This window comes from Strigops habroptila, chromosome 4 (assembly GCF_004027225.2).
Source record: "Strigops habroptila isolate Jane chromosome 4, bStrHab1.2.pri, whole genome shotgun sequence".
Taxonomy (NCBI): Eukaryota; Metazoa; Chordata; class Aves; order Psittaciformes; family Psittacidae; genus Strigops; species Strigops habroptila.
In genome coordinates, this window is record NC_046358.1 from 53470863 (window position 1) to 53759220 (window position 288358).

The window sequence follows — 288358 nt, forward strand, 5'->3', positions numbered from 1 at the left end:
AGCAAAGAAATAGTAAACCAAGCAATAGTAATAACCATCAGAGAAGGCAAGAAATTGTTTGGATTTATAAATGTATGGCTGCAAGTGTATATTGTTCTGCTTCTGGAAAACAGCTTCTAAAGTGTGTTTTCAGCCAATAAGCTTTTTACAGTTTTCGATTCAAAATCATTGCATGCAGGTTAATCACAAATAGACAAAATGTGAAGGAAACATGCACTCTGATTTTCTGAGTGAAGGTTTGTGTGTCACTTTCTTCCACTGTTTTCAGTGTCACTTACAGATCTTGAAAGACAATGTAGTTAAAAAGCACTGCACGTGTTTCATGGTGCTCAAGTTTCTTTCCCCATTCCATTCAAATAAAGAGCAGTAGGGCCTGCTGAATTCACCAAAGGCAGGTTTGGTACTCCCATAGCTCTGGGGTAGCTGGTGTTTCTGGCTTACACGAACACTGCTTCATGTTCATGCAGTTGTTTTGTTTTCTTTTCAATGCTGGGATCTAACTAGTGAAAAAATGTGCGCTGTTGCTGGGCAGTCCCTTCAATAACTCTGCATCATTTGCATGACAATATGTCATCTTGCCCTGGTAACCTCTCTCTGCCAGCCCATATCTTGGCAACAGGAAACGGTTCAACAATGTTCGCTGCACAAATGGGATGCCTGTGAATGTCTTTTTCTTGCCCCCAAAGGATTTCTGACCATAGTTGCAGTTGGATAAATGAAAGCTTCCCTCTTTCCACCTTCTCCTGGTTTTAGGATAAATTTTACTTCTGGTTAGAGATCTATAACCTTTGTAGCGAACAATGTTGCTGACTGGTGTGAGTGCTTTCCTGCTGGCACAGGATTTATTAAAGACATTAACCAGCACAGATGCAGTAACTGAAGCTGAATCAATATCGAAGGTTAATGTTAATGGCATAGCAATATGTATTGGATATGATGATAAACAGTAGTGTTGTCCTGCAGGCCTTGGTCACTAGAGAAGAAATACTGTCAGCTTGAGATACTGTGTGGCAAGTAATTATGTTGGCTATGTCTGAGGCAAGAGGTGTACCTACATTAAAAGATCACCTGAGTTTTCTAGTGAGCGCTGGTTTTACAGGCTAATATTTTATTCCCTTTGAGGCTGCTCGCTCAAGACCCCTTTTCAGGTCAGAATTCTCCCTCTTCAGAGCCGGGAAGGGGCTTTCAAGCTTAGTGGAGCTGTCAGGGATCAATCTCTTTTACAGCTCCTTCAAGTTCTTTATGATGCAGATGAATAATTTCCATAGATCCTGAGCCCTGTGTTATGCCAGAGTGGGAAGAGGGTGGCTGGCATTTTTTAACTGTAGCAGCTGTTGACTGACTGGGTGAAATAACCAGTGACAGCCATTAAAAATTAATCAGGTTAAATGAACTTGGGAAGGATCCAAATCTCAAAGGATCAGTTCTGATGGTGAAGGCATTTGATATTTGCCAGAAAAGGGGTTGAAACATCTCTCAGTATAATCTGTTTTAGTGGGCACTGGGGTATCCCAAAAGCTGTTGTGTAATACAGGCTGTAAAAAATTGTTTCCTTGTGAGTTTTTTCCCTGTTGATTTTTGCTGGTTTGTGATTTTTTTTTTGTTGTTGTTGTTTTGTTTTGTTTGGTTTGTTGGGGTTTTTTGGGGGTTTTGGTTTGTTTGTTTGTTTTGTTTGTTTGTTTTGGTTTTAAGGAAAAATCTTAACATCCTCCTTTTTCCTTAAAATAAAGCCCATCCCATCTTGCTCAGTCCTGCTGGCCTCGGTGAAGCTAGGACTATAAATTCATAAATTTTCAGAAACTGCAGACAAAGTAATACCTATCTCTTGTATTGGGTATTTCATTACAGCTCAAATTCATGCTACAGATACCTCCTTAGACTTCCTTTCAGTAGTTCTTCCAGATAACTTTCTTCAGCAGTAGAATCAGGTCTGGATTCTCTTTAGTATTCTGTGATTAAACCACATTGTATCTGGAAAGCAATACAAGAATAATATGTTAAAATAGTGTTTAGCTAGTTTCAATCAAGCTAGGATCTCAGAAATGTATATGATTAACAAATAAAGCCCTCAATAACAAACATAATTCCTATAACATGCAGGGAGGTGACTCAGTGTTTCAGTGGCCTCCAATTCCAAGTATTATGTAATGACCTAGGAACAGACAGTTGATGGACGAAGTGCTTAGTTTTCACCGAATGTGAGTGTAGCAACTTTGAAGCTGCAAGAACACTTTCACTGACATCTAGCTCTTACATAGTGCTTTTGACCCATAAAGCTCTGCTTAGTGTGAAAATAGACTATCCCCCACCCTTTCTTTGGCAGCAGAGGCATAAAGCAGTGGAATAGCTTACCTGGGGCATTAGGAGATCTAGGCATTGAGCTCTGATGTCCTAAATCCCAGCCCTGTGTCCTATCTGTGAGCCTGTAATACAGTTACACTTTAAACAAAATGGATGTTTATATGTAAATGGCATGTGTAGGGAGTAGTGTTCTGCTGAGCATAGCAGCAGTTTACAGAGGCATCTGGGGAGGCAGACCATGGCACTTACTCCTGGCACAGGATACCATGGTGTGACTCAGCGGACAACGGTGGGCAGTTATGATAATGCCTTTTTTGCACTGACGTATGTGCAAGGTTGAGAGTGGAGGGGACAATTCCCCAGCCTTTTCCTGTCCAGGGTAGGGAGTGGTCTGGGCCTTTCTTACTGCCTCAATAAAGTGCCAGGGCAATGGAGCCAGGCTTTGTCTCGGAGCTTTCTCTAACTGCTTGAGCTTGTGGGGCACATAACTCTATACTCCTACCAGCTCAGAGCAGATAGTGATGTGGTCTCCTACTGTTATCTCGTCTTTCTGCATATGGCAACTTTGGATATAGCAAAGGAGGATAGAAAAAGTAGGAGTTGGCCATGTTGTACAGTTGGCCATGTTGTACAGTTGAGATGCTCTCTTCTCAGTTCTGAAACTACTTGACTTACAAGCTGTGGTAAAATACCGCACAATCATCCCCTCAATTTAGCTGCCTAATATACAGGATTCCCTTTATAGTATAGGTAAGGCTTATGTTTCAGTGATTTCTGGAAACTGTCCCTTCCCCCCTTAGCAAACATCACTACCTTCTGCAACTGTGTAATAAATTGAGGTCACAAACTGGTTTAATAAGAAATTCTATTTCAGATAAGATTTGCTGTCAGCCTTGTTTCTGGTCTAATCCAAAGATCAAACTAGTAGGGTCGAATCTGAGCAGTTTAATTAAGCAGATTGCTTAAGCAAAGCAATCATGTCCTGTTGCAGTATTGTTTGATATTAAACAGCAATTAGATTTGTCTCTCCAATAAAATTGAAAAGCTTGTCTGAAAGCAACTGTAATCGGGAATGTCATACTGCAGATACTGATGATAGATATGGTTTAACAAAACACAGGCTTTGGCTTCAGTTCATCACAATGATGGATAATCCCATGGCATACGACAGTTTAGCACGGTTTATGTAGCTCACAGTTTAGGTTGAGAATATTCCTTTCACTGTCACATACACTCTCATATTTTTGTTTTTCACTCTGGCATGCCACGTGATCAACAACCATGTTAAACTGCCCACATCACTTACCCTGCAGTGAAGGTCAAGTGAAATGGCATTCGGGATGATGAAGCTGAGGTTTACCCAATGGTACTTGTGATAACAGCACAGTGTTGAATTCCAGGCTGAGCTTTTTGCAGAGGCTCACTCTTTGAAGCTCAAGAAACTAAGCAGCAGTTTCAGAAAGCTGCAGTGGTGGTGGTGAGAGTCATGCAAGAGTCACCACCAACAAAAAGCGTACGTGCTGAAGTGCTGACTAAGGAGGCGTTTACACAGACCCTTAGGTATATGGCTGGATTTAGTTCAACTGTCTGTATTGGAACTTTCACAGGAGATACTCTGGACTGAACAAAGCTCCATCTCCTGGGCTCTTGCAAATTTGCATGAATTTTTGCTTAAAAAAATCTAGAACATATTGCATGTGTGTCCACCAGTGTTACATGCAGAACTTCTTTAGGCAGAATACCCTGAGCAATAAGCCTTCCTCCATGCATCCTGACTTTAAATCCTTAAATATTTGTGTGAAAAAGATGTTAGCAGTGAAAGAAAGCAAGACCTGTTAGAGTAACAACAAGAACTGCGTAAAAGAGCTGGCCATCAGTATATTTTTAGTCTTAATATTTCTTCGCACGTGAGCTGGAAGACAGTAGGAAATTCCCTCTTGCTGTGTGTTGTTGATAGGAAGACATGGCCACTGTGAAGAAGTGTTAGGTGTACTGTTGTCCTGGAGGTCTGCAGCATTAGCATCATTCCACATACTTATGTCCACAAAAAAAGTGGCAGACTGTGACCAATTGTACTTGGTATTTCAAACATTGGCTTTTTTTCTTACTCCCTAGTTCCTGAGTACTCCTGCACTTATTAAAGTGCAGAGACTCATAGAGAGCATGTTAAAGTGCCTGAAGTCCTGGTGTGCATTATCTGGAACTTTCTCTGATCAGTGCCAGATAGCTGGGGTAGTCTGAGTACTGTCCTACCATCACTTCCCTTCTAAGCCAGCATATCCTGGTGCTAAAGACACATCATTCACAGGCTAAAAGTCTTTGTCAGAAGTAGTGTTTGGATCTGTATTATCTTGCTCCAGAGGGCACAAAAGGTGGCCTGTCTGATGACTGCACTATTTGGTGGGCATGCACTGACGCCTGGCATCATTCATACACACAGTGTCTTGTTTAAGTGCAGTTTCACTTGGCGAAATCCAATATACGAGTTAAGAGCCAACTTAAAGAGAAACCTTCCACCCATCCAAGTTGCAGACATTTACTTTTCATTGCCAGGAAATTTGTTCTGCTTTCAAACAAGACACCACTATCCATTTTGATGCAGGACACAATGAATTGCAGGAATCTCTCTCTATAGAGAAGGAAGGGAAACAGATTTTTCCACCTAGTTTTTTGCCTCAGTTTCCCAAGCAGGGGAATGGGCTGCCTTCCAGCTCTCTGCATCCGGGCTGGCTCCCAGTGATGGGAACCTTCCCCAGTTCCTTGGCTTGAGAAGGACCAAACCTCATACATGTTGATGTAGGCTTCAACTTGCTCTAGGGGTGCAGATCACATTAAGAAGAATGTTTCCATATCTCTGTGCTTTGGGTGTGTTCCCTGTCCGTCAGTTTTCTGTTAACTGATCCTCTTCCCGCCCCTCCTGCCACTGACATCTTTGACACCCTTATTTGCTATTAGCCTGTGACTAGGATGCAAAGTTCTCTCATTAGCTTTGTAGGATGTGGTTTACTGTTTGAGCAATGTTGGTGTATTAGCCTGCTACTGCTGAAAGTGCAATCCAGTCTACAGTTACTATTGCAGACACTAGATCTGACATAAGGGAAGAGGTAATGAAGGAGTGGGAGGCAGAAGAGGATCCCTTTCGCTGCACAGCTATCCGTTAAATGCTCTTTACTGTCATGCTCACTGCAGAGTTCAGCTTTGTGTGACAGCTGGCTTAAAGCAGCACAGAAGTGAGTGGGTGCATGGGTCACACTGCTTGCTCCTTGCTGACATGCTTGACATGTCAGCAGGCTTTCAGTCCATGCTCAGTTGGTGTCATCAAGCCAGCAAACCTGGGAAACCGCGTGAGATGGGTTCTTGTGGTCCCAGTAGCAGCAGGCTGCTGCCACCAATGCCTTTTCTGTGAAACTCTCTTCCCTCCCTGCTATCTGACCTGCATAGGTCTGTGATAAAAAGGCAAAAAGCCAAGAGAAAGGAGCTGTGGTGCAGAGACATTGCTGTAGCATGCCCTGTGTAGCACACAGGCCACAGCCCGAGCAGCCCTGTGAGGGCAAGTCAGAGCCCAGAAAATTAGGATAACTAGTTTTATAGATAGCAGTGCTATTATAGTTCTTCCTCCCAGAGGAACCCTAAAGCAGTTTGGGGTTTTCTTAGTAGAGTGTTTTTTCTCTTTTTATAATTGTTCAAATGTTTCCTCCCAGAGTCTTTAATTACTTTGAGTGCTTTTCTTGTGTCAGAGGTAGCTCTGCCTATTTACCCTTCAGGGTAATTGAGCAGTCGTTGGTTTTGCTTTTATTTTTCCCCTCCTCTTGTCTTTCAAATGTCTACTAAGCCATTGTCATCTTTCAAATTAATTTTTAAAACCATAGCTCTTTTATAGTTCAAACTTGCTACAAAAGCAAGATCCAATTTGTGCTGTATTCTATGGAGAATTACGAGTGTGTTAGGGCTGCAGTTTCTGGTCTTAATAAAACAACTCTAGTAACAAAGACACCTTTCTTCAAAGTAGCTTCCTTCAATTACTCTTTTTTTCTTCTTTGCTAATGTTAATAATTCAGTATGTGGAAGCAAAGCCTTAAAAGAGGAATAAACACTTTGTGTCTTGATGGGTAAGACGGACGTTTCTGAGTTTAAAGTCCCTTGATAAAAGCAGTCTGTGGTTTGTTGTTGGGCTGTGGTGTGGCCTCAATAACTCTGGACCACTAAGTGCAGCTAGATCATGCTGCCTTAGGAAACCCACGAGAGGACAGTGCTGTGTCAAGTGCCAGGCCTTGGAGCTGTTTGTCTTAACTTTTTAGATTCATTTATCCATTCCCCTGACAAAGCCTTTTACTATTGCACTGAATATTATATTGCCTGTTTTTCTTGTTAAGCAAGAAGTACTTAGGGAAGGCAATGGGAGCTGCAGATTTTGCACAGGAGTAATTACTTTGGGCTTCAATACCAGGGATCTTTTGACTTAACTGCTGCTCAGGCCAGATCTGTCATGTTTAATCCCCCATGCCAATCCATCCCTGGGAGGCTGCAGAGGTGTCCTGTTCTTGCATATAAACAAGGTCTGAAAGGTAAAATTCATGTGATGCTTCATCTTGAATTACGCATTGAACCCATTCAGGAATTACTTCCACGCTATAAGGAAAGTCACAGTTTTGTAGGGAGGTTGTGATGGCCAGCTGTTAAAAGGAAGGGCTGAAATTAGGGATTGTTTCTGTTCTGCCTCTGCCACTACCTTGCAGTTTGCCTGGAGTTGGTTCTTAGTTGCTGAGCCTTTGAAAACAATTTTACAGTTTGGCTACATGTTTTTGTTTCCTCAAGACCAGCTCTGCCAAAATAGCCTCATTTAATCATTGTTTAGTTTTCAGACTGAACGATCCATGCAGGTGTGGGTAGCCAGTGGCTTAATTTCTGGGTGTTAAAATCAGGCTGTTTGGTTAGCTGTTTGATTCTCGATTTCTTCACAAATTCAGGGTATAGAAGTACAGGCACAAAAATGCAGAGTATTAATTAAGAGTCTTTTGTCACCCTGTTATTTAGTTTGTCCTTGGATTGGCCCACTCCAAATTACTACCTACTACTACTATTGCTATTATTCTTGTTTAATGAGATAATCCAAATAATCTCATTTCAGTTTCACAGATCATTAGATCCAACACACTTATTAATAAGACATTTGTGAAATCTTTATGTCCACTCAGCTGTTTTCAGTCCTTCTTTTATCCTTTGCAGCAGAGGGAAGAGATGTGATGAACATTTAGTAGTTGGATATGTTTCTTCAAAGTATTAGCACTTGTCACTGTATATTGTTTAAACAGCTGCTGCTTCTTGTTAATTGCAGTAATAAAAATGTTGTACATCCTGGACGGAGGTGGTGACTGTGCTAGTGAAGAGTGGCTCTCCCAAAGAGGGAACTGCTGCAGTCCCTTTCCTGCCAAACAGGGTCACCTTTCCCACACAGGCAGTAATGCACAGCAGATGTGGGGCTACTTCGCTCCACTGACAGTAGGATAAGAGCGAGCAGGGGTGCTCTCACGCTGACTTCCAATGACAGTCAAAGGCAAGGAAGCACTAGGGGACCATCTAGGTCATTGCTTCCCAGTGTTTTCGGCCAGCATGTTTACCCATGCAGCCACTACATGTTCCTCACCGGTTTCCCCAGAGGGTGTCAGTCACAGATGCGTGCCCCATGCCTCATTGGTTGTTTTAGAGTTCCTTGGTGGCGAGATGTGCCTCTGAAGCAGTGAGTGTGGATCAGGTACATCTGGCAGGATGGCAGAAAACATAGCTGTGCCCTTGTTGAAGTATTTGCAGTGTTCTGTTACCTCATGCATCCCCCATCAACACCAGTACCTACATATGCTCTCTAATGCTGTGGCTTGGATTCTGATTTTGCTTAGAGCTAGTAGAGGGTTGCTTGGATATCTATATGTTTGCTGTGACTGTGTTATTTAAAACAATGAAAATTCTGCAAAGAATTGAAATAGAGAGGTCTGTGTGGCTGTGCTTTTGTGCCAACAAAAGCCTCCAGTTTTTACTCACGCATATAGAATTAAGTGCGAAGAGTAACAAATGCTTAGCTACTTTTGGTAGAGTGAACCTGTAACTCTGGAGGATGTGTGCTCTTTTAGCCGTGTCACTTGGCTACTAAATATGACAGTCCTGGCACTGAAACTGTTGCACTTTGTCACTGCGTTTTGTAGACAGGCATACATAGCTGACTCTGAACAGCGATCAAATGGTGAAAAGGGTTTGAAAAATCAGCCCTCTTTTATTGTCAGACAAACTGGCACAGGCTGTCTGAGGGCTGAGGTTGCCATCTATTCTGTGAGACTGTTCTCCCTGCTGTGTCACCCACACGTGTCTGTGATATAAATGGGAAGAGAGCTGCTAGAAACGACTCTGGGCTGGAGGCTTTGCTCTGGCAAACCATGCGTGGCATGCAGGCCATGGCTATTCGTTCTTTTAAAGCTGAAACTTGCTATAAAGCAAGATCCAAGCCACGCTGTATTGAACAGCTGAGGAATTGTCAGTGTCCAGTGAAGCTATTCTTCACTGGGGAAAAGCTCCATCTGCTCTACTCATGATCACTGTGGCCTGTCTTCACCACCACACCACGTTGAAGTTCAGCTCGAAGCCTGGCCTCTAATGTAGCTTGCATTCACATGCAGAAGTCTTTAGCCTGAGAGAGTGTTAGCTCTTTGTAAGGAAATGTGCCCTGAGGCTTGCTTAATGCTGCAGCGGGGACAACACGGGCTGTGGATTTCTCATTTGACACCGGCCCTGCTTAAGCAGGATTTAGCAGTCTCCTCCTCAGGCCCTTCTTCCTACTCTTCCACTCTCTTTTCTGTTGTGTTGGCAAGGTTCCTGATGCAGCAGGGTGGTAAACCGGAGTAGAGAGTCAACATGGCTTCAGAAGAAAAAAAAATAATAATCATAAAAGAAGTTGAAGGGGTTTTTTGTGTGGTTTTGTTTTGGTTTTAATTTAAAATCTTTGACCTGTTTGATCACAAACAGCTATATCAGAGAGTGGAGCAAAGGTAGGAACAAATCTCTGCCCCAGAAGCAAAACGGATTGCACAAGGTTTGTTTTCATGTTTGGTGGCAGGGCCAGCAACACGGGTGAGCTAATGCCATCTGTGCGTATGTTACAGCGCTGTCCCCCTGGTTATGCAAACGCAGCTGGCTGCAGGGCTGCAACCAGAGCCACTTGGAGCAGCTTCCTGGTGCAACAACTGCGTATGCCAGTGCTGCTAAAACCTCCGTACGAAGTGTCCCGCTGCGCGGTGCAGCCTGCGCAGGGTGTCTAACTCATTACATACTCACTTGAAGAGCAGGGAATGAGTTCAAGGGTGGATAATCCAAGATAACGCTGCAGTGAAAACAAGTCATTTACCTCAAATATCACTAAAGACTCTTCTGCCCTCCCAAACCTCTGACTTCACTGTCCTTTGACAGCAGTCGATATTCTCCTGGCATAGACTACAGCAGGGGAAATTAATTGCTCTGTAACGACAAGCCTCCTCTCAGAAACTGGCCTTCTGTTCTGGGTAAATGGAGGGCAGTCTGTAGCCTGTCAGCAGACAGCTTCCTTTGGGGAAACAGCCTTGCAGTTCTGATTCCCCTTTATGCTACTGACTATTGGCATCTCTTTCTACTTTAAGATCTGCTGCATTGCTGCACAGTTTTTTTTCTCTTTAATTAATTTCTTTCAGCTCTGTCAGGATACAGGGTAATTAAATGCTTCAGTATCTTGTCATAAAAATGCCAGTTTTCAGAGGAATTGTCTTAATGAGCCTGTTTTTCAGTATAGCAGAGGCTCATCTATTAGTCCAGTGTATATTTTTAGAGCATGGCATTAGTTAGAAAAGCCCATTAGATCGTTATACAAGTAGCTGAATCAGCAAACTGTATCTGCTGCTATCCTGTCAAAGCAATAATGTTAACATTATCAAAGTGATTAAAAGCCATTCATTCATTTTGCATCTGAGTTGACAAGTTCATTCCTGTAGAGGCATACAGTGTGAAGCTGTAAGAAAGGAAATCAAAAAGCTCATCATATTGCTCAACCTAAAGATCTACCAGTGTGTGACAGACGCAATCAAAACATGACAACTGAGTGAAATATTGGATGACTGTGTTCTGTCATGGCAGTTTGTCACTGGCAAAGCAAAATCAGTCTTAGCCTGGGACCTTTTTTAAGGATGCACATCTTTATGCAATGAGTTTAAAAAGCTGTGTATGCTTGAGCAGGGGCAGGGTTTCCACGAGAGACATCGTCCTTCCACTCTGGGTCACCCTCCTGGAGCTTCAGAGCAATGATAGTGCTGATGGTGTTTCCTTGTGGGGGGTTATGGGGTGCATTTGGCCGCTGGGTTCCCTCGCTCTCCAGTCCCCTGCAGTAGCTGTTGAGGGCTGGGGGCTTCAGCTGCAGTTCTTGGCCTCGGCCGAGATGTGTTGTTTGTCCAGTGTTAAAGATACACAGAGTAAAAGTTACAGGAAGGGTAAATGGACATTGGCATCGCGACTGTGATCTTTCTGAGAAAGCTGAGTGGACAGAAAGGTTCAAATCCTGGGGGCTGCCCTGGGGAAGCTGCCCAACAAACTTGCTTGTGAAAGGTGCAGCATATGCAAATCTTTTCTATGGATAGGGCATGATTGTAAAATGTGTGGAAAGTCAGAAGAGCAGTCAGTGAGTCTGAGACTGGAGTGACAAAATACCTGTTGGTTAGAGTGGGAGATTTGCATGTTGTTTTCCACTAACAAATGTAAAACAGCTTTGGTTCTGCAAATCAAATCCTGCATCAAGGAAGGAAAAGGTGCAGGATGGGAAGGGCAAGCCATCACCTGGTAAAAATCCAGCACCTGCTTTCACTAGTGATCCCACCTACTCAAATATGATCAGTGCATGAATGTATTAAATTACATTTAAAAAAAAATCCCAAATGTTACTGATCCAATGAGTTATCACACTGGAGTCAGTATGCCTAGCTGACTTTTTTTCCCCCCTGTCTGGATTGTCTTAATTGTGCTGGTGGCCCTTAATTAGTGATTCATTTTAGTGCCATGAGTCTGTTGTGGTAAAGTGTCACTAACACTATATGTCTGGTTTATATGTCTCTTAATTAAACCTATACGTATGTGTCTGATTTTTATGCTGTGTATGCTTGTACATGCATGGTCAAGGGATATTTGCCCTTTTAATGGTGTTGTGTGTGCTATGCACATTTATTCTTGTCCTTTAATTTCCATTAATTTTGGGGGGTATTTTTAATGTGCAAATTAAAAAAAGTAGCAAATCTGCTGGTTGATGTTTCTCCAGGGAAGAGTAGTTCCAGTAGGACATCAGTGGTGTTCTCAGAGCCCATGAAGATAAAAATCCATAGAAACGGGGGATGATTTAGGCATTTTAGATATCTATATCACTATGAACTACAACCTGGGAATCTCTCTCCCATTTGTAGGTATGTACTTTCCAGTCACTTGGCCACAGAGTCCTGTTCATGGAGTTTGTGTCCTCATTGTCACTCTTCAAGAAAATTAATGCTTGAAGCTGTTTATTTTCTACACTAGCTTGCTAATATGAATCATGCCTGGGAAACAATAATTTGTTCTGATTGTGAAGAAAAACAATTAGGAAGTGGCTGACTGACTTAGAAATAAATGGTGAGTTCAAATCATTAGTTAACTGTGAGGGCTAAAAGACAGGAACAGTGATGCTTCACCACAAAAGGCATTTGAAAATGCACAGAATGGTTGTTAGGTTTGAACTGATAAATGTATCTCAGTAGAACAGACTGGAAAAGAGAATTGTAATAACAGTGCTTTCTGTGCAAAATCTTTGCATTGATATAGATATGAGGATGAACACCTGAATATTTTATATCCAAAAAGGCAAATCTAAGGATCTGTTGTTGCTTTTTGTGTAGTTTATCTATCAAAAATCTGAGAATCCATTTTTATTGGTGATTTGCTTTGTATATACCCTTTGCCAAGCAGATTGTATTATAACTAAGTTGTGGTATGTAGAGCGCAGGAGACTAATGTTTCACTTTAAGTGTCTGCCACAAGAGAGCAGTGTTGGTGTAATAAGCTAGGAGAGTCTGCCTCAGCTTAATTTTTCCATCAAAATGTACACTGAAGTACTGCAAGACAAATTCAAATACAGTACAACAAATCTTCAGGGAGCTCAGCAGGATTAAGGGATAAAAATAATGAATGGTGCCTAATTTCAGGTATTGAGTTTTAAGTTTCTTAGAGACAGAATTGTTATGACTGTGGAATCTTTGTGAAATATCAAGGAGTTTATATAAATTTCATCACATTACTGATAATCTAAAGATGTTTGTTCCCATATCTGCTGCTGTAACTCCACTGAAATCAGTGCTGTTTCCCCTGAGAGTATGATTTGGTGATGCATGAATATTTGTGTATGGTACAGCCAGTTCTTCAGATCTGCAGGAAACAGCTTTCACTGAGGGCACTGAAAGGCGAGGTTGCTCCAGGCTTTTCAGAGCTGGGTCTAAGCTCTATGGAGTCACAGACTGGGAGTTCTCTGTGGATGAGTTGTATGCTGGATCTGGCTCATTAGCACCCAGGGTTGGCTTCATTTTTAAACACGTAACTCAATCTGCTGAGCTGCGTGCTTTTGAAGAAGCTCAAAACTACAGCTCACTGCAGATACCCACATCCCAGTTCTACTAAACTATTAGGACTGTGCCAGTAAGTTTGCTGCTCCCTACCCTTTCCTGGCTGAAGACCAGAGCACAACAGTACTTGAAATGTGTCACTGCCAATTTCTCCTAAAAAAACCAATAATTAAAAAATAAGCTTTATTTGGAGCAATTTTTAAGGATTGGTTTGGAAGTAATCAACTGTAAGTTATGTGCAGTTTTTCAATATTACTAAAAATAACTACATTCAGATCTTGATCAAAATGACTTATTTTCACTGAAATATACTAAAAATCTCTTTTTATTAACAAGAATTTATACAAAATTTTTTAGAGCATGTGCCTGATAGTTCCTGACTTGAGAGCCTGGACTCTGATTTTAAAACTGCTTCTTTACTTGGTGCTGTCAATGATCCGTTTCCATGTGATTGATAGAAAATTTGGTATCTAAAAATGACAAGGCAAGTATGTGTCAAAATGAGGTCCAACAGAAGGCAGGCTTCGGCCAAAGAAAGCATGATGGATTACTTTGAAGACAAGCTGTGTTTAAAGGAGGAAAAGATGTAAACGGGGAGAAGCTGCTAGGAAAAAAAAAAAAAAGAAAAGATGACAAATGATCCAATCATGGAACAATATTTTAAGCCTGAAATAAGTGGAAGAGATTTAGTAAACTGCATTATCGCTTCATGTAATGAAATGCTGAACTTAGCAGAAATAGATCTGCAGATAATTTGATCCATTTGGAGGGACCAACAAAAGCAGTTGGGTGAGAGAAAAGAAGATTATAGGAGAGCATGGCTGTACTATGTCAGGGTATAGTGAACTAGACAGGTCACCGGCCAATCTCCGTATATGTGCTACTGGATGCTTAGGAAGGGGTAGCAGAAATACTGTGTGACAAGTTTATGATTACTTTTCTCCTGTTTTACCTCTTATTCAAAAGACAAACAGGGAGAAAGGGTCAGAGAATGCAGTATCTCGTAGGTGAGAATGAAAGTTGGAATAAAATGTATCTGAACTCATTGGCCAAGTCAGTGCACTTGCTAATGTAGCCAAAACCAGCTTCGTTTTGACTAAAAATAGTTGTCTTATCTAAATATGTCATGTATCTACTATGCCTTCCACTTCCGAAATGTTATCGCAGCTGCACTGTCCTGCATCCTAAATTTAGACCCATTCATCCCACTGAATTTTCCAGTACAGTTGATGGATGCGGCAGCTTTTTTAGAAACATAACAGTAGGAAAGGTTGAGAATAACATAATGCAGAGCTGCCATACCAAAATACCTGTGCTTAATCTGTGGTATCTTTTACTGCCTTTAGTTCTGTCCTTGTTTCAAGTAGTGATTACAAAAAATGTAATCAATTATCAGTGATGGTTCTGCCTTTTTCTAGCATACTGACAACTGTCCTTGACACTGCTTTTGTACAACAGTGTATTTGACTTTAATCTGTGAGTCGCACAAGACATGAACTGTATTGGCTGCTTCTTGCTGTAAGTCAATTTTGAATGTGAAATATGTGCCTAATATGCAGCAAGATGAGACCAACGATTTCCAGAGCTTTATAGATCTATGTCTTTTAATGAGCTGTCCCAAATAGAGATTATTTGGGATTTAGTTGGGTTTTTTTCCCACAGGTACGTGCAGAAAACAAGGTTACAAAATTTCTTTCTACTCATACGCAGTTGTCAGCACAACAGCCCCTATAATATCTAATAGCTAATATTCTTTAGGACTTCCCAGAATACCTCTAAGTTGAGGTTTAAATTAAAAGTACATACTGTTTTAATAGTTTCTGCTATTAAATGTTTGCAAACTCCTTCTTTGTATTCCATCTAATCAAAATTTCTTTAAGAGGTTAAAAAAATATCTATATAATAGGTGACTAAGGCTTTATGTTTAGATCAGTTAGAAGGTTTCTCATCATCTGATAAGCTGAGCCAAGTTCTTCATACATCTTGAATTGTTGTTAGATCTAGTAAAATGCATATGAAATGTTGAGTTTGTCATAATGTTTTTCCAGTTCTTTCCTGATTATCACCTTAAAAATTCGGTGATGCATGAGAGTAAAGTACGAGTTTATAGAAGGAAGTTGCTTTTTTGTATCTGAACAAGGATGCAGAAATCTTGAGGGACTTGTAGATTAACAGTAAAGCTATTGATTTCCTATAATGTTTACAGCTGTTTCCCTTTTTGGAAACTATAAACTCTACTGGTAGCTAGAATCCAGTTCTTAAGCTGGATTCCTAAGACTTAGAACATGAAAATCCTATGAATGGTGCAGGGAGAGGGAAATAAAAAGTATTTCCTGACAGTTTGAACATCAAAATGCAGCTCCTCATGGTGGCCAAGCCAAAGCAGTCTTTAGACTCAGCTATGTGGAGTGAACAGTGCTCAAAGTGGATTTCATGCTCACACGTCCTCCTTTGTGTTGCTGAAAAGAGAAGCTCCTGCCCAATACGGGTGGCGGAACTTGGATGCCGTTCCCAAAGTGGGCTGGCTGGCTGGCTGTGAGAGAGACTGCGCTGCCTGCTTGCAGAGAGAGACAATTTTGTTGTCATCTGCAATTTCAATGCTTTTCAGAGAGCTGCAAATTCCTTGTAGAAAAGTCGTTGTCATAAAAGTCAGTTTTACAGGGAACAGTTGTAAGAGCTCGCAGGCGGGTTGCTATTTAAGTCAGCCGGGATCGTGTGGGGCTGCTGCAACAGCTGGTTTGTTTGTGGAGTCATTTTAAAATTCACTCTTTGATATAATTCTTTTTTTAGTATTTCTTCTTTTTTTCCGTTAGGATAAAAAGAAATAAAGGAAGAGCTGCACTGAGCATCTTCCCCAGGAGGTAATGAATTCTGCATCTTAAGCCAAGTTGTTCTCACCAAAACTGGATTTAATGGTGATTTGTTTTCTGAAGGACCAGAGCAGTTTGATGCTTATCTGAACGTTGTCATTATCTTCTAAATCTCCAGGTGTAACCTCTGACCCTTCTCCTAGGCAACTCTCTGCTGACAAACCTGAAATCCCAGTTGTTAGCTACCTCCCTCAGGTTTTGAATTCTAATTCCTTAGCTTTTGGGTGAGCCAGTGAAACCTGGGTCCATTTTACTGTTTTCTGTTGAGAAGGGCACGCTGCCATTTTCCGATGGTTTGGCATTCTTAGCGAGTTCTGTTTTGTAATCACCCAGGCTAACACTCTGGAAAACAAATTTGGTTGTTTCTTTCCTAAAATGCAACCACAGTTACCTCAAGCAGTTCTGTGGAAGTTTCACAGTTGTAGCAATCATTAGGAATTCTTTCATTTCTTATTGTGCTTGCATTTACTCAGACATTAAATACACATTGCTCTCTGAAACTCTGCAGCTCTCTTTGTGCACTGTGTGACCCCATACCTGGACCTTTAATCAGGCTGTGGGAGTGCTCTTGTATCGCACTTCCTGAGATGAAGAATAGAGCTCTGTAAGAGAAAATGACTCAGGATCAAAGATTAATAATCACCCTTTCGTTGTTGCTTTTGCCATTTGCCCATTTCAGAATAAAAGGCATAGGATTTGAGGGGAGGGAAGGTAGAATTTCAGGCAGTGTGATTTATTCCTTACTGTATTTTTAAAGTACTTTAGTCAAAAAGCAAGAGGTTGATAGAATATGAACCGTGAGATGTCTGGCTCAGATGCATAAATCCATTTACAGCAGGAATGTTCCTGCTCCTAAATGCAGATCCAGATCCAAACTCTTGCAAAGGTTTGAGGAGGGCTTTGCTTCAGATTTCTTGCCAGTTATTATTTGCTATTACAGCAGCTACAGGCCCCTGCTGAGATCAGAACTTCCTTTTGCTAAGTAGCTCATATAAATTAAGAGGCAGATTCTCAATATGAAGAAAAAGGACAGAACAAGAGTGCAAGAAAGGAAACATTATTTTCCTTTGTGTATTTGTAAGATGACAACAGAGTCTGAAAGTTTATGGAATATTTGGGAACTGAACTCAGATGTCCCCAGGCCACTGTTCAATCATAAGATATCCTTCCTGTGGTTTTTGTATTTACTGCATGGTTGGGATGAGAGAAGAATGAAATAAACTCTGGAACTACTTTGTGTGTGTTTGGCAGCTCTTTCATGACCTTCCTTCTGTACGTGCTTCTCTTTGCCCTTGCTCCCCATTCGCACACACTGAAATTTCAGTGCTGCAGTAACAAAGATGTTCTGAAAAATGACAACTGACAGGTAAAGTAAAGGTCTCTGCCTGGCCTTTCACCCTGCCAGAATTCGTCTTTTTTGGTCTGCAAGTAAAATGTAAACCTGAAGGTTTTTATTAAACTTTGCTTTCTGCTGTGTTATACTAGTTCTTAGAAATAGAATAATTTTGGCTGTTTGCTTTGTAGAATTTAATCCTGAATTGGATATTGTTAGTTTTCATGCTTTATGGTGTATTTCATACCCTTCTCCCCACCATGCTTTTTTTCTTAGTGGTCTGGAGTCATGTGATTAAGGCTGGACTGCCAGATTTATTTTGTCAGAAAAGGAAATGCTTCCAGCTCTCACAGGGGTGGTTAGGGTCTCAGGAGGGGAATCCGGGACTTGGAAATCAGAAAGCCCAGACAACAAAGAACCCCAGGTAATTGTTATTATTTTTTTTAATCAAAAGATTTCTAAACTATCATTGTTGGTTTTAGGGACTGACTCAACTTTGAATGTGCAGGGTTGGCAATATCGTGTTGTATATCCTCTCTCAACACGATGCCCAAAATATGGTGATGTGCGCTGGGCTGTCACCCCTTTATTTCAAGAGAACACCAGAGGCATGAAGCAGGCATTGGGCTTTGCTGGCAAAGGCCCTTGGCACAAAGTGGTCCACCACAGGATGCTAAACCTGTTTTAGCAGCTCGTCCTTCATGCAGCAAGCCCGAGGGGGTGGGAAAAGGAGTAGGAGAGCTGTCAGGAGCAAGGAGCGGCCTAGCTGTGTTATCTTGACTTTCTTATGTGCAACTGATAAAGCCAAACTGCAAATTACATCAGCCGCAGGGGGTGAAACTTTGGCTAGACCAGACCACAGTGTTTGTATAAAAATGAGGGAAAGCTGTGAATGAGTGTTCAGGTGTGAATACAGGCCATGTGTCTTGCCAAGGTGGTGGAAAAATGTTTTTTCCTAGATGTCTTTTTAGTTGAGCAACAAAGGCAACCTCAGGCAAATGGGTTTTGTTTCCATTCATCTAACATATCTATTTTAAGGCTTACTCTTGTGGAAAGTTTTACCTGTCTTAATAATGTCTCTTTTACTGCTTTGTCCTCTGTATCCCCTGTCACTGAGAGCAGTGTGCCAGGATAATGGGAATTGAGGCATCGAGCACATCACAGATATCAGTGGGAATTATGTTCATGCATCAGAGGAAAAACTTCACAATGTTAGAAACAAAGATATTCTTTATCTCCAGTACATAAAAGGCACACTGTTTTTAATTTATGTGGTCATTTTGCATTGTCCTCACATCCTTACGGTAACAGTGAGGGATAAACTCTTCTTTCAAATTTATCAGACTCAAATCACAGAACCTGTGCTAAAAGTGTACAAAAGTTGACCTAGAATGTCTGCTAGTGTTGGGTGTCCATTAGTACAGTATATAATCTGAATGCTGTATATGACACAAGCTATAGGGTAACAGTCTGCCAACAGGAGAACTTTGCCTGGAAAAGCTTTAGAAAGTGCTATCTTTTCTCCTGCTGTTTAAGACTTTCCCAGGGGCTAGTATCAGGGATCATTAGAGAATACACTGAATGCATCTCATGTAGGCCAGCAGGTAAACTGACTTAATTTCAGTAAGTCGGCTTGGATAAGCCAGAAGAGAGACAGCATCCTTTGTTAACCTTGTAGCTGATTAGTATGGAAACTGTATTCATCTCAGTAGGTGCCTGATAATCCAAAATGAATTCACACCGTTACCATTATGTAGAAAGGAAGATCTTGGAGAGACATTCTGGGATAGCCATAGGTCAGCTTACTCCATTGATTGTTCCTCTAGTTTTATACACGTACATCAACACCAGACTTCATATTACCTTTTCCTCTGATTTGATGACACAGTCTCTTCAATTAGAAAATGTGACAATGACATCTTCTGAACAGGACACCTCAGCAAGCCCTGTTTCTTTTGCCAGGAATTTCAAGGAGATGCAGCCTGCCTGCCTGCCTTCCACAGCATTTACTGGAGGAACCAGTGACACTCTGATCCTGCTAGTGTGATGCACCAAGCTTTGCAAGGGATGCATGTGCTGGTACAAAACTCAGCACTGCACAGGGGGAAGACTTCAGCAGAGATCGAGCTAGGGACTTCATACGCATTAGCATCAGGACAGCTATCCAGAGCAGTGTCTTTCCAAAACCAGGTGCCAGGACTCTTTCACTTCTCATAGGTACAGACAAGTCAGACCTATATAATGAACTCTGATGGTGTGTTTATGTTGTGCTGTAAAGAGTGATGAGCTTGGATGGTCTCCTAAGGTGGTGGTAAAGGTCCACATGTGGAACAGGTACACTGGCAACTTGAGCTGTTACCTAGACAACCCACTTCATTGAGAGGGAAGGTGTTTTTCTGATGAAAACTCAAGCTCTGTTTTTCTAGTGGAACTGCATGTACACTAGAAGTGTTTTGCTGTGACAGTTTGCTGGATGAGTGAAGTGGTTCTGTTGTACGGAAAGCCTTGAACTCCTTGTTTCACAGCATGCAGTATTTTATTTTTCCAGGAACTTTTTTATGAGTACATATGCACAGCAGCTATCAGCTGCCTGGCTCTTACCTCACCTCACCCTTTCTTAGTCAGGGGAAGTGCTAGGACTCTCCTGTCTGTGTCGAACCTGCCTCAAAAAAGCAAAATTACTGTTGGTCATGGCAAGGAGTTTGCAGACTGTGGCTGAAAACAGTCTTGTGACTTTAACTAGGACACTAGCAACTGAGTATAGCTGCTTAAAGCCCCTGATAAAAAGCTGTTGGCCAGCGTTGATACATGTTAGTGAGGCTGCACTGTAAGCTTTAGCTTCATTTCATGCTGCTACTTTAAGTTTTTCTCTCTTCATAAGGCCCAGTGGTGCAATTAAATCCACATTCTTTAGTCATCTGATTTGTAAGCCAAGTTTTTTCACATAAAGACCATTTTCCATTGGCTTGTTAGAAGCTGCACTTCAAAACCTACTTGTTACAGGGAAAGAGGATGTATGAATTTGAACTAGTAGCAAATCAGGCATTCTGGGCTCTACTCTATAAGGGTCAGTGTGTTCCTTTAAAAACAGATATTGTGAACTTCAGGCATAGGAAACTGGGAAAAACGCCAGTACTGGTTAGAATGAAGATTAATGCAGGCAGCTCCCAGGCAGTTTTCCACATTTCCTTTACAGGATGTCAATATGCTAAGATTATTTATGAGTTTATATAGAATATTATTATAAAGGCTGCCAATAAAGACTCTCCTTCTTAACCTAAACTGGTTATGCTTCAGTGTGAAGCTTCTCCTGCACAGAGCTGCTACTGTGCTGATCTGTGTTCATGTGAAAAGAATAAATTTCTGAAGAGATTATGCTGAAATTGCCCAACTTGTTTCCTTTTGGGCTGAAGTGAGATTTAAATTTTGGCTTGTAGATGTGAAAAACAAACACACTGATTTGTTGATTGGCTTCCTGCTCCCAGGAAACATTTTCAAATAAAGGTGAAATTCTTTTAATGCTCTTTTGCTCACACCCCTAAATATAGGGGTGAGCTCCTGTGAACAGAGCCAAATCTGCCACATTAGGATAAATATTAGCACCTCACATGTACCATGTCCCAGTTTTCTATGGATGCTCCAGTTTTCCCATTGTATCCAATTATGTTTGAAACTAGCGGTTTGTCCCAGTTTCACTAAAATAACACATTACATTTATGAAATGCCCATTATCTCAAGTTCTTCCAGCATTTTACAAATGACAAAAATATCCCTTACTACCTGTGCAAGCTGGTGGGAGATGGAGGTGGCAGTTGGAAATGGAATTACAAAGACAATAAAAATGATAAGAAAAAACAACTGGTGGTACTTTGAATTGTTAGCATTAATGAAGAAGTTTGAATCTACTTGCATTTTACAGGGTCTGAGCTCAAATACTGAGTCAAAGTCTAGAAGAGCAGAAAAGGTTAAGATTCTTTCTTTACATTTCTGTCAGAAATACCTTTGAATTCAGGACAAAAATATCCTGATGAGTGTTGCCAGGATTCCCTGTGGATTTCTATTACGTCTCCTAGTAAAAATCCATTGTTCTAATGCTTTTTAACTATGGGTTTTCTTCACTTTTGCTTGGTTCTATCAGCTTAATAAGAAAGCTACTGTTCTGTCTTTATTTGGCAGGCTGTGCCTGCCAAATGAAAGTTCCTCACAAATTAATTAAAGATTATTTCCTGCTTTGCCTGGCATTCCTCAGTAATAATGCCATTTTTTTCAGAATTCATGCACGACCTCAGCGAAGCTCTGTTGAGCAAAACCCCACAAAAGCCTGTCATAAGTGTATCTTTGACTCAGTGCTATTCAACACAACACAGTTCCATTTCTTATTTTCTTTATTCATTGGGTGAGACAGGATTATGCTTAATCCCTTCAACAGCCTCATATTTGTGATGTGCTGGCATCTTTTCTATTTATTGTGCTCTGTCAATTACTATGGAGGCTATTAGAGAGATGCGTATAGGACATTTCAAATTGTTGAGCTGGCAAATGTTTACTGCAAGTGGCTTTTGATTCCTAAGGAAATTCCAAGTGGATTTGAATTGGTGCTTTGCCATTTGCCTTGCATGTTAATTTTCTGTTGCGCTTGGTTTTTTGGCAGGGATACACAAAAAATTTATGTCAATGAAACTTAGGTGAAAAAATGCCACCAAATATAAACCAAAGTGTCCCTCAATGAACTTCAGTAAAGCACAAACAAACTTCACAAATAACCCAAGTGTCTCTCCTACCCATGTAGGAATAGTGTTGAATAGTGTTATCGCATTTCAGAGATACTAGCAATTGTAGGTGGCAGCTGTAAAAGTTGCATTTAATTCTTTTCAACTTGAGAGTCCAAATATTGTTCAGCAGAAATGATACAGCAAGTTGCAGAAGGCTAATAAGGAGCTGGGTTGTCTTTGCAGTGGAAACAGCAGAAATGCAGCTTCTTTCACACTGGGAAGCTTCTCCTCACTTTGCAGAATTTCCAAAATCTCCCAGCAGGTTTTGAGGATGTGGGAAACTGTTGCTCCTCAGAATGAACACATTGTTCTCTTCCCTCTTCCACCTCCAGGCACATGGAATACAGTTAGAGCTCAGCAAAAACGGCGCAACTCTTTCCTGGGAATCCAATCCCCCTTTCTGCAAAGGCTGGGTGGATGTTACACCCTCTGCAGAACAACCCGCATATTGCTCCTTGGTTCTGAAATCCTGCATTTTTCTGTATCATCTACGTTTGGGTCCTGATAACCACCAGATTCCAGTTGAAGTGGAGTTCCACCGAATCAGTTTTGTTTTGAAGAATTGGAAGTAGAAGGAAGGGGAGTGAGGCAAAAGAGTCAGCTAGTAAACGGGGCACTGGCCTTACACTCTGGAATGGTAACCTGCCCTTTGGGTTAGTGATTTTCCATCTCTTTTCTTGTTTTTTGTCTAGCTTGTCTTTTTAAAGGCATATACTTCAAATTAGGAATGAGCTCTTAGCACTCCTTTTCATGGCACATTGTCAGTAGCACCTTGACTACCATTCAGGTCTCTAGTCCCATAGTACCATAATTAGTAGCTGATTCAGTCTCCCGGCTGCTAGGAATTGGGGATACATTGCCATCCCTGGAAATATTATCTCCCCTCTCCCTCTCTTTCGAAGATTGCTATGTGTTGGGAAATGGAGTTGGGATAGAGAAGGGTTGAGTGTTTTTTATATTTTTCAATTTTTCTTTCTTGCTTTGTAATATTTTGTTATTCTCCATGGCAAAGGAGGCATCACGTGGCAGTGACTGCCCTGGTCCTGCTGGATCATGTGCTTCCCTCTATGAGCTTCAGCGATCCAGCCACGGAAGCCACGTAGGAGCATGTGTGTTGGCTAATGTGTAACTAGTTTCTTTCTGCTGTTCTTTCTGAGGGTCAACTCTGGTTTTTTTGGGTTTTTTTAATGTTTTTTAGGACTTCAGTGGTTTTGTTTTCTTTTTTATTTTGAAATATAGGATCTTTCGGATCATTGCATCCAGTCTACTCTATTATTGGTTTGTCAGTCCTGGTGCAGCCAGGATGGCAGAGGGCCATACTGAAGATGCAGCGTGTGACAGAGGGAAGTTTTTCTGCTGTGCTTACTTCCCTGTTTTCCTGAAAGCCATAAAGTAAACCAACAAAGTATTCTGTAATTTTGCCAATGTAGCCATATAAGATATGTGGATTTTTTTTTCATATTATTAGCTGACACACTATATCATCAAAGCTTTGTAGAAAAGACTGAGCCTTGTCTACAGACAACAATTGTACCATTTTGCAACTGCATTTTTTTTAAAACAGCTTCAAGGCATGGGTCAAGTCGGAAGGCACGATTTACTTCAGGTCGGTTGTGGGAAGGAAGGGGATAAGGGAGGAGAGAATTTAGGTCACTGGCAGGTGGAAAGAGAGAGAGATGTTTGGGTGCCTCAGGTCACCTGCAAGGACTGAGAAATGCCACACAAGGGGCCTGGAAAGAACAGCAATTTCTTTCACTTGCAGGTAAACTGGAGATGCTGTTTAGCTCCCCAAATCTTTTCCCCATTGCTATGCTGCTGGCATGGGCACACTGATCCAATGGGACTGGTAACAAGCTGTAACCATGACCTTAGCTTGCCTCAGCTGTAGATTGCATTGCTGTCATAACCAGATCCCCCTCAGTCGTGTGCCTTTGCTCCTTGTATAAAAATAAAACATCTGGTTCTTTTAGATTGTCTTAAATAATCTGACATGCCCCCACAGGAGGATAGCACTTCACCCAATAGGTTGCTAAACAAATTTAGTTACATGGATATTTCTTTATGTGAACAAAGCCTCAGTAGATGCTTAAGCTTAAATTTTCTAGAAAACATTGACTGTGACCTTTAGTATGCATCTGATTTTTCTTGTTCCTTGAAGAAGTCTTTCAGAGAGGAGCTTTTCAGAGCTCATTGCTTCAGGGAATGGGAAAGCAGGAAGTTGATCAACAGTTCTCTGACATCGATTTGCTGCCTCTTTAGATGACAGCTACTTTCACTGAGAGACTTTCCTGCAGGAGCTCAAAAGCAGGTGATAGGAATGACACTCCTACTTAGGCAAATGTCAAAACAAGAGGATTTTCAAATTGTAGAACAAATTCAGGACATGTAAAACTAGCAAAATTCAAACATGTTGAAAATCTGCCTGAACCCCTCTTGTGTTAGGGAGGACCTGCATTTCTTATTCTGTTCCCCTTAACTGTTTGAAAGCATTTTCCTTGTTTTTCACTATGTACTCACAGGTCAGCCCTTGTGAGACATGACTACAGATATATGTTCTTGCTGTGCTAACCTTTATTGCACTGATCACTAGGGACGTCTAAGCTTGTGTCTGAATTTGAGGAGGCTGCCTCTTTAAAGCATCCACAAGAATGAACCCTGGACACAGAACCACAGCACATGCTGGTACCACAAGATGTTTTCAATCACGATAGGTTCTAGGGGTGCCCAAAATACACAGAGGAATTTGAGTAACCTTTAAGGTGTGCAAAAAGGTGTGAAGTTCCAAAATTCCTCCCCCATACACTTCATAGCTCTGTCAGCCATTGCCAAATGTTTTGGAAGATGCATAGTACCTATTTTCTTGTAGGAAAATGGAATAAAGTCATAGAGTCCTTTTCTGGACTCTGTTTATTGGGAGACAATTGAGACTGTGAGACCCTGATGCTATAGGCATCTGTATGCATAGAATCTTAGAATGGTTTGGGTTGGAAGGGACATTAAAGATCATTTAGTTCCAACCCCCTGCTATGGGCAGGGACACCTTCCACTAGACTAAGTTGCTCAAAGCCCTGCCCAACCTGGCCTTGAATACTGCCAGGGATGAAGCAGTCACAGCTTCTCTGGGCAACCTGTGCCAGTGCCACACTATCTTCACAGTAAGGAACTTCTTCCTAATATCTAATCTAAATCTACCTCATGGTCTCCGGGTGAACATCCTCATTGACCTCAAAGGTTGAATCTATGTACCGTTAAGCATGCACCTCAGCATCTCTAGGACTGGATGTAACTTTGGTTGTCCTAACAGTAAATTTGGACAGACTAATCCTGCTGTCCATATAGCAGATGAGATAAACTACACATTGACTTGTTTAAGTCAGAATGAAAAGAACTTAAGGGAAACGAGCTTATTTTTTTATCCCCAGCACTGACTACTTGTGTTTAATTGGTTAACTCTGTTTGGTTCAATCCCTCTGTGAGCTCAGGTCAGTAATGTGGTTAATTAATATTACTTAGAAGAGTTTGAGACTTACTAATGTTACTTAGAAGGCTGGAATGTGCTGTGTGTTATGTGCTACTGCTACCAGTACTATTAGACACAGACATTCTGAACAGATTCATGACAAACCCTGCCTTTTCTTTAAACAGATAAATTGGTCGCAGGTCTTTGTGTCTCTTTGTATCCATCTAACCACTCAGATTTTCTCCGCAGAGTTTCTGCATGCTTCCAAAATATTTTAGAAGACAAGATTTTAATATACTTTCACAACAGTGGTCAGGAGGTTCCCACCCCCCAAGGAATTAAAGGGAAGGTGTTGGTTATTTTTTAATTCATATCTTGTTCATGTAGAATACTTTGAATACACGGTTTTCTGTAAAATGTCATACATGCTTTAATATGCATTTACAGTATGATTCAATACAAAGTATTCATAAGGAATTGTATATTTGTCACAGCTGTGGTAAAGCAGCAATGATGGAATTGAGAACAGTATTGGGCTGCTACAGTAATTTAGCCTGCGTATTTGGAGTGCTGGAGTATACTGGTTATCTGGATGCATGGCCTTTATTCTGGACTGATGCAAAATTAATTACAATTCCTAATGTTGTATGTGTAGCTGTTTTCTCTTGAGAAAAAGAGAATCCCACTGGGGCAATAATTTAAAAAGAACACTGAAAGATCAGGGAGTTGGCACTTGTGTTTGCAAGGATCCAAATAACTTCACAAGTAGAACAAGAATCCAAATCTTTAATGGTCCAATTGTAAAAACCAGTAACTCTGAGAGGAAATCATTAGACATGACCTTCTTGCAAACAGGAATTAATAAACTGTAATCTTAGGCTACAACATATTTTAATTAACGTAATACCTTCTTCTGATAGATGCTAGTTTCTATAAATATTATCTACATATATAGTACTGCTAAGGAAATTGGTATAATCTTGAATTCCAGCCATGTTTCTGCTGGGCAATTTTTTTGCTATTTCTTACTTTTTCTTTCCAACAGAATGCAGGCTGACTCCTGGGTATTAGATTACATTTTAGCCAAACTAGTTACAATGCCTGGCTAGTGAGGAAAAATTACATTTAACTTCAAAGTTGGCTATTTAATAAAAGGAATGTAATAATAATTTGTACCCTGCGTCCATGAGGCTGCCATGAACCACTGACAGCTTTAGATTTTGTTGGCATATTGGCATTGGTGCATACAATAGAAACTGCCTTCTCTTGCATCCCAAGATGCAGCAGAAGCCATGTGTGAGAAAAGCAAGAGCCACTTTAGAATTAATGGAACTATTCTTCACCATGACTAGTGTTATATTGCTTTTTATCATTAGTAATAATGCAACTCTCATAGCGTATAAAGAATGAAAAAAGTTAGAGTCGAAGAAAATGACCATTTTGGGGAATCTCATTTTTTCAAATAGAAATTTAACCAGTTAAAAAGGCATACAGCATCTTTAACAGATGCAATGGTATTGCAACAATGGGCAAGAGAATCACATTGTGAAGCAGATAGCACGTGGCAACGTGAGATCAGCTTGTTTGCCACTTCTGCTGATAGAAGTCCATTTCAGAAACCTGTATTTCAGAAAGCTGATCTTTCAAGGAGAAATATGGTCATGTAAGGAACAACAGTTGACTTCAGTAGCGTCCCAAGGTGGTAGAGATGGGCTGAAAAAGCTCAACTCTCCTGGTATTTCAGTGCTCTCTTCTTGATGTTAGTGACGGTGATAAAAGTGCCTGAACTCACAGAATAAATCATTTTTTAGAAAGGAAGAAGAGCTGTTTCCAAAGGGAGCACTATTGCTACTTAAAGTTGTTTGTTTGTTCTCTGAGAAGTTCTCTGAGATGTGATGTAGGATTGCCCCATATGGGGAAAACAAGGGTGAAATGGGGTGAAAATAAGAGAAAAGTTACATGACTTTTCCTTTCTCTCTGTGCTTCAAAGTGGATTCAGTGGGCAAGAAGCACACTTAGCCTTTCAACTCGGATAGGACATTAACAGGGGGCTTTCCTAGCTGGTGAAGTAATACACCCTTCAAATGCACATGTTGATGAGCTTTAGGGGCTTTTTTGAACCAGTAACTTCTTCATTGTACTTCATTCATTGTAAATGCTATAATGTTTTGCATTTAGAGAGCGCATTTCAGCCAGAGCTTTACAAATACTCCTTAAGCCTTGAAACACTGCTCTGGAATAGATGAATAAATTATATGGGGAAAGTGATCGTTAGAAAATGTGTTGTTTTGTCAAATGGTGCACAGTTTTCATGTAACCAAGGACTTAAGTGCAGCAAGTCCTTGACACCTATTTTCACTTTCCTATATGAATATTCATTTGGCTTAAGTTAACATTTCATCCCCACGTCTTACTGGAATTAAAATTCATCCTCCTCTAATGGAAACTGTACTGTTGCACTGCTACAGACAATGGTTGGCATCAAATAAAATTGTTCTTTGTTCCAAAACTATGGTTAGAATTCAGTGGTTAATCAGATGCTGATAGCAAACGCTCATGGTTTCCTTTACACCCATGTGACTATACAAAAGACAATTGATATGTGGATAGAATAAGATTCACTCTCAATATTCCAGCACACTGGGCTTTGTCAAGATACCAATTTACAGCTTGTCATTGTGTCGCCTTACTTTGAGTTATGTTTCTTTCCCCTAGTGCAAAACGGTTGTGCACTGAATTCTATTATAGACATATCTTAAGTACATATATCTTATATATAACTATATATCTCACACTTGCCTAGTGCTACATTTTATTCTTAAAATCCCTCTAGAATGCTGAAACCAGAAGAAAGGATGCTTCCAGGGACATATGGTGGGTTATCAAACATTTTTTTCTAAAAATCCATCCAGAATCTGATCCACTTTGTTAATCTCCAGCTGTCTCTTGTTACATTAGCATGATCTTAAATGAAACAAGTTCAGTTGGGGTGCTCATACTGAGAAAAAAACAGTATAATTTTTGCTACTTTTTTCCATGAAGCTAATATTCGAATGGCCGGACTTGTAGGTGCACTTGGTCCTGTCGTCATGTCTTACTACATTGAAACTTAAATGTTCATAGAGCCCAGGGTGAAAGCCTGCAATATCCTAACTCCTCTTGTAACTGCTTTATGAACTGTATGTACAATACAGTTGTACAAGATGAATCTTCATCTTGATTCACAAGCAACAAAATAATCTTTGAAAAGTAAATATTCTCAACACAGCTACAACTGAAAATGGCAAAGCTCATTTCCCATCTACCAAACTAATTCTTTTCCAGATTTTATATGACAATATCATCATCAATACCATCAATATTACTCCAGAAGATGTAATGCTGACAAAAAGTGGAATTTTTAATGTGATTTTATCTGATATGCTTTAGCAGCAACAACCCCAAAAACAGGATTAATTGGAGTAATGACCTTTGGTTGAGGCATTTCTTGGAAATCCACCTGCAAGTGGAGGGAATGGCCTGAAATGAAAAAGCTAGTTTGTTATCAACCTCTGGAAAAGCCTCAGGCCGCCACTGCTACTCCTACAGCAAAAGCTGCGCCCTCCACTCAGGAATTAGCACATTCCCTGCAGATTTGCACCTGATGGAAGTAGTTGTGATAGTTTCTCAAAAAAGTCTTTGTTTTCACCATGCCTTTGCCAAACCTGAGCCAGAAACATGTCGTCTGAGGAGTCATTTATGTACTTGAAAGATGAGTACTGCTTTTATACTGTTGCCATGGGACAGCTATAGCAGGAAATGAGCAAAACACCCACATAATTGTTGTTGACAGAATACAGTTCCCATTTTATCAAGTGTAACCTCTATATGATATGTTATTAAGGCAGCCATCAGCATCTCAGTGAATGAAATAGTGATTTGAGAAGTATGCAGTGCCCAAAAAATCATACAATCGTTATGTTTGACAAACAGAATGTGTGAAAGCCTGAGATGATACGGGAATAATTACTGTTAAGCCTCTGAAGAACAATTAGCAGGTTTTTTTTACTAAATTTTCATGTTATGATTGTCATTGAAACTGAATGAATCAATTTGTAAATCCAGATTACAGTGATCTAATAAGTTATTGAGAAAGATGAAAGATGATACTTCACAAAGTCTGTGGAAAAACTATACAGTGCTGAGAAAAACCTAGAAATTTATCATTTTGCAAATTGCCTTGCTTTTGTTCTTTCTTTGTATTTAATCTGCTTAGCTACTATTTAAATTAGATTTCAGAGGAGTCTGTAATTAAGAAGTGGGATATAATTCATAATTTGTGGAGATCACATACATTAGGTATCTAAATAAGAGAAGTTACTTGTAACAGTGTTTTATAACAACCTTAGTTCAAACCATTAATCAGTAACAATGGAGAGATGTCAATGTATAAAACTGAATCAGGTATAACAATATTGCAGTTTGATAAATATCAGGATATAACTTCCTGAAATACATAATTCTCTTTCATTGTGTGGTTACTTCACTGGTTAAAACAAAGTCTATTTCAGGCGGGTTTTATTATGAATAGTAACAAATTTGTATATATTTAAAAGATAGATGTAATAGCCCTACAAAAGGAAGTCTCAAATAACAAAGAATATTTTTTGAAAGGTACTACTGCAATAAATGAAGAAGGTTTCATTTTTAAAAATGTGTATAAAATAATTAAGTTCACTAGACATCTTTTTTGCACAAGTTGAGTCTGTATTGTTTATCTATTTCAACATGCGTATTTTAAAAAGCAGGAATGAAAAGTTGTGACACACATATCAGCATTAAATTACTGAACTATGTTTTGCACCCTGCTGACCTTTTTAGCGGTAAAGTAAGCTGAGGCACAGAGCCTATTTTGGTCTTCTCTGTGGAAGTCCACCTACACAGGCTCTAGAGGAATGAAGAATACATGAAGGTTAGAAAACGCATCTCTTCCTCAATACCTTGACTCAGTCCAGAGTCAAGAGTTCTTCTCAAGAGTTTGCAGAGGGCTCTATGTTTTGAAAGTTACCTATGCTATTTTGGATTATTAGAAATTGCTCTCCGGGTTTGTGCAACAATGAGCTGGGTTGCAGTTTTGTGTGTGTGATTATTTATTTTCCTTCTTAAACCAGGCAAAATAAAGTTTTATTTCTATCTCACCCTGTTTTGGGCCAGGGGGAAGATACAATCAGGTGAAGATATGCAGGAGGGTATTTATGAAACCCTGCAATATTTGGGGATGGGGAAAAGATGAGCGATACCTCTTGGATTTTTTTTTGTTTCCGATTTTGTTTAACGTATGCCTTTCTGTTACTATAGCTACTGGCTCTGTCATGCTCACAGACGGATGCTTTATCACATTGCCTTTAGAAACTGACTGCTTGCTGTTGCAAACCATCAAAGCCAGGAGTGGACGGGATACAGATATGTAGCAGGATACTGGAAAGCCACAGGAGGACCTGAGTCCAGCATAGGAAAAGGCAAAACCAGAGTGGAGGATTGGCAAGAAGGCATACTTGCTAGGGTTGTAAAAGCAGGAAGAAACCGGAAAGAAGTAGGATGCTGGAAAACCTGCAATGAGGTATGTACACTTCACATATATTACCAGAAAAATCAAAAAGCCTGGTTAACCCTCAGTTATCTCCTTCTGGAGAGAAGCAGGTAACCAAAATCTTAGGTTCTCCTGCAAAGAGGTCTTTGAAAGATGGTCTTGGAGACCACAGTGGGAAGAGATTGCTCTGACTGGTAAAAGCTTATTTAAGAAGAGGGCTGAGACCTTGGTGAGTTATGACTCTGCTTGGAAAATGATACCTCTGGAAAGACATGGCAGAAGATGCTAAAATTGAATCTTGTCTGGAGTTTTGTGTGGGGATAGTTATTAAAGGGATTCCAGGGTGAAGTCTGGCATCTTGCAACGCAAATGATGAAAAAAATTCAGGAGGAGCCTGGATAGTGAATTCTTTAGAATTTATTGAAGATTACTGGGAATATGTGACATTCTGCTTGCCCTGAGTGAGGTATGTACTTGCTAAAAAAAAAAAAAAATAAATGCTAAAAAGAGGCAAATATGGTAACAGATCTGCTGCAAAAGGATAATGCCAGTCATGGTCTATTGCACAGAATAAGGGACTCAAAGCTGGGGAAAAAGCTTTGATGGGAATACAGAAGTGAGTTACCTCATGTTAGTAGAGTGCACAATCATTGAGGAAACCTCAGAGGATTCAACGGTTTGATTTAAAATTTTAAAGCTTTTAGTGTTACAGGTCAGAGATGTCCATCTTTCCATTTGTCTCGTCTCTTAAAAAAGGATCTCCTCTTCATACTCAATGCCCATGGCCATGAGATAACAATGACCCTATTTGCGTTCATAAACAAGGAACACCACATCTGCTTTAAAACAAACCAAATGTTGATAGTCACATGTACATAAATGTTGAAGAACTGACAGTTTCTCAGTGCTGTCAGGCCTACAGTGTTCTTTGCCAAAAAAGTAAGAAAAAGACTCTTAATTGTTCATTATAAAAATCTCAGTTAAATTTCTGGAAATGATCCTGTAAGTGACTTGGCATGTAATTGTTCTGTGTTTCTCCCTTCTACAAATATCTTGAACTCTGTGCAGCCATTTAACTATTGCCACTTGTGTTTAGAGTGCTAAAGTATTGTGTAGAGACAAAATTATGATTATTTGTTATTTAATTATTGATTACCAAATATACCTTAATACAAGGATTCTAGGTGTTAGGTATGTAAATTATTGGGTGTTGGTGAAATGCAAAAGAGAGCAAATGAAGAGAAGCAGTGACAGGACTGTGTTAAATATAGCAATCATAAAAGCTGGTGCGACAGAAAATTGTAAATTGACATAGTCATTAGGAAATGTATTCATTTATTTTTGCTTTTGCATGCATCTTTGTGCATTTCAGGGAACAAGCTTAACTTGATTCCTGAAATATAAATCTTTTGAGCAATAGGATATTCAGGTGAGAGAGGTAATTGGATATATTCAGATATTAGCATCTGAAAGGTAAAATCAGTAGGATGTCTTGAAAAATGAAGGAGATTTGTAAGAAAAATAGAACTGTTTTGAAGCTATCTTCTGGATTCCACAAAAGATACTTTCAGCATTAAAATACTTTTAAATACTGACAGTGATTTGGAAAAGAAAACCTTTTAACTAAAGATAATTACCATTTTTCTTACTCCTGGGAAAGTTCAGCAGGTTTTGGAAGGAGAAGCTTGGATTTGTTATGCAGCACGAGTGTTGCCTTCTCAGTGTCATTTTCCCATCTGTCTTGCTCAACAGTGTTACAGTCTTGGCTGATCCATGTGTGCAGTCATCAGTCAGATCATACTGCATAGAGTTACAGTAAGCCTGAAAACTATTCTTGTACAATATCTGCCATGCTCCATACCTTCCCCAGAGGAACTGTGGATACAGTTTGAACTTGTTCATATTCTTTCCAGTGGCCATGATAATGAATAGTTCCTTTTTCTGCATTTGGAATTCCCTCGCAATAGATATTTACTATTATTTAATCCTTCTTACTTTATGAGTTACATTTATCTTCTGGTACTCACAGAATTCTATCATCTCCTGACACTAGTCCCATGGAAATTTAGGGAAACATCTCAATCCATTGCAAAGAAAACAGGGTCTAAAAATCTTACTTTGTCTAAAATTTGCCATCACTTACTTTCCCCATGGCATAAATTGCCCTGTGCACAGAATGCAAAAGATGTTTCATTTAATGTCAATAATTACAAAAAGATAGAATACAATCTATTGGTGAGAATACCTTTCCTGTTCTATTCAAGATTTATTTGGCATTGCAAGCAATATTTATTAACCCTGCCCTGGAAAGTACTTATGCTGGAAGCGGGTGATATCTTGCTGTGATGGTTTGCCTAACTTTTGCACCTATCAGTCATCGTGCGAGTCTTGCCACCTTTCTTTGTGTCTAGCTCGACTTCTGTGGATTGTGGGGTTCAATTGAAAACATTCCAAATCAGAAATGAGCATGTGCTCTGTGTTTAGTCATGTCATCAGTAGTACCATTGTGCAAGTTCCTTATCTTTCTTAACTACAGGAGGGATTCTCCTTGCTCTTCTTGTAAATAACAGAGAACTTTTAATTAAAATGGTTGCCACGTATTCTTTCTGTAAGCTAGATAGCCACTTGATAATGGTGCTCTTTAGTAGACAGCAGGTGATAACAATTTTTGATGTCCACCTATTTCTAAAAACCTTAGCATTTTGAATCAGCTTTTATTTTCAAAGAAACCTAGGCTAAAAGGGATCTTGTGAGATCAGCTGCTCACAGCTCCTGGTCTGAGACAAAATAAGTATACTTAGAATCTCTCTAACAGAAGGTTTATGTGGACTTGCCTTTAGAAATTCGTGACGAAGGGAATACCATGGCATTTCTACTTACTTCCTGTTTTACTGCTACTTACATTTAGGAAAATTTCTATGTAGTATCTATCTTCAAATTTATCTTGGCATAAATCAAGCTGATTTCTATTCACCCTGAAATGGATGAACTTGGAATAAAATTGATGGGTATGTATTAAAATCCATCATCAACTATATTTTCATTTTGAAAGAATACAATAATCATCTTTTTGTTGTTTGCTTTCCCTACCCAGTAAGGTAATATTTGGTTTTCTTTGACTTGAGTATTTTAAATTTGTCCTCTTCTTTTGGTAAACAATTTTTGGACCTCAGACTGAACAAAAAGAAATGTTTTTGTATATTGGATCACTTTCTGCAAGGGTTCCCTCATCCTGCAGCATGACGCTGGCTCTAGCTGTGCATGACCATTTGTTGTTTTTTCAGGTTACTGAAGTGTTCTCTTGATAGAATCATAGAATAGTAAGGGTTGGAAAGGACCTTAAGATCATCTAGTTCCAAATTCCCTGCCATGGGCAGGGACACCTTGCACTAAAGCATGTTGCCCAAGGCTCTGTCCAACCTGGCCTTGAACACCACCAGGGATGGAGCATTCACAACTTCCTTGAGCAACCCATTCCAGTGCTTCACCACCCTCACCGTAAAGAACTTCTTCCTTATATCTAATCTAAACTTCCCCTGTTTAAGTTTGAAGCTGTTACCCCTTGTCCTACCACTATAGTCCCTAACGAAGAGTCCCTCCCCAACATCCTTATAGGCCCCCTTCAGATACTGGAAGGCTGCTATGAGGTCCCCACACAGCCTTCTCTTTTCCAGGCTGAACAGCCCCAGCTTTCTCAGCCTGTCTTCATAGGGGAGGTGCTCCAGCTGCCTTATCATCCTTGTGGCCCTCCTCTGGACTTGCTCCAAAGCTCCATGTCCTTTTTATGTGGAAGACACCAGAACTGTACACAGTACTCCAAGTGCGGTCTCATGAGAGCAGAGTAGAGGGGCAGGATCACCTCCTTCGACCTGCTGGTCACGCTTCTTTTGATGCAGCCCAGGATACGGTTGGTACAGTTGGCTTTCTGGGCTGCAAGTGCATGCTGAAGCTGGCTCATGTTCAGTTTCTCACCAACCAATACCCCCAAGTCCTTCTCCGCAGGGCTGCTCTGAATCTCTACTCTGCCCAACCTGTAGCTGTGCCTGGGATTGCCCCGACCCAGGTGTAGGACTTGCACTTGGCTTGGTTGAACTTCATGAGGTTGGCATCGTCCCACCTCACAAGCATGTAGAGGTCCCTCTGGATGGCATCCCTTCCCTCCAGCATATCAACTGAACCACACAGCTTGGTGTAGTTGGCAAACTTGCTGAGGGCGCATCAATCCCACTGTCCATGTCGCCGACAAAGATGTTGAACAAGACCGGTCCCGACACCGATCCCTGAGGGACACCACTCATTACTGTTTTCCAACTGGACATTGAGCCATTTACCACAACTCTGCATGTGGCCATCCAGCCAGTTCTCTATCCACCGAGTGGTCCACCTATCAAATTGATAGATACAAGTTTAGAGACAAGGATGTCGTGCAGGAGAGTGTCGAACACTTTGCACAAGTCCAGGTAGATGACGTCAACTGCTCTGCCCCTGTCCATCAGTTCTGTAGCCTCATCATAGAAGGCCACCAAATTGGTCAGGTAGGATTTCCCCTTAGTGAAGCCATGTTGGCTGTCACCAACCACCTCGTTGTTTTTCATGTGCCTTAGCATGCTTTCCAAGAGAATCTGTTCCAAGATTTTGCCAGGCACAGAGGTGAGACTGACTGGTCTATAGTTCCCTGGGTCTTCCATTTTCCCCTTCTTGAAAATGGGGGTTATATTTCCCTTCTTCCAGTCATCAGGTACTTCACCTGACTGCTATGATTTTTCAAATATGATGGGCAGTGGCTGGTGATTAGTGACAGGTGACGTCACTAATATTTTTATTCTGCACTGAAATACTGACAGTAGGTAATCAATTACATATATTATCTTTTGTTCTTTATAATTCCTTCCAAAGAGAAGCTACCCAGATATGTCCTAAGCGTCCGAAGTCTACCATTTTTGTGGGTTCACTCTTGCAGCAATTGGGGACCTCAGCATGTCTCCTTGAGTTACCCAGGGACAAAGGAATCTATTAATCTTATTGTGCTACTTGTGGAATCATTAATACCATCCTCTTGAGATGGCTTTTTCCCACGCTGTTTGAAAGTTCAACAGTGAAAGCTGTTTTCCCTAATTTGAACAAATACAGCATAGTTATTCCTTAGTGAAGCTCCCCATCATCTGCAAAAATATTGCAGTTTTGGAGAAATGGCATCAGAAATTTTCCTGGAATGTGGATTTGCCTAATTTCTCCAAGATGTCTTTCATATCTCCCTTATTGCCTGATTAACATATTCTTCTATCTTGATTTCTGGTCTCTTAAGCCCTTCTACTGCTAGATGGGAATCTCACTGCACGATCTTGAAGAACAATTCAGTTGCACAACCTGTATTTTGAGTGTAATCAGAAGAAGAATTGGGCAAACTGCTCTGAAATTGTCTTGCAAATTAAACTGCCTCACTGAAACCTTCTGTGATTTTAATTCTCAGCTCTTCTGAGCAGAGTTGGTAAATTAGGCTAAAAGGCGTATTACGTATTTTGTGTTATGGATTATGAGCTTTCTTAACCGGGATCTAATAATTCAGATTCATTGCTCCTCAAAGGCTCTGCCTCTGTCTGGCCTTGCACCTTTTATAGCTTGTGCTTGTCCTTAAAAAAATGTACAGGCCATGATAAAAAAGTCAAAACTAGCACATATATGCTTTTCTATGCTTTATGTCTCACTTAAGTTTCCCGAAACAGCAGCAGCTTTTGACCTCGAACACCATCAAATTCAATTATATTCAATTTTCTGAAAAATAGGAATTAGATCATTAGAGTACACAGCAGCCTGAAATCCAGCTGTGATTCTGTAACCTCTTAGATACAGGATCTAATTGTGACTGATGGAAATTATGCTTCAGTTTTTTTTTGGTTGGAGATTCTTATATGGCATCTAATTTCCAGATTCCTATTCTATGTTTTGTTGAAAACTTAGAGCATATGAAGGGTTGAAAAAGTACAGGGAAACACGTGGATTTGAATGGGACAGGGGGTGGTGATGTGTGTAGTAAAAAGGGAAAAAAAAGAAATGAGAAGAATTGGATGTTGTCACTGACAGGGTGAAGCTGTGCTGTAAAGGCTGAAAAGAAAAAAAAGGGATGAGGTAGAAAGGATGTTCATATTATTTGTTTGATTTTATTCTGGAAATAGCAAAGTTAGATACAGATTTTGGTATACTTTAAAATATATCACTGTTCTCCCAAGGCAGAAGAAATTTAACAAAGTCATTAAAAACAGTGCTCCCAGGGAATGCAGACAGAGCAAGTAACACTACTAATGCATTCATATAAAGCTGCCAAACGTGGGTTCATACTTGCACTATTCAGAGACTTCAGCATGTCTCCCTGAACTACCCAGTTATCAATAAAGGAAGCCTCAAATCATCTTGTTTTATTAGACCTTTAATGTTGTTGAATAGCATATTTCACTTCCTTTAGCTGAATTCCTGATATTGTGGCCTGAAACTCCTAATTTAACTGCAAACAGCTTTTTCCAGATAGTGTCTCTAGAAAGCAATGAATGCTATGTAATAGAAAACAAAAGTAGCTGAGATCAGCCAGCGAGGACTGGAATCAGAGCTTGAACACTAGCTGTATGCAGGGAGGGGGGAGGGGAACAAAACCAAAACCCAGAAGAATCTGATAATCTTACTAATGATTGATGCCTGGAGGCAATCTTCCACCAGGGCTTAAAATCACAGACCTAGCTCTGGATGAGCCCAACCCAAGTCAGCTTGTGAACTTGGATGAATTTAGAGTAAGCTTTCATCTCAGTCTTAATTTTAGAATAGAGTTCTGCAAATTACTGTAATAAAACATGCTTTTTCTATAATGCATTTATCTGAAATTAATACATATATGTGATAATGTGTAACGCTGCAGGCACCATGATACATCAACTCAAGATTTGGTCATATGACAAGGGTGATAAATTGAAACAGAGAGCTTCTAACTTGATGTAATGAAAGTATTTTCACCACAAGAACATGGGAATGAATTGCTAAGGGAAGCAGACTTCCCCACCCTGACCCCCTTAGCTTTCATAGTCCCTCTCTTCTGCCGCAGTTACCACTCCTGCCAAGCCAAGGCACAAGCTGGGACTCGCTATTGCCCACTGGCTGGCATAGAGGACCAGAGGAAGAAGCGTTAAGGGCTCTGCTGTGTGGCAGCCCAGCCACAGCACCCTGTGCGGGTCCCATCCACTCTGTCCCTACACCATATTCCCAAGTGACCGCAGCTTTGCCTGAGGCACCCACCTCTAACCCTAGCTGTAGCTTCCCCCTGCACAAGCACCAGTAGAGACCTAATGCCACAGGTCTGACCTGGGAGAAAGTAATGTGTAATTCAAATTCACCTAGCAGGTTTTCTCATGTTACCACTTCCTCTTTTTCTAGGTCATTGATGAATATAGGGATTGGCACAGGTCCCTTGCGATACCAGCGATAGCTCTACTTTGTCAACTGCCTGTTATTGACTCTTTGCTATCTGTTAACCTTGACAGCAATTGTCCCGCGTACCCGAGGTTCAAAGTCCAAGGCGGTCTTTCCCTCCTCACCTTCCACCACTGGCGAGAGTGTATGCTGGGACACAGTGGAAATCAAGTGCTGTCACACCTGTACTTATCCTCCCTTTTGACACCTCCTGGACAGCAGCTAGGCCTGGGACAGGAGATTCACCTGGCCTCTTCGTGCAGCGAAGAGCGTCCCTAAGGATGTGCACCCTCCCCGCCGGACCCTGCAGGCGCTCTCTCCCGCGCGGTACGCTGTTCGCTTCCCAGCTGGCGTGTCCCTGCGTCCTACTCGGTGTCCTGCGGCTCGGGGGCGGCCGCGGGGCCGCTACGTCCTTCCCGGGCGGGCGGGAGGGGACGAGGCCACCAGCTCCCGGCGGGACTTGGCCGGGGCGGGCGGTCTGAGTGCTCGTTAGTGGCGGACAAAGCCGCCGGCGTCACCTCAGGCTCCCGCCCCTGAGGGCTCCCCGGGGCAGGCGCCGGTCTCCTGAGGGGAGGGAGGTGTCGCCCCTCACCCGCGCCGGGGCGCCGCGCCTCCGGCGGCCGCGGTGGCGCTGCCGAGCAGAGCCGGGCGCTGGGCGCCGAGCGCCGGCCGCCAGCCCGCCCGCACCCCCTCCCCGGCCGGCTGGCTGGCTGTGCGCACGGCGAACATGGCGGCGGCGGTGGGGCGGGAGACTCTACCTGAGCACTGGTCCTACGGCGTCTGCAAGGACGGGCGAGTCTTCTTCATTGAGTAAGGGAGCGCCGGGGAAAGGGGTGGGGGGTGGCCCTGCTCCTGCCGCTGCCCGCTCGCCTTTCTCCCTCCCGCCCGGCCGGCCGGGGGCCGCACGCAGTCACTAACAGGTGCATGTTTTCCGCTTCTTCCTCCCAGCGACCTGACCCGCACCACCACTTGGCTGCATCCTCGCACCGGGGAGCCCGTCAACTCTGGCCACATGATCCGCTCAGGTGAGTGCCGGGGGTCGACGGGAGGGCTGCACCGCTAACGGCCGCTCCGCTCCCCCTCCGTACCCCCTCCCCGCAGTCAGCGGGGCACCTCGGGGCCGCGGGCGAAGTTCTCACCCCTCCTTCCCCGCTTTCTTTCTTTCTGTGTCTCTCTCTCCCCGCTCCCTTGCAGACCTGCCCCGCGGATGGGAGGAGGGCTTCTCGCAGGAGGGCGCCAGCTACTTCATCGAGTGAGTACTGCCCTGGCCCGCGCTGTCCTCCGGCGGCTGATGGCGGGGGGCGCTAGCGGCGCGGCCCCGGCCCGCCCGCGGAGACGCCTCAAGCGTCGCGCCGCTTCCGTTCGTCCTTGTGCCCCCCAACCCGGCACGTCCGCCAGTTTCATTAATGATCAACGCGAGGGAAGGTGACATCGCGGTGGGTGCGCGGGTTCGGCGGCGGATGGGGAAAGTTGGCTGCCGGGCGCGGCGGGATGTGTGATCCCCTGGCTGCCGCTCTCTCGCGGTGGCTAGCAACAGGTTTCCCCGGAGGCGGCTCTTCAGTTTGCTGGGGGTTTTGTGCAGTGGTGCCCCCCCTCTCTCCCCCGGTATTTCAAGTGCGGTTTGTGGCAGGTGGAGCGTCGCATTGCTGAGCGCGCGTCATGGTTGAAGGTGAATGGTTGTTTTTGGGTTTTGTTTTCAATGGTTCGTGGCTGTGGGTGCAGCACTGGGAAGTTTTGCAAGCAAAAAGCTTTTTCAGTGTTTCTTCGCAGAGACGGGGCTGAACAGATGGAGTTGCCTTGCCTGAGCTGGTGGTGGCCATCGTATCTTTCATGTAGCATATCTTATTCAGAGAACAGCTAAAAACTTGAGATGTGCTGCCTATTTAAGGCTCTTTTATTCCGTGAGGTGCAAGCAAGTTGCAGTAAAATAGGGTAATTAAAAGAACTTCTTTCAAACGTTACATATATAAGGCTTTTACAGATGCGAACACTGATGTAAAAGTAGAGGTTTAATCAAATCAGTAAAACTCTGTTACACCCTGGATATAGAGTTGTGTGTCACTTATGATGTCTTTGCATTTTCCTTTGGAAATCTGAGTGCGTGACAAATTCAATGAAACTGACAGAAGAGGATTGGGAATCACTCAGTCTATCTTATTGCTTCAGTGCAGAATTGGAGCAGTTAACCCAGGTATAGTCCCCTATAACTGCTGGCAGCTGTGTTGCAGATGTCTAGTTTTGAAATGCCTGCAGAACGTGCTCTAAAACCTTTGACCAACTTGAGGTTTTTAGTAAAGATCAAACTTCAAAACCATACTGGGCCAGGTGAAGGAGGAATTAACTGAAAACATCATAAAAAACCTCACATGGTAGGATGTTTATTAGATAAAATTCCCCATTATTCTAAAATGTCAGGTTTTTTTTTCCCTACAAAGGACAAAAATGGCAGTCAGTGCCTCTTTGGCTGAGCTAGAGAATTCCTTACAGTGCTGGTCTGGGCAGTTTATCCCTCAACTTGCGAACACGAGATAACAGCAAGGCATTGGAGAGCAGTTGAATACCTCTTATAGCATCCACCCTTTGACTGTGGCCAGTGTGTTGAAAGAAACGAATAGAATGTTCTTCTGGTTCCATAGGTGGCCAATGAAAATCTATATTAAGGTAACTGTAGAGTCTGTAAACAGATCCTACACAGGTACAGCAATACGAACTTCTTTCTTCTTTGTAGGAATACCTCTGTGTGATTTTCTATCCTTTCCTGAAGCTTACTAGTGCAATTTTAGAACAGCTTAGATGCTTTTTCACCGCTGCTCTATTTGGAAGACCATTCTCATGCCTTGTTTGTCAGGCAATTATGAGACTTTAAATTTCTGATTGTTAAATTATAGTTGTGTGCAGCGCATTGTCATAACTTGTGCTAATAGCATTCTTTAGCTTGGCCTGGGATTGCTGCAGGAAAGGCAATAAAGAATGGAGAGTGTATTTTACAGAGCAATTGGATAAACTTGACTATCTTTAACCAAGCAAACTTTTGTGAGGAGCAGCAGCAATTTTTTTACATAAATCTGTTCAGCTGTGCTACTTCAGACCAGAGATTCACCTGATATAGTATCCTCTTCAGCAGTAGTACTTCCCCCACAGCACTGCTCTAGCCTCTCTATTTTCAGCTCAGAGGCTTTCTGAGCCAAGTGGAATTTCTCAGTTTTTCTTCCATGAACATACTGAGCTACCCTTGTGCTCGTGTAAACATCAGCATCCTCAGATGAGGCTCTCTGTACCTCACTGCTCTGTTCCTTTTTCCTGTGTTGTTTCCACGTGATGAGTTCTCAGCTTACAGAGGAGGTTACTGGTCCTTAAATGCATGATTTCACACGTTGTACTATTCAGTTTTCTAGCATTCCAGCTCACAAACCCATGAGCTCTCCCATGTAACTACCCAGTCCTCCTTATACTGGTGATAATTTCCAGTCGGGTGTCATCCACAGAAATTTCAGGAGCACACTGTCACTCCATGGCTACTAATTTATTGAAGAGTGTCAGGGGGAATGCTACAGGTAACCCCTCTCTCTTGGGATAATTTCCACTATTAATACAACCTATTGTAGTTTTTCGTCTTTGGTCAATTTCTTTATGTATCTTATAAGTCTTATTTCTATTTTTAGTAGTATTATTTCTTTAATGAAATTATTTCAATTTTAAATGATTTCAATGTGAGACACAGTATCAAACATTTTATATAGGCTGACTCCACTTACATCAGTGATTTCTGGTACAGCAGTAATCAAAACATTAGATATAACATTGGATGTGAGCCATCTTTGACTTAAAATTAGTTAATTGTATGTCCATTTTGCATGTCTTTATTACTTTCTTTGGTACTATGGACAACCTTGAAACATCACATAATAGAGGTTTATAAGCTGGTCAAGCTTAATATCAAAACCAGGTACACTTTGCTTCCCTTTCCACATACTGGGAATTTGAAAATTTTCAGAACTCTGCTTCTGTGATAGAAGCTTTCCAAATGAATGAGCTCTGGTTTATAATGGTTTTAATGTGTTAGTGCTGTTCTATAGTTAAGCAGCTGTCCTGTAGTTTGAGGGGGACTATTTTCCATTTGGTTATTTAGTTGAGCTGTTTATCCAAAATCCCATCTCTTAGTTTTGTTTTGCTCAACTGAATAAACTGTGTTCTTTGTCCAGGCCTTTAAAAAGGACTCTCTCTCTAATTATCCTGTGGTTATTCTCTACACCTCTTGCAAAATTAAGTCATCTTTGTTGCATGTGAGTGAACAGAACCATACACTGGAGTGAGCTGTTTTGAGACTCTCAAGCAACAAAAATGCTTTCTTGGCTCTAAAAATTTCTCAGTTTTCTGTGTTTTAGGTTGTTTGCCTATTTGGGGAAGACACCCATGCTGACAGCACATGTGAATGCTATCAGTTGACTGACAGATCTTTCTGACATCTTTCTTTGCTGCTTTAACTTTTAAGATTGTGATTTATATTAGGAAGACATCTATGAAGCTACATTCTAGTTCTTCCCATATGCGTACATCCATGTCTTCCTGAATGATTTTCTCTGTTCTTATTATTCTTCAAGTTTTATTGATAGTGGCGAACTCTATTAGCGCAGTGCTTCATTTTATCCTAAAATCAGTAAATAAACCATTAAAAAAAATAATGTATAAACTGATTTTTCTGGATCTCCATTTAGTAGTTTTGGTAAAGTCTCTATGTCTAAGTGTCTCTATGTGTTTTCTGATTTTGAGTGCCAGGGAGAGTTTACGTTACTCTTTTCCATCTCTTCCATTTGTTTGTTTGTTTGCTGATGTTTTTAAAATATGTTGTGTTTGTTGGGCAACTGCTTTATGTTACCAGTCACTGCAGAAGGGTTATTGGTGAGCATATGTGGAATTGAATGAGAAATTGACAGTGCTTTCTCTGGTTTGTTTCTGGTAGTTGGGTTGCCGATGTGAAGTGGTAGGTGGTTGGCAGACTCTTTCTGGGGAAGGAGATGTGACATGCAAGGGAAATAGTGACTGATGGAAAAACAGTGCATGTATGCATTATAATGCAGGCTTTTGTTTCCATTTGCTTCTTATCTTTTTCTGATTATCCAGAAGACGTAGGGATGCTGGAAAGCTTGGGAAGTCTAGAATGTTTTTTTTGTTACCTTCTTACATCTTTGAAAGATTGAGATGAGTATTGGTGTCAAAGGAGCCATTATTCCAGTATTAGATACCTAACTGGCTTGTATTAAAGCATGTTAAAAAAAGTGTATTGCTGCTAGAGAGGTTGTTTTAGGATGCTGCCATAATATTGCACATCTCAAAGGTGATACTGCATTCAAATTGTAGCCTAAAATTAAGAACAAGAAAGCAGAAAACAGCATTTAAATACCTGAAGTTAACCCGTTGTTTATTTACGAATTTTTTTTTTTTTTTTTTTGGTCCAGCTTGGCCTCTTCCTTAGTTTGTAGTGGATGACCAACAATAAAACTTTTTATGAAATTGCCATTGTTCATAGCAATAGTGTGTAGCATTTTGCAACTGTTATTCTTTAATTCTTTTATTTAGATTTTACTGTGCTTAGGAAATATGAGTGGTATGTGTTTCAAGTAATTGGAAATAGTAAAAGAGCGAAGAACACCTGAATTGAGATCTGCCTTTGTATCTTTGATTCTGCCATGCCAAACGCATACATTCAGTACCAAGTCACTGAAAACTATACAAGGGCTCTGATTACCCGGTGTGGGCTATAGACGATACCCAACTGATGGTTATTTAATCACAGAAGCCCGAAGGGAAAGAGACCGTCTGGATTATTGAGTTCAGTCCTTTTGATTTTCTAAAAAGATTGCTTTATAATCTCATTAATAAATTTAATCAACAGGTTTTTTCTGCCCTGCAGAAATTCCTCTCTTCCCCATTCCTAGTTGGATGTTGAGGACTGTTTCTTTTTAGTGGCTGTTTAGGTGGGTTAAAGCACTACTTACTGTATTACTTACTTATGTGTTTCATGGCCTGTTGTAAACACAAATTATGTTTTTGTGTTTTTCTTGCTCTGTTTTCCATGATGGTTATCGCTGTACAAGCAAAAGATATTGGAACACTTAACTACTATAAGGAGTAGTGATGTCCTTCATCATGAGATCTTCAATATAGATTGTCCTTTGTGGTTCCTGAACCCATGTTTAGATAAAAGGTCTCAATTAGTGTTTAAGTAAATATATGAACCAATATGAAATCCACCTGTGAGGGGCTGGCCTATGAGGTATTTCACTTTGATGTTGCTGTGTATAACTAGTTTGAGTTGTGTGGAGTTCCTGAGGTGGAATATAAATTATGTAGTTGGAACCACATGAGAACTTCACCAACCAGGAGTGAAGATGTTTACATCATCAGTAAAATTTGAGAGTGGTCTGTGACAAAATGAAAGGACTTTGTGTGCTGCAAAATGTCATTGAGAAACTTTCAGGGAAAGAAGTCTGGACTGGTTCCACAGCAACGAGTAAAGCTCTAGTTTGGGTAAATCTTGATGGGCATCATCTGCAGCAATCCATAGGTTATGACTGGTTACTAGAATTCAATCAGGAGTTGCCCTTGAGGGGATTAGACTTCATTGAGATAATTTGTATGGGTAGAAAAGCGGATATGAAATGTGGAAGAAAAGAAGTGGAAGAAAAATGCTAGAACTGGCTTTTGTGTTGAAATAGGAGGGTAGGGAAGCTGTCCCATTCTGCAGTTCTGCAGAAGTGAGGGATGGTCTTGAGCGGCCTCTACTGGTTCACTGGCAGGAAATTAAGCAGCCAGAGAAAAGCTCCCACGATGCAGGTGAATCTGTGTTGGTGCTTATTGTTATTATTTTTTAATTTCTCATAAGACAGTGTTCCATTTGGGCAATGGCGAAAAAAAAGAACCATAGACAGTAACAGTAAATAGTATTGCTTGTATGAGTTTCTCTATATCTCTCTTCTTGTCCTTTGTTCTCTGGTTCTGGGCTTGATCAGACATCCTGTTTGATAAATTGTGTTCTCCTGGATAGTGAACAGAACTGAGCTGGGGATATTGGACCTGCTGGGTAAATAGAACAGCTCTGTTTCATTCAAGTGGTGTAAACAATTAAGTATCCTTTTTTAATGACAGTTAAAATGAGATATTTTAAATATATCTTCACTCAGTATATATCTTCACTCAGTAAAGAGTGAAGTAAATGCTGATAGATTTGTACTCAGGCAGAGACTGCTGATGATTGCAGACAGCGAAAGAAGTACTTTGTAGTTTAGCTCCCAGAATGGGGGAAAAGGGTATGCTTATGCTGCCTGAATTTCAGAGTGCCCTCTGGAAAAGCAAGCTTGGAACTGTGCACGGTTTGATTCAGCGATGTATATGAATGAAGAGGAACACTGTGTGCATTCCTTGCGGGAGGGAGGAGTGTATAAGGGTAGGTGCTGGGTTTTGTTTGTTTTTAAGGAAAGGCTGCATCAAAAAAGTACTTAGCTTGGTCTGTCAATCGTTGTTTGTCTTCCAAAATACACGTGTTGGAAAACTGAATTTTGACTACCTGGAGGCCAGCAAGGATAGCATACACTTTAAGCATAATTCCCATTAGCTTGGGATGTTTTTTTGAGTGTTGAACACTTCTGAAAATCAAAGTTGGCTGGGAAACAGAGGAACATTCTTTTGTTCTGGTTGGGATTATACGGCTTGCATGCATTGTAGCTCAGAAACAAGGGTATGAACTGGTTCTTCAGAGCTGCCAGCATCCACATTTTGTTCAGTATGCATTCTAGCTTCTTTAATGTGAATCTGTCTGTTGTTCATTCAGCCTCTTTGCCAACGTAGTGTCCGCTTCTGCTTTCATTGAACCTTTGCGCAGGTGAACATGTGCGTATGTTTTGGGAAGCTGCATGTTGCAGTGAGGGTTTCAATATTTCTGAAAATGTGTCTAAAATGTAGAGATTAAAAATAAGTACAGTTGTACTTAGTAGGTATTACTATAGTCTTAAAAATGTTTTAATAATATTGTGTTACATTTCAGACTGCTTTTAGAAGTGTGCAATAAGTCTACTGCATCAGATGAGGAAATAATCTATTCAACACTTTTAATTTTGTTTTATTTGTTACCCATTTTCTACCAGAATAGAGAGAATCTCAAATATTTGGGATAGCAGAATCTTGATATTAATACTACACGTTTTGTTGAATACTAGTGCTTCTTCAGTCTATCAGTAGCTGTTAAATGCTCTAGCAACTGGACCTAGCTAAAAGGATTACCTATCTGCAGGCAAAAATATCATGCAAGATGTTTTTTTTTCTATTTTATAATAATGGAGGAAACAAAAAAGTACCTTTTCCAGGCAAGTGTGGCAATACTAAGCAGTCTTAGCAAGTGCTTCAGTGAAGAGAGAAGTACATGCTGTGAAGTACATGGATGAGGTTTTTTTTTTTTTCTCCCAGGTTCTATGCCCTGGATTTTCCCAGCATCCTGTTTGCTGGAGAGGGGTTATACTAAAATGAGGGTTTTTTCACCTCACAACCGATAGTTGCCATCGTTTGCCATCATCTCAAATATTTACATTTCATTGGTATAGATTAAGTGTACTGCTTCAGTATTGTACTGCTGCGTCCCTGCAAAGGCCAACTTGAATAATGTGGTGTCACATTTACTTAATATCACATCTAATTCTATCCAGTATGACTGTACATTCTAATTTATTGTTAGATCTAATTTGTTTTGTCTTTGCCTCCTAGATATGCTTGTTTTAAAAGTTGTTTGTTTGGTGGTGTTTTATTTATTTATTTATTTATGACTTTGGCCAGGATAACGGTAAAGGATGGGGCTAAAACCTCATTTTATTTCTAATTGTCTTTTCCTGCAGCATTATTAGACAGTTTTATGAAGTCTGCTTTGAGATACTGTCCTTAGAAACAAAATTTTTAATTTAAAAGCAGATTTATAATTAAAATCTAAGAAGAACCTGGTTAAGTGCCCAACCCTTTTCTTTTTTTATTGCCTGCCATGTAGTATTTGGCAGGAACGTTGCTGACTTGTCTAGACAGGTATAAAAGCTTATTACCAGTACATAGTAGGTATGCGCTTTTCTGCCTGAAGTTTTCTGTGTAAACCCTTGTTTTCCTTATTGCTTATCTGTATCTTTAAAAGGTTTATCTTTAGTTTAATAGAAAATACAACCAAACCCACCAAAACTTCTGGAATGAGATTTGGATACACTGCTGAAACGAAGCATTTGAGTAGTACTAGATTTTATTTATAGTTCTTTGACAAGTGCGGACTTTTATTATATTTTTATTTACTTCCTAGAGGCCAAATATCCTGAACTAAGAGCAGAGTACTGAGCATTTTGAAAATATATGTTGATTCTGCAACATGCAGGTGATTTTTTTTTTTTTTTTTCCAGAAGCTCTGTATAGACTGGGATTGTCAAGTATGACTAAGCAGAAGAGCTGCTGTTAATTTTCTACTTTATTTAACCTGAAAAAATGTAGAGTTACTGGCTTTTTGCAAGCTGCAATTGTTTCAAAATGTCATAGTTTCACAGTCATCTTCAAACTGGAAAAATGCTTGAGCAGCAGCTTTCATTCAATTTCATGTTTACTCTCTTCTTTGCTCTTTGCACTTATTTCTCTGTCCTTTTTCTAGGCAGAAGAAAGACTCATTTTGATTAACGTAGGATATTGATATTAATGTAATGGAGAGAAATGAAAAACTAGAATTACTTTGTTTATCAAGCAGTGTAAATCAGAGTGCAAAAGGCAAATGTAATTTTTTTAAATAAGTGTCATTTTAGGCTGATTTTTAGGTGTTTTATATGCGTGCTCTGCGCGTTAACCTTTTAGGGCTTCAGTTCAATGCCTACTTTGGATCAAAGGAAAATAAATGAAGCTTATCCTAATACCTCGAATAGTAAATCTCTTAGATCTGTTTCAGCAGAATGTTTAAACACATCTGCAGACAGAACTATGCTAATGGGTGTGATTCACTATATATCATTTTCATTGGTTGGTCAAGAAGTGTTAGTAATATTTTCTTTATATTTTTCGGAAGATCAGGAGTTATAACATTAGCTGTTAGCATGGTAGGATAAGACTGGCAAAATCTAGGTGTAGATAGTTGTTCCACAGATGACGTGGTGGTTCAAAACCATGTTCAATTGCCTGGACTAACTTAAAATTGAATTAATAAAAATTAACTGCAAAATGGTGAAAACTCTTTATCTCAAAGAACAGTTATCACACACTTCATCTTTGTTGTTACCACCTCATGATCCTTTTATTATCCTTTTTATTTTTTATTTAAAGAGAGCACTTTGTGAACGTGCAATTTTTTTTTAATGTGAAGTTGTTGCTTGCTTTCCAGTTGAGACAATGATATTGTCAAGTGGCTTGAATAAATGTTTTTATTTCCTTCCTTGCAAATCATAGGTTGATGCTGTTCTTAAAATGCTGCTTTTGTGCTTTACTTTGTTAGTGCAAAGATTTATTCCTTCAGCACTGTGCATGTTATTACTCCCGGTATTGAAGTTTTAAATAGCCTGACCTTCATTTTGCTTTTCCAGTTAGCTATGTAGTGAGTTGCAGTTTGAGCTCATTTATATTTGAAAGGAGAATAAAAATTAATGACTTATTTTTACTTGCCTCATGGGAAATCATTGTATGAAATTCTTTTAATAAACAGGTGACAGGTATCAAGTTAGGCTTTGGTATGCTCCTTTAACAGTGTATTTAGTCCTTTCAGTTGAAATATGAAGTGATAAATCTTTACTTCATCATGGTGTTAGTATCAGTGTAATAGATACACTTCAGTGTCACTGGCTGTTTTTTCTCCTCTTAATGCTAACTTGTTTGGGAAGGTGGACAGTCTCCAGATAAAGAGTCTTGAGAGTTGCATTTCCATGCCTTTGGAGACTATTGAATTGTCTAAGGAAATATTGAAACGAGAATGGAGGAAGGATAATTGAAATTACTGAGGTCTATGACAGTGTCCTCTGACAAAAAAGTAAACCATCATTTGCTTTTATGTCTTTCAGTCAGAAGCAGTGTTCGTGTTGGATACTATAGATTGTTTCAAGTTTATGGGGGAATTACAGTAGCCCCTTCCCCTAAATCTATGTCCTCTTTCTGCAACTTTTGCTGCGTGAGTATTGCTTATAAGGAACCTCATGGTGTTTTGGTTTTTCCATTGACCAGGTGCAACAGTCAGCTACTGTGCCTGACATCCTTGTCATTTCACTGGTCAAACGTGTGGTTCTGGTAGCATAGGGGTAGCTGGGTAATGAGGTACCTGGAAAACTGGAGAAAAATATGAGCAGGCAAGGCTCAAGTGAACGATGGAGCTATATGTATCAGCCACTGCTGGGGAGAATTAATTCTTGAGTGAGTGGTGGACAGGATGTAAAACTTAGTAATGTCGAAGGGTTGGAAAGCATTGGTTTAAACTAGTTGCAAATAAACTATTAAATGGTATTGATAAATAAGGTGGGTTAAAGACAGAAACCAAGGAGGAAAATTGAAGTTTCTGTGTATGGATAATGTGACTTTTGCCTCACCAGAAAAGTAGGGGAGCTACAGGAGCCCAATTTTTTGCAGCTCATCTTCCTCCATGGACCTAATAGAAGAACTACAATTAGCAGTTTGAGGGGTCTCTCTGATTAACAGTGTGCTGTTCCTGTGTAACTGTGATAGGCAGACAGCAACAGCAGAAGCTGATGTAAACTGTGGTTTCTGGAAGTCAGATTAAGTGTTGCCTGAAATATTCAAAAGAAGTAGTTGTAGATTGTATTTTTAAGTAGTGAGTAGTGTGGCTACAAGAGTTTTTGAATTATTGATGTACAGAACAAAATTTTGTTTGGGTAGGGAGGTGAGAAGACTTGTAAATTTATGTTTAGGCTGTCAGATGGCTATTTCCTGAGTGGTAGACAAACTGCTTGTGAGGTAGACAAAAAATTTCTGTCTAATAATAAAACTTAGTGTTTGTGGGGAAATAGAGAGTCAGTAGAAGTTGGCATTAGTTGAACCGCTTCGTTATGTCTTCATAAATGAAATTCTATTTATGAAATATACTCTGCTTAACCACTGAAGTGCTTTTGCTTTTGGGTTTTTCTGAATTTTGTATGTGAAATCTTTCAGTGAATATTTCATGCCACACGTGTTTCCAGAAATGAATGTTTGTTGATCTGGTTAGAGGTCACAAAGCAACTTACATTGTGGCAGTAAATATGTGGGTTCCCCTTGCATTTCACTTCTGAAGTAAGCTAAAATAAAGTGTCTCTTGGTAGTATGTGATAAAAATGATACTTCTTTTTCTTTTGAGTGCTTCAGTTTATTTTAAGTAGTAAACCTTGATTTAATTTTCTATTTTCAAGCTGGTTTTAATCTAGAACCATGTAAATTTGTTCTTCCATTTCTAGTGAGCCATAAATTGCAAAGAGAAAAAGCAGTGTGTGTTCCTGGTTGTTTTTCTTCACTTCTGACATAGCTGTTAACTCAATTAGCTGAATAAGAAGAGGAAATAGTTCCTCTGTGCCTGCCCAGAAGCTAAAGCATTAAAGAGACTTTTGGAAATTGTTTAAAGGTACAAGAATTACTTTATCACCATATGTTATGGGCAAATTAAATTAACAAGGGTGATGTTAAAATGCAGAGTTTGCAATATGATAGGAAGGGTTTGTGTTGAAATAATCATGTATGCATACATTTTGAAAAGCTCCTGATATGGTCTCACATAAAGGTCTTAACAGCAAGCCTGGACACTTCGTCTGCTGTTAGGAAAAAACCAACCCCCACCCACCACACCACACCCCCCCTAATCCCCCCAGAATTTTAAAGGCTATATGTTAGAAGTTGTTATGAAAAATAATTATTAAAAATTAATATTATGATAATTTATCTTTGTGTCATTTTACCTGAGACTGCTTTTATAATGGCTTCCATTTTTAAAAAAGATGCAGGCCCCTCATCTTGGAAGATTTGGACAGTGAAGTTATTCCCTCTACTTAATCACTTTGTATCAAAATGCATTTATGTTAAAATACATTTGTAATGATGTAGCTAGCATCTCCTCCCCAGGAAAAAGCTCAAGCAGGTCACAGACTGTCTAGTGGAAGGTTTCTGTGTATCTCATGCTGGATAAATAAATCTTCTGAGAGATGAGCACTTGCTACCTTTGTAAAACAACATTATAAATATGCTACTTATGGAGACAAATGGCTTTGAGGAAAATTTCTGTAATGGATATTTTTCTTGATGCCAGGAAAAAGCAAGTTGTATCTCTTTTTGAAAAGTTTTGGAAAATGGTGGGAGCAATTCTGTCATAACTTTTTCCTGGAATTTATGCTGTTTCAGCTGTTAAAAGGTCAGTCAGAGATTTACAGTAAACTTTTAGCTTGCAGATGTTGTTCTGTTGTTTTCCTTTCATTTTTAAAGCATGGGCCTTTACCATTGATTGGGGTAAAGACTCTTTTCACTAACTTGATATTCAGATAGACTAGGGTTACTCTTACAGTGAAGCTTAGATTAATTTTTATGTTTTTAAGGTGGATAATCATGAGGGTGGCTACTTACTTGTCAATAGGTCTAACAACTAGAGGAAGGACTTTGTATTTATTCCTCTCCTGTCGTTTTTCAGATTGTCCTTTAAAGCTTTCTAGCTCTCAAGTTGATACTTTCTACACCCCACCCCCTGTGTTGAAAACAGTTTCTACAGGGCATGAAAAACAGCTGTAAGTTTAGGTAATGCTTCTCTGGAAATAAACTTTAAAAAGACTGTAAGAAAAGCAGGTTTTAGAGATGTTCTATTTTGGAATGCAGCTATTTGAGGGTTTGGAAAAAAGGTAGACCAACCCACTCAAATTGACTGCTGCTTAGTATATACTTAATAATGTGGGGTTTTTTGGTGGTTTTTTTTTTTTTTTTTTTTTTTATAGGCTTCTCTTTAGATTGCCTGCTAAAGAAGCTTATTCTAAATGTCACAGATTCACAGATGCCTTTTTGAAGTTGACTCGTATAAGAATATCCTGTATACTATGTTGTCTTAATTGCTCAGAGTAGCTGCAAACAACTAGGGGGCCTACAGCAGCTGAATACTTGCCTTCTTTACACAATTAGTACTAGGGATGGTGTAGATACTGCAACTGATGGGAAAGGGTTCCTAGTTTCAGGAGAACTGAGATACTTGTGACCTGTGCAATCAATGCTGTTTGTTTAAACATGCATACACTGAAGTGAAATCGTAAATGACAGACCTTCTTAGCATTTAAGTGCTCACGGCTTATGAGGAGTTATTTCCTGTAGGGGTTGGGAAATGGTGTTCTCTACCAGAATGGGTAGGCTGGTGCTCTGGAAAGGAGACTTGCTGAGTCAAGATGGGTGGGTACAGAGATTGAGAATTTCCTTCCAGGGTCAGAAGACAGAGAGACTAAGAGAGCTGCAGACATCCTAGGGCATCACTCTGTTAGTGATTTGGGATAAATTATGGAAAGAGGAATTTTTGTTAGTTAGTATTTTCCTGAGGAAGGCTGGTTGAAAAGGAAGCCTCACATGGCTGCATACTACTGACCGGAGACTTCTCCCTTCCAGTCTTAGGTGTGGCTTAACAGCTATTCTAAGGTAATAAGGAAACTTGTTGATTTCTTTTTCTCTTCTTCCCCAGCCCATACTGCTCCTTTTATATGTGTGTGTGCATACATGTTTTTCTTATATTCTGCAGGCAGTGGAAGAGAACTGCATACAACTGTATGAAGGACTGCAGTGTTGATGGGTTGGGATCTTGACCAGATAACTGGGTTTGTAGGTCTTCCTATGCCTTTGTTGGCTTTGTTTTACTGAGTGTCTGATAGTTAATTTTCCTTTTAGGTAGCAAAATGAGGATGTAGAAAATAGACACAAGCTAGGATAACTCTGGAAGGAAATGGTGATTTATTGGTTTAAAAAGGGATGGAAAGCTTTGTTGTATCTAAAAAAAACCCCAAACAAACCAAAGAAAGAAAAAAAAGCTGTTGGACTATAATACCTGGAAGAATGCAGCTTAATGACTCCTGATTTTCTTCCCTTTGAGAATCTTTACTGGAAATGCTGCATGAGCAGAATGATAAAAAATGCCTCAAATCCTACTGATTTCCCATGTTGTCATGCTGTGTTGGTAAACTCACCATAATCCTGTGTGGTTTCTGAACTGTCTGAGCATTTTTGCAGCATGGCTAGCAGGGCTTTGTCCAGAGGAATCTGCACTTATGTTCAGTGTCAGCGATGTGTGCGTTTCCATGACCATTGCGTGAAGTGTTCTATAATCTGGGGGCCCCAGACTGCTACAAATATATGGGCTTAATGCTTACATCTGACTCCTTACAGGAAGACTTGCATCTCAGCTACCTACAAACCAAGTTTTGAGAAAAAGAATCAGTGACACTTGACAAAAAGGATTTAATTTTTTAAAGTTTACATCTGTGCTCTTACAGGTAGGGTAACAGTGATTTCACTAAGGGTTGAATGACTGACTTTTTTTAAAAGACTTTCTTTTCATAACAAGTATTCCAAAAAGTTTTCTCGGAACTTGAAATTTCAGTTGTAAACTTTGAAAATACCTTTGTATAAACCAAACATGGATGGTTTCTGTCTGAAAAGAGGAAGTTTCAGATACTCAAATAATTAAAATGTTTTGTTGTTTTCTATTGTCTTACTATTCCAAGTGGAATTTTGGGTTTATAATAGCTTGTGAAAGTGTTGTGTGGGCTTTTCCTGTTTTTTAGCTGTTGCACTGAGGTAAAAATACTGATTGAATATCTTTCTGTCTGACCAAAATGCGGTGGGTTTTTTGTTTTCGTTCAGATTTAACACTTTCAAACTTGCCTATCCACTCCCGCTGCGCAGTGCTGCGTGTGCCCCTGCCAGCTCGCTCTCAGTGCTTGTCACGAGCAAGCATCCGTGAAGTATGGCCGTGCTCTGGGTTGTTGCAAATTAACTGGCAGCTGAAATATGGTATTCCTGTGCTTACAAACAATTGTTTCCTCCTTGAACTGTGTCTTTCAAACACAAAGTAACACCTTTCACAGCCGACTGTTTTCACAGGCGCGGGACGAGGGAAACAAGCTGTTAGTGACTATCCTCATGAATAATCTGGCAGGCTGCCCAAGCAGCCCGAATTGCCATCGGGTGGGAAAATGCAACCAAGAGCGATCTGTTAAAGAATGTGCTCTTAACTGTGCTGTATTGTAGATGCAAGATGTAGACGCAAGACTCCCCCCTCCCCTGGCTAGGCATTAAGATTTTAGTGCCTGGTGAGGTTTGGCCTCAGTTGAAAGGCTCTCTTAGTGTTTTCTCCTTTTGATTTGCTTGCAAACGAACCACTAAATTAATGTAATTTTTGGCAGACTAAGAGTTAAAAAGCAGCAAAAAGAAAACCTGTGTGAAAGATGCTGCTTTCAAATAAGGCAACTGAAGCCATCACAGTCACTTTTCTATTAACTGAAAAGTTTGTCGTGTGCTAGCTTTGCTCCATGGGAGAATAAATCTGCTTGGTAGTTGTCTGTGATTGTAGTTGTCTTTTGGTTTTCCTCTTATGTCCAGTGGTACATCTCTGAGAATCCATGATCTATGGGGATGAGAGTGAGGCAGCCTATTGTTGGAGATGTCAAAGTGCACAGATATTTCCCAGTGGAATTGTTTTTGCACATATTCTTTAATGTAAGATTCAAACAGCGTAGATTCCGCTTTCAGGAATGTGCTGAAGTGACAGTGCTCTGTTCCCAGAACAGCTTTCACCAGGAATTTGATTATGCTTAGGTTTACGGGAGTGACCAGATGCTCTCATACTAACGCTCAAAAAAAGGAAAATGAAAGAACCACATAGAGAAACTGGGTTCAAGCACTCGTGGAAACTCTGAACAATGCCTGCAGTTCTAGTTTAGCTTATTATGAGCTTTCCTTTCTCATTTTAGTTTCAAAATAAGCCCCGAGTAATACAGTCTTGTTTTAAAACTTCAGTTGAAAAAAACGAGGGTGGGCTCTGCAGGGTTCTGCTGTGCCACAAGAGGGCGTTTTTGGTGCCAACTCTGCAACTTCTAAGGAATAAATGTGCTTTTAAATGTCTCACTTTGGATGAATTAATCTTGAAAAACAGAATTGAAATGATGCATCATTTCTCCAAGCTACTTAGTTTCATAATGAAGAAAGTTTGAAATCTTTGTTTTCCTAGTTTACATGGAATTGTTGAATGGTTTTTGTAATTACGTAAAGCCTGAGAATTCATAGTAGAATTGTGTTAGATTCAGTATTTTGTGCATGGTGAAGTTTATTTAAATGATATGCCTAGTGTTGATTGCAATGAATGAAGTTGGACATTGAAGAAAATAGGATGCTAGAACTGTTTTCCTTTTAGAACGAGTAACTTAAAGTGGTTCAGTGTGGAAGATTGTGATTATAAGAACAGTTTATCCTTTTGTTCTGTTTATATGAAATACAGGAGTAATGAAACTAGATGATATGTACTGTAAATATGGCAATATGAAGTACTTCAAATAGTGCAAGATATCATCATGGTGTTTTGTAGAGTTTGCATTTTATCACTGAAGATCAGTGATTCTGTAAATGAGAGAAAAAACGGTGTGTAGTAAGTTCAACTTGCCAATCAGTTCAGAGATGCCCACCCTTTGTAGTGGGACAAGCCACAGTTTCAGTAAGCCCTAGAAGACCTATCTATGCCAGTTGCTTCCTCCGTGTGCATGAGGATGTCTGCATGAGATTGCTTCATCACAAGTGCCTGGGACGTGCATGTGCCTGTAACCTGTGAGTGCATATCCTATTAACAACATGGAGGTGTCCTCCAGCGTGGGCCTATCTCAGGTGAGAGACTACATTCATGTACTTCAGTTGTTTATCTTGATTCTGAAACCTGTCATGTGATAAGGGGGCTGTTTACTCATGAAAGAGAGTTGCAGGAGCAGGATGCCAGAAGAGTTACCCAAGTTGGAATACGCCTGCTTTTGAGCATTCGTCAGGAAATATGGCTGCAAGGAACAGCATATAAGCCAGATGAATTGTTCTGGCAGGTTCAGTTTGTTATGCCAGCTCAACTATTCTTCAGGGGCTTTCCAATCTCACTGAACACAAAACATAATTGTGGTAGGATTTTGTTTGTTTGTTTGTTTTGTAGAATGTGGCAATTTAAGCCTTACAAACCATTGCTTGTGCTCTTAGGTTGGTGGGCCAAACATAGGATGAAGACATTAACAAATGGTAGAAAAACAAGATAGAGAATTTGGAAAGTTGATCCCAAAATTCTGCCTGCAGCAAAATTTGGCTAGATGGTTTTAATGTAATCTTTTGTCCACCAAATTCACATTAAAATAAAAAAATAACATTAATAACCAACCCGTGCATTATTAGCTTCAAAGATAATATGTCTCTGCCTGTAAAAACTGAAGTTATGGAAATCCCTTTAGCTTTATTTACTTCAGTCACTTGGCATTTTTTTGCTATTGTGTTAACATACTAAAATACTCCAATTCATACATCAAAATTGTACTGAAATTGTGCCTTTAAAAGTCAGCAGTATGCTCTGCATCAGGAAAACAGACAACTGTGTTTTCGTCATTTGGTTCTGCATCATCTCTGCATGATAATTTGAAGGATGGTTGAAGCCTTCTGAATACTTCATGTGGAGGGGTATGGTGACACTAACAATTTTTGTACATCAATTAAATAATGTGGATGCTTGTTCTTAATAATGCTATTCAGTTAGATTTGGCATGGTTTGTTATGGGAAACATTAATTCTTCTGCTGATGTAGTTTTCCATTGGGAATTTTTAAAATTGTGTTGTGTATTTTCCCTGAGATTTATGTGCTTTTTTATATGATGTGCCTGGTTTCATGGCTGGCTTGCCAATAATCAGATTACTTCATTGCTTTTTTTTTTTTTTTTTTTTTTTTTGAACAGGATTCTGCAGTGCTCCTTCATTTGAGGCTGTTAAAGAATTTTAATCTTTTTGCAATAAGAAGGTGCAAGTGCTGGTAACTCCTGTTGTTTACCCTTAAGGATGAGAGTTTCAGTCACTAGAGTTTATTAACACTAGGTTGGCAATTAAAAGCATTTTACTGATTTCTATTTTTAAACCTTTCTAGCTTGTTTTTGCATAGAAATGCAAAAATAGCTATTTCCAAACTAAAGCTCTATTCTTTTCACAGTATTAGGGGCAACAATCAAAAACCTAGAAAATTGCTGAGGATTTGAGCTAATACCTGCTTTTAGAGAGACTCCGTTAAATGAATAAAGGCCAAGTATTTGCAGTCTTTGGCTAGCCCTTCTTGGATTTATAAAGCATGTTCATATAAAAAGTACTGTCATAATTGGCAGCAAGTAATTATTGTTTTGAAAGTCTTAATTGAGGCTTGGATTGGATTACTCATGGAATCTCTGTTGTTTTCCTCTATAAATTCTGCTATAAATTGGTGTTGAACTGCAGGGGAAGCTGGTAGAAGTCCAAAGGTATACACCTATGCAAGAGATGTACTTGCCTGCAGATACATACGTGACTTGGAACTCATATTGCCAGTAAAACACTTTTGAAAAACCCTTCTGTTCTAAATCTAGAGTCTGGGAAGTATGACAGGTTTTGCTAGCTGTATTTAAAAACAAACATACCCTCCCTCTTCCCACACATGCACGTGTAGAAATGACAGAACTTAACATTTGCCCCAGCGTAGAACTATAGAACTTGTCTCCATACACATGAGGAAAAACCATGCTGGATTTGTGGGAAACAAGACATTAAATGTATTGGCAGAAGTCATGTTTTGGATGGTAAGCTTTTTCAGAGATGTTGCTAGTATAGTAAATATTTCCAGTGGAGACCTATCCAACAAATCAAGCAGTAGATTCCGGGGAAGTTCCGTTAAAACTTCATTGTTACTTCAGATTAGTAAAGCTCTTGGATAGTACGATATAGGGCCTTTTGTAGTGTAAAGTATTTGCAGTCAGCCTTATTCAGACAAGACAATGATTGCTTTTGTTTGCATGAGTAATGTAAATGGCACTTTTCAAGTAATGATGTTTAACTTCTGGTGCCTTCAGAATGGCTTTGGAAAATAATATCTTCAGCTAAAATGGTGGATTGTTGAATAGATTGTAATCTATAGGCTGAATATTTTTCATAATAGTTTGAGAATTATACCATAACTTCTTTAGAAAATCATTTGTTTGAAACATCTTAAGTCATACATGTTTTTTATGTTTTTGAACTATTAGAACAATGAATGGTGTGTTTATGTGCTGCCCAAGAAACTTTTATTTGTTTGCAACATGTTTCAGGAGAGGGAAATAATTGTGGAGGGTTGTGTACGGAATGTGAGTGACTGTTCCTAAACATAAGATGTTTGGACATGAGCTTTTCCAAGAAATTGTTATGAGATTACTGAGCTGTTTACTGGTCTGTGAATGAGTAAACATTAGTCTCCACTTCACTTTTATGATTACTATATTACTTGGTGTTGAAAAAAATACAGTAGTGATCAAAGCAAACAATGTAGCATTATAGGATATGAGTAGAACTAGTCTACTTTGTGGCTTAAAGCTGGGGCCAAATCATTAATTTGGCCACGATGCACATGTTCTACTTGCAGTGCTTTTGAATATGTCATGTGCTGACATTCTGTTGTGGACAAAATCAGTGTAGAGAGCACAATACTTAACCATGGGCATCGCACTTCTGAAAAATCCTCTATGTGTGAGAGTTCCTTTATGTCCAGGGTTTTAAAAAGGAGAAAGTAAGGGAGAACAGTTTTATTTTACCTGTAGAAAATATCCATTTGACTGGAACTAAATATTTTTGTGTGTATTCCTTAAATATACAAATGGCTTGCAATTTCCACACTTGAAGTAATAGAACAAAACCAGAACAATTAATAACACCATATATATCAAAGCTTTGCTTCTTTATAAAGTCTCTCCTATAAATACTTAATAACTAGGAGAATAATGAAGTCGTTAAAACCAATAAAAGTTGTTTTTTGCAACTTCCTCTATGAGGGTGGTGAGGTGCTGGAACAGGTTGCCGAAAGAAGTGGTAAATGCTTCATCCTTGGCAGTGTTCAAGGCCGGGTTGGACAGAGCCTTGGGCGACATGGTCTGGTGTGAGGTGCCTCTGCCCATGGTAGGGGGGTTAAAACTAGATGATCTTAAGGTCCTTTCCAACCCTAACCATTCTATGAATCTATGAATCTTTTCCTTTATATGAACTTTAAACAATAGTCTTTCAAGTATGCGGAGTGTGCTGACAGTTGTGAGAAACGGGGAACGCTTGGCTGTCAGAGTTCTGTGTTGTAAGACAGGGTGTTTTTTAAAGGAAATACAATTTCTGGTCTATGTAGAAAATATTGTACTTTAACATAGCCAAACATCTTGATAAAGAGTTTTCAGGCTATGTGGAAATTGTAGCAAGGCCTGTGGCTGCCAGTACAGTTCTGTTTTTATTTTGAAAAGGTCCAGAATAAGTGAATAAGGGACAGAAAGATATTTGGGGAACTGTCTTAAAACCAATATTTTTCTGTTTTTAATTAAGCTTTGAGCAGTTTTTATTTATGCTTGTTATGTGTTTGTACGCATCTCTGTTGGGAAAAATGAAGTGAAAGTGGGAGGTATATAGAGTAAGATTTATTATCAGGCAGAGTATTTGTTATTCTCTGTTTGCTTCTTGTTTGGGCTCCTCCCCCATCCTCTCCTCTCCCACCCCTTTTAGATTCCTCTTCTCTCTCTCCCCCCCAGATTTTTTTGATTAATAATTTTTTAAACAATGCCATCAGTGCCATTCCAAACTAGGTATGTTTAGACATCTTTTTCTTCAGTGTGGTGACTAAATGTTGTTTTTTCTTTTTTTTTAAGTTTGAACCAACTCTAAATATTCTGGGTGACTTTGTTACAGATGCAATCAAATAGTCAGATTATAATTCCGTGTACTCTTCCCATGTGTATTTGGAAATTACACAATGTGTAATGCCTTCTTTTTTAAAATTCTTTCCAAGTTGGAGTCCTGCTATACATGACTACTGTACTCCCTGGTGACCTAGCACAAGCTGCCATCCTGCCTTAGAAAATGGGTAAATGCTGCTTGGCTAGGTGTTCTTGTGATACCAATTTAACCATTTAAAATGAGTTTTCAGATTTGGCATCGATAGTTCTAATGGTGTCCACTTCCTTTACGTTCTTGGACATTACTAACATAATCTGATCCTGAAGGCTCTAATCTAACAGAAGGTAGCGGAAGAAAAGCATTTCTGGGGCAACTTCATCTATCTTAAAGTTGACATCTAAAGTGTTTTCTTTTTTACATTATTGTTACTATTTCAGAGTGGGTAGTTGCTTCTGTGGGTAGTTGTGTTGTTACATTTCGAGGGGTTTTCTTATTTAGTTATGATAGTGTCTGCGATTAATCAAAGTTTTGATCCTAAATAGAGCCTGAACACAGATTCAGATATTGTGCTGCTTTTCAATGTTCCATTTGGCTCTAAAACATATTCTGTCTGTAAGCTGTTCAACAAAGTCTCTAGTTTGCTTCCAATTTGTGACAATAGCAGCTATGAGCTTTCAGATTCCAAACAGCTAATAAAATACTGTCAGCGGGAGTATCTAAGTGAAAGACAAAGAACTAGAGTTATAAAAGTCAGAAAATCCATGAATAAAGCATTAAGGGTACTGCAGTACCTATTTTGGAAGTTACATTATTAAAAGACGTTTCTTCATTTTTTCCTTCAATAGTTGTCTTTGTTTACCTTTTTCAGGTTATAAAAGTATGGGGAAAAGAACCAAGACTTTTGCAAGCAACTGATGTTGAGTAGTTTTGTACTTTTGTCTTCTGTTTGGTACCATTTCCCAAGTCCGCTGCCCGCACTCCATCCTAGGCGTGTGCATTGTTTATTCTGAGAAGTTTTAAATGGTGCCCTGTAAAGTTTCTTCTTGCTTCTTAAAATTTGGAGTGAATATCTTTCTTAGGTTACTGATTTTATTAGGAGGCTATTTGCTTGGTCGAAGTAGTTGCTGCCACCAGAAAGTGGGCTACTTGTATGCAGCGTGTGGGAGTGGAAGAGTCAAAGGAATTAACATGTGCCTGTTTCTGAGCATTTCTGTAGAAACAAAGGACAAGAAAAATAAATGATGTGCCTTCACCACTCCGGGTCATTAAAGGTCTGATCTGAAGCTTGCAGGTTCTGGTGAGTTCTGGATTACTGCATGGCTGAGTTAGAGGCCAATTAATTCAGCCTCTTCACTTTCATTAGAAGAAAAAGGTGTGAAGTCCTATCGTGATTGCTGTGGATGAGAGGAACATGAATTGACAAGCTAAATTTCATAAAGGGCTTTAATTAATCTAAAAATGAGCTGTCAATGAAAGGGGTGCTAACATTTCTGCTGTGTCTTTGCAGCCCTTTCCTGACCAGTCCTGGAACACTTTTTTAGCAGTGTGATGCTCCAGCTCACTTCTGTGATCTAGCTGAAATACACATCCTATAGGAGACTGATTTCAGCTACGTAACTTGCCCTTCACTTTGCTGCATGGCTACACAAGCACCACTGCTGATGGAGAGGAGGCATGGGGAAGGCAGGAGGTGGGATTGTTCCTTTCAGGAGCAATGGGATCTTAGTTGGACTTAAGCTCTTTAGAAAATTATGCATTCAGTGGAACTGCATGACAGATAGGAATAAGTAGAGCACATCTTAGAGATTTAGACCTCCCAAGAGATTAGACATTCCTTGAGACAGCTCTCCTTTAAGAGTTTAGTTTATATACTTCCCAGCTGAAGTAATTTATTTTATGTTGATTTTTTTTTTTAATTCACTTACTTAAAATACCTCTTACCTAACTTTTGTTTTTTATGCCTGTCACATTCCTGAGCAGAACTAAAATAGCTCCAGTCAGATAAAAACAATGTATAATTAAAGTTAAATAGTTTTATCTGTGAAAGCTTACCCTGGATTTCATGTGAATTTTGCAATTAAGTTATTATGCCAAAACTCCTTTGACAGAGAGAGGAAAAATTAGCCATTTACTAAATGACACATATGTTGGCATTGTTGGAAGAGCATTAAGCTTTGAATTGGGTAAGAATTGGGCACTTTGCAAATGCTTATAGATAATGTCTTGTGGAGTTTTGAATACAGATTTTTATGCATGCTTTTAATGTAATTTAGGCTTTAAAGTACCATTTATGGAGTCTGCATGTTATATAAGGATATATGGACACCCAGGCTAGATCACTGATACGTTCTGTTAAATATTTGTGGGACGTAGACTTCCTCAGGGACATGTGATAGTGTTTGGCACTTGGTTTGTTTTGCTACCCTTTAAGATTGGGAAACTGAGTAAATTTGCAAATACTAAGCCATTGCTTTGGTGCATGGAGAGTTAGTTACTTTTGTAAAAAATTGGATGTTTTTGTCCTTTTTTCCAAACAAGGAGTACAAAGGAACATTCAAATCTACAGCTGTGGTGGGAGGCTGCGGTTTCTGCAGGGACACCACGTACATTCCATCTCATGGAATGCACTTGGTATGACATTTAACAAAACGTGTTGCTTAACAGCTTCAAGAAAGACTGTCTTAATTGTAAAGATGTATGCAATGGGAGCCCTTCCTGCAAGATGACATGCCTTTCCTACAGTTCAGCGGGGGACATTTATTGCCAAGGTAGAGAATGGGACTGTGATGCTGGAGAGTGTTCTTGAAGTATTTGTGGTTTAAACCAAATAGAAGGAGGCATGCTCCTGTGTCTCCCAGAAGGCAGAAGGATTACCTGGCCATATATAGTTCCTGGTGAGCAAATTGAAATGATTCATTTAAATAAGTAAGATGAATAGTTTATTGTTCTTCAAATGTTTATGTAGCCATGTTGAAAACTGCAGCTAATCTGCAATCTTCTACTGTCTGCTTTTTATGCTAATATGGTGTTATTTGCAAAGATCTAGGAAGAAAGCCTGTTATTGGGCTTATTGATCTTTACGGTATTGACTGGCTGCAAAATAGTTTCCGTAAATGGCAATCAAACTGATATTTCCAACTTGAGGTGGTGAATTTGGATGTTGTCCTACTTCTATTTCTCAATGAAATCCAGCAAAGAGCATAGGCATTGTAAGCTGGGGTTTGGTGTTTTGTTTAATTGTTTGGTTTTTTTATAACAAACCTTACCAAAATGTTTGTTAACCTGTAACAGTTGTTTGACAAAGTGTGTCTATTTTTGTGGTTTTGGGAGAGAGAGAGTTGGTAACAGTAACTTTTTATTTCCAGAAAGAAGCTATGTGGGTAGTATGTGGTAGTGATTATGGCATGTAATCAGTGAGAGATAATTAAAAATTTAAGCTCCAGTGTATCAGTTGTGAGGATTTCTAGATAGTAGAGTACTGTTTAATGTACAAGTAAAAAATTTTATAGGAGTGACGGATTTCCTAAAGATCTGCCTGTCATACACTCTATTATCTGCATTTCTTCCTCACTGGAAATATCAGATGGTATATAAGCAAGATGACAATTAGTTTAGGTGTCTCTATTTTGATGAGGGGCTAGAATTTTCAATATTACAAAAATAGTTCAAAAGAATTTAATAAAATCCCAGAAGCAAACAAGATAATAAAATTTAAAAAAAATATTTTCAGAAATGGCAGTCAGGAAGCATATAAAAATTGATGCTTAAAAGTGTGTTTTACAGAATACATGTTTAAGCCAAGAAAATTTCTTGATGAATCTGTAGAATACAATGGTGTGTGGTTATATCCAGGGTTCATGAGTATTCCTGAGACATTGGGAGAACAGCAATACTGAAATAAAATGTAATTTAAAAAATTCTTATCCAAGCCTGTTTTAGAGGAATATCATATATTTTTGAAGTAGAAATAACTTACAAATCTTCATACTTCAAGGGGCTAAATGTTTGTACCTTTCTCAGATAGGCAACGACTCTGTGTGATTCTACTTTTGAATTTTTACCTTTGTTAAAGCTTCATCTTTATTCTGAATGGGAACACTCAGCTTCTTGAAAATAATGGAAGTGTGCTACTCTTCTGGAAAGCGCAGCCAAACAGTTCTACGTGTGAGGAGGGTCTTTTTGGAAACGACAGAAGCTGAACCTCGTTGAAACTGATTTTTGTTAGACTTGTTTCCAGGTGATAGGGACAAGGAACTTAGAGTTGGCAAAGTACGTTGAGGCTTTCATAATTGTTTTTGTCAGCCTGTGCTTTTCCGCAAGAGCGTGTCAGTCCTTATTAGTGAACAACCTTATTTTGATTCACTAGTCCATGGTTTGAAGACAAGGGCTATCTGTTCCTTCCTTCTGTTTTCCTGGTACTGCTTGTTCTAGAAAACTTAAAATGTGTGTAATAATCTCTTGGTGTAGATTCTGTCCTTTGTTGTTTGTTTTCTGCATTTCCCTGTTGTAAGGTAGTGGAGAGGTCAAGACCTAGAATGAAAATTGTGTAATAAATAAATTGTGTTTACCTTCTTCACTCAGACTCATAGGTCCCTTTGTACAAAGCTGTTTTCTAGCTAGTTGGCCTCCAATCTTTACTGCTGTATTGGCTTATTCTGTCCCAGGTGCATGAGCCTGCATCTGTTCTTGCTGAATGTCATGATCAACACGGTCAGCATATCTCCCTGGCCTGTCAAGAACCCTCCAAATGGCAGCTCTGCTCTTCAGTCTAGTGTTGTTTAAAACTGATTTTTGTAGTAAATTTAGATGGTTTATTAAGCATGGCTTTTGGTGAGCTTTTGCATTGGTTTCCTCTTTAGTTCTGTGTTGTGAAGAATGGCTATAACTAAGTGTGTTAAGTTGGCAGCCTTAAAGGCAAGCCTGAATTTTAGCATCTTACTGCACTAGTGGACAAAATGCTTGCCTATTCTGTGTCAGTTTGCTTGTGTAATATAGTACAAGTATGGAACTTTGTAAATTGGATAAACATAGAAGATGAATGCTTGATATATAGGACTTTTGATGTGTATGTGTTGAAAGAATGGTAGAGAGCTCTGTAAGATATGTTTGCTGAAATCTTCATTGTTCATTGTGCTTTTCTGTGTATGAGCTAAAATACTTGTAAGTAAATACTTAAACTTTCAAAAAACTGCCCTTTTTTTTTTTTTTCCTAATGAAACTACTGTTATTGAAGAACTCTGTTACTGTCAGTGATACTATAGCAAAATTTCAAGCCAAGCTGCGGCCAAGTTAGAAATGCCCGTGCAGGCATCTGTGATTGTCTTGCTCTAATTACTCTTCAAGACTTGACTGTGCTTGGCTCAACTGGTTCGTTGTGCATTTGTGTGTTTGGATCTTCATTGTGAGGGACTCCAACAGCTTCGTGAGAAAATCACCAAATAGGCTTTGTTTGTGCACAGAGTTTGCTTGAATGGAAGTTCTTGCACTGCTTATGCCTGCAGTTTAGATGGCTTGCTTATTTTTATGAGGTTATATAGTAAATTAGGGGAATGGAAATAGGGGATACATAGAGCAGTTGAGACACAGTGCAGCCAAAAAAAAAGTTCTTATTTTATGGAAATTCACTTTGAGTTTAAATCTCTACAAGGTCAAATTTTTTTTTTTTTTTTTGAGGTGGGGGGAAGGTAAAAAGAACACACAAAGAAAATGGTTAAGGTTTAAGAGTTATGAAAATCTTCTAAGTAAAATCCAAAAAAAAGAGGATTTTTACAATACTGTATTCGTGGACCTTATTATAATTTATCTGTGGAGTACAGAACAATGCCTAGAATCTACTTCTCGAGTAGAATTGCTTAATGATTTCTAGATTTACTGGGCTCTTACTGTCTGTTTATACCCACATATTTATGTCTGTTTCCTGAGCCTCTTCAGAGCCTTTTTTTTTTTTATCTCTTAAACTATAAATATCAGGAACATCTTTATAAGATGAAAGCAGGCATTCTTAAGTCCTTATATGATTCCAGGAGCTGGGGTCTTATGAAAGTTGCATAAATATCACCTCTGTTTGCAAATGACAGCAGTTTACTGCCTGCCAAAACCTTTTAGTTGCATTAAAGGCATGAGTGGCCCAAAATACTGTAAATGTGTATATCCCTGACTAATGCCTCTATACGTTAATCTTCTTGCTGAAGTGCTAATGAGTGAGTGCCTCTTAGCCAAATATATTCTAGTGTGATTGTTCTTGTCAGCTGTTCTTAGGCCAGGTCTGGTACTTATATTGAATTGGTTAAAAATATATTAATATTTAACATAATATTTATTTCTAGCATCGGTAAGAGCTTAGTGAATCTATTTTCTTTTCGCCCCACTTTTGACAAATGCACACACAAGAAAATGCATGCATGTGAAGGATTGTGCTTAGGTGCTTTGAGGCTTGAAGGGGCTGTATAAGTACTACTCTCTACCATCCAAGTACAGTGTTCACAAGCCTTCACTGTCATCCTCAGTCAGCTGAGAGAAGTGATTCTGCATTGTGAGAACAATTAAACATTGGAGGAAGTTGCCTAGAGGAGGGTTCAAATCTCCCCTGCTGGAAGTATTCGAGACTCAGTTTGGATGACCCTGGATCATCTAATCTAAGGCCTTGCTTTCAGCAGAAAGTTGGACCAGACAATTGCCCGAAACCCCTTCCAGTTTAGGCTTTTCTATGTCTCTGTGATTCTTAACTGGGAAAGGGTAAGGCTTATACACATCACAGTCTTCCTCAGATTAGTTTGCCCTTTTATGGATGAAGCAGGGTTTTCTTCTTTTTTCTAGATTTAGTTTGATCATTTGAAGCTTTTAACATCCTTCTCTCAGCGGGTCAGGCATCCTGACCCTGTATGGGTTGAACTGCAACAAAATAGGTTTTATACTTTTGGGGTAATCCAGTGATTCTAGAGGAAACTGGGATTCTTGACATTCTGAACTTAGGATCATATCAGAAGAAGGTATATTCTTAATGAAATTGTGAATAGTTGAGGCCCTACTTTAACCAACATAGAACGCCCTTGTCATTCATCTGGTTGGAGGGGTAGAAGGAGGAGATTCTAGTAATGTTGCTGGAACCAGATTGATGAAGGCAAATATTTAGGTCAGATTCATTTGCTGGGCTGAAGACATCACAAATGGAAGATGATAACACCATGTATGTTAATTAAAAAAAAAAAAGTTACTTCCTAGCTGAGGAAGACATCATGGTCTGTCTGAGACATCCATCTGGACAGATCTTGAACTGTCTTGATCCAAGATACATACATTGCCCAATTAGAGCTTTGTGTGTAAGTAGACTATTGTGGACATAAAGCAATTGTTTTCAGAATGAAACCAGTTTTTAAGTATTACATAATGCAATGCCTTCATGACATGGGAAAACTATATTTTTTCCCGCAAACTAAAATGGGAAGTTTAAAGAATTTGCAGACCTCTCTTCTACAATAATGCTTGTTAGCTGTTGCTTACTGCTTATTTGAAGGGCAGTTTGAGAAAAAAGAAAAAGAAAATAGAGTTAAATCTTAGTTTGCATAGTAGCTTAGCATGGTGAACTCATAACAACTTATCTTCCAGTATGCCACAGATCAAAGACTTCTTTTGAATATTCTTGATTCAGAAGTTTCAAAGTACACAAGTGGTATTTGCACAATTGGAGAAGCTTCGAGGCTTCAGAGATATAGAAGAATCCCAAATATTTATTGATATTTACAAACGGCCATGAATTCTTTGCATGAACAGTGTTATGAACTACTAATAAATTTATGAATTAACTTTTGTTTCTAGTTTTTCCAGACAATGAGCTGTTGACTGCAAGCAGGTATTGACTCAATCATGTCTTCTAATTTTCATTTAAACCATTTTATGGACTAATTAATCTGCATCTGTTTTTTCTGCCTGTTTGCGATTTTTTCTTCTTTTTTCCTGTACCTCCTAGATTGCATTAGAAATAAAGAAATTTTGGGAACTTTGTTTTAAGTTGACTTGTATTAACTAGTGGCAATCTGGTATCTGTTGGACTCCTGCCATTCCTGTTGTTTGACAAAGGCAACTTTCCCTTCTCTGGTATTTGTATTACTGATTGATTTGTCTGTTTTTAAACAGAGCAGTCCTACACCCTACAAAATAAAGGGTTGAATAAGCTTCGTGTAAATGCTCTGTGCACTGGATTGAACATGATGCCCAGGTCATATACCTGTGTAGCACAATGCAAGTTAGAGGCATTAGTTTTCAGCCAAAAGCAGTATAGTCGTGTCTGCATGATGATGCTCCTGGTGTCTTGTAGTGTTCCATCTTCAGTCAGTCTGGTTCAGACACTAGCTTGGCTTGCTTTAGCTCAAGTTTCTCTGCTTGTGCTATGTTTTACAAAGTAGATGTGCTCTAGCTTGTTGCAAACGACAGAGTACTTGATGTGTCCTGATGTCTTCCCCAGATACAGAAAGTCTTTTTTACATGCACCTAATGTTTTCTAAATCAAGGTTATCTAGAATGGCGCATGCTATTCTTGATAAAGTCTTGCTGAAGCACAGTTAAAGGCTGCTTGAAATATTTCCTTGTCTCTTCTGGAAGTACCTGTCATGATGTATCCTGGAATTGAATTTTGTCTTTCACTGCCATATTACAGTGGTCGCTTATGCCAGAGTACTTCCTACTGACTGATCAGTTTACTGTGAGACATACATTATGCATTATCTCTGCATTTCTGTACTTTCAGTTGTTAGGTCATACTTTGGATGTAATTTTGAGTGTTCCATTTTCCGTGCTTTTAAAAACTTTTTTTTTTTTAATTATTTCCTACATATGGAACCTTTTGTCTGATAGTTTAAAAAAAATTCTTCATGCTATATTTATTGCACAGTTAGATCTCTGGAAAAATTAGTATTTTCTGCTAGTCTCTAAAAATGAGAGACAAGACTAGAGGAAAAAATAATTTGGGAGTGAAAGTTTGTCTTGTCAAATATACCTTTTTACTGGATATTTTTTCTTTTTTAATTGACAGGCTGTCATACAATTCCCTTTTCTTCTTTTAAGTTGATTGTAGGCTCTGCTGTCACAATATGGCCATGAATATTTCATTATATGTTTGAAGAAGTGTCTTGCTGAAAATGGTGGAAGTCATGGTTTCTAATTACATCTGGGTAGTTCTTTTACGTAACTCAATTGACCTCATCATGTTTCTTGAATTAAAGGACTTAAAGGAACAAAAAGCTGTTAATTCAGATAGGGCTCCTAATATTACATTGTTGTTGTTATATAATAAACCACACAAATGTAATACCACCAGCAGACTCTTGATTTTAGGCTGTGATTTTTAAACCTAATAACTTGTCTTTTAGATGGAGAACTTGGCTTTTTCCTCTGTTTGATCTATTCTGTTTGTTGCTACTAGTAATGAGGTAATCCTCTTCCAAAGCTCCAGTTGTTCCCAATCTTTGTTGTTCGTTTGAAAACTTCTATTAGCAGAAGAAATGTGGTAAAGCTCTGCTTCTGTCTTAGCCGGAATAGGTGTACTATAAGGAGAAGAAAAATGTGTATGGAGAAGAAAAATGTGAGGTTTCTGGAGGAATAATGAGTCTATTAGAAACCATAAATGTTCAGATGGGCTTTCTTTATGAAGCTACATTTTCTGTGATGTGGTAAATCTTTGCTGTGCAGTGAGTATATTGCTTAAAAACAAAGATGCTGCTTGTTTGTTTTAACCTGCTTATTGTAAACCCTCAAATTAAGATACAGTCAGTCTTTTCAGTCAGTGTAATCTGAGTCTGATTTGAGAAAATTGGTGTTAACCACCCTCCTTACTGTAGTGGAGATAAAACTGCTGAGACATGAAAAGAGATAGTTGAGGAAAAATTTAACTCCATCCAAAAACCTTCACTGCTGCTTTTGGCTGTTACACTTGTGTGCAGGCATGTTTGTTTACTCTGTCCAGGAATACCAAGCTGTGTGAACTGCCAAATTGTTCAGGCTGTGGTATTGCAACATGGGTTGCAAGGTAAAATTTTAGAATGAATTCATCCATTCTGCATTTCACAGCTTAGAAACACTCTTCACTTGTGTTTATTCTAGCTTCTATTTTATCTAAATGAGACTGTTTTGTGTGTGTGTGTCTTTTTCCTTTCCTTCCGAATGTTTGTTCTTTTGGTCTTCAGCAACATCTAGAAATAGGGTGAATGGCAGTTTGGCATCTTCAGTTTGAGAGAGTCTCAAGATTGCTTCCTTTAAGCAGTTGGCAATTAGAGACGGTGTAAAACTACAAATTGTGAAGGTTCTTATGTGTATTTAAGCATGGCTAGGCAGTAACATGAAGATGAAATAAATAAAGATGTACTTCTGATGCTTAAACTGTGTGGGCGTGTTCTAAGAGAGGAAATGCTTAGCCCACCTTTAAAGGCTGTAGACAGATAGGAAACTTGGAACTGAGCAGGACAGTGAGGTAGTCACTCATTCTTAGTTGTCTGTCTTTTCTCCTTCAGGAGTTTGCTGTCCTCTTGGATCAGTCAGCATGACTGTGTGTATTGTCTCTTCCTAGCCAGGTGTCTCAGTGATGCAGGTTACTTTACTGCATGGTTTTAAAAAATTAAGATTATTTTGGTAAAATTGGGTTAAGGAACAACTATGTGTACAGTTATGGTTGCTGATCTGAGGGGGATATTGACTGAACTTTTGAAGTGTGAGGTGATGAGCTTTTTGAGTTGGCAGCTTCAGCGATGCCTCATTTGCAGCATAGTCTGAAAAAAATTAATTGCACTAGTAGTAGCCTTTAAACAAAGTCTTTCCAAACATGGTGATCTTTTTATCTTGAATCTATTCTTAATAGACTTAGACACAAACTTAATTGATACAATTTATTTGTAAGCAGGAATCTATGTAGATTTCGAACTATGTGAATTTCATACCTTATAAAAGTATAAACTGGCTATAAATACTTGTAATTAATAGACTGTGGAAGGTCAGTAAGATAAAAAGCAAGATTTTCAGAATCCTTCTGGCTGGTTTTGATATTATTATTACTTCCAGGAAAATAAGGTTGTCTTTGGAGTCATGGTATTGTCCTCTTTGTAATGCAGAAACGTTAAAAGCAAACAGAACTTGTTGGAAGATCGTTCTTCAAAAGAACTTCATAGATCATGATTGGTACTTCTACTTTGTGATTCATACAAATGCATAGATGGTGCAGTTGTCATAGACATTTCAAAGTAGAATATGGGGTAGATGCATAAAATTATTGTTAAAATCTTCTCTAGGGTGGTACGTTTTCTTTCTTGATAGGTTTTACATGGGGAGTACAATAATACTCCTATGGGATTCTGGGGACTAAATAAAAAGGCTAAAGCATTGTTGAAATCCCTCTGTGAAGAGGAAGAAAATTAAAAGTAGTGAACACTATTGCTGGAGCAGTTGAGATCTGACTGTTTTGTGTGAATAGGAATGTGCATTGTCATTTAGCACTCCATCAGAATGGTTTATGCTGCCATCATGAGGAAATTTTATTACAAGTAGCTGCTGCTTTCTTTCACCACTGTGGTACTTGTTCATGATTTATACAATTCTAAGTTAAGACTGTTGAAGCTCCTTCTAAATTTCCTTGAGTATGCCCACGGAATTAATAGCATGTTTTGAATAATTTAATCAGTTTAAAAAAAATCTTTAAAAATCTTTCAAGCACAAGCATTTGCAAATAAGGTGAAGTGTAAAAGTGAATATGGGTATGTCTGGATTCAGGTTTCTGCACTTCTGATGATCTTTATTTTAATAGAAGATGTCCAGCGAATCCTGCAGTGCACTTATCTTCTGACATTTTGAATTAAAAACCACAGGACATCTTCTGTAGTCTTCATATCCTTATTATGCTGGTTTTAGCCTGCAACGGAGAAGGAAACATCTTCTAGAATAATACCACATCATTTATGATGTGAAGTTTGTGATACATGTTTAGGCTGAACAAGCACTCAGAAGCTTCTGTGGTGGAATTGCAGTGCTTTTATCTGTCTTAGATGGCAAAATTAATCTGTTGGAACACAAGTAAACTGGGAATGGCTTTGATATTTTAGGATGTTAAATCAGGAATAAACCAGAATTTTAGGTATCGTGTATGATCTTAGAGGGTAGTAGTTTCACACAGTCTCTGGTATCCCAGCTGTAATTTCTTTATAGTACCAAACATGTCATGCATGAGGGGATTTGTTTTCTTGGTTTAGAGAAATGCATTGGAGGTTTTTTTGTGTCTTTACTTCTAGAGCCATGACAATTTTAATTTGAACTTCTTTCAAAATTACTTTTTCTGTGCCAAAAGCTTAAACATTATGAAAGCTGTTCACACAGCTTCACATAGCTTCAAAGTATTTCTCTATGCAGAAAAGCTGTTTAGCATATTGATACTTCCTGGGTCTGTTTCATTTTAAATGTTATACCAGAACTGGAAGACAGGCCCACAAATCATCACAGGCATCTTACGTGTGATCTTGTCCTCTTTAAAGGACATCAATAACACAGATCCTATAGTTTAAGGTTCCCATCTATTAACTTATTGTAATAGCCCTTTGAAAATCTGAAAATTGTATCTCATTTTATGCTTAATGTTTCCTTTTTCATCATTAGTGTAAAGACTAATCTGTCTCCCATTCCTCCTTTTTTAAGTGAGAAAATTTTTTAGGTGTAATAGAGTAACCATGAAGTAAGTTTGAGATCTTTAGCATGTTGAATCTAAATGCTGTGGGAAAAGAGGTGGTCGTGTTTCATGGGATTTTTTGTAGTATATTGATTAACTATTCCCTTTTAGAATTTTAAATTGGCATGTAAAAAGTTGGGTACTTTTTGGTAATGAGGCAGTTCTGATTTTTAAAGAGTGGCGAAGATATGAAACTTAGCATTTTCCACAAAGCTAAATTAAAACTAGAAACAGGTTGAGAAGAAATACTTCCATTAGGAATGGCCAGGATTTCTTAGTCTTTTATATATATATAAAAAAATAATCTGGTTTGCAAATGCCTGAATATGATAAGAAGATTTCATATTATAGACAGTCCCTAAATTTGAAAGTTGTCAAGGACAGAAGCAGCAGCTGAAGTATTGGGGAGATCACAAGGAATCTTGAAAAAGGGATCAGAGGAAAGAAGTGGGTCACCAGGTTGGTGAAGTTGTGATAGGGAGAACTGGGAGAATTTGGGAAGAGGCGTGGTTACTTAAATATCCAAAATAATTGGATAGAGCAATCTAAAAGACATTACTTAGCAGATGTGTTAGCAGTAAAAATTTCTATAGGCAAAAAGACTCCTTGCAGAGGTTCTAAAAATTGATTTTATTGGTAGGTCAATGTGGAGAAGACATTTATTTCTGGTTCTGAAATGCGATCAGAAGGATGGGACACTAGGATTTCAGCAATTACGTGTAGCACTGCATCAAGAAAGCCATCCTCTTCTGCCCCATGTAGTTTGTGGGAATGAGCAATGTGGGAACTGGTATCAGGTTATGTGAGTAATTACTGTTACATTCGTATAAAATTGGAGAGTGCAAGTTTGTCAGCACTGTGCAGCTGAAATACAACAGCTTCTTTCTAATGTTGCTCTAAACCTCGTATGTGCTTGTTTCTGGTTTGAATGTACCCCTAGGAAGTACTGTCCGGGATGTGTTTGCTGGTGTAACATTATGTAAATATTATTTCAAAGCAAAAATGTTACTTTTGACTCATTAATATTATGATTCCAGCTTAAAATATTTTGAGACTCAGTGTTATTTTGTTACACTTTGTGAGCACCTGCTATTAAATGTAAAGTAACCAAAACCAAATATTGAATTAGGATGAATTGCCACTTATTAGATATCATCATCTGGGAAGTTTTAATGGAGGGACTTGTATAGCATTTACTCCTAGAGCCACTTCTTTGCATGTATTTTCATTCTTATTTATGAGGTAAATAAAGAGTAATGGGAGTATTTCCAAACTGAAGTTTTTGATCTTGTGGTGATGAGTAAAATAAAAGCTTAGGAAAGTTTAATTTCTCACGCGTATGTTTGGTGAACTGGAAAGCAAACAGAAGAGTCATAGTTTCACAGGTTTTTTTAGATTTTATTTTACCTTAATTTTAAATTATATCCTTTAATAAAAGAGCATAGTAATTTTGCCTTTTATTGTTTGCATTGCATTTTATTTCACTCAAAACATTTTTATTTATAAATGTATACTATAGGTAAATATAGCTAATATATGCTTAAGCTATAAAGGTGGACCTCTTCCAGTTTTGTGTCATGCCTTGTGTACTGCTCTTTTGAGCACAGCCATAATACAAATACAGGAAACAGTGAAGATGACAGGAGCAGTGAAGAGCATTTAAATGATGAGAGTAAAGTTATAGCAGCTTAATGATAAATAACACCCCCTTCAGCCCCCTTCTCCTCCCAAATATGGAAGGAATTGCAGTTGTGTAATTATAAATGATGGTATTTTCGCAAAGGCTTCTCTGTTTATATCTCTAGCATAACAAATTTAATCTAAAGTATATGTTCTGTCCTTTGGTATAACTGGCAGAGAATGTGTTGAGTCTCTCAGAGACTGTGAGTTGCCTAATATATAATTTTAAACGAACAACTTTTTAGAGAAAAGAAGGCAAACACTTCTCTTGCAACTAGATTTATTGTGAAGAGCTTTAAGGCAAATCTAATAAAACCAGTGTGACCTATTTAAATTAGCATAATATGTTAGATAATTGTTTTAACACAGCATATTGTTGAGACAAAATTTAGTTACCAAGAGTAGGTACAGTGCATTTTCTGATTGGTTTGTGTGGAAGTTTGTCACAGAGAGGTTTTAAACTTACTGAAGTTTTTGGACCAGAAGTCATTTAGTGATAGGCAGTATTTTAAAGGGAGTTTTAAAATAAAGCATAATAATTCCTGATAATCTTTGAAGTAGGAATCATGGAACATGGCAAGGCTCTTTCAATAAATTTAATATTCTACAAAACTGCAGAGATTTTTAATTCATACCTCTGAGGAGAAATTTACAGATTTAATCCACCCATCCCAAAAGTGTTCCAATTTTATAAGAACTTCCATTAAAATCATGCTTGCAGTAATGGTTTCTGCTTTGCTTTGAATAATTAATCTGAGGAGGGATATTTTCTTGAAAGATTATGTTTAATTTGTCTTTATATAACAAGATGATTAACTTGTTCTAGATGGGAGGAAACCCAGAAGGTGATTGTCTGCAAATGTAATTATGCAAAGCTGCTGTCGTCTCAGCCACAGAAGTTGTGTGGCCAAGGACTAATATTGAGAGCCAATTAAAATAATGCATCATTTAAACATTAATGTCCTGGTTTTAGGAATTATCTGGGATATAATATCATAATTATAGTTTCTTGATATTTGGTATTTAAATTTATTGCCTTTCTTTTGAAACATGCAAAAGAGTGATGGCATTAAGTGGATGTGGTCATGTTAGAACATCTCTAGGAGCAAGTGGTTTTAACGTTGGTGTAAAATCAACTAACATTGAACTTAAATCAGTTATGTAAAATGAGCTTATTGTGGTTTGTTTCTCTTAAGCCAGTCCGAAGCACTGAAACTGATTGAGAGACCAGGTTTAGTCTTTTTTCTATGTGTGGATGACTTGTTGGGAGGAAATGATGGCAATGAGGCAGGCGGTATTCTGCTCTAATCATCTTCCCTCCCCTTTCATGCCTTCCCAAAGCAGGAGGGGTGGAGTGAAGGTGTTAACGATTTTTTTTAGCAAGTGGGGAGAGGGCAAGCTCGGTTCTTTTTAATGACTGTGCTTCGCTTTTGAATGCTTATGAATGCTTTAGGCTTAATCATGAGAACAGTTAATGACTGACTGAAGCTGACTGTAACAGTGCTATGAAAAAGTACTATCTTAGGTATGTATCAGTGTTCAGTCCTTGCAGAAAGATTGTAATGTTTAATTTGAACCCCTGTGTTTTTTCATGTGTTTCATGTACGGAATGCCAGAGATAATATAAGGATTTTGTGCTTATTTCTTACTAACCCTTTTGAGTTTTCCATCCTGTAACTTTAATTGGGCAGTATTTATTTAGTACCATGTTTTTCCAAGTTTGCTTTATGTTTAGAATACCTGCCTGAAAGTTAAGTACTGTTATCTTAAATAATTAGAGCAGTGCATGTTGGTTATTCCTGGCACATACTGTTAACACTGGCTTTCTCTTAGTAGTTACGTTCCAGTTTTGTGAAAGATCCTGATGAGAAAGGAAGAATGTTTCTTGGTCATTGTGGACTTTACCTTCAAACTGATGATTAATTCTTATCAAAGAGAATAAATATTTGCATTTTTTTCCAAAGGGTTTGAACAAATGTTATTATGAGGGATGAAGAGTGGAATTATTTGTAATGCCTTCCAAAGTAATGAAATTGCTCTAGGAATCAAAAGCTTGGTTGCAAATGAGATCGTGCTTTATCTTGGCTATTTTTAATAATGGCGAGTCATAGGCGTTATTGTCCGTAGGTGTTGTAGGTTTGAGTCTACATCCTTTGCATTTTTATCCTTGTTATTCTTGGGGGCGGGGGGGGGATGCCCTTCTCTTTTGGCAAAGCACCTGAGGTTAGTCAGATGTTGTAAACATGAATCATTTCACAGGCTTCAGAAGATTAATCAATATATAATTAGTGATTTTTTTATTTGTGTGTGTAAGTCAGTGTATGTTTTAAATGATGTCCTTTTTTGCATGGAAGTGCATCCTATGCCCTTGAAAAGCATGTGGCCCCTGTTTCCTTGCACATTGCCATTCCTAGTGTTCCTAGGTATTTTTGTGTTTCCATAAATCTCATTGTTCTTTTAGAATTCTCTGCAGACTGTTCAGTTCAACAATATGTCTGTGATTCAAATGTGTGTTATATATTTTATCATTTCATAGTTAAGTTTAATTTCTACAATTTCAAGGTAGTGTATGGTAATGGAAATCATAAAAATGTAACTGAATATAAAGGATTCCTTAGCATTGTTTTTTTTTCTGAGATTAAAGTGACCTACCAAAGAACATGCCAAAAGTAAAGAAATAGGTTCTTGCACCAAAACAGAATGAAGAGTTTAAATGATTGACTGTTTAGAAAGACTAGTATGCCAATATTTGCATTTCAGAGAATAGGTTAGATTTATCTCTACTTCAGTTTGTAGTGCTGAATTGCCATATAGTGGCACACCAATTGACCTAGCAAATGAAAAAGTTTTGCTATGCAAATTGAATTTCTTAAGTTCAATGAACAAATGCAAGTATGATAAAAAGTGCCATCTGTTTAATTAAACAAATTAAGTGTTTCTTCAGGGAGGCTGGGATGACATAAACTACGTATACAATGTTTCTCTTTTAACTCAAAATTAACACACGCTGCTTTTAATAGTCCAGGTGTGCCTGTGAGCACAAATAAGTAAAATTCAGGAGATGTAATCCAAGAACTGATGGATACATTGTTTCTTTTTTTAATGCTTAGATTATAATACATTAAGATGATAGTTATAAACAATTAATCTTGAGCTAATTGAAATACAGAGTTCTCAAAATATTTTGTGTAGTGTAAGGGATGAATTTGTTATCTTTTGTGTGTCTGAACTTTGGGGTTTTTTTCATCCTCATAATGACCTTCAACTGGTTTTAATATGCTGGAGTTGATACTAAAAATATTTTATCAAGAATATTTCAGATTACTTATAACAGTGCTAGTAACTGAATGCAAGCCAAGTCTGGTTCAGAAGCCTTAATTAGGAAAGCTTATTTTGGAAGTGGTTTCATTTATCACCCTGACCTCAGAAGTTTGTACACCCTACAGTTTCTTCTTACTCTTGTTCTTTTGAGGTACACTGAATTACAAAAATTACCCACTTTAAAGTGAAATGACAGTGTTTTATTTGCCTCTAATTGTAACACTTTTCTGTAATCTGATACGTGATTTGCACAATTTACAAGGTTACGGTTTATTTGCTAGTAAGAATTTTGAATAGGTTATTCTTCTAGATTAGAATTTATCGGAACTGTGAACATCAAATCTGTCTGCGTTAAAAGGACACTGTATGACAGTCCTCTTATATAGAAGACTTTGTCTTATTTATCCTGATGATCAAAAATAGACTCAGCCTTTCTTATTTGTAATTCTACAAGATGGAGATTATGTATTCTGGAGTTTCATCAAGGGCCAGCAAGCTGAAGTTCGGATGCTATTAAATAGGCATCTGTTTAGGTTGTATGATGACTTATGTCTGTTGGAGAGAGAAACTTGCTACGTTCTGGTAGCTCAAGCAAATTAAGATTTTTTTGGGTCATGATAGAGAGGAACCTGACTTTTAAATTTAAAGTAATTTTAAAAATTGCATAGAAGATCAGCATTCCAGCTTCTACGTATGTTGGTAGTGGCTATTTTTATTAAATCACTTCAGTCCAATTTACATGCATCTATAGTCGGTAAAATACTAAATTTCTTGTTTGTTTTTTGTAAAAGTTTATTCCTTTCAAGTTTACCTGGCTGACCCGGGGTTTTTTGTGGGTTTTTTTTTTTTTTTTTTCCCAATCATTTTGGTTAGTTTTCTGTTCCATATTTTCATGTCGTTTGGCAGTAAATATTTGCGTCTATCCAGTATTCATTTTTAAGTAGGATAAAGTAGCTTAATCCCATTTCAGATTCTGCTTTTTTTTTCCTTCTGTATATAGAAAAATGTAATGTCTTCATGAATGCTTTTTTTTCTGTTCTTTAGAAGACTTATTTCAGATTTAAGAATATGGAATTATTTAACAGAGTGAGAGAATGTAATATGATTATATGATTTTCTTTGAACTGAAATGTGGAATACCTGCTGATTCTACAGGACACCAGATTTATACTCTTGTGTTTACAAATGCAATAAGCAGAAAATGGAATGATCTCTCCCAAAATGGTCTTTAAAGATAGTCAATACCTGGTACAGGCCTTAAAAGTCTTTGCTCTGTAGAACTGTTTGGAAGAGTCTTGTACAGATGGGTTAAGTTGAACTTCCTTTTAGAAACTAGGTGGGATTCTGTTTTGATTTGTGCTTCTTTAGTTTTTTTTTTTTTTTTTTTTTTTTTTTTGAGTGGGTGGGCTGGGGTGTTGGGTTTTGCTTGTTTTGTTTTGGAATTCTTTCCTCTTTCTGGCCAGTGATGAGGCTGGCATGGATACACAGCCTTGCAGCTCTGATGGCACTGGATTTCAGGCATGTGAATCCTACAGCCTTTCTCCACCAGACTGGTATCCCCGACACAAGCTTCCTTAGTGTATTTTTAGGTGGCAGCCCTTGTGACTGTGTATGCTGTAAAGCTGGGGGAAGAGGTGTTTAGTCCCTTAGCTGCCTCCTTCCAAAGCCAGTGTGAGGGCAATGCCAGGCCAAACAGACTCTGGTGATGAAACACACTGTCACTGATGCTCACTGCTGCAGCCTGTGCTGTGGCCTGTGAACCTTTTGCTTTCAAGCAAGAGCAGTAATACCTCTTCCAGCCTACTGGCAGATGGGGAATTGCTGGTAATGACTGTGTGTGGCCAGGTGATACGTTTGCTTTATTCCCTGGGTGAAGATCATGGGGGTGATGCAGAGTGAACCTGGTGCTGGAGGGAAACATTTCCTACTAGCATGGAGGGTGAGATCATCCCCCAGAGTTCATGTAGGTTAGATTTCAAAGATGTACAGTACAGACTGTTCATGTGCACAGCTGCAGAATAACTAAAATCTGTGTAACCTCTGACTGTTGGTAGTGCTCAGGTGAATCCTGGAAGTTAGTTTCAAGTGGGAGGTTACTTGTGGCTACTTGTTTCAGCTGGAATTGCAGTTGGAGAGGAGGCAAGGTCTTAAGGAGGGTACTTTGCCCTTCTTGTCTAGGTCATGGTCAATGGCTTTATATCTGTGAGGTTTCATGACTTGCAGTAGATTAATTTACAGCCCAGGTATTCTCCTTCTGCCCCAGAAGAGATCCTGGTGTTTTATTGTTGACCAGAATTTTTCTCGCTCATCCTGCAAATTGCTGTAGGGCAGAATGGCTTGGTTGAGAACACAGTGCCTGGTTACATAGCAACTTCATTGTGATTTTAGGTTTGCAAGCGGAAGGATTCACTGCTCTACTTCAACAGGACAGGGTTATCTCTGACAGGCAGGATGCCAGCTGTTTTCAGTTACACATGAATCAGTGGAGAACCTTTGGCTGCAATGACGAGTTGTTTAGCTTCTGCCTGAACACTTGCTAAACAGTAAAGAAACATGCACTGGTTATCTGACATTAGATCAAGATTGCAGTTTATTAATCTCAATTTAAGTGTGTGCTTTATTCCCATATTTGCTATCATGCAATATTTGTGAGAGCTGTTGAGAAGTCTTGGCTGACTGTTGAAACATCTGGTGGTAAAAGTTACCCAAGGTATAGAATAGGTGAAATACTTGTGTCAAATGAAATTTGTCTGTTACAGCTCCAGGCTCCTTAAATGGTTTATTTTGGTCTATGAGCTTTAGGTTTTTGCTCACAATTGGTTATTTACCCATCCAGCCTGAAGAAGGATCCTGTCTTTTGAGCACTCCGAGGAGAGTAGAAAGAGTGGAGCTTATACTTATAAATGGTGAGTGGCAGCTTCCAGGAAGAGTCGAAGAGGCAAGAGAGAGGGAGATCTGCCACCTTTGGTTTGTACACAAAGGCTGGGAAGATGTGCTTTCAAGTACTAATGGTGGTGTGTGATTAGTACTTAAGCTGTGATTTTTGACTTAATGTAGAGTTCGAATGTGTAAGGTCAAGGCTGCACCATAATGCTTGTAGCTGAAACGGCTTTTGGGTAATGCTGTTCAGATTGCCTTGCAAGTCAGGATCCTGGTGCCGGACTTCTGAGCATCTTTGTAGTTTATCTAGAGGTGAAGTAGATAAAAGCACTTTTATGTTTGGGCTAACAATATGATCTTGTTTAGATGGGAATTTAGTAACTTTTTCTTTTTTGTTCCAGATTGGAACAAAGACATCACAAATATTATTTTGTAATCCAAGTAAGAATGGAAGGAGTAATGTAGCAAGCAGACATCTCTGTCCTCGTAACTCCACTATGGATTCTCAGATACTTAGAGCAAATTCTAGGCTTTGCTTCAGGTGTAGGAATTTTTAAGATCTAGCTTCAGACTCTGACAGGAAGACTCAATCCAGACACACTATTTCTTTAAATCTACCAAATAAAGTACTCATTGTGGAATTCTTCCAAATCCAGTGTCTTTTACAAGTAGTATTTAGATTTTTATTGTATGCTTTTGATGACTGATTCCTGGAATGATGTTCAGAACACATGGAAGCCTGTGTCTGTCTAGGGGACACCTAGTTTTAAGCCTGTGCTGCTGATGTCTCTGTGTGACTTCTGTGTCTCTGAAGAGGAGCATGGAATGAAACAGGTTTGCTTTCACATGTGGCATCTTTAAGATTAAGCTTCTGGGTGCAGAAATGTGTCTGTACCTAAAATAAAAAACTATGGGAAACTATGTTGAAAAAATAAGTCTTAGCTCAGTTGTTTGACTAACAAGCTTAGGAGTGCAGCAGAGATTGTCAGTGTCAGTGACTGTCATTGTCAGTGAAACCACTAGTCTGCGTCAGAAAAGACTGAAAGACATCTTTGGCAGCTAGGTTAGATCATTTGCTCACGTAGATGTTTTTCCCCCAAGTTCTGGTGTTGTTTTTAAGTCCTCTTTCCTTCCAGTGTTTTTTTGTTACCACATTGGGTTTTGTTTTTTGTTTTGTTTTGTTTTTCCCTGTATAAATATCTAGCTAGTCTTTAGCTTCTTCAGTTTCAAATTTGCCGTTATTCTTCAGTGTTATTGAATATTTTCTTATTCTTGTATTTCATACTGAAAGGAAAAAAAGATTTTCCATTGTGTCTTCTAAGTACTGCTCATTATATCAAATATCTTTGTAATATGTTCTTTGTAAGTAATACTATTATTTTCAAACTCCAAGTAATGATTTTCTCTGCATTTCCTATAATATTTTTTTTCCTTTTTACTTCTATTTTAGTGTTTAATATGTTTCTTAGCAGGCAGGGAAAATACCAAATTTACTTTTTATGGAAGTAAATTATTGATTTATGGTATTGATGTTACAATAATTTCTGCATTATACTTCGTTCTATTTTTATGAATACTAAGCATTTTATATGCATTTTGATATATCATCACATAGCTATCTACAATGTGCCAGCTTTCACTTTGAGACTTGATGAAGTTGATTTAGATTCCAGTAATGAGGTTAGTTTCTGTTTCTCCTTCAGTCTGCCTGTTTAATTTAAACAAATTTTCCATTAGTTTATCAAGGGTGCTACTTATTTGAAATACCTAAAAGTGGTCATGAGCTTGATCTTCTCCAGTCTTTCAGCCTACCCTTGCTTTTTGAAGTGCAGTTACACCTCAGTTAAGTATTGCATAACAGGTCAATTACTTCAATATTAAGGTCACTGTAAATTCTGGAACACACAATATTTGAGCCTCAAACTTACTTTCTTTCTTTGATTTTGTTCCAGCAAAGTAGTAAGTACTACATGGCACACTATGCCAAACAATACTAATGTAGTTATTTTAAAGTAAGTTTGTTGGCACTAAAACACGGAAGTAAAATTCAAATAAACATGACTGCAGTTGGAACGAAACCCACTTGTCTCTTTTATTGGAGGTAATGTTTGGCAGGTAGGTCTGGATCCCAGAAGTAGTTCTGTGCTGTAATCAAGCATACATGTGGAAAAAATTAAAGGAACACTTGGTAAATGTTTGGTATCATTGTGTAGAGGCCTCCTTTTTGGTCCTTATCAGATTTTTCTCTTCCCTCTTTCTTCCTATTACACCACACTTTCCCTCCTGTTTCCAGATCACTAAACTCATGTGATGTTTTCCAGTGAAGTGTTCCGCTTCTGTGAAGATCATCTTAAATTCAGTTTTAAATTCAGTTTTTGTCTGCCTGTTGTCATTTCACTTATCCCCATCTTTAAATGCTGTGTAATGCTGTTCACCCATTTAAAAACTCTAGTTTTCACCACATTTTAAAATTTAAATGGCTTTTCCATTTAAATTGAAATTTCAGAGCAATAATGCTTCAGTTGTGTTAGAGCTAGAAGCAGGAGACAAAAAGAAAGCTCTGTTCTGAATATTCCCACACATCTTTCCCTCAAATGCTACAGCTGTTGCATCCCTTCATAAATTTTTAATCAGAGGATTTCAGTACTTAATTACAAAAAAAAACCCAAAAACCTCGCATCATTCCTTTGCTGTCAGCCAGTATTTTTCTTATTATGTGGATAAGTTAGGCATTAAGGGACTAAGTGATTTTTGCCAAATGGCATGGCGAGCCACTGGCAGCCTCTAAGACTCCTGGTTTATAAGCCTGTAATCTGCTGATTTGACATGAACATTCTTTTCAGCTGGCAAATCAAATGGAAACACCCTAAATCCTGGTTGGGACTGAGAAGAGTTATTCTGAGATGAGAATTACTGCATAAATGTGTTAATGCTATGATTATCATTGTCAAGGAGTTACCAAATAAAAAATGAGTGAATATACAGAATAGAAATGTGAGTGCTTTAGGGATGTGCACACAAGATGACTCAGGAGACCCAACCACTGCAGTGTAGGAAAATGACTTACATGGCCCTCAAAAGCTGTGGCAGTGGGGGTGAAAGCTAACAGTACTTATCCTAACGTCCCCGATTACGTGGGAGGGAAAGGTGTCTTGCGCAGGCCTGGTAGAGTTTTCCTCTCATATGCACACAACTGTTTTGGCTGTTACTTGTGTGGTTTTTGTGAGATGTGGGTTTTGGAATTAATGCTCCATACTAGACATAAGAGAGATCCTGCTTATAGAAGCTGCTTTTCCGAGTCTGTTTGTAAAAATTCAGCTGATACCGCAACATCATTTGTGCTTGAATTGCCTTTCCAAGCTTTTTCTTTACATCCAAGAGAGGTATAAAAAATTCTGCAAACTGATGTGCCCAGAAGCTTGTTTGTTTTTCCAGACACATCAGTTGGGCTAATAAAAGAAAAGTTACTTCTTTGGGCAAGCTGTGCTCCCTTGTATTATCCTGGCATGTTTATAGGCAGAAATTGGTGCCATAAGCAATGACCTGTGGTATCTACATGTTATTCTGTGTCCACGTGTATGTTGCATTTCTTGTATAAACTGGCCTGTGATTCCCCAAGTTGTAGGCGGTCAATTATTGGCCCAAGCCCTTATTCTGTAGCCTGTGATTGTTTGCTTTTTTTCCCCCTGCTGTTTCATCTCCATTTGAAATGTTGTTATCATGTTTCACTAATAAACTACCCTTTTTTTACACCTTGACAAATAGTTAGGCAATGTAAAACATTGCTGTTAAAACACTATAGAAACTATTGTGTTATTTGAACAAGAAGCTAAACATTTTACTGACATCAGATTTAGTTTTAAATTTAAGATACGTTTAAGGTAGAAGGAAAAGCTCCCATTCTTTCAAGTCAGACTTTAAATGCTACTTAGAATAGTGCCAGAGTTTTGTCCCATTTTCTAATAACTGAGATGTTGGTTATAAACTTGTGACAAACCAAATGAAACTGATTCAGTCTTTTTCCAAAACTGAGAGACAAAGCAAGAGTAAATAGTATGTCATGGGGTAGAGCTAAATGTTAAATTCAACATTTTAATATTTTACAGTGCAACTAGCACACATAATGAAATAATTTAAAAATCTGTTTTGTTTAATGTTTTGCTTAAACGAAGCATGTCTTTTTGTGAGGGCACTCTACACCTACTTTATTCCAGGAGCAGTAGTGTAGGTAGATAATAATTTAAGTCTACTTGGCATTAGTCATGCCACTGGGCTATACGGTGGCTACTCACATGTCTTCCTGCTTTCCAATTGTATTCTTCTCTCCTGAAGAAGGTGTGCCCAAATAAACTTTCACATAACTTACCATTGTACTGTGTATCAAAAGAAATCTGGCTTTTGATATTTCTTTAATTTAAGCTGTAGTAAAATACTACAGGAATGCATGTGCATAATTTTATTTCTATATTCAGTAGCTTAAATAATGCAGTTTAAGATCCCATCTCCTAATCTTCCCTCCTGCTTTCCCATGGCTGAGAGCGTAGCATGATAGAATTTGATTTTTTAGCAGTGGAAAACTCAATGTGATTTTCCACACTACTGTGATGTGCAGTGCAATCTGATGTTGCTTATAAAACAGTTGTATGCAGTGTGTATTTAACTGGAATATTTAAAAGATTTGTCATTAAGCTCAAGGTCATGGATCTCATGTATTTTCAAGGAAATTGTTGTCATGGGCTAAAATCATGTTTCACCTGCAGTCCGGCTCTTCATTACCTGATAGGAGGGATTTGCGGCATTGGCAATAAGTTGTGCTGGCTCTGGCTGCCTGCCAAAGCAGAGCTGCTGTTTAAGGCAGCAGGTCTTGCTGCCTTTCGCCAGCCTGAAAGGCACGGGGCTTTCAAGAAGAATGCAGTGCAGGATTTTGTGTCGAGTCAAAACCGGCAGGCTGTCCTTGCTTTACTGAAACAATTGCGTGTTTATGATTTTGTAGTATGTGATGTCATGAGGGTGTTGGCTTTCAGGAATTTCACTACTGAGGAAGCAGTTTGAAATGCAGGCAGAATCTTCAAGACCTTCGAATATGCGCTTGGTTTCTTTTTAGTTAGCTTTGAACAGACGTACAGATGGATACATACACATATTTTTTTGGTAAGGAATTAACATATGGAATATAGAAGCAATTTAAGTGGATACAATACCTGAAGGCAATGTCGAGTCAGTCTGGATTTTCAAACTCTCTACCTCTACCGGGATATCCATTCTACCAGGTGTCATGCAGGTATATCATGTTTTAAGTTTTATCTTTTAGTGCACTTTCATATAGAGCTGCAGCATGATGCTTGTGTTAACAGATTTTTTGTTTCCATTTCTTTGTTCTCTGAAAAAAATTATGAAATCAGAGAATTTAGAAGCTGAAAAACATAAATACAGTTTTAGAATGCTTTGTGTCTGACTTTATAATTAGGTTTGCATTTATTTAAAGCAGATATCTTTATTTCTAAACATACTAAATATATTGAGAGTTTTTCCAACTGGAAAAATGAAGGTGTAACCCTGGAGATTTTTAAAGTGAGTTATGTATTCAGATATATTCAGTTATTAGGAACCAGGTATCTACAGTGCTGAGAAGTGGAAATTATACAGGTTTCTAGAAACATGACTAAATTTTACGTCTTTTCATGCAGAATTGCATAAGGCAAAAACAAGAGTACTTACTGTCATTATGCTTTTAAGATAATTTATAAAAAATGTGCATGTGTGGAAAGATGATAAATGCTAGCGTTGTGATAAAGCTTAATCATACAAGCTTCTCATTGTTTTGTCCTTTTGACTCAACAGTCCAGTTTTATTAAAAATCCCTCCTTCTGAGAGTGCTGTGTAACAGTTTTCTAGTGAATGGGTTGGATTCTAACCATGAAATTACTGTTCCTGTTCTGGAAGACTGTAATATTGCGTAATAATTAGACGGAATGTGTTACAAAATTCTTTGGCTGAAAGATCTTAGGTTTCTGGCACACCTTAATAAAGGAATGTAATCTCTGTTTATTGTGTCTAAAGCTGAAGTCCCTGCCTCTCATGCTGCAACAATAACAGAGGGAGGGGAAAATTGGAGTTGGAACAGGAGTTTTGTGATATTACTCATGTTTCTGTAACATGTTTGAAGAGCAGGATAAGAGAATAAGTTGTTAATTAACACGTTCATATCCAGAGAATGAATGTGACAAAGAACATTTGTAAACTGCAGCACACACAGTGGTATGGGTTAGTTTTGTAAGGCTGCAGCTATAGTCATTTGTGAATAGAAACAAAAATGGTTCTACAGAGTTCCTTTGAGCACTTTTCTGTGTGTTTCTTGAAAGAAATTCCTGCACTTACTTGCATATTTGTATCTCTGTTGCACCACCAGGCTTTCTGGTCAAAGGTACCATAGGGTTATAGAAACCAGAGTTAGCCATTTAGAGGTCAATCACAGTGATTGCTCATGGCTGTTGTCCTTTGGCGTAACTTTGAAGGATGCTGATGTCTAGTAGCCTTTCTTTTTTCTGGTGTTGTGTTTTTTTGTGTGTTGTTTTTTTTTTTTTTTTTTTTTTTGTGGGGGGAGGCGGATGATAGTCCTGAATAAGCTGGAAATTTAAGACAGCAGAAATTCAGTAAAAAGCAGCTGATGTACAAGCCTTCTCAAAAGTATGTTACATGCTTAGTCAAACACACACCTTTCCACTCGTATTCCTTAAGACCAAAATGACCAGAGCCTGCCACCCAACTCTTTGGTTTGCACAGTGGCCTTCTGGACAGAAGGAAGGTCTCATGAGTGAGTACCAAATCCTCACCTTTCTGTTGTGAAAACAGATAGATTGAAGTTTCTGAACTCTTGGATCCCTGTTGTTTAACTGCATTTTGTGTTTTAATCCTTTCCTCTCCGTTTATTACATGTTTTCAAATAGTTATTCTGCATTTCAGTGAAGCCTGTGTTTAATAATTTTCAGATCAGATAATGAGTTTCTGTGATACAGAACTGAGAGTATTAAATTCTGGTTTAGGTATGCAGAATTCGGTAGCCTTCTTTTCTTCACTAAGTCATCCTGACTTTGCAACTTTGTTTCTGTTCTGGTACCTATGAAGAGAAATTTTTTACATTGTGTACAACTATTGATAACTTGGCAGCTCCAGCTATGTGAATTCAGCATTCCTGCAGTCATTTCAGAGCTCACCTTCAGTGTAGAATTTTCTTTCAGAATTGTAACATATGTCAGTTTCTGTCTGGGTAGTAATAAAGTTTACAGAGGCAGAACTGAATTAGAAGTTTTATTCCACTCTAGTTGTCATATTCTGGTGATTGATTATTTTTGAGTGAAATAAATAGGCAGTGAGACTACTGTTTATCATAATTGGTTTGTGATCTCTATGGAATGGGAAGCTAAGTTTGTATGTTGGCAGAGGCATTAATCTAATGTGTCTTGCAACTGGGATGGCATAAAGGTCTTGAACAGAGTTCTGGAAAAGGTCTTTCTTCAGGAAACTTTGCCTTTTGTGTAGATAAGATGAACTTTCTAGAGATCAGAATTATCATTGAAACTGCATGGTGTTTGGAGTGGATTGTATTTTCTTGTGTGCATAAGGAGTAAGAGGTTTGGTATGATATTTTTGTGGAAATGTAGTAGGAAGTATTGATGATAGCCTGGTCTGGAGGAGCGTGCAGTGTCTTGTGCATTTCTGGCTTTCTAAAGATTGCTGGGGACATTGTTTATACTTTATCTTGGAGATGACCAAGAGACAGTCTCCAAAACTAGTTCACTCAAGGTGGCATGGTCTCTTGGCTGGCTGTGAATTATGGAATTGCATAAATCAGGAGTTTTGTTTGGGGACCTTGAGCCATACTGTAACTCATTTTTGGTGTCCATGCAATGCAGAATTGGAGTTTCATGGAAGCTTTTCCATATTTGGACAAAATTTACAAATTAAGAGAATTTATGTTGAGATAGATAACAAATCTCTTGTTTCTTTCATGGCACAACATAGGAGATCTGATCTAGATATTGTTTGTAGAAAATACTCCATGTAATTGAAAAACACTTCCTTAAGTAATTTATCATCTTTGCTTTTTACAGATTTGGTATTTGACATAGAAGTTGCAAGAAAATATTACCATCTATGGTTCCTGTAGTAGCAGCAAATGTTAGCGGTTAAACCTTGCATGGTAGCCAAAGCATGCAAGTAAACCTGTTGTGTGCCATCTTACAGAGGCTAGAATGGCATTAGCGAGGTAGCTTGCATTTTTTCACCTGCTTAATGTTGCAATGTTACTTTTCCTTCATATATCATGTAGTGTAGAAGGAAGTCTGATCAAAAGTCTTTGAAAATATGCTAATAATGCTTTGATTTTCATAAGCTTAATCGGTAGAGATTAAGAACAAAGGTGCTCATGTCTTTTTCCCAGTTACCCTGGTATGGCAAAAGACTTTTTTTCTAAGAATGTTTGCTATTTCTCACTGCTTTATTTTGCTAGAGGGAGATGGTAGCCTTATGAATTTTCCTTTGGCAAAGAGAAAATGAAGAGATCTAGTGTCCTAGTCATGTTTGACAAGAGAAGCCAGAGCTTTCAGCTCCACTGGGATATTAGCAGATTGTAGCCATTTTAGCAAACAGTTATTGCTTTTGTTTGCCTCAAAAACACAATTCAAAACTGTTTTTAAGTAGGAGGACTTTTTTTTGAGTAGGAGGAATTACACCTCTTTCCTCACACGGAAACATGAGATAATGCAAAACCCAACCCTGTCTCGGCTACGGAGCCATTGCTGGTGTTTCTGTAATGTAGATGGAGTTCTGCCGGTGGACTGTGGTACTCTTCATAAGGGGATTCCTCTTTAGGAAGAATCATATTGTTTCTGACACAGATTCATAGGGGTCAGGGCATGGATGTTCTGCATAGTTGAAAGATCTGATGATATTCAGTAGTTACATTCAAAGTAGCAAAACAGTGTTTAGGGTCTGTCAGGGCTGTCATAGTCGTTTGGCCTAACTGGTATCAGAACCTCCTGCAGCCCTTTATAATACTGGAGTTTCATCTTCTGGGGATGTTGATGGAAACCATGTTCGCAACAAAAGGCTGCGGTTCAGATCAAGACTCCATTGGTATCACGCATGCTATTATACTTTCTCTGTCTGCTAAAAAAGAAAAGAAAAAAAAAAAAGGCTATCCACTGGGGGAGAGTGAAAAACTTGTAATATTGTGAATTCAAGATGAGTCAATTGCATACATGCAGTTGATTCCAAATGCAGTAATGCATATCCCATCCAGTCCTAGAAGTAGCATAAGTAAGCTATTATAATCGAAACTAAGCGACAACCTGTGTTCGGAGACAGCAAGTCTTTTAAAGAAGCGAAACGATTACTGAGGGTTTTTTTTGTAGCATAATCTGACAAGTTCAGTTAAATGAAAATCCTCTAGAAATAATGAGATCAGGCAAATAGGAATCAAGAATAACAGAAACCATACTAAAATATTTGCTTGTTTGGTAGTGTTAACCAAAGTCCTGTGTTGCTGTTCTGAATTTATGTTGCTGTTCTGAATACTCAGCAGTATGCATGTATGGCAGGAACTTACAGTTGGATTTTTCTTGGAATAACTAAATCAGTTGAACAGAACTTCCTGTATATTTTGTTCTTCATTGGTTGAGAGCTGTTCCTTTTCTCCTGTAGGGAGGAGAAGGAGTAGGACAGAGTTTTTGACAAAATTGGCAAAATATATGCAAGAACCTGGTATGCTAAATTCGAGCTGGCCCATAGAATTTGATTTTTATATATGTTGACAATAAAATATAACTTTCATGTTAAGAAAGGGAGATCAGTCTCTGCTTCTTAGATGGATAATTCCTGTTTCAAGACTTGGGAAGAACTAGTGAAGAAAGCTGGAGCTGCTATCACTAGCTCCTTTATGTCTAAAAAGGAATATATTAAATTCAGATTTCAGTAAGAGAGGGAATGATTAAAATCTGAAGATGACAATTTTATATATTTTATCCTCTGCAATATTTAAAATGTGGGCAGGCTATTTTTATATTAAAATGGTTTAAACATGATACGATTGCTTTATAGGCAAATGTAAAGTTTGCTTTTAAGCACAAAACATTTTTTCTTTCCTTCTTTTTTTTTTTTTTTATTTTTTCCCAAGGGGCCTCATGATTAGAATGTCAGCAGTTATTTGGGCTTGACAGAACAAACAACGCATTAAAAAGCTTCCCATAATAAAAAGTAACTCATTAAGCAAGATTGAACTTGAAAAAAGAGTTTTGCTTGCAGGGCATAAATCTTAAGCACTGGCTGCTCTCTGAGAAGACAAAATGATAGAAAAACTGTTAAAAAAGAGGCAGGTCGCAAGATCACCATCTCTAAATTTTATCCAGAAGACACAAGCACAAAACTGTGAGTGAGAAATGTTGGTTAAGGTGTGGGCTGGTGTTGCAGTTCCCTCCCGATTTTCCTCAGTTGCTTCCTTGGAAGAGTGAAGCTGGGTAAGAAGGCTTTTCTTCAACATGCCTCTGGTATGGGAAGTCTCTTCTCTCTTCCGTATCGCCTACCTCTCACCTTCCCCCCAGTATCCCTTTTTGCCTCACTCTGTTTACTTCCCCCTCCCCCCCCTTTTTTTTAATCTCCCCTGTTTTGTCATATCAGAACTAGAAATGGAAAGCGTCAGTGCTGTGCAAGTGATCGGTAGATCGACACAATCCCACACGTGGCTCCCTTGTGATCTGCAGGGCCAGCCGTGAAATTGCATGTGCGTTGATGCTGTCCCAGTGTTAAACTCAGACCTTGTGAAACTGTTGGCAGGGGTATGTTCCTAGTTTCACCTGTGTTGAGTTATGTTGGGTATTCCCTTTCTTTAGGCATGTGTGTCACTTCTGGCTTGCTTAATGCAGGATACCTTCTGGCTCCTGAGGTCTCTTTCCACATTCCTAGCGGAGCTCGGGTTACGCTTGCCAGTAAGGGTGTGATCAGATGAATGTGTGGCAGATTGCAACAATTCACTATAAATCATTCTGTCATAAAAGAGGAAACTCTGAGGGAAAATGTGAACATTATGATAATGTTATCTATTAAGTGTCCTTAAAAGGAGACAGAAGTATAAACTGCACATGGTGCAAAGTAGGAGCTCTAATGTGGATTACTTTTCTCATGAATTCTGACTGAAACTTTGAATATTTCTTTTTGTTTGTTTTGTGATATCTGGTATTTCAGGTTCTTACACACAGAAATTTAATTGTAGTTCTTCTGATGACATTGATATTTAGCCAGCAGAACCAGTTACAACAAGTTCTGTGTTACTTTTTTCTGAATAGTTATTTTCTAACATACTCTTCATTATTAAAAAAGGAAAATGTCTAGTGTAACTAGAGATGCAGTGTAAAATCTTCGGTATTTTCATTATTCTGAGGATTTCAGAGTGGAAGAGCAGTTTGTTTATTTTTAGAACATTGTTCATTATTTCTGTTGTTTTAGAGGAATTTGTGCATGTGTGTGTTACGAAACAAAATTGCTGTTCATGTAAATACACACTGAGTTTTCCTGAATGATGATGGTTGCTCAGATCTCTGTTCAGTTCTTTCTGTTGCCGTTTCTGTCTCAGCAGTTGACTAATCTACGTATGGAATTATCAGAGTTCTTAGTTCAGTAGTGTGCTTCCCAAGATTTACACTGTAATTGCTTCTCTTAGAGTTGAAGCTGCCTGGATACCTCTTGGATCCTTTTAAAATCCTTACAGGGATGTGTCTGGAGGCTTTCTGAGATTTACTCTGTGTGTTTGGGGGTCCAGGTTATGCAGCAAATTGTACGTCAAAGAACCATCCTGTAACACTGAAACCAAAGAAGTGGTAAAGGCTCCATCCCTGGCAGTGTTCAAGGCCAGGTTGGACAGAGCCTTGGGCGTCATGGGCCTAATGTGAGGCATCCGTGCCCGTGGCAGGGGGGTTGAAACTAGGTGATCTTAAGGTCCTTTCCAACTCAAACCATTCTGTGATTCTATGATTCTTAATATGTTGGGTTTGAAATTAAATATGAAAATGAACTTTGTTTAACTAACTCTTAGAAAAGACCCTAGAGAGAAATACCGTTCTTTCTAGTATATGTAAAGGAAACATTGACTTGTGATAAATCCTGCAGGTTAAAGGATGGTCCTAAAAATGGTCCTGGTTTGCACAGCATTTAGTTGATAATATGAAAATGTAAACTGGGAATTTGTTACAATTTGGTTTGGAGAAAAATGTTCAAGTGCTGGCAGGAAACTTGAAAAACATAAATTTGCAAGTTTCTTCTTTATGCAAATTCAAAACTTATTAAATCAGAAATGAGGGCATTGCAGAAGCTTAAAAGTTATTTTCAGAACAGTTAACTATAGGGAAATTATAACCAATACAGTAATTTATGTTAAAATTTGACTGTCAGCTAATATTTGAATTATAACAAATTGTCACATAGAGATAGCATCTATGCAAATAAGAAGTAGATTATATTTAGTCTTACTTTTTATGCTGTTACTTTGGCAGGTGTATGATTTATGACATTGTTAATCCAGTTTCATGAGTCCTGCAATTCATTTGAAGGACATCTTCCAGCAGAAAATGAGCATAAATTTGAGCACTTAGTAAATGGATGCTTATATATTCCATTTTTAGATTTTTTGTGCAGAAAATAGACTGCTTCTTTCTCCCATGCTGAGGAAAGCCATCTTAAATTTAAGCCACTTATTTGGAACAGATGGCCAGTGCTGTTGATGTGTAAATGCCTCTGTACACTGCTGAGATGACTGCAATGCAGATAATGCTGATAGTGCTAGCCTTTCCAAAATTTACATCAGGTTTTCAGCTCCTCTAAGAGGTTTCATTTACTTATAACTTTAGGTGAGGAATAATCATCTGCTGAAGACAAACAATTACAGTGTAGAAGATTGTAATGGCTGAGATGATGACCTCATGTGAGGAGGCTGCCAGGGCACTGCATAGCCACGCTACTTCGCCAGCACATCTGTCTTGGATGCAGCTTGCCCCAAGTGACAAATCTTATGGCACTTTCTCAGAAATTAAGACCTGAGTCATTTTCAGACATTGTGGTGCGTTACTCTCATTCCTTGGAAACTCTTGGATGTCGAGTTGTTATGTTTTGCTTGCTGTGACATTACTAATATTAGTCTTCCCTGTGGCTTTCTGCCTTCTCCTGAAGTGGGACAGTGTCTCTGCTGTTTTGTTTTACTTTTCAAATTCCAACTGTGCCTGCACTTTGCTGCTCCTTTCCCTAAAGTGTTGAAGACCTGTCCCTTTTCCGTTAGGATTTACATAGCCTCCTGTTAAAGGACTTGTATCTCTGCAGGGTTATTGCAACTTCTTAGAGCTCTGTAGCACTTCCCCTCCTCTTCCTTATTCCCATGTAAGTAATCCACATTTTACCTACTTCTTTAACTACATCATCCATTTAAAAAATCTGTTTCTTGGCTCTCCTTTTAAACTGCATCAAGTTCAAGCTTGTCTTTCTTGCTTTAAGACATGTCATTAGCTCTGTCCCCACTCTGGTTTCGTACCAGGTTACTCCCTCTGTTTAAGTCTATTCAAATGTGTCTATAGTAAAAATTATTTGTTTTACACTTGTCTGCTGTTGCCTAGGTGAGATTTCCAGATTTAAAATATATCCTGGTTTGCAGAATTTGTAACTCTTGTTGTGTAAAAGTAATTACTCACTGTTCTGAAAACTTAATTGTCTTTCTCAGCCTATTCTCGCTTTTACTGATCTCTCTCCCCTCCTCCTGTCTCAGGTAAAAACTAGAGTATTTACCTTCTTTTTCCTACAGCCATTCTGCCTTTTTCATTGCTCTAGAAGTTGCCTGAAGTAAAGGACAAACTTGGAGCATTACCCATAATTGCGGAGTCTTTTAAATGTGCCTTTGTCTTCTGTTGGTGTGATGGGAGGGAAGGTGGGTTCCAGGTGATGTCAGAGATCCAGAAACATTGTTCACAAGAGTTTCTCTGTTGTAATTGTTCACGCTAATGAAAAGTCAGCATGTGTATATCAATTCGAGAAATGTATATGTATTATCTTGCTGGTCAACTGGATTTTAATTAGAATTGTTTTCAGGTGCGTCCACTAGGTACTTCTGTTTTTATGAGCTGTTATGGGATGTCTGAAGAATGGTATCAAGTGTTGATAGAGCTTTTGGATGGGGAAAGATGTGATCAAGTTTTTTGTTAGGATTCTGGCTGTTCATGTGGAAACCATACAGGCAGGTTTATTTTCTTCCTGTGCTGTCTTCCCAAAGATGAATAAAATGCAGAATATTTAGTACATGGCCTGCGTCAACTGATAATACTAAAATCTCAGTTCACAATTCAGAATTGTTCCAATTGAGGAAAAGCAGCACCTATCTATTAATGCCTACTAAGTCTTTTATGTTCCTTCACTGGCAGAATGTTTTTTCTTTTATGGATTTATTGTTGCTGTCTGCCAGGCTAGCCTTATTTCCATGTGCTGAAAACATTAGGCAAATCTGCAGTGGATTTGCTAATGTAAACTTTTCTATTGCTATGCACCATGGGCCTTGATTTCACTCCATTGAGCTTTCTCTCTATATTCTTTTCTGCCCACTCTCACCCTGCTGGGTCATGATTTGCTGTATTTCAGATGCTAAAAGCTTCTAAAGATAATCCCCTTCCCCCTTTCAGAACACAAGCTGTTCTGAAAACCTCGGTTGCTTAGATGTCATAATTCTGCATGTTTAAAAACCTAAATTTTCTTAACAACTAAGCCATTGAATATTTGCACCTAGTAAGTTTTCACACTCTACTTACTGCAGTGGTTTGAAAGAAACTTCCTATGTAGTTTACTAATATTAACGTATATTAAAATACTCTTCTAAAATATTCTCTACTCTGTCTAGATTCAGCTTAAACTTGGATAGAACATGGTTTTCCAAAGTTCACAAGCATACTGCCATAATATATTATATGTTGTGGTGTTTTGGTTTTGGGGTTTTTTTGGTTTGGTGTTTTTTTTTTTTTTTCGGGGGATGTGTGGTTTTTTGGGTTTTTTTAGTTATGACTGTGAGGTTTTAGAAATTGGGAGCATTACAGATTCATAGCAAGTTGCAGAATTTATTCTTTCCTACTTCAGTACTGGGTGGGTCAGGAACTGTAGTAAGTGTTTGGGCTTAGGCCTTTTGAAGCAATACTGTTGCCTAATTAGTTCTGTTAAGCAGTTGTGTCCACATGAATCCATTCTCTGATCTGTTATTTTTAAACTATTGCCTCTTCATTGATTGTTTTTGCAGTTGTGAATATCCTCATGCTGTTTGTTTTTCTTGACAGTTTATTCAGCTTCTCATTGCATCACGTATAGCAAGCATATTAAGCCCAGCTTGAACACCAGCCAGAACTTTTTTGGTGGAATGATCATTGTTAATCTGCTGATCATTGTTAAGTGCACTGATTTGAAAGTGTAGGTCTGCAAGTGTTAGGACATGTGACTCAGATCCAAGCAGTAAATGTTTATATACTTCATAGAAATCTGATGCAATATTGGCAACCTTCATTGGAACCCAGCTGGAGGCATTGTGCATTGTGCAGGCTTTTGTGGTTCAAGTAGAACCACATTTATTTAGAAATGTAACTCAGAGGGTTGAATTTATTTTTTTCAAAGAAAGATTCCCTTTCTGGGCAGTGAAAAGGAAAACTGCTTTAGAGCAAATTCACAAACTCATATGGCATCAACTGTCCCGTATGAATGTGCAGAAAGTAATTTGAATGTAGGGGTTGCTTTTACTGGGCCATTCTGTCAGCCTTCTGATACATGACAGTATGTATCTTTAAAACCTGGAAGTCAGAGCTGTGCAGACAATGATGGATACTCACTACTAAGGATATCCTTTTGAGCTTAAAACATTGTTATTAATTTCCAGTTGGCATCTGTTGCTTCCTTTCAGCTGTTGATATATTCTGGATTCAAAGTTGTCATGATGGAGCTCATGATGCACTTATTTGTGCATATTGCTGTGTTCTTGTATGGAGAATTCTCATGTATACAGAATCATAGAACAATTTGGGTTGGAAGCGACCTTAAGATCATCTAGTTCCAATCCCCCTACTATGGGCAGGGACACCTTCCACTAGACCAGGTTGCTCGAAGCCCTGTCCTGTCTGGCCTTGAACACTGCCAGGGATGGGGCAGCCACAGCTTCTCTGGGCAACCTGTTCCAGTGCGTCACCACTCTCACAGTCAAGAATGTCTAATCTAAATCTACCCTCTTTCAGTTTAAAACTGTTACTCCTTGTCCTGTCATTGTACTCTCTGATAAAAAGTCCCTCTCCAGCTTTCTTGTAGGTCCCTTTTAGGCACTGGAAGGCTGCTTTAAGGTCTCCCCTGAGCCTTCTCTTCTCCAGACCAAACAAGTTTTCTTGAAGTTTTCTTTGGTGATAAAGAAAGGGCAGAAAGCAGAAACAGGAGATGTCTCTAGGATAGAGGTGACTTTGCAATCTTCGTATCAGACAATGCATGGACTTCAATGAATATTTTCACAAAAATCCCACCATAATTCTGTTACCTTGGTCAAATGTGATTGGTGATTTGGTTTTTGCCTAAACAGGCGTCCTCTTTCACTCTTCTGGAAAAATGCTGACAAAATAGTGCGGGCAGAAGCAATAACTCAAATGGTGTTGGAAGAAGAAATTAAGGTTGTTTCCCTGCATCCTGAATGTCTCTGTCATCATGCTTCCCATCCAACTTGCTCTTCTGTTGTTATTCTTAGCTGTAATCTGCGTTTCTCGGGTTTTTGTTTAAATGAAAATGGTAATAATTTAGTTTTATTTTTGTTACATGTAACATTCATTTTGTAAAGTACCAGTGCTGTGCAAGTGTGTTCCAAAGTATGTGTACTTTGTTGCTGCCTATTTGCGTCACTGAGTTTTGGTGCTAGCATGTGAAATTATATGGGAATCTAAACTGACAGTAAACATATGGAGTCAGTGAGTAATCGCTAGGAGCTCTCTTACTGAGAGCATCTTCAGATTAATCCCTTGAGGATTTCTTTTGTTGCTTGATTAGTGAAGAGCAACAGATTTTTAACTATAATTTATTGTGAACGTACAGCCAAAAGGACTTCCACATGAGAAACAACAGATAGTATGTTTGAATATGCTAATTTTGTGGTGTAAACAAGTGAAGAACTTTTTCTCTAAATATTAGAAATACTAAGTACAACACAAAACAGACCATTCTTCTGTTTCCTACTTGGAAAGAAGCGGTTAGAATTTTAACTTGGAACTTGCTTTCCCTAAAATCATAACACAAGCTGAAATTTTTAATCTCTAATATTTGTATTTTGCTCCTAATATGCTACCTTGTCTTGTATAACATGTATCCTGATGTTTGGGAATTTGGAAGTTCTTTGTGTTTATGATTTTTCAGGAAAATGTGTTAATGATTGAAATAATTTCAGTAGCCGTTGGGCTAGAAACAGATAGTCTGATTAGTGTGATTAATATTGCTGGTATCTGGAAGCTATTGTTTGTGAGTCACTGATCCCTTCTGCAAATAAAACTAGTGTTTTTCTTTCTGATCCAATAGAAATTAAATGCTTTTATGTATAGTACAAGTGTAGCATAAATTAGAATTACTGGCTTTTATTTGAATTTATTTTTAGTTTAATATTATGAGTTCATGTTGATAGTTGATACTGGCTTCCATCACTTTGTAATTTTATCAATAAAATTTAAAATATAGAGAATCCAACATAAAAGTCTCGCAGAGCACAAATGTAATTAGATATTGCTAATAGATGAGATCTGTTTCCCAAAACAGAGGAAAGCCAAAGATCGCAGTAATGGAATCTTTCTTCTTATTCCTTGTATGTGTTATGTATATGGTATATGATTAAGATTGAAGTCAAAGTGCTAAAGATAAGATAGGGAGTAAAATGTTTAGAATGATTTAAGCTAACAATTAGGTAGTCCGCAGGATGAAAGTTTATTCCTTTATTTTAGATATGACTTTCAGGAATGCTTCATTTTCAGTTAATTAAAGGTATAGTAAATCTCCTTGGAGCCAGGATTATTTCTTTCTCACCTGACTTGTAATACTGATTAAGCTTTAAATAATGTAGAAACTAATTTTAGTACCAAAAGGAAAATACAGCTATGAGATATAAGTGTGGGTGTATATAAATCTTATTATTTTCATTACAATTTAATAGTTATATCTAAAGATACATCTCTAAACCCACTTTCATAGTATGGATTGTTCATCTTGAATTCTGATCTTGTTTTTTTTTTATTTTGCTAGAAATCTTATCTCTTGTTGAAGTGAAATCCACTGCATCTTAACAGATTAAATATTCTGTATCACGAATAACTTGCGCATCTCTGTATTTCTTCCTAATAAGCACAGCTATGAGTGACCAGCTCTAAGACAAATAGCTGGTTCTGACACTTCTTAAAAAGGCTTGGATTTTTCAAGCGATACTGGCAATTGATATCACTTGAGGCTTTTGTGATAGGGATTGATTACATTAATATTTCATAAAAACCTCTATTCAAGCACTATATGTTAGTGATATACTGTCTTTATTATCCCAGTCTGGATTCAAGATACTCACGTAAATAATTCCACTAGTCCCCCAAAGTAATTTGGTTCCTACAGGGGTAGGAAACTTGATTTAAATCAGTGTTGGGCATAAAGCCTCTACACGTTTTGGTCATTAACTTCTACAGTGTGATGGTTTAAAAAAAGTAAATACAGGTTATCAATGCTATAGATTTTTATATAGTTGATTTTTCTAACCAGTATATATGCGAGAACTTTTTATTTCTTGTGATTTAGAACAATCTGCCTGTGGAACTTGTTGTGTGAATAAGCCTGCCCTTATTAAATGGTGCATTTGAGAAACGAAATCAGCTCTCAGCATTGCTTGGTTATGATTTGGAACAATATGCAGAAATAAAGGGCTTTGACTCTCTACCACTTCTTGCCCTTGCAGTAATAAGTAATTCAAAACTAACCGTTCTTGGAACAACACCTTTTTTTTTTTTTTTTTTGGTAGAAAAAATATGTATGTATTTTCTGAGAACAGCCAACTGTATTTTTGTCGTTTGCTACTTGATTGAGTGCCTTAATGAATTCTGGATGACAATAGAAATGACGCCCTTGATATAGAAAAAATAACAAACCAAACCATTCAGCTGCTAGGAAATTAAATATTGAAATGAGAAATTTTTCACGTACTGTATCTAACAGCAGTGGACTTATTTAACATGTACTGTTCTTTCTTTTTCCATCTGTATCTTTTTAATGACTTAGGGATTTAGGCATCTTTCTGTGCTAAAGTTCTTGGGATGTTATTGCTAGACAGATTTGGGGCTTCTGCAGTACTTGTGAAGTACTTTGCTTCAGTGCTGTTTTTGACACTTGATCAAGTTCGCTGAGTATATGTGATTTTAGTGAAACTGTTTATTTGGTTCATACTTTAATTCCTCAAATGTTCAATTTCATGCTTTCTCCCAAAATTTTGAGTTTCCTGTCATCTCTGTTACATTCAAGGGATCAATAATTAATTCATGATTCCCCATGTAACACTACCTTCTTATTGATGTGAAGATCTTACTGATCAATAAAGCCTTACTCTTTTTCACTTTATGGAGCACATATTTGTTCTCCCCACTGAACTTGAAACTTTCCAACTGTCCTTCTTGAATATTTGTTTTAGAAATCTTTCACCAGAAGCGCTTTTCTAGATTGAATCAATATTTGCTATTAGGATATCCTGTAACATCAGAGTAAGTAACCTTTCTTTGTTCCTCTGTGTTTTTCTTCTGTTGCTTTCTTTTGGTCTTTGTAGTGCAGTTCATCAGGCTACTGTAGTCTATACTTAAAATGTTCATCTAGGTTTTGTGTCCTGGAGAATTTGGATTCATTCTCATTAGTTGTGTCTTACTCTTCATCTTTTTTTGTTGGTTTTCTTTTTTTCTTTTTTTGTGTAAACAACTGATGTTGTTGTTTCTTGTTCAAGCAGTGTGTGACATTCGAAAATGTCATCTGTTCATATATTCTGTGGTTGTTACACACATTTCTGTCTCTGTAAATGTACATATCAGTGTATAAGAGAATGGCTTTTTGGCATCCATAATACTCAAGAATCTGTCTGAATGCGACTGTTATACTTCGAATATGTATGCATGATTAAAAGAAACATGGCAGGAAGAATCCTACCATTTTACTGATTAGGATAGCATATATTCTGTATGAATTTATTTGCATAAGCTAAAATTACATGCTTAGTGGTCCAGGGTGGTGTGATGGGTTTTTTTGTTGTGTGTGTGTGTGTGTCCCTCATCCCCTTGTGGTGTAAACAAATGTCCTTAATATCAAAATAAAAAGTATTTTTCTTTCCTCTGGACAATATACCTACATTTCCAGTTGATTCATATCCCTTATTTTTATCTTATTTCTAAGCAACATGATTACTCTGAAACCTGATACTAGATTTTCTGCCATTTTACATTTTTATCTTCGCTTATATATTGCATCATACGAGTGAGTTTGGGTTTTTTTATGTTTTCTGGTCAGACATGTCATGGTGGATTTAGGCCCAGAAGTAAATTTTTTTCCTTTGTTCCATGATGTAGCCTGATGTTCCAAATGTGCTTTGAATATGATTGTCTGATGACAGGCTGTACTATCTGAACAGCTACAAATAATGGCAAATGATGAGATTATCAAGATGTATCCATTTGCCAGCTTGTTAGAGAAAAACATTGCTATGTGGTCATACAAAATAACTCCTGTAGTTTGTGTTTTGTGGTAGCGTAGGGAAAAATTACCACCAAGTGCTTCTCTCTTTATCCGCTTGTATATTTTTATCCAAGAATTGAAAATATTGTCTAATCTCCAGGATTGTTTATGCATGCTGTGACTAATGAATAGCCCTGTCAAGTGAGGGGTTTCTGTTAAAGAATCTGCAGGATCCAAAATGTGACGGCTTTTATTTATTTTTTAAATCGTATCTAGAATATTCTTTTTAAAAAACTCACAACAGCACTTAGATTTGTCTTTGTTTTCCCCAAAGCTAAGATGTTGCATTCTGCTGGGGACAATTGGAAAAGACATGAGATGCCTCATCTGCTGTGGCATCTCCAGTCTTTCTCAGTTAACCCGTATGTGGTGATCCTGAGTTAGACAGGTCAGTCCCTGAGAAACAATTGAACTTTCCTAGTGATGTGACTTACAAAACTTAGTTTGCACTGACATGAAAAGAGTTCTACCAGCCATCCTAAAATTCATATTCACCACAGTATTTGGTAAATAGCAACTGTGAAATCTAAACATGGGGAAAAACATAAAGAGCAGGATGTTTGAGGTGAAAAAATCCTATTACTCTTGAAATCTTAAATTGTGATTTGTAAATTTGTGATTTTTTTGGATTTTTTTTTTCTTTTTAGAGTAGAATTTTGTTTCCTTCAAACTGTTGGCAGAATGAATGTCAGTAATTAAAATTCCTATTGTCTTCTTTAGGCGTGAAAAGATTTTTGTTGTTTTCATGGTGACAGTTGAGTGACAACTTCAAAGTGAGTAGTTGCTACTGAGAGCTTCATTATGAACACTTAGAATGTTTCAGAAGGGATTTCAGGACGAAATAGGATTTCTTTACTGGGCTTTCAAAACATCATATTTTAATCTGGTGGTTTTGTATAAAGAAATAGTGTTTAGATGACTTTGTTTCAGGAGGTTCTTTTTAAAAGCCATGTGAAATCACTGCTAATTGCTTTTTCTTGCCCTGCTCTGATGAGGAGGGCCAAATTCACAGGAGCTGTTAGTGGATACAGTTAGAATCTGCAGTACCCTGCAGGTCCTCTGTGTTGAACTGCTCTTGAACACCCTTTTATGGCAGGGGTGTGTATGCGTTTCATCCTAGAAGATGCATGTTGTTTGCATGCATGTGCAGTCTGTATATATCATGTTGTATTTACTGCCTTTGGATGATTTATAATGTGTTTCAGGTGCTAAGTTTTAATGGATCATTCATGAAAAGAATAGCATTGGATTATAAAGATTTCTTTTATGTGTACAAAAGTTACATAAATTTATTTTTGGAAGACTGTATTGGAAAAGTCAGTTTAGAGTTATACTTGCTTTTCAGAGCCTAAAATGTTGCTGTGAATCCCGTCAGGGAGAGTTCTGTATTCTTGATTTTACAGTCTCCACAGTACTTTTACCCCTATCCATCCCATGATTTTAAGAATGCTGGGGGAAGTGAGATTTACAAGGCATAAGGAGGGTATTTGTAACTTGAGCTTTGCATTAGATAGTACTGCACTAAAGTGTGCTTTGTCTTAAAACACTGCATGCAACAATAATCCAGCTATATGCATCCTTGTTACCACATATGTGTTTTTCTTCAAATCTAAGATACTTTCTTAAGTTCTGACATTTTTGTTAGGAAAAATATTCCTGAAGGTCATTATTATATTTTCACTAGGCTGTCTGAGTTTGCATTCTTCTTAATGCTGGTAAACACAAATTAATTTCCAGTAGTTTACTGATGTATCAGCTTTCTGATAATGAGTTGTATTGAAGGTTTCTCTTGGATTTTAACTGCTTCATTCTGTCCTTTATAGTGCTTCTTAGATTTGTGTGCTTTGATACTTTTATTCTAAAAGGTGGAAGGTGTCCATGACAGCAACCGGGGGCGTGAAACTAGATGATCTTCAAGGTCCCTTCAACCCAAACCATTCTATAATTCTAAAAGGCATTAATTACAGGAGCACATTATAATCTAAACCCACATGCTGTTCCTAAATATGCAAAAGATCAACTTAGTGAATTTTAATAATTGTAATCTTTAGGAAATCTGCCCAACTTCTGATGTGTCTAGAGCCTCAACATGAAAACCTCAAGTATGCACATGTGCTCACACGTGCACACAGTTTACCTCTGTGTGTGTGTATATATGTCTATATTTAAAAAAAAGTACAAGTAAATGTATCAGTAAATGTATTTGGTTTTTGTTTTGTTTTTCTTAGCAAAAAGCACAGCAAAAGGAAATCTTTTTAATTTTTGTTTGTGGCCACATAATTGTTCAGGAAACCTTGTTAGTCTTACTTTCTGCAGATTGTGACTGGAACAACGGGAGAAATGAAGGGCTACTCTGTTTGCAGAGGAAAACTCTGTTGAGACTATGCAGTGAAATTTTCCTCCATAACTGTGAATTCGACCAGATTTCTCAGATTTTTCTCAGAGGTGAAGAAGTATCTTAGACCTGAAGTGTCATTCTATGCCTGGTCAACCCTGACAGGTTTCAGTTTCATATGCCAAGGAATAAGTGAACTGTGGCTGTTGAAAATATTTTTTCTGTTTGCTTCTGGTTCACTTGGTGGCTGGTCACAAAGAGTGTTCTCCAGGGCTCGGGACTAGGGCCAGTTCTGTTCAATATGTTTATCAACGATCTGGACAAGGAGATTTAGGGTACCTTCAATAAGCTTGCAGACAACATCAAGCTGGGTGGGAGCATTGATCTGTTTGAGGGTAGGAAGGCTCTACAGAGGGATCTGGACAGGCTGGGTTGATGCGCCAAGGCCAATTGTATGAGGTTCAACAAGGCTCAGTGCTGGGGCCTGCACCTAGGTCACAACAATGCAATACTGCAGGCTTGGGGAAGAGTGGCTGGAAAACTGCCTGGTGGAAAAGGACTTGGGGGTGTTGGTCAACAGCCAGCTGAGTATGAGCCAGCAATGTGCCCAGGTGACCAAGAAGGCCAACAGCATCCTGGCCTATGTCAGAAATCACGTGGCCAACAGGACTAGGGAAGTAATAATGCCCCTGTACTCGGCAGTGGTGTTCAGTTTTGGGCTCCTCACTACAAGGAAGGCATGGAGGTGCCGGAGAGTGTACAGAGAAGGGCAGTGAAGCTTGTGAAGGGTCTGGAGAACAAGTCTTATGAGGAACAGCCGAGGAAACTGGGGTTGTTTTGTCTGGAGAAGAAGAGGCTCGGGGGGACCTTATTGCTCTCTACAACTAACTGAAAGGTTGTAGTGAGGTGGGTGTTGGAATCTTACCCAAGTAACAGGACAAGAGGAAGTGGTCTCAAGCTGCGCTAGGAGACCTTTAGATTGGATATTAGGAAAAAATTCTCAATTTCATCAATTGTCAAGCATTGGAACAGGCTCTCCAGGGAAGTGGTTGAGTCACCATCCCTGGAGGTATTTAAAATCTGTATAGATGTGGTGCTTAAGGGCATGGTTTAGTGGTGGACTTGGCAGTGCTAGGTTAATGGTTGGACTTGATGACCTTAAAGGTCTTTTCCAAGCTAAATGATTCTATGAATCTGTAACTTTATAAGCTCAGTAGTTTAGAACATATTCTTACATGAAAAGCACTGTTTAAAAATGAGGTTGAATGCATTACATCAGGAGCACTGAGGTATTTTTTTACTGCATTGTAAGCTTTAAATGTCATAGTTTCTGTTTTGTAAGCAAACTTCCACTTTATAAGATCACCTCTCTCTGTTTTAACTCATCTTAAGGTCTTAAGTATGGCTCTTAAGATGTTTTTTAACAAAAGGGTCATAAGAATCCTTTACAGACTGACAGATGTCCATTAATCTTAATTCTGCAAACACTGAGAAATTCAAGTTGTCCCTTTGAAGTATTTGTAAATCAAGCATGTCTTTAATCAGTTTTTATATACTACTATATACGTTTTTTTTAGGTTTCATTGTGCTTCTGTTTGCCTATTAAGTAATCTAAATGTTTTCAGTTAGACTTTCATTGATAGGTCTGAGCTATGCAAAGGGTGTTATTGCACAGCTGTAAAAATCCTTGGAATTTGTGGCATTTGTCACTGCATAATTTTTTTCGTCCTAATGAAGGTAGCACACTTTCTTGTTAATCATTTAAATGGTATTTTGTTTGGTTTAAACTAGGTTTTGTACATGTATGTTTTGTTTTCTAACTAGCAAAATTGCTTCTGGTACTATAATCATAGTGTCCATTATAATTAGTTTATGTTAAGAGAGTTTTTAGTGTGATGAGTCATTTGTAGGCATTTTAATTCAAATAACATACAGAGTACTGGTTCAGAAAATACAGCGGGTGATTCTAGTTTTGTCTTGGCTACAGAGAAGGGAATGCACACAATATTTTGTTGTTTAAAGAAACATAAATTGAAGTGTGTCAAAGCAAAATTTCTTTTAATATGGTCAATATATGCAGTATGAAACAAAACAGGTTTGTGATCCAGTCAGCAAATGGTATGATCTTTGCCTTTTGTGTAAAATGACCATATTTCACATTTGAATATGCTAATAAGGGCCTATAACCCAACCCTCTTCTGTTGTCCTTTGTAGGAAATCTGCTTCTTGCCAGTTAAATAATGTGATTAGACATTTAGCTACAATATATTAGATGGACAAAAGCTTACACAAGCCAAGAAAAATTGGCATCTTACAAGTTCTGCTGTAATCTGTACTTTGCTATCTACATTGTAGTAATTCTTGATTCGTGATCAGGAAGTGTTACTATAATTCAGGTTCTTGTGGACGCTTAAATTAAATGGGTTTGGTTGTAATAAATTTTATTCATGGTTTTTAGAAGTATTAGCTGTTAAAATTTGTTCTTGGAAACTCCACAGTGGAAATACTGAGATGCTGTAGTACAGTTTTCCCTTTTAGGTCGTTCTGTTTTTTCAGTAAGAAGAAAATGTTTGTGAACAAAACAGCTCAATATATAAAATCGTATTCTGATAGAGATGAAGAAAACAGAAAGGTCAAAAGGGATGTGTCTTGAACTTCAGCTGTTTTTTTTTTTGTTTTTTTTTTTAAGCTAAAATATGTCTCTGCAATCTGTCTGTCTGCTTCTAATTCAGGATTTCTATAGTGACCACAGGGGTAAGACAGGCTGGTTGGACTAAAACTGAAAATCCTGCTCGGAGGTGAATAGTTTAGAGTGTCTGGGGGTGGGAAAGCCTCAAGCAATATGTGCACAGCATTGTTATGATATTTGGAGATAGGAGTGTCTGAAACTTCTCATTTACAAAATAATACTGTAGATACAGGCCCTGAGAAAATCTAAGATGAAAAGTTTTCTAAGAGTTTATTGTATAATGGACGTTGCAGTAGAAGTGGTGCCGTGAAGACTGACTTAAGAATTCCATTTTAATTATTTCTTGAGAAATCTGCTAATTGATACCATTGAGATTTGTAGAAACAACTGCTGCTGCTAATGCCCCACATTGAGCATTGAGAATATCTTTCATTTTAAAATGTCTGCTCCATTTAGAACCTCATAGGTCCATTAATACTTCAGTTTTGATTCTTGAATTTATGAATATATAGTGATCTTGATTGTAAAAGTTGTATGATTATATACGAATATATTATAATATGGTTATAATATGATTATAATATGGTTATACATTAGTTATTGTGAGCAGAAGAGGGCAGGATATTTCTTTGGAGAGCTGAAATTATCTGTGTTTCCAGCCACGGCGAACACTTGGGAGCTGAAAGAACAGAAGAGAACAATCCTCGGTAGAGGATTAGGAAGCAGGGAAAATCCCTGTAGTGCTTATATGACTTCAGTTGCTGGAATTTGGTTTGCCTGAGGTGAAATCCTGTGAAAAGCTGGTGGCCTGGGCTGTGTGTTTTGCCATGCCACGTGTCTATTGAAGGACATACACTTTCTTGCTTGTCCAGTCCCTCATATGGTGATTTTAGGTAGTAGTTGGTTTTTGAGCTTTAATGATAATTTTCCTGTAATAGAACCAGAACTCTTACGAACTTTTTTTTTAATTCCTCAGTGGCAGCTGCATGTGGTGCATTTTGTCACCCTGTACACATCCTTCCACTTGCATGTACTGTTCCTTATTGCTCCTGCATCCTCACTCTTCTTTACTCAACTGTTTGCGCTGCAAGATAGCATAACACGAAGAGCAGATAAAATTAAAAATCTCTAGCTGCCTTGAAGATGTTACGAGAAGAATTTGTGGAACACCTAGTTTGTAAACTATACATGATGCTTGGATACTTTTATCACGTATAGGAAATCTTGAGCAATCTACAATACAGTTGTTACTGATAACAGTATGTGCAGACTGTTATCTATGTTAAGTGCACATATTCTTAACATAGGTAAACACTTGTCAAAATACGTTTTAAATTAACTTCGTGAGATTTCAGTGGGCAAATTGTAGCTAGCAGGTTGAGGGAGGTGATTCTGCCCTTTACTCTGATCTGGTAAGACCCCACCTGGAGTACTGCCTCCAGCTCTGGGGCCCTCAACATAAGAAAGGCATGGACCTGTTGGAGTGAGTCCAGAGGAGGGCCGTGGAGATAATCGGGCAGGCTGGAGCACCTCTCCTATGATGACAGGCTGGGGCTGTTCAGCCTGGAGAAGACAAGGCTCCAGTGAGAACTTAAAGCAGCCTTCCAGTGCTTAAAGGAGATCTACAAGAAAGCTGGAGAGGGACTTTTTACAAGAGCATGCTGTGATAGGACAAGGGGGAATGGCGTTAAACTAGAAAGAAGGTTGATTTACATTAGGTATTAGGAAAAAGTTCTTTACTGTGAGGGTGGTGAGGCACTGGCACAGGTTGCCCAGAGAAGTTGTGGCTGGTCCATCCCTAGAAGTGTTAAAGGCCAGGTTGGACGGGGATTTTAGCAACCTGGTCTAGTGGAAGGTGTCTCTGCCCCTGCCGGGGGGTTTGGAACTAGATGATCTTTAGGGTCTCTTCCAACCCAAACCATTCTATGATTCTGTGATAATTACATGGGAGTGACATTACTTCCTATATATGCATCCCATTATATTGAATCTATGCAATTTTAATAGAATCCAGATAAAAAGATGTGAAATGTGTGGCCTCCAGCTTATCAATACACTGATTGTGGAGCTGCGCTGGTGCTGGAACCATGTAGTGCTGTAATTATCTTATGGACTGAGGTAGTTTGTTGTCTGCAATACCTTCTTAACAATTACATAAGGTAATAATGGAAATAATATATACTTGATATTTTGAGTGGCCTCTTTATCTAATTTACCAAATACATGGACGTTCAGTTCTAGAAGCATGTGATGACATCAGGTTGTATAAACTGTTAATACAGCTTAAAGGACAGTCCCTGAAAAAGCTGTTATTCCCTTGTATTTATTTGTTAATACTCTTATTAATGATTTCATGAAATAAATCCTTAATATTTTCTCCTCTTTTGTTGGGAAGCAGTTAGAAAACTGGCATCTTGCATATGTCTTTGATACATGCCACATGGCATTAGATGAAGTTTCCTTGCTTCCAAAAATAGTTGGTGTTACATGTCATGTATATGGATTTTTTTTTATTTTTTTTTTCCTCTGAAGAATCTGCTTTTAACTGTAGCAGGAAATATTTTTAAAATTGGACCATGGTCGTTATACTTGCGGTTTTGTGGGGAGCGTAAGACCACTTAATAAAAATGGGGCACCTGTCTTTTTTATTCCTTCAGATAAATTTCTTTGGAAGACTCTTAAGAAAAATAACATGATTCTTGGCCCTGCTGTCAAGGATATTTTTGTTTGTTTGTTAGTTTCCTGCAACAGCACTTCAAGATAAGATGCAGGCAGGTGGTCTCACAATTCACAGCAAAGTACCTGAATGATTTCTTATTTTTGTCATCCTTCCCTGTAGGGCATCCTGACTAATCAGAAACATTAGTGTTGGAACTTCAAGCAGTGACATTGTTTATTTTCTTTAAGTCATGTTATTTAAAACAAAAATACATTTCCAAGTTGAACTCTAGTATGTTTTTTCTTCCCACAGTAACTCTCAATTGTCATTTTCTAATTCATCAACAAAACAGCTTTTGTGTCTAGTTCTCATGCAAAGTTTACATTCATATCAATAGCAATATTTGAGAGTGAAAACAGGTATGTAGGTATGTAAGGAATGTAGGACCAGACATTTCAAGGTGCCAAAAAGTTTGAGCTTCCTTTTCTTAATATCTCAAGAATACAAGGTCTTACTCTGCAACCTGTTCATGTCAGAAGAATGTAAAATATGCACATGGTATTTGCAGTATTTGTGAGCTGTCTGAGAAGAGCTAAATTCAGAGGTATTAAAACTTAAAGTTATGGGGTGTAACATGAAGGTCCCAGAATGCTGGATATAAAACAAAGTTTGTGTCATGCAAGATAAGAATAATTAATTTATTTTATTTTTCCTAGAGAGCATCTTCTTATTCAGAAACAGGACATTTTCCCTCCCTTCACTCTCATTTGGCAGGCATTTGCATTACAATGTAGTTATGTCTTTCCAGTGTTGTACTTTGAGATGAATGAATATTGCCACTCATCACTTCTGGAATTTAATCTATTGTATTAGCATTGTTAATTTAGATTCTTACATTTTTTTCAAGGAACAGTACTAAGATGAGAGTATGTGATACCACAAAAGCAAACATATTCTGGGGCATGTTAGCCTGAACTTGATGTTTCAGTGCAGTTATAAATTGTACCTGGGTGAGCTAAGTTGATAGCAACTAGGTGGCAAGTAACTGAGCAGAAAGATTTTGATTAAGTACTATAGGGAAGTTAATCTCAGAGTGAATTTATTTTTGGGGACTTACATTTAGAGATGCAAGATTTCAGGTGGCATTGATCGGTTCAGTTTTTGAACAACTGCTCTGGCAATTTAATCCTGCCGCACAATTTTGCTAAACTTGCTTTCTGTGCATCTATGGTTTAGTGGTGGTCTTGGCGGTCCTGGGGTAGTGGTTGGACTTGATCTTAAAGGTCTTTTCCAATCTGGTTGATTCTATGATTCTGTGTTTACCCCAGTGTAGTACAGAATTGTATTGTGTTTTACAGTGTGTTACCTCACAGCTGTAAAAAAGTACACTAGTATAAAAGGCAACCTTCTTCTTCCCACATCCATATGCTTACTACTTAAAGTGAAAAGAATAATTAATGTAGCCAAAATGTTGTCTTCAGAATAAAGATGATTTTATGTTTGATATAAGTATTTTAAAGGACAAACTTCTATGCATTGGAAGAGATTTGCTGTAAATCTGTAAACAATTAAACTTGGAAAGCAGCAACGTGTCTTGTTGAGCTAGATTCAGAAATTCCAGCCTGTTCTTGCCTCCCAGGTTTAGTGGAATTCTTTAGGAAGGTCAAGTTAGTTCTTTCTTCTATTGAAAAACAGTGAAGCTTTTGCTAGTGTGTTCTGCACTATCACCCCAGAAGATGCAAGTGAGGTCAAGACTCTAAACTGGTAGGCACCTTTTCTTTCTTTAAAGTCTTATATGTTGACAAAATGGTGATTTTACAAAAATAGGATTACTCGACAAGAAATCTGCTTCAGAGCTAACATCTGAATGTTGATCTCCCAAATCCCAACGTGGTAGTGCCAAAATCATTAACTTCTATCCTTTAATGATGCAGAAAAACTTATTGCAGTTTTTGCAAATTTAGCCACTTCTTTCTCTTTTCTTGTGGGAGAAGCCCATTTCTCTGTAAAGATGCATTTCCAAGTCCTAATCCAGTATCCAAAATAACTGAAATGTCATCACTCAATGAATTAAAATTGTTTCAATTTTATAATGCAAAACTGATTAATATAACCTTGAAGCAGAGTCACTCTGTGAGTCAGCGATGACTTATTTGGCAGAAATCAGTCAATCTGAAGTCTTACTCTTCTGTGCTAGTTACAGTTTTATTTTTTTTCAAGTGGTGTAATTACAATTTCTATTAAGTTATGTTTTAGGAATAAGCATCATTTGTTGGTCACTTTATTAGTATGAAGTAAGTATGGGCAGCAAATGTTCAGAGTAATGATTCATGACTGTGGTTAGTTCCAGTAGCTGATTGAGAGACATTAAAATAAAAATTAATCTGAAATTAAGTTTCTGTATGCAGAACATAAGAAGTCCTCAGGAAGAAATAATACAGGGTTTGCGCAGTTACTTACTCGTCTCTAAGAGGAGTTGTTCCCTATCTGGAAGTTTTGACTTTCTCTAATCAGAGAAAGTCCCAGAGAAGGTGAATGTGGCAGTCACAGCTAACCAGCTTCCAAACAACAGGTCTGGAGCTTTTTCCCTTTTGTTGGAGGTTATTGCTATAAGCTACAGCTTTTTCGTAAGCACGCCAAATTCATGCGTAAGAATGAGAGACCAAGTAAGTAGCTGTACAGACAAATTATTCTATTCTTTGTAACTACTTAGGAAAGCAGATAGGATGCTTCCAAAAGAGTAGTTAGCATATTTTACAGTCATGCAAAGTGAAAAGCAAACAAACATAAGTAGATTTTATGAAGTTAAAGCTAAAAATTTTTCATGTAGTGTAGCACACTGTGCAAGAAGGTAGAAATAAACCTTAGCTTTGGTTTTGATTGCTGTAATGTCAAATGTAGTTTTGCAGAGAAGATCACACAAATTCTTGAGGAAAATTCTTGCAATGTTGATGTGTGGTAGTGGTTTAGTTGTACTGAGGAGTCAGTGTGCAAAATAAAACAAACACACCAGAGAACCCCGAAACCGAAATCTTCTTCTGCAAATAATTAAATTGCTAGATTATACATTTATATAAGTGATTTTTAAAACATCGTGCATTTTCACTAAGTAGTAAATTAAAATGCAACTGAAGCACTGAAAGCATGAAAAGGTACTATGCTGCTTGTAATGCTCCTAATCATATATATCCATATAATACTCATCATGTCATGCTCGGTTTTTTCTTTTTTTTCATCTTAAAAGTTAGCATTAAATAAACCCATTTTTACTAGTGCTGATCTGAACTTACCTGGAGTGTCTAGCTCTTAGTCTGGCTCTCCTCACTCATGATGTGCTTTGGAGCACTTAATTTTTGATCTTGCTGCATCTGAAGGGTGAACAATCCTTTTAATTCCCTGAATAGTGAAGGACTGTTTAATACTTTTATTTCCAGGAGATGACAGAATTTCCTGTAAGTGGAAGATGCACATTTTTCAAACGCATTCTGTCATTGTAGGTACTGTTAAATAATTACCTAAAGAACAAATATTATTTCATGTGGAGTTACTTCACCTTCATAGTTGCCAAGTTTCAGTCACATGCTTGTTGGAGACTTGCTTGGCATTGAAAGGATTTAATGCAGGATCTGAAGAAGCTTTTGGAATTTCTGTCAGTCTCTAATCCTGCCAGCACTCCCTATCCTCACCCCAGGCCTCGTCAGCATTGTGAGAGCTTGCCTGCTCCCAGATCCTCTCGCTTCAAGGTTCCCCTTGCCTGTGTGTTGGCAGACTGGAGGAAAGCCAGTTGAGCAGTGAGACATGTGAACCAGAGCACTCCAGAGTGGTGCTGTGGCCATGTTATTTAACAGCAAACAGTGGAGGTGCTTTGAAGTCAGAAAATGAACCAGCATAGAACTGTCCTGCCAGGTCCCTGCCCACTCTGGGGAGATGACAGAGAACTAGTCCTTGCATTACAAAGGTGAGAGGTAGGTAATACTGTAGATCCTCTGGCTGGGCATGTTTCTCTGATATTCAGCTCTGTGAACTCTATTGTGGATTTGCATAGGCTGTGAAAACCATAGCGATAAAGCAGCAGCACAAGCAGTGCCGTTGTACTCTTGGAGGTGTTATCTGCACAGGCTTCACTTTGGTGAAAAAGGAGTGCTCTAGTGTGGGCTTCAGTGTGGTGGAGCTACAGGACGAGAACCAGACAAAGCAGCTGTACGTGCTGCTCAAGTGGTGTAGGAGGAATGTCGCTGATAGCTCCACTATATATAGCCATGTGTTAAGAACTACCTTTTGGCTTCACTTTGCTGCAGCCTTGCACCGTGAACCAAAGTTAAGGAGCCTGAATTCATCTATTTTGCTTTTACATTTGGCTGTTGACTTCCAGACTTATTGTAAAAGTGGTAGTTGCTTCATCCTTCCAGTTACTTTGAAAACTAATAACACTCTTCATGTGTTTAAGGGAGTAGTTTTCATCTTTCCTGATGGGATAATGTGGTTTCACATGGAGTCTAATTCAGACCTGATTTTGAAGATGCATGCTGTCCCCAGATGACTGCATGCTACCTATTCAGTAATGCCTATTGATGTTTGCTGATGAAAATGAAACCTCCAAACCACTTCATAGAAACCCAACAAAGTAGTTTTAAAAATGTGTTTGCTAGCTAAAGCTATTTTTGAGATGGAAAGAGTGAAAATTTGTTTCTTTATACATTCCTTGTGCTATTTTTCTTAGCCATTAGATCTTCATATTGTCATCAGTTGTGTCTACTGTGGGCTTTTTCTGAGCTGGCTGTTTGGGCACTGTTAATGTGTCTACTTAGTGACATTAAGAAAATGCAAATGTTTCTTCCATGCCTGGGTTGTTTTCAGTACCACTCTTCTCACAGCTGTCTGATTGTGTTTTAATATTTTATTCTCAAATTTTCACCTTCTGGTCATGCAGTGTGTTGATTCAAGAAATTAAACAGAGAATGTGATTATATGAGAGTTTTCTTAAAGTTTGTTTATGTTTGGTTCACATGCTTAGGTATTCAACACACTAAACTTAGCATCATTTCTGCCAATAATGTAAATTGTTATTAACCTATAGCTACAGGTTATGTTGTGACTTAACATGCTTTGATTACTTAGTGGTGGATTTGGGGGTTGAGGAGGAGACGCTGGAAGACTGAAAATAATTGCCCTTGTTCTGCAGAATTCATTCATCCGTTTATGTTTAGCAAAGAAAATTCTGGCATTACACGCACTAAAAATGTTCATTTTCTAAACAGTTTGCTTGGGTTTCTGCATTGAGTAAAATAAGGAGTATTAAAACCAGAAAAGTTTTAGAGATTGGAATTGTTTAATGTTGAAATTCTTAGTATCTTAATGGGTTTTATTTGGTTGGCTTTGTATAAAGTTTGTCTTAGTAGTGTTGTGTGTATTTTAGCATATTTTCCATTTTATGCATGCCAAAGAGAATACTTCATAGCAAAATTTCTGTGATTGTTTGGAAATGTCTTAGGAGTTTCTCTACTGGTCTGGCTTGGGGCCACTGAGTATTTCTACATCTCCATAAGGATGAGTTGGCTCTAGGGTATTTGTTTGAGCAAGTTTGACTGAAGTCATCAATAACTGATAGCTTTTTTTGTTGATGTTGTTGAATTTAAAAGACATTGTGGATAATTTATAAACTCTGTGTGTAATCTAAAAAAGGAATCTTCTGTGTCTGTTTTACAGTTCTAATCCATAAAATATTAATCTGGAATTAGTTTTAGGCTATGAATTGTAGTGAGTTTCTCAGTACGCAATGGGTAACCTGTATGATGGAAACATTTGGGGAAATAACATTTTGGTAAGGTTTTATCCACTTTGTAGCTTTGGCCTAAGAACCATTTTATATGGTATGATGTATGAATGTGATTAATACACAGTAATTGATAATAGTGTATGATTAATCTGATTGTTGAATTTTATTTTAATTTAAGAAGTACTAGTCTTTGACAGTGCAAATAATTGCTTAAATTTGGCTCTGGGTTGGCCTAGATTTGTATGTGACTTACGGTAGCGTTCTGTGAACTGATGCTAACATCTTGACTTTCATACGTGTCAGTATTCCAGTGCTGTATGTGCTGGGCTTCTTTGGAAAGGGAAGAAACCAGTAGGTGTGTAATTCAAAGCTCTGAAGAGTCTATTAATTTATACTTGTTGCTCTAGGCAAGATGATCTTGTATTATTAGTCTTCTCAAGCAAAAGCTTGATGTTATGTGCCTTTCAGGAGTACTGTAGTCCATTTTATATTAAGATTTGATAGGGAAAAAAATTTTTAGAAATGCATTTAAATTTGGAGGAGATGCATCGTATTTTATCCAACATAATGAATTGAATGAGATTGGGGATGGAGAAACTCCTTTAAAACTGTCAGGAATCACACAAACCAAAGGAAATAACTTTGTTGCCATAATTTTTTATTTCTGGCTTAAGCTGAATATGAATAGAGTTTGAATTGTTTCAGAATCAACCACAAGATAGGCTGAAACAGTTAGTTGCTAATGAAGGAACTTTTAACATATATGCCAGTAAACATGAACAGCCAACCCACAAGAATAGGTGTGTGCTGTGGGAATTGTGGTTTCTTCATATTAAACTGTACTTCAGCAAATATGATGCTCATGTCTTTGTTTATTCTGTATCCTGAGCATTACAGTCAGTACCTCAGCAGCACTGTGAAGCAGTAGAGAATATGGGTAGGGCCAGAGAGGGACTGAGACAGACCCATGCCCATTTTGAATGACCTTAACTACAGGAAAGGCTTTGGTTGGAACATGTGTCCTATGAGATAAAAAGCACATAGCCACAGGAACTCAGGCTACATAAATTCTCTTCTTTCATGGAATATTTAGTAGTAGAATGTAAATGGACTTTGGATTTAATTATTTGGTGACAAAGTTAATTCATGGTGTTATTAACGGTTGATGGAAGAAACCAGGTTTTAATGTAATGCTATTTTGAGTTTTTCTTCCTACATGATGTGGAGTTTCTACATTATTCTATTCTGTGAAACTTTTTTTTTTTTTTTTTTTGGTGTGTTTTGATTGTGGGTTTTTTGGGGTGGTTTTTTTTTTTTTGGCTTTGAGGTAGAAACAGGAACTATACCCAATCTTATGGTAATAGGACAATTTGGTTTGAGTGAGACCTGGGGAGGTCTCTAGTGCAACCTCCGGCTCAATGCAAGGTCGGTAGTGAGGTCAGGCTGGGTTGCTCAAGTCTTCCTCCCTCAGGTGTTGAAAACCTTGTGGAGACTACACAACTTCCCTGGGCAACCTGCTCCAGTGCTTTACCATCCTCGTGATACATCTTTGTATCCTCATGGTGAAAAACCTTCTCCTACAAGTAGTCTGAAGCTCTCCTGTTCCAATTTGTGCCTGCTCTCTCTTGTACTCCCATTGTGCACTACTGTGAAGAGCCTTCTCGATTACCTCCTTGCAAGAGGCTGCTGGTGGGTCCCCCTGAAGCTGTTCTTTCTTCAGGCTGAGCAAGGCTGGCTCCCTCAGCCTCTCCTCAGCATTCCTGACCATCTTGGTGCCCCTACGTTGAACTTGCTTTGGTTTGATGATGCATTTCCAGTATGAGGAGATTTGAAATTAGGTAGAGTATTCTAGACTGTAGCCCGGAGAGAACTTGATGGATACCAGCAATAGTTCTTTAATTCTGTTCTGGACACATGGTTTTGTAAGAAAATGGTATTTGATTAAAACTTCATTCCCATGGTATAGGTTGTAGATAAAACATTTCCATTTTAGGGAAAGGGGAAAAGGGTAATGTGTTTCCATATTGTCCAAGGGCACACCACACAGCAGCCCAGCAAGGCTGAGTCTGTAGTATTGTCCTCTGATAATCACTTTTTCTTACTATGCATTAAATTTAATAAATAAAACATTAAAAATGCATTTGTCTTAAGAAGTTGAAATCTGTCTTCATCATTAAAAAGCTGATGAAGAGAAGATGTTTTGAGGTTGTATGTCTTACATGGCAGAGGAAGAAAGTTTTTTGAAAGCTGTTTTATTCAGTTTTTATAGCTGTTGTATTAAATTGTTTCGACTTTCTTCACTGTATGGCTTGTTACTTAGATGAAAGCTGAATGCTGGAAAACTTGTCTTTGTTTTCATATTTAGAACAATGTGGATCATAGTGTCTATTGTTATGTAAGTCTTTGCAGCAAAGTAAAATGTGTTCAAGTAGGACTGCTGGGGGTTTTCAGCATCCATTGGGAATTCTAGATGCTATGCATATGAATATTTTATTTTGAACAGTTTTGTTATGGCTTAAAAATTGAGAGAAATACTTTTTTTGTGTAAAGCTTCCCTTAAGTACTTTTCCCAAAATACTATGCTTATATGGCAATCCTTGTTGTACGGCTTCCTCACCAAACTTTACATTGTGGTTGACGTTGGAATTTAAGGGTATGCTGCTTTTACCCAGGGTGTTTTAATCATATTACTTAATGATACCATAGAATAGTTAGGGTTGGAAAGGAGCTTAAGATTATCTAGTTCCAACCCCCCTGCCATGGGCAGGGACACTTCACCCTAGACCATGTCATCGAAGGCTCTGTCCAACCTGGCCCTGAACACTGCCAGGGATGGAATCATTACTTTCTTTATTATTAATGAATTTATTAATTTAGTTTGTGTATCAGATCCAGAAGAAATAAGTAATGTGATGTGTCACTCTCTATATGTTGTTGCCTTGTGGCAGGGTTGGTTTATAGCAGCATTTCATGTCTAACTATTCTGCAACTCTACTGCTGTAAGGTGGTTACATTAGGTCTGCATAGTTCTTCTGTGTGAATGGCTTTAGGGCAAATGCTGCTTTATGTGTAGTACAAAATTGAGTAGTGAAAAAGTTAAGTTGCTGCTTTCCTGTCACACCAATGACCCCCAGTGGAAAATCAAATACCTCCATACTTACCAAAATGTTTTATTAAAAAAACAAACTCACTTTCTACGTCAGCATCTGTCTTCAGAGTTGCTGCATGAAATTGGACTGCTGGGATCATTTGTCCCAACCATTTAATCCTATAGAACTCATAGTTATTGCTGAAATATCTGTGCCAGCACTGGACATGAGAGGGGGTGTGTGTGCGCGCGCGCATATATATGTATACACACACACACTATATATACATATATGTGTGTATACATGTATATATGTATGCATACAAATATATGTATGTATCACAAATGCATGTATTTAACTATTGGATCTACTCCTGTTTCCATTTCAAACTTCAAGCTTTGGCTTAGATGTTCATATGCTACCTGTAAGGAATGTACAATCGATGGAGTCTGCTGTTCACATTGTGACATTAGTGACTTTTCATTGTCTCTAAAAGATTGCTTTTATTAGGTAGTAAAGTTCCAAATTAATTTAGATAGATAGTTTTAAAGGTACTAGTTTTTATTTTGGAGTTTGATGGAGAATCACTTGACAATCTTCAAATGCTTTAGTGGGAAAGAAAGGAACAGTCTTAAGTGAGTCCCAAGCCTGAATTAAGATGATGTGACATAATAATGTGAGGATTTACCTTTATAATTTTATTTTTCTGTGATTAGAGAATTTTTAAATTTAATTTTCAGTTTTGAAGACAGAGACTGTAATTTTCCTGAAACTGCAAAAGTAAGGAAATAGAATCAAATTTCGCTATTCAGGGATGTCCTCTTTTCTAAGGAGTTCCTTGTCTTTAAGACTTTAACACACTTCCTTAATTTCAAGTTACTTGAATGTGTTTTTTGTGAGTTAATAAAAACCTGATGATACCTCCTAATACGCATCAAAAAGAATTGAGAATAAGCAGATGACTTCAGCCTGTATTACTCATGGAAATCTGTGATGACCCTTTGATGATAGTATATTCATCTTTTTATCTATTCTTTTAATGACGGAACATCTCTGTAGTGATTCTGTGGCATTTTTCATATTAGCTTACCATTGATTTATTAGATCTGTTCTAACAAGGATGTTCATTAGCAACAAAATCTTTCCTGCCAATATTACTATTGGGAAGTATAAATTATTTTCGGTAGTTCATTAAGACAGGAAAAAAAATTGACTTAGTTCCAAAGAAACTTGCAGTTCATTTTTTACCTCATCATTAGTGAGCTAGGTAGAAGGAAGGATGCTATGTGAGAGCATGACTATCGGTTTACGATCTAATCTGATGTTGTGGCAGCTGACCCCTTAGCTGTCTGTAGAAGCCCAGGCTCTTGTGTTGACTAATTGTAGTCACAGACATTGCTGCTCAAGATAGTTAAAGAATTGTATTCTAACTGAATAACTAAACACTTGTGAATTGTCAGGGTGATAGCCTAAGGAGGATGTGAGATTTGAAAGAATCACTTTGTGATTCTTATGCAGTAGTTTATAGGTTAAGACACTGTATAGGGGGGTGAAATTTTGACCTTAAGAAGGTCTTCCAGATGCTGATTATAGTGCAGCAAGGATTTTACTAAAATTCTGAGGAGACACTCTATTATTTTGAAATGGGGATAACTTTTAGTATCTTGAAAAGATGTGGTTTTGTGTGCTTCCAGCTTGTAGTGGTGCTATCGCGTAATACAATTTGTTGGTTTTGTTGTCAATTCTACCAAATTATATCTGTATTACACTGCATTTTTCTTCTAATAATGTTATTTGCAGATCTTTGATGGCACTGATTTGCTGAGGCTATTCATTGATACTCTTTCTAGCCAATTCTAAAAGCAAGTATCTAAAAAATACTCTGAAGGCAATGCTGGAACTATTTTGAAGCTGTTGATGTATTTCAGAAATATGTTATGAAATAAAGCAAATTATGACTGGCTGTTTGCCTGGCTGGATACAAGCATTTTCTCCCGTTTGGAGTAACAACTCGCTGGCTGAACAGCATTTCTTCACTTCTACTTTTACACCAGTAACTCCCCATAGACGTGTGGGTGCTCATGCATAACTATCATAGAATAGAATCATAGAATAGTTAGGGTTGGAAAGGACCTTAAGATCATTTAGTTCCAACCCCCCTGCCGTGGGCAGGGACACCTCGCACTAAACCATGTCGCCTAAGGCTCTGTCCAACCTGGCCTTGAACAACATCGTCAATGTGGAATTCAACATAAAGGTGTTCATGCTTGTCTGGTCTTGCGGGTAAGTGTAAAAACACCAGCCTATATGAAAAATAAGTACTCTAGAAATGGCTTATAATAATTTATAGGACAGTCTGTCCAATGACAACATGAATTTTTCTTGCGACTATAGATTTGTTGTTAATGTGATGTAGATTCAATCAGTAGTTGATTTGTACATTTCAACTTCATCTGCCTGGGCATGTAAATTACTCTAGAGGCAACCTCTAAACTTGCTTGCCTTCAAATGAAAGGTCATCAGCATCAGTCGTGTCCAAAAGTTAATTATTAAAACTTGGCTTTGACTTGAATACAAAATGAAATGGAAGAAAAAAAAAAACCCCACAAAACCCCGACTAGGTGAAGTTATGTTAAAGTCATGTTAATTAGGAGTTCTGCAGAAGGATCCATGCAGTTGGAAGTGCCTGCCTATGTCAATTGCACTATAGGAATGGAGACTAGATTGTAATTGTGTAGTTTTCCTGTGTTTAAATCACTTAAATTTCATCATACTGTAGGTTAGGTTAGTGCAGACAAAGGATAGGCAATGTAAAATATGCGGACTTGCTTAATCAACATCTGAGAAATGTTTTAGGATACATTCTGATGGTGAGCAGAAAGGTGTTATCAAAGGATATAGGTATGTGTCTGTGCACTCCCATCCACCCATCAGGAGTGATCATCCACTTTGTAAGGTTATCTGGTTACACCCCCTGAACCCAGGGCCAACTTAAGAATTAACGTTAGGTGCGCAAAGAGCATGCTTTCACATGTGGCTAATGTTAGCCAGATAACACTGTTAACATCTTGAAGGTCTTGAGTCTTTCTAAGCTGCTATACTACATTGGTCTTAAGGCAGTGGGTGACTGTCAACTTCTATGTTTGTAAATGTTGTGTATGCATGCTGTGAAATGGTAGAATTTGTGTTGTGATATCTAGTGAGAAAGAACTGGTGTTTGAGCTGTGATTCTGTTATGAAAAGTCTGAGTCTTAACTATTACAAACCAAGAGCAAGCCTTGGAAAATGGTGTTCTGTAATTTTGGAATTCAGAATTACTTTTAAACGGTCTATAGTGTAACTTAATAATGATGATAGGGGTAGATGCTAATTAATGTAATTTTGGTGTGGATTTTTGGTGTTTTCATACTTGCTTTGGCTTGGTGGTTGAGTTGATTAATAATTATACAAAATCAGAATAATACCAAACTGTTAAAATTAAAAGATGATTATTAGGAAAAATGGCATAATTTATCACACAGAAAATTCGTAGTGTTACTAGAAAAGTTAGCTTGGCATTTCACATGCATGGTGGTGTACCAATACAAGTTACACGGTGTTCAGAATTCACGTGGTGAAGCATCATAAGTCTTTCCCAGTTTTGCTGGATGTATCAAGTCTTTCTGTAGTGGAAGTAAAAAAAAAAGGGGGGGCATGAAGAGTAAAGCAGCACATTGTGTCCTTTTATTAAGGCTCATTTATTGTGCCTGTTATACGTAGTAGATTTCTAGACAATAGAAACACATTCAGCAGTTGTTATTTGGAAGAACTACTGGGAGGCTTGGTTAGCTGGTGTGTTTGGAGAACTGGACTAGGTCTTTTCTTAGTTTGTGCTTGGAAAGGAAGGAGAACTTTCACTGGAACAAGTTTACTAGATCACTACCACTGGAGACATTATTATTGTTGTGTAAGCAGGTATTACTGTTAAGCAAATATTTAAAGGACATGAAACCAACAAAAAACAACTATGATCTAAATCTAAAAGTCTAATGTTACAATTTTTCTTGTTATGATAAAAACAAGTTACTACTCATGTTCTCAGAATGCATTCATTTAAATACTGGGAAGGCTTCAAGGGTGTTTTAAGATTTAAATTATATTTGCAGAGGAGGGTGGAGGGAGCAGCAGAGAATGACAGAACAGAATAGTTTAGGTTGGAAAGAACCTCTGGACCCCATCTGATCCAGCCACTCCTGTTCAGAGCTAGGCCAGCCAATTCAAGTTGGAACCAACTTACAAAGTTTAAATCAAAGTTTAAAACAGAGCCTTACGTGGCCATGTTTCGGATGTTTCCAAGGATGGAAATTCTGCAGCCTTGCTAGGCAACCTCTTCCAGTGTTTGACTGCTCTCATTGTAGACGAAAGTCTCTGCTATCTAATTCATTGTTGCAGGGCATTAGCCATCTGTTGTATAGGTTGTTATAAATAGTATTGCTTAATTCGTAATGAATCCTAGGAGGCAAAACACTTAAACTCTTACTTTTCAAATTCAAATAAACCGTGTTCTGCTGTTAGTGACAGTGGTTTAATTTCTGTCTTCCCAGTCAAGTCCTGAGTATTGAAGCTGCAGATTTCCAGAAAGTTTTGGTTTTATATGCCTTCTCCTTGGCTGGGAATTGCCATGTGCATTTTATGTAATAATGAAATTATCCTTGTTTCTCTGCTCTTACTATTCAAAGTGCAAAACTTGTCCCAAAATGCAATTGTTCAGATACTTAAGAAGTGTTTACGTTTCAGCTGTAACTTTTACTATTGGCAAGTAATATTTAGTCTGTTAGTAATGGACTTGCTCTTTAATTCCAGCAAGAGGACTAATTAATCTTTTTATTTATTTAAATCTATTTATTTAATTTTGGGAAATATTAAAACATTTGTAAAAGTGTTAGTATGGTATAATGGGTAACTTAATTTCCTAAATAACCTGTGACTTCTGGAATATAGTCCTTTTTCTTAGTCTTAATTGAAGAGTGAGTTGTTAAAGACTAGAAGCCTTCAGATGAGAGCTTGTTGACAGTTTGTTTGCCTCTGGAGAATAAAGCTGACAAGGTACTTTCACTTTTAAAGCTAACAGTGTATTTACATTTTAGTTAGTACTCCTAGCCTAAATATCAGAGATTAAACAGACTGCTTCAATCCTGATCTGAAAGGAAAGACTTTCAGCTTAAAACGGGACTGTGTGTTAAATGTGGAGTTTAGTTGTTATTGTTATATTTATGTATTATTTTCTTTGAAAACATCTTCAAGTTTCTATTTGTTTCTTTGGATGTATATCCAAAATTAGAATATGAACTTGCATAAAGATGCTTGTTTAGAAAACAATACACCTCAGTCCTTCTGTGAGAAAAAGGTGATGGTTGCTTGTACGTGTTAGCACCGCAGACTTACTGGAAATACTTTCTCCCGATCTCTGATTTCATAGGAAAACTGGAGAGTTAGAAACTGCAAAGGTACTTCATTAACCCATTTCTGCAGCAGAGATCAGTTCTCATCAGCCTAGGGAAGTGAATGCTTTTGCTAGTGCTATGGGGTCATTGATGGCCTAATATCTTATTCACAGTTTTTAGTGGCTGTAGGGTTAGGATTTTTGCAATAGGTGAAGCTGGCAAACGTCCTTTTGGTGTAACGTAAGTTGTCACAGCTTTCAGTTTACTATTAAAAATGTTATTTTATTGGTCCTTTATATATGACTTCCTGTAGCAAGACATATTGGAAAAAGGGTGAAAAGTTCATAACACAGAAAATATCCTCTGCCGTTCATGGTGCAAGTGGGACTTTGCGTGAGCAATTTGTGGTTTTGGTTGTGGTTTGTTTGATTTTCTGGTGAGTTTTTTGTTTGATTGTTTTGTTTTAGGGAGGGTATTTTTGGAGGTGTGTCTGTTTATTTCGTTAGTTGGTTGGTTTTGGTGGTGTGTTTTGCTAGGTTGTTTTTGTTTTTTTTAAATCAAGGCATGTCCTGAGCTATTTACATTCGAATGTTATGGCTGCATGAGCTGTTTGATTTTTAGCTGTCCTTTAATGAAAGAGTGTTATCTCTTTGGAATTTTGTTACTTTGAAACCCAAAAATATTTTTTTGTGCCTTATGCTATTTCTGGGGGAAATCCTCCAGTGCTAGGCAATTGGGTCAAATGTAAGACCTGAAATTGCTGGGCATTATGGGAGGAAAAAACCCAAATCTTCTTTAAAATGGAAAAAAAAAAAAAAGAAAAAAGAAAAAAAAAGATGAAGTGTTCATTTTTGGCTCTTTGAAGTCTTACTGTTTTTGTTTTCTCAATATACTCACAATAATATTTTTCTGCATTTGATGGGAATTCTAGTTTTGGATGTCATTTACCAAAGTATTGTGAACTAAACCCATAAAAAATTAGAACCTTAAATAAGTGAGCTCTTGGTTCATTACTCTATACAATTCTAAGGCTCCCTAACTGCATGTCAGCCACAACCTTTCTAATTCTGAAGTAAGAACTTAATTTTTTTATTTCTTTAAAATGTATGATTTTTATAGATTTTTATAGGTATTTCTTTTGACAGGCCTGCATAATAAAGAGCTTGGGAGGTAGGAGACTCTGTAGAAATTGTCTTGTGTTTTCTGTACAATCAATTGAAATTATTGACTTGGGAGAGGAGGGAAGACTATCAGTTTATCTTGAAATAAGCTTTCTTCACTCTGTATTTTTGCATTATACAGTTACACAGATACGATAATTGTCTTTAATGGATAGAAATATTTTACTGAGCATAGTAAAACATCTAGATAGAACTCTAAAGAGACAGTTGATGGAAAATCCAGACTCTAATTCAACTCAGATGAAATACTAAATTATGTTGTTTTATATTGGCCATGCAACTGAACAGCTAAGGTGATATGAACCTCTGTATTGAGGTGTAAGGAAAATAATATTGAAGAAATACTAGAGGAAGAAAAACCCCCAAAACATGCAACAAATGGCTTCTACAAAATCTCTCGTTGATCTTATTAAATATTACAAGTTGTGTAAAAGGTTGTGAACATTTACTGGTTCTGTTCCGTGAAATTTACAGAAATACAAATCAGTAATTTATATTGTGTAATTTCTATGTTATGTTTAAATAATCTGGTAACCATCAGGTATAGATAATCATAAAGTCAAGTATGTCTCCCTAACTAAGGATTGCAACTAGTTTACTTTTAAAACATTAACCCATTTAATTAAATGGTACAGTGTGTCATTGGCAAAGTCAACAAGAATGCAGGAAGGAGCTGAAAACATATGAAATATGTTTCATTTCTGGAGTAGCAGCAGCAAAGCTTCAATGTAAAAAGTTCTTCCTTTTAGAGATCACAGATACATTTTACCATCTTTAGCAATATTAATTTCTTTTTTCTTTTTTTTTTTTTCTTTTCTTCTTCTTCATTTCAGCCATAATCAGCAGACCACATCATTTAGACATCCTGTGACAGGACAGGTTTCTCCAGAAAATATTGAATTTATTTTGCGAGAAGAGTAAGTAGCTTTACCTGCAGTAGTTTAGTAGTTTGACAGTTCTTCCTTTTGTAGAAAAAAATGTCATTGATATGGTTTATGCTTAAAAATTTACTACTTACTGTGATAATATGTTTTTGATTTTAGCACTGTTCCATGTTAGGGCTTGAGAGAAAATCTTTACCAAATCTTTAAAAAAAACCAAAACAAAACAATCCCCACTCCCCAATAAACAAGCAAAAAAGACAATATAAATACAATACTTAAACAATGCTGCTTTAGCCTTACAGAAAAATCAGATATACAGAACATAAATTTAAAATGTCTTTAGAACAAACTGGCAGGTTTGTACTGAAATTGAAATGCACAAAATATTACTAGTTTCCTTGGTTTTCTTATGTTTTAGATTTTTCTACATTCCCTGCCTTGGGCTGGTATTTATAAAGAGAAAAATAAAATTGATCAGGCATTTTTCAATTTATTCTAGAGAAATAGAAGAACATATGTTAGTTTCCAGCATATTTTATCTTGATTGTCTGATTAAAAAAAAAAAATAAAAAAGAAGAAATGCACGTGTTCAAAGTGGTGTATCTGGGCATTTTGTTGGTGTTCGTTTGGATGACCCCTGACTACTCTTGTTATCATTGCTGCATGCTAGATTGCTCCTGTAATCCCTTCAGTAATGGGATGACTGGATATCTTCCCTAGACAGAGTCTAGGAGAAAGTTCTACATTACTTCTAAAACCACTCCAAAGGGCAAGAGGAATGGGACAACACCAGATAGTTTTTCCTTTTCCAGCCTAATCTTCCAACACTGCCAGCCCCTCACGTGTCACAGAGGCTGGCATCAGGCTGTAATGGCCTGGATTGGTGGTTTGTATGGCTGACCATACAATTCTTAATGCTTTATGTTTCAAATCATGTGACGTCTAATTTGCTTTACATTTAATTTAAAGCACTGTAAAATTAAGAAAAAGGAGGCCCAGAGAAGGGGCATGCAAGACTTCCAGGAGTCTGAGGCTTTTTGGCAATGTCTTCTCTTGTGGACTTGGAGAGAAGTAGCGCATGACTGTCTAGGTCTCTGCTCAGAGGTTCTGGAACAGCCTTGAGAAGTGCTTCTCAAATGGTTTAAAAAACAAACCAACCAAACAAAAATAATATTACCAAAACCCCAACAAAAAAACAACTGAACAACTGCCCTTCCCCAAGCCCAAAGCAAGTCCAGGGGCCAGTGCTATGTTAAGGCACCTGCTGCGAACCAGCATGATATAAGATGTTGAACATATTTTGCAGTGTATGGAAGAGGCCTTTGCACAAAGACTGCAGGACAGCTGCTGAGCTGGAGGTCACCGCAGGTGTTACATGGTATGCGGGTGGCTTGCTGCTCAAAGAGGGGTTTGGCTCATGACAGGTATCCAGAGGAGCTGCTCCACGTCATTTAGTGAGGAGAACAGGTATCTTGCAATGGAGCAAATCTCAAAGACAGTATGTACGACAGCCACTGTGCATCTGTGTTCCAACTTCCACCTGTTAATTGATTTTTTTAATTAATCTGTTGTAAAGGTTCAATCAAATTTAATACAGAGAAGGTTTGTACATGTGTAAGGCAAAACAGGTGTTTGGCTAGAACTCCTTTGAGTGCCTCCCTGGGTTAGTCACACTTCCTTTGGCTGTTTCTGCTTTTGTAATCATAGTAGCAGATAAAATATTGCAAGCAGAATTGAAAGAATAACTTGCTGGTGACAATATGGTTTTAGTGACTTTTAGTGTATCTTAGGATTTTTTTTGGAAGAGAAATGAAGGTGTTTATTTGGAGGACAATCAGATGAACGGGCATAACCTGTCGTCTCTAGACTTCAGTTACTCATACTGAGATGGTATCAAAATCAGGAAAAATCTTACAATGTAGTAAAATTAATAGAGACAGGTGGTTTTATTCTAAAAGAAGAGGGAATGGGTTGAAGGATATAGAGAGGAGTATGTGTATAGTGACTACTCAGGAGACAGTCTTTGGAAGAACATTTTTCTAAGCTTTATTATTAGCCTGAAGTCCATACATAGCGTTTTTAAAATTAGGTGGATTTAATATATCAGTTAAAATTGCTTTAAAGATGTCATTTTCAAGTGTGTGGGATGCTCTGGTTTCCTAAGTTTTGTACTGCTTCTATGCGACAGTGTACGTTTTACAACGGTGCTGTTCATCACAGTCATATCTGAATTCCTGTCAAGTGACACTGTGGATATATGTGGATGTCTCTACTGAAATCAAAGGAGCTATGAGCACCTCCCTGTCTTTAGGCCTAGGAATTGTAATGGGGCTATGCCATGTTTTCAGTTCGTTTCCCTCAGGCATCAGGGATTTGTATGGGATTGGTGGTGGTGTGTGTTTGTATGGATTGTGTATTAGGTTTGGAATCAGTGTTGCAGATCATACCTTGTGATCAAAAGACTTTCACAAACAGAACACAGTTGGAAGGATAGTCTCTGTATTTACATGGTCTGTGGAAACTTCTTCCATCATGGGATCCTTTTGACCGAGAGTACTTTTTCTTACAGATAAAGAATCCTGTCTGAAGTAGTAGGGTTTCATAAAAGGCAATTTGTTCTTCAGTGCTGTTGTGATGTGATTTATTACTTATGGGTTGATTCTAATTTAAGATTAGTGCCAAATCCAGGAGTGGTCACCAGATACTGACTGGGAACTAGTTGGGGGGCGTGAGCACAAACTTGTTCATGCTGCAACAAAGTTACCTATTGAAAGGACACATTTAACATCAGAAAAGTAATTTGCAGTAATCTAGAAATGATGAATGTATGGACTGCTCTGGCCATTTCTCATCCAGGAAGCGATGTTCTGGCAAGAAGATTTGAAAAGAAATTTTGGAAAATGATATCAATAAATAATGTAATTTTAGCTTGATTAGCTTGATGTAATTTAGCTTGATTAGTCAGTTGTGAACCAGATGCCCTTGCCTCACTTGATCAAACGACAACTGAATACTTTCAGTAGAAGGCTGAGACTGTATTTCACTAGTCTTTTTGCCAAGGCATTTCCCCTTTTAAATAATATCACATCAATTCTGCTTTTTAAGCCAAATCTGATTTCCTCAACTCCATTGTAACTGAAGGATAAAAATAAAGAATATTGCCCGGAATCTGTAACTTCTGAACTACGTTTTCTTTTGATCATTATGCTATTTGTTCTTCCTAAAAGTGTTCTTATTTAGATTTGATTTTGCCTTTTTTTTTTTTTTTTTTTTTTTTTGAAATAGCGATTAATAATTCCTTATTTCCTAACCCATTCTTAGCTGAGACCACTGTCAAATCCCCATCTTATTCTGTTTTTCTAGTCTTAGCAGCTTTGGACACAGTGTTTCGGACGTGTGTTCTGTACTTTTCACTAGTCCTCTTGAGAACTAGCTTTTCTGTATGATTGTCGTGGTTTGAGCCCAGCCGGTAACTCAGAACCACACAGCCGCTCGCTCACTCCCCCCCCCCCTTCTTCCTCCCCCCGCTCCCGGAGGGATGGGGAGGAGAATGGGAAGAATGTAACTCCCACGGGTTGAGATAAGAGCAGTCCCGCAACTAAGGTATAATACAAAACCACTACTGCTACCACCAATGATAATAACGATTAGTGAAATAACAAGGGGAGAGGATACAATTGCTCACCACCCGCCGACCGATACCCAGCCCGACCCGAGCAGTGATCAGGGCCTTCCGGGTAACTCCCCCCGGTTTATATACTGGGCATGACGTGCTGTGGTATGGAATACCCCTTTGGCCAGTTTGGGTCAGGTGTCCTGTCTCTGCTTCCTCCCGGCTTCCCCTCCTCCCTGGCAAAGCATGAGACTGAGAAAGTCCTTGGTTGGAATAAACATTACTTAGCAACAACTAAAAACATCGGTATTATCAGCGTTGTTCCCAGGCTGAAAGTTAAAAAACACAGCACTGCACCAGCTACTAAGCAGGAGAAAAATGACTGCTATAGCTGAACCCAGGACAATGATGCTTTTAGATTTGTCTTTTTTCTGATGGAGTGATCGATAGTACTTGAATGCAGTACTCAGCATGAGCTCATTCTTTTTTATAATAACTCAATCGCACTTTTTCTTCTCTATTCCTTTCTTAATAATTCTTCACATACTTTGACTGCTGCTACTCATTGTACTAAGATTTAAAAATATCCTTTCCTCAGATTGCCAATGTTGTTTTGATCGATAAAAGCTGCAGAAATGTTTTTAATTTCTTCATCCTTTGAGTTAGTTTTCTGTTGTTGACACTGAGTTCAGTTTGTCATTTTATCACGTGGTTACTCCTATCTGCAGATTATTTTTCTGTTTGTTCCTTTCAGCATTTCAGGTTTTACCCTGAATAATTTTTGTTCTCTATTGACTTGATCACCTCGCAGTTTTCAGAATCACCTCTAAATAATTTGTGTATCTTGGCTTATGGGAAGTGCCTCTGGTAGCCTTCCTCTATTTCACAACTGTCTCTTAATTTCTGTGCTTTACTTTCATGTTTTCAATGAACCCGTAATCCAAAGAAGGATCTTTCCTAAACAATCAATGGAAGAAGGGGTATTAATGATAAGGCTGCCAGACATGTGTTAGATTTACTTTAACCACATTGTTATATGTGCATTCCTTTGAAAAGTTTATGATACAATTACTTAGGTTAGATGTATGTAATGTTTACATTTCTTCTCTCCTACCTTTCTTTAAGTAACAGCTCTTTAAATAATTGTATGCCAAAAAGAAGCAGCAGGCACTTATAGCCATATATCTAATTGTACCCGTTGCTAAATACTAGTAGTTGTGTATTAGAAGCTTTATGTATCATGTTTGCAAATGAGAAGATAGCACTTCAAAGTTAAAAAAAAGTAAGATATGAAGATAAATGTAGAAAAATAGGGAAAAAAGTATTTTCTGCTTAATCCAATGAGAGTTATCCTCTTTTTTGCCTGTTTTTCGTGCAGCTGCTAAAGCCTGTGTATCACCTCTGGGGAGAGAGGCATCTTATTTTGTCTATTGCATTTGGTTACTATAGCAGCAAAAATATCAGGTGGAGAGAATGGAGGAAACCCAAACAACTCCCAAATAAATATCTGCTATGTTTACATGTATAGAAATACTAGGACAGATATTTTTTCTGTCTAGCTAAACAGGAGATTTACTAGTATTAAAACTAGATTGACATGATATTATTGAGTCATATGTGGTTCCAACAAAATAAACTTTTTAAGTTGCTGCTATGAATGTGGATCTTTTAAGTCAACTAATCTTTATGATCCTTTAGAGAAAAGGAGTGTGTTCTGTCCTAAGTATTGTGTTTTCAGTATGGGCTACTGGTGTATTAATTTATTTGTTGTTGGCATTGTTCAGTGTTTGTTTTAATAAGCCAAATACTGGCCGTGTAATTATTTTAGCTGGTAAATGATTTCTGTAGCCTTACTAGCACTGTTTTAAGTAGAGCAGGATGTTGCTTGACAGGAGGTACAATATAAAGTGTTATTTTCAAGTATATTAAAAATGTTTACAAGGGACTGGAGCTCTGAATGTACATACTGGAATTTGCATATATGTGCACACCCTTGGGGAGGCAGTAAGCAGACTATCCTGAAAATAGACAAAAACCATCACTATGACGAAGACAGAATGGGCTGTTGGATAACAGATATTATCAAACATCTTTGGTAATGGTGATTTGAACTAATGTTTCTGAATGCAGAGAAATAACGCTATAGTCACTTATATTTAAAGACGAGTCTGTAAATACTATCAGAACTGTGTTAACTCCATTAACATCCTGGGATATTTCAGGTAATTCTGCATATTCTGCATATTTTTATTTGCTTTCAAAACCAGACTGAGAATATTAATTAGCTATTAAGAGACTTGAATTCTTGAGTTTTGTTATGTTTTGATTTCATGCAACAAATCTATTTTATCCTTGAAATAGCATATACAAATAATTAAATTAATTTTCATTATTGTTTAGGGTTTTCTGTTACATATCATGTATTGAAAGTTTGGATCACAAGTGTTGGCTGCCAGAAATGTTGTTTAGGAGAATAATAATGTGTTTTCTCCTTCAGTGGACTTGCTGTCTCTTTTGTTGGCTATTTGAGTTCTTTCACATGGCAACAACCTCACATTTTTTAAAAAACATTTTTCCCTTGTGAATTTGAAGTTTGTCATTAATCTTGATTCTACTAGAAAAGGACAGCTTGATTTATTGGCAGTGATCAGTTTCAGTAGCAACTGGAAGAGAAATTGCTTAAATGCAATATTATAAATGCTAGGATATTATAAGTTTATTATTGTGTATTTCATTATGATTTTTTGGATAGTGATGGTCTTGTTAAAACATATAAAGCTTATCTTCCTCTCCAGTTCTAAATTTTTTACTATTTTTCTTTAGCTGCAGTATTTTAAGCTACAGTGAAACAGTATCTTTTGGAATAATGAAAATCTGTTCAATCAGAGTTGAACTTGTAGATTAAACCCATTCTTCTGGGGTTATTTTTCTTCCCATATTAATTCCCATATAAATAATTTATTGGAAAAATTAATTCAGATTTGTTGAAACTTAAATTTTATTGTTCTTTTTTGTCTTTCCTGAGAAAATTTGCTCTCTCTGAAATGGCTACTGTGTAAAATGAAGAAAAAATAGTCTAACCAGACTATCTGTTGTCTGGAAAGCCTACAGATTTTCTGGACATGTATGTTAAGTCCTCTCTCCTCTTCCTCCCACTGCTTTCTTTCCTCCCTCCTTGCCACGGTGAGTATCTGGACAATATGGTGTGACTCTCCTGCTGAATAAAACTCAATATTTTGTGGTGTGGACATTGTAAAGAATATAAACCTCAAGGAAAGAAGAGAAATTTTGAGTCTTCTAAGGCTAAACCTTTTCCTTGGTTATGTTTTGTGTTCATAGGTTTGCTACTCATTTCTAGTGGCCTTATTAATGATATCAAATCTAATGCTTTAGGTTGATCTTGAAACAGTGTTAAAGTCTCTGTCACATCTCTGTTAGTGTTCCTCCCTTATTGAAATAACTACTCTCAGTTTAGTTGCCTTGAGCAGGGAAATGGCACCTTTTTGATGAGTAAATATTAAGAAAAGGCAAGTAAAATGCAGTCATGTTGCAAGTCTGCATTTTCTATCTGTTTTGAAAGTTTATAAAGTGGAAAGGAAACAAAAACAGAGTCAAAAGCAGATAATAAAACTGGTTGATCAACAGAAATAGCTTAGTCAGGCAGCATTAGATATGGGAAGTGTCTTAATCTGCCCTTTGCTGAAACTAGATATTCCTAAAGCTGATTAAATGCTGAAGTAGGTGTATGGGAGGTTAGGCAAGTTGACTCAAACTGATGTGATGAAGCTCTTGTGCACTAAAGGCTGGCCAGGGATTTTAGGGACTTGCTGTAGCTTGTTCTTGTATTTTGGACTTGGACTTACGTATAAAAGCTAGAAAGAAGGGATTCATGCCAGATAAGGGAGGCGTAAAGGAAATGGGATCAAAGTTGTGTTACTGCCTTGCAAGCTTAATTGAAACTTTGTGGTCACAAATGGAAGAATGTGCTTTCCCTGACACCAAATCAACTATAAAAGCTTTTGGACAGACAATTGTTCAGGTTGTAAACTGAGGAAGAGCAATGATGGCAAGCACCTTGTCCTCAGCTAAACCTTGTGTTGAGCTACCACAATCACAAACTCTTCTTCTCTGTTCTTATGAGTGGTAACTGCTCAGAATTACTCTGTATTAAATGGCTTTGGTGACTTGCTGAAATGGGAAGAGGAAAATCACAGGTGTTTAATAGTTTGATTTGTTTTGTTTTTCTGATGTGACTGTATTGGTACTTGTTCCTTACATATAATTTGCTGAACTGTGTTGTTACTGATTTTTGAAAATACTGCCTGTGGGTTTAATTGACAAATTGGTGTCAAGCTTGGCTGCTGAGGCTTCTCTTCACAACCTGCATGTGGGATTCCACAAGATTTTGCACTTCTATTTATCCCCATTTCTTCATGTGGGCATTTGTTCTGAATTCTTACACACTGATGGTAGGATTAATCTCATCTATGCTTTAATTGGGTATCTGCATCTGAGCTAGTTTCTTAAATCTTAGTATGACTCGGAAGTTGTTTATTTCTGATAATACCTGCTATTAATTGCACTATTTCACTTAGAATGTGTTTTAATAATTCATATTGCAGTATGAATCATATGTTGGGCAGATTTAAAGATCTGACATGAAGTTAGTGAAAGATCTAACAGTAGGCTAGTCTGATATTAACTAAAAAGTCTGTTGTTGCAAAGTGCTGACTCCTATCCTTCCCTCCCCAGTACTGGCTCTTTCACATGTTTGCAGCCAAACCTCTAAAATCGGCAGAATTTAGTTTATCTGCATTAGCCTTATCTTCTCAGAGTGGTCTTTTTTTGTATCATGATTCTCTGTTAGATTTGGCAGGTTTCTTCCTCCTGATACATAGAAAAATGCCAATCATCAAATGTCACTGTCAGCATCTGCTTGAGAAATACTGAAATCAAAATAATAGTGGTGGTGCAAAGGAAGTTGTGGATGCATGGGAAATGTTTGACTAGCCTGTCATTCATTTGCTCACTGTGATTCTTAAATATGAAAAGGCAAAGATGACTGTTCGAAAAAATGTGCTTTTGATTATCTGGTTTTGTTTGTTTTCTAGACAGAATTCACCTATGTCCAAGCAACAGGTAAACCAAAGACCTTCAAGCATGGTCAGTGAAACGTCCACTGCAGTAACTACATCTGCTGTTGATACAAAACCTGGCTCTAAGGTAAAGGAAAAAGGCTATTGTTTCAGCTTTGTGAATAGAACTTCAGTCACTTTAAATCCAGTAATATTTTAACCCTAATTTTAATAGGGCTATGGGTTTAGCCTGGAAGTCTAATATCTTACCTCAAAGAAGAGGTATAGGAGCACTGTATATCCACATGATAGTGTTGAATGATAATTTGAAAAATAGTGATTATTGTGAGGCTTCTTAAAAACAGAAGTAAGTATATGTAATGCTAGTATTCCAGCAAGTCTTTTGATAGTCCAGTGTATATGGCAAAGAGTGCTGCAGAATAACAGGAATTATAATTTGCAGTTATTACTTTTCCATGAAACCTTACTGTTGTTCCTCTTTTTAGTAACAACTTGGATCCCTTTCTGCCATGACTGTAGTGCACGAACAGTGCAGACACCAATTTCACACACAGAATGTTTAATAATAGAAAAATCCATTATTTATCATTACAAAGGGCCTGTGTTTATTATTACACAAACTATAATAAAGTGCTGTACTTGAAGTCTCAACAACCATCTTAATGCTTCTTTGACCTTGAAATAATTTACAGTACAGTAAGAATAGGAGGGGACTGGATAAAAAGAAGCAAAACAATACTGGAAGAATTAGCAGAGACAAGATAGATTTCTTAACTTCTCAGTTTTGTTTATTTTTAAATGCAGTAGTGCAAAGCCTGTTAAGTAATTTAGTTGAAGATCGGACTTTGCCAAATTGGCTGCAAAGATATTTTTGTTGAGTTGGAATCACTTAAAATCTTTTTCTAATGTTTTGATATGCTTGGGTGAATATTGGAGAAGATTAAAACAATTCTATGAAAAGCTAACAACAAAAAAAAAATATTTTTTTTTAGATCTGAAGTGTATAGGTTATTGGACCAACACAAAGATTGTCATGTGTCAAATCTCAAGAAGATATTTATCTTTAATATGCTAGATGAAGTTACCACTGAAAACAGTAAACTTAGTAGGTTACCTGAATTACTTGATCTGTTTCCTTTTGATGTTCTAACAGTTGAACTTACCAAAGTACTTGGGCACTTGTATTTGCTGTATTTATCCTCCTTATTCTGATTTAAAAAAAAAGCAAAACAAAACCAAACAACCCAGCATTGGAGGCAGAAGGCTTGTTTTTTCACTCTTAAAACCAGCAAACTTAATGGGGATCTGATACTCTGCTTTGAGCTCAGGATTTCTCCAGTGTCACAATTCTGCCAAAAAGTGTGCATCCTCTGTCATCTGCCCCTCTGCTTCCCTTTGTCAACTTATTTGCACTGATCTAATCAGGCTTTGCAAAACAGTGGGATCAGAAATAGCGATTGGATAAAACTTATAGGGTCACCCACATGCTAAAGGCTAGTTCACTGGAGATACCAGAACCGCACAGCTAAAGGTGAGGGTAATGCTCTTTCCATCACAGCTTGGGCAATATCCAGAGTCACCTCCCAAAATTTCAGCTGGTCTGGTTTTGGTCTCTGCTTCTGTTTTGTCTGCAATCTACTGTAAGTGTGGCCATGCATGCTTCTGGCAGGCTCCCAGGTATGGCGTTTTTTGGATACATGTCAGCATTAGACTTTGAATAAAGCTCTAGAAGAGGGCTTGGCTGTACTTTTCTGCTCCAAGTTTGTTTGTGTAAGATCCATCCTGCTGCAGGCCCTCAATAAATACTTTACTGAGTTCTGATTAAGGTGGAGAGCTAATGTCTGTCTTACACATCCTTTGTTTCATCATTGCATGTATTTCCAGGGTTGAAATCACTCCTCTTGTTCTGTAGAGTTGGAAGATCTGTTGAATTCCTAACACAAAATTAATTCAAGTGAACTGGCCATGAGAACAAAGGCTGTAAAGTGGATAACCTGTGTCCTCCATTTTGAGGTTAACTCTTGGCACATTGAGAGTAGATTTTAAGATCCTTTCATCTATTTCTAAATGTTTTCTTCCATAAATTCTATAATCATTCTTTCAAAGAGTGAGTTTCCAGGTGCACACTTGAGACACAATCTCGAAGCCAGAGACACATTCTGTTTGTCATGGCAAACATTTCTAGCTACCTACAGCTAATTACTATCTTTTATTAAAGGCTTTCAGAATTTTGCCCTGCAAATGCCGTCACAAAACCATGTAGGTATAGTGTTGGAATTCTGGCCAAATTCAAACTGATTTTTACGTAGAGCTATGCACACTGAGGTAGTACCAAATCAGAAAATGCAGGAACAGGTACGTGGTTTTCCACTTGATTTTTCTGCAGAGAGTTGACAGCTCAGAATTACTACCTTTGGGATAGAGGGTGAAGGTAAGCTGCCAACTGTACAGCAGATTTGTCATTCTTAGTTCAAGATGGAAGAGATGAAGATGTCTGGCTTGCTTGTTGCAGCGTTCAAAGTCTGAATTTGGATTTAATAAAACTTCTGAAATAAGTAATTTTGTGGAAAGAAATTAATGTGTTCTGTCAAACAGTGTCACTTGTACAGTGTACAAGAAGAGGAGCATGTTGGAAAGAACACAAATTAAAAAGCCAAAATGATAGTTATACTTACCCAAATGTCATGTTCCATTGATGTGCATATAAATATACAAGACTTCATTCTATAAGACAGCTGAAATGGGCTGTTCTGCAGAAATGCACATAGATTCTTGGGGTGAGCCTCACCACTTTGATGCTGGCACTCTCTAAGTAGTCTGAAGACTTTATACCAATGCAGTCTACCCACCCTTTTGAAATTTGAGGGGTATGGAGTTGAGAAAATAAAAAGGATAGGCTGATAAACCACAATCATCATCTGTCCCAAAGACCTGCTTGTTCATTTCCAATTCAGTTACATTATTAACCATGTTAAAAGCCATTTATATTGATTGAATGAAGGATATGTAGGAATAAAGATCTGTTTCAGTCTGAGAGTAAGGTACGTTTGGAGTTTAGTCTGTTAAACCATATGATGATCTGAATGGAAACTTGTAAATGTTACTCAGCTACACAGTACTTTGGCCAAGTCGGAAGCATAAAGGGTAGAAGTGTAGTGTATTTATTACTACTTACATTTAGAGAGTGTGTTTTGGGTGGGTTCTGTGTAAGAGAAGCAATTGAATTGTCGATGATGCTGATCGTTGTGAGTGTTTTTCCAAGATGAGCTGGTGAGGATTACAAGTAAAAAAAGAATGGGTTTAGCAGCTGAGAGAAACAGGCAATGGTGCCAGCTCTGTGATGGTGCCAGCTCTGTGGGACTGTCTGAAGCTGGAGTGTAGAACACAGAGTTTAGTTCAGGGCCACTGTAGATGAATGCTTAATATCAAGAGCAGGAATTTCTGAGAGTTTCAGTTTTAACTATATGAAAATTAAGGATTTTTTACTAATTTTCTCAAAGATACTAAAAGGATTCATGAGTTCCTTCATTACAGAAACATTGAGATTATTTTGAATGGAAGAGTTTATGACTTAAAAAGGTGGGCGTTTTGTGGGCCGGTTTTTGGTATTGTGGTTTTTTTAATTCCTTGTAGGTTGCAAGTTAGGTGTTCTCTTATGTGTACATATTTGCATATTTTTACAAAGATGTAGTCTTCCTTTTTGCTATTTAGAAAATCTGTTCCAAAGGGAAGGCTGTCTACATTTGTTTTGGTTTTTTTTTTACTGTCCACTTTAGAAAAAACAATAAATTCAATTTCATAATTTAGTAACTTCACTCTTCAGCTAGAGGTTATTGTAAGGAAGAAGATGAAGCAGTGATGAAAAGGGATTTGAAAATTTTGGCTCTCGACATTTTGTGTTTTTTACAAAAACTTGTGAGTCATTCACAAACAAGCCAGCATAACACATTTACTGAAGTCAAAAGCAACTTCTTTGTCTTCAGTGACACAGGCAGCTGCTCTGACCTGCATTTTCAAAACAAATGACAATGTTATCAGAATATTTTAATTAGGAAAAGGCTACTGAAGTACAGACGAATAGTTCAAACAATATACATTTTCTTTTAAACTATCTTTTTATTCTAGCAAGGTGTGATGTTCAGTATCTGTTACACTGTGTTATTCCAGAGCAGAATGAGAGGATTAATACTGTAGATTATAGGAAAATATTCATTATATAAAGCACTATAGAATTACTATTTGTTTCTATTATGGGTATTATATTGATACAGAATACATACCCTTCGGAGAAATTTCCCTTCTCCTATGTAATAGAAATTGTTTGGTCTTTTGACCAAGTCCAAGGATGACTTTTCTACTTTGCGGTCTGCATTTTTTTTTTTTTAATTTTTAATTAAATAAGGTCAGAGAAGCAAAGTGCTTGATCACTGACAGGGTATCTGATGAAAAAAATCAAATTTAAACCATGCTGTATGTGTAAGTCAGCCATACTTTAATGGTTCCTCAGTTTGTTCATCCTTCATAGGATAAATGTGAGAAAAAATTTAGGAAACTAAATTCTGTACCTTTTGTAAATTGATTTCTGTTCAGGTGCAAAGCACAGATTTTTGACTTTCAAAGCCTTAGATAGTTTGGGCCTCATTATTTTTCATTGCCCTTGTAATGTAGCTGTTACATCTAACATTTGGCAACAGTTTTTTTTAAATCTTGACTTAATTGATTCTCATTTTTCTCAAAAGAATATATATGGCTTAGCCTGACAATCCAGAGGTTGGCTGTCCTTATGATACATCTTTGTGTGGTCATTTAAAGTGATATTTGAACACAGGTTCACATTTCAAATATTTTAAATAGCAAACACAAAATGCCAAACATCTTTTTTCTTTCTTCCTTTAGTGTCAGACTTGCTGCTTGTTGATCTGTGAGTTCGTACTGAGAGGTTTTGTGGTCATAATTGACATGCTGTATTTTCACAAAGCTAGTGCTGTACAGCCTGTTAGCTGATGCCTTAGCACAGGCATGGCAGAGAAATGGCCCAGGAGATCTTGGTGATACCATCCTCAGCTGGCTTTTACTGTGAACTGGTTCTCACCAGCTGAATGGCAGGGGCAATGGCCACTGCTTAGTCTTGGTCAGACTCCACTGAGGTATCAGGTAAGGTGTCTCAGCATTTCACAGAAATGACCATGACATGCAGCTCACCTGACTTCTCAGCAGAGCAGAAAGCAGCATGCTATTTCCTGGTAAACAGACCTCAGGGAAACTATCTAGCAAAATTTGCCCTTTGATATCTCCTTACAAGTATTAAATTAATGTTGCTGTTTTATATGCTATAGCACCAAAGAAAAAGTGAATTATTTTATTTCTTATTGATTATTGCCATTATCTTAATGCAGGATTCTGCATTAAGATGTGTGCTTAAGTCTACTGAAATGTGTGAAATTCAGTGCAGCTTGGTAAAGTCTGTCATCAAAATTATCAGAATCCATTTAAAATTATTATATATTACTAGCATGTTATTATATATGCTGTCTTCTAGTCCAGACGTTGTTTGACTGGCAGAAGGCAGTACACTGAAATATTTTTATGATGTCATCCCTTGTATATGATAAAAGTACTTGTTTCCAGAGCTGCTGTTTGCCTGCAGCTGACAGAGCATCAGTACCCTGACCACCTGGGAGGAGAGATTCAAACAAAGGAGAGATATGGTAGGAAGGAGATGGTGAATCTAGACAGCTCTTTCCTTGGTGTGGGAGCAAATGTAAGCGTGGTTTGTGCACTTCAGGTTCCTAAAGCAGCTGCAGTAACAAACTGTGCTAAGCTTGGAGAAGAACAGGCAGATTATTCATCCAGAGATTCTTGCTGTCTTTCTCACAGACTGGTAGACTTTCTTGGTTTGTTTTTGAAATAGTTTTGCTCATGTGTGTCAAAACCGAGGTTGCAGTAAAACACAAACCATTGCCTAGTTTGTGATTTCCACTTACTGCAATCTAGGTTTCTTCCTTAACAGCGTCACTCTGTCTTCTCCCTTTGTTTGCAGGATCAGAGTCCAAGCATTTATTAAGCCATCAATGTTGTTTGAATTTGAACAGGAAGGAATACAAAAAACAACCAAACCCCCTCCAAACAATGAAGAGCAAGAGTAGGTTTCATGTGCACAAAGTCCTGTTTGGAAGAGACTTGTATCATTTTGCAGAGAGAGACATGCACGCAGCTCTCGTAGTGCAGTCAAAAATATTTCCCAAGCACACTGAAACTTCAGAAGTGCTGCCTTTCTGACTTGACTCACCAGTGCTGCTGCTGTTCAGCTGGGAGTTGGCAGACTATCCTGGCACTGATATGTTGATAAAAGTGGAAGATTGACTTTGCTATGTTGTAAATATCGTTGTCTATTTACTTGCCCTTGAAAATGCTATAAATACTTTGTTACTGTGTAATGAAGTATGAATTATTGCAGTGAGGCTATTTGTAATATGAAAATAGTCTCAGTACAGTTTTAAACCTCCACTACATTATACTTTTTTACAGGTTGTGAAGGCTGGAAACAAAGTTCATAGCTTTGGAAAGAGGGATCAAGCTATCAGGAGGAATCCCAATGTTCCTGTTATAGTAAGAGGCTGGCTACATAAACAGGTACGCATGTAATCATCTGTTTCTGTTCATATACCATTATAACCATCAAGTAAAAGTAAGTGCCTTCCATGTAACTGCAAAAACAGAAGCATGAACATCGGTGATGCAAGGCAGCATTGGGTGCTCCCACAAGCTCCCGTCGTGACAGGCTTGTGCTCAGCAAGTTTGAAAACCAAGTTCTATGTACAGATTTGATTAAGAAGTGGAAACAATGATAAACGAACATGACCATCATGGTTAAATGTTGAGGCTATAATTTTGTTGTCTAAATCTTGTTATTTTCCCTGTTTTATCCTGGCAGCTTGCTGCCATGCTGATCTTAGTCTCCCTCAGAATGCACTATAAACCTGAGTTTGGCTGTAAAGGCCTTATTCCATCTGCTTGCTTATGCCCTTATACCCTGATCAAAGGCTGAATTCTAACCTATATGCCTTTTGTTCTTTGGAAGCTGGAGGGACAAAACGAAGGGAGACAGGGATCCATTCACCGCACATTGCTGTGACCATGACCAGTATCCAAGCAAAGGCTGGATTATAGGATTTCATCCAACAGACAGAATTTTACAGCTGTTGCATCCTGAACTCTTAAGCTGACAGAAGCACATCCTTGCGTGCAAAAAGTAAAGCAAACTGTTGTATGAGAGTACTTCCCTGCTTCTAATTTGGCAGTCAGCGTCCATCAGATTATCACTAGAGATTCAGGGGCTAGGTTTAGGGATGAGTAGGTGAAGGCTAAAAACTGAGTCTTACAATTGTGATTCTACATATACATGAAGGTGAAATTGCTGACAGCCATTCGCTTCCTCCTGCATGGAGAACTGCTATCGACTCTCTTGACATCCACTAACCAAGTCCATTAGTTTTCAGGACAGAATCAGAACTCAGACACAGTATGTGTTGACAGCATTGTAGCGTCAAAAAGAAAAGGGAAGAAAGTACTTGCATACTTAATATGACTGCAGAAAGAAGAAGGGAAATAGTATCTACAACATTGCCCTAGCTATTTCCTTCTGTCTTCTTACCTCTACTTGTAAGCACTTAGAGCCTGAAGATGCTTTCTGTGCTACTGGTTTAATCAAGGCCTACCTCAGCTGAATAAGTTGTACTTGCTTAGGTTACAGTCTGGCAATTTTGCAAGCTTCCAACATTAATTTCAGTGTAAATATTACTCATTTTGACAAGGTGATATATATTATATCTAGAGAGAGAGACAGATCTCCACAGGCATATTATATTATATTTCATTAAAATTTCCACATTATGCAACCTGGTTTATTTCCTAAGGAATATTTGATTAAATGACATTTTAAGCATGGGTAACATATGGGAGATGATTGACTGTAGAATTATAGGGGATGATTGAAATCTGAGGTCATACTTCTCAGCTGTGTAGTGATTTTCATCTTGGTCTACAGGCAATCGTTGGAGTTTGTGCCACCCAGATGCAGACTTTTTTTTCTTTATTGCAGATAAATCTGTCTAGATAAAATATGTGTTTGTTGTGTATAAGGTTAATCTGAATGCTGTTTGGGATGCAAATTTAATTACTTAATGAAAATTAGCAGTTTGAATATTCTACCCTGATTATTTTATAGCTGTATGTTTTGCCTCTTATCTTTCTTAGTACATAATATTTTGCTAATAAAAACCACTTGTTTTTGCAATTAGTACCATATTTAGGCAAACTTGTGGTAAACTATCCACTGGTACAGATTTGTTTGATAAGCTGTTAGCTTTCCTTAAATGAAAAGTATATCACATTTCTTGCATTTCAGGATAGCTCTGGAATGCGATTATGGAAAAGAAGATGGTTTGTGCTTGCAGATTATTGTTTATTTTACTATAAAGGTGAGTAGATACTAGCTTTTTTGGTTAGTTCACCTGTTCAAATCACGTTGCAAGCATAAACTAATTGAACTCTTCAGGTACCGTTAGGTATTCTGAGAAGATGCATAGTGAAACAATTACTTATCCTAATGTCTTTAATGCAAAGTGAATTTCAGGCCAGAGGTGGTGAACAAGGGGGTGCTGTATGATCTTCTGTCACATAAGTTATCTTTGATATATGCCAAGGTTTACATTGCAGAACATTTGGCAGCAATTCCATTTTAAGATTTATCCTATCTCTGGCCTGCATTGTGTTGCCTACTTGGTTGCACTTGGGCAGATGATTTTTTGAGAATGCACTATGGCCAGATCAGGGCATTGGTTCAGCTTTAATCCAGGGGCCAATGTAAGAGTGAGAACTTCTGAATCCAGTATTTCTACCAAAAAAGATTAGATGTGATCTTAGGCTGAACTCGGAATAATGTTTTACATAAAGTTATTATTAAAGTTTTGAATATTGTGTAGTGTGTTACAATTTTTGGAAAGCAGTACGGAATATGAAACTCAAATTCATGTTTCTAGGCACTGTATTTCTCCTGCTGATCAATTTAGAGCCAGTAGTAATAGAGGTTTCTTAATTATAGCAATTAGCCTAGATGTAAAATGCTAAATGGAAGGTCCATCATGTTATTCAGCCTGTCAGAGTTCATTTGTCACAATAAGCTTTATTTTCAAAGCGTATTCTTCTGTCTGAACTTAAAAAATGACCACCCAAAAAAACCCCATAACAAACCCCCCCAAAACTTTTTTTTTTTTTTTTTAAATTCAGTCTTGTTTCTTTAAAAATAAAACATTTTTCTCCATGTATTATTGGTGTTGATCATAAAATTCAGGTCAGAAGGGTCTTCAGGAAGCATCTAGTCCAACTGCCTGGTGAAAGCAGGGTCGGGAAAGAAGTCAGCCCAGGTTGCTCAGGGTTTAATCTAGTCAGGCACTGAAAACCTCCAAGGATGAAGATGGCACAACCTCTCTGGTCAGCCTGTTCTGCTGCTGCCCTGTCCTAATGGGGAGAATGCTTTCCTTTATATTCAGTCTGAACCTGCTCTTTTTTCTGCTTAATGCCTGTTGTCTGTATGCCCATAAAGGAGAATGTATTGTTACTCCACTGAAAAGTGCAGTGAATTAGATTTTATTTTTTTATTCAACAGACAGCAGAGAAGAATCTGTTCTGGGTAGCATACCATTGCCTAGTTACGTAATATCTCCAGTTGGACCTGAAGATCGCATAAATCGCAAATTTTCTTTTAAGGTACAGTTACAAAGCTTATTAGCTAATCATATTTTACAATGTTTATTTGTATTAGAGAAGCTGCTGTTGTAAACAGAATCATTATCTGCTTTCATATTTAACTTTTTTTAAAGAACACAGGTTTATTGACTGCCTCTTCAAATGTGACAGCACTTTTTTGTTGTCCGTTACTATGTAAGTGTCTTCAGAGCTTAATAACATGTCTGTGAGTAGAGATCCTGTTTCTAAACCCAGAAATTAGTATTGATAAGTTGTTCCAGTACTGTTTATGAATTGAAAGGAAAGTTGTCTTTTTTACTTTATCGAATACTTGATCCCATAGTGGACTGATGGTCATTTGTGTTTGGTTTTGTTGTGTTTTCAAAAAAAAATAAACTCATCAGCTCAGTTCTTACAGTTAGAAAATGACAACACTGTAGCTTTTAAGGTTTAATTTCCTCATTTCAAGGGGAAAAAGAGGAAACGATTTTTTTCCCCTTTTTTGGGGAGGAGCAGTAGTCGTCCTAAAGGACATGGACTTTTTGAAGAAAAAAAAGTACTCTTCTTTGATATAGTTTGAGGTTGGTTTTGTGTTTGTTTAGGTTTTTTTTAATTGTTTAATTTGCAGTTCTATGTTATAAAAACATACTAAAATTAAATAAAACATACATCCCTTCTTGAAAGTGGAAAAACCTGACTCCAGTTGATTGAATTGCAGCAGTAAGGCAAAGTTTAGAAACTTCAATGTACATTGCATGTTTAAATTCTACTGATACTTGGAGCAGAAAACCTGTTCTTGTATCAAGCAAATGAGATATGTACTTAAAAAAAAAAAATTTAGAAATCGTGTTTTGATCTGGTACACTTTAGGAGATGTAGAAGGAAACTTTCCATTTAAAACTTTTCTGAACTGAATTTCATCTGCTTAGTTTAGACTTTCACTTGCATTTTGATTTTTGGAGTATTTTAAAATTGTAGACTGCCTTTTATCAATTTTGATTCTGTCTTCAAGTGGGTAATGGTTTTAAATTTATTAAACAAATGTTAATTTGGGAAGTGTGTTTAAAAATGACCCAGTGCACTTTGTGGAAATGTTTATTGTGCTTTTTCAAATGCATTGAATGTGAGATAGCAGGACAAGCTATAAAGGAACCTTTGTTTAAGAAAAACATTCCACTCCCAATATTTAGTGAGTGTTATCCATGAAGCCCTTGTCTTGTAGAGCCTTTTCCTAGGAAGAAGCACATACTAAAAGAGGAGGACCCAGTGTACTTCTAGGCTTCTACTTCTCTTGAATAATCATTAGTACAGACAGGGAAGGAGATAAAGTGGTAATATCTAGATGCTTTAGAGTTAAAAAAAAGAAAAAATTAAAATAAATCTGCTTTTTATTTTGTTGAAATGGTGTTTGTGAATGTTAGTCAAATGTATATTAGAATCATTAATCACTTTAACACTATCAATGATAATGGCAAAAAAACCCCTGTATGTGGTATGTATACAGACACACACATGTGATTTCCAAGTAGTAGGTACTGTAGGCAAGCTCCGAAGTCACTGCTGCCAAGTTGTGCCTCTCCTTTTCTGTGCAATAGAATCCACGCTGTGATCATGGTTAATCTTTTTCAGAAGCAAATGCAGACTTGCCCTAATCCTTTTAGGGTATCACACCTATGTGAGCTCTACCAAGTCTTTAATCTGAGTCTTTTTCTGAAAATCAGCATGAGCCAGTAACTTGGGACTTTCAACATTGGGTCATTACTAAAAAGGTGATATATAAATAGGGCATTGATTGCAAAAGAAACTTTGTGCTAGAAATCTATATAAAAAATGTCCAACATACTTTTTGGGTATTAGTTTGTTGGGTGAATCTTAACTCTGCTTTAGGTGTTTGATGATTGACTACAGGCTTGATGCTGCAGTTTCATTTTATTTAGAATCAACTCCTAGGGCAGCAGGAGGATTTTGTTACATTCCTGTCGCATGCCCCCATCCAACACTGACGTTCAATGGTCATGGAGTTGGTTCTGGGCACACGACGACATGAGTAGTGGCATTCTATCACTCACCAGCCATTACCTTTATCTAATCTCTTCAGTACACTTTGATATCCAGAGCCTAGATGGACATTCTGTCTCACGGTGTAATGCCGCCAGAAATAGAAAACACAAGCAGATTAAGCCCAAAATAAAGATAAGACTTTTTTGCATTGAAGTCATGAATGAGTGGGAGAATGTGCCATGTCAATTTTTACATTTGGCCTGCCATTTATTTAGATTGTTGTAAATCCTCTGTTACAATAGAAGTATTGGCTCCCATTTTAAGAAGCTGTTTTAAATTACAAAGAGTTTCTGAGGCTAGGGAAGCAGTCAAACTGTAAAAAAAGTCAACATTTTGGCTTGTAAAACTAAAGGAAGGAAATTTAGTTATCAAAGACGTGGATGCTTTTTGCGTATGATTCAGTTAGAACAAGTTTTGTAAAATACATGCTCACTAGGATGTATGTTAAATCCTACTAACTGTTAAAACATACACCATAGGAGTTCTCAAAATTCTTTTCCTTTCATATCCCGAGGCCTAGCTTTAAGCTTTTGTGTCTCTTCAGGTGTTTAACAATTACAGGCCTGCGGAACTGCACACAGGCTGTTCAAATGCAATCAAAAACCTGCTTTGAAGTGTAGCAGTATGTATGTTAAATTGTTATGTTTAGAAACCCTGCTTTTGAGTATCTATCCTGACAATTTTTTCACTTTGTTTGCCTGTCCCAAGCAAAGTGCTGTGACTAGCTGTCAGCTACTGTCATTAAGCTGTGTGGCATCCTTTTAGAACTCAGGATCCTTACTGCGTATTTGGTTCAGTAGCTAACATCTTAAAGATATTTAATCCAATTGTTATATTTTTTAATACAGTAATTCTTTGCTGATAAAAATGTAAGGGGGCACAAATTCAGTGGATAGATTTTAATGTGAAAAAGTTTGCACAACATTAATATATAGCTGAAAATGCTCCCTTGACTGTACTTTTTAGTAAAACCATAATTTTAAACATAAATTATATCAATTTATGTTCATATCATCACAGTCTCTTTAGAAGGCCCATTGTCCTCAGTCATAAAAACTGTTTTTAATTGGTCTTATATGTGTTAAAATATGTAAGAGAAGACTGAAAGTAAACTCATCTATATGAATCTGACAATAATACAAATTGAGAAACTTGGGAGGCCTACCAATGTTTGGTGTAAAGAAAACACAAAACTTCATGCAGAGACAATGTGTGAAAGTATATGTTTGTATCTAGGTGTGTTCTGATGTTCCTGTAAAAGGTAGGAAGTAGCATTGGAGATATAAATTACTCATTATTTTGAATACCACCTTTTAAATTTTTTCAGAGATATACCCATCCAGCGTGAGGGCATTCAGAGCCTAGGAAATCAGGCCAGATCATTACTTTCAGAAGATGCTACTACAGCTTGTTTTTAAACATCTTTTCATTATTGGCGCTCTAAGACTTACTAATGGCAGTATCCAGTCATTGCTTAGACCTGCTGGGACCAGGGCAACCTTTTTATCTGTTTCTTTGATTTCACTGGTTTTCCTAAAAAATATTGACATGGTTTGTTCCTTTATGTTCTCTGGGTCACTATTGCTTCCTTAGGCTCCCATATTGCTTATAAAAATTCTCTGGGTCTGGAGATTCAGGTGAAGAAATGCCAAGGGCTATAAATTTGAGGTGCCATTTTAGAATTTGGAAGAGAGAAGCTTCTAGAAGTCCTGAAAAAGCTTAATATTATTTGAGAGTGAAAGATGAATTATAGTGTGCTGTTGTTGTGTTTATAGTGATGGCTCAGAGTCTTGTTTCAATTTTTGCTCATAAATGGTTCATAAATATCAAAATTCAGGAGAAAGGAGACTTTCCTGTATGTTATAACTTATTGAGAGGACAAACGTTGAAAGATTACAGTTATTAGAAAACTCTTCCCCTCCCCATCTCTTTGTCCTATGAGCGGATTTTCCTCAGAATTGTGAATGACTGGATGTGAACATAACAGCTCTAGGCATTAGTTACTTTTAGTACAGTTGTTTGTTAAGTATTTTCTTTGGAAACATGAATCTTTTCATGATTTTAACTTCTTTTTGTCCTTGTCTTGTCCTGTTGATATGCTCTTGGGGTTTACTGTCCATTTCTCCTTCTTGCATTATGGGAGAGAGACTGCTTTTCTTCTCAACCTATCCACATTAAGGCATCTGAATGCATGAATAGGTACCAATATTATTTTTTCACTGTTGTGTGTATGGTGTACATGTGCACATGTACTGTGTTTGTAGGCTTTTTAGTATGCTATAGTCATCCTAATAGCTACTGCTTAAAAAAAAAACACCACCAGCAAAAAACCCTGCTAGCTTCTGTGTCTGCTAGCAGTGACAGCTGCAGGACACTGGCACAAAGTGGCTTTCTTGCATATAAAACATGCTACTAATAAATAACTGAAATATATTTGAACTTTCCTTTAACCAGTTTTGTATATTATGAACTTCACAATGTTGTGTTTGCTGATGACAGCACATTATCTGCATTACCCTTTCTGAGGCTATGAATGTTTATGGCTGTGACAGCTTCAGTCTCTCAAGGGAGAATGGTGCAACATACTTCACATTTTTATACCGTTTTCACCTACAGCCTTTTAGGCAATGCTTTCAGCTGTGTTCATCATGCACTGCTGAAAAAGAACCTGGAAGGCGAATGAGTTATCTTGATCAGGACTTAAAGGTCAATTAAAACAGACAGCTGTTAAATCCATTTATTGATGTGGCATGCAATCTCCGCAGTTAGTTACCCAAGGTTCTGTTTTTTTACAGCAAGTATATAATCAATGAATGGTACGGTCCTACTGTGTCATCTGCAGTGGGGCAGTGTCATTTTCTGCAGGAGTCACTTCACTTCTAAATTCTAGCATCTACTTCTATGGGCTCAACATGGTCTGTGAAGGAACCTTGTAGTCATAAGATCTAACATTAAAATCACTATTTTCCTTTCCCTCTGGAGCTGCTAATTTTTAGTTTCTTCTTTCACTGGATACTATCTATAAATGGCGATGAATTAAATACTCTTAAATCATATCTCTTCATTAGGGACTGTAGCAATAGGACAAGGGGTAATGGGTTTAAACTTAAATAGGAGAAGTTCAGGTTAGATATAAGGAAGAAGTTCTTTACTGTGGGGGTGGTGAGGCACTGGAACAGGTGGAAAGAAGTGGTGAATGCTTCATCCCTGGCAGTTTTCAAGGCCAGGTTGGACAAAGTCTTAGGCGACATGGTCTAGGGTGAGGCATCTCTACCCATGGCAGGAGGGTTGGAACTAGATGATCATAAGGTCCTTTCCAACTCTAACTGTTCTATGATTCTATGATTTGTTTTGACCATTTGTAATGGTCTCAAAATGGAGAAAAAAAGAAAACTCCAATAACAGCAAAGAAAACCCAAAGAACTCAACCAGGCAAACATGAAAAAAATCTTTTAATTCCTAAATGCACAATTGATCAGAGCTACTGTTTTATATATGTAAGTCCTGGCTCGGTTTCCTCTGTTTAAGGTAGGTATCTAATGGTGGGAAGGGAGAACAAACCACCTTGTATTCCCTTACCAGCCAGTGCTTTGTAGAAGTAGACACTTTCTCTAGCAGGGGAATGTCTTGGACTTCTCTATATAACCCCTTCCTCCTCTTCCTCCTCACCTCCTTTTTTCTAGCTGGCTGTTTTGGTGCAGTCTCAGCCTTTCCACTACAGGGGTGATGGCAGTCCAGGGACTGACTCCTTTGGAGACTGTAGTACCAGAGTTTTCGAAACAAACTGAGGCTTCCTTGCTTGAGGCGCAGAAGGGAAGGGCCACGTTTCACACATTCATGGAACTTAAAGCAACAACTTGTAACAGCAAGCAAATATTTTTCTCTTTGGAGTTGTTGATATGGATCTCTAAGGTTATGGTAACTTGGAAAATTGAGGGTAAACAACTGAAATTGTAACATTTAGGGAGGGCTGCACTGGATTAAATAGCCTGGATTTTGTTAAAACTACTGCTATGTATCTGAAGCCACCTGTGATTGTAGAGTTGTGTGGGTTTGGTTTGTTTGTTTGGGTTTTTTTTACTTTGGAATAATGAGACGGTGGATTTCATCAAAATAAAAGGACCATTCCTTTAGGGAAGATTTGTGAAAGATATTTAACATTGAACAGAAGATGTGGCAAAATTAAAAAGTTGAGATAATCTTTTTCCTTTAAAAAAAAAACCCCAACCCTGTCTCAGCAGTGTTTCATGCCATTAGCTTTTGTGTAGGGTAGCAGGATTAGTTTTATAAACAGCAGTTTAAATTACTAATTTTATTTTAGTGTCATTACAAGAGCTTTCAAGCCAACTATATTCTCTTCAGTTTTTTGGAAAGTAAGATGAATCTTTCCCTATTAAGCTGAAGTACATCTGTACAGTAACTTGGAGGAAATATGAAAAAGTGTTTCAGGATTGATATGACTTAGTAATATCTATATTATTGCTAGGGCAAATGTGGATGACATTTGATTAAATTCAACTAGCCTAGAGTTACAAAGGCATTCCACATTGAATATGTTCAAATATTGAATATAGAGGAATTTCCAAATTCCTCTAGTTTGCAGTGGAATTTCATAAATTATTTTAGTGTGCAGAAATACTTGTCAATATTTTATGTGCTGTAATAATTCAATCAGTGTTACTAAGTGTATCTGTAAGTCTTGTGGTTTTGCAGCTAATATAGAGGTTCAAGTGCACGCTTTAACCAAAAGCTCCTAACATGCATTATATCAGTTCCTAAATAAGCAATTTAATTGCTTGAATTGTAAGATGTTGTCTGTGTTTTGTCTGAATAAATTGCTGTATTAAATGAGCTGGGAAAATTGGCTTGTGTATGCATGTCTCAGTGAGAATTTCTTTAATTTGTTCTGTATGGTATTTATGGTAAATGAAATGTATCAGTTAAGAGAAAATGAAAAGCTGAAATTTCTTACTATGAAAAACAAAAGCACTGCACTTTTAGCCTTAATAGTGTGAAAAAGTGATAGGAGAATTTCAGTAAAAATCAGAGAGTGCCTTTAGAGTTTGCTGCACTATAGCCCATTGTGGCAGTGTAACAGTTTTACCCAAAATTCAAGAAACAGTCAATGAACCTGAGAAGTTTTTTTTAAAGGTATCAGGAAAAGATACAGTAAATTTTCTGGGGGGAAATGAAAGGGCTCTCTGACTCTTTTTAACTTCCTTTACAGGCTGTTCATACAGGTATGCGGGCATATATTTATAATAGGAATTCTGTTATTGGCTCTCAGGCAGAGCATTCAGGGATGCGGACATACTACTTCAGTGCAGATACCCAGGAGGATATGAATGGCTGGATCCGGGCTATGAATCAAGCTGCTCTTATGCAAACACGCTCTTCTTCACTGAAGAGGCAAGTTCATTACAGAAATTGTTAGCTTGTAAAAATTTTTTTCATCTATTTTATACATATGTGTAAAAATCGGATTGGTGATTTCTGAAAGTGTATGCAGGAAAGCTTTATGCATACATTTGTAAATGTATGCATGAAACTCATTCCCATTTTAAGGAAATAATTATTTTTGATTTACATTCTGTTGCAAATCAGTTAGCTAACATTAATTAAGAAAACCTGGTGTTCAATATTTGTGTGTACACTCAAATTGTGTACCCACATTTACTGACATGGATTAATTTCTGTGTGTATATAGTTTTTTAGGGAATTTCAGTTAAAAAGTTAGAGGTCTTGTGAGCAAATTAATACACCTTCAACAGCCAATTGATAGCCTTGAGGAGAGATAAGTAAAAAGGGAAAGACAGAAGAATAATGAGTTGTATCAAATGAACTAGGACTTTTAGAACTAGGATTAAAATGCTGTTCAGAGTGAAAGAATGTTAAAAATAGGTAAATCATAAGTGCATAATTATGGATAGTAAGTAATTTCTGAAGGTATTAAATGCTTTTTTTCACTTACTTTGGTGGCCTTTAATACTTGTAAAAGGTTTTTTTCTTTTTCTCTGTGTAAAAACAAAGCGCTGTTACAAAAGGAGGATGTCCTTTGTCCTGTTGTTCCTAATTGGTGCTAGAGGCAAACGAATTCAGCTGTGCCTTCTTGTGCTTCCAGTTTTTCCCTTTTCTTAAAATTGATGTAGCCTTCTTGATGTTTTGACTTAGGAATGTGATGCTTTCCTTACAACTCCTTGTGAAAGAACACTCTGTACTGTGAGACAGACAACCTTGCTTTTAACCGCTGGAGCTGTGAGGATTAAAATGTCAGGGTGCAATTTCTTAGAGTATCTTGCACTGCTGCTTGCTTTTTACAAGTAAAATATAAGTGAAGGACCAACATCTTTCCCACAACTTTACATCCTGTATGAATTCATGTTAAGTGTTTCTGGATTTAAATTCCAAGTAACACGTAACTTGTTACCTCGTTTTTCTTTATCTTCTTTATAAGGATAGGGATAATTGAAAGAAAAACTGGGGAAGTCTGGCATGTTGGAAGTATTGATCCAGTGTCCCTCCCCCAGTTGACTCTTCATTTTGAGACTGAAGTTAAAATAATTGTTTCATGGCACTTACTCAGAGTTCACCTTCCATAAAGCTATAAGGAAGCTGGACTTAGTTTCAGAGAAGATGAGGTGCTACTCTGAGATCAATAATGCTCCATTGAATTGCAAGACAAAAACTGTTGTCAAGAAGCTTATCACTATAAGGAGATGAAGAAGATTGCAAATTAAGTACGTTATGTGTCAAAACGAACATAAATATTTTAAGATCCTTAGACATTATATAGTGGGTTGTAAGTTTAATATCAAGATTTCTGGTACAGATTTTTGGAAATATTTAGGCAATAAGGTAAATAAGCAAAATGGTGTGCATTGCAGCATGTATTAGGAGTGATGGAGATTATTTTTAATTTTTTTTTTTTTAGGAATAGCTTCCAAGTTAGAAATTCCCTGGTCAATGATAGTACTGACTCAAATGCAGATACTGTTCTGTCCTCTTGGCCAGAAATAAGTAGTCCCTTAGGCATCTACAAAGATATGAAAGACTTTTTTTGCTTTGCAATGAGCAGTTGGCAGTTTGGTTTTGTTTTTTTGGCTTTCAGTGTTTCCTAGGATAGGAAGGCTTTCTTTTTTTCATTTTTTTGTACCCAATATTGCACAAGTTTAACACTTCTTTCATACATTATTAGTATTTTGAGTCATTTTTACAGGTGCATATAAATGATTTCTGCTTCCTTGATAACAATGTAAAAGTAATTTTCTCTAATTGGAATAACAACTGAGTTTTGCTGAGCATATCTATCTTAACATGTCAAATTAAGCAGAGCCTGGAGAAGGTGCTTTTGTGGGTATCTTTTCTAAAATAGTAACAAGACCACATCAACCTTTCAGAGTTAAGTGGTGTTCATTATTTTCTTTTCAGAGAAACTGAAAAAGTGGATCAGCAAGCTGTTCCCCAAGTCAATCATGTGGATGCCTGTAAAGAATGTGTGAAGGCAGAGATTACAGATACAAAAGAAAGTTATCAAAAATCAGCTGAAATGGTCGGATATGATAAGCGTGAGGAGATAAGAAGAGAAAAAGAGGAGGAGGAGCATTATGTCCACAGAAAAGAAACTCCAGAAACTAAGGGAAAGCCTAAGCATGCGTTAACAGAAGCTGATTCATTATTTCCAGACTTAACGAATGCATCATGGTCCCACGTAGCTTACCCTCAGCCAGCTGAGAAGAATGGAACGCTTCCTAGTTCATTAAGTATGAGTGCTGGTCCAGTGGAGCAGAATGGTACCAGCTCATATAAAAGAGGGTTTGTTCCCAGAACAAATCCAGATAAACAGATTCAAAGAAAAAGTAACATGGCTCAAGTGGAGCACTGGGTAAAAGTCCAAAAAGGAGACACAAGAAGGTTAGTAATAAGCCCATCTTTAAATAGACTGCCAAGTGTCATTTTCTTAAATGCAAGGACAATGTGTATTAGTAATATGTTTAGTGCAAATCAGAATGATATGTAAGACAATTTACTTACTCTTCGAGTGCAGAATGGTATTTTTCAAATGTTTATCTCATGGGAAGGTTCAGTATGAAATTGGCTAATCAAATTCCTTTAATGTTCTCACTATATTGCAACTAGAAAAAGCGAGATTAAAGTGGTTATTTTTTTTATTGATTTTAATCACTACGGTTGCTTAAAACTTAAAAAAATTTGCTACAGTTGAAAAGCCAGAAAGTGAAGTGCAGCCCTTCTAAACAACTACACAATACAAATTATAGATAATTGTTTGTTTTCCACTTAAAGAATGCTGACATTTTTTTTTTCTTCTGCCTTCTGTTCCTGTTCCAAGCATCCATTCACTCTTCTGTATCAGATCACTGCACTCAGAGTCACAGTGTGTGCATCTCATATTGAAAGATCTCCGCATATTCATTTAGTTAATGAAGAGGTCCTAGGATGTTGCCATGGTCTCCAGGATTCTCTTTTCCCTTTTCAGTCCCTGAAAATTACATACATTGTCCCAAGAGGTGGAATACACACTGGAATGCTTTTGTAATTTGAAAATCTTAAAATTGCTTTACTTTTAAAGTGTGCAGTCAGATTAGGTACCAGTTGGAAAAATGAAGTGATGTCTATGTTGAAAAAATGAAGAATGTCACCTTGTGTCAAGTGTCAGGAAAGACAGTTCAGGTCTGTGATGCATGTGAGGAGTTTTCAAATATGGGTAGTCTACTGAATTACTACTTTATATTTGCTAAAATCTGATAATAATATAGAATAATAGGAGACATTAGCATGTGGTTTTTAGGAGGGAGAAAACATTTGGGACATTTTTTTTAATGCTTATTGAAGCTAATGTTTGTCACTTTGGATCCAGTGATAAATTTAAGGCTTGTTAATTCTGTTTGGAAGTCCATTCTTGTACTCTCTTATGTTTGTAATTACCCTTGAAGAAGTTTTCATACTTTCATACTTTTTTTCACTTCATACTCGCTCAGCTGGAGCTGCTAAGCACTCAGTGAAACTTTGCAGGAGTTAACTACGGTTATGTAACCAAAATATAACTATATATAAATACAGAGAGATAAATTTTCTTCTTACCCTAACCACTTACTTTATGTTCTGTTTTAGCTCAGTTGACCTTGTTTTCTTTGTCTTTCCCTGCCAAATGCTGTTTTATTTGCTATATTCAGAATAAATTGCACATTACCTTCCCGAAGATTAATGGATAGATCTTTTAAATGACACCTTCTCTGAAGCTGCTGAGGTTCTTGCAGTGCATTTAACTGATGGATAGAAGTCACATGTTCGTTGTCAAATGTCTTCTTGATTACAGGATATAGAAATTTAAGATAGAGATGGTAATTCGATTGACATTCCATTTTCATTTTAATAAGTATGTGCATTAATGTCTTAATGCTCCATGTTGACTGTTATTCCACCTGAAATGAAGAACCTCTGAAGAGTTAGAAGCCTTTATAATTTTTGAACGCAGAATAAATACAGTTTTATTTGTTTCCTGTCAGGTGTATAAAGTTGCAGTGCTTGCCAGCAAGTTGATTATGAGAGGAAAGAACCCTTTGAGCTAGAGTCTTCACACAAATACAGCAGTTGTTTGTGTAATTATTTGCAGAGATTGCACCTTTTATGTAGATATTTAGATCTTTCAAATAGATATTTTACTTCTTTTTATAAAGCACTCAGAACTCTTTGCCTGTGGTCAGTTTGGAGATTCACTTCTCTTGGGCAATGACACTACAGTCAGATCCAGTGTAGTCATCTAACCCTACTCTGTTCTCAGGAAAGGAGAATACCTGCTTTGGCGAGGTTCATGCTAGCCTTTGAGAGAGATGTAGAGAATTGGAAGAAGGTTTGAAAGGAGGCTTTTAGGAGATTTCAGTTTTGAGTAATTAAAGGTCAGGACCATTAAACAGCAGCTGTCCAGAAATTATTAGTCTTTGATCTGATTCCTGTGCCTGGATAGACATAATGAATGGATAATTGTAAAAAATCTGCTATTTCTAGCAGTTCATTTGCACTCAAAAATATATATATAAATCTGATAAATGCAAGCTTAATATTTCCCAACTAAGTGCCATCATGTTGAGGAATTTCCTTCCTTGAAAATAGTTTTAAACATTTCTTGTTATGCAGAACTTTCCATTCCTTCCTGATTTGCTTAAAGAAGAAACATGTCCTTGTTAGCTTCTGTGCATTCTCATGAATGGGCATAGTGGTTCCAATAATTGTATTTGTTTTCTTTTGAACATTTGTCTTCTTTTTACAGTATCTACTGTGTGGTTGCTTCCCATTGCAGACCCTTAATGATTTTCATGGCCAATAATCATATAATATGGCATGAAGCCATTTTTCACTCTTCAGTGTCTGCTTTCTTTTTTATATTCTTTATACCTCATCATTCAAGTGAGGGAGATTCTCAAGAACAGCTGCTTTTGCTCATTTTTACTCTTGATCCGTGAGAAAGCAATTGTCCACAGTCAGTGACTCATTTGAGTCATTTGGGACATTGTTCCTTTCCTATTATGAGGAATTGGTAGATCATCTTAGTACCCATTTTTATATAATGCACATTATTTTTAAGGGTCTGAAAGTTTGTGTGGTAGAGATGCCTCCTGCTTGAAGCCTGTCATCTTAGCTGGAGGCTTCTCCCTACTTCATATACAGAGAAATTGCAACCTGCCTGTATGTAGGCAGTTGCCTCTAAAGTTCAGCTTTGAATTCGACTTTCCCTCTGCAATGTAATGCATGTGCACTTCCCAGCTGCTCAGAGTGCTGCTTCCATCCAAAGAGTTTTTAGTTCCTCTTGCACAAATTCTTCCTTTTCTAAAAGAAAGGCATGATTTCCACCACCACCCCTGCAAAAATAAACCCAAACCCCTTCAAAACCAAGAACAAAATAAACAAAACCCCAAAACCAACCAATCAAAAACAAACAAAAAAGCCCCACCAAAACCACACAAGGAAACAAAACAAAAAACCCACAAAACCAAAAACCCAACCAACAAACCAACCAAAAAAAGACCAACAACCTCCTAACACTCATGGGGTCTTCGATTTTTTTTAGACTGTTTTGGCTCCTAAAGCTGCTAGCTCTGATGACTTCATTGACTTGCATTAATTCTGGCTGATTTCAATACTTTACCCTTTCATGTCCGATTAGAAAATAACCACACACAGATGGTTTGCAACATTTTCCTTGCCCATGGCAGGGGGTTTGGAACTAGGTGATCTTAAGGTCCTTTCCAACCCAAACCATTCTATGATTCTATGATTTAATAGTTTGGCAATGCCTTCATAAAGGCTGCACCAGTTTGGTGTACAGGAATGGTCAAGCTCTCTTCCCCGTTTTTCCACAGAGAAATCACCAAAAGGATCTGTAATGCTTGTCTCAGATGTCATTTCAAGGCATAACCCGCTCCAAGCTTTCTCAGCTCTCATTCCGATCCAGAGAAAACACGTTTCTACCAACCACTGATTTTTCATGTGGAAAGAATTGGCAGTACAGTACAGAACATGCAGAGTACCCATGATATAACGAGCTAGGCAAAGAAAAGAGGTTACTTAACCACTAAATGCTGATCTTTGAGTTGCCTCTGTTCATACTACCTGCTGGCATTCATTGTGAAATTTGAGGTAGTATCGATGCTCTGTGGTATGAGAGAGAAGAGCTTTTACAAATTTGTAATCCTCCATGCAGCACAGGGCGGTTATTCTGCTTTTTGGCATGAGGAATTATGTATTCTTTCAAGAGCATCCATATTTCAAGACAGCCCAACAGTGCCAAATCCTGCAAGTAGAAGGAGATGGAGGCAGGTAGTGAGCAGCAGTTACTGGTAGCAGTTCTATTCCCCCTGCTTCTGTTAATCTTGGATGCTGAACAAAGATGCTCCTTTCCATCCTGTCCTTTCTTTTATGTGGAATTCCTGCAGTTCCCGAAGTATCAGGTGTCTCTCTCCTGCAGAGAGTGGAGTCTACTGAGAGGAGTGGTGAACGTGATCTGAGTTTCTGCATTTGTGGGGGTTTTTTATTGGGTTTTTTGTTTTTGGTTTTTTTTTGGTGTGTTTTTTTTTTTTTTTTAATCGTTGGTCTGTGGCAAGTCTAGCAGAATAGTTTTCTGTGTGGAGATCCCGAATTAATGGGAGGATGACTGCAACTGCAGAGCCCCCTGATGTTTAACTGGAGAATCAGAAATTAGTTTGTGGATGAGGCTATGGAAAGGTTTTGACTTCAAAGTAGGAGAGGGAGCTAACTATGGTTTGTCAAAGCCTTTGCTTTCTTAACTACCTACTAAAAGATGTAATTTCTACAGTTTAAGTATTGATGGATACAGTACTAAAACCAGGATATAATGCCTCTTAATATTCTAGTTTGTTAATGAGTTTTGTTGCGAAAAGGCTTGTTGCTTGAAACAGTAGAACCAGTAGCGTTAGGTCAGATGAAGGTAAATCATACAGACCTGGAGACTTTGAGCTGTTTCTTACCTTCTTTTTGCGTCATTTATATGAAGAAAAATTATCTGAGATACTCATTCTGTAAGTTGTGAGATTTCCTCTTGCCCTTCAAGGTAATCTTTTCTAACGAGTGTGCATTTGTTGTTCGTAAACTGCACCACCTAGTGGCTTTCGGTGGAAAGAAATATTTTTGTTTACAGATTTGCTCTTTAAACACAACAATAATTCCTTTCTTCATGTTCTCGACATTCTTTTTGACCTAAGTACATAATACTGCTGTCCCCTAAGTTTATTTCTTCCTAGATTAGACACCAAATTAAAAGCCTGTATTTATACTGTTTGCATCTTTGCATGAATACAGTGTAATGTTTTTGTGCAGGGTAGATTTCATTAATATTACTTTGTTAATATTTTTTTAAATGACTCTTGTATGTCCTGTCTTGTAGCTCCTCTGCTAATGTCATTAGAGATTTTGTATTTTTTTTATCATTCCCTTCTGCTCATGAGTGTATGCTAAAATTTACCCTTTCCCCCCCCCCCTCCTTTACAGCCTTGCTTCTGATCAGACTCTTACACGTCAGGGTCCCAATCCACCTTTTCCTGAAAACTATCACACTTTGCCAAAGAATACCAGGCAGCCTTCAGGGAGCTCACCACCACCACCAAACCGCAATTTGCCGAGTGACTACAAATATGCACAAGATCGTGTTAGCCACTTGAAGATGTCCCAGGAGGAAAGGAAAGCAAATAAGGATGGAACTGTGTGGCAGCTATATGAATGGCAGCAGAGACAGCAATTTAAACATGGCAGCCCCACTGCCCCACTTTATGTAGGTTCTTCAGACTTTATTGATCGTGGTAAGTCAAAAAGTTCATTTGATGTTCCACGATCAATATCTGTTCCACCGTCTCCATCTGATATTCCTCCACCTGGACCTCCAAAAAGCTTCCTCCCAAGGAGACCACACACTCCTGCAGAAAGGCTTACAGTTAAACCATCTGATGAAAGACAGACTATAGACGTTCCTTTTGCTGGATCACCCAGGAAGATACGAAGTCATGCTGTAAAGGTTTGTATGCAGTATAACTGATTTCAAACTATTCTACGTGTGGTGTGATACACTGATAATTTAATTTAGTGATTTTTCATTTCACACAAGTTATAGAAGTTAATACAGTAGATAATTTTCTCCTAAAGCTCTTTATCTTTCTGATTCTTTCAGGGGGTTTTTTTGGTGGGTTTTTTTTGGTTTATTTTTTGGTTTTTTTTTTTTTTTTTTTTTTTTTTTTTGTTGTTAGGAAAGGAAAATTCATGGCACATCACATTGGTTCGGAATATTTTTATTCAAAAACTGAAGGCATATGTTTATATGTATGAAATATATAAATTAAAGTATTTTAATGTATAGAGTAGGTAGGCAAGAATTTAAAACTCAGCAGGATGAATTCTTCATTGATTATTTACTTATGCTTGTAGCCTTCAGTGTTTGCCATATTTGCTTTCTCTATATGTTTTGCTATTGTAGTTAGTCTTACAGCTGATTCAGATTTTAGTTATGGCTAAAAACATAATAGTTTTTCATGCATTTGATAGTTTAAGCTCTTTGCAGAGCATTATCGGTAGGCTAACCGAAATCAAATAGTGTTAGTCTGAAACTTTAACCTTCTGCAGAATTTCAGTGTGGGGTTTTTTTTAAGCACTGTGTTGTTGGCACTTCTTAATCAGAGGTGACAGAGGTTTCCCTGTTCGGTACTTAATGTAGCTCTCCTTGCCTAAGGAAATTGGGGAAATTCAGGATTCAATCAATGTAGGATTCGCTTGTCTTGGTAGTTCTTACACTAGAATAAGTGAAAATGAAAGCCTCTATTCTTTGACAGCAACCATGGGCTCTGATGGGGAAAGTATTTGCAATGAAAGAGACTTGTAAATTCAGATACCCAGCATGGGTTCAGAACCGTGACTTTAGGTTGCATGCCAGCTTCATGCATGGTTTAGACTTTTTACCTGGCGTATATGTTCTGTAGGTGTCAGATGTCTTTCAGCATTTATAGAGGTATAATACACCATCAGAGGATTAATTAGTGATGTGCAGCACTGGAAATGAATAGTTTTCTTTTAACGCCTGATATTGATTTCTCCATGTGTAAGTTGAAGAAGCATTACATCCCTTTCAAAGGAATGTACAGCAGTCTTTTCCCTTCCTGTGCAATGTGGCTACGTATATTTTACTCATAAAACTCTTTTATGTCATCCTGGTTTTAGTAATATAGGAAAACACAGTTTTCCTCATCTGTAAAACTTCTCAGTGAAACTTCTTTAAAAGTTTCTGGAGAAAATGCTCATGTTTTTGTATGTAAGCACACAGTGTCATTTACATTTAAATGTATATGTCTTCAGAATTTTGTGATACTCCCGCCTCCCTGGAATGCTTTATTAAATTCCATCCAGTTACACTTAAAAAAAAAATAATAAAAAAATAAAAAAAGGCAGAACAAAACAGCATTCAGTGAAATTCAGGTTCAGGAATAAAAATAAATCATGAGACATTTAGTCTGCCTTGAAGAAAGCCATAAAAGTTTGGCATTAAGAGAAGGATGAAAGAACAGATGTGCAGTAGGTTTTCATAGCAGAAAGTGGCAGATCAAATATTATTTAAAAAAACCCTGGTATTAATGGAACTCATTGCCACAAGGTGTCACTCATGTTAGTAGCTTAGTGTTCCCTGGCTAAAAGAGGCCATTCACAGTTGTTGCTGTATGGAGTACAAACCTGCAAAAGCACACCGGCCTTTCTCTGGGAGACATTAGGGGTGTGTGTGTGCGGGGGTGGGGGAACTTTATGAGTATTTTCTTTATGTGCTGGAAGCCACTTTGCATGTTCTGCTGAAGCATCTTGTGCTGCCAGAATCCACTGATCTGCCCAGCATCACAGGTGCTAAATTTGCATTTGTTCATTTGTAAGTTTTACATAATCATCAAAGGATCTGGCTGGCCCATGAATGTTACCCTCATCTAAGCATGCCATGAATTCAAATAGAAAACTTGTGGCAGGAGTGCATATCTTCTGAATTTTCGCTCAAGTACAACATACCTCTCACTTGAGACAATCCTTACAATTCTGGCTGTGGCTTCTTACAGAGCTCAACTCACATTGATCGGCGCTCTATGCCTGCCATGGGCTACATGACACATACTGTGAGTGCACCCAGTTTGCATGGCAAGTCGGTAAGTTGAGAGAGCAGATACTTTTCCCTTTTGCTTTTGTGTCATCATAGTACTGCAATGAGGTTTTAAAATACTGCTCATTCCATAGTACTTGTATTTTTATTAGATAAAACATTACTAGCTTAGAATCATAGGATGGTTTGGGTTGGAAAGGACCTTAAGATCGTCTAGTTCCAACTCCCTGCCATGGGCAGGAACGCCTCACACTAGACCATGTTGCCCAAGGCTCTGTACAGACTGGCCCTTGAACACTGCCAGGGATGGAGCATTTACTGTTTCTTTAGGCAACCTGTTTCAGTGCCTCACCACCCTCACAATAAAGAACTTCTTTCTTATATCTAACCTGAACTTCCCCTATTTTAGTTTAAACCCACTACCCCTTGTCCTATCACTACAGTCCCTGATGAAGAGTCTCTCACCAACATCCTCGCAGGCTCCCTTCAGATACTGGAAGGCTGCTATGAGGTCTCCACACAGCCTCCTCTTCTCCAGGCTGAACAGCCCCATCTTTCTCAGCCTGTCTTCATATAACTTGAATGAGAGCTTAATCTTACCCAGCTCCCAGTAAAGCCCGTAGGAATTTTCCTGTTATCTGCAATGTGAACAAGGGTGAGCTGTCTGTTATTACAGGACCCAACATTTTTATGTTTATTTGACCAAATGCAGAGTTAATTAAATAATTGCTTAATCATGTCAAGTAACTGCTTTCTGGGCACTGAGGTGAAAAATGTAATTACAGTTACTCTCCCTGAAGACTGCTAATTTCCTCTTTACAATGTGTCTAAATACCTGCAGCCTGAAGAGCTAACATTGCTTCTCATTCGATTAAGGAGACATCAGGCTAAGTTGGCTAGTATACGAAATTACACAATCGCACAGTTACTGCAGCATTTGCCAACTAATTCCACCTATCAGGTCAGCTGCTGCGTGGCTCATCTGTGCCGTATGACATTTTGTGACTCTGCAGATGCTTTATTAGTGGCATGCTTGAGTCTGTGCTTTCTTGCCCATTCTTTGGCATTCTACAATTCCCAGGTTTATTTGTGTTTTTTCTTTGTTGCTGTATTTGCTATAAAAGATGAGCATTTTAAGTTACAGGGCACACTGCTTATGTTTCAGTGTTATGTATACTTTCTTTTTATATTATTTCTGAAAATGCTGCATATTCAGAAATGTGAGTTAAAATACTAGATAAGTTCATTCTAAAGCAAAACCATTTGTTTGTGCTGCTTTCATGATGAGATTGGCTCCCTGTGCCACATGCTGCTTCACCTGCCAGTCGAAATGCATCAGCCGGTCTGTACATTCATATGAGCTTGTAACTGTGTCAGTTCTGCAGGTGAATGTTGGTTCATAAAGGCTCAGGGGCATCTTGGATTATCAACAATGCTCTTGATTGCACTCATGTATGAAACTTTTAAATGTGAGATCAAACAGAAATGTAGTTCTAGAGCTCTTTGGTTCTTGTTAGAGCCTCAGAAATGGAGCCACCTGGGAATAAAATGTGGTGACTTGTCTTGGAATTGAAGGCTTTATATTGGCCCAAAACTAAAGGAATTTTTTTGAATTTGAAAAAGTTTTATTTCCCAACTTACCTCACCCACAGAACAATTGCACTAAGATGGCAATAGTAACAGGGATTTCTCAAAAAATGGGCAGACTTTCTGGTCAAGTCCTCAGCCAGGCTTAGAAGCTGATTGGACAAGAATTTTAAGTGAACACCTCTAAAGAAATGCAAGTGTGATGTGTTGATTTTATGGCATAAAATGTTTTTCTTTCCTTTTTAAACTACACATTCTTACTGGCTCAAAACTTGAGAAAAGGTATAGTTGTGTTTTTCTTTTAGTCAGAAGTTTAATGTACCCAGGATATAAAATCCTGACAAAATAGCAGTAAAAATTCTAGGAATTTTGGGGCATTTTTGCTGACTACAAGCACATTTGCAACAGTTAAAATTTATTCTGTTCTGTATTGCAAATAAAAAATACTTTTGGAAAAAGCAGAAATAACTTTTTTACGACTTCTGCGCATGCTTTTCTTGAAGCAACTGTACTGAAGATGCTGCTAGAGAAGTTTAACTATAAAATTAGGGTGATAGCAATTACAGGTGAGCCAATGAAAAATAAGGATCAAGTTGAATACTATTACTGAAAAGACAAAATAGATTTTCTACTCATGTAGTTGAGATCTTTTTCAGTATTTTATTCACCAGACTTATTTTGTACTTTTCCCTGAATAAAGGAATTAATAGCTTAAAATGTGTGTGAAATGTAATCGAAAGTATTCTAATGATTTGTTATATGGTGGCTTCTAGTTACATCTGACATTCAGTTAGGTACAAGTCTTCTCTTCTTCTTCTAAAGAGACATATTGTGCTGGAGGACAACACCACAATTTTTTCAGTGAAGGGATAGTCAGTGGAAATTGATCTTGAAAAAATAACTTTTGAAAATGTTTCAGGTAGTTACCTGTATCGAGAGAGATGGAAAAGTCAAATCTATATGTTTGGAGAGTGGGCATGAAGTAGTAATATTCTTGGGAAATATTTTACCCATTTTTCAGCTGTAAATAGCAATATGCTGGTGGAGCAAATGTGCTTTTTTATGTACTTCCTACTCTGTTATTTTGTTTCCTCTTTCATCCATTTTCTTATATAGAACTAATCCAAGTATTCTGAAATTGTTTCAAACATTCAAATACATCACATTGTTTTTTCCTTATGTATTTACCTGAAGGCGGATGACACTTATATCCAGTTGAAAAAGGATTTGGAATATTTGGATCTAAAGGTAAGATTCTATAGGAGTCTACTTCCATCATTTTTTTTAACCCAGTGATCTTTCATGTATCATCTTTGTACCTGCAGGTTTTCAAATCACTGTCTGTTGAGAGATGGAACTTCTGTGTCTTTTGCCATCACTGTTATACTTAGAATATTGAGTGTCTTTATTGTAGCACCTATACCATTAAAGTGCAAACTCAAAAAATGTAATTGCTTCAGTTTTAGGAAGAACTTGTGTAACTAGTACTGTAGATGAACAACGTTATGTGGGTTTAGTGAAATCAGATAAAATTGGTTGGACACGTTTCACTTCAGGCCTTGTTCTTATGTTTGTGACTTTGCCAAATGTAACTGCTTCCCAAGCCATCGACTGAATTTTATGACAAATTCCAATCTAAAGGGGCCCACACCTTGAGAAATTTATTAATTAACATAGTGTTTTGTCTGTTATAAAGCACAACAATTTTCACATTAAAAGTGGCCACAATTTAAGCCTCTGAAAATGTTATATGCTTAGCAGAATTATTAGGATGGGATTTTAAATATTTAGTGGATTCCATCCAGATTGATTTGTTGCAATGCTGGACATGAAGAGCTATTTGGTCTCCCAGGAGCTCCCTTTGTGCCTTCCTTATAGCATGCTTAGCACCTGACAAAACCAGCCAAAAAGAGAAATGTGGGGGGGCACCTGATGTTTCTGTGAAAAGAAACTTAATTTTAGCATTAGTTCCCTTTTGGAAATCTTGACAGTCAAAATGTCAAATGTGTTTCCGTAAGAATGATGTAATTTTTCAAGATGGGCATTTCTTAATGACCTCCTTTCACTACTGGTCTGGAAATTTAAAAAGTATCAGGTTGCTGAGAGATTAAAGAGGCCATGTGAAACTTGAGAAGTTGTCATTGTATTGATTACGTTTGTGTTTTGCCACTAAATGTAGAGATTCTTTGTTTTTGCACTATAAGGAGAAAAAGAATAGAATGCTGTACGAAACTAAGCAAATTACATATTGATTTGGTAATGATGGAATACGGCAAATTCACAGTTAATGTACGTGGTACCTTTCATTTAAGACACTGAAGGCTTAGACAGAAAGCCTATTAATTCAAGTCTCTCTTTTAACTTCATTGGGCTTTGAGTTAGACCTACTCAGATTAGACAATTTCAAATAGGACTGAAGATTTTAGAACTGGAGTTAAACTTTTTTCAGTTCACTAAATCCATTATTTCTGAAGATCCCTTTAGAGGTTTCAAAATATCACTTTCCAATTTGGAATAGTGATTAACTGCATAGTACCAAACCTGACTACAGTAACTGGTTACACAACATTTAGTAATTTGTAATTACTCACCTGTTTTGTCTCTCTCTTGCTCTTATCCTTTTATATGAGCTGATTTTTCATTATTTAAGAGTTTTAAAATATTATCTAAGAAATAATTTCTGTTAATACCGAGATGATATTGTTCAACATTACAGTGTATTATAAATTAAGTATAAACGAAATAAAAATGCTCTACAGGTACTAATCCATTTCAGTAGTTTTCTCTTGCATGTGAGCTAGTTCTGACATAAAAAAAAAAAAAGTCTAAAGGCTGTTTACTCACACTATAAGGAAAAATCATTGATACTTTTGAACTTGCCAAATACCATGCATTCTGGAGGTTTCCTTTAACAATATTGCCCTTAGATCATGAACCTTTTTTTTCCCCTCCAAAAAAAAAATACTGTTGTAGTGACTATATAATCTTTTTCCACTAATGAAATAGGAGTATGTGGAGAATGAAAGAAATGATGTACCTGTAAGCTAAGCTTAACCTCTTCTACAAATAGATTTCCACAGCTGTTTCCAAAGTTGTTTTTTTTTTTTAATCTCTAAAGTGGATAGACCCTGTATTAGAAAAGCAGAAAGGAAAAGCAAAAGAAATAAAACCGCAATTTTCCCCACAAGCTTCGGAGATGACTTTGCAAATAAGGTGAAACACAAGTGCTGAAGCAAGCTTCCCTTTTCGTGACTATGAAATCAAGTTCAAGCAGGCTACGGGAGGGATGGATGGTCAGCCTCACTTCTGAATAATTTACAAACATTCCTCAGCAGGAATGGATGAGGAATATAGGAAACTTTGTGTCACCAAGTATAAATTGTGCAACCAGTGGAAGCAAATCTGTGGGCCTTCTCAGTGGTTCGGCAGTAGTCTTGCTTTATTCTTTTGCAGTCATACTGTAATATCTGAAGCTGTGTAGTTGAAAGGGGTTGCCAGTACAGGCTTGTGTCACGTATAAAATGAAGGAAATAGTGCATGGCAGGTACTTGTTATGGGAGGAAGGGTTAGTGTGATTGAAGTAACTTTTTTTATTGAGGTTTTAACTAGGTAGCTGTAATTACCAATATAGAGCTCTTGGTGCAAGCGTTGCTAAATATTACATGACAGAAAATTTCTTGCTGTAATTCCCAACAGTCTTGAAACTGCAATTGGACATGTCTGAGCAAATCTATTTTGTGCTGTGTGTTTGTGTGTTTTGCAAAAGTAAAGAAGTCCTATGGTTGGATGAACAATCTACCCGCAATATAACAAGATAGGTAGATATCTAGTTGTACCTTCCGTAATGGCAGGTTATATTATATATGCTATAAGCCTAAAGACTGGTGTGACATAAGAGCATGTGATTATGGTTGCTCACAGAGTTTTGAGTTGTAAGGTTTGGGGGTTTTAATTTTTACATCTATAACAAGCTATTACTAAACTTTTGTTTGAAACAGATAGAAAATAATGGACCTCTGATCAACATGATATACAAAGTGCTGAAGAACTCAGCACAAGGTTTACTATCCAGTATACATGTAAGACTGCTTGCATCTGAAATGTGCTCATCCCATTGCTTTTTAAAATAGCAGTCAATGTTTACACATTCTGGCTTTTACAGGTATCTTATGGTAAACAGTAACGCTTTCTGTAAGATTTTATTTTTTCTTTCCTTCCCCTCCCACCTTTTTTTTCCACCCTTTTGGAGTCTGTATGCAAAATTATGGCTGCCCTTAGTGTTTGGTTTCATTTTATGTTTTGAAAATTACTGTGTCAAGTAGCGACTCCTACGTGTAATTTTGAAAATGTGAAAGCATGCTAAATCTTCATTATGTTCTCATGTTCACTGCTTGATAATTAACAAATTCTTTACATTTCTGAGTATGTAATTTAGAATATCTCCCAAATCTGTAGGCTCTGGTTTTTCTGTTAATTCTATTGCTTTGAAAAAGGCTTTTGCATTCTCTTAGCTTGCAGGTAATTAAATATGCAAAATTTTTACTTTGACATGCTAGTATTTATGCTTATATTTACTTGTTACTATTATATGTAGGATACATAGGATTTAGCATTTAAATAATTCCATTAATACTTTTGAAAGAAAGGATTTTTCTTATATAAAACACATCTTTGTTGAAAATGAAACATGGGAAAATTCAAAGTTTTGAGATCCAGCAAATGCTTTCTGTTTTGGTGGTGGGGAAGTAACATTTCACCACATGAAACTTCATGATAAGTCTTTGAATGAAGTCTGCCAGTGGAGGAGAGAAAACAGTAACCATAAATGATGACCATACTCCTCTGTCTTAAGCCTACTTTGTAGTTTGAAAATACAGTGTGTAGATGGCTAACTTCATATAACATGTTAGAGAGAAACTGAGGTTGTATCAAAGATTTATTTATACTTACAGCAAGAATTAATGACTTTAAGAAAGCTAGCATGATCCTGTAGGTGCCTGTTAGGTTAATAAGCAAACCATGTAGCTTCAAGTCTGGAGATTGCCAGTCAGTCAGTATAAAAGCAAACTACCCCTGCTACCCCACCAAAAAAACTAACAACTTCTGTTCTTATCTTAAAACCTCTGCTCTTATATTATTAAAGATAATATTTAAGTGAATTTTACTTCATAAACTCTTGCCTGTATATGACTAGAAACATACCATATATGACTACTATACTTCTAAACACTAGGTGTTTCTTTGGAAGGATAGTATTTGCTTTAATTAATTCTTAAAAATATTCTAACCTAACAACATTAAGTCATTAAAATTTAAGGCTTTAAAAAAATGTATGATTAACGGACTGTATTATACTGCCATTTTCTTAACTTCATTTATTCACAAAAAGGCTCCCATGTAGACAGTGGAAGTAATAAATGTTATAAACAGAGATAGACATGCCTTCATTTTAAGATTGCTGTGAAGTATGATATAGTATAGTTTCTGTATTGATTTAAAAACTATGTTATGTGAGAAGATAATCTTCTCACCAGAAATGGAATATGAAACCAGTGATTTATGGAATGAGAGATTTGTTATGTTATAAACATGTCAAAATAGATTAATAAATTTAATTCCACTATAGCATTTTTATAAGAGTCTGTCTTTAATAAAATTTACCCTGTAGTATGGAAGAGGCTATACTTTGTAGAATGAAATAGTGGCCAAAAAGTTGGTTTTTTTAGTCATTAGTTAATGCAACCACACATTTAAAGGAACTATTCAAGTCCTTTGGCTTCAAGAAACCTATTAAATTTGAACTATTAAAACTATTAGGTTTTTCAGGAACAGAACCTTCATAACCATAGACAGGTGGGATTATGCTATTTCATACAGAATTTTAAGCTACTGTAAGAGTTATTAAATAGCCTAATATAACTAGTAAACCTTTCTGATACCATTTTTTAAAATAAAACTAAAGCCATATTTGAAAAGACTTGTATCCAACATTTTATTAATCTTTGTTAATAACCATGAATATTTAACAAAACTTTTCATTGCTGAAGCATAATTAGGTTTTGCTTACAAAAAATTTCTCACATCTTTAAAACCTGTTCCTCTTAGGTGACAGGGCGTGACACATTAAAAGAACGAAGTACCAAACCTGTCAAAATTGCAGAAAGTGATATTGATGTAAGTATCAAATACCACTTCAGAACCTCTTGTACTGTTTTGGCTATTTATGTTGTACTGTAACATGTTCACGTTATGTTCTTTGGGGTCAATATTGCTAGTGGAGACTTTTCTGCTTGGTTTTTAATATCTAACACGTATTTGTATAATTTCATTTTCAGGTCAAGCTAAGTGTTTTCTGTGAGCAGGACAGAATTCTGCAGGATTTGGAGGACAAAATAAGAGCTCTTAAGGAAAACAAAGTAAGTAGATTAAAGAGGGGTTTATAAAATAGCAACTTGTATCTAATAATAAAATATGGAATTACAAACAAAAAAGTCAAATTACTAGATGCTGCTTGTAGTAGTTTTCCATGGACATGTGTATAAACATATAAGGCAAAAATCAGTTTCTGTGTTAGGATTGAGTACCCACTTTTAGAAAACATGATTTTGAAAATGAATGTTTTAAAATTGTATACATTTAATTTTCTGGCCATTATTACAAATGAAGGTACGTACACTTTTCTGTGTAGTTTTGCATTATGTCTTAATATGCGTATGGTGGGAAGCTGAGTCACGTTTCATTTGCTGTTCTTCCCACCTGCAGAAACATTGTTTGCATAAATAGCAGTGCGCTACCATACTGAGCTCTTGCTGTAACTTGTGTAGTGATTTGTATTTTGTTTTTTTGAAAAAGAACAAAAAAAGAAAAAAGGAGTGAGAGAAGGGAGAGAGATTCAAGTTTGTAGTAATTTCAGAAACCTATGTTGGTTTAAATACAGTGCTGCGAACTTACTTTTGAGGGTTATGTCTAAAATGCTGCAATATCTTCTGTGACAAGTTTGTGGTTGGAACCCACCACCTTTCCTCTGTGCCTATGCAAGTCAGAGTTCAAATAGTAAACAATAACAAAATGGTTTGCCTTTCCTTGTCTTTCCTTGCCTTTATGGCTAATTCAACTATAGCAATGCATCCTTAAACCACTAATGCTGTGCTGTCACAGCTCTATACTGCTTAAGGGGATTTTTCTGAAACTGTAAATTAAAGTTTTGTACAGACTGTAAATAAAATACCCTCTCAGTGCTTTGTGTTTTTCACAATTTTGGCTACTTAATGGAAAGATTTAATGGGAAACATCAGATAAGTTTGGTTATAATAGTTAATTAAGACTCTTGCAGTTTTTCATTTACATCTTAGTCTCCACAACAGGAGGCCGGTCCTAAACTCTAGTTTAGGCTTATAGGAAAGACTGGGGGCATGTAAACAACTTTTACATTCCTGCAGGTACATCCAGAAAATTCCATGTGAATACTGTAAGCTTACTGCCACCTTCTTTGTTAGGATCAGCTGGAGTCTGTTTTGGAGGTTTCGCACAGGCAGATGGAACAGTACAAAGACCAACCGCAACACGCAGAAAAGATTTCTTACCAGCAGAGACTTTTGCAAGAGGATCTCATACATATCCGAGCTGAAATATCTAAAGTTTCAACGGTGTGTGGTTTTGATTGTTTCAAGAAAATGATAATTAAAATACCAGTCAGAGTAAAACTGTATTGTTTGTTGGATAGGGCAGTTAAGGCCTGTTCCGAACTGATTTGGTGAAGGTACAGGATACTAAACCAGAACAAAAAAAATTTTAAGCAGTCTCTCCAGCTTTCCTTTTCAATGCTCCCCCCTACTATCCTGAAAAAGGCTAAAAAACCTTTTTTCTACCTTTTTTATATTTATGGATGGGACTTTGATTGAAAATCCTTCCACTGGTCCTTTGAAAATATGTATGTGATTCCAGTGTATTTTTCCAGGGAAAAGGAATTGAGAAAGTCTGTTGAATCTGTTGGTACTATGACTTAATAAAATTCAAGTGCAATTTGATATTGAATTTTTATTAATAAAAATATTTCTAAGAATTGGCCATGAAAGAGAGTATATTAAACCTGGGTGTTTTGTACTCAGTATATTATTCCTACCTCTTAAGGAGTGTGAGACTAGCTCTTTGTAAGATTGTTTTTAGAATTGCATGAACACCTTTCCTATAGTAAGATCTGACCATAAAAATTCCAGTATTATTTAATGTATATATGCAGGTTTTTGTGCCTGTCTTTCGCAGGGGCATAAATAGTAAGTAATTGTAGGAATGGCTGTACCACTCCAGTCCAAGGCTCCTGCTAGCCCAGGGTTCTGGCTTCAGCAGTGGGCATCAGCAGACGCTTAGGGAGGAGTAAGGACAGGAGGGGTGAGTAGTATTTCCTGTCACAACCAATCCAGCTTCTAACTATTTTCTTTTCAGAGAATTCTTGAGGCCAGTATTATTTTGTCTATTTAGTAATCCTCAGTAGATCTCACTTCCAAGAACCTGTACAGTCCCGTATTAAATTCTGTGAACCTTTTGCATCCAAAACATTTGGCAAGGTATTGCACAGGTCTTTTCCCCACTGAGTGGACAGACGTTTTCTTTTTTTTTTTTTTTTTCCCTGAGCCTGACTCTACATGTTTCATGTGATAGAACCTTCTTATTTGTATGAGAAAGGATGGGGAACGGTCAGTCATTGTCTACTCTCTCCATGTCACCCATGGTATCATAAACGTCTGTTATTTCTGTCCCTCAACTCCCAAGCGATCTCTTTTCTAGAATTCAGAGAAAAAGCCAATTCCATCATTCCTTACATAAAAATGCTCCAGACACTTGATTTTTCTCAGTTTTGGGTCAGAACGCAGACTATGGTGCCTAGGATGCTGGAAATAATAAGTAAGGGTGATTGGATAGCCTTGTTTTCTAGGTGTCTGCTTGTATATTCACTTATAATGCCATTAAAACACAGTCTCTAGAACTTCTAAAGGATAACATGCTTTGTGTTTCAAAATGTGAGTTCTGGTTCAGGTAACTGGATTTTAACTATAAACTAGTTTATAATTAAATAGAGGAGTAAAGGAAAAGGAACTGGAATAGACTTGATTCCTCCATAGCATATTAGTCATAGTTCAGATTCTATTACATGCCAGTTTTATGCTTAAGAAATAGTTTTGTGTGAGGAAGCTCTCCAGAGGTTTTTTAACTAGGGATTCTTGACTTGATGTTGCAAGCTATAAAGTGTTTTGAAGTTTATCCTCAAGCCTAAGCAGAAGCGTAGACTACAAAAATGGATTTTTCTCTTCTTTTTATAATAGAACACCACTATCTTAAAAACACTTTGGTGCTTAATTAGAGAATGTATAGAGGTATTGTGAAATTTATTACAACTTTTTTATTAGAGTATTCCCTCTGTTAATAGGAAATGGAAAATGCTTGGAATGAATATCTGAAATTAGAAAACGATGTGAGCCAGCTGAAAAAAGCCTTACAGGAACAGATGAATAGTTCATTGGTATCTCAGGTGAGTCCATTTCTAGATGCTGGTTTTCTTATGAGATGATTTTGTCTGAACTTCAAAGCTATCATGTGCTAAGAGAAATTCTCTGCAATTTTTGCACTGTATTCAGCTGTCATATAGTGTAGTTTGCCAAGTTCAGACACTGTCACAGCAGAGCTGTGCAGTAACTAGCTATCTTGCAGCATGTGTAATAGTTTCTCATAAGTTCTCTATGCAAATTTGTCATTATTTTATGATGGTTTTATTAAATGCTGACATCTTGACATTGATAACGTATTTAATTTATAGCACTGTGCAGGACTTCTTAGTCTTCCATTTATTTGATCTGACATTGCTGGCTTCTTTACACATTTTTAAGAACATCAGTCACTGGCTTGGTATTGTCATTACTTGTTCTTTGTCATGTTCTTCTATTTATGGAAGATTTATCTCTGCAGATTGTTTTATGAAGTGGAATAAGTGTTTAACAGCCATCAGTAATTGAAAGGCATCTCAGTTTTAAATCAATTATTCAGTTTTCAGTCTTCCAAAGAAGCTTTGTTTGAAGCTAAGTTATTCTGTTTGCTGAACTGAATGTGGCACACCAGATTATTTCTACATACCTGCTTACAACTGGTGATTTTATTCTTAAAGGAAGGAATACAGTCCAAATTATTTTTGCTGTGTTTAAGCAGAACAGTTTTATTTAAAAGACAAAATATAAGGAACGAAGCGAATGTATACGTTTTGCTGAAATCTTAGCCTACTGCTCCAAATACCCTGACCGGAAGAGCTCACTAGTTAAAATTTATTTATTTGCAATAAGTATCAGATACAAATTGGAGTCTGTTTATTTTCACTATTAATGGATATATGCTTTGTGTCAAAGGAAGAGCTGTAAAACTTTTATTTTTAATTGCATCATGTGTTAAAGTCCATTTTCATTTAGTTACGGGCAGTGGGGGAGTGATTCAGTTTCTAGAGCCAAAATATTGTGTAATTGAGCTCAGCTGTAGAATCCATCCCTTCAAATAATCCCAGAGGTATTTTAGAATAAAATCATCCCTGTATAAAATTATTTTGCTTAACAAAGGGAAATTACAGGCTTAAACAAAATACACTTTGTTAAAGTACTTTAACAATTTCCCATTCTGCATTGAGCATGCTTAAAATACTGGATGTGTGGTATCTGATTCAGCAATGCACTGAATTAATAGAGTTAATTCAGTTTTATTAACACCTCATATCATATATATGCATAATTTTAACAAAACGCACATGCACACACACACAAACATATGCATGTTGTGTGTTTTGTGTGTGTATGTTTACATATATGTATGTATGTATAGATGTTTTGGCTAAGATGTAAAAATACGTTTCTGAATACGTTTTTTTGAGCTATTAAGAGGAGGTGATTATTTCAGAAAGTACTGAATATTCTTAAAACTATATTCCTTCAAAAACGTCTTACTTGAAGTACCCATAATTAGAGGTTTTTTAATTTCTGCCCAAGGGTATGTAGACTCAAGGTCATTTATCTAGTATTTTCCAAAAGCACTAGATTAATACACACTGTATTTAAAAAAAAATGCAGTCTTCCTGGAATATTATTAAAAATTCAGTAAATTTGCAGGCTCAAGTTGCTGTAGGAAACAGCTAATGTTGTTTCTATATAGCATTAATTTAGAGCTTAAAAACTGAATGTTTCAAGCAACTTGGTCAGAGTAAATCTAGCTTATAAGTGTAGGTTCATTGTCTTTTGCTTAAGGGTTGGGGGGATCTGAGCATGCTGAAATTAACTGAGGTATATTTTGTCAGTGATAACTTTTTAGCTGTTTTTTTCTCCTCTGGTTTTATAAATCATTCTAAATTATGTTTCTATGTGAAGGAAGTTAGAGAAATCAATTTATCTCTCTGAGTTACCTTTTCATGCTTGCCCATAAAGTATATTTATACCCTTTTGTAAAGAACAATCTTGGCTTTCGTAAATTAAAAACAAATTCATCTGTTTATCTTTTAGATCTAGTCCATTTTTGATCGAAAATACTCTCTTCACATCAATATTTAACTGATGGGAAGAAATAATATTAGAAGATATCCTGGCTTTCGTACCTTACTAATAGAACATTTTCTGAGTGGTTTCAGAAGCAGGATTTTTTTGTACATGTGGGTTGTTTTGTTTTGTTTTTTACCAGTCCTGAGGCTTGATTATTGTAAATCCATCATTTGGTTCATTGTAGTATGATTAATCTCAGAAAAATGAAATGAAATGTGCAAATTTATAGTTTGTACACTGGCAATCTTTCAAGATATGTCCCATCTATTGAGTGAGTTTACTACAGGCAAATAACGTTTTCCATCATTTAAATGTTTGTGTTCTTGGCACCCTGTTTGCTGATCTGTAACCTGGCTGAACATATTTTCTGATCAAAGACAGAAAGTGGAAAGCAATTTATATGCCTTCCTTAGCTCTATGAGGTGTAAGAGCTTTTACTGAAGTTTTTCTCTTTCAGGCTTGTAGGATTAATTAGTGTGTTTTTGCAGCTCATGGCAAGTGATGGATTTCTAGAGTTCTTGAGCAGTTTGTAAGCAATTCTTAACTGGAGTGTTTCACTGCCTTCTGCTTTCCTTAATAATACTGGTTTTGTCCTGATTTTACTAAGTTTATTCTTAATGTAAATTTTTGAAGGCAGAATTACCAGGCTTTGATAAAGTAGCTGAGAATAGCTATTTATGATGCTTGCAGTGAACATCTGATTGAAGTGGTGGCTTCACTAGCCAAGGCCCCTGGCTTCAAGATGCAATCAAAGGCAGAGTCCAGACACTAAACAGAGCTTCCCTTTCTTTCCTCCTGGAAATCCCTGGTAAAGCATTAGGACACAAGATGAGACCAAATCCTGGAACAGCAGCAATATATTGTTTCAACCTATAGTGCATCATGTCCAGTAGACCTAGCAACACAAATATAAGCAAAAATTAAATTTGTTAGCCCTTCTGAGTTAATTCTGGTTTTATATTTCACCCAGTAAAAGCCATTAGGAAGTTCATGGCAATATTTAGGGTGACTATACTAATTTTTTGCCTTTTTAATGTTGGGCATTTCCCCTAAATATATTAAGATGAGTTTTGTATAGCTGCCTTAGCAGTCTTAAGTGTGTTAGTATAGGATTTAAGAACAAAGTTCGAATGAAAATGTTCTGTAAGCTCATTTTATGTAGAACATTAAACTAGGTTCTTGTAGCCTGCATAATATTTTAGAAAAAGATGTAGAGGTGTCTCTTCCCGGAGTCTTCCATAAGAAGTCTTCCAAGACTCAGAAAATACTCTAGTAAATTTCATGGGCAAGATATGTTGTTTTGTGTGGTGGGTTTTGTTTTTGGTTTGTGTGGTGGTTTTGTTTTTGGTTTTAGGTTTTTTTGTTTTGTTGGTTTTTTTGGATTGTTTTGTTTTGTTTTGCTTGTTTGTTTTTTCTTTTTGATTTTTAATTTTAAAATAGTAATAATTGTGTAACTGATTTCTAGACTCCTAAGTTTTCATGTAAGTTCTGAAACATTAGTTTGGGTTTGGTATGAAAAGGATAAACCCATGATAAAATAACATGGAAATATAATTGCCTTTTCTGTTTTTTCTTTTACTACAACCATCAGGAGAAAACACAAATACAAAAAGACTTGTGGAGAATTGAAGATGTTACAGCTGGTTTGAATGCAAATAAAGCAAATTACAAAACCATAGTAGACTCTATCAAGAATCCAGGTAAGGAGAACATAATTAAAGCATAAAAAATATGCAGCTGAATCTTTGGGTCTCCACAAATCGTCTAGAAATTTGTTCTACTGCAGAAAATCCAGTTAATTTTGCTGTCGGTAGTGTCAGTAATCTCTGTTGGTTGAGCACATTCACTTCGTGGTTTTTCGTTGAGGTGGCAAAGAGGTTTTTAGTTGGTTTTTTTTCACATACTGATGGAACTAAAATGCAACAAGCCATAAAAAGGAAACAATGATAATGGACTTAGTTCTTCAAGGTTCAGAAAGAGCTTCTGTCACATGCCAGGCTAACATGAGCATAGTAATCTATCCTGCATTCTGTCCAGGGGCTCCTCTCTATGTGTTCTTCTCTGCTTTTCTCTCTCTCTCTCCCTTTTTCCTTTTTAATTTTTTTTTTTTTTTTTTTACTTTTTTATTCCCACCTCCCCCCCTACCAGCCCCTGGATTCTGCCCAACTGCTCTTGCTGCAGTTGCTTTCTCCCTCCCTCCCCTTTCAGGGAGGTGGTTGGTGGGCAAAGCAACAGCATCAGCTATGGAAAAGAGGAAGGCAATGCATGTGTGGTCTGCCTTTCAATTGCCTTACGTTTCAAAGAAAAGACCCTAAGCATTGGGACAGTGAGACAGTTAATACCTACTGTAAATTCACTTTATATGTAAAGTATCTTGGCTCACCTTTTACATACAAAGATAAAATAGTTCTGAGATGGTGAGATTTTATTAAAGGTGTGACTATAAGTGTTTTGCCTTGTCCACATCTGTAGGCATCATACAGAATCTGTGGCATGGGGCCAAATACAGCCAATGAACTGATGTCATATGACTCTTGGGCTTTTCCTTCCTGCCTTCCCTCCCACTACCATCTCCAAGGAATTTTACTGGATGATATTAAAGTGTGTGTTTTTATATTTAGCCTGAAAGGGTTGCTTGAATCCTCATCAAGAAGATGTTTTCCACCCTTGCTGCAATCTAACAATCAAACATTTTTATGTCAAACCCTCCCCCCACATCCCCCCCGTTTGTGATCGAAGCAATGTTCAGAGTATTAGGGCTGTTTTATGAAGTCTAAGGATGTTAATTGTTATTCTTATGAAAATTATTGAAAAGTAACAACACCTAACACATTTGCATATTTCTCCCTTAGAGAGAAAAATAGTGCCTTCATTTTCTCAGCCATCAGTGCCTTCCTTACCAGCCTCCCTTGCAACTGCGGACAGCAAACTTTCAGTTCCGCAAAGTCCTCCACCCAGTCCAGTTAAATCCGCTCTGGAGGTTAGGCTGTATCCACAGCCTTATTTCCAGACCAGAACGCAGCACCAAGCACAGCAGCTGAAAAAAATCGAGCCACCTCTTCAGTCACCAATTAAGCTCAAGCCAAAGGTTGTAAGTACTGCTCTTGTGAGATTCCTTCATGAAGGTTTCCATTTACTTCTGACAGAAACAGTGAAGGTTTCATAGTTACAAAGTGCACACAGTGTGGAGGCAGAAAGGGAGACTCTTACGGTATTTGTATTGAAACTGAGCAATAGCACTTGCAGCAGAAGAGATATGTGCCTAATCTAGGGCTTTACATAGTAGCTATGTCCTGGTTTAGGACATAACAATGCAGACTCTTCCTTGGTAATCCTTTGCGGTTGATTAGTTGTTTACTTTCTTGAGTCTTGTTTGGTTTTTAAAGCCTCAAGCTCCTGGTGTGGTTAGAGGAGAGCATGATAAAGCAGTCACAAGTAACTCATATAATGTAATAAAATTTTAGTCAGTTTGTGCCAGACTGTTTTCAGACTGTTTGCCAAAAACCTGTGTTCTCCTGTTACCAGGAAGATGAAGCACCACCCAGACCTCCTCTTCCTCAGTTGTACAGTCCTGATGATCAGCCACCAGCTGTTCCACCTCTCCCGAGAGAAGCCACTGTCATCAGGCACACATCAGTGCGGGGCCTGAAGCGTCAGTCAGATGAAAGAAAAAGAGACAGAGAACTCGGACAGTATGTAAATGGAGATTATAGGGTGAGCACTCATACACCTTTACACCTGCACTTTAAAGATGTGTGAACCTATTATAGGTGTGAACCTATTATAGGTATGAACCTATAATAAAATACATTATTGTCTGTAAAATACAAAGACCTCTAGGTCTTGTAATAAGGAGAGAGATATAATGGCAGAGCATAACAGCAGTTAGAGATCTGTACCATGTAATAATGGCAGAGAGAGAATTAGTGATCCAGAAACAAAGCTTTAGGATTTGTTTTAAGATTATTAAGACTTGATGTTTGTGATTTCATTTGAGCTGATGAGTATTTTTCTATATAGGTGGAACTGCGTTCATACATGAGTGAACCAGAACTAGCAACAATAGGTGGTGACCTCAGCCAACCTTCCAGTGTTTTAATAAGCTCTGACAGTGGATACCAGACATTACCTACCCGTGGTAAGCCAGGAATTTATGTAGTTGATTTTTAACAGTATTGTGTGCGTAGGAGCTTTTCTCTCCTAGGAGTTTCTGGAGACGGTCTTTGTCATCAGATCATTATTTTTAGATTAACTATACAATGCTTTGAAAGTCTAGAGATTTTGTGCATTTTAATGGTTTAATGTTACAGACAACCAGACTTCTGCAAAGCAACTTAATATATAATGCTTAAAAAAAAAAAGAGCATAGTACAACATGAAATTTGCTATTAGAATGTTTCCTGTATTCTGAGTTATTTTTCCTTGAAATTTTTCCACCAAAATTTTATAATTTCGGTGAGATCTTTTACAAACTCAAGTATTTTTTAAAAACACTTGTATTGCCATTGAAATGAAAGCAATAAAGAATGTAAATACAATACCCCCAGACACTAAACGTGACTTGACATTCCGTGCCCACTGCACTATAGTCCTGTACGTTTCACAAATGAGGACAGTGGGGATACTTGGGGAAAAGAAATTAATTTCTTAGCCATTCTCTTCTTATTTCTTTCCTGTGAATGTTGAAGGTTGATTTTCTTCATAGATGTGATTATTTGTGCGGCTTATCTACTGTTGTACAGCTGAGTTCACCTCATACCTCATTTAATATAAGCTTCTAAATTACTGTATATCTTTCTGAATTTTGATCAATAGTGACCTGAAACACATTACTTTGGGCTGAAGTGAAGTTCATGCCTTTCGTGATCTTCAGAACTGCAAAATGTGAAACATGAGCTAAAACAGTAACCAGAATGTCACAGAAAAAGCATGATAACTTAAAAAACATCTGACACTTCGTTATGTCTGTAATTTTGATTTAAAGCGTTCTCTTTTTCTTTATAAAGGTTTATCTGGATCAACTTCCAGGTTGCACCAATCGTCTACCATTTCATCATTTGCAACACTTCGAAGGGATAGGTCCAAGGTAAGTTTTAAATGAACATCTGAAGGCGAATATCTGAACCATTCTAAATATTTAAGCCCAGAGTATATTTTGCATAGCAGGAAGAGGGACTGTAGTAGCATGGGAGAGGGCCAACACCTGTGATCTAATAAAATCTCCATTTTTACTTTCTTAAATTAATTGGGAAGCCAGACAACTTAATGCATTTGAAATAAATTTATAAAACAAGGTTTGGAACCAAAAATCAGCACTATTAACAGAAAATGTAGAGTTGAAAAGAATAAAATCAGGTGAATTCAGTAATAAGGTAGGATAAAGAGTTAAATTTTTGTATACTTCTTATAAAGTATTGATTACAACATGTGTTCTGTGTGTCTTGTGACTTCTACAGGAGAGACCAAAGAGTGCCTTGGAACGTTTATACTCTGGAGACCACCAAAGAGGCAAGATGAGTGCAGAGGAACAACTAGAAAGAATGAAGCGACATCAGAAAGCATTAGTTCGTGAACGCAAGAGAACTCTTAGCCAAGGAGAAAGGCAGTCTGTTTCATCTCGGTCTTTCATCAGGCCCATTTCTGCAGACATAGGCTCAGTATGTTAGATATGCCTTAAAAGGACTAAACTAAAAATATCTTTGTATGTTTTTTCTCCTAGTGAGCACTTTCACTTGAGTGTGTGTGATGCTTCTAGTCTAATTAAATTAGTGTTATACAGTATAAAATGAGTTCAGAGAGTGAATAACAGATGATGTTTTCTTACTAGTAGTTACAGTGTATGTAGCAGGTTCAGCAGGTAAGTTGGTCAGAGGTTAGTGTGCTGAGTGGAGATGTGAGTATATTGGAGTGATTTCAGAGACGTGATTGTTTTTTATTGGAATTGTATTTAGAAAGTATAAGAAGCTTGTACAGTTTTAAAACTGCTTCATAATGGAATGGGCCTTTTAGAATGTTCTTTTTCACCAGGGGTATTTTTCTTTTAATTCATAAATTAGGCTGTGAGATAGTCGTGGTAATATCAGACCAAGGTAGTGTTTGTTTTTGTAAAAAAGCTGATAAACGTATAATCAACTTTAAAATCTAATCATGCTGATTGGAAATTTATGTAAGAAGAGCTAATGTGTTTATACAAATTCTTCTTTAAAGCTCAAAATGTAGAATATTCTAATAAGGCTCAAATTTAAACCGCTGAAGAAAAGGATTTTTGTTGCGTTCTGAGATAAAATATTGTACAGATGATAAGTTTGTAATGATACATTTTGGATACTAACCAAAGCAATTCTAATTGGTGAAGTTACCCAGTTGCTCACTTGGTGCTAAACCAAGATTGTACTGTAATTGCACTTATGCTGTGGTCTCTTAATTTATTTTTTTATTTGGTCCACCAGAGCTTTAGAATGATCACCTTGTTTTACCTAATTCATTGCACAAGATCTCTTGCTTTTAGATTTGTCACTCATCATACCTAATGCCTCTTTTTTTTTTTTCTTTTTTTTTTTTGTTTGCTTAGTTTTAATTTGCAGAATTTTGTAGTTATTTTAAAATTTCTAACTGGACTACTCAATTTTTACCAGGCTTAATTGCATTTAGTACGTGTGTCAATTGCTAGCGTTAAAAACCCTATAATATTCAGCCTTTCATTCCCACTGCTCAGTAGCACTAATTTACAGCCAGTTATTTGTATTTACTTTCCCAGTAAATACAAGTGCACTACTTGGAGACATTAATCTATTTTGTCTTCTGTTTTGCAGTCACAGATTTATTAAAGATAGTGCATAATGTTCGAGAACCTTTAGAACTATAGTATCACTCTTATTTTCATATCTGAATTAGAAGTAAATCTGAGCTTCTTATGTTTCCTGACTTACATAACATACACAAGTTGAATTTAAACATTTTTGCAACACTCCTTATTAACATTTGTGGCAAACACTTTATCTATAAATTTGGGTGCCATCTTGGTCTTTTTCTTGCTGTAAAAAATTAAAATAGAATCTTTGAGCCCTAGCAATGTTTTGTAGAGCTGATCTCTTGTTACCTATAGGGCTTCAATATGCAAAAAGCATGTTTGATAACACAATTACTTACAGCATTACAGTTATTTAGCAGCCAAAATGGCAAACAGTTAAATGTATAATTGAAGTTCTGCTCAGTATGTAACATTTGCTTTATACATACGTTGTATGTGTAACTCTAATTTTTAATCAGTCAGTTCTCAAGTGTAGTATGACATTTTAAGTATTGATCACAGTATATGAATTCATTTGTTATATACAATGCCTTTTTAATGTAAAAGTCGCAACATCAAAGCCAATAAAAATTCTGCTTCATAAGAATGGTTTGATGTTTTTCTTACCTATATACAATAATTTGAAAGTAATACTGTGTGTTTAAAATATACTATGTCAATCAGGCCTGGTTCGAATATGAGTAGAAGAAGTGAGTTTGGAGTACTTGTATGAGAAAACATTTTTTTCTCTTGAATTCTGTAAAGAAAAAAATTTTAATTTTTGAGATGTAATTGCCTTTTAGCTATTTAACTTTTTAAATGTAAATGGAAGATATGTATCTTCTGAGTGAATATTGAGAGCTTGTGCATGAATAGGTTTCAATTAGATTTATTAATGCGGGTAGCATAATGAAGTCTAAGGACTTCACATGGAGTTCAAACTTAAACCAAAACAAGCCAAAGATTTGTAACAGAAATCCTGGAGATTATTTAAAGAAATATAATTCTCCTATTGATACCCTCAAATGCTTGAGGGGATAATTTTTTTTTTGTTGTTCTTTTTGTCCCTTCTCTTTCCCACTGCTTTTAATACCGTGTTTCAAATCCGTATGGTAAAGCCAATGAGATCTGCTGGATGGAATGATGCTACAACTGAACTTAATTTTTTGAACAAAAACTGTTGGTAGTGTTCTTAAGTGTGAATTTATACGCAGCTGCATTGTGTGTAGTTGTGAAAGAGCTACTATGCAATGATTTGGGAACTAAATTATGCTGCTTAATTTTAATATGTTCTGAATTTATTATTGCTACATATTTACCTTGTAAAGACTATGTGAAAGATTTTTTTTATCCTTGCAAGTAGCTAGATACTTCTTTTACTAAAGTCAGAAAAGCTTAGAAGTTACTAAATTTTTATTTTTAAATTCAAGACAAGTTAATGCTAGTACATACAATATTATCAGTTTTAAACACTAGGTATTATTCTAAAAAGGTACATAAAATTTTTCAAGTTGCAGTTCTCAACCTGCAATATAAATACCCTTTTGGTGTAGTGATTCGAATTCACACTGCACTGCCTGGCTAGAATGCCTAGGACTAGTCTATCAATCCGTAGACTCACTTGTATGGCTTCAAAAATGTTTGTGTAGCTAGTTCCATGTTAATCAGTGTATGTGAAATTGTGATTAATACATTTGTTAGAATTTAATACTGCTGAACATTAACTGCAAAATTAAATAACCTTCCAAAATCTGTGTAGCACAGCTAAATATCAAATCTACCACCTGCATATGCCAAGAAAGAGTTGTATTTTCTTTTTCTTGTCAGTTAAGGGGTTTGCTCTGTGGACTCTTTCAGCAATATATTGCAACAATAGTAATGTACATTGCTAAATGATAAATTTGGCAGTATGGTTGAATGCTGTTAATTGTTTTGTATCTATTACCAGTGGAAACGAGAGCAAGAATTTGATTTGCAGTTACTTGAGAGGGCAATTCGTGAAGAAGACAAGGATGAAAATGAATGGTTAAAAGTTCAGCCGGTAGCAGTGAGAGAGACAGACCTGGAGCCTCAAGACTATGATTTAGATATTAGCAGAGAGGTAACAGTCACAATTTTTTGCCCTCTATTCTATGCCCCAAAATATTAACCTTTCGAAGTTTTAGGCAGTGAATTCTCCTTTCGTTCAAAAGTTAGCTGGAAGTTTGAACTAAAAGGAGTCTTTTGGGCATTGAAAATTTATAGCCTGACACTTAGAATGTCTGTAAGGTTTGTGTTCATGTTGTGTTTTAGCAGAGAGAAGAAATTGAAACTTTGGCTCTACTATTTGAAATATGTATTTCAGGAAAAAGTGATTAATGTTCTATAAATTGGGGGGTGTGGGGGGTGGGGAAAGGAGACATCCAGAGTATTTGAAAATAAGAACAGCAATGAGGGAAAAGCTAGTTCCCCAGAGCTGCCTTACTCTTCACGCTGATGGTAAAACATGGTAGAGAAGAGGGAGCACTGCTTTATTCTGGTCAGAACAGAAAACACCTTTCTATCAGCTTTTCAAATGACTTGGTTGGCGTTCTGGCCGGTAGATCTTTTTCAGTTCTACTAACAGTAAATTACTTGTTTGAAATGCGGTTGAGCCATCTGGTGGAAAACAAAGAATATAGCAAGTGGAAAGATTTCAGTAGGTACTATTCATTGTGTAAAATGCCACGATAGACTGAAAATCAGTAAAATGATGATAATTAGACTACTGAGCACTTCTACTCTTCTGAAAGATGTTGGCAATTTATCATTTTATATGAAGAGATATTTGTAAGAAGTTGAATCTATGAGCCATTATCTGTTGATTTCTATGAATGAATGTATCTTTTCAATTAATCTCTGAACATTTTCTAGAGAAAATGCAGTGCTCCTTTAAACTTCAGAAACTGAAAATATACTTTCACTGTATTGCCTTCCCTTGTTGCACTCTGCTGTTAAACTTTTTTTTTTCCAGAGGGCGTGAAGGGCTATGTGAACCACATCATACACCTGAATTAGTGCCTTAAGCCTAGAATAGGAAACATTTTTGCTTATAGGAATTTCTGTGCTACTTCAGAGAAACTGAAGCAAGTCTGAAGCTGTGAATGTCAAACTTTTCTCAGGTTACCTAGGTTGTCCCCTTTTCCATTTCAGGTACCCATCCTTTTCACCTTACAGACATTTCTGTACCTGAGGTACTTCTGTGTCTCATATGGAAATGTACTCAGTTGTGTCTTTAAGGCCAATAAATCTGCTGTTCACATGATAACTGAGTTTGTTATTCTGGAAGTGGCAGGATGAGCTGATCTAGGTTATTTATAGTATGGAGATAGTTATATAAATTTGTCTTAAATATATATATGTATTATATGTATCTACAGAGCTCCAGAGAGGAATTGGATTTGAAAGTAAGGAAGTGTAGAGGAAATACAGGATTTTTAAGGAAGCATTGGCCTTGGGTTTACTGAAAAAGAAGTTTAAAAATTTGAGGTTGTGGTTTTAATGTGGTTGAGTGCCCATGACTGTGTTGTGTGCTTTGGGCCTGTGATTGCTTGCAAATTACTGAGCCTAATCACTGTGGGTTAGGTCGGGCTACTTTACATATGCCATTGAATTAGTGTGAACTAAGATCAGTAGTGAAAAATCTATTATTTATTTTTATTTGAAACTTTGAATTTTGAAACTTGCCACCTCTTGAGTGTTCTAACAAATATCCAAAGAGGATAAGAAAAGATAGTTCTCCTTTACTTATTTTTATTTATTCACACATACTCTATTCATGCTTTTCAAAAACAGTATGTTCTGTGTAATAAGCATTGGTCTTCAAAGTCCATTTGTAAACTGAATTTTCGTTGGGTGGTTTAGTTCTGTTATACGTAACAAAACTTTCCCACAATGAAACTGATCCTAACAAAAACTTGTTGCTAGCTTTTGTAATGTAATCATATTAAAATTTTCAATCTACAGGATTCTGTGTATGCAATGTGTTGTTAAAATTGGACAATGTTAGTGTGTTTCTGAGTCAGTTCCCTAGACAACTTTTGAACACCTAGGATTTCAGATTTTATAGTCCAAGTATTTCCTCAGATGATTACAAATTACTGTTTGTCTTTCCCTTCCCCTCCTTTTTCCTCCTCTGCTGCTCATAGAAGATTATACAGTCTCAAAAGAACGATACCCTTGGTTAAAACTTCAGGTGATACTTCTGTTCAGCTGTAGGAAATCCTTGCTGGCATGACATAAGTATCATGACATTAAAATCTCAGGTTGTCCAGTCAGTCTTGTAGTGGTTGCTTCTTTCTACTGTAACAGCTTTAGGCAGTGTCCTACTTTGGGCTCTATGCCTGAGCTGAAGAAGGGTTCCTTGTTGATTCTAATTTTTTTTGTAATCCCTTTGATATTTGTTCTTCTGAAGTAAAATGAATCAGAGGGAAAAGACACTGTTAAAAGGGCATCAGCTCATATCCAGAGGAAGTGTTTAGCATCAGGTACATGTACTGACTGCGAAAATCCATGCTTTATTCTTTTCACTGTGCTCTCCCATGGGGGAGAATTAATCTCAATTTTTTTAAAAATCTTTATTCTTAAAAAGTTGATGCTTTTTTATCTTTCCACAGTTGTCAAAACCTGAGAAGGTTGCAATTCCAGAACGCTACATTGAACTGGAGCCAGAAGAGCCTCTTTCTACAGAAGAACTGGCAGCAAGGCAGCGTAAAGCAGAAAAGATAAAGAATATTCTTACTAAATCAAGGTTGGGTTTTGGTGTTTTTTCCAAATCTTATATAGTTCCTGGTGCTAAACATTGGGAACTAACTTCATACAACAGTCTAACTCCTGTTGAATTATCTAAGTGTAACATGGCTTTTAGAAAATGCACATGGAATTTATGTAGTATACTTAAAGCTCCTTTTTAAAACAGGGTTACAGAGATCATGACAAATTTTGTAAGTGTCCATTTTCTTGTTCGTGCTAAAATAGTAGCGAGTCCTTACCAAACAACTGGTGAGGAGGAAGGAAAGGCCAGATCTGGCCAAAAGCAGAATAAAAGTCAGCGTGAGAGCAAGTTTCTGTTGTCTCCAGAGAGCTGGAGTTCTGAAAGAACACTTTTGGCTACTTACAGCTAATGTAGAGTCAGCTAAAACATTCAGTTTCAAGAATCTGATTACCTCAAGTATCTGCTGTCTCTTTGGAAAGCGATTAAAGAGGCTGTGCCTGAGGACAGCCGGGTTATGTGCATTCTCCTCCAGGCACTAACAGGAACTTTTAGTAACAGCTTCAAATAAATAGCATTTTTGGTAGTGCTTTCATGTAAACAACGTATTTACAACAAAGGCCTTTCAGATGTAATTAAGGCTATGCAGAAATTCTGACTGAATGTGTAATGGCTGCACCATTTGTCTCTGCTGTAGTCATTAACATGCAATATCTAACACTACTTTAGAGAATGTTAATAAAATACAGAGCTTGATAGATGAGATCTGAAAACTGCTGTATGAGTTCAAGCTTGTTCTCATCTGCATGGTGGATTCTTCTTTATGTTTGTGAATGTTAATGTTGTTTTGCACTTTCCCACTAGTATGCACAATCTACAGCCCACTGTTGCCCAGGACAAACACAACTCGGTTGATTTAGATTCACAGCTGCAAGAGCAGGAGCGCATCATTACCATATCATACGCTTTGGCTTCTGAAGCCTCTCAGAGGAGCAAGGAGGTGGCAGGTAATACTTAGTTATTTAGAAAATAACAGCTATTTCTTACCAGCTTCTAAAGTTGTGTGGGGTTGCTGAACTCCTAGCAAGAGACTTTTAGTCATTCATATTCAAAATAGTGAAAAGTGTGTATAGATACCAAAAGAATTACATTGAGTATTTGGCCTCCAATAGACAAGGTGAAGATGTATGCTATCTATATATCTAGAAGCCAGTATGATCAGTAAGTTCAGAGCTTGGAAACTTGCTCTTACTAATAATATTTAAAAAAATATTAATTTCAATTAAATAAGATATTTCTATATTAATTTTTAAAAAGTAAATTGAACTGTCACTTCAAAAAAAAAGTCAAGACAAAGGGATTTTTAATTTTTTTTAACAGAAGGGTTCCCTGGTGTGCTGATGGAGATTAGAGTACAATCATTTGCGGCTTGAACTGTAAGACAAGAGGCTAGAAAAGACATTGTAAAATAGGTACTGGCATATTTCTGTCTGGTGGCCAAGATTAGGGGTCAGAGCAAGACGCCATGCATGAATTCTACTTGATGCCTGGAAATTAGTAGGTCCTTTGCAATATGTTACTAAAAATGATAATTTCACTCTTGATTGCTTTACAGTTGAAATAAGTAAAAAATGGCAAGAGATTTGTATCACACAGTAATACATGCAGCAGCTATTCTAGCAAGTATCTGACTGGCCATTTATAACTGGCACAGTTCACTGTTCCGGTGGAGAATGGAAATAATGGAAACTTCAAATATGATGGAGAAAAAATGTGCACATTTCTCATCTGAAGTTGTCAGTTTAAACTTATGGCACTTGCCACAGAAGCCCCTGAGACCTTCCCATTAAAGACAGATTATTCCAATATCCAGATGCATAACATGCATCTATAGTAACAGACTGTTGATTGATTGTGGCTATATACTCACAGGTGCAGTGGCGGCTAAACCTGAGGGGAATGTGATTTTGAGGGGATCAATTTCAAGATACAAATCTTGAGACTTCAGAGTTCTGTGGGTAATTTAACTGACTGAAAGGGATAAAATGATTCACTGAGGAGGCTAGACATTACAAAAAAACCCCAAACAAACAAACGAAACCAGAATTGGAGAATCTTGGGAGCATTTCAGGAATAACCTTTTGGACATTCAGGTATCTGTTTCAAAAGCCTTCTCTGCAGGCAATCTGGTCCCAGTTCTAGAAGCCAGGTCCTTGTAACAGAGACTCACACTCTTTGGTTATGGAATGGGACTTTGTGTTTCATGAGGTATGAACCAGCGCAGCATTTGCCACATGAGTTCTAGCTTCTTCTGGGAAAATGTAGCACCAAAGCCAAGATAGCCAGGATGAATGCTGCCCATACTTGAAATTCTTCCTTTGTATTAGTACAGGAGCAGAATGCCTGCCACACTAAACAGTCTTCATGTGGCCAGTTAACTTACTTCTGGTATGTGCATGAAGTTGCAGTAACTGTACACTACTGAAGTAGATTTGATCTTTTTATGTTGTATAGTGAATGTAGTAGCTATGTTTACTGCAGGGTTTTGTTAATATTTTCATTTTCGTATTGTAATTATTTCAAAAGTGTGATCACCACATATTCTTACGTATCCATAACCACAGGAATCTTCTTAATTCTTTAGTTCTCTCTTTCAGACACTTAAAAAACCCTGACAAAGTGGGCAGTTTGATTCTTTAAGGAAGCGGAAACCTTTATGTGCATGCACAATGTTCCTTGCCACACCTGTGTCTCAAGTCCTCACTTTTTGTAGCATGTCTCGTTTTGATTTCAATTATTACTTACTCCTTTAAAAGCAAACACCTTTCAAGGAATTCTGAAAAAAAAACTCCACAGTGGTTTGGTTTTGATAGAAAATATGCAAACCATAAAAAGAGTTCAGGTTTTTTAGTTACAGCCTGCTTTCTGATGATCTAATGTGATTAAGAGGAAAAACATTTGATGCTTTGCACATTACATTATACATTCTCATTTATTTGAATTTCACAGATTCCTTCACATTCTTATTTTTGCAGTTTGATTTTTAAAGTATGGGTTGTCATTTGCTCCTTGTTGACGAAGCAGACCATATCTGAAAACCCAAAACTAATTACGACATTTTTTACAAAGATTTGCTTATAAGAAAGACTGTGAAGCTTAACTTTTCCCATTTTTCAGGAGGAAGTAGTTACGTTAAGATACTATGATAATATAAATCTTTTAAAATAAATTGTACATTTATCTAGTCCTTGTAAAGTAGCATTTTAGAGTTCCTCTGTTCCTAGTAAGAAATCAACCTTCTAAATGGAAATCATGCCAAGAATCTGAAAGATTGAAATAAAATGCAGGAGTATCAAGAATTAATTTCCTAAATTGTGTGGTTTGGAATTAGGTCTACCTTTGGCCCTCTAAAATGTGAAAGCAGAATTTAAGACTGAGTTTTAATCGCTTTAGTTTTATGATTATTGTCTTCGAATACTATACCATTACTCAGTTTTATAAACAAGGATAGTTTTAATCAATGTGTTCTTTATCCTGAAGTTTCATCTGAGATCTGAAAATTATTTACTATATTAGGCACTGTATTAAGCAAAATATGTAATTTTTTTTGTGGTTCTTCTATATATTCTTTTTATTTCTGCTCATTAGCATATAACAAAAGAAATGTTGAAACCCTGTACAACCTCAAGCGAAATCTTGAAATCAAATTAGCAAAGATAGGTGCTATTTCGGAACTGCAGTTTTAAAAGCAGGACTGGATTAGAGTACACCAGTGTTGTGTGCCTTAAAATATTTCAGTTAAACTTTGTCTTAAGATCCATATTATCATCAAACAGGAATGTTTATTTGCATAACTTATGCAAGTAATAGAAAAAAAAAGTAGGTAGAAAGGTTGTTTAAGTTGCGCTCCATGTAACTATAATAGTGAAAAACCTCATTGCGTTACTAATCAGGTTTCCTGTTCATGTGGTAGAAAATCAGGGTCACTCCGTTTATAATATGAATGTTTGATTGTGCAGCCTAATTCCTGTATGTGATCACTTCTAGCTCAGCAGTTGACCTATCCATCTAAAGCACCCTCACCTTCTGTACCACAGCCACCTCACTCCCCCTTAAGCAATGGATTTCACTACACATTTGTTTAAACACCTTTAAAAGTAAGAACTAACTGCTCTTGGCATGTCTGATTTGCCATTGTGCCTTTGCTGTGGCTTGCTGAATTTTAACATTTTTACTAAACCTAAATTAGATCCAAATGAAACGCATGCATCTATTTTTCAGAAACCTTTTATTCTTGTAAATAGTGCTTCTAATGAGCTAACATATGGGCTGATAAAGTCTTCGAGTAACTGCTGTCGCTCTACAGATAAGATGCTTCCATAGTCTTACTGTGGTGACGGAAAGAGACATCTGTACTCTTGGTAGCATGGGGCCAGATTTTCAGCAGCAGTTTGTACTCCGGTGGCTAGTGTTTGTGACTCCTGTGGCTGATCTAGGGGTGCGCAGGTATTTTTGCCTGTGTGCAACATATACTGTTGCTGCTCAAATGAATCCAAAGTGCAAACTTGTACAAGCAGGGGGTTCAGTTATGAACTGGTATCTTACACATGTACTAACATCGGAGTCTTAATTGAGGTGAGCTGAAAATTTGGCCCTTCATAACTAATTCTACAATATTGTGTTTGACTTTTTTGTGCCTTTGATATCATTTTCATTGAATTGTTTAACAGAAGACTTGATATTTGTCTCAGGTTATTTTGCCATTTCAAGTATTAAAATTTTGATAATTTAATTGTCCTGATTAAAAAAGGATATCATCACTTCGCAGTAGTATTTTCAGCATTTTTTTTCTTTGAACTAGGAAAACCTGTAAATATTATACTTGACTGTGAAGTGTACCCCTAGTTAAGACACCATGTTTCCATAGTTTCCTTTGAAATTATTCTCACCTTTCTGATTTCCTTTGGCCTCATTTTATTGCCTGATGTTGGACAAAAAGAGAAAACATAAATGAAGTAGAAAAGAGGGTTGATTGAGTGAATAACTCAAATAGCATTAACCTTTAGATACCTTTGTTTTCATTGTCACTGGTCTGAGTCAAATATCTGTGCAAAAAATAAAAATCTAGATAAAACTGAGCACATACAAGAAAGACCCAAACAGGCAGTGACCTGCCTTCTACAGGGCCTGTGAAAAAAGATAAATTTACATCAATAGATGTGTATAGACATTAGGAGCCTCTACAGAGCATGATGGAAATAGACATTTGCTTTTCTGGTTCAGTTTGTCTTTCAGAAAACCAGATTCTACCATTTTTGTTGGGTCTGAATAACACTCGACTCATATCCAGGGATATGCTAGTTGATTGTCACTATCACGTGAGATCTTTGCCTGTGAATAGGGTACCCACGTGTGGCCTCAAGAACCCAGAAAAATAACCATATGGTCCCAGGGTATTAGACATGAGAAGGGGCTTGGACCAGATGACCTCCAGAGGTCCCTTCCTACCCCAACCATTCTGTGGTTCCAGACTGACTTTAAAACATGTGTATCACATGTCTATATAAATATACATACATGTGTATGTATAGCTACATGTTTACGTATATATATGAAACCCTACATTTTCTTCAGGAAAATTATGAAGAAAATAAATGCAATAACCAGCAACATGCGGGGGTCACAGGAGTTTGAGCATCGGTTGCATCATAAGATAATCATTCACATGTCCATAGGACTTGTTCCTTCTGTCAAATTGCAGAAGGTTTAATAAAGAAATGTTTCCTGCAATTGCTTACTGCTTGGCTTAGTGTGCTCACTTGGATATTTAACCATGTTTTATTTTACTTCATGCTAGCCAAAGCAGTGAGTGAACACTTGATGTAAGACTCAAAGCAAATCCCTCCTAGTTACACCATGTGGAAGGAAGAAGAGATTCTTTACCAGCTTTCTTTGAAGATGCTCATCGGCTGATGATATGTTCTTCTGGAAATACACTCAGAGAATAATAGGGGGATTTTCTATGAAAATGAAGAGATTTGAAAATCATTTTATTTTTACTTCTGTTTAGTTCAGACTTTTTATATGAATAAATGGCACTTTTATTAAACTGTAAAATACTGACAATGTATTTTTAGAACAATGTATTTTAGATTTTTTTTTTTTTTTTTAAATCAAGGGCTGAATTCATTTTAGGAGAAACTACTTGCATAGATGTTAAAAGATGCTGTTACTTCCCCCTCAGGCTCAGATGCACAATGTAAAGTTTCATGAAAAAAAAAAAAAAGAAAAGTTGAACAACCTAGAAGCACATTCGTAGGTTATGGGTGGAGCTAATGCAAGGGACAGATTTGCTAAAAGGGTGTTTTGGATTGAGTATTTTTGTAGAGTTAAGCACCCACCCTTTTGCCCATTAAATAATACATTGCAAGAACTTTTAGCTTGAATTTCTAAACATCGGTAACCACTGTACAGCTGAAGTTTCCCACAAAAGCTGTAATTGAAGCCAGTTTTAAGTCCCATTTCCTTTTTTGATCCCATATGATTAACTTGGTGGTATCACTACACAGTCTGCTTGGGAACCCTCAGAAACAAACAGCTGGCAAATTTTACTTTCTTTGGAAAGATATAAAAGAAGAAAACTTTTAATTAAAATATGTGAAGAAATGAAAAAACAATAATAGCATTTGTCATTTCACCAGTAAATATGTATTTTTCTTTTGGAATTTTTTCAATAAACATCACAGTATGATGTATTGACTAGTATTTATCCTGGAAACAGCAAAACTAATTTCGTATGTATGGTCACCTGTTGCTCAACTTTGCCAAACTTTGAAATTCAGTGTTTTACTTATGTACAGGGCAAAGGGTCAGGCAGTTACCGAAGGAGAAAATAAGATTGAATGAATTGCTGCAACTATGTTACTTGAAACTTGTGTATGCATTGAAGGCAAGACATGCAAAAATTTCTCAATATTAAGCAATTATTGGTTGAGTTCAGCTCTGGATGAGAAATTACTGAGAAATACTTCTGCAGTGTTTTGTGAAACCACTAACTTGTTTATTTGTTGTATCCAAGTAATAGCTATAAAACCCTTGAAAATGATTGACCTTTAAGTTTCAGACTTCAAGACAAATCATATTATATTAACACTATACTCAGAAATATTCTTAAAAGTATGTATTTAGCTAATGCAATCTACTTTACCTCAATACTGCCAGTATCAACTTCAAAACCTTTTGCCAAAATAATGATTTATTTTTGCCTTTATAAAAAGTTTTGAAAGCATAAATGAGTATTTTGCAAGAAAACATTAATTTAAATAAAATGTAACAGTGTGGAAAATGGTATATGTACAGATTAAAATATTAACTGCCTCCTCTTGCCTCTGTCTTGTCTGCTGTCTTAGCAGTGTTCATATAGTTGAAAATCCTGAGTCATTTGTGCTGTGAAGTTTTGTTCTTCTTTGGTTCAAATCCTGTTGAAGTTCCCCAGTTTTGCACTTATTTCACTGGCATTTGTATCAGGTTCACCCCACACCAAAGCTTCATCTTTTTTTTAATTTAGAAATGTGTCTTAGCATTTGATTAAATCTGTCTTTATTCTTGAATAGAAGGATTTTTCAGGATTGTGTCCTATACATAATGATAACAATGCTGTCCTTTCTATCTCATAGATACATGTGATTGTCTAATACATTCTTAGCCCTTTAGTTTCTGGTGAAATAAAGTATAAAAAGTAACTTCAATTTAAAAACAAACAAACAAAAAACCTGGAGGCATCACACAGTAACATGTGCACACATGTAGCATGTATGTGAATGGGGTACTGACCAACAGGGATTTATCTGCTAACAGTTCCCTCAAATGACACCAATTTGATGGAGACCAGAAGAAATTGATTCTTCTGAAATTTAATCTCTAGAACAAAATGTAAAGAAGCAGTTAGAAGTATTTCTGTGGCTTTAGTGTTGACTCTCCGATCTTGAGAGTGAATATTTGAGACTGTGAGTACTTGACCTTTAGATGCATGCAGCAGAAATTGAGAGCTGAGCTGCTTATGACGTGCTTGTCCTGTTTCTCAGGCACACAAAGGAGCCTTTGACCACATATTTTGTGGCTCAGTGAAACTGCATTCTTTGTACAGCAGCTTTGTTAGGCAGGAGGGCAGCCTATGTGCTTGTAGTTGTGGGTGAGGAGCTCAGCCCATGGGATCTTGGACTGCAGCAGCCATTGACTCTGAATTCTATCTGCTGCCCTCACAAGGAAGGGAAAGGGTTGCAGGCACTTTTGCTCTGCAGGTTGTGGGAGATGTTAATTTTCGTTGATCACACATACAAAATGTGCTTATACCAGATTGCATGAAAGAGGAGGATTTTGCCCTATATAGTTAACACCATTAACATCATTGTTAATAAAACCAGTCTTTCTAAAGATTTTGGTCTGTGTCTATAGGTAATCCCATATTTGGGAAAAAATTATGAAGATAATTTTTCTTCCAAGACTTTATTAACTGTGTGAAATGCTTGGTTCTCCAGTGACCATCTTTTTTGCAGGGATGGGTGCAGATTTTAAATAATGAGGGTTAATTTTCCTATACTTACAGCATTTGGTTTGGGTCAGTTTCCTTTGCAGTTCTGTTTCTTTTAATCAAAAGGCTCTTTTGTAGGTGTTAAACACTACTCTCTAATATTTATGTCTACTTCCAGATCAATATAATTTTGGCCAGAAAGTGGCTTTTCTTTTTTCCCCTCCTCCTATTAAGAATGGTAAGTGTTTGGGACTAATTATAATTAAAGAAACAGAAACTCATTAGAAAGCAGTATCAGTTCTTCTTTTGAAGGCACTGTTTTCTAATTGGTGTTTTGTAATGTTATACCAAGCAAGAGTGGTGCAGACTGACTTCCTGTATACATCTGTTTTCAATTTCTTCAACTAAAGTTACTATGATTTTATTGCTGAGCGCAAGTTATAAACCTACAGCCTGATATTCGTAAGTAGCCCTGCTTTCACCTTTTTGAACTTGGCTAACGCCCAAACCTCCCCCTCCCCGTTTGTCACTACTGTTACTTACAGTTCATATGTTTTGCTGGGCTGCTAGGAAATACTGGTGGGGTCTAGCACTGGTGCTTGTCTTTGTGCATCTATATAAAGCTATTTATTTTGAACGACTGGACAAGTAGCAGTAGTTGGAGGCATCCAGACTGGTTTGGAAAAAAAAACAAACCCCAAACAAACAACTAGATGAAAAGGTTTTTGAGGAAACTGTATTAATAGATTCTATTCTGGGAAGTTGCTTATATGTGGAACTAAAAGCTACTGAAAGATACAGCTGAAGTTATGTGCTATTTAAAAAGACTGTTAAAGGTCCAGTGAGGTGGTCTCAGGTACCCTGTGGTCTCTGGAGAGAGAGGCTGGTGTCTGAGAAAGCAGAGCCTCCCAGTGTGGTCTGGTATTGTTTACACCCTTATTTTCCCACCTGCATCATCTACTCCTCTGATCTCCAGATCTTCAAATGTGTTTGTATGTGTTTTAGATTGGTGTCTGTTCCCCTTTGTAAAACCATGTATTTCCCAAGTGTCTTAGCAATTAACTCCTGGGTGTTATATGAAGGAAAAATCAGATTTACTTAGTGTCAAACCTTGGAAGATACAGAAGGCATGGTCTGATGTTACCCCTCTGATTTCTGGCTGTCTTTGGGTATTTTAAAGGTTTTGCTTGTGCCGCATGCGCGTCTGTGTGTCTGTGTATTGCGTAGTTATAAAAAGAACAAAGCCATGCACAAGAAAAACATGAAAAAATGCTATATTTTTTACACCTAGTAAACATTCCCATTGGTTATTTGGCTGTATTCAAAAGGCTAAGACTTTTATTGCTCTACTAGCAAAAGCAACCTTTCTTCATAGTGGAGCAGTACAAAGAAAGAGCACAAAAAATACACACATCACAGTGCCTGAAATTCTGTTTGAACAAGTGTATTGATTGGGTCTGACCCCTTTACATTTTTTTTCCATTATTTGAAAAGGTGCATCTAACTGTAGCTGAATTGAACCAACTGAGATGAACTTTCCATGAAAACTTCTGGAGATACTTCTTTAGTTCAAAGCTTTGGAATTTTAAAGAGCATTTTTAATACAAGTCTGTTGAGGTATTCTGTGCAACAGCCATACTTTGAATGTTAAACTACAGGTAAACCTAAGAGGGAGGTAAAATTATAAAGCCTGCCACAAAATTACTGAGACATGGCAGAATAACTTCAAGTGCTAATTATGAAAGCAAATAAAACCAGGAAGTATTGCATATGTGCACATTTGTGCAGTGTTTACTTGTTATTTACCTGTCAGTGCTCCCAGTTGCCTTACAGAGAGTATAAAACAGCCTCCAAAGAAAACACTAAGAACTTGAACAGCATTTTTGGAGCAGTTATTGATGAAATAACTGCTATAAGATGTAACCTTGAAGGACAATGATATTTTCTTGTCACCCACTCGAAGAAGCCTTTACCAGGAGCTATGGCATAAGAAAGCATGAAAGGAAGGAAGAGATTAAGAAAACAAAGGTGAGTAATGAGTTTGTAGGAAATATGGCAGAGATGGATCTGCAAACAAGACTGAGTAAAAGGCTGAGGGTGAGAGTGGAGAACAGTCCAGTGGTTAGAAGTTAGAGACAGTAAAAAGGTCGAAGGAGCTGGAATACTTGGACTTGAACGGAAGCAAAATGTTTTAACAAAGGGACTTGGACTAAATTGTGGAGCAGGAGGTAAGAAGAAGGAATAGCTGGCACGTGTGACTACAAGTCTGGTATCTTAGTACAAAAAATACCTTACAATGGGAATAACAAGAGAGCAGAGTGTTGGTGGTGGCAGTGGGCGAAGGAGAGAATCACTGATGACTTCAATGTAGTATTTTGGTAATGGGACAGTTGTCTTTTCTGTTGCCAGCTGCTGGGCTCTGTTCTTTTAAGCCAAATTGCAGTTGAGAATGGCTGTTATGCGTGAAAGTCTCTTTTCCCTGTAGAAACACCTTGCCCCAGTGTCAGGGGTGGAGAAGGTCAGTTCTCCTGGCACAGAGCCTGGCCTGAGTGAGGGCTTCTCCTCCTGCGGTTGTGATGTGCTAGTGCAAGACAGTGTTGTGTGGCCTGCTGCAGCCTCTGTCCACAGTTCTGTTATATTGTCAGGGGGTTTGGGCTGGCTTGATTTTTATGTCTAGAGCCAGAACTGAGAAAAGCCTTAGCATTGTTTTCTGGTTCATCTCTTGAGACATGGGGGATTTTTGGAGGTTTTTTGAAACCCTGGCTGATGGCTTATGCAAGATGTAACCCTAATGAAATAGCTGGTGACATTTAGTTACAGTGAGTTATACCACTCTAGGAGAAAAAGCTGGCACCAGAGAAGTCCCTGCTAATTCTATTCGTCTCTTGTTATTGTCTGGATTGTTGGCTCTTCTGACTACTTAGTTCACACTGAACAGTTCTTCTATGTCTCTGCTCTGCTTCTTCTGTATTATGCCTTTGAGCATCATCTTCTCTCAGTATGGAATAGGATTTTGTCTTCTGCCCAGCACGATTGTAGGGTGTCTGTGTATATGTGTTGGGGGCGTGAACGCATACACGTACACATTGAGCCCATTCTTTTTGGTGCTGAAGCACAGAACACACAAAAGCTGAGGGACCCCAGCTGAAATGAGCACCAGAATGGGCTGCTCTGCTGGTTTCCCAAGTCCTAACTTGGCTGGGAGGCTCAGGGGGAAGAGAGAGCAACAGCTTGTGAGCATAACTGTGTCCCCTGGACTTCTCAAGGCCCGGTGTGTGCCTGAGGATGCTTCACTTGTCTTCACTGAACCCAGTTTAGAAGTTAATTGGTGAATGATTTTACCTGCAGATTTTATTCAATATCTGGGTAGTGGCTGCATCGTTTGACTACTGATCTTTAGTTTGTGTGTGTGTGTGCGACCAGTATCAATTTCTTATGTTAAAAAGTCTTTCTGACAAAAAAAAAAAAAAAAAGTTTTGGGAAGAGATGTTCTGCTACTGCATCCTTACAAGCACATGACAATTGCTAGCTTTTAGTGGGTATCATGGGAAGAAGGAGGCTTGACCCCAACCAATTAAGGATGAAAAGCTTCACCTCCATTTGCTTTAAAGCTTTAGCAATAAATACAAGGCTGAAAAGGAACCAGCTTATCAAACCTTTCTGCAGTCTTTAATGCAGCTTGATATACTTGCGATGAGAACTTACTTATTATACACTACTTGTGGTAATGGTTTGAGAGGATTTCCCTGCAGGTCAAGGTGGGCAGCTGGGAAAAAGTTCAAAGCAAGGAAGTTGGTTTTGTTGTTTTGTTTTTGTTTTTTTTTTAATATGAGCCCCTGTGTTGCTGGACTGATGATACAAAAAGCCTCTTCTGATGTATGTTACTTTTCATTCTTCTCTTTTTCTTCTCAACTAGATCTTCCTGAGCTATGGACACCATAAATGGTACTGGATTTGGATAGATAATAGTACAAACTTTCAGTGGGACCTAATTCTGCATCTGCACATCAAAATCAAATCAAATTAGATTAAATCACTAAGTACTTTGTTTCTTTCATGCCATGCAAAAACTAAGGAAACTTTTCTTTACCCATTGGGATGCTGTACACCTGTGTACTGCTCAGGTATTTTTCTCACGAGAAGTGCACTTGAGGTGGCAGTCTTAAAAGCAGACAAACCCAACTTCTGCTTTGTCCCTTCAGTGGGGGTACCTCGACACATGTCCCTGCTCTTAATCCCCTGACAGCTTCCAAGAGGCTGATGCAAATAACTGTGCCAGGCTTTGATTATGAGATATTGCACTGCCACTTATTCTCTTTGTCTCCTGCAGTTTACACAGGCAGCTTCAGTGCATAATTTAATCCTTGTACTGGGGACTGTAGCAAATCCACAGAGGTTTCTACCAACCATCCTCTCTGGCATCAGAACAACATGTGCACGTCTCCTTTGATGTGAATTCCCCAACCAGAGCCTTAGAAGGACCTACAGCTTTGAAGCTGGCCTATAAATTGTGCTTTCAGGAATCAAGTTGTCAGCCTCCTCTTCAGGAAGAAAGGGAGAGTAAACTGTAAAGCAGTTGCATAAAGCTACAGGGCAACTTATAGATCTGGTTTTCTTGGCCTTGAAGAATTCCTGTACGATGTTGAGAATCCCTTCTTGCCTGGCGTAGAAGCATCCTCTTTTGTGACTGCAGGACCTTGTGGGCAGTGGGCTGTGATGGTGCTTGACTTGAGGGGTTCCCTATGCCAGGGCAAATGGAAGGGGAACAGGCATGCTGGGGCTTGTGACCTGTTCAAGTGGTTTCTGTCTTCCAAAGACAAGCACTGATAATGTGCCTACACTGGCCTTTGTATAGGTAAATTGTCAACATGGTTTACAAACACTAACTTTCATCAAACGTTTCCTACGATGTAGGAGAACAGGCAGACTTCTGCCTTTCTATTGAGATGGAAATAAGCTGGTCTTTGAGCTGAGGAATTTCAGTGGCGAAATCTTGTTTGAAAAGACAAATGCAGTTGCCCTCTTCAGGATTTGATATCTGCTTATGTGTTCTGCTATCATGTCTGGGAGCTCTTTCCATACCAGCCTGAAAAAGTGAAGAACTGACTAGAATCAACCAAAGACACTAACCTTGTTTATTTTCCCGTGTTCTCTGTCTCTGCTAAGTACAAGAGCTGAAACCGTTCTGCTACTGTCCCTGCCACTGCTGCTAATACCGTTACACCAAACATTGCTAAAACTGACCATGAATGAAAACATTTACTGCACTGTCTGCACTGAACTAATCAGCCTTTCTCAGTATATACAGAGAAGCTTCTTAGCCAGGCTCCACAGATTAATTGGCAAGTTATTAGTATGTTTACAAATATTACACAGAAACAGTCAGTCTACTTCTCCTGGGTCTTTCCAGGTTGGTTCCACCATGGAGAAAAGCCCTAAGGGGACGTTTTACTGTGGCCTTGCAGGCTAGTGGGAAAGCAGCAGGGTCCTCAGCCCAGCAGGGAGGGTCTCCAGCAATGGATTCTATCATCTCCCGAAAGTGACTCACGGCATGCATGCTGGTGGGAAGGCCAGACACCCCCGTGGATGCTGAGCAGCTGCAGAAGGAAAGGTTGTGAGAGCTCAGGGACAGAGAATGCAGAGGTGTCAGTGTATATACATTTTGCAGCTCATGCCTTAATTTGGTAATGGCACTTAAGGCAGTAAAAGGCAGCAGCTGCACCTAGAACTAGACAGTGAAATGCTGGTTTAAGAGTAGCTTGAATGTCTAAATAGGAATAAAATCAGTCTACTAGGAAACTTAATCATTTGATCTTTTGGGGAGGGTGCCTCTGCTCCTAGAAAGAGCAGCTTTCACAAGTCATGGTGAGGTTTCTTTCTTCAAATTGTACAAGGAACTTTAGTTTCTCTCTATGTATTAGAAGCTGGCAGTATTGGGAAAACAAAAAGAAACCCATATAAATTAACTACAAATCACTGTTAGTGACTGCTGTAACATTGATCTTAAAACTGAATTACTTTTCAAAGTTTTACTTCAAAAAATTACTTCGAAAAAATTTGTATTAAATGCAAATATAGTAAACCAGATTAATCAAAATCTACACTCAGTTTTTATTTACAATCATATTACTTTTATTTTTCCATATTCCAAGTTCTCTCCCAGTAACTGATGCTGCTGCAGTGTTTACATTCAATAAACCTATACACTGATAGTACATGCTGCTGCTTTCACATAAGCAAACTGGCCTGCACATGTTGTCTGCACATCATAAACTGTATACAGACATGGAAGATTCTCCACATGCATCCGGACTATTTCCTGAAACACTGCTGTGGCAGAGGTACAGATCAGCTGTTCTGCTCTCCCAGTACAGAAGGCCAGTTGATGTGTCTGATGTACTAAGAGGAAACTAAGTCTAAAAAGTTATAGTATTTTATTAATTACTTGAATGCAGTAAACTATAAATTTGCAGAGGAATGGGTGTGCTTAATACTTGGTGGAAGGAGTTGCTGGAACTCCTGACTCTGTTATCAACTTTACTTGAGAGGTACAACCTTTTTGTGGTAACTGACTCACTCAGACCTCCAAGTGATGCAGGAATAAAAGGAAGAAGGGCTTGCGTACTAAGTCTGTATTCTCTATTTTAAAAAAAATCTACATTTTTTTCATTATCCAAGTATATTTTCTCTTTCAAAGTAAACTGGTTTCTTCATGACGAGTTATTGTTCGTAACAGCTCAGTCCTATAACCAGGAGACAGTAATTCAAAAATCACTCTTTTCTACTGAAAGGTATAAAGAACTACAGCTTATCCTCCTCCTTATAAAGCCAAAGAAGTAATTAGAACCATCTGTTGTATTACGCATTTCTAAAAAAATCTTCTCCTGTGCAACTACTGTAAGACCTCAGGTGGATGCAGTGATTAACACTGCCACAAAAGTGAGTGATTTCTCCTCTTAACCCTGTCAACACTAGCATCTATAGACAAAATCATTGTTTAAAGCATCACAGAATGGTGCTGATACCAGTATTTTACAACTAATGCAACAGCCAGTAATTCACATGTAATCTTAACAGTTAAAAATTCAAGACTAGGGTACTACCTAAAGAAACCACTAACATGAAGTTTCCTTATCTGGTATGGAATAAGGGGAGGGAAAGTTTAGATAACATTGTAGAGATTGGGCAGGAACAAAAAGAGTTTATTTCTCCATCCAGTATTTCATACGCTTTACAAAAACCAGTAATATCACTGTGCCCATAAAAATGTTATCCATGGCAACATAAAGCAAATACTACTTTGTCATCTAATGGGGTCTTTTTAAAATCATAATACAAAGGTTTGTGCTGTAGCAGTCCTCCACTTTGCACTGTAACAATAAGGCTTACTGTACTTGGAATACAAAGCTGTTATATCTGCAGTTATGAACCACTGGCTTTAACAAACATCATTTTATAGTTGCTTTTTGCTTCTTTTTTGCTTTCTGGAACCTCAGCCTCATCATGTTTTTCAGCAGCTTGTAGCTCTTCTGCAGACTCCTCTTGTTCCGACTCAGAGCCACTTTCAGAGTCCTCTGAACTCTCTTCAGAGGAGTGTCCAATTGCTTCTTCTTGTTCTTCACTTTCCTGAAACTAGAAGTTCAGATTATGAGACAGATAAACCATTATTTCCTGGCAAGTCCACTGCAGCTTTTAAGATTTCACAGTGAGAATGTTTTGCTTAATGGCTCCTTTCATTTTAGTACTAAACCGGGCTCCATTGCTAAACACAAGTCCTTAACATACAAATTATTATACAGAAAGCAACTCCACTAAAGTGGTTAATCATATACCAACCATGACACTCATGGCCTCACCAGACACATTCTTATTTAATTACATCAGAAATCCTAAAAGCACCATTAAGTGAGTTTGAAAAATTTCAGGTGACATCAGTTTAGTAAATCTTTACTTTGGTATATGCAGTACATGACACCTGAACATTTGTCATGGAGTGAAACATAATGAAACGAACAGCTAACCATCAAGAATTCACATTTGCAACTGATCCCTGAAATTAAGTTTTGCACACTGTAGCATGAGGAATGCTGAAGTAATCCAATGATACCGCTATCAAGAACAATCCCCAAAATGGCATTTTGTTCATGGTCCTGAAGAGCAAAGCCTCCATGGCTGTTGTAATATTAAGAATTCCCAGCACTGCACAGCTGGTTTTACTCGCTCTGGAAAAATCAACTATATTTTTACGCAGTAATTGGTGTTAACAGGTAGCAAAAAAATAATTATTGCATCTTTCAATTGGCAGATGAAGACATGTTCCAAATAACCTGATTCTCTTGGGTTTTGTCACGCTTCCTGCTCACTGCTGTGGACTTCCTTGCAAATACAAGACCAGCTCACTGGAGGACTCTGTACAGCACGTTCCCCTTGTCTGACATCTCTATAGCCAGTTCCTTTTCAGGACCAAAGAGGTACGTGCCTCACCACAAGAAGAAGGTACAATTAATTGGCTCTCAGCAACAATGCAGATGGTTATCCTATCTTCTTATGTATTACCTGGCAAGACCCTGATTTAACATCTTTGTCACCTTCTGTCCTCATCAGTCTTGACTACTATGGAGAATTAAACATGTCATATCACTTTTCAGAACAATAAGAAACATCAATCATTTCTGGGCCACCACAACATACACAATTAGGGGTAAAGTGCCTGCAGTAAGTTTCTCTTTTAATCCAAACTGCAGCAGTTTGCCAGCAGTTGTAGTGATGGATTTTTAAAGCATGTATCATCTTGTCTTAGTGGACTGAAAGCCAAATCGTTATGGAAATAAACAACTTACTACCTCACTGAAACCAAGTCCACAATGGCGGCGGTTTCGTCCAGACATCGTACTGTCCATGCTTTGTTGGTACTGAGACTCCAATTCTTCATTCATTTTCTTGTCTTCTTCCCCTGCATTGTCCAGTGTACTTTGGTTATGGTTCGTTCAAATTAACAAAGACATCAAATTACACAAAGTCACATTTTCAAAGTTTATCAATATATTTGTGAAAAAAGTTTTAAATTTAGCCACCTTAAACTAAACTACTGGACTGAGTATTACTGCATACAAACCATCATATATATAAGCAATCACATCAGTGTGCAAGCCAAACTGCTTTGATACAAAGATGGGTTTGTAAGTTTCTAAGAGCTGACACATTCAGAGAGTTGTGCTATCCATTGCCTTATGTTCTACTAAACCAGGTAAATGTAACCAATATGGCTTCTCTGTACTTCCTGACAACGCTACAACATGTCACAGCAAGGAAAAAGTTTCTGACCTTCACTTCATGTGATTCTATGAATAATATATAGCAACAGAAGCTGGGACAATACTATCACTCTTGTATATAGAGATGTATCTCAAACTATTTTATGATCCTGAATTACCAGGACCGGTTACTACATCTCTGTATTTTTCCCATCTTTAGAAATTAGCAGAAAAACTGGTTCTCATGAGCTACTTCTACATGCCCTTTTTACTTACTTGAGTATGTAAATAAAGAATCATTTTTACTGGGGGAAAGTATAGTCTAAAATAGTTAAGAAACCTCTTTTCTTTTAAAAGGTAGGAATCTCTAATTCTCCCTCAACAGGCCTCTAATAGTCTAGTTTTCAATTTTTATCTCTGTAAAATTAAAAAAATTAAAACTTGTATTGCAAATTAATATTTCCTCATTTGGAAGTTAGAGCTGTATGTTATTATAAAAGGAAAATAACTGTATGTTGGAAAAGGAAGTGTTAAGAAGATAGCTATTCTGATTTTTTGTGAAAAAACACCATCTTAACTTTTTGCTAATGACAAAGCACTAGTGATTCCTTATGGCTCCCTAGGGCAAACATCATCTCCCTTCTAGGAAATTCAGGTATAAGGAAGTGATTCTCAGTCACTCTGCAGGCAAAGAGCAGAACCTGGAACAAATCCCCAGGCTTCTTTTGGTGTTTTGGCCCATAGATAATTTTTCATCAACTGAAAAATTACTAGTGGAGTGTATCAGGGAAAGGAGCTTTCTGGAACTCTAGCTATTCTACACAGCTTTATCAAAGGTTCTCTCACAACAGTCAAGCTCAGCCTGGTTTCAATGTATTCTGACTTACTACCTAAACAAGCATGATAAGAAGTTATCATGGTCATACATTACATGACATCAAATTACTGCTGACGGCCAAGATGACCTTGCAGATCTTTCCAGCTTCTACGTCACTGCTTTAAGGCAGAGAACTTTCTATTTAATAGGTAATCAGGTGGGAGGCAGAAATCAACCCTGTTCTTTTCCATGCTCAACAATTTAAGAGGTGTCGATATCCACTCCTGACAAGGAAGAAGTATAATACTGCTAGGTACAAATAGCAATAAAACTTTACTTTCTTATTTTGACAGCAAAGTAAGACTGAGGACCTACAGGCTGATTTCCAGGGCACTTGCACACAAGTTTAATTGATCATCAAATACTTTGCTGAACCTGCACTTCAGACGACAAGAAAGCACAGTTAGATAAACTGTTTGTCAGTAATCTAACAAGAGAAATTAGGAACTTCTACAAATCCATAGCCTGAACTGTCTTCAACTTCAGCCACAAAATCTGAAATCCCTCCCTGCAGTATCTATGAAGCTCAAAGTACTGAGATGCTCCTAAATAAGGGTTAGATTTCCAACTTTGTATCAGCTGTTGGATAAACTGACCTGTCCTGAAGTGAGAAGTTGATCTGTGGTCTCCGATAACAAGGCGGCCAGTATGTTCTTTCTAAAAGAAAAGGCAGTTTGTTTTGGAACTTTAGGGTGCACTGACAGCTCTGCCAACATTCTGGAAATCTTGAATGGAAAAGGTTTGCTGTCAAACCTTGACAACCAACTGTAGAACTGTGAGTTTCACTAGCTAACAACTGCTGCCTCTTGATGAACTTGTTTCACCTTCAAATTTTCTGAAAAAGAAACCCCAATGACTAAATACTTCTTACTCTTCCCACACCCCAAAGCTGGTACTTTTCTATTTCTAAAATTATTTCATTCTGTTTCTTGCTACTGATATGAAAACTACACTACACAATGCTGGACATGTGTGAGTTTAGGTTCTGACCTCTCTTTCTCTGGCACTATGCAATACTCCAGTCAGTGCAGCTTACAATGATCCCACTTTTAGACTGGTCACAATATCAAGTAAGATCTTTACAGTGCTCATTAATTAATTGGCTCAGTAGTTGTTCATTAGCAAATGTGTCCCTATAGGCAAGAACTGGCATTACATAGCAAGCAGTGTTAAGTATCCAAGCAGAGATTGTTAAGATTAGTGGTAGTTGGATGCTTTAATAGGGCATTATATTCCTGTCCACTAGGAAGTATAACTTTCACCTCTTTAATACAATAAAATATTTCTGCTTACAAAAATACTCTATTCAAGCAAAAAAAGCTACTACAAGTGAAATTATATTTCTTGTAGGTATGTAGAATTGCAATACTAAAATGACATTTTTTTAGACGGAAAAAGCACAATTCTATTTTACTAGTTTGCAGCATTTTTTGCAAAAAGCATAGCAGAAATACAGTTTTAGAGAATTTTATCTTTAAAATATTTCCTGGGTGATTTAATTAGGTTTGCTATTTTACTGCTTTAGTCTCTCTGCAACCTTTCCCCCCCCCCCCCCCCCCCCCCCCAAATAAAAGAGAATTTTACAGACCTAGTGTACAGGTGTTGATTTACAACAAGCACTCTCTCGGAAGTGTTATCAAATAATTTTATTAGCTGGTCTGAAAGGATAATGAGGTGGGAGGAAGCTGCAGGGCAGACGGTAGACCATTTAAGACCTATATTTCGCGTTACACCACTGCTGACATAAGACAGCTGCGGCTGTGAAACCCAAATCCTCCTTAAAGGAGAGTCCCAAAGCAGAATTGCCTTTGAGTGTTCTCTTTTTCTTCTGAGAGCACTGCGGCCTGCAGCAAGCCTCCTAGGGAGGTTTCGTTGCATCGCAAATATAAAACCCCACGGAGCCGCTGGGGGGTGTGTGGAACCTCCTCCCACTCGGGTTCCCGTGTGCTCGCGGGGGGCAGCAGAGCGTCCTCACCTTCCCAGCACCCATGAGCCGCAGGAACTTCTGCTTCCGCTCCTCGTTACCAAGGTCCGCCGCCTCCCAGCTGCTGGAGCCCTGCGGGAGCACACGCTGACTGCGCCCGCCCGCCCCCTCCGCCGCAGTGGGCCCGGCGGCCCCGGGCGGCCCCTCACCCCCCGCCTCCGGCTCCCCCGTCACGCCTCCAGCGCCGCCGTCCCCCTGACGGCCTTTAGCGCGGGGAAGGGGGCGGCGGGGAAGGCCGCGGCCTTCCCTGCGTCCCGCTGTGGGGTTCGGGCATCGTACCGGGGTCCGCCACGGTCTCCCTCCCGGCCTCCTCCTCCGCCCCCCTCCCGCCGCCCTTATTTACATCAGGGGAGGCTGCTCGCTTGCGGCCGTGGTGGCCCTGGGACTCCCTGGCCGAGCTCATCGCTGCGGCTGGGTGACCGGGCCCCTCTGCCGCCTTCCTGCCGGAGCCGCTCCCTCAGCCAGAGGCGGGTCACAGCCCCAGGTCGGCCGCAGGGCGCGCTGGGACCGGTAGTTCTCGCCAGGCCCGTGCCGTCACGGCGAAGGCAGGCGGGGACTACCCGTCCCACAGGCCTCCGCGGTGGCGGGGGCCGTCCCTGTCTCCGCTCTGCAGGGACGTGCTGGCTGGGCAGCTGCGCGCGGGCGGCTGAGGGAGGGAAGGAGAGGCGTTGCCTGCGCAGTTGTAGGCGGTCACCGAGTTTTCGCCTAGGTGTGGCGTCAGGCGCGGGGCAGGTGCCCCGCAGGCGTGAAATGCCGCTGGGGGAATGAGGGGAGTAAAAGGGGCTCCCGCCCCCGGGGCTGTGCTTCTGCCGTCCTGTGAGCGCGGCCGGGAGGCTGCTGGCTTGAAACCTGAGGTAATCCCTGGTGAGGGACGGCGAGCTCTGGCCGTTGTGGAGGCAGCGGCTGTCCTCGCCTGCGTGTGCTGCTGCCGGCGCCTCGGGTTGGGTTACAGTCACCTGAAGGCGGCGGTAGTGCACCCCCCCCGCGCTCGCGCCTCAGGTAATGGTCGTGTTCGCGAGGACACCGCGAGCTTCCCGCCGTTTTCCACACGTCAGGGCGCCTCTCCCAGTGTCCTTCATGTGACCGTCTGTGTCCCGTCAGCTCTAGCCTCACCCGGAATCTCACCACCACACCCGAGTAAAGGGCTCCCCTCCCGCCGACCAACACTGCCACCTCGCGTGGAGAGCGGCAGCTGATGACCTGTGCGGAATCCTGTGTCTGGAGCCCCAAATGTTTCCACTTAACCCTTTAGTTGCTGTGGTCTTTCACTAACACTGTCGTTTCTGGGGTCCCATCTCCACATGTATGCCGTATACACAGCAGAAATTCACTTACTGTCCCCAAGTTAGTATTTTCTCACATACCTCTGCTTCAGAATTAACTTAAATTTGAGCTGTTTGCAACTGAACGTTAATACTCTGGAGTTTTTGCCTCAGTTTGTTGGATTGGAAGATGTATGCAGTCACATCTTTAGGTCTTCTGACCTTCATGTGAGGAAAAGCCCCTTCTGTTTTCTTTCCTCAGTTACACAGTGACTTTTCCCCCATGACAAAGTTGTAGCTGTCCTAATGCAAGGAGGTGAAGGTGCACATGCTGAAACGTGCAAACAGTGTGTGCCAATTCATGTTGCAGCTTAAACCTGGCTAGTTTAAAGTTGGTTGCTTAAAGATTTTCCAAATTAACACAAGGTAAACTACTCGAGATGAAAACACGTATAAGCACATGTAAGTGTATGTAGTCTCACTGAAACCTCCTTAACAACTGATTTAAAACAAATTATTGCAATTTTCTTGTTTAGGCTAAGAGCTAAAGTTAGTGTCTTAATAAGATCTTTTTTGTGTAGTTGTCAATCAGTATGTTCATGTTGTCTGTGTGCATAAAGGCAGTCGCTTCAGCCATCGACTTCTCATCCCCAGCAGTACCCATAAATTATGTGTGCTTGTTCCCTCAATCTTCTGGTATGCTTTGCACATACAGTATAGGTAGTCAGAATATGCCCCGAATTTTCAGTTCTTCTCAATAGTTAGCTTGAAAGAGCTTTCTTTTAAGTAGCAACGATCTAAGGCGCATTTCTTTGCATCTAGTCGTTGGTTTTTTGTTTGTTTGTTTGTTTTTGTTTTTTTTTTTGGTTTTGGGGTTTTGTTGTTGTGTTGGGTTTTTTTGGGGTTTTTTTTTGTTTTTTTTTTTTGTTTTTGTTTTTTTTTTTTTTTTGGTTTGTTTGTGTTATATTATTATAACCACAAGGTTTTATTCTTATTTTTATTGTTTTTGTAACTACAACTATTAAACATTTTGGATTTGAGCCAGGAAGTTTATCCACCCACCTGTCTAGCTCTGCATTCCTTCAAGGAAATTTTTGAATTTTTTTTGATTTTGAGAGTTAGAGGGAAAGAAGGATGAGGTAGGCTGTTCCTGCTGCTGCCATTTGCAAAGACAAGAGGACCACACTCTGCAGAGAGTGATTAGGGGCAAACAGATCATTGAAAACATAGCAAATAGGTCCCATAACACATAGGTCTACACACAGTGTAAAGACGCCAACACACCTCATAAAGAAATGGTGTTCAGTTCCTTGCAAGTAACTTCTCTTTATGCTGAAGAAGAGCCCACTCTTGGGGTGGGTGATGGTGGTAGATGTGGTTGCTTTAACTCAGTTTTTGCCAACGTGATCTGGCTGCTGGTCAGAGCTGAGTTCATCTTTCAGGCAGTCTGGGGAAGACCCTGCAGTGGCTACCTTCAGTTTTCTGAATGTAGTTTTCCTATGCTCCCCCTATAGCAAATGGAAGGTTCCTGTAGGACTTCTAAAGTTAGGCTTCTGCTCTGTCTATATGAGAGGAATCTTTGTGCTTGACGAATGAACTGATCCTAGCTATATTTCCTCCTTACAGAGCTAAAAATGTGTCATTACAATGTTTTTTGTGCATATGGCAATTAAGCTCTTCAGTCACTTTGATACTTTTTTAAGAGGTTCCCTGAGTCTTGTTTTTCAGATGTCGCCCATTGTTCTTCTGTAGGGCTGAAATACAGTGAAAGAAGAGTTGATTAAGAAAATATTCTGGAAGATGGAGCACAGAAGTTCAGCCGATCTAATAATCTAGAGGTGTCCTGGGTAGGTAGATTCAGAGTTAAAGATATATGTAGACTATCATTATTTTTTTTTTTTGTTATTATTTGTACAAAACAGCACTAGGACAGTGATGTTTAAATTCACGTTCACATATATAGCACTGCTTGAGTGTGCAAAATCAAATAGAAAGGCACAGCTGTTACACCTGCTTTCTACAACTTCTGTAGTTATTGTTTGGCAATGATGAAGAGCAGATGGGAGCATTAATATGAGAGAATGGCATATTTAAAACTTCAAACCTCATTTTAATGTATTTAAACATATAGAATATTATATAATGACTGTAATAGTAGATTAATTTATATTTCGGTATTTAAAAAGTTATTTCTAACCGAAGGGGAGTAAAAATGCAAAACCTGTAAAAGTAATACAAATTAAAACCAATATTTTTTTTTTTTGAGTAGTGTCTAGGAGCATTTTTAGTCTGTTGACTTAATAGAAATTGTAGTAATCTAATACCAGTAAAATTGTACCCTTTTTTTTTTTTTAAGTTAAGCTTTTATTACAGTTTCTGTAGTGTTATGCCTAAAGACCTGTTCCTTGATAAAAACAAGTGTGAAATTTTAGCTTCATGGCTACACAAAGTTCCCTTATGGGACAAATTAAGAAGGTTTGCCTTTGGAAAAAAGAAAAAAAGTGCAAGCAAATGAGACAATTGAACTCTAAATCAGCTATTAGAATTGGGTCTATAGTTGTGGTTTACTGCTAAGCTCAAGTTGTTTTCAGGACAACTAAAATGTGCTAATGTTTATGTGGTTTGGTAATTTTGGTTTTGTTTACATTTTGAATAATGATATGCTGATGATATTTTAGTAAGAGTTTTTTTATTCCCCCCCCCCCCCCCCCCCCCCCCCCCAGTGTTCATTTGAGATAAAAATGCTCTGGTTTTGCAGAAAAGAGGTACCTTGATAAACGAATATATCCCTTGCATTAAATGACATCCATCTACTCATGGGTTAACTTAAAAATGGAGGGGTCCAACTGCTAACAAAAATGTGGATTCTCTCAGTAGCAGACTGGTTATGTAAAGGTTTCACTTATCTTTATTATAGATATCTTTATATTACAGATAATTCCGAGGATGTGTGACTCATGAGCTTTATATAATTCCAGTAACTCTAGTAAATTATAAGAAAGGAGTTCTGAAAATCTTGTCAAGCTAGGATTCAGTGTTATATTTGCTGTATTCTTTTGAACAACTGAGAAATATAATGATTCACAGGAGAACAAGACAGATTGGGTTTCTGAGAAGGAACCTTGTCTTCTCCAATCTGTGACACTGTTTTAGAACATAAAAAAAAATTATACATACGGATCCTGGGCAATATTTGTGTGAATTTTCCACATTTCTTTGACATAGTCCCTCTGAAGAGACTATCCTGAAATTAACATTCAATTCACAAGTGAGATTTTTTCAGGAAGCTGAAACTGGCTACAGTGCAGAAATAAGACCTCAACTATATTACTGTCTATCAGTATAGCTAAAGCACAATAGGGAGGAATGTTGAGGTTTGTTGGTAGAAATTAACAAAAATAGACAGCAAGGTGAGAGTGAGATGAGGTGAAATGACAAACAAGGTAACAGTTATTCACTGTCATGTACAACTATGTGTATACTTTTCTGTACATTAGACTTTTCTGTACATTAGACTTTTCTGTACATTAGACTTTTCTGTACATTTCTGTTTCTGTAGTGAGCTCCGGTCTGTGGATGGGAACCACCATTGGGGTTGAAGGGAGGTGAACACCAGCTCTATAACAAGAAATACCAGAAAAACTTGATGAAGATTTTCCCATTTTTTTTTATCCTCAGGAATCTGTATTATAAAAACTTTCAGGCAGACAACAGCTTAGGAAAGCTACGTATGGGAAAGCTGAGGCTTAACTAAATCTTGCAGAAGCAGTTTTGTGTTTGAAGAACCTGATGTAGAATCTTCTTTTTTTTTTTTTTTTGTTTTGTTTTGTTTTGTTTTGTTTTGTTTGTTTAGCTCTCTGTGTAGAGGTAGGGTAGATTAAAGTAGAACTAGTTCTGACAGCCAAAAGATTTTTTTCATTGTGCAATGTGACGAGTATGTCTTTGCTGCGCAGTGACCAACTGCTGCAGTAATAAACCTATCACGTGGTGACCAAGACATTGGACAGTTCTGGCTTGGAAGCCATGGATTCAGAGTTTACTCTTCCCCTCTTACAGTCCTGGCTTCGCCCAAGACTAAGTAGCCTGTGGCAAATTATCTCGCCTTTCTTTTTTATCCCTGAAATTAGGACGATATTTCTACATGCCAGTGTTAAGAATTAATTGAGTTGCACAGTGTGTGTTCAAAGCAATGTATAAGTGCTAAATACTTGCTATAGTGTAATTGGACTACTGTAATTTATAATATGCTAACTGACACTGGCATATAAAATAGGATCAACCTCTTCTCAAGTGCTGTAGAATTTTTAATTGTTACTAATGAACTTATGATACTCAAAGTAGCTATTGCTGTGAGACAGGGAATGCTGCCAGTATCTGCAGGAAAGCTTAACAAGGAAACTACCAAGTTTTTTTGGCTTGAAATAAAAAAAGTACGTATGTACACATGCACCTACTTTATGTGCATAGTTTAAATTCATTCTGTTTTAGGCAGAAATCTTTATTTCTTTAAAATAGAAACAGGATATTACCCTAGCATTTCAAAACTGTTTAATCTCTTCCAGCATATTTTAAGCTGACAATGCTTCCTGTTTTCTGACCAGATTAGTTTAGTAGTTGTCACTGCAATATATAGATGTTGCCCCAGAGAAGAGTGGAAAATATTCTGTATATCACTGCAGGTGGGGAAAGAAATTTTTTTTATTGAAATCCGACTTACACAACACACTTACTTGGTGTGTTTTAGTGGCTTGATGTCTGCCAGAAGTTCAGTTCCAAGTTCTTGCTAAGTTTTGTTTTAAGGGGTTGGGAAAAAGGAGAGACAAGCTAAGAGCAAAGAAAGAGATGTCAACAGAAGGATTGCTGAGAAGGGAGCATCAGTTGAGGAAAGGCAGTCATAGGTGTTAGCATTTAAAAAGCCCTTTCAAGGACTAACAAAATAAAGGATAGAGATGTCCTCACCCTGAAATGGCTTTTATATTTCTGAACCTGTTATAAAAGCTTTTCTTAGAACACTTTCCTTCTAAAACCAAAAGAGTTTCTATCATAAACAAGACAGGCAGCACATCAATACAAAGACTATCTTCACTTACTTTTATTTCTGGGCTAGCAGAACAGGCCATTATTCAGTACCACAGGAAAAAGAATTGTTGCCCCAGTTTAATGAATGAAGAAAACAAAGAATGGAGAAATGATGTCCTTGAACTAGCACTATGCAAGCGGCCAGTACCACTGCATATATTAGGCTTTGTCCTCAATACAAAAATTTTAAAAATCCCCATTTTTTAACATCATAAAAGGTATGTTAGGACACCTTTCTCTAGGTACAGCCCTAGTGGAGACAGGACCCAGGTAGTTTTTATACAAGTGTATCAGTCACAGCCAGCCAACCATATATCTCTTTCTTGGAGCTGATATGAAGAACCAGCTACAGCAAAATAAGGAAATATAGCGCTTTGCTTCCCCTAAGATTTTATATCATATCAGACTGACTAGGCCTCTTTATTTACCAACATACATGGTACAGTGCTAGAATATTGTACCTGAGTAAAAATCATTTTTATTGCAATGAAGATACAGATTTTTATATCTCACTTCTTTTCCTTCTTTTTCTTTTGTGCTTGCTAACACATAAAAGCACCAATAAAGACATTTCACAGAAAGTATCTGCCAAATGCAATTATTCTACTGTGAGTCTGAATGATGAGACAAAATCTTCAGTATTATCAAAATGAATTGTGTTTGTTTAGAGTGAAAACTCAGTAGTTACTTCCTTTGGTATATCTTCTGTTTCATTCATCTGAGGTAAAGCAGAATACTTTCAGGAAAAGGGGATCTAACATCTACTTCTCTTATGGAATTGAAGTTGTTGGGTAATTTGAAAATGGCATGGACAAACCTTAACATACTTCAGTCACTAACACTCTGAACAGAATTAATATTGTCCTTTTTTGAGTCATGCACTGCTGTGAAAACCAGTCTCTGAAGTCAGTTGAAAGATGTCTGTATACAGAATTTGCCTCTTCATATAATTATTCTTGTTCCTAACACCTTCAGATCTTTTACTTTATGGGCAAAGAGAAATTAGAAGGAAATGTAATTGGTATGGGAAAAACAGTGCTCTGTGTGTTCTCCTTCTTAATCCTGTGTGATTGTAGTAGTTACTCCTCCATAGGGACTTCAGTAACATTTGTGGAAATGGTAAGTGGAAAGGAGTAAAAAATGACACCAGGTGTCTTTATACTGCTGGTTTTCACTTGATTCAAATTGCTTTGAGAAAGATTTTAAAGGTTTGAAAAAACTGGCTGTGTTAAAACTTTGGTGTATCTGCATAGCTCCCAAGTCAGAGGCCTTTTTGAAAAAAAGTGTTTCTGCTTAACTTTCGTTGTCAGTGGAGAACATAGACTTTTCATGTGCATCCAATGTCCAAATAAACTTTGAAGACTGCTGAAGATTTTTCTTTTCTGAAAATATCTGCATCTCCATGATAGAGCTACATCACAATACTGTCTGCTGCCACTGCATCAGAAAGATATTTTTCCTCCTGCAAAAGCATTTTAATACATTTGTGTCCTGACAATATATGTTCCAAATATGTGATCATTCATTACCCTTCTTATTTACAGGAGCCTATAGGAAGATTAGTCAGGTCCAGCAGCCAGCTTACATGTGTTCTGGTGACTTGCGTTTCTTAAAACACAGGCAGCATGTCTCCTTGGCAGTGCTGATATTTGCTTATTTTAACTACTGGAAGACCTTTACGTACAAAAGGACATACAAATACATATTTGCTTTGTCCATGTAGTGGGCTTATGGATTATTAATTGTGTGTCCGTCTCAGCCTATTGGCTTTGACTGACTGTAATAAACACAAAAATAAAAGGGAAATTCATTACCCGCTTTTACCTTTTAACACCAACATTTTCTTTCTTACATAAGGTCTTTAAAATTAATGTAGTGATCTTTTCAAGCTGTACACTGTTTAATAAACTATAAACTATCTGGCAACTTTGCCGAGAACCTAGGATGCATTCTGCCTATACTGAAGTTACTTTACCATTTTGGTATTCTCATATAAGTGACCTTAAGTTGCAGGTGCAGTAGTGCAGCAATTTATGTACATTTTGACTTCAAGCATAGAAATTTGTAGCCCAAGCGTCAGAATATTTCTAATAGTCTGAAATAATAAATTTTAAATAAATTAACCTAGTGAGGAAAGATCATGTTCTCTTAATATTGTGATATTTATGGTAAGTCTGAGGCTGTCATGGAATTGTGGTATCCTGCCTAGAGGCAGGACAGCATCATTTACATTAGGACATACAGGCACAGTGTGCCAATAAGAAAAATATGCTGTTCTACTGACTTTATGCCACCTTCCTGGTTTTGTTTTGTTTTATTTTGTTTTGTTTTTCTGGAGGCATAATAGGTGCCCTTTTCTATTCTTCTATTATAATTAATGCATTATTTCTCAATCATTTAGAATTTGAAATGGGAAGGCTTAGTATTCATGCTGTATATGATGCTGTTAATTTACTAGAAGCAAGTTCTGTACAAAAGACTGAAGCTTTTGTTGAAATGAAAATCTGAGAAAAGCAAATGTAAGGCTCTATACTGTCTGTAAAGTTCAGCGTGAGATACTCATAAATATTCCTGTATATGGCATTGTATAAAACAGGTATGTGTATCATACAAAATCCAATCACGTATATCATAGAAACGTAGAATTATGTGGATTGGAAAGGACCGCCAGGGCTTATCTAGTCCTACCTCTTGCTCGATGCAGGTCCAATTAGAGCAGGTTGCACAGGGCCATCTCCAGTCAAGTGGGAATACCTCCAAGGATGGTGATGCCACGGTGTTTCTTGACAACCTGGCCCAGTGATTGACCACCCTCAAGGTAATTTTTTTTCTTTATACTGAATTGGAATTTCCCATATTTCAGCTTGTGTCCATTGCCTCTCATCATGTCACTGCACACCTCTGCGAGCGACCTTGTTCCATCTTCCCTGCACCCTCTTCATTAGGCAGTTGCAGGCAGCAGTAAGCTCTCATTGTCACCGGCTGTTCCCCAGGCTGTGCAAACCCAGCTCTCAACTTGTGTATCGTGCTGCAGCCTCCTAGTTGCCTTGGTGTCTCCACCGGACTTGCTCCACTATTTCAGTATGTGTCCTGTACTGGGAAGACCAGAGCTGGAGGCATTGCTCCTGATGCAGTCTCACAAGTGCCAGAAAGAGGGAAATTATCAGGTCCCTCAATCCGCCAGCAATGCTCCTGTTAAAACAGCCCTGGATGCTGTTGGCCACCTTTGCTGCCAGGGCACACTGCTGGCTCGTGATCAGCTTGTTGTCCACAGGGACCTCCATTTTTTTCTTGCAAACAGGCTTTCTAGCCAGCTGGCCCCCAGCCTGTATTGTTGCATGGGATTATTCCATCTCAGATGCAGGACCCTGCATCTTAATATATTGAATTATAATTATAGAATTCAATGTATTGAGTTCTAATTTTGTGCTATTAAGAATTAATAGCTTTGAGTTTGTCATTTGGGAATGGCAGTGGCATGCCTTCTGAATAGCCTAAGTAATGCAGAATTATGCATAATATGGCTCATTTTTGGATTGTCAGTTTAACAAAATCACCTAAAGCTGATGATACATCAGGTGCATCCTGAGATAAATTAATTACAGAAATCATAGTAAATTACCAAAGAAGGGATAGTGAATTGTTTCCTGAAAGCAGATAATTTTTTTAGACTAATGATGCTTCATTTTTGGTTTGTATATTTATAAATAAAGTAGGCTATGCTAATTTGGAACCAAAACCAACATTACTTTGTGGTTATTCTGTTTATTGATCAACTGAATATTTAACTTTTTTTGTTAGATTAATATAGTGTGGAATATTTTCACTAATGAAAAGGTTGAAAATATACTTTATTCTGACGATATTAAAACACCGTTTAATATTATCCAGTGTTGTCATTGTATGTTGAATGGTTTTTGTAGAATGGTTGTTCATGACTAGTGTGCTTTCACGTGTACATAAATTCTCAAACTAAAAGCTTTCTATATCATATATCAATTTTTACAATAAAATATTTTATTATCTAAGAATTTTAGAATTATATGGTGGTTGTCAACAAGTGGTTTTGGTTTAGGTTTTTTGACAGTTGTAATAAGGTAGTTTTCTTTGTGGTGTTAGCAGACCCCCTTAGAAGTAACACAAATCTTTACTTATGCCTTTCCCTCACTGGATTTTTTCCCCCTTTTAAGTATCTTGGAATTTGTCAGAAATGAGGCTGGGAGGATGAATTCAACAGATCTCTGTCCATGGTCTGTTGCAGCTTTCTCAAAAAGGCTGTATGTCCACAATGTTAGGAAAATTTGGCGTATTGTAAATGAAACCTCAGTGCTGAAGACTCTCAGGTAGGAGACATTACACAGAAAACCAGCATTTCTGGTGCTGCCTCTGATTTTCAACTGATGACCCCCTTTGCTAATGAAGCATGCAGTCCTAATTTGGCATGGGTCAGAGGTAGGACGATCTTCTTGCAGGTGAAATGTCATTTGCCACATTTTGCAGAGTATTAGTCTGAACCTATATTTGGTTGGCACCTGTGCTCCAAAACTGGCATCCCACCTTGTGAGAAGGCAGAATGCCACTCTGACAGATGGGGAGGAATGCAAGCATGCCAGCAAACCAGTGTATGCATCAAGGGGTCACATTTCTCTCCAGGAATGTTGAAATACCGGTACATGCAGAGCTTCTGTATCTGAGGCACACGTGTTTCTTGGCAAAGACCAAAGTTCCTGCTGAATATCTTGGCACAGTACATAAGGAAGCTTAGTGAATTTTCATGGCTTTCATAGGATTTCTACACCACGGAAGCCTGCATATAATTTCTGCTAAGAATGGCCCTATGAATATAAACAGAAGAGGGAATATATTTTGTAAATTGTTCTTTCTTATTAATAGATTAAGAACTGTTAAAATGCCATCATAGCTTTCATGGATAATGATTCTTTTGATTAGTTAATGGTTGGTTTATCCTGGTCTGAGAGCAATAGAACGTGTGGTTTGGCAATCAACCTGAAATGTGAATATCACAGCTTAATCTTCTACCATTTCTTTCTCGTATTTTATTTTATTTTATTTTATTTTATTTTATTTTATTTTATTTTATTTTATTTTATTTTATTTTAACTTAAAAGTAAATTCTGGGATCCCACCACACTTTTGTGCTTCATCAAGAAATTAGGGGGTTTTATTGTGTTGCCCAAAATAATATAATGTATTACAATTAACTCTGGGGCATTCCTTTCTTTTGCTGAAGGTAATTCTGAATAGTTTATTTCAGTGTTTTTACTTTTTTGCCTCCAGAATTACTGTAAAGCTTTTCTATTTCATCCATTACAGCACAGTGTTTTTCACATTTGAATAGCTGCATCAACATGAATCCTTTATAAGGACCTTAAAAACAAACTTTGCCAAGTCCCAGAATACAGAAGCTAATTCACAGCCCAATACTCAGCTGCCTCATGAATAAAGGAGAGTCTGTGCCTGACACTTTGAAGCTGTAGCTGTTAAACCATACAGACTATTTACCTCAATAAATCATTATAAGAAACTAAGGTACAATTATACCCACAGAGAAATAGAATTCAAAACACTGATTTATGTGGTTCAGTGCCTGTTCCCTTTTCCATCATGTTTTGAATTTTATGCATGTTTTTCATCTTTGGCTGCTTCCATGTATCTTTAAACTAATGGGTCTTGCTTTTTTAACATTCCTCATTAGGTTTGTTATTTTACTTTGACATACAGACATGATTTGCATGCTGTACAAAGTTTTGCATTTAAAATTAACTATCTAATTTCTTATGCTATAGACCAAAAATGGAAAATATGAGTAATTTGTTTAAACTAACATACACCCTTCTCTGGTTAATTTGTGACCATCTAAGCTGAAATTCCAGATTAGTTGTTAAGAATATTTTTGGTGCTTATTTCTGGGATCTGAAGAGAAACCACTGTGCAAAGGAATCTATCATTGTGCTTTTCAGAATGTACATGCTAATCGAAAGGGTTATCATAGAGAGATGGAAGCCACACGAAGTTACATTTGGAGTTAGTGCCTCGATTTCTTTATCCCTTGAAGAGGCAAAATGAATCTAATAGATAAAAATTAATAGAATGAAAACACTGTCTCAGAGGAAGGAATGGTGGAATGAAACAGACAAATAATTCCGTATGAAATAGTAGAAGTAAGGTAAATACATCTAGCGAAGTCCGAGAGCAGCCACAGACTCTGTTAGGCCACCCAAGCCTCTAAGAGCATGCAGTGTTGTCCTTGTAGAGCAACAGGGTGGGGAGTGATTTAATAACCAATAAATGTTCCTTAATAAAATTTCAGAAAGTTACAAACTATTTAAACAGTGATTTAAAATATGAACAATAGTAAATACACTGCAGTTCCAAATGCTTTATGCCTTGCTAATAACTTTTAGCACTGATGCTTAGATGGATCTAAACAGTCCTGAGTGAGGGTGTATCATACAACCTGTCTGATCCCAGTGGTTTGGATTATAGTAGCACTTGTCTGCACTACTGAGGGGGAGTTATAAATCCATCATTATTTCTGAAGTAATTTATAACATGAAAGTTTTTAGACCATGTGTAAGATTCATACGTCTACTTAAAAAGTATATATCTTTTGAAGACAGGTTTGGCCATTTCAGACTATTTTTGCTGTACAGTCAGTAACAGAAATTAAAGTGAGAAGCCTTAACACTCATCTGTAAGTCTATCTGTATTTTCATTATCTTGCACTGAATTTCATAAGATACTAAATTCATACACAAATATGCATATATACTCTGTGTAGACTACATGTGCAACTGCACATGATCTTTTGCATGTAGTCTGTCCTTTACATTTATACCTAACCCGTACACTTGATGTGGTTTTTGCCTCTCTGAATCTACAGGCATTTTGTGAGGAAATAATATTATACCTATAATGTTCCATATGCAAACAACATTGTTTATCCAAAATAGAAGACTCATATAGGATATTCCATAACCTGTTGCCCAGTATTCCAGGCATGAATAACATACTGCTTTTACAATCTGAGAGCATTTAAAATGTTTCTGCCATTATATCCATATAGTTAATAATGTTTTTATGTTACTGAAGTAGACTTATTGATGGTGGTGGAATTTAATAAATCCATGGATATAGCATTCTACTATCAGCTGTTGTGTTTGTACAATGTAAGACCTCTTGTATTATCCATACAAGGAGACAAAGATAGGAATCTGGGATCAGAAAAGCAGGACAACCACTTATCTCCAGAAAAAATAGATAGATGTGTATTTCAATCTCATTTCTGATAGAAACACGTATGCCAGTTTGTATCTCAGAAAGCGTTGGCTGATTTCAATAGAATTTGATGGCGGGGCAGTGTCTGAAATGTTTCAAGTTTTTACGAGCTTCAGAAAAACTGATGATTAGGTAGGAAAAGAGAGTGATGTAAAGTGTTCCTCTCTGTGCAGCTAAGCAAATGCAGCAGTGTCTATAGCCAACCAGGCAGCTTGGCTTCAGTTCTGTGTGAACCATGTGTTGTGCCTTGCCCAGCTCCTAGCTGAGCACCCAGCTGTGTTCCCTGGTGGAGTGCTAAAGGGAACCAGAGCGCATGGTGTTATCTGTGGTCAGGGGAAAGTGGAGGGAAAGGCCACAGGACATACATGCAGCAAGTGTCAATTACTGTGGTTGGACTCACATGAATGTGGTGCAGCACAAATCAACTGGTAGCCACACCATGAACATTTCCATTGCTGACAGGGGAATTTGTTCATTAAAACCATTTATATCTGCTGAAATTCTGTTAATTAAACTATATATTCTAAGGCTTTATAATAACTAAATGTTGTTTTTCCTCTGTTCTTAGTGCCCTAGAATGGAGATCCCTGCTCAATTATAAAAATAACAATGTCATCAGTGATTAAATTTTCTTATTAAAAATTTCCATTGAGAAAATTTCAAATTATTAATGTTTCACACTGTTTTTATAGTTCAGTGCCAGTGCTACCATGTAGTGAATAGCCATTATATTTTGCAAAATACTGAAAAATCTCATCCTAAGTTGTAAGAAATTCTGGGACATTTTCAACACTTTCTGAAATTTCAAATGTTTACTAGAATTTGTTGGCTCATGTGATCTTGCATCTTCAGTTTTTCAATTTTCTAAGCAACAAATATAAATACATCCTGAATGCTACTTAAAAGCATCCAAAGTTAGGGATTGTTTACTGTGAAAATTGAAGTACCTTCTCAACTGTTGGGATGAAACTTAGGAAGCTGGTTCTACCAGTACTCATGCCATTTTCCCTTCTGGTTGAGACTGACCATTATATCTGTCACTTTACATCAGCTTTAAAATAACACACATCAAAATAAGAGTATTTAAATTCCTAATCAAACTTCTTACCAAATTTCCAAGGACCATCCATTTACTCTTTCAGATGTTCTGTTCTAAACATGGGTTCTAGAGCAGTGTAAGTACTTTGGCTATGCATTATGTTGTCCTGAAATAATCATGCAGGTGTAACTGGGATGTGGATGCAAATGTAATAGTATAAAAGGGCCCTGTTTGTCTTCCCTAACAAGAGGAACTTCACACATAGAAAGCAACCTTATGATCTCATCACGGTACAGGGCTTGAGCTGATTAAATTAAATCAGCATAATTAAACATCTTTTGTATGTAGGCAAACCTTAACCATTGCATGAACACAGACTGACAATAAACTTGCTTAGTTTACAAAACAGACTGTTGGTCTATCACTCAGATAGGGAGAACAATTTCTAAATAAACTTACTGAGTTAATGATGTAACTCCATAGGTGTTAAGAAGGGCAAGATATGTCCCAGGAAAGCACTGTGAATGTTAATCTTCAGCACCTGAACCAATTTATTGAGGTTATCTGGCATGATTTTTTTGTGGCTAGTTTGCTAAAGTAGTAACAGAAAGGAAGTAGTTTCCTGCAGTTTTTGTCTAAGCTTTTCTTCTATTAGCAGATGCCTTTCACTCCCCACAACTTTAAGTTCAAACAAAGGTTCTTTAATTTTAGCAATGATTCTTCAGAACATCCAGGGATTACATATAATAGATTGTGCATATAGCATGAGCAAACAAGGCATCAGTAATAACCTTCTAGCATGGTTTTATCTGGATGTACTGAATTACAAGGAAAACAGTTTTGGATTTTTTCCTAAGTCTCATGGATCACAGATTGCATGTTTAAAAGTGGAAAGGGAGTAGCCAGACAAAGGAAGAGAAACAACATAAAAAGCCTTAAGTTTGCATGAGTTACACTATGCTGAAATCCTGACCTCAAATCAATAAGAAATCCTTTTTCTGACACATATTGAGGGATTATAGACTCAACATTTTAGAGAATGTGTTTGAGCAGCATTGACATCAAAACCTTCTGAAAACACCAAACGGATTATGAACTGTATACTGTTTATATCTGTAAGTATAAACAGCTGAAAAGTTGTTTCAGTCTACCTGTGCTACAGTTTTGCAAGTGTGCTACATTTATTTCTTGGGAAATAATTATTAAGGAGCAGGGAGGTGTTTATGTTGGTCGAGTTCTGAAGGCCTAAGGACTCAAGAGGTCAGTTTTCCTTGCAGTTATGCTACAGACATTCTTTGTGAATGGGGTAAATCAGGTCCTCGTTCTGTATTTCCGTTTCTCTGTAGGTACAGCAGAGATGGTGTATTGGCAGCACTGGATGGGATATTACATGATTTGTTTTATTATTTTTGAAAGCTGCATGCAATTACTTTTAAAGATACAATATGGATGCTTCAGATGTTGGGATTTCAAAAATATTTCATAATGGGCAATGCTTCTCTTCCAAAAGGTGGTATCTTTCAGTAATCAATGCTTAGTGAGTCTGAAAGCCACACTGATGGCATGCTGTTTAAGTAGTTGTATTTTAGATGCACGAATATGGGCTGATCTCTGCGTTTTAAACTGTTTAAGCAAATCTGGTTTGCTGTGAAGAGTGTTAAAGATGCTGAACACTTCAATGCAATAGCCATTTATTTGCATGTTTTGTGAACTATGTAACATGTTTTAGGACATTTGGAAAAGTGTTTATTGGATGAGCTCTTGCCATATATTCTGAGATTTAAGAAAGGGAATAGATCTAAGTGTGTACTAAAGTAAAAACGAACAAACAAAAAAAAAACCCAACAACAAACCAAACAAGCAGAAAAAACAAACAAAAACCCAACATGAAAACAGAAGGAAAGGAAAATGACTATAATGAACAAGCCATTGGACTATCTCTTGCATGTTATGAAGTTGGGGAAAAGCTATAATATTTGATTTAGGAGACACCCATTCAAGAAAGCCTTTTGCAGTCTGTGCAGTGTCCTGTCAATTATTTTAGCAGTTTCAACCCTCTGTTCCTTACTGACGGCCAGCTGTCATGAAGAAATGTGGGCGACCTGGACTTTTAAAAAGGAATGTAGATAATGAATGTCTATTATCTCCTTGATATTTAGGAGGAAAATGTTTTGCATATTGAAAAAACCATGTGTGATGTACTTCTAGAAGGATGTTTGTAATATTCTTAAAATTAGTCTTCCGTTATTTTCCTGTCAAATGCAGTAGCAAAGAGACTTACCAGTGGCAGCAATCTTGTTAATACAAATCATAATAAATTAGTTAAAGTAAAAAGGAAAAGCACTGGATCTGCTGTTATAATATTCCTTCTGTTTGACAAGTCTATGCATTTTATTTCATATATGTACTTTCAGGTTTTAGATGAAGGAGAGTTCTCCTTCAGCACCACTGAGAAATAGTATATTTAGTTCTGTTTTACAGTGATGGGACTTTAAAAAGAAAGTTTTAGATCTAGGTTTCCTCATGGTTATGTCAGGATAAATGAAAACTTTCTGTTTTAAGGACTGACAAAGTTCAAAAACATTCAATTTCTGATCAGGCTTTAGCAAGTAATATTTTAGCATGTCCAAGGCTGTGTAAGGGGAACTTATTTGGAACTGTTTATTGTTCTGGCCGGTGCCTTTAGGCAACAACAATAACAGCAAAATCTCTGCTAGACAAAACAAAGAACAAAACATATAATCAGGTGATATGTCAATTACAGCAGTGGGCCTGCAGAAATACGGCAGAAGAATAAGGATAGGTTATATTTAAAAATCTTACCTTTGGTTGAAAGATTGTTCTGAATTTGTCTGTCAGGGAAAGTAAGTACAGCACTGCAGAATTCTTTCAGGGCTTCTGTGGCTGTGGTAGTATATGGAGGTCCTCAACAGAATAAATAATTTATCCTGTTTGGCATGTCCACTGAACAGTATTGCCATTATTTTGGACTATCAGTTTGTGTGAATACCTGCCCTAAACACCAGTTTGATGACTGTAATGGTGATACCTGTACACATGTGAAGCAGAACAAAGATGTTGGTCAAAGATTACAACACCAGGGCAAGAAGGGAAGCTTTGTCTGAAGTTGTGTTGAAGCATGGTGCTGGGTTTTGGAGTAGGCTTTGATTTCCTTATTTGCATGTGGTTTTTGACCTTCCCTGAGAATATATACATACTACTGATTGGTTTTGCTTTGACTGCCACAAAACTAGTAGCTTCTGACATGGAGGCAAGGTTTAGAATTAGAGAAATAGCAAATGAAAGAGACTGCTGCACAGTCTGATGTAAGGAGAGTGTGTCAGAAAGACCATAAAGAACTCAACTTCTTTTTTTGCTGTTCTGGCCTCTGTTAGCTCTTTTTATAATAGGGATTGATTTCATTCCCAAGTGCTAGAATGCTGTGAATTGTTTTTACTTATGCAGCTATTGTTTTTGAGATTATGAAAGTTAAAGCACTTAAAAAGATATATCTATTATTCAGATAGAAGAAAAATGTTTAGTTTATATTAGTGGAAATCTGCTGGACAAAGGTTTTTCTATAAAAAAAATCTATATTTTCCTAAGAAAAGTCTGAATTAACAGCTAACAGGAAATTACTGTGGTCAAGCAAGGTATTTTTCTCTTTCAAAAGGTTTTGATTTCTTCAGGAAGTATACACATCAGATACTATATATGTATTTGTCTTCCTGTGTCTTCATGCATATAAATATAAATATATACTATATATATAATCAGTTAAGAATGCAAATGTGTGTGTATTCTAATACAATTATTACAGTGCAGTGGAATTATATGCGTTGTATGCTATTGTTAGGTGAATGTATGAAAATAAGAATTAGGAATGCAGTGAGGACATAGGATTAATGCTAGCAATTAATTTATTTTGACATAATTATGTGATCCCCATTTTAAGTTGTCAAAGGAGTCTTTCAGATTGTATTTTCTTACTTTACTCACTGGAGGAAAATCTGTTACTTTATGGTTTTTTTCATACACACTGAGTGAAAGAAAGCTATTATTAGCAGGTAAGAGACAAGCTCACATTGATGTCTTGACAGGTGATGCTTGGGTCTTCCTGCTTCCCTTATTAATGATCAGATTTTAATTTGAAGAGGTGAGTAAAAGTCCTAAATATCTTTTTTATCTCACTCTGAGTTTTAATAAGGCCTAAGACCTGCAGAAAGGCATGCAAAGCCATATGTATACAGACAGGAATTCTTTTGTGTTAGAAGACAATGTGAGATCTGGTGTAATTTATGGCTCTGCCATGGTCTTCCTCTGTGACCATGAACCATTTGCTTACTTTCTCTTTGCCCCACATTCCATACTTTTATTGAGGCGTTACATTCGTTCCTCGCACCTTCTGTCTCTCTTGTCTGTTAAATTTCAGACTATTCAAGACAGAATCTACCTTTTACTGTGTGTCTTCTGTCTAAATGAGCAGTGCCTGGCAGAGTGGGACGCAGTTGTGAGTTGGGGTTTCTAGTCTGGTCATTTGGTAACACAGCTAAAAATGGCTAAATTTATTATGCTGGATTCTGAATGTTGAACTGTTGAGCAGTTGAGCAGAGATAACAATCTTTTAGAGATGCGATGAAATTAACATATAGGCAAAGTCTGTTTTTTATTTTTGATGGTAGTTTTGTTGTTTGTAATGTACTTTGTTGTTCTTGATAGTAATATAATTAATTTCATTTTGTTTTCAATGAAACTAGTATTTACAGTATTATTAAGAGAACAATTTTTTTAGTACTTTATATTTTTTCTTGGTGAGAAAAAGGTAAGAAATTCTAGATTTGAGGTTACTGATTACTGGTTTGGAAGTGTGTGATAATATATTGAAGTTAATTAAAGCTGAAACATGAAAGACAAATATTGTTGTATAATTTTTTTTTTGCAATCCACTTTAATGAAGTCTCTGTGTGCAATAGATACTTGGAAGTGAAGGAGAAAGGCATCGATAGTGAAATTGTTTACTTGACTTATAGTCCACCTTTCTAACTTTAGTTCATAAACTTCTGGTCAGAAAAATTACTTGAAAATGTTTTTCTTGGTGAAGGCTAATAGAGTACAGTGCCTACTGGAATTACGTACATCTGTTATTTTTGTATGTTATGAGTAGCAGATTGGAACCATAACCGTTTCCATTTTAAAGTACAACTTTTCAATATGTAAATAGGCAGCTACTGTATTTTTAAAATTACTTTTAAATTGTAAGACACCAAAAGATATTCTGCAACTATGCATAATTTAATTAAGAATTCTCAACTTCAGATGTTAAAACTTATAATTCCTGAGAAGTGTGCAGGGAGTATGTATATTGAAAGTACTTTTAATCGTTGTGCAGAAAAAAAGATATTTATGGCTAGTACAGGACAGCATGCATGAAAAATGAACCTTCAGTAGAACAGTTTTAAGTTTACCCACTGCCTATAAGCAACTTAGTTCATATTCTTGCATTGTAATCAGTTGATTTGTAATCCTGGTGACAATTTAGGATGGAGGAATTTGTCTGCATTTCTCTTTGCTGTCTAGAGATTTAAATGTTTATATATCTTTCCTCAGGAGAGCTAAGATTTTGAGTGAGTTGAACATGTCTTCAGTCTGTTTTAAAAAAAAAAGGCAAAAAAAAGCAACCTTACTTTCTAGTGTCCTAGCATGTTGATTATCTACTTCATGGTTTTTATAAGGCAATTCCTACTTGCTGCACCGATATCCATTTGTAAACCTTAAATTTACTGTGATTTTTTTTATTATTATTTTTAATTAATTTTCTTCTTTTTGGCACCAAAACATCTAATCAGGAAAGGACATAATTCTTAGGGTATTACAAGAGGTGAGTGACAATCCAGAAGATTTTAAAAGATTGCTGATTACCCATTAATTCTCCCAGTGACCAACATCCAATAAAGAGGAGCTTTGATATTGTGAACTCATTACAAAAGACCAGTGATAACCCCCCAACTAGTAGCAATCTTCTACATTTTAGGTAAGAAATGTATTACTGTTTTGTAATACTATAGGTGATCTAATGAATTAAGGTGGTTACTTCATAATTGTATTATTGTAATGTTTTCTGTATGCTTATTGTGATTTATTGTGATGGTAGGACTGTGAGGAAGCATGCTGGGTTGAACAGCCCTGTGGTATACAGTCCTGTGGTTCAAGTTGTGTCATCAGTCTGTGTTTCCTTTTCCCAGCCTCAGAGGTGCCATCCTTCCCTTGCCATATATCTTTCCCTTCCGAGGATGCTTTCTGCTTTCCCAAGAAGGCAGAAAGTATACCATAGCAATGCTGCTTACAAAAACAACAAATAATCAATATACATCCAAATTGAATTAACCCAACTAGACTTTGCTTTTATTATCTCAACCAACTTTGCTTTTATTATCTCAACCAGGGCAGGCCAGTAATCAAGGCTTCGGAAAACTAATTCCTTACCTTCCCTCTCCTCAATATCTGTGCATAGGGCCAGGTGACAGTCATATATAAACCTTTTATTTCTGAGAAACTTTTATTGCTAGAAAAGTGTCATCCAATAATTCTCCAAATATGAAAATGGACAGATTACAGGTGAATTACTTCTGCTCACTTTTCTCTTCTTTGAATTCCTTTGACAGCTGTTTTCTAGCATTTTCCCCTTGAAGTATCCATTACACTATTTCTTTGTAGCTCTCTGCTGCTATGCTCCAGAACAGGCATTTATCACATCATGTGTTCAAATGTTTGTGTTAACCTTTAACATACCTTGACCATTCTACTTAACTTTTGGAAATCTTTTTATACATTCATATAATTTATACTAATTTCCTAAGTTATCAGCAGAGGACCCTAGAAAATTTGTAATTTAGTACAGGAATATAGTACAAAAGTAGGAGCACAAATGTATCTGTAAATACTGGTTTATCCTAGTTAAAATCCGAAGACCTGCCTGCTAGTCTATGTATATTTATGGGAACAGAGATTTCACAGTCCGTGTGCCACTTGGTTGTCTGTTAAGAGTTCTTCATTCTGGACCTTCTTGGCAAGTCAGGTGGTCAATATCAAGCATTCTAGTATTTTCTTAGATGTTTTTCCCTAAATTGGTGACAGTTTTTATCTTCCTTCTAACTGGTAGAAGCTGCAAATGGGAAATCTAAACCTACTAACTATGTTTATTTATTTATGTACTTTACATACTAATCAAATATCTCAGTGGTTTGAGTCAATCTCCGTGAGGCTGGCCTACTGATGTGATCACAGTTACTTGCAAATACCCTATACTTTCAGGAATTTTACATGCCAATCCTCTATAGCTTCCCTTCAGCTTTTGTCTACAATCTCCAAAGCTTTTTAGAAAGTCTATCTTTTACAGAGGTTTTTTCTTACTATTGTTACTGTAGCCAACATATTAGACTTTGTTTCTTTTATTTATAGTGTGACTGCAATATTAGAAATCTTTTTGGTTTTGATTTTATTTCTCCTTGAATAAAGATTTTTCTCCTTTCTTTTAAATTCAGTTTCCCAGTACTTCATCATGTCTACATAGTTGCCCTTACACACTAATGCTAGGTCAAATATGTTTTTTCTATAAACAAGTAACAAAAGATTCATGCTTTTGTGGATGTGGGGTAGCAGAATTTAGATGTTTGCATAGAGAAAAGAAGTCCTGTCTTAACATTATTAGTTTTCCAAATGCTAGCTCCTAGTGTTCTTGGTTTCAGTCTTTTCCAGTCTTTCTCAAAGCTGTGTCTACCTTATCTTCTCATCTCCATAACTATTGCATTGCAAAAAATAATATGTAAAATAATGTGTTTTATAAAGGTGATGATATGGGGTCCTGTAAACTATGAATAATGCTTTCTGAAGCCACTGCTAAAGTCTTCCTGTCAGCCAAAAACTACACAATGAAGGCTTAGAAAGTAGAAATATACTGAAAAGTGTGGTCTGTAGAGCTGCAGTACTCCAGTCAGGAATGATTTGTCCTTGCCTGTCACATTCTACAGAAAGTCTGATAGATAGCTTTTTAAGACCATGTTATTTTTTCTTGCTTCTTGCCTCGTTCAGTGTATAAGTGTCCTGATTTTATTTCTTTGGCATCTTGATAATTTCAACTCTGTATACTTACTCATTCTATCATAGTGTTTTCAAAGAAAGTGCAGAGGTTTTAGAGGAAGCTTGTAAGTGGTCAGGCTGGCTCCAGCTCTGCGTCCATCACAGCTGGAGTTGATCTAAGTTTGGGCTGCCTTGTCCTCTTCTCTATTGCCTCTGGCTCTGTGTTTCCACCTTCTGTGCTGTGCTGGCGCTAACTCTTGTCTGATCATTCTGTGAATTGCTCCTTGGAGCAGATCTGGCTGAAAAGTATTTTTGTTTGGTTGTTCTTTTTTTCACTTTTGTGGGGTTAGCTTCCAGACAAGTCACCTCTCTCAGCTGGCTCCTGCACACTTACGTGGGTGTTAGTGCTGATGCAAGGGAAAGAATAGAAATGCTTAGTTGGTAGAGAAAGGATGGGAGGCAAGGCTTTGTCAACCTGAGTGTTTGTTGGTTTAAGATGCCATAGGATCCTACCTGCAGGCTGCAAATCCACTCTTTCTTTAAGCTGGTATGGTCTCCACACCAGCACCCGTTCACTCACCACTGTCCCCTCTTGTGCCAGCACTAGTTTTTGTGTAGCTGCGTTACTCAAAATGACAACAGACCTCCTCTTCCTGTCCCCCAAATCCAGAGCAGTTTCTTCAACTGACCGAATATGTACCCACTTAACGTTACTGCTGGCAGTGAGGGTGAAGAAAGAAAAGTAAATTCTGTGATGCCAGCCTTTAAGCTATGTAAAGTAACCATGGAATTGCAGCTTGTGAAGTATATATATTACATTTAACAAATGAAACCAATCTGTTTAGCCTTGATACGACTTCTAAGACTGTTCTTAAATGGAAGATTTTTTCCCCCCACCTCCTCCTCCAACACAAAACTCCCAATTTAAGTCTTTTGACAGACACCTGTAAGTCTGTGTCAATATAAAGCCCAGATCTGCCATCGTTCATATTCCAGAAGTTTATTATATATACATATATATTACATGTACTCCATTTGTATTTACAAAGAAAATTAAGAAAATAACAGGGTTATGAAAAACAGGGCTTTAGGAGATTTTAATTGAAAAATACTTTTATATGCTTCCCTGAAGTGTGCAACTGAAGGCACAGGAATGGAATAGGCAAACCCGCATATGGTGTAAATGATTCCTTTAACATTTTACCTAGGTGATGGTCTGCCCCAAGATTCCCATTCTCAAGTAACACAAAGCAGGAAAACGACAAAAGGTAAATGCTAAGACCAGACAAGGATTGCAATAGTTGTGCAAGACAGAATTCATCTCATTTGCTTTAGTCACTAAAAGATAGGTGTCTAGCCTAAATTAGTTGTTTCCAGGTCCTTTTTAAGTTGGGAGAAAGGGAGAGACTCCTTCAGTGGCCAGTTTGTTCCTTCTACTTCATTTATTCATGGGCAAAACAGAGCAATATTGAAACATGCTATGGAGATACTTCTCTGTATGTATGTATTTGATTATAAAGGAATTCTACACAATTAGCTTAAACTAGAGAGCTACTTCTTATTTCCTGAATGAGATACAATTGAGCCTCAATGTTAGTTTATCATATGTAGAATTTTATTACCTTTAAGTGTGGAAAACCTTTATATGGCTAGCAGCTGTTTTGTATTAACAAACTTCAATTATTTCATCAACTTAACAGTTACTCTTTACAGACAGAACTACATCCCTTTTGAAGAATTTCTGAATTTGTAAGAAGTGTATTGATTTGGCCCAGAAAGAAATTCTAAGCAAGCATCTGAGAAAACATGATTTTTAATGTTTTCATTTAAAAAAAAAATCTAAATTAAAATAATGCGGGAAATTTAATTATGTTTTTATAATAGCTTGGTTATTGAATGTAGAGCTGTTTATTTTGTCCAGTGAGTATGTTCATGAAACCTTTGTAAATTTTTTAAGTAAAATTTGCAAATAGCATAAAGCTTTATCTGGCCAATAATAGGACATCGTCTGCATAAGTGTTCTAAAAAACATAAAGTATCCAGATCTTAAGGAGTAGTATCTCTGCATCTAAAGGGCAAGAGTCTAAATCTGAATGTAAGTATAAAAGCTGGAAGAGATTGAACATATGTTATTTCCCACCAGCACAATATTAAATGCAATTATTTTCTTTCTGCTAAAATCTTGAATATATCTTGCAACACAACCTCAAAGAGTCCCCTGCTGCTGTTGATTATAGTGAATCCCACTTCCTGCCACCCAGTAAGTCTTTGCAATTTTCTCTTTTTCGCCACCCTGTGGAGATAAATAATGTATATTAATGTGAAAGTATCAACAGTAAAATCCCTTAATATTCTCCATAAAATAAAGCTTCTCTCTAAATCAAAGGATTTGTATCTTTCATTAATTTTTTGAGAAAAAAGGAGCAAGTTCTTCATGTAAAGGCTTTGAAAAGTTTGACTCTCGCTCTTAGAAAACAAGTGTGCCAAATACTATATAGGAGAGAGTTGGGGTTTTTTTAGAATTGAAAAAGGATTCAGTGTGGTGTACTACATTTAAAGCGCAGATATTAGTCTTTTCCTATATCAGTCTTTCATTAAATAGGCCTTAACAAATCCGTGTTTCACCTTCTTTGACCCTGAACCTTAGAATGTATGTCAGAGTACTTTGTGTTGTTTTTAGGAACTGATACCTGTGCTAAATGCAATGATTACAGAGGATATTATATAAAAGGTTCATCATGTGTGGCTACAGTAGATGCAGGCATTCAAATCTAATACGTTGCTAATTACGCACTTGACTCTCCCCACTTTTGTACATTAAAAACCAAAACATAAAAATTTTCTTTGCAACTCTGAGTTCTAGAAAGGACAGGAAAAAGAACGGCAGAAGCTATGACCGCTTGAATACTGCTTTACAATCTAGGTTTAGGTTTTAGTGCTTAAGTGGAAAACCACCATACTAAAGAAATAGCTACTTGCTGATCGTAAGAGTTGGGGATTTGGGGTGTGTGTGACCATATTGATTCTAAAGTGCTCTCCTTTTGCTCAGTGTATTTTTCTTTTTAATTCCAACTTCCATGAGCATGGGCTCCTTTGCTGAACTCTGTGTACATTTCATAAGTTAGAGTTATTAAAAAGAAAAACAGCTATAATTTTCACCTTGGTCATACCTTTCTGTTGCATAAATTAGAAAGCTAATTGGTAGATATGTTCAAAACAGAAAAGAAGACAATGAAAAAACAGAAACCTTAGTCACAGACATTTCAGATGATAGTCTGAGAAAGCTAAACATTCCATATTATTAAAATGCCATGAAATTAAAATAACAGCAAAATACTGAGACAGAGGCAAATTGTGTCCCCTCCTCTGTGGTTGTGGCAGGCCAGCATTCAAGGACCCAGCCAGGAGTATAATTTCTGTGGCCAGAAGGGGAGGGAGAAGGGAAGATACCTTTTGTGTGTCTGGGCTGAGGAATGTGGTACTAGAAAAAAAGGACAGTTGTGAACTGCATTGTATTAGCTGGTTTGGTACTTGGCATTAGTGCAGTACCACCACAGGCTGTTTCAGTCTGAGGGAGAGATTGTTTCCTTCTTTTGCCTCTATTTGCTCTACCAATAGCAGCTGCTGGGAAGCTATTTTCCCCATAGTGTTTTTTGAAAGGTAGACAAAATATTTTCAATTATGCCTTGCTGCTAGATTTCTGTGTAAATAATTTGTCTTATGGTAAAAATCCATCTAAATCAGGAAGACTGTTTGCTACTTTCAGCCCCAATTCTATAAACATTTATGTGATGTTTAGTTTTAACCATGTGAGCAGTATCCATTTGGGTGAAGTTAAGTATGGCTGTAGCTGCAAGTTGGAAACTTGACCTACTTTGCATATCATTATGTATGTAGCATAATTTTAGTCTGAGAGAGTAGCCTGTAGATGGGAAGTCTGAGTTGTGGAAGAGTCCATCGAAGAAATGAATTCTGGCCAACTAATATTAAGTATTTTTGTACTTTAGTGTAATATATTCATTCACAACTGAATAAGTGGTAGGAATAGCATAAGCACTAACAGAAATCAGAATTTATTCAGTGTCTGAGGCAAAAACCAAAATCAGCTTGGATGGTGGCAACACACAGGTGATTTATGAGTACCTTTCATGATTAGAACTGAAGGTTTGGGAATTATTTTACACATTGCAAAGAGCTTTTTGTTTGTTTTGAAAATGTAGATATGATAAGATAGCAAAATTTTGTTAATGTCAAGTCAGCTATGCATCCTCTTTTTTGTATCAGAACATTATAGCAGCAGTATTTAAAAAAAAATCCTTCTATTGAAGGTGATGTAGGGCTTTAAGCATGTGAAGCCTGAACCTCATTACTAACTTGTATGAGTATTTTTACACATTATCTATTCCATTAACTTAGTTTCTGATACTGCCGAGTTTATATGCCTAGAATTATACAGAGTGAATAATTCTATTAGAGTAAATTGGACTACTACAAATGTGTGAAGTGAAATGTGCATATGAGTCTTAGCAGGGCTGGGACTTTTAATGGTAATGTCGTTATGCATAAATATAATTGATATGTGAGGAGTTTTTTATGAATTAAATCTCTCAACAGTCTCTTTCCACATAGAGAAATAGGATAAGATGAAAAGTCCAAAAAAGGGTAGGCCCCAGCTTTTCAGAGACATATGCCTACGTTCGCATGCATCCAATATAAGCAGATACGGATCTGTCTAAATTGAGCTTGAGGCATGCATTCTTTTAATTTTTTCTACTCAAGTGACTTGGCGTAAGTGACTTGTTCAAAAACACTCTGTAGGTTTGTAGCACAGCCAGGAATAGAATCCCACATCTCCTGACTCACAGCTATAGACCAGACTTCTTCCTAAATTTGTGTAAAAAGTTAATTTGCTATGTTTCTGTATGAAAGGGAATTTATTAATATTGTTGTTACCTTCCAGTGTTTCATAATTTTTTTTATATGATCCCATTCAATAAAGGTGTAGAACTAAATGTGGCCTTACCCTGGGTAGATGCAGAGCATCTGGTTTATACAAATGGTTTCCTACCAAAAAGGAAAACTTGGAACTGTAGATTTTTAATGCACAGATCTTGTGCTGTTGCAATGTTAAGAAGTCCTTGTTGTTATGAATGTGCATTATGAGTATATTGTACACAGTCCTGGTATGCAAATGTGTAGCATTCAGAGAAGTGAAATAATTCTGTGTTATTATTATCTTTGTAAATTGCATCTTAAGAGTTTGTTGAGGACTTTACGATGGCAGTTTTCTATAGTCACAGCCATACAGCACAAAGTGTTTCTTTCATTATTAACAATAACTGAGCCAATGAAAATGCTTTTAAATATACACCAGACAAGCAGTTATCCAGCTCTTCCTTCTCACCATCCACAAACCATCTTTTAGCATCTTATAAACGAGCATGTAAAATAGCTTTGTAAACATCTGCTTTTCATTGTTAATTGTAAGGGAAAACTAGAGATTTAAATGCTTCTTTTGTAGCATTCCTTAATCCTGTCAGAAAGGATAGCTCGAGATGCTTCTCCTTTCTCAGTGCAGATAGCTTCTCTAGGCTATGGGTTTGCTTTTTTTTTTTCCTTTCCTTTTTTGTTTTTCTTTTAATATTGATACTTCTTATTTACTTATAAACAGCTTGTTTCATGTCTCATTTTGGAAGGTCTTGCATATTGTAGTCTGTGTGGCAACTCAGTAAATTTGAACAAAATATACTATGTAATTATTGATTACTGTGTAAAATGTGTTGAAAATTTACATTTTTTCCTCATTAGGATCTGCTCAGTATTTTCTTTCATGTTTAAACTATCAGATTACATATTGTATCGTGCATATGCAAGAAGAAAACAAGAGTACATGTTCATACTGTCCTAAAACAGCAAAAATAAAGAAATAAGTTTTATACTGCTGCAACACAATAATTATTTAAAAAAAAACTACTGCCTTTATTTTGGTTAGCTTTTCTGTTCTAATAATCAAGTCATTAATGTCAGTTGAGTGTGTCTGGCAATGGTTTACTTAAGGTAGCATTCATAACACACAGTAGCTGCATTATACAGGAAAAAGAAATCTATTTGTGTTACATTTCATACATTTAAAGCTTTTTTTTTTTTTTTAATCTTGTATTATGGTCCTGGATTTGTAACATTTGACTTTTTGCTGCTTGCACACACAAAAGGAACATTCATGATTTAAAACTATTTCATGTTTTATATTTCTTGAACAGGAATAAATTTTTCTTTTACATATTTTTCCAAATCTGCTTCATTGGGAAAAGATACGGGTTGTTTTGTTTGGGTTTTTTTTTTCCAGTTAGAGTTTAAATGTTTCCGTAGCTTTCGGGTTTTAATTTTGGTGGTTTTGAAGTCAAAGTCTGCTTAACTACTTTCTCCAGCTTGGTTATAGTTTTAAAATAATTTAGAATTCTCCCTGGTTTGTTAATTAAATAATAATTGAAGGGGATACTGTTGCCTATTTATATTTTTATTCCTGGTTTTCAACACATACTTCTAGAACTTCTTAAAAGAATTGTTAAATGGACTTCAGCATCACTGCATGTAAAATTAATTGAAATGACATATTGTTGCTGTTTCTATGACAACCATATCATGATGCTGATGCTCTCAAAAATTTATAAACTACAATTTCAACTATGCTAATACCATTGAGTAGAGCTAACACTTATTTACTTAACATCCTTATTAGAATTAAGCTTTCAATACTTCATTTAAAAAAAAAATCAGAAAAAAGTGTATGTCAGTGTTTTTCATTTGATGTTGGCTTTTTTGTCAAGGAGTTTTGATTTTTATGAAAACATTTTCAGAATCTAACTCAGCTACATAATGTTGATGAAGAGCTTATTCACTCAAAACGAAGAAAATGTATATCATCAGTCATAAACTTTTAAACATGACATTCCAAAATAACTCTTACAGTGTAATCCACTGCAATTGATTTACAAATAGTCTTGTTTTGCTAGTGGAATATTTAAAGCCAATTTATTCCTATTTCTATTGTCCTGGATACTAAACCTCAGATGTTTGTGGTATGAGAGTACTGATTTACTGGCACGGCTTACATAAAGTCACAGAATTATAAACCCCCTATAAATATCTACGTATGTTACTGTCTCATTATATTGTAAAACTTAAAAAGCTTTGCCTGGTAACTGGAATTTTTTCTTTTTTTTTTCCATATTAAATACATACGTTTAGTAGAATCATGTTATTCCATCAACCTGCAGGCTTTTAGAAGTTAGCTGATTTTAACAGTTTGACAGGGAACTCTATTACTCAGGCAACACTCACACTGGAATCAATGAGTGTTTTAGTTGAGTGAAAAATTTAGGACCAATGTAAGATGCCTTATTCAAGTTACTTCATAATTATATAGATTGCAATGACCTAAAAAATAGTGAGTTTTGCTCTCCAAACAGAGTTATTTTATTCAGTCTAGCTTGCACTTATTAAAAAAGTGTGGTTTATATTTAAAATGTGTGATTCTCATGTATAAGACTTATTGATCATTGGTTCAAATAGGAAATAAAACACCTTGATCTTCAGTCATTTGTCTTAGGAAGATTTGAAAGCAGTCAAATCACATTTACTTTACTTCAGTCTTAAATTTGATATTATGTTGGAAAAACATTTTATATAATTGAATGTTCAAATATGTTGAGATCATGTTGCATTTTAGTTTTTAACAGTCTGAATACTTTCAGCAGTTTCTACCCAATGTTCCTGGTTTAGTAAGCTATATTTAAACATGTTTTGAAAGATTTATACAGTGATTTCCTTCTTAGTCAACTTTGTTGCGAGAAGTTACTACTGTGTATTTTGGTTAGAAAATGTAAAGTGTTCTAAGAGGTGATCAAAGGGAAGAGACAGCTATACTACCCGTTCAGTGTGCCATGATATTTATAAGCTCCAGGTAAAATGGGACACTCTGAAACAACTTCGTACCCAAAAATTTCTTTGTAGACATTTTTGTCTTTTGTCTTATTATTTTCTAAACCACTTATCCTTTTTTAGCATCATCATTTTGATCCTCTTAATAAGAAGCAGGCAGTTTACATGCACAGGACTTGAGCTTCTGGGCGAAGCAACCAACAATGACATGAGCCTACAAGATTAGGCCATATTAGCGCAGATCTACAGGAATATCTTAAAGTCAATGCAATTTATAAATGCACAGCAGTAGTAATATAAAATACAAAATAATTGGCCTGTCTTGAAGGTTCCTTGCATTTCTGTTCATGTGGCTTAGTGGCAATGCATTTGTTTGCAAGGTGGAACAGTCCTTTTTTTTGTTTGTTTTTGGTATTTCGTCTGTTTGGTTTTGATTTTGTTTTACATGGTATCTTGTTTGTAGAATGATAGTTTGGTCAGGAACTTTAAAAATTGTACTTTGTTGTTGGGATTTTTTTTGGGGGGTGGATGAAACAAAACTAAACTGAGGGAATAAATACATGTTATAATATAAAGTCTATACATTAGTCTGTTGAACTCCAGCACGTGCTGCCATTGCCAATGAAAAAAAGAAAAACCCTGTGATAAACCCTTACAATACTTCATAGGAGCTTTCAGTCATCATGTTTGGCAAAGGTTTTTCCGTGACTGAGATTCTAGAGAAAAATACTCATTAACCTTCATGTTTATACCACTGACCTACAATTTACTCTGTCCTGTAATATAAAATAGGACTCCTGTGGGCTGTAAGGGGGTCTTCTAGCATGTGTCCCCTCACAACTCCTCAAATGTGTGGATATAGACAGGTCAGCCTAGCTTCCCATCCTTCCTCATTCACAAGCTCAGCTATTCCCAGCTCTGACTCCCAGCTGGGAATATCAGTATAATATGGGAGGCCACACAGGTGTATGCTCAAGGAAGAGATGCCTCAGTATGACTGTGATGATTGCTGTAAACATCTCTTGTGTGGCTTTGGGTTACTTCTGAAAAAGTACATTTAAAATCATTGCTAATCTTGAACTGCTTTTTTATACGTTAACAGTGGTTTATGGTCATCCTATTATACAGAGATGCGGATAGAAACATTATTAAGATGACAAGTAGGCAAATACAGCTCTTAGGTGAAATACCTGGAACAGGAGGAGCAGATGCACTGTAGTGGAAATGTTTGCACTTTCCACAGCCATGCTACTAGTTTTCTTTTTTTATTCTATACCTTCAAAGTATCAGATATCCAATATCTTAATGTGATTTCTAATCACAGCTGCATGTAATTGCCTTTTTTTTTTTTTTTTTTTTTTTTTTTTTTTTTAGCTTATTGTTAGTGGTGGTGTGATTCATTTGCAAAGCTTTCTCGGCCAGTGCAACTTGCGTCCGAGAGTTTGGTGACTTCACCTCTGTGGGTGCAGTTAGTGCTTTTCTGGGTGCCAGGATGCCCTGATGTGATGATGAATGCTTTTCCAGTGGCTGGGGAGAGCTGCTAAAAGTCCCATGAGAGGACCCTTTCCTGAGTTAAGGCTTTTCATGGGTGTAGGGCTAGGAACTGCAATGTATTGTGATGCACTGTGCCCCTGTATGACAGGACCTGTCTCCTAAAGCTGATCCATCCCTATAGTTTTTTTTTGTGCCTGGAGCGTGCCTGAGAAACTCACTATGCTGAGTCTTGCCAGCAACTTTTAGCAGTGTCACTCCAGGCACTGTTCATGGGTAACAACAGCCTAGTCTTTCGGGTTTTGGGTTTGTGGTTTTTTTTTTCCTCCATTCCTTTCCATTAAGATAAAAAAAAAAAAAAAAAAACAAAAAAAAACAAAAAACAACCAAAAACTCGAGTGTGACATAAACCCCAGCCTCTGACTCGAAATCACCTGAAAGACTTGAGACACAAAATCCTCCAGGAAAGCCTGGGCAGTGCAACTGGCCTGATTGTGGCCGGGAAGGAGGCAGAAATAAGCTGGACAGAGGAGCCAGCAGTGCTTCCTGGCACACGCCCGCGGAGGAAGCTACCCTCGCGCGGAGAGGACGGAGGCATTTGCGGGGCGCGGTGCCGGGGAGAGGGGCCGCGGAGCGCTCCCGCACCCGCCGGGTCCCTTCGCAGGGCGATAAGGCTGCGCTCACTGCTGGCGAGAAAGGCAGAAGAGGAAGAGGGACTCGGGGCAGACTGCTAAGGAAACACCGTTGTTGGGGTCTTGCTTTGTGTATCCCCGCCTCCCTAAATTCGCCTGAAGTTTTACCCTTCTGTTCATGTGCTCGCCCTGGGCGGAGGAGGCTGCCGGGCGGCGCTCCTGTGTCGGAGCCACCGGGCCCGCGCCCGCCGGCAGCGGATTCTTCGATGACTTTCGCGCTGCCGCTAACGCTGTTTGTTTTGCTTTGCGAAGTGCTAATCCGAGAGCTCCTTGGCAGGCGGTTGCTCTCGATGCTTTATTTGCACTCGCCTCACGGTGGCGTTTTAAGCACATAAACAAAGCCCAAGTGAGCGGGAGAGGCAAGTGTGTTTTGTAGTTTACCTTTATTAGAATAACAGTTCCGTTAATGTTTTGGATAAATCAAAACTGTCTATTAAAGCGGTTCAAGTACAGGAGATGCGCGATGCTCTACGTCAGTGGAAGGTGTTTTAGTCTTCCCGGCCGGCACAAAGCCCGGATGAATTAGGGCGAAAGTCTCTGTCGTCTGAACTGCACGCTCTCACCTGGGGTTGGTTTCTCCCCCTCCTTCTCCCTTGTCTCTCTCCTCCCCCAGCCCCCCAGGAGAAGTTTACAGAGAATGTGGTGGAAAGTGTAAAGCAGCAGATGCCGACGTTAAACTCCAGCTTGACTTGAGCGTAACGATCTGAGAAGCAGCCCTGAGCCACCGCCCTCATTAACACAGAAGCATGCCCCTGGGACGTGAGTTACCCGGAGAGAATAAACGCAGTATAGAGTCGTCTTACCTCCGAGCCGAGAGAGTAACGTTAGAGGTAGGAGAGGGCAAAGTGAGGCTCTCTTCCGTCCTACCTCGGCTGGTCTGTCGAAGGGCTCCGGCAGCGCTGCCGCCGCCTGCCCAGCTGGGATCCGCTCCCCAGCGCTCTCCCCCCGCCCCCCGGCAGGCAGTCCTCAGCTCAGCCCAGCGCAAATCCAGAAGTCAGGGGCAGCGTTTCCAGTCAATCTGTGCCGGTGCAAATCCCCCATGGCTTCTCTCCGCCAGAGCGTGGAACAAATCTGCCGGTTACCCTGAGTTTTTCTCAGGCTTTATTGGCAATGTAGGAGCAGGTAAGGCGGCTGCTGGCTGCCAGCGATTCCCGTTGCACTTGCAGAGAGCAGCAGAAGCCGGTGGAAGTGGGAGTGTGGTCTGCTCTTCATTAGGGAGGGGGGAACGGACCCTGGAGGTGATGCAGTGAAACACTTCTACTTCCTTGCATTGTGTTTGTTACAGATCACGGGCGCTTTCCTTTTGTAACATTCACTTCAAGCATTCTCAAACCCAACCGGAGTAAGTTCTGATCCTCCCCTTTAGTTCACATTGGGGTTGCCAAAGGATTAAATAAATTAAACTTTATTTGACCGTGGAGTTTACAGACCCTGGGATCCCTGTGCGCTCTGGCCTTATTCTAATTCTATAGCGGTAATTACCCTTCGTTTCTTTAAGTGCAATAGATTTATTGCCTTAGAGACTATGCACAGTTTGATTGAATTATTCATTTTTTTTTCTTTGGTGTAGACTGCATCTGGGGACTGATGTGACGTGTAGAATTTTTTTTTTTTTTTTTTTTTTTTTTTTTTTCCCCAGGAACAAAGGGAATGTGGAAATGAAAGAGAGAGGGAGAGAGAGGCTGGCAGATGTGATGAGATGCGGTGAAGGTGTATCCAGCTTGGCACTCCCACTCCTCTCTTCTCCTCTCATTGCAGCCCTGGGTGACTCTCAGGCTAACACAAACAGCTTTTCTTCCGCAGCCTGCCCTCTGTCACTGTAAGTACAACAGCCTTCTCTTATCAGCATGCAAATTCCAGCCACACACTACCTTAGCCTGGTGTTTGCACTTTAGATTTACAGAGGGGACCTTTAAAATGAACTTTCCGAGACAGGAAGGGGTTTTCATGTCGAACTTGCTTTTATTTTCTTTGTAAAAGTTTATGTGGTTTTTTCAGTTCCCCCCCCCCCCCTTTTTTTTTTTTGGAACGGGGGGTGGAGTGGGGAGATTGTTGCTGTGGCTTTTTGCCTCCCTATCAAGATGTTGCACAGTTTCAAATGAAATTAAAATCTCCTTGATCCTCTTTCCGCCAGGACAATACATTGTGTTTGCAGATGACGCTGTAAGGAATTCAGAGTTTTTGTTTTCAGTCAGATCTTTAGCTTTGGGCGCTATAAAATGTAAACGTCCCCTGAATTTTGGGGAAATCGCCAGGGGTTCTTGTTCTAGGGGAACTCGGATCAGCTGATGGGTTTGATTATGAAGAAACATGCAGTACTTTCATCTAGTCTAACAAAACTTTCTCCCAATCGGATGATCAGGCTTTAACTTCTTTTCCTTTAGCTTTCTCTCAGATGCTGCAGATTATTTTGCAGAAGTTTCTCTCAACATCTCTAACAAGCCTATAAAAAGTCTTCATTGTCAGAGAGTGTCAGCAGAGGGAATTTATAAATATGCCTGTTAATTGTCCGGCATTAATTGGTAAGAGGGGAGTTTAGAATTGGGTGAATGACTTCTAAGGTAGAATTTCTTGCCTTTTGAATCAAAACTTCTGAGATTGTTCCACCAACTCTACAGGAGTTGTAGGTTTGCTCATCACCTTAAAGATGCGGCAAGTAAAACTTAACACACAGACAGGTTGCTTCGCTTGTTGGATGTTGCTTTACTTTAACGTATTTTATGAGGGAGACGGCGCAAAATGCAGTGACTGCTATGAACAGGTAAGTGGCCCGACGTGAACTGAGCGCCTCCGATCCCTTCCCTCTGCAAGGACCCATAGCAGTTCAGCATCCCTTCTCAACAGCTGCTTGAGCTGCCAGCTCCGGCTGCTTTTAGCCTTAATGAAGCGAAAGCAAGGGAAGTAGTTTAAAACGCTGGCTCTAAACGTATAGTAATGCTAAAAGTAAAAGCGTTTTCTTGTTTCTTGGCACGTGTATACGTGCCTACACTGCGGGTGTTCACATATGCAAACAAAGAAGGGACCGCAATTCTTCCTGTGCAGCGCACATACCCGCACATTTGCATACAATGTCCAAGGAGCCCTCTTCTACCGCGGAGAAGTTGCAGATCTCTGGCACTGTGTGTTCCATCTGTAACTTCATTGATCACACCGGGGAAGCAACAAGCTGGAGAGCCTACTCGCGCTCCGCCTGGGAACGTGGACGCATCTCCGCGGTGTCCTGCCCCAGCGAATGTCACTAGCTGCAGAGGGCTTGCGGGAGCGCAGCAAGATGCTCCCCGATTTAGAGCTAGGTGGGCGGTAAGATTTATTTGACGCCTTAATTATCTCTTGTCCCATTACCGCCTTGTACTTAATAAGGAGGACGCTACATCTTGAGGAGTGTTTGTGGGGTTTCTCTCCCTCTCTTTCCCCGTTTGTTTATTGAAAGAAAAAAAGCAACTTCCAGTAACAAATTGATGAGGTTGCGAACTCGGGCAGGGTAGTTCATCCTTGTATTCTGATTACATCTCTTTTCTTACAGAGCGCGCTCTCTCTTTTTTTTTTTTTTTTTCCGCGCCAAAGCTACTAGTTATGCAAAAAGTCAAGGTGTTTCTTTTACTTGCAGCAGGCTGAAGTGTGTTAAAAGGAACGCGTTAGTGACCAGTCACGGGAATTCTTGTAATTAAAGATGAAAAAGGACATAGCAAGATCTGGAAAGGCAGCTATTTCCTGTTGTTAAATCCATAGCCCAGATAACTGCAGCAAGGTGAATACTTTGAATTAGCTGAACGCAGGTGAATACAAACTCTGTATTTACAATCTTACAATTTACGCCGTCTCCAAAATTCAGGTTTTTAGTATCTTTTATTAAAATTGAAAGAATGCACAGAAAGTGGCTGCTGTGCCCTCAGCCAGCTAATTTGATGATAAAGCTTTACTAGATAATTTAAAAGTTCTGTTTCAAGGTGTTTGCTGTTTGCCGAATAGGACTTGATTGCTCCTTTCATGTAATGGAATTGCCCAAAATACTGTCTAAAATAGGTCCGCTACTCCAAGAGGTTCAGACTTAAAACTCATTTTTCCTTGGACTCGACTCGAGAGGGGTGATAGTACCTCGGATAGCAAGGTAGGGGATGCAGTGTGCACGACTCCAGAAGTGTGTGGAGTTTTACAGCATGTTAACAAAATGAAATAAAGCCAGATCAGATCAGTCTTGTGCCATCACGTCCATACTCAATTTTCATCACGTCCTTATGAAGCCAGGTTCATTCACAGTGGGGCTGAGTATGCTTCTGTGTCTAAACTATCCCGCAAATTTCTACTAGAGAGAAGAGGAAAGCGGAATCAGGCTTTCTCTTCGCCTTTTTGGCCTCTAAGTTATGAAGCTATTTTAGAATTAAAAAGTTTCTCTGTTACTAACTGTTCCAGGCGCCTTCTGGAAAATGGGGAGAAAGTGCCAAAAATATAGAGATGAATCAACAACTTCTCTCTCTCTCATTTTGTGGGCTTGAGGTTGCTTCCCGCACTCCCATCTTAACAACAGTTTAGCCTAGGTGTGAATAATATCAAAAGAGGGAGACGTTAGCTTCGCAGCGCTGTTTGCCCACCTGACCTGCGGGCCCCTGACAGTTTGAAAGACTCTTTTATGTTTACCTTTGGAATGTAAAATTACAGCAGAGACTTTCTTGGACTTGCAATACTTTGTGCCACTGGTTGATTTTCTCCTCGGCTCCTAATAGTTTTATCTTCTTTCTCCCAGATCCCTACTCCCCACCCCCCCACCCCATTAGCACTTCCAAGGGAGCGCGAGTTCCTAAATTGGTATTCAAGCTGATATTCAAGTCCCTATCTGTTGCCTTTTGGTAGGCAGAGAGAGATATATTTATATATTGCCGCAGCTAAAATCTCTCGTCCTTACCACGAGAATCCCAACTTCGGCTCCAGTCCGTGCTAAAGCAGATTTTCTTCTCCGGTCATACCTGTCTTTCCCTTTTAACCGTGCTCACGTTTTACCTGTCTGTTGAACGCATCGCTAAATAGTTTGTGGACTCCGAGTGCCTTCTGCTCCCTCCTCACCCTTGGGTCTCCGTAGCTGGACTCCCATCTCTAGTGTAATTTATACTTTACATTTCATCTGGTCATCTGGGTTTGTTCCTATTTTTTTTTTTTTTTTTTTTTTTTTTTTTTTTTTTTTTTTTTTTTTACCCCGACGGTGCTATGGGATCGGGCTCCTCAGAACCCCATTTATCAACTGCCAGTAAGCACTCGCCGAGTACTTTCGTCCGCGCTTCCCCCTCCAGACTTTCCCATGTCCTGCGAATCGTCTCTCTCCCGCCCCCCCCCCCCCCTTTTTTTTTTTTCTTTCCCATTATCTGGGAGCCGGGTCCCGCTAGGACTTGTGTGGCGGGTGCCTCCCCACGCACTCCCGGGAAGCGCCGTGCCGGGTGGGGGAAGGAGGGAGGGAAGGAAGGAGGGAGGGAGGGCCGGCGGGTAACATGCTGCTGCTCACCCCCGCCCACCCCGCGCAGCCCCGGCCCCGCGAACCGGCTCTCCCAGCACCCCCCGCTCCCCCTCCTCCTTTTCCGGCCCCCGCCCGCCCTCGCCGCCCCGCCCTCGCACCCCCTCCCCGGCACAACTTTCTAGTACCTTTCCTCACCACTTCGGGCAATCAGTGGTCATTAGAGGAGAGAGGTTTAAGGTTTCATTTGTCTAATAGCAATGTGAGTGGTGATAGCTTCTCGGGGATGCGGCTGGCAGCCTGGGGTGATTTCACTTTCTGTTTTGTGCTCACTTTCTCCGCAGTTGTTGCTTTCCCCTCTCGCTCCAAGTCTCTCTCTCTCTCTCTCTCGTTCTCTCCCCCCCCCCACTCCCCCCCGTGTTGTCTCATCTTGCCTATGCTGTCTGGGCGGGGGAGCCCTGCCTCCTTTTGCCTTCCTCAGATCAATGCCCTGGCCACTCACTTTCTGATGTTGCACGACGGGAAATGCTTTGAATACTTACGACATGGCCGCTCACATTGATTGCCAAGATTGACAGCAGTTAACCATCGCCTTCACTTGTTTCAGGAGGGAAAAAAAAATAATAATGAACCTGATTGTAACCAAATCTCCAGGCAACCCATCCGCAAACTTCTAACGATCGGGATCCTGCACCACATCCATGGCCCGGAGAAACACCAGCAGACTCTAGTTAATTTATTTTATTTTTATTTTGCCGAATTACTCCCCATTTATTCCTCCTTCTCTTCCCCTTTCACCTCCTTCCTTTCTTTATTTTTTTATTTTTTTTAATGAAAATTACCGAAGCGCGTTGCAAAAAAAAAAAAAAGGAGGCTCTCCCAGTGCTTTGTGCCACACTGGATCCCGAGGAGGTAACCAGGAAAAAGAAGCCCTATTGTGTTGTATACCTGTTGTTTGCTGTGGTGTGTAGTGCTGCGTGGCTTGGCGGTGGCGGTGGTTGTTTAATGGGGTTTCGCTGGATTTATGTTGCTTTGCAGGAGAGAATCCGGTTCCCCCTGCGCTGTCTTTAATGGGTTATTAGTTGCAATTGAGTGAAGCAGCAGCGTCCGGAGGTAGATCTGTTGTTTAGCTTTTACCATTGCTGAATTCACCCTTTCCCCCGCCTCCCCCTGCACGATTATTTACTTTTATACCACGAGGGTGTTGTTGTTGGCGGTTTTTTTTTTTTTTTTTTTCCTTCTTTCGGGAAAAGTAGTTATAGTCTCGTCCCCGTGCGAGTTTCCGGGGCCGCTCGAATCCCGAGGTTTCCGAGACGTTGGGGGACCCCAGTACCTTGAAATCACAACACTTTCTCATCCTTCCCGAGTAGAGTTTATTTTAAAATGTAGTGACAGATCAGCGTTGTATTTTAAGATCACCCACGGCAGGCGAACACATGGTGCGGGAAGATATTGTACGTAAGGAACTAACACGAGAGGGAGAAAGAGAGAGAGGAAAAATAAAATCCGAAATAAATCTTTGCTAGCAGAGCGCTGCTGTCATTACTCCGGAGTGCTCGCGTGGGTTTCTCTTCACGGGTAACCCCAAAAGACACGGGGTGGAGAGAGGCGAGGGGAGTTTAGTGTCTCTTTTAGATTCTCCGCTAAGTTTGAGGTGGGTAAAGTGCTTTGAAGTTCGCCACAAGCGAGTGCCAGCCGCGGAGCCCGGAGCAGCGCAGAGCTCCGGGGGGGGGGAGGCGGCAACGCTGGGTTTGGCCACAGCGGGGCACTGTCCGGGGAGCCGCCGCTCCGGGCCGGCGCCTTATCTCTCCAGGCAGCGGCTTCGGATAAAGTTATACTGAAAACTTTAAAATTGATATCGCACCCTAATTTGTGATACACAGGGCGGGGGAAAGAAAGCAGTCCATCATCAGAGAGCTCTGTTTACACCCGGGAAGGCGAGATGTGTGCCGCTTTGTGGCAACGTTCGCCTTGGGATTTCTTGCTGCCTTAGCTCTTTGCCGGAGGTCATGCAAATCGACCTTAAAAGAATGCATAAGCCATAAATTAAAATAAACCCTTAGCCAGAGGCTGATCCATAAGTAGACAATACCTAACCTGGACAAAACGGCTTCCTTTGCGAGCTGAAAAAAAGAATAGTGCCTAAACTAAATGCAAAGTAAGTTTTCAGGAAGTATTTCACTTACTATTACTATTATTATTCTTCTTTTAAAATAAAACAGTGGCAGATGCAGCAAGCCAGCGCAGCTGTTTACAGATGGTACTGTAGGATACAAGCAAGGCAAGGTGTGTCTGGTGGAGAGCTTTTTCTTTTCCTGGCTTTCACTACCTTCGAAGGTGTTTGGGTCTTGATGGGGGATAAGAAGCCTCTTAAACCGTATAAGCAATTTAATGTGTGATATCGGATAATGCTGAAGAGTTTACGAACAAATCTGGGTTGCCTGCAACTGTCACATGCGCGCACACAAGCTGTGTCTGTGTATAATAGTCTCGGGGCTTGTTTTTTTTTCCCGCAGTTTTTGACAATTGTTCCATTCATGATCCTGAAAGGAATCATCAGTGGGAGCTAATGAGTGTGTGCCTCCGCGGCTCGCCCTGCTCCGGGGAGGCGCGGGCACCGGCGCGGCCGCCGAGCCCGCTCGTGTCATGCATGCACGCGTGTACCGGCGGCCGTGTGTGCATACGTGAGACAGAGCTATATAGGCGTGATGTGAGCAGGTACTTCCACGCGTGCATTAACGACTGAGCTGCCAGAGAGCTGCTCCTCTGCGGAGAGAGCTTCCCAGCTCCCTGCCCGAGTCGCGTGGAGCAGCGCCGAGCAGTTAACCCGCTGTGCAGCAGGGGTTGTACGCTTCAGCAGAGCAGGGCCTTGAGGTCAATCACAGGCGCTGATCATATTGATTTGATTGCTGTCTTTGCTTTCTGCGGCCCGTTCCACGGGGGGGGGGTGTGGGTTGGTGTTTCGTGTTTTGCTGGGCTTTTTTTACGGACGGGAAGGAGTGTAAGTGGCAACGTGCAAAGACAATTAGTGCTGTGTCTGAGTGGCGGGGGGGCTGCAGGGAAAGTCAGCCTGGTGGGAGCCTGGGGCCGGCAGATTAGTGCTGTCCTAGGGGTGTTTCCCAAAAACATAGACAGTGAAACTCTCTGTGATAAAGTAATATATCTTCGCCTGCTGTTTGCAGATAAGTATATGTTTATTGAGCTAATTCAAATAGCCTTCGGCACACGAGTGGCACTTTGTTCCTACTGTTTTCTTTTACCCTCATATTAACATTCTTGGTATTTCCATCTCCAGTGCTGATCGAGAGGGCAGAAGAAGTTTTATCCAGTCCTGAGTTTCAAGTCCAAAAATTAACGAATTTCCCTTTCTGTACTCGTGTAATGGAGTAATACTGAAACCTGTTTTGAGACTTCGACTTGACTTGACTTGTTTTATTGACGTGCTTGTGCCCACTCATTTAATTAAGCCATTATACCATAAAGTAAATAATAAGAATGAATGTGAGATATGTGCGTGTAGTCTGCCATTATATACAAATATTTCCCTGGAAAAGACGCCTTCAAAAAACTTTTTTCAGCACAACCATGATTCTTTGGCAAGATCTTATTGCAGATTTTTGTTTTGAGCCAGGATATTTTGTGTGTTTCTGTGCTCACAATATTATATGCACACTACGCTCGGAATATAAACAGCAAGCGTACCTAGCAGCTCATTCTAGTAAAACTAAGAAATAATTATTTATAGTGAGTACATTTAAAAGAAAATAATGAGGTCATTTGGAGTGTGCTGGAGTTTGAAGTAGCTCGACACCTGGCAGAAACTACATGTGCGTTTTCTTCAGACTCTGCACTATCCATAACTTTTCCTTATAATACATTCTTGTGTTAAGTGAGAAAGGCTGTTTGTAAAACAATCCCCTGGCTGGTTCCAGGGTTGGGTGAAGCTGATCCTGTAATGGCATTTTGTTTTGAACAGTTGCTGTAGTTGAAGTTCCCTCATAAGGTAAGGTGGCACTGGGTCTGAAAGGAGGTCCAAATGCCACATTTATAATTAGACTGCCAATTCAGCACATTGTATCTATTGCTATACAGGGATATACTGCTGTGTCTGGTCTCTCAATAGACTGTATTCAGAATTAGCCAATTCAACTGCTTAAACTTTGGAGTCAAATTTAGAATAGGCAATGAGAGAAGGAAAGAAAGAAAACAATAATGCTTTCTTTTTTCCTCAGCTAGCTATTAAAAGCCAAAGAATATACGGAAACCAAACTAGGCACTGCACTTGGAATCAATGCACCAAGCGCAGCCTGGCCAGCCTCGCCTGCAAAACCATTTCGAAGCGCGCTTCTCCGGGGGGAGGGGAAGGTGAGCCCCGGGCACCACCCCGAGCACCGCTCTCCGGGCCGCCTCCCTGGCCGCCGCCGCCGGACTCCCGCGGCCGGGGGATGGGGGGGGGGGGGGGGGGCGTGGGGGCCGGGGCCCGGCGGGGCGCAGCCCTGCTCTGCCCCGGCCATGCTGCGGGGCCGGGGCGAGTGCCCTGATGCCGCCGGCGGCGGGGGCGGTGGGGGACCCTCTAGCTGACCTGCCGCAGCGTCCCGGATCCCGGAGCGACTCTCGCCGGCAGTTCCCTTCCCGGGGCGGTAGGGGAACGGGGGGGCTGGCCCTCCACGTCCCGCGGAGCCGTGGTGGCTGTCGGAAGGGCTCCCGCCCCCGTGGCGGGAGGGGGCAGCTGGAGCCCCGCAGGGAAGGAACGGCCGCCGCCGGGGGACCCTGCGCTTCCCAGGGACGCCGGACCGCGGGCTCCTGCCGCTGGCGTCTGCCCGCGTTGTCCCCGGATTTACGGTTCCTGGCTCCTTTTCTCCTGTCATACTTTTTGTTTTGCTCACTCCGGCCTCCTCCCCTAGAACTTTAATTCATTCACCGATGAGAATGTAAGAGGCTCTTTGGTCTACAATCTCGCATCCTCGGCTAAATGCATTATTTTCTCTCTCTTCCTCGCAGTTCAGTACAGTTTCAGTACTGCTGCGAGACTTAGCTGGGCTGCTTCAAATCTCACTTAGTTCCCTTTGCTGCTAGGTCGTAGGGTACAAACTACTGCCATGTGTATAACACATAGCATAAAGGGAGTGAGACAGATGGCTGTCTCTCCTTGCACAGTACTGATTCTCTGCTGAACTTAAGTAACTCTGCTTCATTCTTGCCTTCTTACGTTTACACACACAAGAAGAGAAATAAAGTGGAGCCCACAGGTTTCCTTCATAAAGCTGCTAGTGCCTGACTTGTAGAAAATAATAACAGATGTCCAAAATTAGTTGCCTTCACTTGTCAATCTGATTTTGTTCGCAAGTGGGAACTGCCAGTGCTTGTTCTCTAGCCAGTGGTTTTTAATATGTGGCCAGCAGCTGTTCGTGGTCACTTCCAGCTGAACTTCTTTTGCCCAATGGGGAAAAAAAAAAAATCCATTTGGACATGTTTTTTGCATCTTTGATAGTATTTTTAGTTGAAAGTATCCATGTATGTCTGCAGTTCTTACAGGCCTTGGAATATCTTCTGGTAATAAAGGCCAGAACTTTGCCTGATGATAGCAAACCCAAGTATATTTTTCTCAGTGGGCATTAGAAAGTTTCTTTATCTTATATCTTATCTAAGTCATCTTATATCTGCTAAACACTGCAATCACCTTGGGAAATACCACTTCAGGAAGCATATCCATTAATCTTTTACACTTGGTTTGATTTCCCCCTTAAAAGTGTATAGATCACACTGAAAAGGCTTCCATCAATCTATTTATTTATTTATTTATTTCATGGAACTAAAATTACTTGGGAAAGAGAAGCTGCGATGCACTTTCCTTTATCCCCCATACAATGGAGTGATGTATATTTCTTTTTCCATAGCGTGACTTTAAAGATCAGTGGGCTGGTTTGGCAGAGGTTGTGTGTAATGACTAACGTTTTAAAAGTTATGTAAATAGGGGTGTTTGTGTATATAGAAGCTATGTCAACTGAAGTGATACAACGACATATTTTTAAAACATTTCAGTTAATATAGTAGATCACAGAGACAGAGCTTTGAAACATTTCTGCGTGATGTCAGAACCCGTGAGAGAAGTACAGCATTATGATGTATTCAGTAGTTCACATAGAGCTTATTCGTCAAGTAGCAGCAAAAACACAAAGGTTCATGTTTCAAGTTTGTGCCTTAGGAAGCCGTTTTCTAGCCATCTCTTTCAGTGGCTTTTTGTGTGATTTTATTTACCCCATTTTCTATTTTCTCCTCAGGTAGAACAACAAGAACAGAAATTCTAGGGGACTTCTTACCTAACCACAGAAACTGCATTTGCTTTTATTTTTTATATGAGCCATTCAGATTTTTGTAAACACACGGTTCTGCACAGTATCGGTTGATGTATCATTACAGACCACGGCATTGTATTGTGAAAACAACAAAATATGGTAAAATCCTATCATTAGAAAGGTTGTGTACTGAACCAGTGTGGTGCCTATATGAAATACACGTATGCTTATTTAGATGTAGTTCTGCTCAGAATGGAGAGATCTGATAGACGTATTTGCTGGAAAGCAGCCGATTTCTTCAGTGTTAAAACTGGATAATTACATGTTCCCAAAGCCTTTTCAGCACAGAAGTAGGTGTTCTTTTAAAACATTATTCTGTGGCAACAACAAATATTTGTGACATCATTGTATGAGATTTCCTGCCAATTTTTAGTTTACTGTCTTTCAGAAAGTCTAGAGTTCTTTGGCACTGGTGAAACTGCTACACATACCATCGTATATTCAAGTATTCAGTGAAGTTTTAAATAATTCTCTTTCAATTAGTACAACAGGAACCTGAAAAATGGATTTTCTCTTAAAGAAAAAGGAATCAGTTCATAGACATTTCTTTCCTTCTCTTGTATATTTTAAAATACTCATATCAGTTTTATGTTTACTGTTTTGTCTCCTTAAATTAAGAAGAAAGAAAACAGTATCCCAAGTTTGAAAATCATTGCTTGGAAATTAGTGTAATCAAATATTTCTTGAGCCTTGTGTATTGGAAAGAGTAATATAAAATTAGATATACTGGTAAACGAGGTTAATCAGACTCATTCATTTCTAGTGGAGAATGAACATCTATCAATTGATGTTTTTTTGAAGTCAGGCGAAACATTCCTTGAAGTTAGTGTGTTTAAGGGTATCATATCAGGGACAGACAGGTACTAGAAGTGATAAAAAACAGATAACCTGCAACAAAATGATTTACAGATGGGTCATTATCTTCTATAGAGAGGTTACACAGATCATATTCTTTATAAAAAGTGAATATAATTATGTAGAGCTAGGAGAATTATCTGAATAGGTCTGAATATTTAATGTTTTTTGCGAGTGACTAGTAGAATTTGTCAAAGCAAAATTTTTTGGCTTCTTAGAGGCAGCATATGAATGTAAGATATAGAAAAGTACTGTGTTTGTATTTTAAGTATTCTTGATTATTTATTTTAGCTGTTTGATAAAGTAAAGCTTGGGAAACATTTTGCTGCTTCTGGTGTGAACCTTGTAGTGCATACCTTTAAAATATGCACAAAAATGTTATGTACAAATTAAAAAAAAAAGCTGGAAAGTTTGATATTAGTGATTTATTACATTTCAGAGCCTGTTTCATACAGTAAGTGGCTACATGGCTTCTTTTGTATCAGTGGTGAGACAGAAAGGTGTACAGTCGATTGTTTCTCCAGTCGCTGGTAGACTGACATAAGACAACAGGAAACTCTGAAACCTCAGAGGTGCAGTATTGATTTGATTCCTAACTGCAAATCCTTCATATCATTGCTCCAAATGTCTAACTTTACACCAATATTACCCATTCTTTTTATAGTGACACCATGCTTGGTAAAAAACTTCTAAGCACTGAGGTCAGGTGTTGAGATTGGATTCTAGTTTATTTTTTATGAATCAGATAAAGATTTCTGTGCATGAGACCGTATGTGAAGATGAGAGAACAAGAACATTTCCATATCAAAGGCAATATATCTGAGGCTGCATAGTAATTAAAATGCAGTGGTTTGGACTTTGTGCACTAGCATTTACGCAGAGCGTTGTTGGGACCTTGTGCAGCATGCAAGCGGTTGTCTCGTGCATACTTCTAGAAATATACTTATAATTTTGTACAAACATTTATGCCAGTCCACACTTTTCTGTGGATAATTTGTATTTCATCCAAACCATTCAAAGTAGAAGTTATTTTTTGAGCAACCCCCTCATTATGGCTTTTGTGCATCAACTATTTTTATTCTGGTTGTTTGTATTTCCTCTTACCAGAATGATGGCTTGTTTATAGTCATATTTTTTTGTGTGTTTCTCTGAGACCCCTTCCATATACCACTGAAATTTTACTACTTGCTTGAAATATCTTGTATTGGAAACAAAAATGCAACTATCTTTTTAGATTTACTGAAGATGGTGTGATTTCTTACATACCATGCTTTATGGCAAATTAAATGCATGTGCTGGAACATAATATTTTTAATGAAACAATATGTATTTACACATTCCAGCTAACTGTCACACAGTGTAAGAATTAATACATTACACTAAGAACCTACTGATGTGGGAAAATCAACATAAAATACTGCAGGGCTCTCCATATCTGGATACTTTTTTCTGGAATAAATGTGGCTTTAATTCCTGAGTAGATTGCCCTGGTGAGGAGCTGTTTTGGAAAGGTTGCTGTTGAACTGTTTACTTCATAAACTGTATTGGTCAGTGTCCCAGTGTGGAGGAGGCAGCTAGTGCTGCAAATTTCCTTATTACTCATAGATACTCATTCTACAGAGACTCCTATCCATTAATGCTCCAAAGCTATTGAGTTGGAACCTTTAGGAAGTCCTCATATTTAAACAGATGTTTGTACTGTGAAAGTGTTGTTTTACAGCAATCTTGCGATCTCACTTCATTTTGTCTAGTTTTGGATTACAATTGATGTATGAAGCCGTGAGTACTTTGAGCTAGAATATCACACTTTCAGAGGTTGTTCTGTGTGCTTTTTACATCTGTATTGTTGTTGTGGATGGGTTTGTTAAACTGAGTTCCTGACCATTTGTGGTTAGTAAAAACCCGTGGTATTTTTGCACAAGTAGGGGGGTTAACCTCAATGTCATGGCTTAATTCCAGCTAAGACAGAATGTAGTTGCCCATCTACATTCTTCTTACAGTTCTAACCTGCTCAGTTAATCCTCACTTCCTTTCCTCAGTGTGATAGAGTGGTGTGCTAAGGACGCTTGCAGCATTTTACTTCAGAACTACCGAATCCAGCTGTTGAAGTAATATGTGGAACTAGATAATGAATTACATTTTGGGAGCTTTCTGGATAAGAAGAATGCCATATGCCTGACTGGCTTATTATTATTAGAATGAACATTTTGAAGGATTTAATATATATGGTATTTGAGTGTTGAGCTATTTCAGAGGAATGTTTGGTTATAATTTGATATTTGATAGATTCTCTGCTGGCATAAACCAGTGTAACTCCATTTACTTAAGTGGAAGGGTGCCATTTTGCCCCAGCCACAGGTCCATTCCTTAAGACACAATGCAGTTCCTTCTGGATTCAATGGAATAACCTTTCTGTGATGGTGCTGGGAGGGGTGGGGGGGTCGCATGTGAAGGCCTTGTTTGCGTTGGATTCACTGTAGAAAATAACTTGGCTTCAGTTAGAGTGGAATCAGGTTTGTCTACATAATATTGCTTATGGCTTTAGGATGACATTAACTGGAATTAATCTCACATAAACTGCATATTAGATCAACTGTCTCTCCATTTCTAATCTTCCAGTGGGTCTTCTGGTATAGTATATGCAGCGTGTGGAGATTCTGACTGCTGACTTACTATAATGGTGGAGGTCATGGCTGTGCATTTTCACTTTTTTCTTTCAGTCACACCTGATCTGCCAAAGGCAGATTATATTCCTGCAGATCCTTTCATATTTTTCTTCTGCTGAGGGATTCATGTAGGCCACTACAGTAAGAATGTACTTTTTTCAACCTGTAGTGCAAGTATAATTAAATGTGCACATGAATTTTTTTTATTTACATAAGTAGACATGTTTCAACATATTTTTAGTAGTATTTTTGTTATGGTAGTGCCTATGATTGAGATTTTGTATTCCCCTCTGGTTTACATGCATATATTATTACATTCTGCTGTCTGTATCTATTCTCATTGCTTGCCCCAAGGATCAAAGGTAAATTATAGGAAAACCCTTTCACGTTTTCTGGTTGCCTTCTATAGGCTTTAGTTCCCATTATACTGTCCATTCTTTCCACATAGAAATTATGGTAACTATGGTATTTCTCTTTGAAAGTAACAATGGAATCTTTTCATTTATTTCAAAAGAAGTTAGATATGATCAGCTTTTTATCTTGATTTAATGAGCTAGAAGACAGTTAACTGGTGTTGGGATGAGATAACAGTTACACAGGCTGTGAAGAGTAAGTTTAGAGAAGTGTAGTGAGATGGAAAAATTTGAAACAGAAGAGATCAAGAAAGAAAGGTATTTCCACCTAATGTTCTAGGAAAAAGGAGTAAGATAAAACATATTCTTATTTATGCTGAGCAACAGACAACAGATCTTTTGTGCTATTCTTAGTGGTGTTATTTATGCATTTTGATCCCTCTTTAGAATACCCCAAGTTACAAATATGTCAGCATACCTGCCAGAGAAAAAAGGAATGTGCTTATTATAGAAGATCTGCCTAGATTTAATGTACTGAGTGGGCAATCACTTTGCTGCCTTAAGGTGGAAGAATGTGCTAATACTGGCCATTCTGGCATCTGGCTGCTTTGGATTTAGAGAGCAGATTAGGCCATTAGCCTTTCTGCTTCAAAGTTGTTGTTGCTGCAGGTAAATAGTCACAGGCTCCCTTTATTCTTCAAGAATGACTTACAGAGGCCAGGGATATGTTAGCTTATGTGGTATCATGCCTTTGGGCTTCTGCACTATATGCATGATGCTCCCCAGAGATGGCAAGTTTCAGGTAGCCCCCAGTAGCACAACAATCCCTCTAAGTTTGCACACTTCGCTGCCTCTGTATAGGAACTCATATAGACATGGTGGAATCAATTCAGGTGTGTCTCTATGCTCACCCACATGCTCAACCTAGACTTCAGAAGACCATGTCTACTGAGTATTCAAGCAGTTAAGTGGGCCTTTGTTCCCTGCTTCTCACATTCACTCAGCCTTTGGTGAAAGTAAAAAAATTTTGACTTGTGTATACAGCCTTTCCTTGTAATTCTTTTTTTTTCTTCAGTCAGTGAAAACTCTCATTATTTTAATCACCATTGCCTCTGAATAATAATGATTCAATCTGTAATGTTTATTTTAAGAATGTAACAAAAACTCCAACTAGTGATGGTTGTGGAGATACACCACTCTGTGTTTTAGTGCAGATATACTGCCACGCATTTTACAGGTTGAAAGGGTGTGTCCACTAGCAGTTGGTTTGAAAACACCATTGCACAACACTCTGTGATGGAAGTGAATTGAATTACAGACCCAAAGTCATGGTGTAAAAGTGAAAGGTTTTGAATGCTGTGACTGTCACATAGAGAAAAGGTTGATAGGAGAGAGAAGTTAGTCAGGGGACCTAAAGAGTAATTACTGAGGATTAGCTGGAGTTTCTAATTTATGAAGTTCTCCCTTGGGCGGACTGGGCTAAATTTTTCATGATATGAGTATGTTGTCTAACATAACCAAAAGCAAAAGGAACAGGAGGAAATTGTTTTGCTGAATTGTATGTAAGGGAGATTTCTTATAGAAGTGAAAACTTCAAGGCATGAGCTATTGCCGATTCTACTTCTGATGGGATTTTATATTTTTTTTTCCTCTTAGTTGAAATGGCACAGAAATGCCTATAGTAACAAATAACCAGTAAGAGACCAGTAAATCCAGCCCCAAATTGTTTTTGGTTGCTGTATTCCTCTCGTGGCAGACTTTCTATTTCAGTAATTCAGGATGGGATAATTAGATAAAGAAGGTGAACGCTCGTTTCCCCTCATGTTGTCTAAGCGTGGCTCCTGCATGATATTTCCTGTCTTTCTCATATTGTCTCTTTAGTATCGATAGCAACTAGATGCAAATCAGCATGGCATCTGCTAGTTTGTTTTCAGCTGACCGGGCTAAACAGCACATATGGACTTTATCGCCAGGAGGCTGTGACCTCATCACAGACAAGTGGCATTCCCACAAGTAGGTAATGAAGCACCCCTATTGAGTGTAGCTAAAAGTCCAAATCCTCAGTAGAGTTATTACATATTCAATTTAAACAGCTCTCCCAAACTTTAAAGCTGTCCCTTGGTTTTTTTAAATCCACTCACTGCTGTAGCTAGAGCGGCAGCTGTTGCTGGTCTCTGCTGATGCCATGCTGTGTTGAATTGGGCCTTCTTGAAAGTGTGTGAGAGAAAAGGGATGAAAAAACAAAGGGAGAGGAAGAGGAGGGGAAGGAATATGAAAGGATAAAGATGGCAGGGATAGAATTTCTGTAGTCAGTATTTGGTACTAGCTTGATATATTTAAATTATTAAACTTCTCTATATAGATGGTATAATGCTATCTTTTTAAGAAGGTAACTTGCAGTAGTCAAAAAAGTCCCCTTTAGTGCTTACTGTGTTCAAGACTGAACTCCATATTCCTTTTCTGTTGCTTATCAACTTGTTCACAACAGATACTTTGAGAGACAGGTTATCTATCCTTGCTGTCTGAGAAAAAGTAGGAAGGTTTGAGTGGATCAGTTTGGTCATTCTCGTATTTTTTAGCAAGTGGACGGAAATATTTATGTGAACAGCCTGTGAATACCTAGCATGAATCTTAAACATTTGTGAGTTTTACTGATCCTTCCAACAAATGATTGATAGCAAATATTGTTGAAAGGATTTAGAGATTCTGAATGATCAGTATAAATTAGTAATCCCAATACTCTTGGACACTAATTTGTGGTCTGAATGTTGAATGTGAAATAAAATTGTATTTCATGTCTTTTAGATCTTGTTAGCGATAAAGGTTTGAAACTAGCTAAAAACAAAGCAGAAATGAAATAGATGCTTTAGAACCTGCAGTAGTCAGTTTCTGTGGATAAGAAGGGAGGGAGAATGCTTGAATGAAAGGAAATGAGAGGGGGAAAAAAGGATGAAAAGGGGTAGGGTGAGAAGCAGAGAGACAGAAAAAAATCTAGGATGTGCGGGGGCAGATCAGCATTGGTGGATGTAGCCTTTCAAGGCATACTTAGTGACTTTATTTTCCTCCTTCTCCTATACTCTTCCACTTTCTAAGAAACTGAGGATGAGATATCAAAATCAGCATTTTTGTCACTCACAATCAATTGGGATATTAATCGAGCTTAGAGTGGGAGTACTGACTGAACATCTGTTGACAACTGGGATGTATAACCTCCAGAAGGGGGAATATTTTGTTGTGTAAAAGGGAAAAATAATTTTTCTGTGTTCCCAGCTTTCTGGAAAGTTGTGCAGTTCTTGTACTTTCAGTGTGAGGTTTTTTTTTTTTGGACATGATAGACAATTCTTTTAGAAGAACTAGACCATGGCCTGCAGTCTTCCAGTTGTGCATGCTAGGCTGGTCTGGGCCAGCTGCACCATGTTTAAATAACTGTGACGCAGGCTGGCCTGCTACTTGTGGTGTAGAGGTAACAAATAGGGAGCCAGTCCAAAAATATGAGAAATATGAAGCTTTATGATTAAAGGTATTGAGCCACTGAAACTTCCAGAGAAGGATATGTCCTCAGTGTCTCTCCTAAGAGTGTCCATGGTTAGTAGGGTCATCCATTACTGTGGCTTGATTGGAATTATTGAGCACATAAAACTATGCCACGGTGTATGTCAGCTCTTTTTCTTGGTGAATGCTGTAGACCAGGGTTTCCCATAGCAATGTTCTGTCTAGTTAAAGCTGCTACATTGTGGCGGTTGACTGTCCAATAATTTTAGGGTCACTCTATTACTGGTTATACCTGTTCATTATTTCATTTCTGCGCTATAAGGTAATATAGTTGTCCAAATGAGGCACAGGAGCCACTACATAAAATAGTCTTTCACAGTTTTGAACCTTATTTCAAACATAAAGGTGCATGTGATTCTATTCCCTTTAAGTTTCATTGTGCAAATTATCACTTGATGATTAATGTGTCAGGATTTTATTCAGCTTTTTTAAAAATTCAGATTCTAATAAAATACCTTTACTCTTGTTTAAAAATATTTGATATGTCAGTTTTTCTGCAATGAATAGGGCCCTGAAATAAAAAAAAAAAGGCAGAACATAAAACACACAAACAACTCCTTTTGCACACAGATAAAAGGCTGTTTAATGCTAGCCATTGCTACTTTGATGTGAGAAATTAATTTATTTGCATTTTTGTTCTTCTGATATTTTGCTTGCCTGAAAGCACACTTGGTGTCACACTAGTTTTCATAGGTCACACTTGAGCCTCAGTCTCCTTGTGGTGAATTCCAGAGTTGTGGTAAAGCCAATCACTGGGTAAGAGAGTCCCATTTGCCAGAAGTCGTTAATAGCCACAGGCTGCCTGTTCTGTGTTGGAGCGGTAGCGAATATGATGAGATGCGTGAAGAGAGTTTGTCTCTTATTACAGTTTTTGTATTACAGAGCAATGATGAATTGGATAGTTGGCGTTAATTCCCAATAATTCAGGCAATGATGATTATTACAACTGAATTCAGCAGCACATGTTTTTTTCTCAGCCACAGGAGCTGATGGGCTTTGGTCCGTTTTCTCGACCTAGAGGAAAATCTTTGGGGTTTTTGTTTTTGGGCACCCAAACCAAAAGGAAATGCTGCAATGGACCACAGGAATAGCTGCTTATCCCTCGTTCTTCTACTTGCGGTTGTGGAAGAAGGGTAATCTGAACTCAATCTCTGAAAGGCTCACATCTTTAGAATAAAGTTCAGAGTTATTGACTAAGGCAGGTAGAAAATTAATTTGCTTGGGCTCTTTCAGGTCCAGCTGATAATATTCAGGGTTCAAGTCCTGAAAGATACCAAGTGCTCTGGTCCTAGTTCAACAGACTATATAAGCACATGCTGAGCTTTAAAGCTCTAAATCTCAATGGGAATGAGACTATGTGTGTGCTTAAAATTCAGCATCTAAGTTAAGTATTTTACTGGACTGGAGCCAATGTGCTTAGCACTTTGGAGGACTGAATCCTTATTCACTAGTGCTATATTTTTTTGGCTTACAAATTTCCTCACTGACCTGCTCCTTTGTTTAATGGTCAGCCCGCAACATGGTCAGGATTAAAAACTTCTGGGGCTTGTTTTGTCTAGAAGGCTATGGATAATCTCTGGAGGGAATGGCTCATGTTACGTAATTACTGATGCTAAATAAGTGTTCTTTATAATCAACTTATGTTTAATATGAAATTGCTAAGATTTTTGATGTGGAGACCAATGTTTGCCCCAGATTTTCTTTCTTTCCTTGTTTAGAACTATGTTGTTTATCTGCAGAAATTAATAATGCCTATGTACAATTAGTATATTGAGTTCTGAAGGTAAGTTATATTTGTTTATAATGACTTTTTCTGTTCCCAAAAACAGAAAAAGTTTTTTTCTTTCTACTAGCTTTTTTTTCTCATTCCAAAAGAGTGTTCTTCAGGCAATAATTAGTAGTGGGCTTTATCTGAACTGAGATCTCTAGGCAGTTCTGTCGGATATTTGGTCTTGACTCAAAATGTCTTGGCCACATAAGTTAATGGTTGTAATTGTTTTCTTCTTCTCTCACCTGTTCTGTTACAAAGCGTAATCTTGGCACTACCTCAATGGTGTTACAATTATAGAAGCCAGAGAATATTTTTCTGGTTTTGTGTGATTATTCCCAATTATATTTTTCAGTTTTTACCTACATATTTGTCTGCAAATTCATGACCAAGCATCATAAAAGAACTACTGAACAAACTGAATTAAAAAACCCCAAACAAACAACTTGTTGAAATCCTAGATATCACAGGCAAAGGTGATGGGCTCAGTTTCTCCTCAGTAGGGACAAACCTTGGTCTTTTCAAACCAGTGAGGAAAGAGAATTTCATTGTCAAGCAAAAAGAGTTTTTGCTTGTTCCCACCAAGATAGAATAGGAGTACAATTAAGTGCTAGTTTAAATCTTGACTTTGTCTTTCTTTTTGTTTTCCATCTTTAAAATAGCTGAGGTAAAGTGTATATATATAGCTTAGGTTAGAGTGTAGACAGGCATGTTGTCACACGTCTAGCTGGAGGGACAGAAGAAATCATATGTTTAGCTCTTCTTTCCTGCCTCTCAGCTGAGGTGCAGTAAATGACTGTGTGAATGCTTCAAATGTAATGTCACTCTGTGGCAAAGGGAGTTAGTTGGAACCACAGCTCAAACCATGTAATGTCTAAGTGGAGGGACAGTAAGTTCTTAGCAGGGAGAGCAGTGGCTTTTTAAACAATTCTATTTGCATTCATAATGGAACAACACATGCCTGTCATGTAGCTCAGGGAGTGGTGGGTGCCCATACTTAGGGGTCTGAATGGGGAGGTAGGAGAAATTGGCATTACGTATTGTTTTGATGCTGCCACAGACCATGATTACAGATATGCTACTTTACTCACAGTACTCTTCTTTCCTCTTGTGTAATCTACTTAGACTATAAGGTGTAAAGAATGTCTCTAACTCAGTGTTTGTACCATGGATATCGTATTTAAGTATGTTCTGGGAACAAATGTTAAGAGTTGCAAATATATGAGCAGAGACCTTTTAATGCTGCTGTATGGATGTGTGCTCTGAATCTACACGAAGAATCTAATTTCCAATTCAGTGTCAGTAAGGTCCTGCATGATTAAAACACTATGAATTATTTTTTGCCAAGTAGCAGAAATTCATTGAAGGAGGATGGTTAAGCATAAATACTTCTAAAAACATTTATCACTTCATGACTTTTAAAATTAGATGGCCCAAGAATGCTTTTGAGAAATCTGAATGATAAAAATGTTCCCAGTTCTATGTGTACTACCAAACACATCAAAAATTGTGCCACTGACATTTATATCTCAATCTGAGTCCAATTTTCTGTTAATGATGACTGGGTTTTTTGTATTTTTACTATTATTCTAAAGGTTTATTCAGCTTGACAGTTGCAGGATTAAGCTTTACAAACAAAAGGATAATATATCCTATGTTTACAAGTTAGACAGAGGCCAGGTTTTATAAACTTTAAAAATACAACTATTGCTAGTTTATAAAATAGACTAGTCAGCTTTCCAAGAGAGAAAACAAATGCAGCAATGGGGCTGATTTCCGTGGGAGCTTGGTACTCTCATGTATGATAATATATTTTGACCTAAAGCAATGTTCCATGCGAATCCTAAAAACCTTACAAAAGAGGTAAATATAAGGAGTGCAAAGCAGAGACATATGGGGCCTGATTCTGTATTTTATACCTCCTGTGAGAGCCTGTAGTTACATTGAAAGGGGCACTGAGCAAGTGCCGTTCAGTACCGTTCAGAACAGGGACCATGTAGGATTTTAGAATCTGATCTTTCCAACGATCTCTGTCAGATGCAATGGTTTTCATTAGTTAAAATGTGATGCTGAGTTCACAGGCAGGCCTGTAATCACCTGTGTTAGCAACAGAGAAAAGTATTACGCATTTTCAGCTGAAGGCCATCTAGCAATACTTTTAAACTCAAAAGAGATCCAAAATTCATAACAAGCAAAATAATAAATTCAGGAAAATAATTTAGGATGCATTGGGCAACACGAATATCTTTACTTACAAGCATGAAATTTAAAGAAATTCCACATGAGCATATATTCGTGTTTTGTCATTTGCAGCATAGGAATAATTCATCTTCACATCAGAACAGTTGTGTGTACAACAGATGAAGAGAACGTCTCAGATGAACTATGGCTGCAATGCTGGGCATTTTCATTTAGTGTTTGGGATTTTTTTTTTTTCAGTAATGGTGATGATACATTTAAAATGATGAAATGGGATTTGCCAGTGACACTGGTGCACAGGTCTCCTGTAGCACTGAGGAGGTGCTGCCCTGTTAGTTCTCAATCTTGTCACTTCTGGGGAACAGCAGTGAAACTGTTTGTTCCTGACAGCAGACAGCCCCACTGCAGGGCCCTGGTTTCATGTTACATTAAGTATTAGTGCTGTTCTTTCAGGAGCTATTATGCCGTGACATCAAAGATTTTCTGACAGGGCAGTTGTAGGTTAGCACTGAAGTTGTCTACTGAAATTTTTAAGAATGGAATTAAATATATATGATCAGATTTAATATGAGAGATCGGAAACTGCATATAAAATGGAGTTAGTGGTTAAAGAAAGCTGCAAGAATAATTATTTGGTTTGGCCTATTTGTCCTTTCTTGTCCAAGGCAATTTTTATTGCCTTTAATTTCTACAGCAGTTCCAAAAATACTGCCATATGTTAACATTTTTGTGCAACTGCTTATTTTCTGAAAAATGTCGTGTGAAAGAGGAGGAAAAGGACTTTCATGAAATAAGTGCTCGGTATAGCCCCTGCAGTGCATATATAAATTAAGCCTTGAACAATAATTGTAATAGCCCAAATTCCTTTTTTACTGATTGCCTAATTACTTAAAAGGATCAAGATACACGTTTTAAATGGTAAGAAAGCGATTTAAATGGAAAGCAGAACCATAATAATGATTTTGGAGACTTGAATCTTTTTGTAAGAGAGAAACTGTAACTGTGTATAGACTGCAATTTCAACTATTTTTATTTGGAAATTCTGAATCCAGCTTCTGTCCGACTTAAAAGGAAGATGATAGGAATTTGAAACTAACTTGCTGTGTAGCTGTTCAGGACAAAAAAAAAAATATAAATTCTTTAACATGTGCAACTTCAAATGTTCCTGTAGATTCTTATGTGGTGAAATCAGCATTGCTACAACTATAAAATTACTATTATGCTCTGATGAGGCAAGTTTAGTGACAGGAAATATCAAAATTAATTTTGGAAACACATGCTGCATATTTTTGATTATGTTACTAAGGCGTTTGTTCCATTTAGTATCAAGCAAGTGAATAATCTATTAAAAATGAAAATACATACAATAGAGCAATACTTTTCCAGTAAAAAAAAACCCACAATGAAAAAGTTGAACAATAAAGTTTAGTGATAAACAAGACAGCAACCTAATTTGTGCTATATATTTAATACTTACTTTCAGGCATGAGAAAAAATACATAAAGAATGTACCTCTTTCTTAACAGTGGTTTTTCGTTGGTTTTTTTTTTTTTTTTTATATAGCCAGGAATAAGAGGTATGATTCTGAGGTCCTTGCTCAGGTAAACCGATAATTTGATTATTTTGGGGCTGTTCTGTTAACTGAAAGCTTGTAGGGTCAATCTTGGAATTTATATTGCAGTAGAATATGCTATGTATGCTATACTAATTGACCAAAACTAGCTGTATGATAGCTTTGATCAGGCATAATGATTTTAGTTTATTTGGATAACATTGCTTGACTTCTTCTTTGGTTTTCCTGCATTGCAACACACCTATCAGCAAATCAAAATCTTTATGGCTGAACATTCAAAGGCAGCTAGTTTAGAATGAAAACTCAACCCTTCATACTGATATGTGAAGCTCTGGGAATGGTGGTACTACCCTTAGGAAATACTCACTGGCAGGTGGCAACAGTGGAATACAAAATTATCCTTTAGGTCTGTAATCTCGAATCACAGCATTTAAAGTATATAAAAGAAAGAAAAATGTGGGTAGTAGAGCTGAGTCTTGCAGAGAATTTTTTAAGTGATTACAAATGTACGTGACAAAATCTGTTTAGCTACTGTGTCTAAAGTATTTGTTGATCAATAGTTCTAATGCCCTAGAGAGTGTAAGACTGTGGATTGATTTCTCTTCCTTTCATCCATGATTTAAAAGTTATGATGTAAACCTGTGTTTTTAAAAAAAAAATTAGCAAACAATATGAACTATCAGGAATCCATTTAACTGTTTTATTATTTTGGACAGAGCGTCCTTTCATTTAGTCTGCAATCACAATGCCTAAGGACTTTGATACATTCAAGTAATAATGCTTACCAGTGTATGTGCACTGTATCTATCCTGGCTATATTTTCCTTCTTACAGCTTCATTATGTTCTTCCCGCTCCCCCCTTGACTATTAGAGATGTTACTGTACTTCAGAATAGGAAACTGTTTAGGGAGGACTTGTCAAAAATTCTCTCATTATAGGAAGGTCTAGAGCCCTCTCAATTTCCTGCATAGAATGCCTGGACTTCACTGAACAGCTAATATTTCAATTTCTATTTAAATAAACAGCAGTAGAACTGACTTGATAAGTGTGCCACTAAATAGATCATGTTACCACTTAACTTAGGGCTAATGCTTAACAACCTGGTTTGCTCCATTTTGGTGGCAATATTCATGTAAAGGCCAGGCAGTTTCAGCAAAGAAACAAACAGTAGTATTATATTGTATTACAGCAGCAATTATATTTGGTTGTCTGCAACTGATAAGTTAAAAAAATATCTAGCGTGTGAATGTACATTAAGCAATTTTTTAACTAACTAGAGGAAACAAAGACTAATTCTATTCTAAATCTAAAACATGTTTAAAATCTGTGATTGCATAGATCCCATATATCAAAAACTAGGAAATCTAACCTTCTGATAGTTTAGTCTGCCATTAGCTTTTCCTGTTACAGAATGAAAATGAGAAGTCCCAAGTCATTAAAGGTGTGGTGTGTACACAGACAGACAGTATTCCTTGGCAGCTTTAGACAGATAGCTCTTGATTTTCCTGGCTTTTGTTAGACTCCACAGTACTTAAAACACTTCTGAGAAGTTGCCTTTGTCTCTTCTTGTATGTTTAAAATGTATAAATACCATCAGGAAATCATCAGTAGAAGCTGATAAAGTTTCTTCTCTCAGCCATTCAGTTTTACTTTAGTAAATACGTAAAGAATTAGGATGTTAAACCTGTACTGTATTATCAGGGTCATTCAGGCCTTGGGAAAACAGAATCAAATTCTGTGAGGCTGATTCTGTAGCTGCAAAACGTTTGCATGTATGTTGTACATGAGCTAGATGTGTGCGTGAACAGTTCAGAAATTAAGTCAATGGAGAATGGCCACTTAAGGATTCCCATTTTTGGAGTTGCCAGAGATGCTGGCAATACTGTAGGCAGGTCCTGGAAGGAAGTTGCAAAAGCCTTTGTACACTATCTTCAGAATTGAGGCTGAACAGGATCTTTAGCTGTATCCTGGTATGGGAGAAACTGTGGCTGCTTCAGGTCTTAGATTTTGAATGGTTGCTGAGCAAACTTGAGTAGTTTAGCCCTGATGGAGCATGATAGGTCAAAAGTTGGTATCTGATAACATATTATTTTTATAAGTGAACAGAAATTTGCCTCTTCCGACTGATTAAAAAGCCCAAAGAACTGGCAAGACAATGCTTGCTATATATGCTAGGCAAGAATGTACCATCAGCCATCTTTGAACCAACAGGCATTGCTATGCAACCTATAAGATCAAAAAGCAGGGAGAGAAAAAGCCTGGTGTATGTTACCATGTTGGGAGAGAAATAGATTATTTCACCCTCTCTTGCTATCCAGTTCCATGTTACTTGTCGTTGAAAGCTCTGCTGGCTTTCGTGAGAGGTACCTGAGGGCTTCTGATGACCACCGTGTTCCTCCAGGCTTAGAAGAATGTTAGTGCTCTTGAAAAGTAAGATTCAGAAGACAGTAAATGTGGAGATTCAGAAGAAAGTAAATGTGGACCTTGGAGAAGCTTTACTTTTGATTCTATATACATTTTCCATGCAGTTTTCTCTTTTTCTCTGAATCACCTATCTAACCATGTCTAGGTTAGAAAGTTGTTGTATGTAAGAGAGAATACACATGATTGCTATTTGTCTTTTACGTTTGTTTAGAGATGATGAGGGACATTAGAACTTCCAAATAGACAGGATACTGGTACACTGTTCAATTAATCCTCCACTCTTGAGAGAGAAATACTGTAGGCAAGTATGTTTATTCTCACTTTTCCAGTTGGGAAACTGAAGCAGGAAGGTTTCAAGATGGTTTGGGTCCTAGCCAGAATTCGAACTTGGAAGATATGGCTCATTTCCAGGCCTATGCTTAAATTGCAGACCATCTCTCTTTCTTTTTCTTATGCAATATTTTGTAATAAAGATAAGACTTTTTATACCATTACATATGCAGTTAGAAATAGTTCTTTATGTACTTGGATCTGCCTTTTCTCCATGGCTTTTGATGGAGCATATGTCTGCTTGATTCATGCTCTAGCGAGGAAGCAGACTGTTCATAACAAATCTGTCGTTTATTCCTGTTTTCTTCCTGCCTGAAGGGGACTGCTCTCTTATGCAGTGGGCCATACCACTTTATAACATCAGTCATTCTGTTACAGTGAATTCAAGATTACAGCAGGCTTTGGCAGGCCCTGGAGTTCACCCATTTTGCTCTTAGCTAACTACCATGAGCTCCCGCCATATGTATAACTGAACATCTGTATCTCTCTTACTTGTGGCTATGCAAGTAAGGCCCGAAATACAAACCCACTTCTTCATAGCACAGTGAAGAAACAAGTTAAGTTAAACCTCCAGAAACTTTTTTCTAATTCATTTTGTCCTTGCATTTTTGTGCATTTGTTTCATCCTGTCTTTCTGTTTTACGACTCAGCAATATATTCTGTCTTGAAAACAACATTAAGTGTAGTTACATGCACACACACTGAGAGGAGAATATCCCCCCACAGTGTTTACAGCAACACCTCTAGGTGACGGCAGGCAGTAAGCTTTCTTTTTATAGAGCTCCAGACTACAGATCATTAGCTTGATATGGTAGCTCAGTGGTGCAAAGTCATTTGAATATTTATTACCCTGCTTAAGACTTTCGCTTTTCAAGTGGGAAATAAATGTGATAAGACCCCCTTTCTGTCCTCTTGCCTGATATGCTAAAGCACAAATGTGTGGAATGGATTTTAATTTTATTTCCTTGAACCTCTGTATTAGAGACCAGCAACTTGGATATCTGTAAGCAAAAATGTGTAGTTACTCAAGTTACTCAAGTTTGCAAAGTTTTTTTACAACCTTCCCTCAAAGTTTGATAGGATATTCAGCTCCAGAAATGAGTTGAATTTTCAAAAATTAATATATAAATATTCATGTATAATATACAAAAAGGCAGCTTTATAAATGTGTAGTTGAATGGGGCACTGTTACTTAAGTGAAGTACAAATTTAAAGGCCCCTTAAAACTGGACTTTGCCAACAGTCATAGATTTTAAGAAATAGCAACAAACCAAACATTGTGTAAATGAGGGTTTGTGGGGGGAAAAAGCGAAGCCTATTACAATACAATCAGCAAGACATGAAAGCCAGCAGCAGGCAACAGAAAGGCAGAGGCAGGCTCCTGAATATATTTTAAAGGTAGAATGCTGTTAGTGTGTTTTCATTTAGCTATTTTAAGATGTCCGTGTTTCACTTGCTACAGTCACAAATTCTAACTGTGAATAATAGGAATCATTATATGGGCGTAAATGGTATATTGACTACATTTTTCAGGCTCAAACACACCTTCCTTGTTGGCAGGGGAAGGCAATGAATGAGGCATTTTATTAAAACTGGTGCTTGTGGTTCTAATCAAAGGTCACTGGTTAGCTCTCACTTTTCAGCCTTAGATTTGTCTAGATGTTTGATCAGGGGGCTGCAATGAAATTATTATGACAAAGACTTTGTACTAGGCGGTATCTGTCTGCTGAAACTTGAAAGTCTTTGCCACAGTGGTGCTGACAGCATGTGAATGCTGAAAGAATGCGCAAGAAATGTTATTTCTTAAAGAAACCTTTACTAAGTATCATCTTCCCTTTGTGATATGTTTGAAATCATTTCAGTTGCTATTAAGGTACGAATGAAAAGGTGTTTCATTGATTAAAGGTGGTGTGTTTTTTTTTTTTTTAAGTGTACTGTATGCTTTAAGACAGTTTTCCCATTACTTACTCTGCTCAGTCCCTGCTGCACACAGCAAGGTTCATTAACATGCAGATATGCAGTGATTGAAGTCAGGTTGCCTTTTACATTGGAGTTGTCTTGATATAATGAGCTTCTCTTTAATGTTCAAAAAACTGTTGTTACTTTCTAAAAGGGGTTTGTTTGTGAATTTCATTAAATTTAATTCCATCTTCAAACAATTTCAGTATTGTTCATTTTACTACAATTAACATGCTTGCTGGTATGAAAACTAATTTTTTATTTTTTTTTTTAAACAGATGCATTTTAACTTTTAGGCAATGTATAGTGGGGGTGTCATTAATGTTGAATGAGACATCTTCTATTTGACTCATGGATTCAATATTTTAATTGGTGCCCATGTGCAAAAGTAGTAGGAAAAAGTAGGCTGGGGTTAGTCTAACTGTTTTTCCTCTTGGACTGGATAGGCATCATTCAGTCAGGGAGAAGAAAAAAACCCACTTACTATGCCAGCTTTGTTTTCTTTGTTAGATTAGGCCAGACAAATGGAGAAGGAAATGCATCAGTCAGATAATCTGTCTTTGTTAAAGAGAGCATTATAGGATGCAAACTTAAAGGGGATTTTTGTGATTTTTCTGCTCAGTATTTCTAATTTGAAAAGATTTGGTCTTTCAGGAAACATAAGGTAGAAGCTTATTTGCTGTGAGGTCAAAAGACAGTGAACATCCAGTTGCTAAGATTTTGAGTCTGAGCCCTCAGTGTAGTTTCACAGCTTATTCGATGCCAATGCCTCTTGGAAACTGTCTGTAAAAGAAAACGAGACATAGTATTTAAGAAGTGATTTGCTTGGAAAAACGAAGGTGATATCAGACTGAAGGTGGAGTGGGAAGCAAAACTAGACTGGAAATACTTTTACTTTTCAATAAATGCAACTTCAGCACTCTAAGATACATTGTTACTGTCCTAGAAGTCTCTCATGGTTTAGAAACATTATGTATGATAAGGATGGATTACAGTAGGGTACAGAAGCAAACAGAACCAAATTCTTTAACTCGAGCAAGTGGAGCAGGGGAAATAAGTTTACATCTTGCCATATTAACTTTTTTTTTTAAATAAACTTCTAAAGCTCTGTTTCTGAAACAGTTTTGTATGAACAGTGTCTACTTATAAAATGGTGGCATTGACAATTGGCCGTAATACGAAGGTAATGCTATCATCTTAATTTTAATTTTCAAATCTACATGAAGAAGGATTAATTACAGATAACTCAGGTTACTATGGTATATGTTTTTGGTCTTGTGAAGAGTGCAGAGATAAAGAAATGTTGAATGTGATTTGGACAACTGAAGAAGCTCTGGTACTGGCTTTGGAGATACTAGCTCGTGAAGTTTTAGATTAACTTCTTGATGTAGCTAGCAGAAAGCCTGGTACAGATTAAAAATGACAGCATTTTGTATGCATATGAAATTGAAAGTAGTTTGTATTTCCAATAAGATGGGATACTACTTTGTTACTATTTGGATACTATTGCAATACTTCATAAAAAGAAACATTATTTTTTTTCCATTTGTGCTACTGTAACAAATGGAAGTGATTAAAATATTCTACGACTATTAATATAAATGTTTCATTATTATCATTGCAATTGCAAAATATCTTTTTCTTATACCTTATATCTTTAGTATATTTTTAAATGTTCCATGGAGTATTTGGACTTTTACTGCTGTCTCTGGGAAAACATTCCTTAGGTTGATGGATTTATTATCACAATCTGTTCCATCAGTATTGAATTAATTTCCTTTACCTAACTGATTTCTCCCTTTGTGAATCTTCAGTAATAATCTTAACAATGTATGATGAGAATCTGCATTTTAAATTTACTGAAACTTCTAAGACTAACTTCTCTCAAAGTGTAGTTCTTAAACATGTTCTGAACTCTGTGTTTGTGTTCTGGATTTTCTTTTTGTAGAACTATTCCATTTGTTCAGCCTGAGATTTTTGTTTGGTTCTTTTTTTTGGTTGGTGTTTTTTATTTTATCCCCCTCCCCCCCCCCCCCCCCCCCCCCCGCCTTTTTCTCTCCTGGAGAACGTTATTTGTCTTACAAATGAAAATATTCTCTGTGTAGAATGCACAGTTTATCTGAACTTCAGGCTCTTTTATGCAGTGGGTAGAAAGAAAGGGTCTCCTATTTGCATTGCTTTTATGATTCTAGGAACGTCAGTACAGAAAGCCCTAGCTCCTAATTTAGGCATTTACACTAGACATCTGAAGTGAAGTGGTGTGAATATTCCCTGATAAGAATTTATCAATTCCTTGGTAATGATAGAGTGTGAGAGGAGCTTTATTGCTGCCAATGAAGTTGATGTTAGTGAAAATTTCCAGGCAAGTAAGAGTAGCAAATGGGGCATCTTAGTTGTAGAGATTTAATTTCAATACAGACGTCTGTTGAAAATGAAGGACTTGATCTTCATGAATGTTCTCCTTATCTGTTATAGGCCCTTAGGCGCATTATGGAGTCCCATTAAAGGCGAGTAAGGCTTTTTTGGGCTCATGACTCAACTGTAGTGTATCTCCAACTACAAAATCAGACCATTAATTGAGCTGAGCCTCACTGATTTCCTTTTTTTCCTTTTTCTTTCTTTTGAGAGATTTTTCTCTATTTTCATCACTCAAAACCAGTTGTTAATACATTGCTCAGATCAGTGATCTTTTTGTTTTGCCTTTCTGGTTTATCACCATTCTGTTTAAATGTTATTTTTCTTAAACCTTAAAAATGTTTACATGCTTGCAGAAGAAAATTTTGTTGAAATAAAGTAGAGACTCCAAGTAGACCGGTAACTACAAGGATATGCACTGCCTGCTTGAAATGGCTTATAGTTTGTTAAAATCAAGTGACATTCAGTACGGATACTATGAAGAGAAAAATCAAAATAGACACCTAATTATAATTACTTTTTTTCCTGTCATTATATCCGTACGTGCAGAACAACTGATTTGAGATCACAACAGCTCAATTCGGTAGGTACAAAGGTTTTTCCTTCCTTTTTTTCATCATCATCAGGATGTAATGTAATTTCTTGCACTGACCAAAGTCTGAAACTTCCTCAAGTCAATGGGTATGCTACCTGAATTAGTGGAATTAATTAATAGTTTATGAATGCTATTGAGGTTATAGACACTACAGATTATTTATACAAGTAAAATCCAAAGGCTAAGCCTCTGATTTGGTCTCATTTTTCATAGATGGCTCTTCCAGGTGGACACAGTTGTTGTGATAGCATATACTTTCATTACTATTGAAGAAATGTAATTGAGACCTAAGAACAACACTTAAGTGAAAGGGAGTAGGATACATTTTTGAGAAGGACTTTGCAATTTTTGAATGAAGAATCCACTGGCTTTCTTCTGGATTGTCATGACCTTTTTGAAATTTTAGTCCAAACTGCCAGTTCCTTTTGTTAGGTGAAAAATAAGGTTAATTTATGAAACTAGCCATTCATGCCTGTAACTCTCAGTGTGACGTGGGACAGTCAAATAGGAACAATAGAGAACAGCTTCAGTCTGAATCTTATATAGTACAGAAGGACTAAATGCAACAGTTGTCTGTCATCTGTTTTCATATATTTTTGGATGGAGTGGGTCTTTTTCCCTAGAAAGGGGTATATAGTACGTATACATTAAAATCTGTGTATGAGTGGGCACATGCATGTGTGTGATACTGAAGGAAATGCTATGTTTGTTGTTAGACAACAGCTTGTTTCAAAGCTGAGCCAAAAACTCCAATTAGTGTCAGATCAGAAACATACTAAATACAGGGGCACGTAAACTCCTGTATGAAAGTGTGGGAGGTTGGGATGGGTGGCAGAAATGTGTCTGCTATGATATGTATTGATCAGGGAAGGTCTCAGGGGGAAAAAACCAATCATATGCTGAAAATACTGCCTGGGGAAGTAGTACCGAAATGATCCCATGGACAGTAATGTTCTCAGAGTAGGAATGTCAAGTTAGAGCTCTGGTTCATGTTGTCACTTCAAAGTGGATGTGGTTGACTTCCGAAAGGCGCTTGCCCTTAGAATCAATCAGGAAGCAAGAGATGTTTGCCAAACGCCTCTCAAAATCAGGCCTCCTTTGACTTGGTCACCACAATAAGAATTTCAGAGTCTTCCTTTCAGTGCTCCTGTTTAAGCTGCTTTACCAGTTACGTACTAGAAACAACTACCATAGTTGCCAGTCTTAATATAACATTATCTCTAATTCACCCTACACTTACAACAAACCTGATTACTCATGGATTCTTAGAAGAACCATCTATAGTGCAGATGGGACCATACCTGATTCTAAACCGTATGTACAAAGGTCCCCCGTTTTAACAGTAACGTAGATAATGCTTTGATATGAGCACTGAAGAAACTAAATATTCAATTTAGTGTGCCAATACCATGAGACATGTAGAAATAGCTGAATTGTAAATACTGTAAATCTTTCAAAAGATTGTCCAGAAATGACTGACCTTTTGTAAATTGTATAAATCATGTTATTGACATAAAAAATTTTCCTCTGATGTTTTCATTATTTACGTTAGGCTTTCTATATAGAATACCAGCTACATACCATGTTTTAGATTAAGTTCACTTAGCTTTACACTTCCCTGGGATATGGGATGCAAAAAGAAAATACTAATTTATCCTAAAGTTTACAGAGATAATTAGAGGACCTTTTTTTTTTTTTTTTTTTAAATTATATTTCTTTTTTAAAACTTCTTTCAGTATTGTGCCCACAGAAATGTAAGCAAAAACTGAAATACAAATTCGGTTATCTAAATTGATTTGAATAATTCCAATAACTTCTTGGAATTTTTAGGTTAAGCAGAAAGAGAGTAAAACACATTGTGTTTGGTCAGACTATGCTTTCAAGGTGCATTTTTTTCATGTCTAAATTATTTACCTGCCACTACTTTTACTTTAGCACTTTATAGATAAAGATTTTGGCATACCCTGTAAACTGGAGAATACCAGTGTGCATCTGTATCAGATGTACTGTAACTGAGGAGACTTTTTTCCTGACCTGAAATGCTTGAGATCCTGCATACCCTTGCCTCACCCAACATGGAAATATACTTACTGATTTATGTTTTAGGATTTTTAATATTAGCACATCAAGCTGTGAGGTGGGAAGAGTAAGGTGTGGAAAAGTGTGAAGTTGCAGCTTAGCATTTTCAAGTCATAAGAGAGATTTTTTTAAACCTCTTAAGGAAGCACATGACAGAATAGTCTGTCAGAAGTGCCAGCAGGTGCGGCTCTGAAAAGAAATGCATTGTCCTAAAACTTGTAGGAATGGGGGGCTTCAGAGAGTGAGGCCCTGCAATGGCTGTGGCTGCCTTGCTGCCTGAATGCAAGTCACTTTGCAGACACAACATGCCCCAAGATGAGCTTTGCACATTTAGGTGACGGACTGATAAGCAGCTAATTTTTTTGGAACTAAACTCAAAAGTCATTCTAGCAGGAGTATTTTGCATTCTCAGATAGCTGTACGTTGTTCCATACATTTGCTGTTTCCAATAACACATGTTGTTTTCTGATAACAAGTTACTGCTTTGAAGAGCAGGCTTTCTCTTTGTTGCAATAATATCAATGGGAAGGCGCTGGGCTGTTACTGGTGCTGCCTATAACCTGTGTTATTTTGGAAAATAATGTTTTAGGCAAATGGAAATATATTTTATACTTTTTGTTTTCAATTCTATGTAATAATCTGCTATGTTCATCCTAAGATGCATATGCAGAGCAGCAAAAGAAGGCATTGGAGAATAATCTAGTCAGAAAAAGCTGAGCAGAAAAGCCAATTTACTGATCATCATTCAGCCCAGAAATATTTAGGAATGATTTAGAGATAAAGTAAAATATAAGTTAAAAATGTATTTATCTGGAAGGAAGCAGAAAATATTAACCATTTTCTCTGAAATAGATGTTAAAAGCATCTGACTGATGTTCTTTTAAATACAGGCCTTTAATTTGTATTGAAATGTGTTTAACATGGATGGTATACAGATGAGAAATCTAAGCTGCAAAAATAAAAATGTTTTCATTAGATGCAAGGATATGTTATATTTACTTTACATTATACACCTTTGTTGTCCATGCTGGTGCACCAATGAGAGCACAGGTGTGTATGTGTGTGTACATACATGTGCATTGTGAGCAGAATGGAGCTGGTCAACCAGTTTGTCCTGAAGACTGCTGTGAAGGGGTCTAATATGGTTTGACTTTTTTACGCCATGTCTGAGTTATGACTCTACTTTAATTTACCATCAGGACTTGAACAAGGTGTCTGACTACTTCTGGGTACCATGATTTGCTATTATACTAATGACAGGAATTACTAAAAATCTTTGCTGCCTTATTGACCATTTAAAATGCTTAATATTTCTAAGTGAACTCATGCTTTGAGGAGGTTTGTCCAGAAAAACATTTCAAAAAGCAGTTCAAAAGAACAGTGTGGAAATTTGCAAGTCGAACTATGATTTATAATATTATTTTTCTGAGAAGCAACTGCAAAAATAATCGTGCCGCTGGAGCCAACAGCAGTATTTTGAAATGGTAGGATCTAATGTATGAGGTTATTGCATATGAATGGAGAGATATGTTATTGCAATGTTGTATTCTGTTACTTGCTTCTGTTTTTATTAAGGATAATGAAAACCTTCTGTTTCGCCCTGTGAACAAAACTAATGTGACCTTTCATGTGACCCACCTGTTGTGCTTTCACAATCAATAAGAGTTACCTCATGTTAGGGTGATCTGGAAAATAACAGTGTGCCAGCACCACAGAAAATAACGTTTGTGTTTCTGTAGTTTGAATTTGTATTCGCCTCAGATCTGAAATTAAGGAAGATATAGGTTATCTAACAAAATGCTTAAAAGGCAAAGTATTATTGTAAGAGCATTGTCTATGTTACTAGCAGATATGTTTTCAAAAGCATTCAGCTGCTGAATCATAGTTGTAAATTTGCAGAATTGGCTTAAAATCTATGATTTTTAATGCTATCAAAGATGGTGGGAAAGTCCAATTAAGTATTTTGAAAGTTAGGAGAGTAAATGGATTAAAAAAGTCGTGTGTCTATAGATGCAAGCTTTCCCACTTATTAATTTAAAAAATTACCTTTTTTCTGTTTCATGTAGTACATGGTATTTATTTATTTTGAGTGGAAATTCCTGAAAGGCTGAATCATTTCTAGACATTATTCTTCCAATTGTATTCAGATCTTGATTCTGGAAACAAACATTTAACATGGATAGCGTAATGTTGTTTTTCCAGGGATGTCTTGTAGATGTGTTAGACTTGTGTTGGGATGACTTATAGGTTGTGGGCATAAGGATTTGCAGGATCAGAACCTAATTCCAAAGATGTGTTTTCACATCTGGGTTTGAAGTACATGTGCTACTGCTGAATTTGCTCAACAAACCAGAAGGGCTGTTTCCCTTTGGAGCCCTTATGGTTTATCTGGTCAATGGCTTGCAAGCTAAGAAGGATTTACACATTGGATCAATGATCCATGAAATAAGGGGGATTTCCACAATGCCTGTCAGTGACAAGTTAGTGTGACCACACAGTGTGCATTTTCAGAATTAATATGTATGCAGAAATATATAGCTGTATAAGTGATTATTATGCGATATTGCCTAATGGTCAGGGAAGTAATAGTGTATCGTGTATTAGAGGGAACCTTGTCATTTCCCCTTTTCTTTTGCCTAGATTAAAAAATGTGTGTGTACATTCTGTGTCAATAGTCTCCGTTGCTGTAGATGCATCAACAAAAATTAGACCCAGTTGACACAAGAGGTCTCTCAGTACTATTTCCATCAAGTCACGTCAATGAAATTTTTCTCTTCTCACCAAGTAGATGTCCCAGGTACTAAAGATCAGCAGTGGGCTACAGTTACAAAACTGGTCAAATGTCCTTAAATGAAAGTGTTCTCTCACCAGCACTTTTGTGGTTAAACCATGAGACTGTCAGTTTGAGTGCCTCCTCATGGTAACTGCTAAGTTATGACATGGGGAGAGAGGTATCCTACTAAGTAGGCAGGGTTTGATCAAAAGCCCCTTTGAAGTCAATAGAAAGATTCCTATTGACTTGAACAGGCTTTGCAATAAGTCGTTAATTATGAGGTACTCAATCAAGCACGTAATAAGCTTCTTATTGCCTAATTGTGTACAGTGGTAACTTTAGACCTGTGACCTGTCTGTAGGTTGGACTCCTTAGCTTCCAAAAGCTCCATACTGCAAACTGCAAGAGCAACATCCCAGGTCCTTTTTCTTATGTCTTTGTCCTTAGTTCCTTCCCCTGCCTTAAGTGTCTAACCCTAAGCTGCAGTTCAGCTCTTCTGCTTTGAGTCTGCCAGCAGGTTCATGCCTTGTGTTCCCCATTATTGTATTGTAATGATGAGGGTAGGAACCAGACTGTACAGTAAACCTCAAATCTTGTCCATAAACCTGTCAAAGTTCTTGGGACCAGCAGCAGACTGAGCATTGTCATGCAGAAGCCCTGTATGTCTGGATCTGATCTTTGTCAGCATGCCTGTTTCAACTATACTAGCAAGAACACTTTTTGGTTTCAGTTAGACTTCTTCATTACAGAGGAAGCTAAATAGTGCAAATGGTGCAGCCAGGAGCTGCATTGCCTGCTGTAAGGAGTCTCCATGGGAACACCATCCAGGGAGGTGATATGAGCCTGTCTTGGTCTTCTGCCTCTTCTTCAGCCCATTTGTTGACTGCCTGGTATGTACAAGAAAGCCTCCGGGGGGTACATAGCTAGGGAAAGCAAATATCGTTAAGAAAGATAAATGATTCTTGCAGAAGACACTTGACAAACAGAGTTTTACTATAGTTTACCTTGAGCAGTGTGTAAAGGATCACTGAATATTTGGAAATAGGAGAGTGTTAGCATCAGGATGAGCAAGTTATATGTTGAAAAGACAGCTTATAGGGTGCCTCAACACAGCTGTTTTAAAGTCACCTGGATTTCAATATTCCTGTTTATTCTTTTGAGATCTCTCTTAAAAAAATATTTGCTGTTGAGACAAATTTAAGTCATGAACTGGCAGGCGTGTTGTACTACACCCCCCCCCCCCCCCCCCCCAAATCTGTAGAAGGATATTTTGCACCTGTTTTTCAGTAATGGTGTAGTTCTGATGCTTTATATTAGAATTTTTCATGACTGCTGGCAGTAGTGCTCTTAATCACAGTGTTTAATAAGTATGAATTTAGAGAAAGCTTGGAAGAGAGGGACATATGAAACAATCCTTTTCACAAGTTTTTAATGGGCATCTATTTGGTATGTTCTTTCTCTCTGTGAGGTTTAAGGGTAGGGTCAGAAAAAAAAAGAGAATGCCAGAAATTTGTATTGGGCTTTTAACCTCTTTCTTTCCTTTTTGTCACTACTTGCCTTGTCAAAATCTAATTTAGATTCTGAGCTGCTTATATTCCAAGCAATCTGTGGCAGGACTTCTGTCTTAAATTCTCAACAGACAAGCCATTTTCACTCTGCTCTATGTTTGGTTACTCAAGGTCGAGACATCCAGAAAGAGCTAATTTTTAAATGGTGAATGGACAGGGTTGTCTGGTAGTTTGGTATCCAGAAGGTGTCTTGCACCACTAGTAGGTTGTTATTTTTTTTTTTTTTATTTCTGAATAGACCTATATCTGTTGTTTATCTTCAAAGTACTTGGTGCATATTGAAGATAATTAAAGAGGAGAGTGCAGATTGGCATTTTCACTTAGGACAAATAAACAGCATTAGTTTTTATGCTTTGAAAAAATAATACTGATATTTGGTTAAAAAACCCCTGATGTTTTTCATATACTAGAAATATTTCTGTCAGCCATTCATCTAACACGTTATTCTCTTCCCAGATCTTTTCCCTGTTGTTTCTTTATTGTAACAATCATCAAAACCATTTGAAGAGTTTAATTTAAACTGAAATGATTCTCCATAGAATAAACAGAATATCTCACCTGTGAAGGGTGATTACATTTTCTAAATTTGTTTAAAAAGGAAGGACCATCATAATTCCCAAGAGTTCTACTTGCAGTTTTTATGATGGAGAAATCTTGCATACTTTAGGTCTGAAAATAAAGCACTGCTGTATTTGAGTGATATTAGCAATTTAATCTTTCATGTTATTGGCACTGAAAGAGTAAGGATCAGTATTTTGATTTGAGCCATCACCTGGCCATGTATCAATATATTGCTATTCTTTTATTGTGAAAATATATAATTTGTTTCTAATTATTTGAGTATTTACGATGTCTGTGTTAAAAAAGAACATTTCAGGTGTCTTCAACAAATTATACATTAAAAGGCAGTTGTGGTACAGATATAGGCTAGACTAGACAAAACCAGGGATACCTTGTTAAAGTATTAGCTTAGAGTTCTGATGCATCATCTGCATGTGTGGGTACGTCATCCACCTTTGCATACAGCTGAGGCTATTGACTTGCTGTTTAAGCTGCTCTATTTTGGTGAGTAGTTCATTTAGGCACGTCACTTGTGCAAGTCTAAACGAATGCATTTAAGGATGGAGAGTCAAATTCTTCACCTGCACACATTCTGATTCTCCCCAGCAGAAACGCTGGTACATATTTGCTTTGCAAATAAGAGTAGGCTTGCCAGGAACTGTGCAAATGAATTTCGATGACATTCATAGCAAGAACAGAATCAGAGGGATGTACTGTGGTATGTCTCAACTGTCTCTTGCAGCCCATACAGAAGTTGAATGGCTTTGCTAGCTACTGAAGCTGTAGGTCCTCCGTGATAGCCTCTAATCAGGTCTGTGGCCCTACTAACCCTGCTACTCCTCCAGAGCATCTCAAACTGTGTAGCATACACAAACAGCTAATCCATTTATGCAGCAGCATCTGGCTACTCCAGATTTCCAGTAAGAACAGAGTCTTTCAGTAAGATTTCAGTTTCTCTGATTTGTTAAATACCCTATGCGCTCTCTGTAATTAAACAGATATTTAGATATTGTATTCCACATATCTGCATCTGTGAAAAGATATATTTCATGTATTTTATGTCTGCCTGAATTTGTGAATTTCCTTTAATTTCTTTAGAGAATGGAAGCCTCTGCTAAGGGCCTGAAACAGGCCAATGTGCTACTGTTGGTATTTCTCAGGCCTCTTGCACGACCCAGCTCTTATGTCAGTTAAATATTTTTTTTCTCCCTTTATAATGGTTATATTTTTCTCTCTATAAAGCTATATTAAAATTGCATATTTGAATTAATTTGCTATGGGTTGATTTTTCCTTATATCTATTACCTACCTTGCAAGTTCAAGGAATTTTTTCAATATATTTCAAGCATCTCATAAGATATGAAATGTCAACATTTTCAATGAAAGATTAGTTGTGTGTGCTTTTGTTTTTAGGCTTAAACTGGAGACTATAAAACTAGTTTTCGGCACCATCTTTAGGAAAATCAGGGTTATCTCAAGATGGAATCTTACAAAATTAGTAGCTACTTTAAGAGCATATTTACTTTACTTTCAAATACCAGGTGCAGTTTGGTGCAGTTGTGTATATTATTTCAGCTTTCTTTTCCTTGGAAGACTTCACTATCCTTTTCTGCTGCATATTTAGGATTCCCTGTGTCCCTGCTTCTCTGCATTGTCTTCTGCCTTTTCACAGCAACAGAGTTCTGTTCATCCTGCCATATTTGTTCTGTATTAAAAACAGTATCTAGAAGTCAAAGGGCAGTTTTGAATGCAGTAGTCTAGCCAAAAATAAATTGGTGTGACAGGATTTCTGTTCATAAAAGGAGGGAAGAAAAATAAATGGGGGGGAGGAGATGGGGGGAAAGACTCAGCTTATGCGTTCCCTTAAGATTTTAAAAGCTGAAGAAAGGTGAACAGTCATGTTCTCATTTTTCTTGAATATCTCTCAATTCAGGAGTATTTTGTGTGTATTTGGCTGGTTATGATTGTAAATATACGTGTTTAAACGTTTTATAATTTGAAGTTGTATAGTCTGTTAACTAAAATAATACCCCCAAAGCAGCTAGTCTGCCACATAGCTCAGCTTTTATATCCTCTGTTCATCAAAAGAACCAATGAAAATTTCGTTCTAACTGGAAGACAAGTAGCTTGAAAAATAAACTAGAGGCTGCTGATGCCAGAACATGAGCAACACAATAATTTGCTAAAACTAATATGGCTGGCTGTAATCTGATCACATGTGGATGAATTGATTATAATCTATATTAATTTATCATGTGACTGGCTCGCAGTTCTAAATTCCAGTAAAATATCTACACTGGGTTTAGTGGAAAAAATAGCCATATTTAGTTCAATATAGATGTTTTGCAGCCAGATAGTGAAGGAAGTGTTTCCTAATAACTACACAGGAAGTCAAGAAACACAGAATAGGATAAATATATTTTGTTATTGGCAGACTTCGGCTTTTTTTATTTGAGGTTTACAAAAAGGTGATATATTTTCCCTTATAATTAATTATTAGACAAGGAAGAACTTCAGATGCATACAGAACTAAACAGAGTGGAATAATTTTTGACCAGACCCTAAAAAAAAAATCTTCCTTGGCTATACTGTTAAGTATTTATTTCCTTATCCTTTCCTTCCTTTTTCCTCTTTGCTCCTTCCCTGTTCCTTGCCACTAAATGGCAGGATTGTTTTAATTGTCTAAAGGAGAGGGGATTGTGGATGCTTCTGGAGTGTCAGCTTTAGTACCTAAGCCATGCTGGCTTACTGAGCTTTTCCAGTTCACTGATGCAAGTGCAAGCATCGAATGGTTCATATACAACTCTAATTCCAACTTATTTTGCAGTTATTTCTTGAATGGCCTAATTTTACATATGATTAGGTTTTAATTCTTAAATCACAGCATAAACTGTGTGTATTATATTACTATAAAAGTATGTTAATACAAAGGATATAATTAATTTGAAGTGTGAGTTCTGTTTTTCCTGGTACACCAGTGTGCAACGACTGTGCCTTCTGTGGGAAATCATAGTTTGCAGCTGAAGGCAGAATTCATCCTGAAGCAAAAAAAAAATTGGTGCAGATTTTTAGGTTGTGACAAGAATAACATTACAAGATATGTAACTATAGCAAGGCATAACAAGAAAATGATGTTTCTGTGAAAAGCAGACTGCATTTATTTCTGGGCTGATCCTGGTTTCTGATTCACTGTTGTGAAGGCCAAAACACAGAAATGCATATATTTGTGCATGGGGAGGACTTGGGAAGTCTCTCCTGGGTCCTGTTCCGATTAGGGTAGGTAAGAATGGGGCCAGACAATAAATCTTGCTCTGTTTTTATCCATCAGCTTCTCCTCACTTGCATTAGGGCAGAACTGTAGAAACAACCATGTACTGGGCTTACGATTAGCTCCTAGGCTTTGCAAAAACTGTCCATTTTTCAGAGCTGGCAACTCAGTCTTAATGTGCTTGAGGAATTTAGGTCTGCTACTATTTCATGTTGTTGTTTGTACAGAATTTGCATCAAAAATATGCCAGAATGCATCGCTGTATGATTGGTAAACTGCTAGTTTTATAGGAAAAGGTAAAGCAAGGACATATTATATATGGGGTTTTTATTTTTTTAAAGTGAGATGGAGATGTTAGGATGCCTCTTTTCTGATGTAGGCATTAGACCTCTTTGTCTCATAGCAAATGAGACTCCACTCCTTCTGTGAAGTTAACATGTAATAAAATTGAAGTAACACATTAGTGAACCTGCTCCATTGTCTGGCCTTTTCTAGATGCTGTGAAATTTAAACCAAAATATTAATTCTGCTATCCTGAAAGCACCAGCATCTTTCCCTGTGAAAGTTTTTCTGATGTTATAGTTGCTCAAGATTCTAAGGTGTAAATTGACTGATTTCTTTCTTAATTTTTATGCATTTTGATTTGATTGTTCCTTTTGGGGGTGGTGTATTGTCACCCCATTGTGGTTGTTAGATGTTGCTGTGATGGCAGTAGTTGAAATGAGACGCCCCATAATGCTTTTGTAAAGTGACAGCAATCTGGTTATCTTTCCTGAAAGTAAATACTTTCGTTCCTTTAAGTTGTTGATAGAGACTTAAGAAAGCCATGCTCATGCTCAAAAGATATGAGAATATGACTTGATAATAATTTGCTACTTGTTACAGTATTGTTAACCACAATAAAATTAAAGAGAAAAAACTCATGGGAAATATATAAACTCTATTTGATTTTGAAATCTCTGATGTTAGGAAATCTGCTTTGAGATCCTGTATAAAAATAAGTATGTAATGTGCAGTTTATTTTTGCCAGCAAAGAAGGTACGTACTCTTTGGAGTGTCACCCAATAAGAATGACAGTCTGTGTAGTTAAATGTTTGTTTACTTGCCCATATATTACCTTTTGTCTGTCTGTCGGCTTGTCTAATAGGGATGAGCACAATTGTGATCCTTTAGGTTGCCATATGCGCTCATAGATCTCTTCACCAAATTCACTGTTTCTGATTTCTCACTTTCACTAGTTCCACAGCCTTTTATTATTGTGCAGATATATTTTAGTGTCATTACACATTTTATCCATCTCTTCTTTGCATTTTATTATTATAATTTCATTAGACTTGTTTCATTAGAATGTTGTTTAGAGAGACTAACCTTGCAAAGTTACTTGTAATAATAGCTTGTTTAATTTCCATTCAAATTTCATAATAATTTTTTGTTTGTAAAATTTTGTTCAGTACTCTGTGTCTGCAATTATCTAAACTGTTACTCTTTCACTGCATCGGTCCCGTTTATATCTATGAAAATTTTGATGGGTGCAAATCCATGCCCTAGTAGGATCATTTTGATTTGAAAACCTGAGTTTTCTGGTTTATATAGTATTATAATACTTTAAAGGTTTCCATGCCATATGGAGTGCTGCAGCTGATTTGTTTGCTGTGGAACTTGTAGTTGTCATTTGGGATATATTTTCTACACTGTGCTGTTTTTAAAAATATTTGCCTGTCGTTGGGTTTTGGTATTTTTTGGGTTTTGTTTTTTGGTTTTTTTTGTTCTTCCATATATTTTCACCAATTTCAGAGCAATTAACCCATTTTGACACCAACCAGACTAATACTATGTATATTCAATCAGTAGAAGTCTTTGAGAGAAGCGTTTTATTCCATCTAGGGTATTAATGTAAATTCTTTAGAATATATGCTCCAATAAGTTTGCATCATTTTGTGTCCTTGAATATGGGATGCTTGTAGGTGAGGGACATTAAATGTAGACCTATCCTCAGAATTACCCAGTGTAATTGAAATGTCTAGATTTGAGAATTATTGGTCAACACTTCAATTTGAGCTCTTTCTTGGGTTTTGTTTTTTTTTTTTTCATGCTGTCCATACTGTCCTTGGAAAGCTGGGCTTAACATCATCACTGCATATAAATTTTCACCTTTTGCCACAGATTTTGCTGGCAGAAATGAGTAAAATAGGTGAATTCTGCAAGAGAGACTTCTTAGTGCTCTTGGGAGTAATTCAGTGTTCTCATCCTGTTTTCTTTTATGTAGATCTTGAAAATTAAGAGTCAAAAAGAAGTCCAGTATTATTCAAGAATTGTCCATATTCCTATCTTCTCCCTTTGTTTTTCAAACTTTCTTACATTTACAGCTGTGCTCATATTATTATTGTATGTGCAGGGACTGAAAAAACTGTGATGGGAGAGTCTGATGTGAAATATTCTTCATACTGCTTTTCAGAGTATTATTGTGAAATAGCTTTGGTTCCATTTACTTCTAATAGTTTAATTTCTGGTGGATTATTAGTTTGATTTCAGAGCCAAACATCTTAAAGAAACTGAGCCTCAAACTAGAGGCAAATCATTTTACCGTTAATCTGTTAGATAATGCTCTTAATCATCATCAACTTATAGAGGAAACATAGAGTAATGAAACTGATAAGAGGTATCTTGTATGTAAAGGTGAGGACATTAGCTGAAGGTGAAGACAATCCTTCTTTCTCTCCTAGTAGGACTTCTTAGGGTAGAAGTCAGATTGTGGTGTGTTGAAATTTCCTTCTGTGGCTGTGCTTTGGCAACATGTCTTGTTGCTTATAAAATGACTAAAATGTCTACCAAATGCAAGCGCCAAGTCAAAGTATGTTCTGTATTTTGGTAATTGTGCAGAAAGAACACCAGATGGTTCTGATGATGAAGCGCTTTGGGTGGGATCACCAAGTTTTAATGGATGGCAAACTCCAAAGCCTTAATTACCAACCCCTCTAGCAGCATACTATTTATCAGAGTGGACACGTAATTTTCAGAAACAGGAAAGAAAGAACCATGTATTTCTTTGTATGTAGCTGAATAAAACCCACTTAGCTTCTCTATAGGAGTATCTGAATTTCAGAGTACTTGGGCCTAGTAGAACAGGTGCCAAATTATATTTTCAAAGTGGAAAAATTATATTAGGAACAATACAGGTTTTGTTCAAGTAGCTTGGTATTTTCCCAGCATGCTCAATTTTCACAGTGTGCTGTTAATGTATAATTCTCCTACAATATGAATATATATCCTACATTTTGGGTTCAGGTGTATAACGATGTTGTTTATTTTCCACATCTAGTCTGAGATGGCTCAAGAGTGGTGTGTTCTTTTAGAAGATTTTCCCATCAGAGGAATTTGGACATGCCACATTCAGAAAGCCGAGAAAAAATAATTAAATAGGAGGTCACACAGCACATTTTTGTAACTTCTGCAATGTTGCTTGATTTTGTAAAGTCCATACAAGTTTGAAGTGTTGATTTATTTGCTTCTGTAATGTTAAAATTTGACTTTTAATTTTAATACTTTCCAGCCAGCCCAATGAACAGAACAGCAGTAATTTGTTTGCTGTAATCACATTGGACTTTGTACGTATTTGAATTAAGTGTTCTGCATAGGATTTTTTTTTGTCTTGCATTTGTATGATATGTTTGCTAAATCCTACTGATGTTAGAGAACCTAGTGATGCTACTATTTGCTTCCAGTTTTTATACGAGGATAGTATTACCCTTGTCTGAAACTCTAGTTGTTATTGTCATTGAACTCATTGAAGGTTTCACCATTCCCTGCAGTATGATTATAGGGTCAGCTTGCTGAAATACATCTTGGATGAGGCATAGCTGAGATAACGAGGCCGAGTACAGCCATCACTTACAGCATTCAAGTTTTTTGGTTTCTGTAGGATTGGACTAGTGCAACTGTGAAATGCTGTAAAATTTGAGTTTTATCAAATGTGAGAATCCTGCTTCTTACGTTACCATATAACAGTGAACAAAACCAGAAGAGCCTCACTGGATATGTTTTTAGACCCTCAATCTGCAGGAGCCAGGTTTTAAAGATTGTTGGGATTTGCTGTGGAGCACAGCTGCTTCTCCAGGTAGGGAGAGATATCAAGAAGAGTATCATATATGACTGATGGGAGACTGTCTTGTTGGCATTGAGCCACTTTGTGAATTTTTTTATATAATTATCTCTTAATTTTTGTACTTGCACTTAAGCAACTGGTGATTAGTTCATCTTAAAATCGGAGTCAGCAAGCTTACAGAGAGGATTCAGCTGACTTCTGAGAGTAACATATTTTTTTATACTTATAACTTTTAAATTGTTTTAGTAGTATTTTCACTGATTTTTGCAAAGCTCTACATGGCTTAGACCAGGATTCTGCTGTGTCTGGTCTTATTGAGTAGAATCTTATTCCCTGATTTTCAAGGAGGTGACTTGCTATTAAGCTGTTTCTTAATTGTACAAATAACAGCAGTACAGGGTGTCAGTATTAGAAATGTGTGTTGCTTGATCTCCCTCCTAGATCCTCAAATTATGGTTTGAAAGTTCCACAAACTTTATGTTGGCATTCTGTACAGAGGAAAATATCATCCAACTACAGTATTTTTAAATATTTATTTTCTGGTAAGGTACTTTAAAATTTTGTCTGGAAACATATAAGTGCACAAATATTCTTGTGATTAATATTAGTAGTGTCTTGCTTTGCAGTGGCTTATCAGGTATTGATAATTCAGACAAGTTCTGAAAATTTCTAAGAGATTCATTACCTCATTGGGTGGCAGAATAAAGAGCAAAATCCTAGATCCGTTAAAATTGTTGTTCTGCAACGAAACAAGTATAGTTGGGTTTTAACCCCGTGTTCCAAACATAGCCATGCCTTCCTGTGAGTTCAGGGGAGTCCTTAGGGTTGATATATTTCTTTGAGGGACCATATTTATTCACACTGAATAATGTGGCTGGTGATATTTTCAAAACACATGTCCTCTTAGAACTGTAAACTTCTAAGACCCTTTGTGGCAACGTACACAGCACTGAGAAAAATGGGATCTTGAATACAGCTGCAACCTGCGGTACCACCCTAGTGTCCTGTCCTTGGTTGTATCTTACTGTTCTCATTAGTCCTTAGTTGGAAATAAAGCGGATTAAGTTATTTGGAAGCAAAGAGTAGTTTGCAATAAAAGAACTGAAATTATAAACATGTTCATTGGAACTCTAACCTTTTACGGTTTCTTAAATGGAGAGAAAAATAAGGATTAAAATCTTTGTCAAGTGGAGATCTTCTGTGAATCTGATTTTGATTCTTGAGAGTGGCATTAGCTAAGATTTTAAACATTTTCTTTTTCCTTAGTTTCCCAGGAAGTTTTCTTACAAGTTCACTTATACATAAGTAACTTCGCACTGCATTCCAAAGGGTGCATATGCCAGAAAAAGAGGCCAGGGTCACCTGGAAGAAAGAAAATTTCTAGCTCAAAGAAGCAAAGTATGTCCAGTT

General features: G+C 37.8%; 3 protein-coding genes and 1 long non-coding RNA gene across 12 annotated transcripts in view; 2 read left to right on the forward strand and 2 right to left on the reverse strand.

Moving 5' to 3' along the window:
- Positions 1-39032: 39032 nt before the first annotated feature.
- PLEKHA7 (pleckstrin homology domain containing A7) lies at positions 39033-193965 on the forward strand. Of its 2 annotated transcripts, XM_030481372.1 has the most exons (29): positions 39033-39210; positions 39349-39425; positions 39595-39652; positions 125705-125788; positions 134480-134591; positions 140993-141097; positions 142872-142944; positions 144132-144232; positions 151500-151681; positions 153701-154183; positions 159293-159812; positions 161881-161967; positions 164703-164756; positions 167507-167587; positions 169614-169682; positions 169844-169924; positions 171005-171154; positions 172933-173034; positions 176661-176769; positions 177922-178160; positions 178595-178783; positions 179090-179207; positions 180076-180155; positions 180526-180726; positions 183808-183960; positions 186494-186627; positions 187453-187595; positions 190636-190745; positions 192446-193965. In XM_030481372.1, the coding sequence occupies exons 1-28, from the start codon at positions 39128-39130 to the stop codon at positions 190731-190733; spliced, it is 3966 nt and encodes a 1321-aa protein (XP_030337232.1). In that variant the 5' UTR covers positions 39033-39127; the 3' UTR covers positions 190734-190745; positions 192446-193965. The 2 variants fall into 2 exon arrangements, with proteins under 2 accessions (XP_030337232.1, XP_030337233.1); XM_030481373.1 differs by lacking the exon at positions 190636-190745.
- A 7240-nt stretch (positions 193966-201205) lies between these two features.
- On the reverse strand, positions 201206-207779 carry C4H11orf58 (chromosome 4 C11orf58 homolog). 2 transcript variants are annotated; one of them, XM_030481375.1, is made up of 5 exons: positions 207577-207779; positions 207225-207305; positions 205846-205906; positions 203962-204071; positions 201206-202750 (listed from the first exon to the last, which is right to left on the reverse strand). In XM_030481375.1, exons 1-5 carry the CDS (start codon positions 207634-207636, stop codon positions 202541-202543), a joined length of 522 nt encoding a protein of 173 aa, XP_030337235.1. In that variant the 5' UTR covers positions 207637-207779; the 3' UTR covers positions 201206-202540. The 2 variants fall into 2 exon arrangements, with proteins under 2 accessions (XP_030337235.1, XP_030337234.1); XM_030481374.1 differs by having other exon boundaries at positions 203959-204071; positions 207577-207715.
- A 34089-nt stretch (positions 207780-241868) lies between these two features.
- SOX6 (SRY-box transcription factor 6) overlaps positions 241869-288358 on the forward strand; it is a 379634-nt gene continuing 333144 nt past the window's right edge. For 2 of the 7 annotated variants that reach the window (XM_030481391.1, XM_030481392.1), the window contains exon 1: positions 241869-241931. The gene's annotated coding sequence lies outside the window, so the exon portion shown is untranslated. Of the gene's footprint in view, positions 241932-245991; positions 246465-246803; positions 247711-248068; positions 248271-288358 lie in introns of those variants that run through there. The other 5 variants (XM_030481383.1, XM_030481385.1, XM_030481389.1 and 2 more) reach the window with 4 other exon arrangements.
- Positions 242114-245943, reverse strand: LOC115606079. The gene is made up of 2 exons (XR_003990807.1): positions 245741-245943; positions 242114-244643 (listed from the first exon to the last, which is right to left on the reverse strand). It is a non-coding gene; the product is annotated as an uncharacterized LOC115606079 (long non-coding RNA).

Excerpts from the sequence above, each read along its gene's own strand:
- PLEKHA7 (XM_030481372.1), top strand. The coding sequence starts at position 39,128 with ATGGCGGCGGCGGTGGGGCGGGAGACTCTACCTGAGCACTGGTCCTAC. Across the intron at positions 39,211-39,348 it reads GGGCGAGTCTTCTTCATTGA|CGACCTGACCCGCACCACCA; the intron begins GTAAGGGAGCGC and ends TCTTCCTCCCAG. Across the intron at positions 171,155-172,932 it reads AAATATCTAAAGTTTCAACG|GAAATGGAAAATGCTTGGAA; the intron begins GTGTGTGGTTTT and ends CTCTGTTAATAG.
- C4H11orf58 (XM_030481374.1), bottom strand. The coding sequence starts at position 207,636 with ATGAGCTCGGCCAGGGAGTCCCAGGGCCACCACGGCCGCAAGCGAGCA. Across the intron at positions 207,306-207,576 it reads AGCGAGCAGCCTCCCCTGAT|GGCTCCAGCAGCTGGGAGGC; the intron begins GTAAATAAGGGC and ends GTGCTCCCGCAG. Across the intron at positions 202,751-203,958 it reads GACTTGGTTTCAGTGAGGTA|TTTCAGGAAAGTGAAGAACA; the intron begins GTAAGTTGTTTA and ends CTGAACTTCTAG.